Source organism: Eupeodes corollae, chromosome 1 (assembly GCF_945859685.1).
Source record: "Eupeodes corollae chromosome 1, idEupCoro1.1, whole genome shotgun sequence".
NCBI lineage: Eukaryota > Metazoa > Arthropoda > Insecta > Diptera > Syrphidae > Eupeodes > Eupeodes corollae.
In genome coordinates, this window is record NC_079147.1 from 217,243,729 (window position 1) to 217,469,333 (window position 225,605).

At 33.5% G+C, this 225,605-nt stretch overlaps 10 protein-coding genes and 1 long non-coding RNA gene across 16 annotated transcripts; 7 read left to right on the plus strand and 4 right to left on the minus strand.

Annotated features, from left to right (window-relative positions):
* The first annotated feature begins 42,281 nt into the window (after positions 1 to 42,281).
* On the plus strand, positions 42,282 to 49,003 carry LOC129940237 (lysophospholipid acyltransferase 7). The gene is made up of 7 exons (XM_056048501.1): positions 42,282 to 42,414; positions 42,488 to 42,714; positions 42,821 to 42,947; positions 43,034 to 43,241; positions 47,457 to 47,608; positions 47,669 to 48,045; positions 48,107 to 49,003. Exons 2-7 carry the CDS (start codon positions 42,503 to 42,505, stop codon positions 48,525 to 48,527), a joined length of 1,497 nt encoding a protein of 498 aa, XP_055904476.1. The 5' UTR covers positions 42,282 to 42,414; positions 42,488 to 42,502; the 3' UTR covers positions 48,528 to 49,003.
* Positions 49,004 to 54,269: 5,266 nt separating this feature from the next.
* LOC129941731 (uncharacterized) lies at positions 54,270 to 82,980 on the plus strand. Its single transcript, XM_056050436.1, has 6 exons — positions 54,270 to 55,756; positions 81,579 to 81,740; positions 81,812 to 81,970; positions 82,049 to 82,327; positions 82,388 to 82,490; positions 82,570 to 82,980. Exons 1-6 carry the CDS (start codon positions 55,007 to 55,009, stop codon positions 82,587 to 82,589), a joined length of 1,473 nt encoding a protein of 490 aa, XP_055906411.1. The 5' UTR covers positions 54,270 to 55,006; the 3' UTR covers positions 82,590 to 82,980.
* Positions 82,981 to 86,380: 3,400 nt separating this feature from the next.
* On the plus strand, positions 86,381 to 88,485 carry LOC129938637 (COP9 signalosome complex subunit 2). The gene is made up of 7 exons (XM_056046303.1): positions 86,381 to 86,582; positions 86,667 to 86,861; positions 86,928 to 87,053; positions 87,222 to 87,389; positions 87,464 to 87,777; positions 87,854 to 88,186; positions 88,244 to 88,485. Exons 1-7 carry the CDS (start codon positions 86,529 to 86,531, stop codon positions 88,386 to 88,388), a joined length of 1,335 nt encoding a protein of 444 aa, XP_055902278.1. The 5' UTR covers positions 86,381 to 86,528; the 3' UTR covers positions 88,389 to 88,485.
* Positions 88,486 to 90,012: 1,527 nt separating this feature from the next.
* LOC129954256 (tyrosine-protein phosphatase non-receptor type 14) lies at positions 90,013 to 101,309 on the plus strand. The gene is made up of 6 exons (XM_056068045.1): positions 90,013 to 90,645; positions 94,926 to 97,627; positions 97,710 to 97,928; positions 98,002 to 98,178; positions 98,249 to 98,572; positions 100,881 to 101,309. The coding sequence occupies exons 1-6, from the start codon at positions 90,561 to 90,563 to the stop codon at positions 101,007 to 101,009; spliced, it is 3,636 nt and encodes a 1,211-aa protein (XP_055924020.1). The 5' UTR covers positions 90,013 to 90,560; the 3' UTR covers positions 101,010 to 101,309.
* Positions 101,310 to 103,084: 1,775 nt separating this feature from the next.
* LOC129939343 (uncharacterized) lies at positions 103,085 to 103,649 on the plus strand. Its single transcript, XR_008780536.1, has 2 exons — positions 103,085 to 103,306; positions 103,362 to 103,649. It is a non-coding gene; the product is annotated as an uncharacterized LOC129939343 (long non-coding RNA).
* Positions 103,634 to 105,226, minus strand: LOC129939342 (putative nuclease HARBI1). 2 transcript variants are annotated; one of them, XM_056047319.1, is made up of 5 exons: positions 104,973 to 105,226; positions 104,739 to 104,910; positions 104,456 to 104,689; positions 104,242 to 104,380; positions 103,634 to 104,182 (listed from the first exon to the last, which is right to left on the minus strand). In XM_056047319.1, exons 2-5 carry the CDS (start codon positions 104,757 to 104,759, stop codon positions 103,662 to 103,664), a joined length of 915 nt encoding a protein of 304 aa, XP_055903294.1. In that variant the 5' UTR covers positions 104,760 to 104,910; positions 104,973 to 105,226; the 3' UTR covers positions 103,634 to 103,661. The 2 variants fall into 2 exon arrangements, with proteins under 2 accessions (XP_055903294.1, XP_055903293.1); XM_056047318.1 differs by having other exon boundaries at positions 104,739 to 104,914.
* Positions 105,227 to 107,706: 2,480 nt separating this feature from the next.
* Positions 107,707 to 109,382, plus strand: LOC129941578 (cyclin-K). Its single transcript, XM_056050251.1, has one exon. The coding sequence runs from the start codon at positions 107,906 to 107,908 to the stop codon at positions 109,265 to 109,267; it is 1,362 nt and encodes a 453-aa protein (XP_055906226.1). The 5' UTR covers positions 107,707 to 107,905; the 3' UTR covers positions 109,268 to 109,382.
* Positions 109,383 to 113,223: 3,841 nt separating this feature from the next.
* On the minus strand, positions 113,224 to 116,067 carry LOC129941890 (uncharacterized). The gene is made up of 5 exons (XM_056050657.1): positions 114,169 to 116,067; positions 114,012 to 114,092; positions 113,703 to 113,885; positions 113,505 to 113,640; positions 113,224 to 113,438 (listed from the first exon to the last, which is right to left on the minus strand). Exons 1-5 carry the CDS (start codon positions 115,690 to 115,692, stop codon positions 113,311 to 113,313), a joined length of 2,052 nt encoding a protein of 683 aa, XP_055906632.1. The 5' UTR covers positions 115,693 to 116,067; the 3' UTR covers positions 113,224 to 113,310.
* Positions 116,068 to 118,422: 2,355 nt separating this feature from the next.
* LOC129942485 (SUN domain-containing protein 5) lies at positions 118,423 to 120,112 on the minus strand. The gene is made up of 6 exons (XM_056051460.1): positions 119,914 to 120,112; positions 119,636 to 119,864; positions 119,389 to 119,570; positions 119,222 to 119,314; positions 118,994 to 119,166; positions 118,423 to 118,553 (listed from the first exon to the last, which is right to left on the minus strand). Exons 1-6 carry the CDS (start codon positions 120,037 to 120,039, stop codon positions 118,529 to 118,531), a joined length of 828 nt encoding a protein of 275 aa, XP_055907435.1. The 5' UTR covers positions 120,040 to 120,112; the 3' UTR covers positions 118,423 to 118,528.
* A 3,765-nt stretch (positions 120,113 to 123,877) lies between these two features.
* LOC129953681 (cytohesin-2) lies at positions 123,878 to 204,032 on the plus strand. Of its 5 annotated transcripts, none has more exons than XM_056067049.1 (10): positions 123,878 to 124,181; positions 124,741 to 124,814; positions 193,823 to 193,955; positions 195,221 to 195,319; positions 195,650 to 195,749; positions 195,846 to 196,020; positions 196,374 to 196,579; positions 196,653 to 196,764; positions 196,837 to 196,938; positions 201,120 to 204,032. In XM_056067049.1, the coding sequence occupies exons 1-10, from the start codon at positions 124,106 to 124,108 to the stop codon at positions 201,270 to 201,272; spliced, it is 1,230 nt and encodes a 409-aa protein (XP_055923024.1). In that variant the 5' UTR covers positions 123,878 to 124,105; the 3' UTR covers positions 201,273 to 204,032. The 5 variants fall into 5 exon arrangements, with proteins under 5 accessions (XP_055923024.1, XP_055923006.1, XP_055922998.1 ...); XM_056067031.1 differs by lacking the exons at positions 123,878 to 124,181; positions 124,741 to 124,814 and adding exons at positions 136,680 to 138,282; positions 182,673 to 183,883; XM_056067023.1 differs by lacking the exons at positions 123,878 to 124,181; positions 124,741 to 124,814 and adding exons at positions 136,680 to 138,258; positions 182,657 to 183,883.
* Positions 204,033 to 211,289: 7,257 nt separating this feature from the next.
* On the minus strand, positions 211,290 to 218,006 carry LOC129942853 (beta-1,4-glucuronyltransferase 1-like). The gene is made up of 4 exons (XM_056051950.1): positions 217,535 to 218,006; positions 212,019 to 212,450; positions 211,651 to 211,960; positions 211,290 to 211,580 (listed from the first exon to the last, which is right to left on the minus strand). Exons 1-4 carry the CDS (start codon positions 217,891 to 217,893, stop codon positions 211,383 to 211,385), a joined length of 1,299 nt encoding a protein of 432 aa, XP_055907925.1. The 5' UTR covers positions 217,894 to 218,006; the 3' UTR covers positions 211,290 to 211,382.
* Positions 218,007 to 225,605: the final 7,599 nt, after the last annotated feature.

Genomic DNA, 225,605 nt, shown 5'->3' on the forward strand with positions numbered 1-225,605 from the left:
TTTCTTTGGCATTACCGCTCAGCTTGATTTTCATTCAGTCTTTAAAAAGTGGTCAGTTTTTGGACAGCTGGGAGATCTTTTATATAACTCCAATATTTAAGTCTGGCTCCAAGTAAAATTTGACCAATTATAGGCCTCTCTGCAAATTATCAGTGATCCAAATGTTCGAAATGCTTGTCTCTAAAAAAAATTAATATTTTTTGTTAAGGATTTAATATCTGAATACCAACACGGTTTTGTTTCTGAAAGATCTACTGCTACAAACCTTTCATTGCTATTAGATTCTATACTCTGCAAGTTCGAAAATGTTTTACGGACTCATATTATCTTTCCAGACTTTGCAAAAGCTTTTTATAGAGTTAATCATAATATACTAATTTTTAAGCTGTCAAAACTTGGTTTCCATTCTAATTTCATAAAATGGAGTTCTTCCTATTTAAAAAATCGGATTCAATTTGTAAAATTGGAAAAGTTTAAATCCAAAGGTATTGATGTAACTTTAGGTGTTCCGCAAGGAAGTCATATTGGCCCCTTGTTATCTATTCTTTTTATAAATGACATTCCCGTAAATTTTAAATATTCTATGTATCTTTTGTGTGCCGATGATGTCAAGATTTTTCGGTTCATAAAATCTTCTACAGACTGTTTGTATCTCCAAGAGGATATCCAAAAACTGGCTGAATGGTGTGAATCTAACATGTTGTTCCTGAATGTTGCCAAATGTCAGAGCCTTACATGCCATAGAAAAAAAACCTATTATATTTGATTTTACTATCAACAATGCGAGGTTAGATAGGTCAAAAAAGGATTTGGGAGTTATATCGGATGAAAAGCTTTCGTTTAATGTGCACATCGATTACATAGTCAATAAATCTAATGGGATGCTAGCGTTTATCAGAAGAAACTCTAGGGATTTTTTCTAATATTTCAAGAGATGCTTTTAAAAAAAATGTTATGCCTGCTTTGTTATAGCAATCTGTTTTTTAATTAAGATTTTTCGAATGCTTCAATATTTATTTATTATTATTTTTCTACTTATGTGTACATATATTTAAATGAATTATTATATTAACTTTTTAAAGAGCCTGTAAGACTTGTACTCTAAACTAACTAAAAAGGTATCGAACATCTTTCTGCACCATACATTTCCATTCTAATCTATGCGGGAGATATGATTATCTTTAAAAGCTTACATGTTCTAAACACTGATTACAACTTCAAGAGGATATCAGTAGTTATGTTATTTGCTGCAAAACAAATGAGCTAAACATTAACCCAATTAAATGCCAGGCAATGACTTCCTTTAAAAAACGTACTTCTAGTCCATTTGGTCATAAAATATAGCAGCACTCTATTACATCGGGGTCATAGCTATAAAGATCTAGAAGCTCTTTTTAATTTTAACCTCGATTTCACGGAGCATGTCAATTTAATCGTTATTAGAATCAACACTATGTTAGGATTTGTTAAACGTTGCGTTTGGTCTAAAGAATTGACGGATCCCTATGTTACTCCAGCCCATCTTGAGTACGCATCACTGCTTTGAATTCCTTTTTACAATCTCCACTAGAATGTAAAATATAACTTTAGTAAGTTTTCTTACCCAAAGATCTATTAGCGTATTAAGAAATGTTTTTGAAATAGGTAAACTTTCCTTCTAAGCAGATTCCTAAGATAAGTTTGCATTCTAACGATGACAACTTATTATCAGAGCTTCAGTGAATGCAAATCATTTTCTCATTTAATTCTTCAAACCTGAAAGAAAGCAAAGTGTTTTCCTGAATTGAGCTGTCAACTCAATTATAGATGAAGTTCATAAGATTACTGTAGGTCCACTAGATAACCGATCCTAGTAATCTATCTAGGTAACCTATTTCGATGAGTTGAGAGCTGACCTATTAAGATTGTATTCATCATCATTATCATCTCTTTCTCTATATTGGCTGAGCCAGAAGTAGTTTTAGAAGACTAAGTTGCAAAAAAGTATTGATGCCAATCTCAAATTAACTCAAATCCATCCCTGATAAGCTAATAAGAAACCTTAAACATAGCAAAGTAATACCTTTACCTTATACCTAAAACAATAACTTTTTGTTGGCTTTACCTTCGAATCTTTTTGTATATTACCTTTGTAGTATATGTGTATATCTGCCAGTTGGTATATTGAAAATATACAAGAATATCCCTTCTATGCCATAAGGGACTCATTACCTTCACTTCATTCGTTTGGAATAAAAACGAAGAATTTTGATCCTGTCCATTCTATTAGACTGACCTTCTTATTGCCAATAAATTAGTCTTTATATTCAACCGCCCGCTTCTACAGCTATGCCATATTCCTTACTAGCCGCCTGCTTCAGGTAAAATATATGGTATAACAAAGAGAAGAACAAGCATAGATAGATATAGGTAGATAGATAAAGTGTAAAAACCAAGACTTAGCTGATACCATCGCACATCACCATTCGTTGTCGTTAATTCTAATGAAAATTATATTCTATCCATCTAGCTGGAGTAAGTGTGTTGGGTGATTGACTATTACCTTGAGGGTGAAGTTGAAGCTTTTGATGGTAGAGATAGGTACATCGAAAAATCCTAAACCGAATCTCAAACAATCATAAATTAAGATCATTACTTCCCATTAAGTCTTCTGGAATTTGTTTATATGTATTTTTTTGTTGTTGGTTCGTTGTTGTTGCTCTTTCGTGTAAATCGTAAGGCTTAAGAATCTTTCCGGAATCTGTGATGCAAATATAAATATAAGAAGAAGACACTCAAGTGACTTATGCTGCAACCTTGGTGGATGATTGTGGTGGTGGTATGGTGGTGGTTGTTTCATCAGATTTCCTGAGTGGAATCAAATAATAAACCCAAGCATTTCTATATCAACCCTCATATTACATTTTATATAGAATATGTATGTACATATATACATAACACACGAAAGCATCAGGATTTTTATGAGCCGTGCCAAAATTTATTGCAAATAAGTTTTAGATAACGAGTCATCTGTGTGTCACAAATATTCAAGACACCCAATCTTCCTTCCCCGGTTGTTATTGCTTAAGGGGAAACCGAAACCGCTAGTAGTCTGGAATTGGTGGTTCCTTGAAAGGAAGCTAGAGAAGGAATGCAGGACAGTGATGAAAGTAAGTTATGACAAAAGCTACGTTCAAGGAAAATCAGAGTGTTGCCATTGAAGGTTATGTGTAAATGTAAACTTATTCAAAAATAGAATCTAGCAAGCGAGTCCCTTAATTTATTTATTTAGTAAACAATTAAATGTAATTTATTTTTCAGCTTCGAAATTAAAGCTGAATAAAAGATACATCGCGATTAATCTTTGACGAATATTTTATATTATTATAAGCATTACAAGCAATCTCAAGTAACTATATAGTCATGATAACAAACTAGATGTGTTTTTTCGTCGTCCGATAAATATTCATATTTAATTGTCTCGCATTTTAAGTGCATAAGATCAAGCACCCTGAATTGTCATAATTCTTGCCTAACGTCTACCGAGCCTACGTTGTCTGAAGTTATCATTGTTGTCTTGAAAATTCGAACTTTTTCTTATTTCGATTGTTTAGTCGAGAATGCCACCAAAACCAAACAAAAGGCACCGGGCTCAGCAACAAGGAAGTGAGGTTGATTTTCTCTGAGAGACGGTGAATTTTCAATTCAAATGACATTGCTGACAAGCTGTGGAGCCGCATTGAAAAGAGACTGAAGGCGTGTGGATGCTGACACAGAACAAATTACTGGACAATAAACGTGCTGCCTTAGAAGAACGGTCGAATGCTAAAATCAGAGAGAGCTCATCACTTATGGAACAACAACTGCAAAAAGCACTCAAAAACATAAAACAACTAGAGCTTGCAGTTGATAAACTCGAACGAGATAAACTCTCTTGTGATGCTGTACTGGCGGCTTACCGGAATATGCAGAAGAAGACTTGGAGATGACATACAACAATATTTGTGTTGCTCTAAGTATTCAGCCCCCTCAAATCGTATGCAAGCCGTGTTTTGTAATGGTAGAATGTTCTCATTCCTCCCTGTTAATAATGGATGGTGTTCCTCAAGGATCAATCCTTGGATCTTTATTGTTTTCATTGTTCTTTAATGATCTGGGCTCTGTTTTGTCTTACAGTCAGTTTCATATCTATGCAGATGATGTCCAATTATATACGAATTTCTCTGAGATGATGCTGAAGGACGTAATATCTAAAATGTACTCGTATATTGTTTTACAGGCTATGTATATGATTGGTCGACACGGAACGGACTTTAACTCTATCATGAAAAAACGAAAGCTCTTCGAATTTCAATAAACAAACCAAATCCTGATTTCCCCCCGTTATGTTGAATAATTATTGAATATGTTGCCCAAGTTAGAAATTTAGGTTTGTTCTTTAACAACAGGTTAACTTGGAATAACCATGTCGACAGAGGACTATCTGTTCAAGCTCGACAGCTTTTCAACAGCGATCTGATAGTTTTTTCAAATATCGTTTTTGTATTTTTCTCTTCAAATTGATTGTTAGACTCCAAGTTATCTATGTAACAGACTTGATATTTGTGTTTCTAGCTGATCCATTTTATTGCGATTGTCCACCTTTACGTGTTTGACATCGCTCAGGCAATTTTTCATTCATGCTGTTAGACTGTGGAAAAACCTTTCCAGTCATATGAGGTCTAGAATCGAAAACAGAAAGTTTTAAGCAATTTATTTTGAATATTTCTCGAGCTAGAACTGAACATTCATATATATTTTTGTTTAAGATCAAAACTAACAATGGCCCCCATACAATTTTTTGGTCAAAAAACGAAAATTCGAATTTTCTCAAAAACAAACCGATAGTTTTTTTTTTAATTTTCATTAAAATTTGATTTTTTAACTTGGCTTCTTTTAGTAAGTAAAACCATATTTTTGTATTGTTCCGGGAAGGTACCGCTCATAGAACCGTTTTTTTTCTTTTTTAATTTTCTCAGCAACTTATGAACCAATTTCATTTGGAAAATTACGATCATCAGTAAAACTTGGAGCAATATATTATGAGTGTGAATTACGGTATTGCACATGCCTCGCGACATCAGTTTACTTACTCATTGTTTGCATAGTCGGTAAATTATTGCGACCATAGCGTTATTCACGAAAATCTCGTTCAATTAGCGAAAATCACGGCTAAAAACTCTTTGTACGATATATTAGTGTAAATTACGATATAAAAGGCTTTCCAATAAGGACTTGACAACTTTGCAAAATCAGAGAGCTTACGTGTCGTCTTTAAATGATCCATGGGCTTCAATTCTTGAATCAGCTTTATATTGTGTTATTCAAGATCCTTATGTTAAATACGCCATAATGCGGTCCAAACAATGGACAATTCTTGAGAATTGACTGATATCGGTCAATTGCTTCGGCTGCACTCCCAAATTTCAACGATATTTTCGACTCTTCGCCCAACCCGTTCTTTTACTTACAAAGAATTTAACACAGTGAATTGTCACGCTCAAATTTGTTCACTAAACTTGGTATTGTCTGTCTTCTTTACGACCGAAAACGCTGATAAAGTTGCTTCACCGACCGGTAGAAGTTCTTTGTTCGTGGTCTTTTCCATGATACAAAATTTTAAGTCAACTAAATACTTGTAAATTGATAATGACATTTCGGTGATTAATGCGATCGCAAAATAAATTTATATTTTTCACGGCAAAATTAGGGTTGTGAGATTATTGAGCTTACAATAATTGCACAAGTCCTTACTTTTTACCTCACTTTTGGTCTTCAACGTATTATATTGTTGATCTAAAAAATCCATTATATCTTTTGATGTCTGAATTTCTTTGGATTTCCTTATGGTTTGTTCATATAATTTGAGACCATCATTGTCTAATTTCCGAATTAACAATTATGCGGGCAATGAATGGACCTGCCTCTTCTGTTTGCAGATTAAGAGATTTTATAGCATTAAGGCATTCATTTGTGGTGTCTAGCAGTTCACTGTATTTAACTTTTGGTCAAGAACTTCGTTCCACTGTGTTGTAAGCAAAATACGTTTATTATCGTACCTTTGCTTCAGTAAAAACCATGCTGAATCATAGCATCTTTTCTGAATTTGCCATCCGCGTGTTGTTGTGCAAATAGATGGTGGAATGTTGCCCACTCTTTCACTTCGCCGTAGAATGCCGGAATTTTAAGTTTTTCCAATTCCAAATTAGCATGGTGCGTTGTCTTTAGCTCTTCATTTTTCGAGCCGTTCATCAGCTTGGGAAGTTCTTCAAAATACTCATCAAGCATTCCGTAATATAATTATCTCACTTCTTATTTGTTGTATTCTGGGAGCTTGTTGGTATAGAGATTTCAAATAAGATTTCCAAATACCTTATTTTATCTGTATCCACTGCTGCCAGTACTCAAAGATCGTCGATTTTTCTTTTAAGGATATTATTATCCTTTTAAATTTGCTTATATCAAGGTCCCGAACTGGTTGGGTTTATCTTTCCTTGAGGGTTGGTCTTATGTTTGTACTGGTATTTCACCAGAAAGACCTTGACGCATTTTTAGGATGATTTCTTCCAACATTTTCATTGTACTTTCGAAAATATTCTTTTCGAAGTACACCAATACCTAACTTTTTGTCTTGGTTACGTTCCAAAAAACAAGACGTAAATTATCACGACGCAAAGTGAATTATGATTTTGTATAGGAAGAAATATAAACATTGAAGATAGGTTCCAGAGTTAAGAAAATACTTCTTTTTAAAAAGAAAATTCAACAAAGTAAACACTTTAAAAGCGAAAGTGCTATTAAATTTTATTACATTCATAAAAACAAAAAAAAAGAACAATAAATCCAATTAAAATAAAATCAAATAGGCAACCAATTTATTTAAAAAAAAAAATTAATCACTGATGAGTCCATATTTGCTGCTGTTAATCTACTTTCTTTATTATTATTTTTTTTTAATTAGCGAACAAAAGAGTTTTTTATACCTTTAATATGCCAAAGACACAGTGTGAGCATTAGGAAAAGAGGGAAGGGTTGGATAGGAGGTGTCGGTGAACATTGGTTTTAAATTTCTGAACATTGCAATGACAGGGAAAGATAGAGCGTGGCAAGGCGATCCACATTCAGTAGTACAGCTAAAAAAAGAATCTCTGTACTTCATAATACGGCCGAAGTTGGACTCAAGGGTAAACCGATGGGCATTCCTAGAAGCGTGGGTATTACGGTTAAATTGGTTAAGGGTAGAAAAGGGAAAAGGGAAAAGGCATGATGGTTAGTGCGTTGGACTGTCATGCAAGGGGTCTTGGGTTCAATCCCTGCCTGTGCCACCTTAATTTAAAAAAAAAAATAATTTTCGCGGGTACTGCCTCTTGCGAGGAATTGACAAATCCTTCAAGAGTAATTCTTGTCATGAAAAAGTGCTTTCTCAAATTAGCCGTTCGGATTCGGCCTTAAATTGTAGGTCCCTTCCATTCCTGATAACAGTACTCGCACACAGGAATGGTTGAGAGTTGTAAGTCACTAGGCCCTGGTTCACAACGGACTGTTGCGCCACCCCATTTGATTTTTATTTGGAGAAATGCAACTGGCTATTTCACCAGAGCATAGTCCGTTAAAATAACAATAAAAAAGGGTGAGGCAAGAAACCTTGCGTCGATGTTCGGGTGATGTAAACGAGTTGATGATGTTAATGTCACCAATCATTTTCAAAAGCTCTTTTTTGAATACTGTTCAAGAGGCTTAAATAAGTAACTGGAGCACCATCTAATCATATTTTGCAGTTGTAGTTTCACATCCGAAGAGGAGGGTTGTGAGTCTTAGAATATAAAAAAATGAGAAAGAGAGTCGGAGACAAAACGGAACTCTGGGGCACACCATCATTTATTTTATGAGTTTCAGACTTGAATATGTCCAAAACAACTTGTATTGAACGGTTCGACAGAAAATCTCTAATCCAACGAAGAAGAGATTTGTCGATACCGAAAGCTTGCATTTTCGATAAGAGAGCAAGATGCCAGACTTTATCAAATGCCTTTGAAATATCAAGTGCAATAATCTTACTTTCCCCAAAACGATGTAAAGATCTGTTCCACTGTTCGGTGAGATGAACCATGACATCACCAGTGGACCTATTGCTACGAAAGCCGTATTGCCGGTCATTAAGAAGCTTCCATTCCTCAAGAAATTTCTTAAGCTGTTATTTAATCAGCGTTTCCATGACCTCAGGAAGTAGGGACGTTAGTGCTATCGGTCGGTAATTTGTGGGAGAAGAAGATTCGTCTTTTTTTGGGATTGGCTGAACAAATGCAGTTTTCCAACTACTCGGAACGAGCCCAGAAGAATGAGATAGATAGAAAAGCTCTCTTCAGAATAATAGCGGGGATACCATCTGGGCCAGCGGATTTATGAATGTTGAGATCTTTAAGAACTCTCGCCACAGTTCGAGTACAAAAAAGATTGGTCCCATAGAATCACTTACGCGTTCAAGAACTGGGGGACCGGTATTTTATTAAAATACCGGTCCAATATTTGCTGAACAGCTTTTGTTTGTTTAACAAATACGTAGTAATTGATATTTGAAGCTACCGCTTAGGACACTTTAAAAAGACACTGTCAAGATCGTTTATTAAATAAATCTCCAAAACCAATAGTTCTTCATTAGACGTGTCTCGGTTGTGCGAAGTTAGGAATTCATTTAGGTCTAACTCCTTTATACCTTCAAAATTAGACTCTCGAGCTAAATAAAAGACTTCATGAACAACGGCTGGTGTACGATCAACTTCTGCTGCATAAATTTTGTAAACACATTCAGGCCAAATTTTGCACCAAGCAACATTCATATTGAAACGACCCTATATAATAAATATTTAACAATTTTGTTGCTTTTATAAAATTAAATCATTTTCCTTTTTTCTTACAGCTGTTTGTATTTATTTAAACGGCAACACTGTTCCCTATCCACAAAAGTCTAATATAATCCGAAACTTTGAGAGTAATTACTCTACCAAACAAGGACTTGTGTCTCCTGATGTTCTTCCTTCAAGATATCTTATTGTGATGTGTGTGATGATTCCGTCTGAGTTTGTATGATTATTGTATTATTTCATGGATGGTTGTGTGTATTGTATATATACGTATTATTATGTGTGGGTTTGTGTTTCTAGCTTTAACCATTTATTGGGATTTATTGACACTGATGCTCACTTCAGTGACGGAATAAATATAGCAAACAAAAATTAAGTACTCCCATATTATACATATACATACCTACAAAACCCCCCCCACCTTCCTTATTTTTCATATATCTAAACAACAAGCTGCCACACTCAGAATTCAGGAACACAAACATTAACATTTTTGTTGTCCTCTGTTGAGGAACTCATAAGTCTGAAGCCTAAGTACCTAATTTAATTTCTTCCCCAGTAATTCTTGAATATATGTTCATACCCACATTTTGCAAAATACTCGTACCTATACCCACTCTGATGTGCGGTATGCCATTGGGGTTTTTGCACTTGGTAAAGGGGAGGGGAGGAGGTAGCAATACATAAATATAAGAATGTATTTTGTTACTAGGGAAAAGCCTGACATAATAATTCACCTGACATTTATGATGATGGTTTCTTAGAATAGGTTCTTTAACTTAAGGTGTCACATCTCACTTTAAATTCGATCAACGCGTGAAACGTAAACCTCAAAAACTCTAACCCTTTTCTGTGTGAGATTTCACAATGGTGATTTGTTAACTATACTTTAGATGCAAACAAGGAGGAAAACTTCCTTAGTTGAGGGGTTGTTTTGGGGTAAATGGCAACATATTGTAAATTCTGGATTATTAAATTGTTATTTATTGGTATTTGCAAAGGGTGCATTTAATTGCGTTATATTAATATAAATTTTCGTCTACTGGTGTTAGTTAAAGCTTGGCAATAAAAATTGTATTTATGGATTTCGATTGATCGGAAGAAAATTTTCAAAATTATTTGTATTAATATATCAATAATTAATCCATTGTACCTATATAGGGATTCTGCACAGAAGTTGAAATGTTAAGATTTTCCAGATAGTGTGTGACGCAATAGTCCTTTGAAGGCTCGTTTAATTGGGATAGTTTAAATATTTGTTCTTTCCATATTTTAATTTTGTTTTATTTGTTTCAAATTTTAGGTATCAGGTGTGAATAGTTTATACATTTAGTTTTTTAGTTAATTATTTTTTCTTCATTTCATTTCATTTTGGTATTTTATTTCATCTCTTACTGTAGACTTAAGTCTATAGAAGCAAAAGTTACATTTATTATACACTATAGTTACACTATAACAAGCTTATAAAAATTTAAAATTAAATTGTTATATAAAAAAACGAAAAATTATATTTATATCTATTAATAAATTCAATTTTAAGAATTAGTTAAATTACATTTAAACCTTTTTTAAATTTTTAATAACATTAATAAGGATTAAAAAAATGTAAGTTTTAGGAAAGTAAGCAAAAAAAAGAAAATTAAGTTAAGGATTTTCAGTAAAATACCTAAAGATAACGCGATCAAAATGCTTACGTCCTCGAAGCTCTCGTATGTCTAAGGGTAGGGAGTTCCATAGTCTGACAGCAAATACAAAGAATTGTATGCTCAGAGGCAGAGAAAGTGAATCTTGGTTCAATAAATACAAAAGATCCGATGGAAGTAGAGAACACAATTTTGTTATAAAGATAAGATGGCTCCTTCTTTGCTACGATGCCTTTCAAAGTCTTTAAAGTATTATAACTTAGGTATGCGTGTAAGGTACAACCAAGTACATTTTTCTTATACGCCGAAACATGATCATAACGCTTAAGATTGCACACGTATCGAATTATGTTGTTGAAGGCAAAATTTAGGTTTCTTTTAGATTCTGAGCTATGACTGCAAAATATCTGGCATCCGTAAGTAATAATTGGGATAATTAAAGTTTTTGCTAAGTAAAGTCTAATTTCTTGTGGTGTATGCTTCTGTGTGAACTAAAGACTGCGTAGACATTCGTAAATTGTTTATATAATGTGTTGCATTGTGACAATCCCAACTAAGTGTAGAATTAAACCATATACCAAGGTTCTTTACTTTATCAACGTACTGGATCACCTGGTTGCCAATTTGTATTTGTAACTAAGATCAAGCTTATGTTTATAAATTGTAATAAATCTTCATTAAGTAGGTAAGCACCGTTTTCAATCATGCCCAATTCACAACTTAGCCGTCTGCATACAAATCAATAGATGAATAATACACCTGGGTTGAAAGGTCATTAATACACATGCAAAATAGCAACGGTCCTAGTATTGATCCCTGTTAAACTCCGGAATAAAGATCCAGCAATCCTGAAGCATATATCTACAATGACAGCTTGTTTTCTCCCAGAAAGGTAAGAACAAATTAAATCGGAAGCTGAATCTTTGAATCGGAACACTGTGATTAACCGTATCAAAGGCTTTCGAGAAGCCAAGTAATGCTAAAAATGATACTTGATCATGGTCGAAAAAATTCGAAATCTGACTAAGTACAATTTTTTCTAAGACTTTTGAAAGAAGGAGCTTCAGACTGGGCTTTCGCATTAAGAACATCAGGATTAATGTTTTCAGGGTATTTTCCTTTCAATGGTCGTACTACAAGATCTCGTATATTTTCCCAGGGTGTTTTAGAAGGTAGATATTTCCTCAAATAAATTGAATATACCTGTATTTTAACTCCCCTTATTTTAATGTGCACTTTGTTTCGAAAGTCGATAAAAGTATTATGAAACTCAGTCAATCGAAAATATTTCCCATTGTTTGTAAGCTGAGTCTCTTTGGTTCATCAGTTCCTTAATCTCAAGAGAAAACCACGAATTGTGCTTGTGTTTGTCCATTTTTGTTTTTTGAGCTTCACATGCTTATCAAATAAACTACAATTACAATTGGTCATCGGCGGAAGCCATAAAATAAATTTGTTGTCAGTTAATCTGAAATAGATCGTGTTCCAGTTGAGCCAAGTCAATATTTTTAAAATCTCGATATTCAACAGTAGTAGCTACCGTTCGGGGAACAAAATCAAAGGTAGCAAAAATTAAATCATGTTTCGAAAAGGCGGATGCGGAAAGCTGGTCGTTGGTCAAGAAGTTTTAGATATTATGGGTAAAAATAAGTCTTAGAGTGCTGCACTATCATTAGTAAAATAAGTTGGATTACTAAAATTATTTGTACATAAGCTTAGACTGTTCATTTGTTCAATAAATGATTTTGAAGTTTTCTTGTTAAAAATATTACAATTAAAGTCACCACATAAGACGATTTCAGAATTAAAACTAAAAAAAATATCTAGAAGTTTCAAGAATTTAAAAAAAGCTTAAAGAAAAAAGCTTATGGCACAATGGCTTTCATAGATCTTTTGATCTTATGGGTTAACTTGGAACTAACTTTTACATATTTTTTAGGAAAGGCGTATTATAACAGAATTTGATAGAGTTTAGTGTTAATTTACAAATTAGTTTTTACAAAGTTCAATTCGAGTAGTAATGGACATCCACAAAAAAACAGGGCTCCGTTTTGTCTCCGACACTATTTCTAATTTTTATGCATGATCTTTTGTCTAAGATTCTAACCCACTTAATTGTTTCGCTAATGACAATAACCTTAGCTTTTCATTCTCTTTTTTTCCTTGTCCTCGGATGTGAACTACTAGCCGCAGCGTAGGAAAAATCCTTATCCAGACAGTATCGTCCAATGGTGAATCAAAAGCCGTCTAAAATTTAATGCTTTGAAAACCCACTCTGGTCTACTGTCTCAAAAGCGTATAACATTCACACGATGCAACTATTCATGGTGGTACCTGCATCGAGGAGACTGAAGAGCCTTCAGTTTAAGGTTTGTGCAACAAATCATCTCTTGCGAAGTGATCACATATATATTTCCGAAAAATTACTTTCTACGACGATGCAAGAAGTTTTTACTCCTTTTGATCTGGCTACAATTAACAAAGCTTTTACTCGGGTATAACTCCCATGTTTTGGCTAATACCCCAATAACGTCTTTTTGCAAATAATTGAAAAGATAGCTCTAAGAATTGTAGGCGATCGTTCTCTAACCGATATATTTGCTACTCTCGTACATCGCCGAAAAGTCTTATGTCTACCATTTTCATAAACAATGCTCCAGAGAAACAGCCAATTGCATTCATTTACCTTTACCCTTGACCCTTACCTTCGAACGTAGTGTAAATTAGAGGAATTTATTCTTTAGCCGCACTACACGAATGTGGAATGCTTTACTAGGCTCAATATTTCCTAATAATTACAATTTCTATCGGTATCTTATTTCTAATCCTTTTCTCCATCCTCAAGGGTATTCATAACCTCTTGGTTGTGCGCACAATATTTTAAAAAAAATTTGAAAGGTCATTTGAAGAAAATGCTCCAACTTGCGTTAAAAACTGCCATCCTTATTTATTTAAAGAATAATTCGTATTTGAGTTAGAAGAAACGCTTTTAAATTTAAGTAAGAGATGCAACCATATTGTGATTGGTGGTGACATTAATGTTAATGTACTCGAAAGCAGTTGCGCGACTCGATCATTTTTCATTCATTTATCAATAATGTTTGGCCAACTTGTTTTTAATCTCAAAATAATCTGTCGCTTATTTATATGTTCTTAACATCCCCAAATGGTAAAGTTATTTGCTTTCAACAAATAAGGCCCACTTGTGACTTTATTCAGGACTTTTTATTTTGTTCATTTAAATTTTATGTTAAACACCCAAGAAGTCCTCGAACCTTTAGTCATCTGTCATATAAATCAGTAAATTTGACTGATATACAAAATAATGTTCTTAATAGTGAGAACTTTAATAATATACTTTATTTAACTGCTGCTTCAACTAAAGTTTCTCTTTTTAATAATTTACTGACTGATTATATAAGTACCACTAGTACACAATAGAAATAAAAGTAAAAAGAAATTGAAATGCTTATTCTTGAAAGTTATCAGTTTTTCAGGAGATATAAAAGAAATCCTTCAACGTATAATAAGAACCAATATATCTTCTCTCGCAACCGAGTTACAAGTCTTATCCGTTATAGTAAAAGGTCGTACTTTTCGCCAAAGGTCAATCTCTCTTTAAATTCCAAAGAGCTTTGGACAAACCTAAAGGAAATTGATGTAACTAGGGACAAAAACTCATCTAAATGCTCCTTAGACCCACAAGTGCTGAAGTCGGTACTTATTCACCCTATGCCTAGCTCCACACGTAATTTGCTTGTCAGTGAAAATGGTAATGCTTTCGAATTTAATTGCGTTGAGTCTCGTGAATTTATTACTACTATCAGGTCGATTCACTCTAATGCTGTACGTTCGGATAACATCCCTGCAAAGTTTATTAAATTAATTGTACCTGTCATTATAGCACCACTACTACACATAATTAATTCATAGTGAGATCCCGGAGCAATAGAAAAGTGCAATAGTTCTACCTATTCCAAAAAACAATAATGCAATTGAACTATCTGACTGTAGGCCAATTAGTTTACTTCCATTTTTCAGCAAAGTTGCGGAAAAAAATTTGGCTGGGGCAACGGCCCATAAAGCTTATGTTTTCAGCGATCACCGATGGGACCGTCTCGAAACCTACCGCGTGCTGTTGTCATGTGTTCTTTCAGTCTGTTGTTCTTTCTCTTCTGTCCTTCCGTCTTGTATTAATGTCCCTCGGGATTGCATTTAAAGACGTTCCATTCGCTCTACATGACGCAGCCATCTAAGCCGTTCTTTAATTGTGTTTTTTTTTTTTAATTCTGCTATCCCGTACAGTTCGTCGTTATATCTTTTCCTCCATTCTCCATCTATGCGTACGGGACCAAAAACCAGCTTTGTTTGACTTAAGTTTAGATATAGCTATCTTCACTTCGTCAAGGTCGGGTAGGCGGAATTGTTGAGGTTGAGTAGTTCTATCTCCCTTACAGCGGAATTCGGTTCGTCATCGCCGTTTTATAATTTGGAGAAGTGGTCTTTCCATATTCTCAACATAGACTGTGGTTCCACTACGATGTTCCCCTGATCGTCAAGCTTCGGTTCGGGGCTTGTACACTTGGGAGGTTTGTTTTTCCTTTTGGTCAAATTTAAGAACCTCGTTCCTGTTGTGACATCCCTCTACCTCCTCGACCGCGTGCTTCTCCATCTAAGAAGCCGGTGTTCCTCTCTCTTCTTCTGCTCGTAGAGCTCGCGAGCAGCTCTGGTCTTCCTGAGCAGCACCGTTTTGTATGCCTGTTGTTTTGCTGCGTGCGCTTGCCGGAATTCGTCATCAAACCAGGGGGTTCGCTGTGGTGGCCGTGTGAAACCTAGCACTTCAGAGGCGGCATCTCTGATGGCTTTAAGGCAGTGTTGCCACTCGTTTTCAATGATTAATGCAGGAAGCATAGGAATCCTTAAGAGGTTATTTGAGACTCGCTCGGAAAAGGACATGGCAGTCTCTTGCAATTGTAGCCGTCTAACGTCGAATCTTCTTACAGTGTTTCCTTGTTTTGGTTTTAATTGGGATATCCGTATAGCCGTACCTTGGCTACAACGAGGTAGTGGTCCGAGCGAATGTTCGGATATCCTGTATACTGGAGAAGTAACGTGCGTCGATCGCAATGTGGTCAATCTTGTTGACGGTTGATTGATCAGGAGATTGCCATGCCCCTTGTGGATGTTGAGATGTGTGAACTGCGTACTAGCTACCAGAACGTCTCGCCACGCATCGAAATCTATCAGCCTGAATCCGTTGTCGGAGGTGGTGTCGTGCAGGCTGTATCTCCCGATTGTGCCACCAAAGATGTCTTCTCTTCCTAGCTTGGCATTAAAATCTCTTAAGACAATCAACAAATCCACACCCAATTAGAAGCTGTCTTTGTTGCGTGGGTTGTCAACAGTGAATCCGTCCGTATCCGAGGCTTGATGGTGCTTCGCAACCAAGGCATATTTTACGTGGCCAGGAAGTCACCCCTACGCACGGCACAACTCCCAACCTGGAGGGCCAGATCCTTAGCATAACTCCAGGACGGGGTGCCGGATAAACCGCTCTTTATAGACCTGGGCTCCGAATATGTCGTATGAATAATGACTTAGCTAATATTCAGAAATGGGCCGTTTCAAATAAATTGCTTCTTAATCCTTCAAAAACATTAAGCATGCCTTGTTCTCGAAGACAAATTAATATTAAAAACCTACCTAGGACAATTTTAAATGAACTAAGTGTTGAGTATGCGACTAAAGTAAAGTACTTAGTAATAAAATCTAATATTTTATATTTATATTCAGAAGGTAAGCAAAAATTAAATGTTGCTTTCAATGATTGCATTCGTTTCTCACCTTCAAAATTCTCTAGTAGGTTTAAGCCTGGAAAACTACTTCACATCATAATACATACAAAATGTCCGAGCTACATACTTGGAAGAACTACTTCGGTTTGCACACTCACAGAGAGGGTTGTGAATAATATTACCGAGCTTCTCACATACTTTTGCAAAAAGATAATTTTTCGTTTCTGTTTCTCTACCAATCGAATTGCAGGGAAAGGGTATCTGTAAATTTTCATTCCTCTAAATGATTCATTAACTTGTTGCAATTAGTAAATTTAATAAATAAATACAAATACATGGATCAACATGGATCAGATCTGTCGCAGATCTAAAGCCCTACGGTTTTTAAAGTCTCGTAAATTAAATTATTTAATCGCACAATATTTTTACAAAACAAACTCCAAAACCTAAAAATTTATTAAGGACAAAGTAGATTTTTTATAAAAATCAATAAAACAGAAAACATTAAAAATGAAAGTCTCTCATTTGTGTCAGACGATCGTTAATCTATTTAAACAGAAGTCTCTCATTTGTGGCAGACGATCGTTAATCTAGCATAATGTCCTTGACCAAGCTCTATCTTTATCGCTTATACATTTTAAACACATGAATATACAAATTATTTTTATACTTCTTTATTTAATAAAAAAAAATCTTTATTTCTTAAAATACTACAATAATTAATATTAATACAAAGGATAAGGATAGCACTGCACTGCTACGCTGATGATCACCAACTGCCCACTTGGCTGTCGTTCTGTTTCTTCGGAGCATAATAATGCTGATCATCACTTTTGGGTGGCAATATGATTTGGAGATTAAGAACAATGAAATTGCTGATGCTGCGATGTGTATTGATTTCATTCTGTCTTAACTTACATACACTCGTTCTGCTTAAGGGTTAGCATACGAATCATGTTTGGAAGGTACACATATAGAAGTATATTAAAGATACTTTATTTAACACCCCAAAACAACAGAACCACAAAACGGATACTTTGTCACATTTGTTCATCATGCCAACACAGGGCCACATGCATCGCCAGAGAACATATACCATCCTGAATACCATAGCCAACAACCAGAATGAACCAAACCAAATGCCCAAACCAACTATCCTTTGAAGAATTGCTCTCAAAAAGCTTAAACCGAACCCAATACATATGCAAGGAGTTCCGCAAGCTCAGAGAGATTGGCAAATGTGAATCTGATTGTCTGCTTGTATAATGGTGTATCCTTCAAATTTGGTATTTCAGGACTTAAAATAATGATGACCACTGCTCTCTCTCTATGTTTCTCTCTGACGCTTCCTCTTTGCACAATGCACAATCTCGTCGTCGGTCGGTCGAGATCGTTCATATGCAGAGGATAGACACAATTTTGAGGATGATGGGGATTCCTTTTTGCAGTCGATTTATGGAGTGTGCCTCGATTGGCTATCGTTAGATGTACATTTGGGCCAAAAAGGACAATTTGTCTCCGTTTTGGATCCTTAAAACAATCACACACAAACACACCTACATTCATACGTATGAGCAAAGGCATAAGTATAACCTATAAGTATATAATGAAGAACGAGGAGACCCCTTTTGTTATGCTATAAATTTAAGCTACCAAAAAGGACCTCTTTGCCAATACCTTCAGTTAGTTGATGGCGGTGATGCTAAAGCGGTGTGTGGTGGTAGGTAGATATAGAGAGGTGCTTGTCTCATTTCTTCTAAGGAGTCCTATGTCCTGACTCACCTCGTCCTTTTATGCTGAAGTTTTCCGTTCGAAAATCGTAAGTGTATTATATTCATGTGTAAGCGCACATAAATTAAGGACATTTATTGTTTTAGCAAATGCTGTTGGTTTCTCTCTTCCTTTTCCAAATATTAAACTCATACTTATATCTATTTTTCCATCGCCTGCTATTGCCTGCTGCTGCCCCCATGTCCTTGGTTCAATCACCAAGGTACAGAGGCAGCTTGTTTTAAGGACATCTGCTTGTCTCCTGCTTAATTGGTATTAACTGCTTAATTTATCGTTAAGGGCTGTGTGATTTGTTTAAGAAACATTATGGCACACGTCTCCCGTCTATCTGTCTGTCTGTTGCCGTTTGTTCGTCCTTTCTCTTCCTGGTCTTCATATACATACATATCTACCTATGAATATACGATTAGACCGAAAGTGAGACTCGTATATGTCGTATGGTTTCCCATAATATTCATAGCCAAAGAGAGACAGAGTTTCTTCGTTTTGAGAAATTATTTCGCTTTGGTTGCCAATATGCAGGACATAATTGTAATAAATATCCCAACCACCACATGTGGGCTCAAAATCTACACCCACACAAACTCACATAAATGAAGTCAATTTTGGTGGCAATTGAAAATAACTTCGATTCATATAGACACACAAACATACCTGATGATATGCCCCTGTGCTATATTAGATATAAGGGCTAAAGAAGGAAGGTTTGGGGAAAAGGACATTTTAAATTAAATTGAAATTTTGCTAAACGGTTTCTAATTTACGTGTCATGCTAAGAACAATCAAAATTTAGCAAAGAGTTAGAAACATAAATACACGCACAAACACACAATTAAAGTAGCATACGTTGAATTGGTACATGGGTTGCGTAGAAAGCTGAGGGAAAAGGGCAAATTAAAAAGATTCTTTTATGTACGGCATTGAGTGTAATAAAGTACTTAAGAGTGTGCGTGCGTGGAGTATATCCTTTTGGGGAGTGTTGATTGCGTGCGTACAAATTGTAGATTTATTCAAGCTGTTTTCTCTCTATGTCCTTGGATTTTATTTTTAGAGAGGATATAAAGGATACAAACGCATATATTACGTATAGGAAGGTAGAGAGTGTAGAGAAGCTACACTTTGCTTGTATTCATGTAGAATATGGGTCCTCGATTTCGGCATCCTTCCAATTTGTAGTAAATCTATCGAATGGCTCCCTATAAAATATTTACTCTCTCAAAATGATGGAGCTCCCACAGTATGAGTGGATCTATATAATATATCCTGTGCGTTGATGGAGATTTTGAGAAGTTGTTGAAGACCAAGTAGATAAATAGGATAAATTACAGGATGCAGAGATTAGTGATGCGATGTAAGCGAAGGACGCAGTAAAGTAGGTGTGTAAAGTTTGATGGTCTCTCTTTTCATATGAAATACTTTATTTGTTTAATTGTATCCTCTTTACTCTCTTTAGATTTTTCACGTTCTTTAACATCACTTTAACCATTCTGCTGTTTTTCACATTTGATGCAAGTTAGACTCAATTGAAAAATGGTAAAAAACAAAAAATTCTCCAAACGCTTTAAATTTAAAAGAAAATTTGCACTTGCTTGCAAATATTGGTTTTGAAGACTTTGTTCATGTTGTTCCTTGTTAGGAAACGAATACTGTGACCTGTTTGTTAAGGTTTTCATATTATTCTATTAAAATAGCCCCCCATTTAAATCTTGGGTATATTTTAGGATTCCTTTAAATGCTTAAATATAACCAAATATTCTGAAACTCGTCATATCTTAAATTGATCATCAATAATTTGTATATATTATAAGCTCAAGAAAAAGTGAAGCGGCTTTAAGCCAGTAAGTGAGTTTATTACAAATATTACGATTGAGGTGTTTTAGGAAAGGAACAAAACTGGTCATTTATCAAGAACATAATCTGTTAAAGAAACCTTACTGATACCTCGGTGCTCTAGTGGTGTCAGTGAACAAGCGATGTTATTGTCAACAATCGTTTTGGACGCCCTTCTTTGAACATTGTTTAAGAAACTTAAGTAAATTAGATTGCATTTTATTAATTCCATTTATTGATTAAATAGTTTACAAAAATGCATTTCTTAAAAGTTATTTCTTAAAAGTGAAACTAAGGTATTCAACAAAAATTGGTGTCTATAGAGAAAAAATAGTTTTCAGAACTTGAATAATTTTGTAACTTCTATGTTGTTAGCAAAAATATAACTTGACTTTGCTTCACCATATCGTCGCCCAAAGCATTTCTTCTAATTTTTTTCGAATCAGACATTTTCCGATGAAGTGGAGAGTATCTTGGCATTTTCCTAAGTTACATAAAGATTATGTAATTTGTAATCATATTTGCTCCCCAAAGCTTTATCATCATTGATATTTTATCGATATTGTTGTCATTTCTTAAATAGTTCCTCCATTCGAAGTTATGGTTTACCTGGCTGAAGAGTTGCCTTAAGATAGTTCCTGTTACGTGATGCAAGTATTTCCATATTAGAGTATATTAATGTAATTTAAATTCTGTAAAATCAAAGTTATTTATAAATAGAATGAAAAGCAAAGTAACAAGATGGCTTTGCTTTGCAACACCAAAGTTGACTAAAATGTTACTAAAACGATTATTTTTAAAAGCAACACAGTAATAATTATAAAATGACTAGCTGACCCGTCAGGCTTCGTACTGCCTTAATCGATAAATAAAAGACCAACATTTTTGTATAAATTAATTTAAAACAAACAAAACGAATTGAATAGAGAAGCATTTTTTTTAATAAGGCATGAAGTTTTATTATTTTTTTTGACATATCATGTTGCTTACTTAAAAAAAACAGAGTGTTCCTGCAATACTGGCTATTTATAATGTTTAAATTTTTATTAACAGACACACACTGTTATGTTACAGTTTTTTTAATCAATATAGAGCTTTCTCATAAACTATATTTTTCGTTTTGTTTTGTTTTGTGGTGCGTAAATAAACAAAGAAGACGGTTTTCCGACGCGCGAACACGCGACGTATGATTGTCATGCGCGAAACAGGGAAACTCCAAGCTGATTCCGCAAACTTCTAAAGGCTGTCCTTGCGATTTATTTATTGTCATCGCAAAAGCCAGACGTACTGGGAATTGTAAGCATTTAAAATCGAATGGTAAATCCGTTGGAATCATCGGTATTCGCAGGAGCAAGACATCCTCTCCTTTGTATTTTCCTTTTATGATTGTTGCCTCAATGACGTTATTCATCAGCCTTTTTCACAGCCTGTCTTGTTCAATTGTATAGTCGAGGTTGATTTATTTAAAAATAATAAACAATATTAGGCTGTAAAAAAAAAACAACTTTTAAAAACACATACATTCTATTAGTCTTACTAAGATAGTCTTACTAAAATATTGATATTTTGTAGCAAACTTCTTGTTTTTAAGCACTTCAGCGCATCTTCGAATCATTGAGTCATTCAAAATGCTTTTAATGCTGTTTGGAACACTTTTTCAGGCCAATTTAATTTGATCAAACAGATCGTTTTTATTTTTGCAATTAATTCTTACATCTGTCGATCTACATTTTCCATCGATTTTCTATGGGGTTGAGATCTGGAGACTGTGAAACCATGTCCTAAACGTGTTGGACGTGTTCGTGCTGAAATATTAATTTCAGAGGCAACTGATCCTCCTGGCAACAATATATTTTGCAAAATGTCACGAAACATTGTACCATCTTTTAAGTGAATAGGTCACACGCAGTCCTTGCCCTCAAAAACATCCCCACACCATTACGTTACTTCATCCGTGTTTTACATTCTTAAAAATTGGATTAAGTGACTCTTTGGGTGGTCTAAGAACATGACGGAAACCATTGGAACACTTAAAATTGAATTTGGAATCGTCCAAAAAGAGCAAGATCCTCCAATTACTAACGGTCCAGTTGATGTGGTCACGAGCAAATTTTAATTTCGCCAGCTTGTTTTTGGTGAAAATAAAAAGATTTTTACAGCTTTGTAAGATTTTAGTCCAGCATCAACAACTTTTCTCCGAATTCTTCTTGCATTGACGTTCAGGTCGAGTTGGGTTCGTATTTCTCTCGATAATATAAAATAGTATTTTTTAATTGATTTTATTATTGTAGAGTCCTCTCTTTTGGTTTTTTTTTCTTGCTCGTTTTTGGATTTTGGATTTGTAAAATTTTAATAATTGGCATTTTTCCGATATGTTAATTTGACTCTTCCACTTTAATATTCTTTAATATTTTTTTCTTTTATTTCGTTAGAATATTTATTTTCGGCCATTTTACAGAAGTAAGCTAAGAACACTGATCAACTTGCTCACGAACTGAATAACACCTAATAAATAAATTTTACTGCACTTGTTCTCCAGCACCTTTAATATGAGCAATGGATTTTGTAGTTAACGGACTAACTTTTCTCTATTAATAAGAATAAGAAAGATAGCAATAAAAAGTTGCTTTTGTTTTGTTTTGATTTTTTTTTTGACAGGAGGAAATCTTCAAAAGACACTTGGCAGTATTCGACACCAAGTAGTGTGGGACTTTTAACCACTAAAACCACCTCTTCATCAGGACCAATCTTGAAGGATCGACTTCCGATTTTTCTTTCTTTATTTTGTACAATCACTTTGGGGAAAGTTTAAACTTTTAATACTTTCCCATATTTTTTTAGACCATAAGCTCATGAGGCTTGGTTCTTCTTAATCTCCGAACATGGTTTCTTATATTCAAGACGGACTCCATTTCAGAATTAGTATGACTTTGCAGTCTCTGGTTGTGCGATACAGCGTATTTTTTAACAACTTCTGTAACCATTTCTCTTTGTAAGTCACGATATAGATCGGTATTTCTTATGTACCAAGGTGCATTAACTATTCCACGAAGGACTTTTTTTTGGAATTTTTAGATGATTTCGGTATTTGTTTTCTTTGTCTAGCCCCATAATTGGATTCCATAGGTCCAAACAGGCTTCAGTACTTGATTATACAGCATTATTTTCTTTTGGATTGATAAATCAGAGTTGTTACCAAGCAACCAGTACATTTTTCTATATTTCAAGTTTAGTTCTTCTATTTTATTTTTGATGTATTCTTTTCACTTAAGCTTTGCATCCAAAGTCATTCCAAGGTATTTGGCCGCATTGGCGTAAGGTACAGCTTGATTATTAATGATTATTGGAATATTGTTTATCTTTTTATTTGTAAAGTTTATATGTGAAGATTTTGTTTCATTGAGTTTGATACGCCATTTTTCGGTCCAAGCTCTCACTGTGTCGACGGCATTTTGTAGTTTTACTGCTGCCTTAGAGACACATTTGTCGGGTACCAAAATTGCGGTATCATCTGCAAAAGTAGCCATTATGGTGTGATTACCAACTGGAATATCCCTTGTGTATAGTAAATACAGGGTAGGACCTAGGACACTTCCTTGTGGTACACCGGCTTCTATTTTCTTCAATTCCGAGTATTCTTGATCGTACCTTACTCTAAACAATCGGTCTGAGATGTACGATTTTAATATTTCAAAGTACTGCCTGGGAAGATCCCTTTGCAGTTTGTACTCAAGTCCCTCATGCTAAACCTTGTCAAAAGCTTGAGCAACATCTAAGAAAATAGCTGAACATACTTGTTTTTCTTCTAATGCTTTTTCTATTACATCCGATATTTTATGAACTTTGTCTATCGTGTAATGTTTATTTCTAAAGCCAAACTGATGGTTTGGGATTAACCTTCTTTCTTCTACGATTTTGCTAAGTCTCTTCAGAAGCAGTTTTTCAAAAACTTTTGCCATAATTGGTACAAGCGATATTGGTCTGTAAGCCGTCACTTCTGTAGGTGGTTTACCTTGCTTTGGTATGACAATTACTTCAGCAATTTTCCAATGGTGCGAGACATACCGGTGCTTAAGGCATGCATTTATTATATATTGGAGTTTTTTTTTTGGTAGTTGATGTAAGCACATACTTTTTATTTCTAAAAGTCTTACAATTGGTATTTCATTTTCATCTATCTTCTCAACAAACTGTAAGTTATTTTCAGCCGTGTTTGATGAATATGGCTTAAAAACAAGATGTTTATCGAAAAGGTTAGCTTTTTCTTTCGGGTTACCGATCTATTTCCCATCTTGAGATTTCAAGGGCGAGTTTTGTGTCTGAGATCTTTTCAGGCGCTTGGCTGCTTTCCATGTACAGAGTGAACCATTTTTGAATTTGTGAATTAGTTTTTTAGATTGTTGCTTATACGGTTAAATGTTGTTTTATCATCTGGAAATCTACTATTTTGCCATTTTCTTCGAGCTCTTCTTTTCTCTATTATCAACTCTCTTATCTCTAAAGGATATTTTATTTCATTTTGTCTTCTATTAGAAAATGTTGGAGTACTTTCTTCAGCGGCCTGTTGCACATCAGCATTAAATTGTTCCACTTCATGGTCAATTTGCTCGATTGTATCCATAGGAGAACTTAAATTTATAAAACTTAAAAGCTTTTCTCTAAAATCACTCCAGTTTGTTTTCTTATTTACAAGCTTTGGATTACCTTTTTCTAGTACTTCCGATTCACTTAGTGATAGAATCACTGGAGTATGATCTTATAACAGGTCATAATTACCTTCGACACTAATGTGATTTCGTTTGATTCCTTTAGCTATGAAAAAGTCAATAAGGTCTGGTATTTTGTTAGTACCGGAAGGCCAGTAAGTTGGCGACCTGGAGGAATAGAATTCGCAATTGTATTTACGGCCTGCTTGGAAAAGTCTTTTGCCTTTTGTTGATATAAGTCTTGAACCCCAATGGGTGTGTTTCGCATTGAAGTGTCCGCCAACAAGAAAGTTATGCCCAAGAAGATTAAAAAGAACTGTATAGTCATCTTCTGTCGGGGAGCGCCTTGGTGGGCAGTATATAGCTGCTATCTTAAACTCTTTCTTTTTCATACCAATACTAATGGTTGTTACTTGCATTCAACTTCATAATGTTTTAAGCTTTCTTTTATAAGAATCGCCGATCCACCTCTTGCCTTGTCAGCTGGATGTGGAGCGTGGTAACATGAATAGTTTTCTATTACATTATCTTGACTTTGCCCATTGGAGAAATGAGTTTCGGACACCAGGCAAATATCGATATGTTCTAGATCTAAAAAGATTTTTAATTCGGATGAATGTTGTATAAGACCGTTTGCATTCCATGTAGCGATTATAAGTGTTCTGTCCATCATTGTTTTTTAAGAGCGACTTTTTCGCTTAGCAGTTTTAAGTTGTAGAATTTCTTTTATGGAAGTCTCTTCATTCTTCCGCACATTTTTAGCAATCTCAGAATAGGCTTTCTTTTCATCACCTTTACTTTGAACAGCCTTTTTAGGCGGTTCCTTCTTAGTATTGTTCTCAGCAGTTAAATTGTTATTTACTGTGTTTCTGGGTTTGTCTCTAGCAGATGTATTTTTGCCTCTGAACTCTTGGAATTTTTTGGCAACTGGGCAGCCTCTATAACTTGCCGGGTGATTACCCTTGCAGTTCACACATTTTGCTTTCTGATCTTTGCTCATAGGACAATTATTAGTTGCATGTTTTCCTTCGCACTTTACTCAAGCAAACTCTCGGTTGCAGTATTTTTTGGTATGACCAAAAGCTTGGCAACGTTTGCACTGCGGAACAACTTTAGATTTTCGGAGTGGTTCAATTTTAACAGCTATGCCCAAGATTGATCTTATTTTATAAATCCCCTCGAGACTTTGTTTGCAGTCAAAAGTAAGCATGAATAAAGGCAGCAACCTCTTACTTGTCATTGATTCTCCAGAGGAGTTTTTAATTGTCTCATTCTTAAAAAGATTGACTGCATCAAGGGCTTGGAAGCCTTTTTGTACAAGATCTTCTACTACTTCCTCGGGAGAGCACGAGGAATGAAGACCTCTGGCTACTACTTTTATTGACCTTGTGAAGTAAAAGTATTTCAAATTCTATGAGTATTTTGTAGTGGCCCCATCAAATTCACTAATTTAGGAAATGTCTCTACGGGTATGGTGTTGGTATCCCTCTCTCTTTCCATTTTTGACCACAACTCGTCTTCCCTTTTGGTTTTACAATCCCAGATCCTTCGCTTTAGGATGCCCCATAAGTGCCCAATTGGGTTTAGGTTCGGGGGATCGAGACGGCCATTCCATAAAATTGAGTTTGCTTTGGTTTAAGTTTTTGTTAGCCAATTTGAAGGGGTGCTCGGGTCTTTATCCTTCAAGAACTCCCATTTGATTCGCACCTCCTCTTTAGTTGATGGAAGCATAACTGAATTTAGATGTGGACATAATCCACATGGCACATCTTATCCTTGATTCAAAATATTGGACCTACACCAAATGCTGAAAAGTACCGATGAACGGTGTAAGTGTGTGTTTGCGATGGAAAGTCTTTTTTGGTTAAAAAATGGCACTTTCGTGGACTTCTACCATGAAGACTAGCTTCTATAAGTTCGTTTCAAATTTTTCTAGCTGTTACTGAACCGTTTAATTCATTTTTGAGTTCTCTCAAAGAAAGAAATGGTTTCTTCTGAAATATTTTTACCAGTAGTTCATGAAAACACGAAGAAGTTTATCTTCATCTTGTTTATCTTGTTTCTTCTTTTGAGCTTGAATGTAGAGTTTCAAATACCTTTTTCTCCTAACAGTTTAGAGTTTTTTTCCAATTTCAAACACCATTTTTCCAGCTTATCACTTCACGTTAAAAGAGAGTATATTTTAATTCACAACACATATTTATTAAAATTATAGATGACTTTCAAAATGTTTGTTTAATATCGAATACATTTAAAACATCAAAAAAAAATCAAATGGGGTGGCGCAACAGTCCGTTGTGAACCAGGGCCTAGTGACTTACAACTCTCAACCATTCCTGTGTGCGAGTACTGTTGTCAGGAATGGAAGGGACCTACAATTTAAGGCCGAATCCGAACGGCTAATTTGAGAAAGCACTTTTTCATGACAAGAATTACTCTTGAAGGATTTGTCAATTCCTCGCAAGAGGCAGTACCCGCGAAAATTATTTTTTTTTTTTAAATTAAGGTGGCACAGGCAGGGATTGAACCCAACTTTTCTTTTCTACTACTTTTTCCATGCGAAATAATCATTGGCCTTAAACTTTTTACCGTTAAGTGAGAACAAAAAGTTGTTTCCACAAAACAATTCTTCCATTTGAGAGCGGTACGGTTAAAATATAGAAAGACTTAAATGCTAAAAAAAGTATTGTGTATTGAAAATGATGAAGACACTTGTTTCTATTATTTGTTCCAACACTGTATATCATATTCAAATAGACCGTTGTGAAAACTATTTTTGAATGACATAAATACAGAGGTAGTTTTGGTTGCTAATGTTTTGGCCAATACTGTATGTGTGTTTTTTTTCATTAAAAAGAATTCTGACTATAGGTTAGACTTATTTCTACCTTAGAATAAAAAAAAAAAACAAGCTTAAAATTAAAAAAAAATCAAAGCATTTATCGCCTGAACATACCCTTTCCTATATAATATGTATATGTAGAACATGAAACCCCTTATATATCTCATGTTTTTGTAAGCTTATTTTCACCTTAAACGCCTCTCACATTCTTTCGGTTCAAGCATCAGCAAACCATCCATCCGACTCGTTTTAACATTGACAAGAGGCTAAATGAGAATATAAGGTGACACATAACATCTCATGCATGCAGATCCTTGGAGCACAAAATTTAACGACACAAAAACATATTCCCACTAAAATAAGGATATCTCCTCTGTTTTTATTTAAGAACCTACATACCTATTCCTATACTATAACAAGAGCACCATAAATGAAGAAAAAAGCAACAAAATAACCCAAAACAGGATTCGGTGGGGCATGCCATCACACAACAAACACATATGTGTTAAATGGGGCGTTTGTCAGGTTTGCCTCTTCTTTTTTTTACCCCTGTTGCTCGTTGACATTTTTGTGTGCCCTGATGCCAACACAGACAAAAGGGGTGATTTTTGTTGGGGGCTGATGGGGCTGTGATCATTTTGCGAAAAACGTTTGCATTTTATTTTCGGGAACTAATTAGGACGTTATTTGTGCTCGCGATATACTCAAACTCATACTAACTTGTATTTGTGTGGGTGTTGATGTTTCACATGTGTGACGACTTGGCGGCAAATTGAGGATGTAAGCATTATTTTGTAGCCTTCTTTCTGCTACCCCTCCGTTTTCTAGCAGTTCTTTTATAAAATTAGGTAATTTGCATGTGGCATCATGCTTATGCTGCTCATTTGCTATTTAAAGTTGTTGATATTTTTGTTTTTTAGATTTTTTGAAACTTTCCTTATGCAAACTCAAAGAATCTCAAATGAAAAGAAAATGTTTTTGCTTGGATTGATGTACTGTAACGAGGAGCAATTAAAAATTGTTGGCCTGGAATGAGGCATGTCTCTTAAAACACTTGTGAGCATATCTAGCACACTTGTTGGGTAAAACAAAAGTATATATGTACATACAATCATGTGTTATCCCTTTTAATTGGTATATTGCATGTAACAGTATACACACTTGGTATTTAGTGTGTAGGTTTATGACAGGGGGTAGCATTTTCGTATTCGAAAACGAAAACAAATCAAAGTTAATTGTGACATTAAGATGAGTTATTTTTAATGGATTTTATTGTGACAGGTGTTTTGAATGGCTGACAAAATATAAATGAACAACATCACAATTAATTCTAAAAGGGTTTTATTTTATTAAGTTTCTATGAGTTTGAATATGTATACTCATGATATAGCCCTAAATTTGTGGCAGGTAGTTTGTTACACATAACATTGTAAGAGGTGTCATAATTTCATTCACAAAATTAAAATCATAATGAATTAAAATAATATTCTCCAACATTTGCCGTTAACACGGAGTTTTAAAAATGAATTCTAATTCTAAGAAATATGTACATAACAACCTTATGAAGTATACAATTAATTTGTCCCGTGAAACTAAAGTCTTGAATTAAATAGAAAACGCCGTTTTTAGTCTTTTGATAGTTATATTTTTATTGACTCGTAAAGTACATAGGATAGGGTTATGTATGGAATAACGCATCGAACAAATATACTTTTAGCTGCCAAATTGCTTTTTTTCAGGGTTGCCAACACTTCACTGCACAAATGGCGGCAAATTCAAATCTTGCGTTAATTTTGGGACACCCTATATTAAAAATAGTTAATTGCATATTCAATCTCTACAGACTTCTTGACATGCATTGTAGAGGAACTTGTTGATCCTAAATGACAAAAAGAATACAGCTGGATTGAATTCATAAGCTGCAAAGAATTTTCTGTCTTCGCTTTCTCATAGAAGATAATGCGTGAACTAACTACATAAAAGAAAAACCAACTTGTCTTAAACACTCTTATTTAAGTGAAAGTAGCTTAAGTTATAATCATGTACATATTATATAATCAGAATTATAAACTTCTCTGCCAAAAAAAGAAAAAAGACTATTCGGAAGCCCAAGCACATCAGCTTGCAAAGTGTAACAAGGTGTCTGAGTTTTGGAACCTGATCCGAAAACTTAATGGAACAAAATTAACTATTAGCCTGGATCTTAATTTAAATAGACTGCAAACATATTTCAAGCAAGTGTTAAGCCCAGATGCACCAAAAAAGTTTCCGAACCAGTATGCCAAACCTGGCTTCAAAAATAACATTTTAGATGCTTCAATTCCAAAGGAAAAAGTGTTTATATCGATAGATGGTATACCTCAGAATTCTACAGATATCGTACAGATACTCTTGTTGTATCTCTAACAGCAATATTCAACTAGATCTTTGAGGAAGGAACCATCCCAAATCAGTTCAGCGATGCCTTGATTTTATGCATACCAGTTAATTCAGGGTCTTCGAAACTTTATGGGAATCAGTTACGTTTAATACAGCGCTAGTTTGGGGAGGTCGGAAATATAAACAAGTGGAAAAACTGCTCAGATTTTACATAAAGCGGTTTTTCCAACTTCCTTCGAGAATGCCAAACTACATGATCATGGTGGAAACGGGTCTATCGCCTTTATTTCTAAAAACACTCAAGCTACAGGTCGATTACATCATCAAAGCTCTGGATATGCCAAATTATTGTCTGGCAATGAAAGTAGTTCTCGAAACAATCCAATACCGAAGTGAATGGTTTAAGGACTGGACTGAACTAGCCAAGCAGGTGGATGTTGACCTAAACTATAGTAACCTTGCCTCTTGGAAGCCAACTTTAAAAACTAAAAACGATCTCCGGGAAGGAAACTACTTCTACGACAAATATACCATTTAACAAATTTCGTGCATGTTCTAGCTAACAGGTTTTATGGAACCTGTGCAACTTGAAGGAGCGCGATGATGTTTTCATTTTGTATGACGATGTATAAGAAGACTATAATAAGAAGACTTATCATAGGCAGCGACTTTATTTCAAATACTGATATCATAAGCCTTTTACAGGAAATGGATGTCACAAAGTTAGTATAGTTGTGTTCATAAAAATAGCAGTAGTCTCCAAATAAAACAAAAAAGCCTTCAATATCAACGTTATAATATATTTCATTAAACTTATAATAAAAAACTAAAATATTTTATTCATAATAATAGAAAATAAGTATTATCACAGTAAAAACCGCTTTTTAAATATATGGCTTTTCATAAAAATAGCAGTGCATGATAAAATACTTGATCTATTACGTAAGAAATAAGAAAAAAAGTAATAAGTTATACGAAAGTATACAAATAATTTTAGCTTACAATTAGTACTTTTTGCATAAGCATTGTTTTTTATGATGCTTCGCATCTACTAGGCATCGAGCCCATTAAAAACCTTACACCTCTCGACTAGTATTGCATTCCACGAATCACGCAATGTTTCCCACAATTCTTTCGAATTGTTGGGTTGTGTTTATGTATGCGTTCTTAACATCCCCCCACAAATTTGAGATGGAGTTAAGGTCGGGGGATTGAGCGGGGGATCGAGCGGGCCACTCCATAACGGATAACTCCTTCTGCGCAAACCATGATTTTGCCTTTTTTGACGTATGCTTTGGGTCATAGTTTTGTTGGTATACCCAAATCAACGGCATTTCCTCTTCAGCATAGGGTAACATAACCTCCTCGAGAAATTTCACATACTCGGTTGCATCCCTTATACCCCCCATGAGATCAATAGGCCCGACCCTGAAATATGAAAAGCAAGTCCATATCATAATTTTTCCTTCGCCATGATTCACTGTTTTTATAGTGTACCGTTGGATCGTATGCTGCATTTTAGGGTCTTCTCACATATTCTCGACGACCCTTGGACCCAATAAGGACGACTTTGCTTTCATCGCTCCACAGAACATTCTTCCATTTCCCTTTTTCCCAGTCTCTATGCGCTTTAACAAACTCCATTGTCTTTGCCACATGCCTTTTCGTCAAGAATGGTACCTTAAATGACGTTTTCGTATTGTGACAGCGCTAACAAACATTTGAAGTCCATTTCTTATTTTCCTAGAGCCTATGAAAGGGTTCTGTTTTGCTAACTGAACAATTTTTCTGTCAGTAATTTCAGTAGTCATCCTTTTTGGGCCTCGCGTTTTCGTTATATTTTGCCATTTTAAGGCGTTACTGACCATTTTTGCTGAGGAGCCTACTATGTCTTGTAGCTTTTTCGCTCCCAACTCATTTTTCGATTTTTTTTCGGTGCAGTGTCTTGACCGTCCCATTGTTTATTTTTGAGCTAATATTTATTAATTTTTTATATGCTAGAATGTTACAAATACTTAAAACTTTGTATAGTAAAATTTTCACTTAACGAAAAATACAAAAAAAATTAATTTTTAACACTTTTTAATTATAAAATCAAAAGCACTGCTATTTTTATGAACACTCTATATCCAGACATATTGAAATAATGGGAAAAGTAGGGTATAACTTCAAGCTGAAAGTCTCTTATATGAAAACGAAAGACCGTTAGATGCATGGTAACATGGTAATTTTTTTGTAGGAATTTCCGTTTTTTAAATAATTGACAATCTAATAAAATTGGTCATATTTTATGAACACAACTGTATGCGCATATTGCAGAACAGCACTTAAATATAGCCATCAAATTTTAAATGAAGCGCTTTCATTTTAAACTGCACTTTCTTTTTTTTTTATTTATATAAAGCTATACTTTTAGTTGTCAATCAGCAGACGGAAATGCCATACATCATATTGATTGTATTGACCATATTATTGTTAAAAATGTATGTTTTATTAAATACAATCAAAATCTAATCTAATCATGTACATACATAAGTATCAAAATTTACCTTTTTGAGTAGCTCGCTATTTTGGTAGTTGCTATTCTTGATGATCTCGTCTGAGAAATTAAAACTACGCCATTACTTAAGTAGAACAATACACTCAGCAACAACGCTCTGAAATTAAAAAAAAATAAAACTTAAAATGGTAACAATTCTTTGAAATTTGTTCTTTAGACATAAGTCCAAAATCTTCGTTTTAAAATAAATGCATTTTATTGCCAGAATAATTGTTCAAATTTTATTTATTTAAAATACAATATTAACAAGAATATAATACAAAAATAATTCTATATTTTAATCCAAATATATTGTTTTGACTAAACGTTTTTCATTCATGAAAAATGTCATTTTAGGTTATGACCTATGTACCAATAATGGAATAAGTCTTGAACTTTTAAATTTTTTTAATTTATAAACAAAATTTAAAAAAAAGTATGAACTTAAAAAAAAAACAATATTATAACTTTTATATTTTTGTTTGAAATTTTTAAAATTAATTTACGTCATCAGTTGATATCCGGATCTACATATGTATATATTATTTTCCCTCTTTTTTGAATTCAAGGTTTTATAGAAACCGTAAAAAATTGTTGGAATGAATTGTTGGATATGATGTAATTGTTTTCCGAAATCTCGATAACGGTGGTGGTATGACGTTTAACAATGAAAAATTTGATTTCTTTAGAACTTGCACATCGAATATCAGTTTCCTTATGTATAGTGTTGTTTTAAAGTAGAATTTTCCGGGATCTGACTTCCATTTCATGCTTTAAAACCAAATATCTTTCTATATCTATCAGGTTGTAAAAATGGATGCCCAGCTTCTAAATCCATACTTCATGTATTTGCAAAAAAGAGGCTGGGATGCGACCCACACTGATAACTTCCCATCCTGTGGGTCGATTTTCGATTATTCTAAATAATTTAAAAATTAATAACAATATTTTGCATATGATGCAATAGTTTAATTTCAAAATTTTATTTTTGTTAACGAGATTTTTTAGTCGTAAAAAAAATTTTTATCAATTTTAATAGCATTTCTTAAAAGTTTTTATTTCTTATATAAAAAAATACAAATTGGATGAATGAAAATAATTTGAAATCAATACCTCCTATTGTTCACATGATATCGAGAACCGAACATAATTTTTACCAAATGTTCGTAGTGTTTTTTGTAGATTTTAATTTTTTATTAAAAAACGGACAATTGAATTCATAGCAAAAGTTTACTGAATGTCGGAAACAATATTTTATGTGAGATAAAATAAGTTTAAAACCAATATTTTTAATTTTTGAAAAGACATTAGAGGCGAAAATCAATTTTTACGAACTTTTAGAAATGCTTCTTTTAGTTTTTTTTTGTTAAAAAACTTTAAATTCGATTTTTCGAACATTTTTTTTTGAATGTTCAAAGCAATATTTCTCATAAGATAAAATTAAACTTTAGCAAAAATCTCAAAGTTTTGAATAGATACTTAAGTCGAAAATCAATTTTTCCTACTTTTATTAATTTTTTTTTAGGTTTTTATTTTTTATAAAAAAAACTGTCAATTCGATTTTTCTCAAAATTTTTCCGAATGTTGAAAACAATATTTCTTATAACATTAAATAATTTTTAAAACATAATCTCAAGTTTTTGAAGAGATATTTAGGTTTTTACTTTTTATAGACAAAAACTGTCAATTCGATTTTTCTCAACATTTTACCAGATGTTAAAAACGTTATTTTTCTTTGCATACAATTGTTTGTAGACGAAACCATTATAAAAAAAAAACATTAATTGGATTTGTTTCCAAAAATATACTTGTTTGGTATCACGTTACAATATATAATATAAAATTTAATTCAAGTCTCTACCGTCATTTTTTCGTGAGATATTTAGGGTTAACCAAAATGTTTACATTTTTTTTAAACTGCTATGGTAAAAAAAAACACCCACTCAATTTTCTTGAGAGCCCTTTGTGCATTATTATCTGTCTAAAAATCTTTTATTTTGACTCTAACGACCTTGAAACGTCGAGAACTGTAAAAATTTACAATTCGACAAATCGGACCCATTACAATGACTTCCTATGTTAAGTTAATAACATTAATAAAAAGTTTAAATAAACTTTGAATTCAAGTTGTCTTTTGTAATATGCAACCGACCGCGATGTGAACAAGCTTGGCGTTGGCAGACATTACTGGAGCATTTAAAGCAAAACAAGACTTGGTTTTTTTTTTATTGTACATATGTATGTCTTGGCGGTTTGCTCATAATGTTTTTTCAAGTATTATTTTAAGTTGTTCCAAATCATCATCAATTTTTTCTTCGGTCGCAATTTTTGCCTTCATCTATAAAGATTCACAGGTGTTTAAGGTATCCTTATTGGGTCTTTGAAATGTCAACTTCATCTTAAAAACTCTCTTTTACAAATTCGATAATTTTGCTGGTACAGTAAGATCGCCGCTTGTCTTTTGTGTATAGTGGTTTTCACAAGAAGAAAAGCTTTGAATATGTTGTTTAATTGGTTCAATCACAACATTGGACTTTTTATTGCCAGAAGTTAAGCCAAGTTGATCTGAAATCAAAACTTCGATCAAGGATGATAATTTCTTGTGCACCGCTGTTCTAATTAACGAATCAGTCTTATTCATAGTCGACTAGGAACATTCTTACAAATTTTGTTCTCGTTTTCCATTTATTTCGAAAACATAGTAACACGACACGTTTCTATTTTAGGGGTTAGATTAACACTTTTGACGCTCATATTTTGGAGCTTCGTGCCATTTAAGCTTACAAAAAAACTTCCTTTTGCATTCCGAGAGCCAAGTGACCAATAAACATCAAAATACAGATATCGACATTAAAATAGAAACACCAAACAGAGTTTTAAAAATTCAATTTTGTTTGGTCTTCATTTTCTTATTTTTTTTCTTTAAACTAAAACTACACATTATTTGTAGTAAAATTATAACATAAAATATTTTAAATTCATTATTGTAAAAAAAGAAGTACATTCGTAGACATTAAAATAGATACAAAGATTTAAATAAAATTAAATGCAAATCTATTCTGGATTTAAAAATTATTTTAATATCTGGTAGCCTGGCCCTTAGCTTTAATTACTGTGTGGCTTCTGTTGGACATTGATTCAAATAATCGGCGGCATCTGTCAATTGAAATGTTTTACAACTTCTGTTGAACCATCCTCCACGGTTCGGTTTAATTTTTTGTTAAATGTTTCGCAACCACGCATTGTAAATCTCCAAAATGTTCTATAAAATATATGTCAGGCAATTGGGATGGCCCCTCCAATACGCTTATTTATTGCTTCTTAAAATACTTTTTAGCAGATTTGGATGTGTGCTAAGGATCGTTGTCCTGCTGTAGAACACATTTAAGAGACAGGGTTTCGTCCCCATAAGGCAGCATCGTTTCCTTCATGATATTCACCTTCCTATTTTGATCCATTTTACCCTTAATCAACCAACGTCATACCAAGAAAATTAATCCCCAAAGTATGAGTCTGCCGCCACCATTTTTGACCGTTTTGTGGATGTAATTGGGATTGAGTTCTTCCAAAGGAAGCCTTCTAACGATTTGTCTGCCATCACTTGGAGAAATTTTTCGTCCATCTTTCACTTTTTGCCTCCTTTTGACCCACACCAATCAAAATGAACGTATATTTTGTTTTCCTTAGAAAGGGCACAATTCTGAGCAAGTTAGCTTCAACAAGTCTTCAACGAACAGTTCTGGAAGTTATTGGAAGCTGTAGTCTGTTTTTTATTTCCATTGAAGACTTGTAGGGATCTTTCTTTGAGGGGCAAATTATCTTTCCCTTTTTTATTGGGGTTGTTTTGCTTGGTTTTGCCCCCTGTCTCTCTCTCAGCGATCAAATTACTTTTGCAATCAACTTGAGAGATCTGCTCACTTCGTAGAACTAAAATGACAGATTCTGCTTACCGTGATCCAGTATTAACATATGAATACAATCGTTGCGACAGCTTTCTAACTGTTTTGATGCTATATATAACCCTTAACTACATTATTGGCCGTTTTTAAGATTTACCTGTATTTGCATTAAGATGTTTTTACCTTTGTCGAAGAATAGAACGCTGAAAGGGTTCGGGCTCAGTACGTTCTGCTGTATTTTGTTCCTCTGGAGGGCCCACCAATCCGTCATTGGCATAGACTCGCATTTCGAAATCTTCTTTTTGATTTTGACTGTTGATAGCTGGGCCCAATTCCGGCAAAAAACTTGGCTGTCATCAGACCAATCTATTAATTCCATTTATTGTGATTCTATGTCTGGCACCGAGGACAAATCTTTTTAATTTTGTTAGAGCTTTTTTTAAGTTAGATTGTTAAAGACATGTCTTTATATTCATATTCTGTTGGATATTTTGTTTTTAATGTTGCCTTCAAAGGGCTATAAATACTCTTATAATGATAAAAAAAAACTTAACAATTAGACACCGATACACATTGCATTTGTTGTTGGCAATCATTTTTTAATAAACAATTAAACGCACATCTTCCAAAAAGCAAACCACTCATAAATATAAACATTACTAACTAGGTACAACATTGAAGACCAAGTATTTACTTTTGAGTAATTTGTACACACAGGGAGCATTATTATTATCTTCTAACAAATACTTATATGTACGTGTATTCTTCTAGGACACCAAAGCCCCAAAGCTATTTAGCGCACAATCTTGAAAAATTAATACTTAATAAAAAGAAACTCAGTCTTAGTCTGTTATTTTCCTTTCCATTTTTGTCTTGATTATTTCTATTTCTCCGACTGTCACGCGAATTAAAATAGAGCAAGATTATAAACCTCTATACATCTTTGCATATGCCCGAAAGAACAACATTTAATCCTCACATAACAATTATAAAAGACAAATGTGTCCAAGGATTATCCAGCCAGTCGCTGTGCCTCCGTCTTTTTCCACTTTTAAACTCTATTTGACATAATTTATTTATTTATATAAATTCTACGAACTGCCAGACGGGAAATAATTATCAAATAGAAGAAAAAAACATTCCAATATCCTTATAGAACTTAATCCTTGAGAATATACACTCTTTCAAGAATCTCAAAATTTATTTCTCAAAACAGAGAGAGATCTTTTCTTCTTAATCTGTCTCGCACGCTGGCAAAAATGATTACGTCTTCTAGTCATTCTCATCTAAACATTTATATAGGCATATACATACATACTATATCTATCTATAGATACTGTTAATATCCTTGTAGAGCATTTCTTTACTTAAAATAAAAAGTGTAAGATACAAATACTTAGATGGAGGGAGAGAAAATCGCATGCCGCATCGTTATCTGCATTTGCATAAAATGATAATTCAGCAACGTTGCCTTAATAATGGCAGCCGCCAACTTCCCGAACTGAAAGGATACGACACACGACGACAAACACTCTGTTAGGTATACACTAACCCAAAAGTCATTTTCACTACTCCTTCAAGGATGTGTGCAATGCAATTGTGATGCTGGGCTTTCTCGTTTTTAAAAGGGTGGCAGCGGAATGCAAAGCGTGGTCTGATGATGGTCGTGGCCATTGCGAAAGCATCGGCTGCACACAAAATGCAAAACTGTTACACATCTACCACCAATTCCAAATATCACAAGGATCTCTCCACCATCAGCAAGTAAGACTATAGCAGAGCTGAGAGCAGCCTTACATTTGGTTTTTTCTATTTCTTACCATCATCAGCAGCTTCCCCCTGAATCCACCAGTCTCATTTTGATAGTCGCGCGATTTTAAATGCTATATGCGCCTAATTTACTGTCTTTAATTAGATCCACTAATTGCCAAGTTGTTTTTTGTAATTGTCTTTTATAATGGCGAATGGCATCGCACATCCTGTATGGCGGCTCCTTTAACTGCTCCAGAAACACCCTCCCAAATCCTATCAAATGGCATTTGTACTAATACGAATAACTGAAACCAGCTCTGGTGGTTGGCGGTGTGAAGGGAGAGGTGGAGAAGCTTATATGGATGTTAGCTAACTGGTAAGAGCGTCAGTTAGAGCATAACTTTCCACAACAGAATGTGCGATATCGGATTGAAATAAAACGGTATGGTGCGATTTCCTCTCTAACATTATTTCGATTTTCTATGCGTTTTTGGCGACTGTAATAATTCTTTAGAAAAACTGGGTAAATGGAAAATAGGCTGAAGGCTACCGATTGCTTTTAGTTTATAAATGAAGGCTAAGAGAAAATATGCTCCAAAAGCCTTTTAGACTTTCAAAACCGAATTATGTTCCCTTATTTTTGTATCTACTCTATACTCCGTCAAACAAATACTTCTTTTTGTATACTATACGAGAAGAGCTATCTACTCACGTTTAGGAGATAGATACAGTTTTAGAACAAATGTCTTGGATTTAAAATAAGGTAAGAAAAAACAACGTTTTCTATGCCATAATTCGAATACAAATTTCTATTGCACTGAATCAGAAAATTCAAAAACAGTGGTGAATTTAAAAAATTATATTTCATTCTAAACCTTAATTACGGGCTTTCCAAAAATGTAATGGATTATTTTTTAGTATCCACCTATACCAATTTAAGAAACAGAAGTAAAATACTTTGTTTGCCCCCAATATCTTATGAACCTCTAATTTTATTGATTTTTTATAAAACAAAATGACCGAATGCAATGATATTCAAATGGTAGACATTTGCATTCAAGAGAACACCAGCGTCCACAGGTTTTTCTCAAAACCAAACTCTGTCTATCAACTCCTACTTTAACCTCCCCGTGTGAAGATCGGGTGCCTAATACCTCAACTGAAGATTAGGTTCCAACCCCAGTGGAAAGTAGTTGTGGGTAGTAAACGTGAGAAGGTGAAAGAGGCTCCTTTCATCCAGACGGCACCGGAAGAATTCCCAAGATGGAATCAACGGTGGCGTCTACAATTCCAGTTATGTTGAACTACTTAGTGAACGCATTTAGGTCTACTACGACATATTCGAAGCCTAGGCCTGTTGGAAGGTACGTAGGTTATGCTGGTTCTCGCCCTTTTGGAAGTAAATCATGCCCATGTTTGAAGGTCGTGCGCCAGGGTGACTTCCTCACCACATACAGAAAACCCAGTTGCGAAGCACCAACAAACAGACGGATTTACTTTTAACAACCCACGCAAACGATTTAATGACAACGAGCTTCGGATATGCACGTTAAATGGTAGACTACGTGCGGCCGAAGAACTTTCAGAGGCCTTAGACTGCTATAAAGCTGACATCACCATCATTCAAGAAATGCGATGGAATGGGCCGGGCAAAAAGGGGATAAAAAACTGCGATACTTAGTATGGTGACTGCTACCGAGAAAATCAACAACACTTATTTAGTTGCGGCTTGGTTATTGGAGCCGGACTAAGGCAACAAGTCTTGCCATGACCATCCGCACCAAGCCTTAATTAGGAAACATTATCCTAACATGCGCACACGCACCCACAGAGGAGAAAAATGGCAACCCCAAAAATATGTTCTTCGAGCTCTTGGGCAAAACATATGAACAGTGTCCTAGAAAGGGAAGACATCATAGGTGGAATAATTGGGAAAAACAACCTGCTCGACTACGCTTTCGACAACCGATTCAAACTCATTGATTTTGCTCCGGGGCAAAGCGAAATGGCAGCCAGTACTAGTTTTCTACACGTCAACATCTACAAAGGAACTTGGAGTTCTTCAGATCAATCTACAGTCAACCAGATTGACCATATTGAGGTCTTTCAGCATCATGAATGTCCGAACTTTCCGAGGAGCTAATATCGACTCGGACCACTACCTCTTTGTAGCCAAGGTAGAACTTAGGCTGTCCAGACCCAGGACAAAACAGGGAGATGCTGCGAGAAAATACAATGTCGAACGGCTACAATCGCAAAAGATCGCCAACCGAGTCACAAGTAACCTCTCTCGAAGTTCTCTGCCGCCAACACAATATATCAAGAACTAGTGGCAACATTGCCAAGATGCAATCAGAAAAGCCGCTCACGAGCTCTATAAGCAGAGGTGGATATAGAAACACCCACATAAGAAGCGTGCGGTCGAAGATGTTGAGATGTTCAAAAGCAGGAATGAATTTCGAAAGTTTTATCAGCAGGTGAAACTAAATTCACAAACCTCGAACCGATGGCTACAAAGACGAAAGTGAAAAAATCACAGTGAAACGACGGTGAATGCTGAGAATATGGGAGGACCACTTCCGAATTCAACTGTCAGGCAGGATGATCCATTCAACATAGACGACGAAAACCAACAATGAAGTCCTTGCGATTTAGACGAGGTAAAGATTGGCATATCTAAGCTGAAGTCTAACAAAACCGATGGAGCAGATCACTTGAATGCCGAGAGGTTGGAAGAAAACATGCCCGATGAATATAGGTTTAGTATTTTCATCGATTTCAAGGCCGAATATGCCACTCTGCAAGGACGAGCTGTATAGAGTGTTGGAATCCCTGCCAAACTTGTCGGTTTGTGCAGGATGACCATGGAGAATTTCGCCATGCTCCATAAAGGTAGGAAACAACTTAACAGAGATTTTCTATGTCAAAAAAGGATTTAGACAAGGAGATGCGACCAAAGTTTCGCTATATAGGAGTGCAGAGTATGGACTATGACAAAAGCGGATGAAAGCACCTTGGGTCGTTTCGAGAGAAAAGTTTTTCGCGTGATCTACGGTCCCGTATGCATAGAAAGGGATAGGAGGAGAAGATGGTAATACGAGCTGTATGGGCTGTACAGTGCCGTAGACTTAGCCAGAAGGGTAAAAGTCCAACGACTAAGATGACTGCGCCACGTAGAAAACCAATTCTACGACCCGGAAAGTCTCCGCGGGTCACTCGGCGCGCACTAGTTGAAAGTGAACTCACCAAACTTGGAGTGCGAAACATGGAGAAGTTTTTTGGTTGAGGTCCTATTCCACACAAGACTGTGGCACCACCTTAAAATTATTTTACGGACAAAAAATGATGCCACGTAAAACTTCAATTGAAAGTTTTTTTTACAAAAACTAAAATTCACATACTTTATATGTATATTGAATTTTATAAAAAAAAATTAACATGATTAGATAAAATTATTAGTTTGTGAATGGCATAAGGATGAAGGTAATTTGAGCTGTTATTGTTTTGGCCAACAATGTACATCATATCATATTATAAATGAAAAATGTAAAAATAATCAATCTGTCAAAGTCGCTGAGTCGCAGTCTTTGTTCAATTTCAAGGCTCAACTTTTTTTCAAATCGATGTTTTAAAAAAATCGATGTATGCGACACATCGAATAAATACGATGTTTTATTAAGTTTGCATTCCTGCACTAAAATATACCACTACTAGCCAACTTAATGTTGTACTTAAAATAAACAAATTTAATGATATTTTATTTTTATTGTGCAAATTATACCAACTAACTTTTAAGACCAAATTTTTCAAGGCAAATCTAATTGCTTTTTGTTTGGTCTATTCATTTGAGTTTCTGCTGGATAGTGTTAAAAGCGCTGTTCCAGTTGTAATCTATTTTACATGATTTTTTAAGTTAAAGTCTTTGTTGCTGTGTCAATTGTATTTCTCCTTTAAAGATTGTGCTTCGCTTTTCAAAAGGCGTCCAATTTACCTTTTTCAAAGTTAACACAAAAATGGATTTATTTAAACAAAATGAATAAATGAATATTATAAGCTCTCCCTTTCATTTTACTTTTTTTCTTATTTTTTGAACAAATTCTTACAAAATATTTTTGTATTTCTGTATTCATTTCAAAAAATTTCCCTTCCAGTCAGACAATCAATGTTCGAGGGAATTTTATTTTACCCCAATTTCTTTGTAACTCTCTTAACACATCCCATTTGTTTTTGTGTCTGGCAACACACTATCTATTATCAAATGTCAACGAAAATGAACTCATTTATCTGTCATGAAAAAATTTACTTCGCTTTTAAAATTATAAGTCTTATAATTTTTCATCTCCTGTCATCGATTGGTTGGTAGGTTATTTTTCTTCCGGCAAATTATATTCAATTAAATATACATAAATATTTCAATTATATTGTTTAACAGAATGTTGGTGCGAAAATGAACATCGACGATATCGTCTACCTAGTGTGCCTGCTGTCTTGCATTGGATTTGGTTATTTTACACGAAGGATTCAAGATGATTCGCAGAGAAAATTACTTGGCACAGCATTTGGAGTGTTGATTGTTGTTATCGTTTCTGGAACTCATGTTCTGCATTGTTTGATATCATTTAGCTTATGTGCCCTAGCTGTCCAGTATGCACACCCAAGGTTTGTTTAACTCTTGGACCATCTTTCTATAACCTCTGCCCTAGATCTATTTCTCTCTTTCGTTGCTATTTGAATTTAAAAATCATATTTTGTTATTTGTTCATAGCAAATGCCACATAATAAGCTTTGCAATTATGTTTGGTTACTTGGTATTCTTCCGAACGACAACGTACTTTGGACTTCCAGCACCTCCTGGTCATACGAATATGATTCAAATGATTTTAACCTTAAAGGTGAATAGAATAGTGTCCATAACAATATTTTCATTTGAATTTATAATCAAATTAATGCTGTTTTTATGTTCGGTATGAAAATGAAGGCAGCTGGAATTGCTTTTGAAAAAACTGCAGCGTATAAAAAAGTCGAACAGAGGAAAGCAGAAGTCGCCGAAAGGAGTCAACCATCGACTAGCGAAAAGAAAGATCTGGGACCTATGGTGGAATTGACCGATTATGATGTGGAAATGCAGAACTTAACCGTGGTTGAGATGTTCCACTATTGCTTTAATTATATTGGAGTTTTAACAGGTGATTTAATATGTTTTGGATTTATTTGCAAGGGACAATTAATTCATCATCTTAGATAAGATTGCCGGTATATTATCAATGTGTCTGAAATAACAGCCACAACAAAAAAAAACGAGGAAACTAGACTATCGCACTGACCTCGAGTGATAATAATTATTAGCAGCGTTTTTGTTTACATTTTGTTATCATTATTTACCACTCAATATTGAGGTTCTTGAATTGTTAGTAGTTATACTAACTTTCTTTGCAGCACCTGCGTAACAATCAATTTTACAATTTGATAAGTAAGTGTTAGGATTATATCCGAATTATATAGATAATGCATATCTGATTCAAAAAAAAATTGAAACATGTTGATGCGAAGAACTTTAATTTCCTTGTATTAGGATGAAACACTGAACTTTTCAATATAAGCCTTGCAATCATCTATGGATATCTACTTGTACTTTAAGTGTCTTTGCAAAGCAATCTCGTTTTTGGGACAACAAGTCAAAACTTACTTATAAGATTTTCTTTGGGTTTTTCAAAGAAGTGAAAAAATCAGAAAGAGTAACTCTTGTAATCTAAAATTTGTTCTTGTTTTAAACCCTTGCATTCATTTATAATTGGTTGCTTCTATTCCTGCCTGGAAAGGCTAAAACTTCAACTTGCAATTAAAGGAACTAGTCATCAAATTTTAACGATATATAAAGTGAAAGGAAGTAAAGCAACAAAATGATTTATAGAATTTAATGTCTTCCAAAATTCTCCTTTTTACTTCACTCTTTTATCGTGTGATTAATATATATTTACGTTAGATTGAAGTGGCTGTCCGGAATGGATAGAGGCGCACTTTGGCCAAAATTTAGCCCCAAGTAATGCCATATGATTCTTCTGAGCTTAATGAAACAAACTCAAAGTTCCGTTTCCGAAACGTAAAAGACTATTATAGTGATGTCAGCGTGTTTGAGGAGGTTTAGCTAGTTATAGAAGAATTCTCCTAGCTAAATTTTACGTTTTTAAGTTAGAGCAGGGCAGGTACAGAGGAGATGAAGTACTGTTTTCTCCTCTTTTTCGTCCATACAGCTTATGCAAAACTCATTTGAGAATAAGCCTAGCCGATTGGCGTGCTTTTTTATTGGACAATGTCTGGTTATGATATGAAGATTCGGTCTTATATGCAATCTGCCTAGATCTAAGTTAGGCCAGATGTCTTTCGTGGCCTTACAGTCGGTGATGTTATTCCACCTGAAGTTTTGTTTTCTATTCATCGTCTTCTTTTAGCAAAAGCATAAATTTAGCGATTGATATGCCAAACGAGGTAGATTGGTTAGTACTGTACTGGTTTTGGTTAGTAAATCTGCTTAACAATTTTCTATAATATCTCTATAGCCCTGCACCCAGCAAAGGTGAATATTAAACGGTTCTGCTATCTCCATGAGAGATGATCGACAGTTATGGACAAGACTTCTTGTATCACCAAAAGTTGTTTGTAGAAAACGCTGTTGCAGTTGTTAAGCCGACATCTTAGTTTTTGATCCATCTGTATAAAATTGGATTTGCAAATCTTCCCAGAATGCCCTATCCTCCCAGAAAGATCTGGAATGTGAATCTAGAAGTGCTTATGGAACTGTAGTTGGGGAACGGTTTAGTCTGTGTGCTTTGGAATTGATTTTAAATAACACAATTTTCTTTGCTGTTATTAGTCCAATGTGATGAAGCTCTGAGGGTAATAGGTGAGCTTCCTATATATCTTCTAGATATATCAGACAAAGTAGAGTGTCATTGATGGGGTGTCGCAGATGGGGGATCCGCTTATACATGCTACAACATACAGTAGAATAGGTCTGATTACCGATGATACCCAATAAGTAATTCAGTTGGCAAGAGCAGCTTTCTTAATGCTTTCTTGTGTGTTACGTTTTAAATTTGTTTTTTTTTTTATGGAATAAGAACCTGATATTTAGTTAAATTCAAAAAAAAGGAATTCCATTTCAAAAGAGGATTAATATATTGGTATGTTATATTTTCTGGAGAAAAGAACAAAACCAGTTTTTTATGGGCTGACACCAAGCTCACTTTACTGCCCATTGTATAAACTAAGGGCGGCCATTAAAAGCATTAAATAACTGCACAAATTTCCTTGAGCAAAAATCAATATAAAAGAACCAATTGTCCAATTGACAACAAAAGTTAACTGTGCAGAACGTAACAACGTCATCCGAATTGGAACGGAGATATATTAAACCCTTAACCCCCAATTCCTGGTTAATCGCCTAAAATTATATCGGCTGTATTGAAAACGCCAAATTGTTCTTGTGACTCAATCCTAAAAGCCTTGAAAATTATAAAATTTATTTTAAATATCTTGGCTTCACTTACAAAAGAAGCTTTTTTTTATCATCCAAATAAATGAAAAGACATACAGACAGGCGAATAGTTATACCACGTTGCGAAAATTCCCATTTATAAACATTCGTTTTCGAAAATATTTGTTTTCGAAACACATTACAGAGTAGGGCCATTGAAAATCAACTACTAAGTTAAGAAAAACTGGTAAGAATATAAAAGCATCTTTCTACCGTGTTATCAGTAGCTATATGAGATATATTGTATCTTATTTCAGCCTCCGTTCGAGGATTAAAAACGTGGGTAAAGAGGATATTTGTACAAGGGTACTCACCATCCCCAAGCAGACGACCATTGAACTACCCATCATCAAATCTTTGTTTAATTCTGCTTTCCCTAAAAATTCGTGATTCATGAGTGCTGCCTTTCCAGGGCCAAACAATGTCATTAATTTTTAGGGATGCGTTGCATACTACTTGGATATTCAGCGAGTAGTAGCCTTTTCTGTTTATTTAGTACTGCTCTGATGAGCCACCTACTTTTGGGATCCTTATGTGGGTACAGTCAATGGCCCCAACTACCTTTGGAAACTCCCGTATTTGACTGAAATTATTCATAGTTCTTAGCTGGTCCGAAAAAGAAGAAAGAAGTTTTTGTTTAATAAACAAAGGTCTTTTGGTAGCTAATGTTCTTGCCACTCACTTAGGTTGGCTGAATCCGTGGATGTCTGCTCCATCCTCTTGAATATATAAACAAATCATAAAAGGTACACATTTCGAATTAGTGTCAACATTTAGTACAAACTTGCCTAGTTCCGTCCCCAATATCTAATTGCAGCCACTACTTGCATATCTATGGGGATGTGGCCTCCTCTACTGTCGCTGCTGAGGTCCGAACAGATAATTCCTATTATTTGTATTTCTCTTTCGAAAATCTATATATTTTTTTAAATTCTTCGTTTCTTAGGCTTATTGGGTTAATCCTTTTTTTTATAAACTTTCCACCTTTTTGGAGTTAGTAAAACGCGATTGAAATTATTGAAATCATTATTAAACGAGCTAAACTGGAAAGGTTTTATTGTTTTCTTTATAATTTCAATAATGGAGAGAAATCAAAATAACATTTACAAAAAGTAATAAAAATAATTTCCTTATGTATTCAACCTCAAAACGCGTTTAGCTTATTAAGGGACTATGCAACCTTGCATAAGTTTTATAAATAGCATTTTTGCACTTAGAGGCATTATAGAGATTACATAACTTTATGCAGGTTATATGCACCGTTTTCAAATAAGACTTATTAAGCTTATTTAAACAAAGTTTCATAAGGCTAGAAGTAATGGCTGAATCACAAACACGCTTCAGCTTCGGCTTTATCTGCGTTACGGTGAGCCTGCTTCGAGGTTGCTTTGAATGACATTTCTATTATTTCATCCCTCCTAAGAGCAAATATTTTGTTTGTTGACATTTTTTTACAGCTGTTGAGCTGTCAGACAAAGCAAATGTTCAGATAATTGGACTAGAGCTTCCGTTTGGAGTCACATTACATTCCTTTCCTTACGATTGTCAAACGAACCGTGAGGTCGAACCTCCATTGTGATAGCATGCATTGAATTCTTATGGCTGAACTCGTAAACGTCAGGTGAAGCCGAAGCGTCTTTGTGATTCAGCCATAATATTTTTGAAAATCGAACTTCGACACTTAACTCCTTCTATCATTTATGAAATTTAGCTCTTCAATCGCTTTAAAAATCAACAACATTTTTTAGCCTTTTTTATTTATATTCTCTGAAACAAAATCGACAAAGATTTATGTTTTTTTGCTATGTGCATTAAACAATTAATTTTTATTTCATTAACATTACAAAAAAATTGTGCTTGTTTAAAGGTCCCTACTACCGTTACCGAACCTACCGCGACTACTTTGATATGCCATTCAAAAACTATGCTGATTGTAATGGTGCCTCATTGGAAAAGCTAAGAAATACAGCAATGTATTGTGTTATTTATTTAATTGCCAACTCAATTTGGCCTCTGGAAGTAAGTTAAAGATAAACAAAGAAACAATTAAAAATTTAACACCTTCAATTTCGTTTGCAGTATTCTCTAACTGATGAATTCGCTCAAGAGCGTAGCTTCCTCTATCGAATCTTTTATGTTTGGCCAAATTTCCTAATTTTCCGCATGAGAATCTACATTGGAATAACTCTTAGTGAATGTGTATGCACGGCAGCCGGATTTGGAGCATATCCAATTGAAGCCGAAGCTATTGAAGGTGAAGGCCCCAAAAAACAATACACCCACCTTAAACGAGATGCAGAAAAGAAAGAATATAGTTTTATCACTATTAAAAATTTACGAGCTTACGAGACTGAGACTTGTTTGACAATAAGGGAAGCAATGAAGAATTGGAATGTGTGTGTTCAGTATTGGTTAGCAGTAAATATCTATAAGCAATTCCCAAGCAAGAAATACAGGTAAGAAAATGATGATAATATTTAAACGAACATTTCCATTGGATGTTCTCGATGATTTCAGGACGGTTGTTACTCTTCTTACTTCATCATTCTGGCATGGATTCATGCCTGGTCATTACTTGTGCATTATGGGAGCTCTATTTTATTGTCCCGTCGAAGATATGTTTACTGCACTCTTCCGCAAAGATGCAACTGGCACCAAACTAAAAATTGTCAATGCTCTATTTTGCATTCATAAATACTATGGCTTGGGCTATCTAGGAACAGCATTCCAACTTTTGACAATACAAAACATCTGGAGATATTATTCGTCAATTTATCACTTTGGTTATGTATATTGGGCAGTTATGATGGTAATTGCAGTTGTATTAACCAAGAAAAAGCGTGCCGACGAGAAGAGAAAGAAAAGAGAATTGGAGAAACGAGGCACTGAAGGTGCTGTTGCAGGCGAATTGAGTAGACTTAAAGAAAAAGCTCAGTAATATTACATTATATGCATTGCATGTATGCAAAATTATATATATACATAAATAGAGCTGCATCACATATTTTTTAAAAGATTTTTGGCAAAAGTTTTTAAATTGAGAAAAAAAAATTATTTAAAAACCTGCCTGTAACAACATAGACTTGTTTTTATTTAAGAAAAAACGTCAATGAACAACTACTACCTGCTCTACATTTATTTACTCTCTATTAATATTGGAGTTAAGCGAAGTGAAACTTCCATTTTAATAACCATAGCCTTAAGGTCTAACATGTATCCAATACTATTTTTGCAAGGAAAAGGTTTATACACGCCTACCTAATTTTATTTGAGTACTAAGAACATTTTCTTTTATTGTTTAATATCGATTTTTATGTTATCAGTTTAACTGTTTCTTTTATTCATTTATGTCTCTCAATGTATAATTGTTCTTTTTTTTTTCTTATAACAAAATAAAATTATTTTTAAAATCAACCATAAGGGGCAATGTTTTTTGGGAAACTTAGTTTGACGTTTTGATTTAAAATTATGTTGAATTTCTTACTCCTACTAAATTCTTTAGTTTTCTGATAGAAATGTACAAAAATAATTTGAATTGTATGTTCACATTGAATGTTCCTATCAGGTGCTAATCATTTTAAGTTTTAAATTCGGCAAAGTAGATTTGGGAGACATTTCGAAAGGAAATACATATTTCAAGTTAAAAAAAAATGAAACAAATCAATATTTTGTAATGCTGACTCAAATAATGCTATTACATTTTTAACATTTTAAGGTATTAGTATTTTGTTAAGAAATGAAAACTAAATTTTTCGAATAAACAATTTTTAAGGGAATTGCTACTTTAACTTTTACTAAATCCATACGATATCTGTACAATTATTCTTATAAGAGCAGTGGAAGGAATGGTCCAGTCAACAAGTGGGAGTTTAAATTAATAGTCCGATTAAACGTATTTGCTTTATTTTTTTTTACGAACTGTCACTTTTTAGACTTTTAATAAAAGATAATTTGCAATTTACTAAAAGAAAAGAGGTAAAATGCTAAAGATTTAGCATATTGCTATATAGAGAAAGGCGGCAAGCTGCAAAAATCCTAAGGGCTTCTGGTGCATCATTGAACGCTGAAAGGACACCGCAACAAACCGCTTGCGTTGAATGAGCAAATAGTGTTCTTTCTGCAACAAGGACTAGTAAAGACTCTACGTCTAAACGTGAAAGGTCTCTTGAAGGGGCCATACCGACACCAAAAAGGTCTCGTGTGCACAACACCAACACTCCCCTCAATCCCATCAGGAAACAAGACAGTTTCAGTGAAGTCACGAAGGGCAAAGTCGTGGTTGCGGTCATTGACAAGAGCGATGATGAAGGCACAATATCGGGTGTTAGTGGGAAGCTGGTCAAGGGTAAACTCTCAAGTGGCTTTTTAAGCATTTTTAGAGAGCTTCCAAGACCACTTCCTTTCAAAAGCGATGGGGGTTGGCTTCAAAGTCAAGTCACACTCATGATTTGTGGCGACCAGAGGTCTTGTGACTTATACAAGCTCGTTGTCAGCCGGTTAGGTGAAGCCGAGGTTGTCGCTAAGGAAGACATTCCTAGCAGACCTAGAGCCCGCATTTGGATTCCAATCGAACCTGCGGTATCGAGGACATTCTCGAGATGATCAAAGTTTGTAATCCATCCCTTCCGACGTATACCTGGAAGATAGCCCAAGCTAGAGTAAGTGAAGGGTCTTTATAGGAAACTTGAAACGTGGATTAAAGGAAACGTAATATCAACATCTGATATCCAAATATTCTCAGATAGTCAGGTCGCTATAAAATCTCTGGACTCTGTCTCTACAAAATCTATAACAGTCCATAACTGTCGATCATCTCTAAAGGAGATGGCACAATAGTTTAATATTCACCATTCCTGGGTGCCGGGCCATAGAGCCATTCCATGTAACTGTAAGGCAGATGAACTCGCCAGGAACGGTACAGTGCAGACCATCCTACCACGTTTGGCTCATACTGAAATACCAATCGCTACTTGTAAACTGTTGCTAATGTAAGACGCTATGAAGAAGACAAACACTAGGTGGCACAACATCACCACGTGTCAGGTCACACAAAACATCTGGCGAACACTAGATTTAAAACGTTCAAGGTGCTTGCTATCTTTAAGCAGATCGCTTATAAGAAAATTGGTGTCATAACCGAACACTGTCTAATAGGAAAGCATGCCACGCGACTGCGTATTCTCAAATGATTTTTTCAGAAGCTGTATGAACGAGGAAGAGGAGGAAACAATTCTTCCTCTTCTCTGTACATGGCCTGCTCTGGCTTAAAAACGCAAGAATTACGTAGGAGAATTATTCTTTAACGATCTAAATCATATCAGCATAACCAGCTTCTCACGTTTCATATGATATAAGGGTCCCAAACTGGTTCCATTGAGCTTAGGAGGAAGCCTCAATATTCATGTGGTATCATAATGGGCCATTAAACTGGCCTAATTATGTTCGTTTCCATCTTGGACAGCCACTTTAATCTAACCTTACTTATCATATTGCCAGATTGTTTAAAATTTGTCATTCAACACAAAGTTTCAAAGGCAAATTTAATGGTTTTTTTCGAACTAGGAAAATCTAACCAAGTGATTAGTTCTTTTGTTTATTATTTTTAAACATGGTTATTTAAAAAAATGTTTTAATTGTTCTTGTTTTGCGTTCAAAAAATGCAGTTGACTGGAAATGAAGTCCTTTATGATGTCTAAATTTGTACATTGTTAAGAGTATATCTCAAGAAAAAGAACGCACCCAAGGTCTAAGTGTCAATTATAATTCAGTTGACGTTCCCCCGTAGCCGCAATGGTTAAGTAAAGGGATGATTTTTTAAAATTTACTTTATTCTAAAGCAAGCTTCTGGCATTATATTTTATTTATGATTTTTGGCTCGTAGGTAGTCTAATCTGGAGGCCAATTTCCGATTAATTTTTCGCAACGATTTTTTCCTCCAAGTGGACAATCAATGAGGGCTTATTGCAGTAGACTAGCGATTTCACATATCTCCAATAACAGAAAACTTTGCGGTTACCAAGCTTCAAATCGAATATAACTTTGTTGAAATCACAGGTCCTGCACATAATAGTTGTTCAATTCATGAACGAAAAAGTCAGTAATTATTACTCTATAGCGGACGTCATTGACTAAAGTTCTAACCGGCATCGTTTCTAATGAAGTAAGGACCAATTATTTTGCCAACCAAAGCACTGTAAATGCAGGAGTTTTTAAACGTTTTCATGCAATCAAGATTGAGTTTCATAAAAATTGATGTAGTGCGCGATACTTATTTTGAACAAAACCATAATTTTCCTCAGGCAAGCTACAACTCCATCACGATATATATATTGTATTGTAAAGAAGTATTAGTTATTTCTTTTCAAAATTGTCAAGAAATCATTTAACAAAAAGCATTAAATGAAGTTATGCAGAAAATAAATAAATCATAGAGTAATAAAGTTCAGCTTTCAGTTGAATGAAAAAACATGATAACCTGTCATTTTGACATGAGTAGACTTGACTTGATAGTTAGTTAATCGGAAGGCAATTTTTTGGCAGCTGCCCAATAAGATGCAAGAAACTTTCCTAACGTTCCAGTCCCTTATGTCGCCTGAACCTGCCCATTGATTTGCGCATTTTGACAAAATGGCCGCCTGTTAAAATAGTGTGGCCAACTTAAATTTCTGTGCGTCCAAACAATAACACCCATCATTTTTCATTCACAGCGAAATTAGCTCCTTCAGACGTTTTTTGTATTCATCTTAAAACATCCAAAGTCACATTTCGGCAAGAGCGAACGTTAACAAAGGTTTAAAGGTTCTATAAACAAAGATGTCATTTAAATTTATTAAGGTTTGTGTGCGCGTGTCGTCTATCTTAGAAATTAATGAATATCTCATTTCAAGAGACCCCAAAGCAAGCCAACACATTTTTGATTAAACTGAATTTTTGACATAAGTAAATAAACCGTCTCTTATCTTATCTGGAAGCCAAAGACAATAAAAAAACTATCTTTAAAAATATATTTACTCACAAACCTATGTACCTAGTTCTTAGCTTCTAGATCCAGAAATCATATTAAGTTTCTATTTAAAATATAACACGAAGTGCCCCAATGTGCAGTCTTTACTTTGAAATTATTAAAATTGTATACGTAGAATTACTAGATATGAATTTCATAATAGTTTAAGCTTTTCATTAACAAAATAATATAGTAGGTAATGTTCTCCCTCAAAACCATTAACAGTTTGTCTTACAGTATATACAACATGCTCAATTTTTTAAATTTGAATGTACCCGATTGGGCTAAGTGTGATAAGGTTGATTATTTTATTTTTTCTTATTCATATTTATTTTAAACGTGTCTTAAATTTTTGGGAACACAAACATTGATCTTGCGTCGCGTACGTTATTTATTTTAACGTAAGCTCTAGGTGCAAGTGTCGCCAATTAAAAAAAAAATAGAAGATGAAGTTAAAACACACATTTCTCTAGCTTTTATATTGTTTAACAACAAACACGAATTCACCGAGGAGCTTTTTTCTTAAATTTATGAAAGACACGATCAATGATCCCTGGATTTTAAAAAGAGACAGAGTGAAAAAAACATATAAATACGTACCGACAAGAGTATATAATTGCCAACTTGAAATATTTTTAAAAAATCAAAATATATTATGATTTTATTTCGAGATTTAAAAACGATAAAGTAAGTTAAATTTCTTATGTTTGGTATCAAAAAACTTTATTTAACGCAAAACTTTTGTCTTATGTGTTATTTGGAATATGATTCAAAACTAAATCTTTACACTAAAGAAGTTCCATTTTCTTTTTAAACCTAACTATCAGTTAGCCTTTAATGGTCTACACTAAGCTAAACTGCTTGATTCAAGCAAGCAACATTTTCTTCAATGATTCACTGATCATTATGACGGACTGATCAACAAAATTCAAGTATTATGGGGCAACACATTTACATTATTTTATCTCGCTATAACTTGACAGTTAAAAAGAGAACAGAAACTTCAAAATAAGTCGCTTGAGAAATGTCCAATCTTAACATCGCCATATTATAATGATCGTAACATGGTTTTGAAAGGTTTGAAGATATTATTTTATTATTTTAAAAAACATGGTACGTATGTATATAAAATCTATAGTGACACATGACATTTTACATCATTGACAGGTGTACTAGTGGCGCTAGTGATTTCCCCAACTCTCAACTCTACCAGAATTGGTTACTTGATAGCTGCCCTGGTGTCATTTTTAACGTTCCTCTCCATGAGGATACTATAGTTCTTGTATTTAGTTTTACAAATTGATTTAAGTTGAAGATTTCCAAAGGGTGAGTTACATTGAAAGATTACTGCTTGGTCTTGTTTTAGGGATTTTTAAGACTACGGTCTAACTTCGTTAAAGATGGCAAACCAGCTGATAATTTGTTTTTCTATTGTTTGTTCGTTCGTCTTTGTTCATTTGTCATTGTATCAATATTTGTGTCATAAAGTGACCAAATTTTATTTTCTAACGAATGATTAAAAACATCTCAAAACAAATTTGAAATATTTGTATATGTATGCCCATTTTTAAAATGTTTGTTATAAAATAATTTTAGAGTGGTAACCATACTCATCCATAGTGTATCTCAGACTTGTTGCTAGCAAAGTGCCAGTCTTAGCTCAGACGTTGTCGTTGTCGCGCTTAGCGATAGCAGTTGCTGTTTTCTCTCCACCTCAAACGGGAACTATCATCGCGACCGCGACGTACTCGGTTGATTATTGGAACTTTCCCGCGAAAGTTTTTTTTTTTTTCTTACAAACCTCTATGTATCTATGTGTCGTATCAAAAAGAGTTTAAACTTTTTTAATGGGGGAAATATTAATTAAAACCAACCTTATAGTTTGTGTCGATTCTATTCATTAAAGCTCTTATAATTAAAAAAATAAAGAAGATAAACCGAAAATGTATCTTGGAAATGACTAATCCAACACGATCTTTCTGATAAAACTTGAATTTTTGTTTTTGCTTTTTCGTTTCAATTTGTTTCTTAAATTGTTGGTCTTTTTTGTGTCTGTTATTTGTTTACAATTTCAATTAAGTTTATAACCATACAAATACTTGAGTGTAATTGAAGAGCAGTAAAATATTAAGAAGAATAAAACCCTCGTTTAGATAATTTCAATTTTTCTCTAACGTGTACCGCTATGCGCGCCGCCTCCGTCGCCTGCCGCCACTGCCACCTTGTGCGAGTATAATATCTGTGAAATATCGTTTTTTCGCCTTTCATCCATATTTAGTATTATTATAAATAAAAAATGTAATCTATTCGAAAACTTAAAATAGAAAAGAAAGAAAAAACGGGATTAAAATTCAAAGTTATCATTTTTGGTCCCTCCCGCCCTCTCCTACCCATCCATTCAATCAAGAAAAATTATGAATTTAATTAACGAACAATCAGTGGCAACAAGTACTAGTACGGGCAAGGAATTATCTCCATCAGCTCAAGTTCGTCGAGGAGCGAGATCGTGGTGTTTAGAATCGAAATCGGAATCGGAATCAGCAGCGTCCAGAGACGACGTAACAACAGAAAACACTACAAAAGCAACAACAACATCGCCAACTGTTGACTTTTTAGCTTCTACAACATCTTCGTTGTCATCGACATCAACATCGTCGTCTTCGTCGTCGTTGTCGTTTGCTTCATCGCCGTTGTCGTTGCCGTTGCCATTGTCGTTGTCAACGTCGTCGTCGTTGTCTTCAACATTTGAATCCGCAGCGTTGACATTCTCGACTTTAGTTCGTTCATCATCAGCGGTTGAATCAATTAATAGACAAATTGAGAAAATTTCCAATAAAATAAGTTTTAGTGATGCTGCCGATCAAATCAATTTAATCAGCAAAATGCCCGCAACAACAAATGGAATTGTCAAGCCTTTACCATCATCAGCTGCTAGCAATCCACTCATCTCAAAGTCAGTCCTACCCACAACAACAACAGCAACAAAAAATGTTAATTTCGATAATGTCAGTTGTAGTGACGTCAGTGATTGTATAAAGAATAAAAATGGCGAAATTAAAATTGATAATACTACAACAACAACAACAACTACTACAACAACAAAAACACCAGAAAAAGAACGAAAAGTTGGCTGTGAACACTACAAGAGGCGTGCAATGTTTGTGGTATGTCTTATTGTGTACTCTCATATTTGAATATCCACCTTGTTGTACACAAAAATTACCGTAAGGCTTAATGATTTATTGATTTAAGTTAATTAAATTTTTATAATTTGAAACTATGCGTGTGTATACAGTGTACACGCACCTTTAAAGCTCTCTTAATTTTGACTTATTCAAATTTGTGTGTAGTTTAGAAACGAATCTTACCTGCAACAATTGTATTTTATTTTAGTTTATAATTGGGCCGCATGTTTTGTTGCCATCGATCGTTTGACAACTTGACTTACAGTGGTTCTTTTTAAGCATATTTTTGACAAAACAAATTATTCCATTGAGTTTTTTAAATTAAATAACGTCATCAGTTTTTTTAAAATCCTTGCAGCTTACTAAGAAACTATGGGCATGCATTTTTATTTTTATTTTTTCTACACTTTTTTGCTTTAAAAAAAGATCAGGAGGAAAAACTTTCAAATAAACTTTTAAAAGTGTCAATTTTAGCCGACATTTAAAACAACAAAAGTTGAAGTCTTTCTAAGATAAAAATGAGATACATTTTTATTTTAACACATTCAACCAATTTTTCAATTCGTCTGAAAAATTAATTTGAAATAATTGATAGATTTTATTACCCGTGTTTTTTGGCATTCCATAAATAGGTAGTATAGTAGAAAATTCCCAAGAAAACGCATCGGCAGTAGCAGTATTTAATAATAGGTACAACTGAAAGAAGATCTGTAAGAAAAATAATTCAAAAAAATACAAATACAAGAAAGTTTTGTGAAAATTAAAAGTTAAAATTAGCTTCAGCAAAAAAAACTTTCTGAAACAACTAATGGACAATTTTCTAAAAAAAGAAATGTTAAGAAAACATCTGGAAATTGAGATTCTATACAAAAAAAGTTCATTTAACATTTGCTTCACATGTTTGTTCATTTGAACATTAACATGTGGTGTTGAAGCGAACTTAAATTTTAATTTAAATTGAAATAAAACTTTGGTGGAAACATAGCAAAACTTAATTATCTTTTCTATTGTCTATCTATTTTACAAAATAAGCACAGTTAGTCCATTTTCATTAAAAAAAAAACTAAGTAATATCAAAAGTAACAGATTGATTTTTTCCCAATGGAATACACATGATTCCAAATGCACAACTACTCAACGAACACAGCCATCGAGATACGAGAGAACGAAATCACATAAGATTTATTCGTAACTCGCATAAATGTCAAACACCCATCCGTAGTAAGATTCTACTTTAACTTTTATCGTATTATTTTTTCTAATGGTGTAAAATCCTACTATACTATTGATAGATTTTGCAAAAAAACACGGGTATTATTTGAATATCAACTTCAAGGTCAAAAATGAATTCTTCATTGAAATTAACTTTAAGAAAATGATATTTGGCATCGTGCTGCAAAATATTATGTTTTTTTTTCATTAAAAGAGGAAATGCATCTATGGTATTGAACTGAAAATTATATGACAGGAAAACTTACCCAATGGGTGCGTTCAACCCGTTCAAATTAAGATTACTAACAAATATTAAAAACAACATTCAGCTGTTCACAAAAAGCAGCAAAACATTAATCTAAAATTATTGTACAACCAAATTTTTTCATTGGATAATTTTAATAACTCAAAGGATTCTTACCAAAATAAAACATGAATCTTTGGAGTCAAGTTTTGGGTGCCTTTAAATTCAACGATAGGTTGAATAAGCTGTTCTGTCAGAAACCAACACATACAGGAAATTATTTGATACCTTTGCATTACTTTTTTGACATTCTAAGCTGTATTGGATCAGCTGTTTTTTATTAGTTAAATACTAACAAAATAAAATTATTCACATACCCCATTTCTCTGCAAGTTAATGCAGCCAATTTCTCATTTGAAGAGTCAAATCAAATTAAAAACATAAAACCGTTACACAAGCTTCAAAATATTTTTTTTTATTTTTATGATTTAATGATAATGACGATTTCTTATTCTGAATTACCCACGAACACAGTAATTCGTTTAATTGCTTATATAATTTTGACTTCAGAAGAGCCAATTTCCAGTTGTTGTCTGAAGATTTAACCATTTCTGGAATTGCTGATACTCGCATTTTCTAATATTGACGAAGCAGTTTCAATTTTTTATAAGATCCTTAATAATTGTTTAGAAAAAAATCTTCCTTTTAAGAAATCAAGAAATACTAACTTTAACCACCCTTGGTACACGAAAGAATTGCGTTTACTTCGAAACAAAAGAAATAAGGCATGGAAAACTTATCTCAGAACTCTGTCTCCAATCAACTTCTCTGTTTATGTTGAATTCTTTAATGAATTTAAGTCTTTTCTTATTTAGTATACGCTTGTTATGTTACTGATATGGACACCTCTTTGAATGAGAATCCTAAACAATTTTGGAATCTTGTAAACTTAAAGACAAAATCAGATGGCTCTTTTCACTTACAAAAACCTTTCGTTAGATAAAACTGTTGATATCTGTAACGCTTTCGCAACAAATTTTCGTGAGCCATTTGTTAATAGCCCTCAAGAAGATGATGAAGTATATTTTCATAATCTTTACTCCTTTTCGCAAACTAGCTGGAGTCACATCCCTGTGCTTCACAGTACGGTCCTCGATCTTTTATCTGCGTTGAATGATGACTGCTCAGCGGTCCCGATGGTATTCCCCCCACAGTACTAAAAAAGTGTAGTAATGCTTTAGTTGAACCCCTTACATTCTTATTCAAACTTTCTCTAAAAACAGGCAAATTTCCCAGTATATGGAAAAAGTCATTTCTAACACCAATTTTCAAGAAAGCAAACAAGGGGGATATAACAAACTACAGACCCTTTGCAAAGCTTTCTTGCATTCCTAAATTGTTTGAACAAGTTGTTTGTGAAAGTGTAGCATTTTTTATTTGCGAACAGCAACATGGTTTTGTGAAAAAAAGATCGTTACTAATCTCCTCACATTCTCAAACATATGTTCAAACGCTTTAGAAAAAGGGTATGAAGTTGACTGTGTATACACTGACTCTTCTCAAGCTTTTGATCAACTAAGCCACGGAATTATTTTATTTAAACTCAAAGCTCTTGGTTTTCCACCATTTTTCTTAGATTGGATCAAATCATGCCTTGAAAACAGATCCTATCAGGTGAAATTTAGAAACCTTTTGTTGCTCAATCTAGTGTTCACCAGGGAGGCCATCTTGGCCCTTTTCTGTTCATCCTGTCTATATAAAGTCCACCCATGATCGTATCCTTTTATAAGAAGACATTGATAGTTTCACATTTTGGTGTGGGAAGAATAGCCTTGCCCTCAAACCTTTAAAATGCCAGGCGATAATTTTTACTAAAAAACGAGTCGTTAGTGTATTTGATTATTGTATATCACAGCAAAAAGCCTGTAGCGTCTCTACATTTAAAGATTTAGGTGTTTATTTCTGTTCCAACTTAGAGTTTACACATCATATTAATTTTATTGTCAATAAGGCAAGTTCTATGCTTGGTTTTATAAAACGCTGGGCAAAGGAGTTCAATGATCCCTATGTTACTCTTTCTTTGTACAATTGTCATGTTCGTCCTCATCTTGAATATGCATCGCAAGTATGGACTCCTTATTACGAAATTTATAGAAAACGTTTTGAATCAATTCAACATGATTTCATTCGCTTTGCCCTAAATGGTCTTCCTTGGGAAGATCCTTATGATCTTAAATAAGGTGGGATTAAACTCATTGTTTAGAACCAGTGCTCCACTATCGTAAACGTCTTTATTTTATCTTTTGTTGTTCTGTATTAATTCATGTTAAATGTTAATTATGTTTTGTATTTTGTGCGTGTGTTAGGCTTTAATTGTATTATTATCTTACTAACAAGTAACACATACACTTATGATGAGCCTCTGATCGTGGTTTGAAGCTTGCTATAAGCTAACTACTTTCTGAAATTGTGAAGTGTAAAAAAAACATCATAATTGTCAAATTAGAAACCTTAAGAAATTTAAAAGGCAGTCGCACCTTGTTACAAATTCTGTAACTCGATGTACTTGGGGCAATATGCATATTAAAATTTTACTTAAGAAAAGCCCCCGGACCATGAGCATGTTCTTTCGATTTTGAATAAATAATCAATTTCAGATTAGTTAAAAAAATGTATATTTCCTTGCATAGCACGCTTCTCTCATTTACTTGTCTGTGCATCTACATATAAAGTGTGTCCCAAAATTAACGCAAGATTTGAATTTGCCGCCATTTGTGCAGTGAAGTGTTGGCAACCCTGAAAAAAAAGCAATTTGACAGCAAACAGTATAGGGTTATTAAAAATGTCTTCATTATTAAAGAACATTTCAAAAATAGTTAAAACTTGGCGGCTGCAGTTCGAAAATTTCATACAAAATATGGTCGGCATAGTGTTTTAACTTCGTCAACTGTGAAGAGATTAGTTAAAAAATTCATGGAGACTGGATCCGTTGGAGACGCCAAACACACTGGTCGTCCAATAACAAGCCGTTTAAATGTGAATGTCGAAGCAGTGCGTGAGAGTGTTGCTGACAATCCAGTAACCTCAATTCGACGTCGTGGACAAGAATTGCAAATTTCAAGAACCTCCCTACAGCGTATACTCACCAAAGATCTGTGTCTTCATGCTTACAAAATTCAATTAACACAACAATTGAAGCCTAATGACCATGGAGGACAGAGAAGAGAGTTCGTTGAATGGATTATTGAACATCAACAAATGGACCCTGATTTTTCGAGCAAAATCATCCTAAGCCATGAAGCACATTTTCATCTTGATGGCTTTGTCAATCGCCAAAATGGCCGCATTTGGGGTTCGGAGAACCCACATGTGATAGTCGAAAAACAAATGCACCCACAACGCGTATGGTGTGGATTTTGGGCTGGAGGCATAATTGGGCCATATTTTTTTGAAAATGATGCTGGTCAAGCAGTGACGATATCGCGACATGATTGCACAGTTCTTTTTGCCAAAATTGGATGATATTTATGTGTCCAATATGTGGTTTGTAGTTCCCGTGGCATGATGGTTAGTGCGTTGGACTGTCATGCCAGAGGTCTTGGGTTCGATCCCTGCCCATGCCATCTAAAGTCTTTTCACGGGTACTGCCTCTTGCGAGGAATTGACAAATTCTCCAAGAGTAACTCTTATCATGAAAAAGTGCTTTCTCAAATTAGCCGTTCGGAATCGGCATATAAACTGTAGGTCCCCTCGATTCCTGACAACATTACTCGCACACAGGAATGGTTGAGAGTTGTAAGTCACTAGGCCCTGGTTCTTCATGGACTGTTGCGCCACCCAATTTATTTATTTAATATGTGGTTTCAACAAGACGGTGCCACATGTCATACAGCCCGTGAAACAATTCAATTACTGCATGAGACATTTCCAGGTCGTGTACTCTCTCGTTTCGGTGATCTAAATTGGCCTCCTAGATCGTGTGATTTACCACCATTAGACTTCTTTTTATGGGGTTATTTGAAATCACAAGTCTATGTCAACAAGCCCACAACCACCCGTGTATTAAAGGAGGAGATTCAACGCTGCATCAACGAAATTCAGCCACATTTATGCAGAATGGTCATGGAAAATTTCAACAAAAGAGTGCGCATGTGCATGCAAAGCCGTGGAGGCCATTTGTCCGATGTGTTATTCCATACACAACCCTATCCTATGTACTTTACGAGTCAATAAAAATATAACTATCAAAGGACTAAAAACGGCGTTTTCTATTTAATTCAAATCTTGCGTTAATTTTTTGACACCCTTTATTAGACTATTCAAAATGAACACACTTAAAACCTTTAAATTGTATCAGTAATTTTTGTAAAATAGTCCACTTTATATTGGTAAAGCTTGAATTACATTGGATAAGGCTGTAGTGTTGTTTGTGTCAGAATGTATATATTAGAATTAATTAATATTTTATTGATTGATGAAACGAGTTCTATCAAAACATACATAAAAATATATAATACCAAAAATTTTTGTTTTTCAATGAAGGAGGAATAATTTTTGGGTTATTTGATTTATTTGCTTTGTGCATCAGTTCCAAATTTAGCACTTTAATTAGCATCATATTTATTAGATTGTAGATGAATGGGTAGGTGTATATTGTACAAAAATGTATGTTTTCGAAAAAAACTCCATCAAAGTCAATGATGGATTGCTGATTTTCTGGCTTTTAAAACTGGTTTAAAAATGTTGTTTTTTCAAGAATTTCTTAGTCTACCATTTTAAAACATCGTTAATTATAAGAAACAAATAATCTAATGTCAAATCCATCAAAAAATAAATAATTATGTATAATATGAGTCATTAAGATAAGTTACCGATTTACATAAACAATCCTCTACTTTTATATCAGTTAGTTATTGTACAATTCTATGAAAGCAGGAGTCACATCCCAAGGTTGTCAAAACCAGTGAGCACTAACTTTGCAGCCGAAATTTTTACACTACGTTTGTAGTTCCATTTAGCCAATCAGAATGAGCGCATTCATAAAGCTAGTGACTACGTTGTCAAAATTCAACTAGCTTTGTGAATGCAAAACAACACTACAAAGCTAGTCAATCTGGAACTGTCATAATATTGACAAATGCAAATATATAAAATATCAAACATTTTTGATTTTATAACTTTAACTTATCTTTTGTGTTTTTAAATTCAATAAAATCAAATTTAAGACACAATTTGAAAGATTTATATCTGTATTGAAATACTGAACGTTATGTTTCATTTTGAATTCGTGAGTCTTTACCGAGCAGCTGATTGTGAAACGTTAAAATCATTCTGCACTAATTTTGTACACTACGTCGGAGGGGAATTTCCACATACTTTTGTAGTTAGAATCCCTTGACTACGTAGCCACTAGCCCCCATTGTTTAATTATTGTTAGGGCTCTGAGGCTCATTTTAAGTGAAAGGCTAAAATTCATTTTAAATAAATTATTTTTATTTTTTCTCTACATTTGACACGATATCATCAAATTTTATTAATTATCATAAAAAGAAGGAAATAAAATAGGAAAAGAAATTTTAAATTATTTGGTACCACCCTGAGAACATTACGAATAAATAAGCATTTTTTTACTTTTAAGCATAATTTGTGTGAATCCGAAATAATAGGGCCTGAATCAGGTTGTAATTTGAATATTTTTGTATTTTAATTAATACTCTCATGGATCTATCTTTTTTCAGTATTAAAAAGTTCATTGAAAAAAATGCAAAATTCAGCTACAAACTTGTATAGATATAAATAAAGCGTGATTTTTTAGCATTTTTCTTTTTGGCAACACTGGTTTAAACAGCTGACGCACGTTTCGTGTTTTATTTCACTGTCAAACATCTTCAATTTGGTCTATAATTTAACCATGAATCGTTTTACAAACGTTCGTTGCAAATTATTGAATTTTATTATCAAAATACGTGCTTTGTTAAGAAAGTTCATCGCTCGCTTCTTACATTTTATGGTCAGTTTAATCGACCACTGAAGCTGCTTTTCGGGCGATTTTGACTCAATTTCGAACCAAATTTACATTGTTGGAAATTAAACCACCAACACACTTACGTAGAGTGCGAACTGAAGAAAATATCGCAGCTGTATCGGCCAGTGTTAATGATGACCAATAATTATCGATTCGTCGCCGTTTGCAGCAATTAGGCCTCTGTTCCTCAACAACGAGGACAATTTTGCGAAAGGATTTAGAAGTGATGCCTTTCAAAAAAAAGCTCTTGCAAGAATTGAAGCCGAAAGGCCTACTGCAACACACAATTTTTGGTGAATGGGGTCTTGGAAAGTTGGCTAAAGATCCACCCTATTTTTACCGATAAATTGTGTTCAGCGACGAAGCTAATTTTTGACTCAATGGGTGCGTAAATAAGCAGAATTGTTGATTTTAAAGTGAATATCAGCCAGGAGCATTGCAAGAGCTATCAATGCATCCACAAAAAGTCACAGTTTGGGCTGGTGGTATCATTGAACCGTACTTCTTCAAAGATGGTGCGAATGGTAACGTAACTGTGAACCGTGACATGATATCCAACTTTTTTTGCCCAAAATGCAAGAGCTTGACTTGCATGACATGTGGTTACAACAAGACGAAGTCACATGCCACATAGCACGCGCAACAATGGACTTTTTGAGAGGCGAGTTCGGTGCACATTTGGCTTAGATCGTGCCAATTAACCCCTTTAGACTATTTTTGTAGGGCTGTGTTATAGCTCATGTCTATACACACAAGCCCGTTTCAATTGACGCATTGGAAGACAACATTGAACTATTTATTCGTGAGATACCAGCCGAAATGTTGGAAAGAGTATGCCAAAATTGGACTGAGTGGATGGACTAATTTCTGTTTTTGCTTTCTCACTTTTTTTGCTCAAAGTTTTTCAAATGAGGCCTTAATAATTTCAAAACTATCAGACATAAATAATTTAGATGTAGAAATTATAGTAACATCGTCGCGTCGTCGTCAAAAAATACAAACACACCATAGATTAGTTGGTAGGTATGGTAAAGAGCAATTTGTTGCAAATTTTCACAACTTCCCATTGACAAAAACCAAGTTTAATAACATTTTCAACTTACCGAACAAGCATTATCTTTCGTTGAGTTCATTTTGACATTTCAGTTATCTTATACTAAAACGATATACGAGAGAAGCAAATTATTGACGATATCGTTAATGATAATCGTTTTGACGATTATAGTTTTGAAAATTACGGAATGACTCCCCAGCTTTCAAAAATGTGCTGAGAGCATATGAATTGTCAAACTCATTTATTGTTAAATTGACATTTTGTGAGTGTATTTTTCAAGAAAAGCGAGAGTGTCGTACATTTCATTTCACATCTAAACAAATTCGTTTTAAAATTATTTCTTCAGTTAACATTTTTATGCAATTTTTCAAAATATTATTATATGCATAACTTATTAAAATGCCTTAAGTTGTTAAAATGGGCAGGTTCAGACAACATAAGGGACTTGAAATTTATGCAAGTTTCTAGTGTTTGATTAACCAGCTGTCTAAAAATTACCTTCCAATTAAGGAAAGGTGGACAGGAAAGCAAGTCACAAAAAATGTCCCTAACTATTAAGACAAGTCTCCTTCTATCAACTTGACAGTTGATCATGTTTTTTTTCTTCAACTGAAAGCTGAACTTTATTACTCTATGATTTATTTATTTTCTGCACAACTTCATTTAATCCTTCGGTAAAAGAGTTCCTCTTCAATTTGGAAAAGAAATAACTAACATTTCTTTACAATACAAAATACAAATCGGGATGGACTTGTAGCTTGCCTGAGGAGTGTTTTGTATAAAATAATGTTGTTGGTAGTTTTTGAACTCTGAAATTAAAGTAGGGGTTTCTGAAGTAAAGTTCTGAATTTAAAATTCATGACACTTAAAGAACTAACTAGTTGTCTTTGTCAAAATTTGCGTTCAAAAAATGAAGCTGACTGCAAATGAGGTCCCTTATGTTGCCTGAACCTGCGCAATGAAACGTCTCTTGACATTTGTCTTTTCTCCATTTCTACGTTATCATATTAGTTGATGACAGTTGACTGATGGAATTGTTGTCTTTTTCTGTTAAAGTTATTTTTCACTAGAATTATATAAGCAGTCTTTCGCAGTCTAATTAAACCAATAATTATAAACATTCCAAATTATACAAGATCAAGATCTTAATTTAATTAGGTTGAAAATATTAACATAAAAGTGTAATACATACATACGTATATATGTAAATATTAATATATTTCACAGATATCGTACTTATGTATGTACTAGCATTTAACTTATACTCGTTAATATATCTACTTTATTTGATATTTATATAAACTTTATTTAAGCTATCATTTAATATTAATTATTAACTTTTTTTTTAAATAAAATCCAAAAATATATTATTGCGCGTTCTGTGAGTTTTCATTTTCAATTAACCTTAAAGTACGATCTACTTCCAATTGTACATCTTAAGGTAAATAATTATATACTTTTGTATGTACAAATGTATGTTTTTTTAAAACTAGTAGCTCAATTCAAAAATAATGTTGACATTAAAAATATAATCAAATTAACAAAAGACACGTATACCTATTTATTGTACAAAAAAAAAAGTTATCAGATAAAGGAAGAACTTTCAACATCACTGAATTATATATGTATATGTATAGTTGAACGCCAAAACACACATTTTTGTGTGTTGGATAACAAAATAAACTAAATATAGCTTGGAAAAAAACAAACAGAGCCTAAGTGATTAGCGCCACATATCAAAATTATTGACTTTATTATACGACCGAGTGGAAAACGTGCTTAACAAGACTCCAAACATGATCGCATTCCATGAGAAAGAGATTTTTCGTATTTAAATTTTATATTAACTGAAAGCTACGAGTTTCGCTCAAGTCGTGATTTACATATGAATATTCCTACAATACTTAAGTTAGAGATAGCAAACATGTTCTGTTCATGTAATAAGGCAGTCCGGGCATAATTGTAGCGTTAAATATGATTTAATTTGTTTTTTTAATTTTTTATATTCGAATCAAAGAAATGGAAAATTTGTAAAACAGTTGTAAATTTCCTCAAGTCAAAGCTTTGGAGTGTTGTCAAAAAATACATACATGCATGGGGTCAAAGTTTTTGATTTAGCCCAGAGTACCATTTCAGTTCTGTGACTAATGTTTTAGACCAACTCAAGAAAATAGTTAATATATAAACTGTAAATATTTAGATATATTTGCACAAAATTTCAAACGAGTCAGTAAAATGATATTACCCGTGTTTTTTGGCATTCTATAAATAGTATAGTAGAAAATTCCCAAGAAAACCCATCGGCAGTAGCCAGATTTTTGTATTTAATAATTGGTACAACTGAGATACAACCTGTCAGAAAAATAATTAAAAAAACACAAATAAAAGAATGTTTTGTGAAAATCAAAAGTTAAAAGTTAAAGAAAAAAAACTTACTAAAACTAATAAAACACAACAATTTTCAAAAAGAAATGCTAAACATCTGGAAATTGAGTCCTTAATAATAGGTTATTCATCACCAAACAATTTGACATTGAATGAAAACTTCAAGAAGGGGGTTTGTTCGTAGACTACTACATTAACATGTGGTGTTAAAGCGATCTTGAAGTTCACCTCAATTCTTTATATACCTGAATCGAGTTGAAATGAGCTTGATTTGACTAGATTCCTGACGGTGATTGGAGTCAAGTAAAAATTTGTGAAGACAATCCTGTGTGGAATAGTTGGTTTTACAGATAATGCATTACGGTCTGTTTATTTGCACGTTTGTGTACAAATAATATAGTTTTGTTTTAATCAAATAAAAAAAACGTGGTGCTGAACTATATTAAATTTTGGAGTTGCTAGTAAATTTCGAAATGCATATTTAGAAATATTTACTCAATATAATGCTAAGGCTTTATTAATAAGTTGTTTAAAATACATTTTCTGTTACTCCAATTCATATGCGGATACACCTCTATTTATCGATTCAGAATTATACATACAAATAAATGGGGTGGCTCAACAGTCCGTTTGAGAACTAGGGCCTAGTGACTGACAACTCTCAACCATTCCTGTACTGTACTGTTGTCAGGGATGGAAGGGATTCAGAATTATATTATATTAAAACCTACATATTTAGATGACCAAAAATTGAGACAGCTAAACAGAAATGCGTGCATTTTATTTCTTTGCTGAAAGAGAAACTTAGAAAAAAATTGAAAGCTCAGAAATGTATTACTTTTTAATTTAAACTTATTATTTACAATTTTGTGAACACGATGTATCGAGTTTTTCCCCAATTTTGTTGAAAACCATTGTATTTACAATGTTGTACGTTGGTAAAATAGGCTCTCGTTGTACAACACTAAGATTAGACTCAGTTTTGTAAATTGACTTTCTGTCAATTCTGTCAACAAATATTTGAGAATGTATGTATGTAGATGACTCATTTAGCTATTTCGAGGTTGTTGAGGAATTGATTGGCTAGCTTTACAGTGCAATTTCAAATTTATAAAGTAAGTTGAATTTTGAATTTGTAGTCGTGAATGCGCTTATAATGAAATGTCAAACAAAAATTAGTTTGTCTTTAAATGGTATGATTCAGTGTAATGTATGTATGGTCAAATACCTCCTCCGATGGTCCAAATTTTCCATGACTCTGTTGTATAACTAAAGTTCTATCCCGTTATGTGCCGAATTATCCTATTATTTAGGGCTAGAACTTTTGCTGGCTTATCGAAGTACATTTTTTCGTTCAAATAACCCCAACAAAATAAATCAACCGGTGTCAAATCACATAATCTAGCGGCCAATTGACATCGCCACCACGTTAGATAACACGGTCATTGATTTATTTAATGATATCTAACACCATTCTAGGTAACTCCCTGACCGGCCTCGTTTTGGAAAAAATACGGCCCGATGATGACCCCAGCCCATTTAAGGCACCAGACAGTCTCTCTTTGTGTGTGCATTGGTTTTTCGACAGTCAGTCTTGGATTATCACTTACCCAAATACAGCAATTCTGCTTGACCAATTCACTGAGGTGAAAATGTGTCACATCACTGAAGATGATTTTCTTCGAAAAAAGAAAGACCATTGACGACACTTGAAATAGTCAAGAGGCTTAAGTTCTTGAAACAATTGCACCTTGTAAGTGTGCAAATGCAAGTCTTCTAATGTTCATCAACGACGAGCTTGAGAGGTGCAGTCGTTGGACACGACGATGTGTTGAGGCGGGCGGCTCTTCAGCTATAGTGAACAGCAGTGAAATTTTTGGCAGTATTGCTGTACGGCACAAGCATGCACTGGTGTTTTCAGATCTCCTATCGACCCGGTTTGCTCAAATTGTTGCTCTATTTTTGCGATTGTACGCACATTTGGATGATTAAATTGACCGACAAAATCACGAAGTTCACAATATCCTATATTTGGTTTGAACGCCCATTTTCATAATAAGCCTGAATAACTGCAACGCGTGGCTTTATTGCCTATTGAAAATTAAGTTAGTCTGAAATTGAAAAACGTCAATTGAAATACGAAAAAAATTGACATTTAAAAGTGGTTCACAATTAACATCGACTCTTGAAAATTAACCACCTCATATGTAAAATTATCAAGATTAGGGATTAAATTGAAGAGGTTATAAAACTATATTCGAAAATTTGTGAACTACGATTTTTGAGAAATTTTCTTTTTGAAATTGTAAATATTGAAACTGGAACTAATTTTGATCTCAACCTATTAGAATTTTAATTGAAAATTTAGATTATTGTTGTTTATCCTAGGGGAAACAACTCGAGGCCTTTTTGTTTATTGAACTTCCAGCTTTTACAAAATTTGTGATTGTGTGCTGTGGTGTTTCTCATTTTAGTCTGCAATTTTCTGTTGCGAGAAAAAAACCTGCAAAACTCCTAGACAAACATTTTTATTCCTTCTTCAATTCAATCATTGACCTCAAAACAGCTTCCCAAGTTGTTCATCCTCTGTTTTTCTTTCACACAAGTCCCAATTTGCAATAAACTCGTTGAAGCAGAGGTACCAGTAATTTTGTATAAAAAAATAATCATGCTAGAGGCATCGCACAATCCTAGGAGAAAGCTACACGAACAATTGAAAGTAAAACCTTATCTTCTGAATATGGCGTTTAACATCATCAAGCGTCGCTGTCGTCGGCAAAGATAAACACACGTTGGATTTTTTAAAATTCCAAGCAAGACTAACTAAAAACAAGTACCTTTAATTCAGCACCAATACTTACTGTGCACAATTATTATTATTGTAACTGACGAAACCATTCGTTCGTTCGTTTGTATATTATAAACGCATAGCGTATTATTTTCAATAAAACTTGATTATTAGATGTGTACAATTTTTATAAGTTGCAAAACGTGAATAACATCACATTGAAAAAAAAAAAATCATCAAAAGGCTAAAGATGAAACTTCGCGTACATGAAATCGAAGAAAAAAAGTAAGAACTGTAAAAATATTTACGAAATCTAGTTCGATGATTTATATTCACGCCTTCCAAAATTCCATCGACAAATGACACATTAACGATTTTTTGATTGAAGAATTCATATGATTGCAATAAGTACTCAAAAATTTAACAAACCAGGTCAAGAATATAACGTGACTACGTGCGACCCAGGGTTTGAATCAATAATTGCTTAGCAGTGTGACACATTATTTTCTTCCATAATTTTACCTACATATAGATACTTAGTTTTTAAGGAAAGTATTGGTTTCATAAAGAAAATTAATTCTTTGTAGTTATTTTTGAACACATTTACATTGAAAGACTTTAAACAAAATAGTCTTCAAATAATTGAGAGATATTTGTACGGTTTACTTTGTTGAGAATTAGCTATCGTACCAAAAAAGAGAACTATTGTACATATCCTTATTTCTGGAAGCATTAATTGAATTTTTGTTAAGTAACTTCTATCAGGATTAAACTTAAATTTTAGCCCAACACACTTCGTCTTCAAGTGAAAATTGTTAAAAACAGAACTCTCTGTACTTTGTTAAGTTTTGACATCTGTCAGTTTCATTAAAGTATCCGATGTGATATTTCATTTTTAGTTATTCAGCGTTTGTGCCTCGCAGATAAGTTAACACAAACTACTAAACTAATTGATAAACATGTCCAATATTGTCCATTGAACATTTATTATCACAATAATCCAATCCAGGCCAGATGAAGAAAATAAAACAGCTTGCTTTGTCATATTTATGGGGATTTCCATTGAAATTCAATTTATTTTTTATCCAGATCTGTCAAAATAGTCAAAATAAAAATTTCCCCTTTTTTGCATTCAAAGGTACAAAATAAATTGATTTATTTTTAATTCAAGATCAAAATCTGCAGAACTGGATTTTTTCACAGATCTACTCTCTATGTAGAAATACAAATACAATTCAAAAAAGAATGTTGAGCTGGAAATTTGACACCTCTACCGCACTCGTTATGAAGTTACACTAATACAATGACAGAAAAATCAATTCCAATCATACGCCACGAAAAAATAAATTTTTGATCGAAATCTGACTTTACCCATCGAAAACACCATTAAAATACATTATTTGACATTTAGAGCGGAGTTGCCCTACGATCATTTTTCCCTTTATTTTAGGGGAAAATGATATATGTATGGTATGTACATACATTTTTATTGTTCTTATTGATTTTAATTTAACGAAATTATGTTTTGTTTTGTTATAAAATTTCATTATTTTACCAATTACATATTTTCTTTATGTAATTACAAAATATTTAAATTTCAGATAAATGAAAATGATAGCCTGGAAACACTGTTTTTATTGATATATAAAGCTGCAAGTGATACCAAACTTGTTGTAAAGGAAAATTCATATTTTAATGTCTTTTAAAATGTGGTTAGCAATAAGACAGTCAACTTCATGCGACCCAATCGTGCAATTGCTTATTGCTAGAGTTTTTCAATCAGATAATAATGATACACAGTTCCAATTAAATGAAGATTGTTGCGTGATTCCCAGGGCTTTTCGAAAAGTAGAGTCTTAAAAAGAGGAAATACAAAATTACAGGAAAGTACTTTATTTCAATTCGGAATGTTGGGCTTTGTTGAACTTGAAAGCTTTAATGAAAATTGCTGGTTTGCTATTTGACATATTAAATATAAATTGTTGTTTGATTTAAAAAAAAGCAACATATCAATTCACCATAATAGCGGAAGAGTGCTCACAGTAGTTCTGGTATATGTTGCTCTTCTGATGTCGTGCTGGGTTTAAATTGTTCTTTAAATGACTGCGGTGCATTCGAAGTGGACTTAGAAAGCTTACAATGAGAAATTTGTATGGTGGTCAAGTATCAAAACTGCTAAGTAAAAACGTGCTATACTCACAAGTAGTACGAGTAAGTGTGTAACAACAAAATGACGTATTCTTATTTGCATTAGGAGTTAAAAGACTAAGAAGCAAGTTGTCTTAAGCTGTAGGTTCAAACAACATAAGCGACATCGTTTGCAGTCAACTGTATTTTTTAAACGAAAAGCTAGACCAAAAGGTACTCGTAGCTAGTTAATTTTTTAGATGTCATCAATTTCGAACTTTGCTTCACTATCAACAGTTGTTCGTGGAGAAAGTGCCAATAACATTATTATCAACAAAAAAACTCCTTATACAAGGTACAAGTCCATAAAAAGTTGTGTCTTGTATTGTAACGAAAAAGTCTTTTCTTTTTCGAATATGACAAGAAATCCTCCTATCCTAATAAATAAAATTAAGCAGCCATAAATAGAGATAAATAAATCGCAGAGTTATAAAGTTCAGCTTTCAATTGAATGAAAAAATATGATCAAATGACGTTTTGACATAAGTATACTTGACTTTATAGTAAGGGAGATTCTTGACTAACTTTTCAGTCAACTTTCCAATAAAGTTGCCAAAGACGGTTTTTTGACAGCTGGCCAGTCACATATAAGAAACTTGCCTTACTTTAAAGTTCCTTAAGTCATTTGAAATTGCCCGGCGATTGAAATCCGAATTCTGAAATTTCATAACAGAATTGGAACTAAAACTCTAATGGCTGAATCACAAACACGCTTCAGCTTCACTCGACGTTAACGAGTTCAGCCATAGGAATTCAATGCATGCTATCACAATTTAGCTTTGACCGCACGTTTCGTTTGACAGTCGTAAGGAAAAGAACGTAATGCAACTCCAAACGGAAGCTCTGGTTCAATAATTATCTGAACATTTGCTTTGTCTGACAGCTCAACAGCTGTAAAAAAAATGTCAACAAACAAAATATTTGGTCTTTGGATGGATGAAATAATAGAAATGTCATTCAAAGCAACATCGAAGCCGAAGCTGAAGCGTGTTTGTGATTCAGCCATAAGGATAAATTGGAAGATAAGTAATTCTTATGTCTGAGATTAAGATTTACATTTTACTATCGGGATTGTATGCATGAATATTTTGAAGTCAATTTCCAACCTAGATTATTAGTACATCAATCGATTGTTCCAAGCTGCACATTTGTCGTATAATTCCGCTCCTGAAATAAATATTTATTTAATAGGAATTAGAAGTAACTTAACTCACGGATTGCTTCTTGTATATGTACCTATCCGTATAGTCTTGTTTTTCTAGTCCATACTTAAAAGCACCCGGTATACTTCTTCTTTGATAAAGTGAAGAGGATTTTCATGTTGATCAACTACTTCGGTATATTATTACAAAAATAGTTAGTGAGCGTGCAGGTACTGGATATATGATCGTAATATGTGAAAACTTGTGTTTTTGTGTTTTTGTAACGTTTTCTTATTCTTCTTTCTTTTTTGTTCGTACATCGCGAATATAAGATTTAACGATATTTTATAAGAAATTGCACGAGAAAGACTTGCTTTTTGATTGTGAAAGTTAGAAAAGTACAACTACTGAGATTGTTCATTAGAGATCATTATGCTCATAAGTTTTCACTTTTCAATCAGAAATTGAAGACGTTACTCAGCTACGAGTGGGTGTTGATGAAAAAAAAAATTTTAAAGAAAACCATGATGAACATTTTTAAATTTTAATATAGAAATACTCTTGATTTCTTTCAACACAACTTTTACTTATTTTCTCAATTTTCACGACAGTGTGCAAATAGCGTTAAAACGGTTAAACTTAATTTGATAGAATCGGATTTAGCCTGAACATTATTCCGTTAAAAATAAATATATAAAAGCTCAACTACTTCGGTATATTATTACAAAAATAGTTAGTGAGCGTGCAGGTACTGGATATATGATCGTAATATGTGAAAACTTGTGTTTTTGTGTTTTTGTAACGTTTTCTTATTCTTCTTTCTTTTTTGTTCGTACATCGCGAATATAAGATTTAACGATATTTTATAAGAAATTGCACGAGAAAGACTTGCTTTTTGATTGTGAAAGTTAGAAAAGTACAACTACTGAGATTGTTCATTAGAGATCATTATGCTCATAAGTTTTCACTTTTCAATCAGAAATTGAAGACGTTACTCAGCTACGAGTGGGTGTTGATGAAAAAAAAAATTTTAAAGAAAACCATGATGAACATTTTTAAATTTTAATATAGAAATACTCTTGATTTCTTTCAACACAACTTTTACTTATTTTCTCAATTTTCACGACAGTGTGCAAATAGCGTTAAAACGGTTAAACTTAATTTGATAGAATCGGATTTAGCCTGAACATTATTCCGTTAAAAATAAATATATAAAAGCTGCCTTCCTTATCATTGTTACCAACCATTTATATTTATTTCCTCTTTTCAAGATAATATCATATTTAAAAATTAGAAAACTGAGAATAATATTTGGTGAGGTATGCACTTTAAAATTCGTTGTTCATATTTTTTTACTTTTTTAATACTTTCACTAAGTTCTAATAAATGTGTGGAAAATTGATGTTAACTTTCAATGTGTGTGGTAAATTGATTTTAACATTAGATGTGTGCGTTTAAATTGAAGTTTCAGTTTTTAGGCAAATCAAAAAGGGCATATTTGCGCCAAAAACAACCAAATGAAATTCAAAAATATCACATTCAATAGGTATTCTATTTTTGTGTTTATTATTGAATTGTTTTAAAATATCAACTCAATATAACGAAGTCTTAAGCCACCCGGAGAAGACTACATGAATTATGTTTACATAAAAGTAAAAATTAAAATTTGTATAAACATTGATACTTTTAGCAGAATATTAGTTACTAAATCTGTGTAAGTTTTCGATGAAAAAAGAAATATTTAAATAAATCTGAAAACAGCGAAAAGCTACGAGTTGTGAATATTATGTTTTTGCTTTGTCAAAAGGTGCTGCATTATTTTTCTTGTTTAATTTTACATTTCATCACGAGCATGTCAAAATTACAAGTACAACAATGTTAGCAAACAGGTTTTAATATATTTTTACCTATTTTATTCACCACGCTAGTGTCAAAAGTATTTTATTTTTCCATTATAAAACTCACCAAATGTTATAAATCAAAAACAAAATCCTTTCTAAAAATACGTTTTGTATGTATCTATTGAAACTTTTTGAACACCATATGTTATTAAATCAACTTAAGTCTCCACCACATAACCAACAGTACTTGTGGCAGGTCTGAGTCTTTTTTAATTAGTGCAACTTTACCTCGAAATTGACCAAGGCAATGAAAAAATATTCTCAATGTCTGCCGAACAATTCAAACAAATCATTCAGCTGCGAAATGTGTGTTTTATTTTTTTATAAATTAAAGAGTAAATAGAAACCAAAATGGAATATTTGTTGTTTGCGCTTAAAAGTATTTCACTCCATGTCAGTGCAGTAGATCTTTTTTCTGATGCTTGACAAAAAGTTTTACTTAATTTCGAAATGGGTATCTGTCATTTTGAAAAACAACAAATACTTACTTACTTAAGGTGGCGCTACAGTCCTGTGTGAACTAGGGCCTCACCCAACAAACTTCTCCATCTAGCTCGGTCCCTAGCTAGATGTCTCCAGTTTCGCGCTCCAAGTTGGGTGAGGTCACCTTCCACTTGTGCGCGCCACCTGATCCGCGGTCTTCCTCTACTGCGCTGTCCTGTGGGTGCGGATTCGAAGACTTTCCGGGCCGGAGCATTGGTTTCCATGCGCTCTACGTGACCCAGCCATTTTAGTCGTTGGACTTTTACTCTTCTTGCTAAGTCTACGTCGCTGTACAGCCCGTACAGTTCGTCGTTCCATCTTCTCCTCCACTCCCCTTCGATGCATACCGGACCGTAGATCACACGAAGAACTTTTCTCTCGAAGCGACCCAAGGTGCTTTCATCCGCTTTTGTCATGGTCCATGCTTCTGCACCGTATAGCAGGACGGGGATAATAAGGGTCTTATATAACAACACTTTGGTCCCTCGAGAGAGGACATTACTACTCAATTGCTTTCTTAGTCCAAAGAAACAGCGGTTAGCAAGAGTTATTCTGCGTTTGATCTCAGCGCTGGTGTTGTTTTCAGCGTTTACAGCGGAGCCTAGGTAGACGAAGTCCTTGACTACCTCAAAGGTACGTCTGTCGATTGTGACGTTTTGACCAAAACGTCGGTGTTGTATGTCCTTTCTAGACGACAGCATGTACTTTGTTTTGCTCTCATTAACCGTTAAACCCATTTTTGCCGCCTCTGCCTCAATACTCACAAAAGCCCCATTGACATCACGCTGAGTTCTTCCGATTATGTCAATGTCATCAGCATATGCCAGTAATTGGACAGACTTTTGAAAGATAGTGCCTCTAGTGTTGACGTGTGAGCTCTGCACTATTCTTTCAAGCACGATGTTAAAAAAATCGCATGACAGCGCATCACCTTGTCTAAAACCTTTTTTGACATCAAAAGGTTCTGTTAAGTTGTTTCCAACCTTTATGGAGCAGCGTGAATTCTCCATGGTCATCCTGCACAAACGGACGAGTTTGGCAGGGATGCCAAAACTAGACATGGCTCTATACAGCTCGTCCCTGTAGATGCTGTCATATGCGGCCTTGAAATCGATGAAAAGATGGTGGGTGTCGATTTGGTGCTCTTGAGTTTTTTCCAGGATCTGCCGTAATGTGAATATTTGATCAACTGTGGACTTTCCTGGTCTAAAACCACACTGATAAGGACCTATCAGGTTGTTGACGATGGGCTTTAGACGTTCACATATTATGGCAGAGAAGATTTTATAGGCGATGTTAAGTAGACTTATTCCTCTATAGTTGGTGCAGTTTAGAGGGTCTCCTTTTTTCAGGATCGGGCAAACAATACTGAGGTTCCATTCATCGGGCATGTTTTCTTCCGACCATATCTTACAGATAAGTTGGTGCATGCTCCTAACCAACTTATCTCCAGCTGCTTTAAAGAGCTCGGCATTCAAGCCATCTGCTCCAGCGGCTTTATTAGACTTCAACTTAGATATGGCAATCTTTACTTCGTCTAAGTCGGGAGGACGGGATTGTTGGCTTTCGTCGTCTATATCGAATGGGTCATCCTGCCTGACAGCGGGATTCAGTTCTTCGTCGCCGTTATACAGTCTGCAGAAGTGGTCCTTCCATATCCTCAGCATTGACTGCGGTTCCACTATGATGTTTCCACTTTCGTCCTTGCAGCCTTCGGTTCTAGGTTTATGTACCTGTGAATTTCGTTTCACCTGTTCATAAAACTTTCGAACCTCATTCCTGCTTTTATACCTCTCAACATCTTCGACCGCACGCTTCTCATGCCCTCTCTTTTTCCTTCTGAAAAGTCGGCGTTCCTCTCGCCTCTTCTGCTCATAGAGCTCACGAGCAGCTCTCGTCCTTTTATGCAGCGCCGCTTTGCGTGCCTGTTGTTTGGCTGCATTTGCCTGCCGACATTCCTCATCAAACCAGGGGTTCCTTGTTGGTGGCTGTTTGAAACCCAGCACATCAGAGGCGGCTTCTCTGATTGCATCTTGGCAATGTTGCCACTGGTTTTCGATACCTTGTGTTGGCGGCAGAGAACTTCGAGAGAGGTTACTTGTCACTCGGTCGGAAAAGGATTTGGCGATCTCTGGCGATTGTAGCCGTTCGACGTTGTATCTTCTCCCAGCACCTCCCTGTTTTGCCTTGGGTCTGGAAATCCGAAGTGCTACCCTGGCTACAACGAGGTAGTGGTCCGAGTCGATGTTAGCTCCTCGGAAAGTTCGTACATCCATAATGCTGGAAGCGTGTCTGGCGTCGATCGCAATATGGTCAATCTGGTTGACGGTAGATTGATCTGGAGAAGTCCAAGTTCCTTTGTGGATGTTGAGGTGTGGAAAACGCGTACTGGCTACCATGACGTTTCGCCCCGCAGCAAAATCTATGAGCCTGAATCCATTATCGGAAGTGTTGTCGTGCAGGCTGTTTTTCCCGATTATTCCACCAAAGATGTCTTCCCTTCCTAGCTTGGCATTAAAATCGCCCAGGACTATTTTAATATCGTAGCTAGGGCACTGCTCATATGTTTTGTCTAAGAGCTCGAAGAACATATCTTTGGTGTTGTCGTCTTTCTCTTCTGTGGGGGCGTGCGCGCATATCAGGCTAATGTTGCCGAATTTAGCCTTGATGCGTATGGTCATGAGGCGCTCATTGATGCACCTATAGCTCAAGACTTCTTGCCTAAGTCTGGCTCCAATGACGAATCCGCATCCAAATAAGCGCTGTTGGTTTTCGTGGTAGCAGTCACCATAGTAAATATCGCAGTTTTTCATCCTCTTTTTGCCCGGCCCATCCCATCGTATTTCCTGGATGGCGGTGATATCTGCTTTATATCGTTCTAGGGCCTCCGCTAATTCTTCGGCCGCACGTGGTCTGTTAAGGGACCTAACATTCCACGTGCATATCCGAAGTTCGTTGTCCTTTATTCGTTTGCGTTGGTTGTCAACAGTAAATCCGTCCGTATCCGAGGCTTGTTGGTGCTTCGCAACTTTGAAAGCTTTTACGTGGCCAGGAAGTCACCCCGACGCACAACCTCCAACCTGGAGGGCCAGATCCTAAGTATAACTCCAAGGATGGGGAGCCGGATAAAACCGCTCCTTACAGGCCTGGGCTCCGAATAAGTCGAAGAAGCCCTATAAGGTGTTCACTAAGTAGTTCAACCTTACTGGAACTGTAGACGCCACCGTTGATTCCATCTCGGGAATTCCTCCGCTGCCGTCTGGATAAGGAGAGGTGCCTTAGTGGAAACACCTCTCCCCACCTCTCTCGTTTGCTGCCCCCAACAACTTTCCACTGGGGTTGGAACCCAATCTCCAGTTGAGGTACTAGGCACCCGATGTTCACCACGTGGAGGTGAGAGTAGGAGTTGATAGACAGAGGTTGGTTTTAAGAAAAAACCTATGGACGCTTGTGTCCTCTTGAATGCACATGTCTACCATTTGAACATCAAATAACATAATTCTTTTTTTCAGAATATTTTTATTCAAAAAATTCACTAAATTTGAGGCTGGAAAAAACAGTCTACTGTTAAGAATTCCAATTAATAGGTCTAGTTCCGTTTAAACTTATCGACTTTGTTTATTTTCATTGTCACTGTTTCAATGTCAACTGTCATTAATAAGACATGTATCAAAGTTTCAGTCCATATTTTAAAATTTAACTCCAGAAACTGGAGTTTCGTACAAACTTATTGTACGGTGATGTGTTAGAGTCATTAAAACTCCAATCACAATCAAATGATCCGAAGTGTACCTATCTATGTACATACATACAAGTATGTCTACTATATGTACATTATGTATTATCAAGAAAGCAATAAAATCAACAAAACATTTCGACAATAACAACAAACAAATCAAATCCAGTTTTAGGCGCATTTCTTACTTTAAACGATAGATGTTCAATGGCATCACAGCGAATTGCATTCGCTCGGGTCAACAGGTTCGCCTTGATCTACCAGAGCTTATAGGCTTAGAAGCAAATCCATAGAAATTGCACTTTTCAAGGATGGCTTTTGGTTTTTTGTTTTAATTTATTTTGAAATTTCGATCGATATTCTGAATGTTTTCTTTCGTTTTTTTTATTTTTCAATCGTGATGATTGATTCTTACTCCAGTTTTAATTTTTATTTTTATGTTAATTGGAATCGTTTAATTTTAGAATGTTTAAACAACTTTTATTTAATATCTTGTGGGTTTTTGTTTTGTTTTGTTTTATTTTATTTTTTTTTGTATGAGGTTTTGTGTAGGAAGGGTTGTGTGATGAAGTTTTTATCTCTCTCAGCCTTGGGTTACTTGGAAGGAGAACTGCCAGTACTGAAATATCCTAGTAATGACTTGAATTTTATAAGTTACTATCAATTGCAGAAGTTTTGTAAGTTTACTGTGAAAACTTGTTAATGTTAAAAGTGATTTAAAAATTTTTAACGATAGTGTCACTTTTCATAGAAAGATTTTCCAAATTTTTTAAGTACTTTTTTTAAAAAAATCAGAACAGTTGAACATTATCAATTGTCATTTTGACAATAGCAGACATGGCTTGATTGTAAGGGAGATTTTCCAGGACTAAATTTCCAGTAGGCTTTCCAATAAAGTTGCCAAAATTGGAAGGCAACTTTTTGGTAGCTGACCAATCAGATACTAGAAACTTGCCTTACTTTCATGTCCCATATGTCGTCTGAAAAAAAATTAAGCCGGTAATCCTAGTTATGACAGCAACTGTCAATCTGTAAATATTAAAAAAAAAAAACATTTGAATAAAAGTTGGCATGAGTTTTATTTGACGTAGTATTAAGGCCGTGAGGTGCTATAGAAGTCCTGGGTTGAATCCCTAATCTAAAACTATTTTCACGGGTTCTGCATTTTGCAAGGAATTGCCAAATACTGCCCTTTTCATGACAATTATTTCTCTTTTTCAAATCACCTTTATCCCTAACATTGCTCTCACACAGAAGCTGTTACGCAACCTTATTTATTACTAAATATTCTATACATTGGATTCAGAGTAACGTGACACAAATGACATTTCTTATATATTATTAGGTACTTATTTTGTATATTAAAACTATGTTGAATATATTTGGTGGGATTTGCGTTGTAGAAAACTGAGATTCCGGTGAACTGTACGCATTGTAATCGGTTTACATGAATACGCGCTTATATTGGCTGCGTTCAATATCGTGTTGGATAGGGTATCTTCGATAGATGGATTTTTAGATAGCTTGTTGAACGATCTGGATAGCTGTATTGAGATAGCTTTAAAAAAATCTATGTTAAATTTCCTCAATTAGCTCAATTGGAATTCAATACGATTAATAATTTACTGGCGAAATCTCCGGTTTTAAACGATTTACGTTTAACAGAAAACTATCCTAACAGAGACGAGGACTATTATGTAGTGGCAATACCTAGATATAGTTTGGAAGAACTTCGATCTCATTTCTGAATGAGCAGAAGTTGCTTTGCGGTAAGATTTTGAGTTGGTTTGTTCACAGTAGATAAAGTTTTAGCTTAATGGTGGGACCAACGCAAGAACTTTTGTTGCATGAAATATCCGTTTGGTTATCCAACACTTCTTTAAAAACCATTCAGGCACCATCAACTAGAATAGCCAATAAAATGTGAACAAACTAGTCTTGATATCTATAATGAATTGCTTATTAACGCTTTCAAATTATTAGGATCTCTTACTCAAAAATAAAAGAACTTTTAACTTGAAGAAAAAACTGTTGTTTTTTGTTTGGATCTTGATTTAGCAAGAAAGTTTCTAATCAGCTGGAGACAGGTTCAATTCAGCGAAGTTCTCCAAATGGTATGTTCATTGCTCGGAGAGTATATTAAATGGCCAACTGCTCAACATTGCAACAATATTTCTCAAGTAAATTACCATCATCAATCTATTATGTACAGAACATCCTCAATATAACTTCACCTAACATTTTGTATCGTTTTGTTTACCGACAAATACAAAAAGCTGAAATCAATTTTCAAGTTTCTTGAAATTCAACCATGTGTTGAATCAGCTGTTCTGTCAGATACCTTTGGATTCCTTTTTTGACATCTCAGCTGTTCTTTTACACTTAAAACACTAACAAAAAGGTATCTGGATACCTTATCTGTCTGAGATTGAACGCAGCCATTGTATTTGGGGTAGTTTATTTTAGTAAAAATTTTGGTCACCATTTACATTTCAACAGTTAATGTGAATCTTCAACCTTATTGGAAATACTTTAACAGATTTATTCTATTTTATCACAGTGTGACGAGATTAAGCCACGTATTATAAAAGTTTACTCTAATTTAATATACAATTAACAATGTCCTTTTTATTTATTTTTATAGACTCCTTGCTGTAATAAATTTTACAAATGTCGATATTGTCACGATGAAAATGAAACTCATCATTTTGACAGAAAAACGCTTACAGAATTGATTTGCGTCGAATGCAATACGAGGCAAAAAGTCCAAGAGCAATGTGAAAAATGTAGAGTTCGATTTGGAAAGGTGAGACAAACAATACCAAACAAAATTAAATAATGCACCATTTAAAATTAATATTGTTTGTTTCTTTATAGTACACTTGCCTTATATGTAATCTTTTTGATGATGAGGACAAGAACCAATACCATTGTAATGGATGCGGCATATGTCGAATTGGTGGTCGGGATAATTTTTTCCATTGTGAGGTGTGCAATATGTGCCTGCCTATTGAACTGAAAATTGAAGGACATAGAGTATGTGTTCTCGATACCGCGCTTTAGCGGTTTTGCTTTTTTTTATGTAAAAACTTAAATCCTATAGAATATTTTTAGTGTGTAGAGAATATATCGCGATCGAACTGTCCAGTTTGTCTTGGTGCTATTCATACGTCACGGATACCTTGCCATATTCCAGACTGTGGTCACTTACTGCATAAGATGTGCTTTGATCAACTACTTGCGTCTGGACACTATGTCTGCCCCACTTGTCAGACATCACTGCTTGATATGACCAAAATGTGGGAGTATCTAGATACGCAAGCCTTACTTATGACTATGCCAAAGAAGTATGAAAGTCAAAGGGTGTACATATTTTGTAATGATTGTCATGACGTAAGCTTGAAATATTAACCACAAACAGATCTTTGTATAAATTTAAATATCTTATTTTAGACTTGCAAGACAAAATTTCACTTTGTAGGCTTAAAATGCATCCACTGTGGCGGCTATAATACAACGCAAGATGTCAAAAGACGAATGTCATGGGCGAATGTTGGTAAGCTGTCATAAATGCAAACAACTGCTTATTTTAGTTTTCTGAAATAAATTATTCATGTAATTATATTTACTTTCAGATAGTTCAACGTCAGCCTGACATTTGCTTCCAGTTCTAAGCCAAGGAAATCACTCGAGTTATGTTTCATATACTTTATTTGAGTGCTTGAAAAATCAAGGGCATAAAGAATCTTTTCCAGAATCAGAATCTATTGCATGTTTGTGTATTAAGTTTTAATCAATTATAAAATAGTATTAATTTGTAATATTATAATGTATAACAGTTTAAAATTTTAAAATTAAATTCCTGTAAGACCTCAGTATAGTAAAATAAAAACAAATCAATATATTATATAGCCCTAGGAAAAGTTATTATAATTATTTTATAGATTAAAAGAACAAGTTAAACTATTATTAATTAAAACATTCATACATACATACATAAATAAATATAATTATAATATTTTTCTAGTGTTAAATAAAATTTAAAATACACAATACACAAGAAAAACACTAAAAATAAAACAAAATGATATTATTCTTTGTTTTGCTATAATATTCCAAGTCCTGAAATTAAATTCCTTTCCCTTATGTTCCTATAAAAGTTTTTAATTTGTTTTTGTATCAACAATTCTGACCTCGACGAAATGAAGATAGCTGTATCTAAACTTAAGTCAAACAAAGCTGCTGGAGCTGACGGCATCGCTGCCGAACTATTCAAAGCAGCAGGAGATTACTTGGTACGAAGCATGCACCAACTCATCTGCAAAATATGGTCGGAAGAAAGCATGACCGATTAGTGGAATCTCAGCATAGTTTGCTCAATACATAAAAAAGGAGACCCTCTAAATTGCGCCAACTACACAGGCATTAGTCTCCTTAACATTGCATATAAGATCCTCTCTGCCGTATTATGTGAACGTTTGAAGCCGTTCGTCAACAAAATGATTGGTCCTTATCAGTGTGGCTTCAGACCAGGAAGTCCACAATCGACCAAATATTCACACTACGGAAGATCTTGGAAAAAACCCAGGAACTTCAAATCGATACCCACCATCTCCTTATCGGTTTTAAAGCCGCGTATGACAGCATCTATAGGGAAGAGCTCTATAGAGGAATTTCTAGTTTTTGCATCCTTGTCAAACTTATCCGTTTGTGCAGAATGACGATGGAGAATGCACGCGGCTCTATCAAAGTCGGAAAAGATCTCACCGATGCATGTGATCGTTCTGGAAGAGGCACAATCTTTGAAAGGTCCATGCAATTACTAATTGACATAACTGGAAGATCAAAGCGTAATGTCAGTGGAGCGTTTTTGAGCATTGCGAAGGAAGCGAAGAAGATCGGTTTAGAGGTCAAGACCAAGTATATGCTGCCATCAAAAAAGGACATTGAACAACGACGTCTTGGAAAAACTTCACCATGGACAGCTATAACTTCGAGGTAGTTAAGGACTTTGTCTACCTAAGCACCGCTTTAAACACAGACAACGACACTAGAGCTGAAACCAAACGAAGAATAACTCTTGCAAATCGCTTCGCTGCTTCTTTGGACTTAGAAGGCAATTGAGAAGTAAAGTACTTTCTCGAGCATCTTAAATCACCATCTATAAGACACTCATCATCCCGGTTCTCATTTATGGGGCTGAGGCATGGACCCTGTCAAAGAAAGATGAGAGAGTCTTAGGATGCTACGAGAGAAAAATTCTGCGGGTGATTTTTGGTCCCATACGCATAGATGGAGAATAGAGGAGAAGATATAACGACGAACTATACGGGTTGTACAGCGACACTGACCTAGTTAACAGAATTAAAGCCCAACAGCTTAGATGGCTAGGTCTTGTAGAGCAAATAATAATAATAATTTTAAATTAAAGTAAAATGTCTTGAAAATTAAACATTTCACCCATAATTCGTGGTTTTATTAGAATCTGTTGTGTATTTTCGAAAAAGTTTTTATAAGATTATATACAAATCTGTCTACTATTTTTCCTGAAAATCGTGTTTAAGTGTTGTAAAAATTGCAAACTAAAATTTTTCATCTGAAGTACTCCGTAGTTGACGTTCAAAACTCGCTTAAATTTTTTTAAAGTCGTGTTTTATTTTAAAAAAAATTAAACAATCCTATCCTGATTGGGACTGGGTAAATGAGTTTTTTCACAGAGTTGACACAAAATCCTTATATGTGAAAACAATGATACTCTCATGGGCAGATATTTTTAGCTCGACTACATAACGCATTAATCGTCGTTGGTGTCGATGAAGTGGAGAGATTCACGGTTGTTGCCATTTCCATAAGCATTCAGCAGAGTTAGGGAGGTAGTTAATTTACCAGCCAAAATGACAATTTGATTCCATCTTTGTACACATATGTTTTCATACACAGAGCTTCCATTCGAAGGTGGATAGATTTTATTTTTGTTCTTTTTATGTCAATTCACTTCTTTTAAGGATCTTTTGCCGATTTTTGTATTTATTTACATTCAAAAGTCTGCTTCTGTGTATGATTTTGTATATGAAAAATATTTTTCATATAAAAGAAAAAGGTGTCCCGAGCAACTCCAAATCAATGTGTGTGCCCATCCTTAAAATATTTTTTTTTAAATCAAGTTTCAAAAATTACGAATTTATATCGATTTGTAAATTCAAAATGGGCTTAGATACCAACATAACATATGAATTTTGAACAGAATACGTGCACAACGATTATAAATATTCACCCATCTGTCAAATTTGGTAAAACAATCTTCAAGATAAAAAATATCATCTGAAATAGTATGTAAATCATGCCGACCACTTAATGGCCAGAAATTTAAAGTTGCTCGGAATTGCTCCAAGTTACTTTTCATTGCCCACTAGGAAATTTTAAGGGCTTTTCAAAACGCCGTTAATATAAAGGGGATGATGTAAATTTAAAAACATATTGCAGTTTTTAAAATTGCTTACAACTTAATAAAATTTTGAATAAATAATAATTATTTGCAATTTGAAGACTATCAGTCTTATTTAATAGAATTCGGTAAACAGATGAATAGTTATACAGTGAATAAGGATTTATGTAGGCTCTATGTAACGTTGCGAAAATTTCTTTTTATAAAAAATTCTGCTATAAATTTTAGTTATACAATTCTTATATCAAAAAAAGTACCAAAATGTCTATAAAATTAGCTTGATGTCATAACAACTAAAATATTACAAAATAATTCCCATTATGTTTATGATATTCTCTTTCGAAAATCTATATTTTTTAAATTCATTGTATCTTCGGCTCACGAGCTAAACTGGAGAGGCATTATTGTTTTTATTTTAATTTCAAAAAGAGAGGAGAGAAATCAAAATGACATTTACGAAATAATAATAACAATAATTTCCTTATGTAGGCGCTATTCAACCTCAAAACGCGTTTAGCTTATTATGGGACTATGCAACCTTGTATAAGTTATATAAATAGCATTTTTGCGTTTAGAGGCATTATAGAGATTACATAACTTTATGTAGGCTCTATACAGCGTTTTTAAATAAGACTGTATCATTATAAATTGCTCTTTGGAGTAAGGCAAAAACTAAAACTTGCTTAAGTTCCGCAAGCAACTTTCAACCTCAAAGTAACTAATCTATCTTAAATAACAAAGTGAAAAATGTATAAAATTCAAATTTGATTTTCCTAATCAGAATTACCTATGAGTTTTTGTTGACATTCAAAAATGTTTTGACTTTTAATAGTTTGCGTTCCATTTTTAACCACTTGCCTTGAACACGTAATTAGACATAGTCATATTTTTATCATGCATGATGTAAGCGTGGTATAGGACCAATTATTGTTCACAAACGCCTCTAGATTTCAAACTTTGCATTACTTTGAACTGTCAAATCTGACAGACAAAAAGACATATTGCAAAAAAGTCAAGTCTTTTTGTTTGTTAGCGAAAAGTGAATTATCGAAGCGGCGTTTCGTTGCAATTGAAAAACATTTAATTTCAGTTTAATAAAAAACGAAAGAATAAATTTTCAAATAATAGTTCATTCAACTATTCACCAACATGTCTGACAATGATGATGATTTCATGTGCGAGGATGATGAGGACTACGGATTAGTAAGTGCAATACCGGGGTGGAACTTACATTTGATGTCGTTTGCGTTTCCCATTTTCATGAAAACATTTTTCTTTTTTTTTTAGGAATACTCTGAAGATAGCAATTCCGAACCTGATGTTGATCTCGAAAATCAATATTACAATAGCAAAGCCCTAAAAGAAGATGAACCAAAAGCTGCTTTGGCTTCGTTTCAAAAAGTCCTTGATCTTGAAAATGGCGAAAAAGGTGAATGGGGTTTTAAGGCTTTGAAACAAATGATCAAGATAAACTTTAAGCTGGTAATTAAAGACATACTATAATTTTAATTAAAATTTAAATTAAGTTGTGTGCTTTGGTTTCCTTAGAATAACTATGAAGAGATGATGGTTCGATATAAGCAACTTCTTACTTACATTAAAAGCGCTGTCACCCGCAATCATTCGGAGAAGTCAATCAATTCAATCCTAGATTATATATCCACATCGAAAAATGTAAGTTTTTGAAGATATTTTTATGAATGAAGGTAGCTAAAAGTTAATATGAGTAAAATCGTCAATCGAAGGCTTTTCGTTTGTGTGTCAGTGTTCAGCGTGGAAGAGACAGATACGCTCATTATTTGGTTCTTTTTATCAATTATTTGAATTATTATTATTTTCTAGATGGAACTCCTTCAAAATTTCTACGAAACAACATTGGATGCTTTGAAAGATGCCAAAAATGATCGTTTATGGTTTAAAACAAACACCAAACTGGGTAAACTCTATTTCGACCGCAATGACTTTGGTAAATTACAAAAAATCCTCAAACAACTTCATCAATCTTGTCAGGTAATGAAACACAACATCACCATCGCCAACATTACTCATATTTCTCTATTTTTGTTTTATTTACTTTCATTCAGACCGATGATGGTGAAGATGATCTTAAGAAAGGAACTCAACTACTTGAGATTTATGCTCTGGAAATTCAAATGTACACTGTACAAAAGAATAACAAGAAACTTAAAGCTCTCTATGAACAATCCCTGCACATCAAATCAGCCATACCGCATCCCCTGATTATGGGTGTTATTCGAGAATGCGGCGGGAAGATGCATTTGCGAGAGGGTGAATTCGAAAAAGCACACACCGATTTCTTTGAGGCTTTTAAGAACTACGATGAATCGGGCTCACCTAGACGAACTACCTGTTTGAAGTATCTTGTCTTGGCTAATATGTAAGTTAATTTACAATTACAATACAACATTTACATACATACATACATACATTTTTTTAAAACATTTTTTCCACAGGTTAATGAAATCGGGCATAAATCCTTTCGACTCACAAGAAGCTAAACCATATAAAAATGATCCTGAAATTCTAGCAATGACTAATTTGGTTGTTTCGTATCAAAATAATGATATCAATGAATTTGAATCAATTCTACGAATTAATCGCAATAATATTATGGCCGATCCATTTATTCGGGAGCATATTGAAGACTTGCTACGAAACATCCGTACGCAGGTGTTGATTAAATTGATACGACCATACAAGAATATTGCAATACCTTTTATTGCGAATGCTTTAAATATTGAACCGGCTGAAGTTGAGAGTTTATTGGTGTCATGCATCCTAGATAAGTAGGTTTTATCCTTTTTTCTTCATAACAAAGTAATTTTATGACCTTATTTTTTTAGCACAATTCAAGGTAGAATCGATCAGGTAAATCAAGTTCTCCAATTGGATAAGGAAAATAGTTGTGCAGCTCGTTACAATGCCAAGGATAAATGGTCGAATCAAATTCAATCCCTGCAATTGGCTGTCATCAATAAAATGGCTTAAAGCCGTTTATGTTATTAATTTTATAAAAACAAAGAATAGAAAAGCCTGCTTTTTTTTCGTACGATCAGCAAATAATTTTAAAGCTAGCAAAAAAATACGAAGTTTTTTTTTAAACAAATGGGGTAAATGATTAAAACAAGAAGTTCTAAGCGGAATTCTTTATTTGTTGCTTAGGAAGTTAAGGGTCTCGGTATGAACTTGGTCCGACCAAATGTAGTCGATGTATACAAACACTAAGTGTTATTAAAAAAAAAAAAACAATTTATGGGACAAATATTCTTTCACACTCGTTCATTAGCTAAGGTAGTTAAATATCTTAATATTCACAAATCCGCTTGTAAAGATTGTATCCCTCCTTTTGTTCTTAGAGGTATTCTTTAAAGTTATTCCATCTGTCCTTCTCTACAGGGCCTCGGCCTTTCCGAGTGGATGGAAAACAGCAGGTCCCTAAAAAATGTAATTCTTTTTCCCCTCTAACTATCGTTCAAGTGCACCTACATACGTCCCTTCGTTACAGAGTCATGCAAACGCTGATCAATTTTCAGCTTAAGAAATATCTTTAAGAACGAAAGTTATGACCAGCAGTAGGACTTGCGTAGCAATAGGTTCACTTGTGATCTCATGGTTTATCTTACCGAACAGGGAAACAAATCTTTATATCTGACCCACTTAATTATTTCGCTAATGACAGTACTCTCAGCATTTTATATTTATTTGTAGATTATCAACATTGTCATTGGGATGTTAATTACCAACGGCAGCGTACCATAAATGCATTTAATTGTGATCTTGATAGCATTATCCAATGGGGTATCAAAAACCACGTAAATTTACCTTCGAAAACTCCATACTGTCTTCTGTCGAAAAAGCGCAACTCTTCCGCAATGCCCTTATCCATTGGTGGCACTAGCATCGAGGAGACTAAAAAGCGTCTAGACAGGTCTATGCGTCACAGAAAATCCTTGTGGGGTAAGCCTCTTTGATCTGGCTATAATTAACATAGCCTTTATCCCTCCTAAACTTGAGTACAACTTACATATTTGGGAAGGTGATCCAAAACTTGAGTCTATAGGATAAAATTCAATTGTATTTGTATTGTGTCATTATTTAATTGCTACTTTCATAACACAATACTCTAGTGAGATAACCAGTAGTTTTGATAACTGAGAAAGTACCTGGCTGTTTTAAATAACAAGAAAAGAGATGATTATTAAAAAATTCTTAAGAAGTAAGAGTGGAATTTACATATTTATGAACTATTAACTGATACTCGTTATATTTTTGTATAGTTTTAACGTTCTTTAATTTAGGAAAATAAATTCTGTCAGTTAAGAAAAATAATATTGTAAAATTTTAATTTTAAAAGTTTATTACTAATTTTTAAGAATAAAAATTAGGTACCTATGTATTTTTCAAAATGTGAATTTTAATATTTTGTGTAAGCCTGATATTTGCTGATAAACCGTGAAAAGTACCCTTTAGACCACATACAGAGTCATCTAGATTTGATTTTTTGGTGAACAGCGCCCCTTTGATGAAATAGCAAATTAAAAGCCATCTGTCAAAATATAACACCAATTGTAACCTAGCCTCAATTAGTTTGTAGCCTTTCTGTTCTGTCATTTTTCTCCGTGTCGTTGTCGTCGCATTTCTTCCTTTCATATATTTTATTTTACAACACAACTAATTTCTCCGATTAAATAAATAAATTTCACTTTATTTACACAGAATTTTCAAGAAAATCGTTTAATTTCTCCCCAAGAAAGTATTTGCAATGTGATTAATTTAATTAATTGTTAATAAGTACAAAGTAATTTGCCATTGATCAATACAAAATATAATATTTGGTTCCTGCTTGGTTCGAAAGAATTTTTTTTGCAACTTTTCTTTTATACATATTTGTGGAATTTTCATTTCACTTGCATTTTTCTTCCTCGTCGCTGTCGTTGTCGTCTGAATTCTGTTCGTTGGTTGATTTTACGTTTTTTGAGAGAGTTGTTATTGAGGTGCACTTGTCGTTGTCGCCGTCGTTGTTTCCGTCGCAGTCATTATTGTCGTCTGTCTATAAATGTCGAGTGGGTTTTTAATAAGTTAAAAGTGTATTAATGCTCCGATAATAGCAAAGCAAGGAAAAGCATATCAAGAGCAGCAACAAGAAGAATTAAAAGAGAAATGCCATTAAAATTTTTGAAAAAATCTCGCCACTACAATGTCACTTCGAAGAGCCTGTTTGTCATATCGGTTCATCATCTCCTAGGTAAGCTTTAATAGAATAGCGAAATTCTTACATAAATATCTTAATACATAATTAGATAACGTAGCTATCATCTAAATGGCTTATCAAATACCAAAAAGCTTAGCAAAATAAAAATTCCAGGGGCGGTAAGTGGTGCTTATCAGAGAATTTATACCTACTTAGATATTCCTCCTTTTCCTCCTTCATGTTCACCACCGCCCTCACTCGTACGCTGGTGGTGCCGTGCCATCAAGATGCGATACGCATTGTGTTCCTCTGTAGCTGTGGCAGTTGGCTATTCAGTATAGCTAGCAGCCTTTGCATGTTTACTCGTTTTCCGCCCCACCCCTAAATTGGCTTTAATAAAATAACACACATTGAGCCATTGAACAGCATTCCTTGCCAATGAGTCGTGAACCAAAACCAACTCCCTCCACAGTCCACATCCACACCATTCGTGTGTTCGTCGCAGTGTTCTCGTCGTCTTCGTAGTCGCCGTCGTCACCGCCAGCGTCACAGTTCTTGTCGGTCGTACACACAAGTAACTACAAGCACTATGGCGAACAGATCACTTGAGTTTCCGTCCATTCTGCCTTTTACAACATTACGATCTATCTCTCTGCGGCAAAATACTAGCACAAAGTATAGATAGACGTTGTGTGTTCGAACAATCTCTATACCCCCGATGTAATTTTGAGGATCTAGCGGCAGTGACGACGGCGGTGGTGGCGGTGGCGGTGTTTTGTTTTCGTTTATTTTTTCTCTGCTTCTAGTTCTAGGGCTACCTTTTTTACCTGTGCAACTTGTTTTCTTGTGTCTCTTATCTTTGTCGTCACTTGTGGCAGTTTAAGTCGATTCCGCGGAATGAGTGTGTGCGTGGTATTTTGTTGTTATTTTATCTTGTTCTATTTCACCTGCGTTCTCAACAGGGTTGGAAGTTCTTGATTACGAGCCTTATGATGGATAGGTGTTTTTGTTTTTAAATTGGTAAAATTTTAAGCTCCGAATCAAAGGAAGCATTTTTTGTAAATACATCAAATGCTTATAGTCGTTTTGATAATGAAAAAGCAATTAAAGTAGCATTGTCTATCAGTTATTTATTAGAAAGACCTATTTCGTGACTAATCCAATAGACAGTCTGAATAGGGGTATCAAATCCTGTCAACCAGATACTGGCAAGTTAAATACAATTTTTCATGCAAATCGAGCATAGAATCTCGATATTGCACATTCGTGCATTCCTGTGTGAGAGTACTATTGTCAGGGATGGACGGGACCTACAGTTTTAAGCCGAATCCGAACGGCTAATTTGAGAAAGCACTTTTCATGACAGGAATTAATCTTGGAGAATTTGTCAATTCCTCGCAAGAGGCAGTATACGTGAAAAAAAATTTAAAATGGAATAGGCAGGGATCAAACCCAAGACCTCTGGCATGATAGCCCAACTCACTAACCATTATGCCACGGGTACTACAGTTCATCAGTATAGTCTGTCCTATAAACGAACGAAATCTGGCACCTTGATTTTGCCAGTGCTCACAAATGCGTGCAGTTTACTCGGACCTCATTCCTCTTTCACTCAGTGCTTCATTCATCAAACATGGAACTGTTTCTAGATTTTCTAGAAATATTTACGAATAAAGTCAAAAGCGCAATAAAGATTCATTCCCACAAAAAAAGTCGAATGGGGTTAAATTGTAGCTAGCTTCGAAACTGCATTAACCAGAGGCCGTCTAAATTCAAGTTTCCAATTTTAGCTTACAAAATTCGATTAACATGGCTTTTTAACGCCCATCGTTGACCGATTTGTTCAGTCTTATTTTTGAATAATTTTTTAAATTCATACAAAACTATTGCTTTTCTTGGATGCATTTACATACTGGAAAAAAGAAGACCCTCTAAACAGCATCAACTATAGAAGAATCAGTAGTTGGGGGCTTTAGGCCAGAAAAGTTGATCAAACAATAGCAAATCGATATCTACCATATTTTCATCGATTTAAAGGCCACATATGACAGCATCTACAAGGACGAACTGTACAGAGCCATGTCGATTTTTGACATCCCTGCCAAAGTTCCAGATCCGGCAATTTTTTTTTTTTTTCAAATAAGTAGCTGATATGGAAATGCGCCTTCTTAGTAGAGTTGAATTTTTCGCCCAAAATCGTTGATCACTTCAAGGTTCTCTAATGGCCAAACTGTTATCCGAGTAATCCCAAATCTTTGAGCAGAATCCTCCTAATACTAGTGCTTGAAATGTTTAGATCGATAACGATTTATGTTCGTGAATTGAATCTGACACTCGGCTACACAAGCCACATTTTCGTCTGTGTTCGTCCTAATCCCATGATCGTTATCCACAAGCATACTAGCCTCACGAATTGTTTGTTTATACTTGGGTACAGCAGGAATAGTAGGAGTTTCGATTAGGAAAACACTTCTTTTAAAAACGGACTGTGCGATCTACACAAGACTTGCTTTGCAGGTATGATATTACACGTCAGTGTCCAAATAACCTATGTTTTAAAAAGAAACTTAACTCCATGTCCCATTTAATTCTGCAGTATGGCAAAGATCGTAATTTGAGAGATAATTCAGATATAAATCTATTTTCAGGGAACTTAAACAAAAATGTAGGATTTATGTACAGTGACTTGCATAAGTATAACCGCACCTGAAAAAATGCGTTTTATAGAAAACTCCTTAATATTTTTTTTGAGTTGAATTACTGAGCAAGCAAATTTAGAAGAAAGTAAAGTACCGTTATTTATTAGATTATTTTCAGTGATGAAACTTTAGTGATGAAAAAAAGTTTAGTCTTGATGGACCAGATGCTTTTAGCGGATATTAGCATACGATTTGAAGAAAGGAAAAAAGTTTGTATCCAACAGGAACTTTGGTGGCGGCAGCTGTATTGCTTGGTAAGGTTGCATTTGCCTTCACCTCTACTAGAATGATCAGTTCTCACTACCTTTCGGTCCTTGAGGAGAATTTGTTACCTTATTTAAGACAATTTTGTCGAGTTAAGCATGTCGTTTAGCAAGATAAAGCCTTAATTAATGTAAGTCGTTAAAGTTTGGATTGGTTCGGATGGTCACGTTCTCCAGATTGCAACCCCATCAAAAATCTTTGGAGAATTTTAACCCGCAAAATGTATGTCCATAATGCTAGTTTTGCTGGGCTGCGAGATGCAGTTGTGACAGAATGGAAATCTTTAGACGAATCCATATTAAAAAGTCTAGTGAATAGTATGCCGAAAAGATTTTTTAGATGGAAAATAGAGGCAAAAAATTGCATATTAGTTTTTTGTTAAAAATGAACTTTAAACAAAAAAAAATAAATGCGGTTATATTTTTGCAATACATCAAAATGTGTTTTAAATTTTTAAACACCAGAAGAGGAAATAACGGTACTTTATTTTTTACTCAATTTGCTTGATCAGTGATGCAACAAAAAAATAGTAAGGGGTCACTCCTATTGTAGGTTTTCTATAAAACGCATTTTTCTCAGGGCAAGGTACTGTACTTCTAATTAAACAGGTCCCAATTTGGGTGGGAGTAAGTTTATTATTTGAAAGTTAAGTGAGAATTATTTCGTAGGTCATACGATGAGTTATTCCTCCTCTCAATAACAATTCAATAAAATAAGGCTTAAAAATGTAATAACAACTTTTATGCGTTCATTTTTTTAAATAAGTTACCTAGTTCTTGAAATCAAATGATCGGAATGATAATAATCATATTTCAAATTCAAATTTAGGATTTTAATAGCCATTCTTGTTGTTTTGAAAAATATGATGGTAGAAAGTTTCCAGAATAGTAAACGTTTGTAGTCTTAAATTAATTACTATTCAATGCATTCACTTCATGATTGGCTGTGTACCGCATTGGCCGCCGCAAAAGTTATCATACAAAATAATCAACAGTGCATATGTGTACAATTCAAACTGTTGACGCAGAAATGTCATCATAGACTTGAAGACCAAAGCTAGATGAGGTGGCTCTTAACGTATGTGATGGCATTAAATATTCAAAACATGTGGATTCTTTGGAAAGCATTAGTGAAAAAATTCTATTCTCTCAAATATTCTTATGATTTTCGTGTTGTTGGAGTTTTGTAAAGAATTTAAAAAGTGATTGACTCTGTTCCATAGGAAAAGACATATGTACACTATCTATTTTCAGTATGCTTTTGTTTTCTGCTGGGAATCAAATAATGAATTCATAATTTTATTATCCTTATAAAAATAGCCCGAAGCTTCCCTATTCTAATTTTATATTTTACTTATTTGTTTATTTGCAGATACCTCAACAACAGTCGATTGCACACTAAGTTCAGAGAGTAAAGGTCAAGAGTGTCTTGATAATGTGTGCCAAAGGCTGTCCATTAGTCAGCCAGAACTCTTTGGACTGCGTTTCATAGTCAAAGGGAAGGAAGACGAACTGAAATGGATTGATTTAGATCGTCCCCTTAGCAGGCAGCTGGAAAAATATGCCGCCGGCCCGAAAATATTCCTTCGGGTTCTGCATTACGTCACAACTGGTGTAAAACATCTCAGCGATGAGGTATCACGCTACTATTATTTCCTGCAACTTAAAAACGATGTAGTTGAAGAACGTATTGCATGTGATGTGCGAACAGCCATCTTGCTGGCTCTCTATTGCCGACAGGCCGAGTACGATAGCTATCAGCGAGACAAACACACAAAAGACTACCTCCGAACTCGCTTGATACTCCCAAAGAGTCTGATGCACGATGGCTTCGATGAGAGTCTAATTGACGAAGTTCAACAGCTCAATCCAACCATACAGCATCTTAGTCAGAGTCAAGCCGAAGAAATGTATATAAAATGTTGTCAGCGCCTAGATGGCTATGGTGAAGAGAGATTCTCGGCAAAAGATTCGCTAGGCAACGATATTCAATTGGGCTTGACAATCAATGGTATTGTTGTTAATTCACAAATCGGAAGGCAGTATTATCCGTGGAAGGACTTTCTGATGGTAGTGAATGCTAAGCGATCGATTAATATCGAGCAGAAAAAGGACGAACTGATCTACACGGTGGCCTCGTTTACTCTTCCAGATGCTGATACTGCTAGATACATATGGAAGTTGTGTGTGACGCAGCATATATTCTTCAAAAACTACATAGATGAGGAGGCGGACAGTGAAAATGGTGGTATCCATCCGGAGTCAATACAGAATTTCGCACAGGACTTTGGAGATAGTCGGGAAGATTTGCTACTGGAGCAACAGCGGGCCATATACACACCAGAATTTCAAATGGTCGGACCTGGTGGAGTTCAGAACTCAATAATGTCATCAAATATTTCACTTGCAACAAGTAGTCAGCACCAGCAGGCACGCACGCCTAACCAAAGCTGGGCTAACATCCCCCAGGAATATGCATCGTCAACGAATTGTAGCTTTACAAATATGGTTGTGGATCCACTCGATAACCGGGTGCAGAGTACGTCGTGCTTGGACCTAAGTAATAATAATAACTTTTCGCATGAGCGAGAACGTCTCAAAGCGATGCTACCGACATACCGGCCAGCTCCGGACTATGAAACTGCTGTGCAACAGAAGTATCGTGCAAGCTCAAATGAAATTCACAACATTAATCATCAGACTATTGCCTCAGCAGCGGCGCTACGAGTCACCTCATCTGGCGCTATGCTGTCTCCAGACCCCAACTTCTATTCCGGCAGTCAACCCGATGTGCACAATATGTCTGCCACAGAGAACATCCTGCACCATCTGGCACCTCATAGATACCCAGATGTAACGCAGACAGCTCAAACAATGCAAAATCAAATCAACCCAAACAACGTGTACACTAATATCGACTTGGCGCAACGGCTTCAGATGATGCGAACAAAACCACCCCCACCATATCCGGCGAACCGTTTAAGTTCCACATCTACTCCAGACCTAGCAGTGGCCAGTCACCGAACACTACTAGGCTATCGTGCTTATGTCTCCGGCTCCAGCCCTGACCTGGTTTCCAATCGTAATCTACTTAGTAATCAATATCATCCAATAGTCTATCCATACATGAATCACATTGGTCATTCACAGCCTTATTTGGCCCATGGAACATTCGAGAATCTTAACATGATCGAAGAACAACCGTCCCTGGTTTTGCCGCTTCCACCACCGACGCAACAACCGCCACCACCTCCCCTTCAGCAGCAAATTCCGACACCACCGCAACAAATTTATCGACCCCCTAAGTTCCCAGATACCAATGGTGGAGGTCTTCAAAGGTCTGCAATGAATGGATCTATAGAACCAATTTACGAGAATGTCCCTCTGCCGCATTGCTACACCTCGGAAAATTCCACCGAGATGAGAAATCGAACTTCAAGTATTCAGTCGGCTCCCGGTGGCATTCATCAGGCCACTCCAATTGCTCAAATGCATTCGGAAATCGATGGCATTACGCTTAACATGCAACGTTTACACACCAACAGCAATGGCAACGGAGGTTTACCCCAAATGGAGACGACCAACGATACACTTATACAAATGAACCTGCACAAGCCACCAACGCCAACACTTCTAACGACGCCACCACGCCACGAAAAGCTCGCCTCACCCTCACCCATCGCTCCACCTCGTAAGGCGAATTTAATGAAGACAACGTCCGATGTACTGCCGCATCCATCGAAAAACTTCAATGACGATCATTACAACACTTCCCATTCGTCATCGTCGTATTTGAATTCCACACAAACGACATTGAACACAACTTTAGATTCAGTGAATACATCCACGGCAAGCAGTGCGACAAAGGAGAAGCGAAAAAAACGCTGGAATATTTTGGGTCGTAGTAAGAATTCTGCAGAAAAGGAACGCAAAAGTGCCACTCTTGGCCGAGATAAGAGTAAAAATCAAGTGAAAGTAGAACTCTCACAGGAAGAAATGAACCTGAGGCATCGATGGTCGACGGGCCTGCCTCGACTTCAACCGATATCGGCTACTTACAGTAAAGATAAGTTGGTAAGTTATATAATTTAATGCAAACCAATTTGTTAAACACAAAGGGTCAACATTTTATGTTTTTTTTCATTTGTGTTTTTAGTGTCAGATTTTGGATGCAAAACTGAATGACTCGCAGCTTTTTATGGAATTTGAACGAATACCAAAACGACGAGAAAGTGCGCGCTATGAATGTGCACTTTTGGAAGAGAATATGAGAAAAAACTCAGATCCGAATTTTTTGCCATACGATGATAATCGTGTACGAATAACTCCATCGATGGAAAATAGACATGGTTATGTGAATGCTTCGCATATTTCTGTAAGTTCTTCTAACTGATGAATGATGACAAAACCAAAGGTCTTTTAATGTTTTCTCGTTCTCTTTTTCATAGGCAACAGTTGGTACAAAACAAAGGTTCTATATTGTCGCTCAAAGTCCTCAAGTTGATTTAATGAAGAAAATGTTCTGGCAATGTGTTTGGGAAGCAGATGTTTATTTGATTGTTCAACTATCAGAGGAGCTCAATTATATTCCACCTGATACTAATCAAAGATTAGAATTTGGACAAGTAAGTTTAGTTTAGTGTAGTCTTTTTATTTTTTTAAGAATTAAAAAACGATGATTTTTTTAATTTATAGTTTCAAGTTTATCAAGAATTCTCTCAAACAACTGACAGATGTATTACAAGTAAATTACGATTATACCATGTACAATCGAGACGATACAGATCGGTGTGGCATTTAAATTATACAGATTGGGCTGAACAGAATTGTCCGCGTGAAGTGAATCATTTTTTGGATTTCTTGGAAGAATTGAATTCAGTTCGAATGGCATCAATAAATGAGGTGCCACCTGGTCACAATACAAATCCACCGGTATTAATACATTGTTTAGAGGGTGGTGGACGTTCGGGTGTTGCGCTTACAGCGGATCTTCTGTTATATACATTAGATCATAACGAGGTAAGTTGAGAGGACATATTTATGTTAAGAAAATTATGTTTTATTTCTTCTGTTGAGAATTTTTTTTAGTTTAAATTTCATTGCTCTTTCTCGAATTAAAATAAAATTTTCGGCATTTTTCCCAAAATTGTTCTCATCCTCTCAGAAAACAATTTGTTTGTCGATTTCTATAAAATCGGTATTTGCTTTTGGCATTAGTGATTATTGCTGCTTTTCAGCAAGTGTACAAGGTAAATGATAGCATTCGCCCCAACCACGACCTGGAAAACAGAGCAAAAATTAGACATGAAGAAAAAGAAATATGACTAGGCAAATCGTTAATAAACAGTAAGAACAACAATGGGCCCAAATGACTGCCTTGGGGAACTCCCGAGACATTTAAAACCATCTTTGATACTTCTGGACCGATTTTCACATATTGAATGCGATTGGTTAAATAACTCTCGATCCATTTCAATAATTTAGCATGAAAACCTAATGATTTAAGTTTTTGTAAGAGTATTGTGTGGTTGACTCTATCGAACGCTTTCGAAAAGTTAGTGTAGACAACATCTACTTGACTTCCATTTTCAACTGCATTCACACAGAAATTCGTTAACAACGTCAGATTTGTTGCAGTAGATTTCCCACTGACAAACCCATGTTGAAACGGCGATATAAAATCTTTAACGGCTTCATATATTCTCTTTTTAACTAAAGATTCAAAAACTTTTAGAATTAATTGAAGCTTAGCAATGGGCCTATAGTTTACTATAGATTGCTTGGACCCCGATTCAAAAATCGGAGTTATATACGAGCTTTTCCAATAGTCAAGAAAGACACCTTCGCTTAGAGATAAATTAAAAATATAAACAAGAGGCTTGGATAGATTTGATTTGCAATTTTTTAAAAACAATGCAGAAATATTATCTGGGGGCAAACTTATACTGCCATCAAGACTACCTAATTCCAAGAGAACTTCGTTCTCTGTTAGTTCTATGTGTCCCATATTTGTTATAGCGTTAATATTATCCATAACATTTTCAGAATTAAATGAACTGATCTTAAAATTTGATTGAAAAAATGATGCAAATAAATCACAAATTGTCTTTAAATCACAACTTTCAGTTTCATTATAGTTCATACAAGTAGGAATACCATAAGTTTTTCGTTTAGAATTTATATATTGCCAAAAACACCTCGAATTCGTTTTTATCTTTGATTCAAGTGACTGTCATTTTGATGACCTACACTTTATTGGTATAATTTGCTCATCAAGTCATCCTTAGTAGCCTCTCCCTTAGTTTACTTAGGCATGGTCGAATTTTTTGTACGAGGTTGACGATAAGGTATTACATACAGTTCGTGTAGAAGGTTGCTGTATCGCAGACATGAATGGGCACATTACAACAAGCTGTTGAACTTATCCTGCTTTCACACAGAAAAATCCTTTTCAGAACGTTTTTCATGTAAAATAAATGCAACGGCGAATTCATCATTTTCTAAAAATCCGTCGCGGAGCCGAAGTCGTCCATTTCGTGCATGTCTACTAATTCCCAACTAGATTCATCCGATCCTCGAATGTATACAGGTAGAAGAATTTGACCTCAGACTGCAATATCTTACTTACTTAAGGTGGTGCTACACTCCTGGATGAACTAGGGCCTCACACAACAAACTTCTCCATCTAGTTCGGTCCCCAGCTAGATGTCTCCAGTTTCGCGCTCCAAGTTGGGTAAGGTCACTTTCCACTTGTGCGCGCCACCTGATTCCCGGAATTCCTCTACTGCGCTGTCCTGTGAGTGTGGATTCGAAAATCTTCGTCACTCATATTGTCAGGGATTTGTTGACGCTTATCGGAATATTTACATAAAAGCAATGTGGGACCATATTACATTGATTTCTGTAATGTTATATTTGTATAAATAACTTTGAAATAAAAATGCAACATTTTTGCACTTTGTCCATCCTTCACTCAATAAAGTAAACTTCACAAAATTATTTTATCTAATTTCATTTTATATTCACTACCTTTGCTAACTTTGACAATCAAATGAAACATTAAACATATGTAATGAAGGACTGCGATAGATAACAAAGAATTTTTTTCAAATTTTGTGTCTTTATTGCATCTTGGATCATCTCCATAAATTTAACTTTCAGATTGAAAACATACAACACTTTATTTAGTTTTAAATAAATTAAATATACTTTTTATTGTGTTGGTGATTTGAACATATTAAATACTAAATTCGCCGCGTTTTTATAATAAGTCCACAGTAAATAAATGTTAAATGTTTTTTTTTTTTTTTTGCAATGTTACTTTTAGGATCTAGATATTCCAAGGGTCATTGGACAATTGCGACACCAACGTGATAGCATAATTCCTTCTTTAGCGCAATACAAATTCATCTACGCACTATTAATAACATATCTAAAGCGAACGAGATTAATTTAGATTCTAGACAAGCAGCTACTAACAATTTAAATTAAAAGAAACCGTAAGAACTTAATTAAGATCACTCATTGTCCGCCCAATTTAAACAATTTAATAAAGAAAAAGTATTCAAAATTAGTATTTGAAGAATAAAATACAAGCCTTTCATAAGATAAAATCAACAATTTAAAATTAATAATACGAATACGTAAAACAAAAAATGAAAATGAAAAACAAACGTGTGATCAAAATGCAACTAAGAGCAATTTAAAAAATTGGAAGATATTATGTGCCTTAATAATTTACTATGCAAAAGAATTTTACATTATTTAAAAAAGAAAAAAAAAAATGTTTTATTATAAATATTATATATACATACAATTTTTATATTAATATATCGATTTGTTAAGAAAAATCAATTGAACAACTCCGAGTCCGATCCGAAATTCATTAATTTAAAAAAAAATATTATTTTTGTTTATTTTTTGTTTCTGTTTGCAATTTACATTATTATAAATATTTACATAAACGACATACATATTATATTGAAGATTTTTGTTTGTTTTTGTAAGATACATTTAACGCATACAAATTATTAAAATTAAGTTGTTTCATTTTTCAGAAACAAAGTTTAAAATTTAAATAATTATTATACTGATGATTTATTGATTTAACTGTTTGTATTTAAATTTAGTGTTTTTTTGTATTAATTTTTCCCTCAAGTAGTATTTTATTTTCCATCCCTCATTGTTGTTTTGTATACTTTTTTTGAGAATGTTTATAACATTCAATGTATAACAGTTTATAAAACAATTAATTTGACTTAAGTTTAATAAATTTCACAATAAACATAGAAAGTGATGGTTACTTTTTTTAAAATGTGGGGTTGATGGTCGCATTCACAAAGCTAGTGGCTACGTAGTCAAGGGATTCTGATTGGCTAAATCTAACTACAAAAGTAGTTGAAATTTCCCCTCCGACGAATGTAAAAAATTTCGGCTTCAAAGTTAGTGCAAACTGGTTTTGACGTTTCACAATCAGCTGCTCGGTAAGGACAAAGAATTAAAAAATAAATCAATCTTTCGTTACTTAAATACAAATATAAATTAATCATATTATACCTTCTATTTGGTTTTGTTAAATTAAAAAAGAAAAAAAAAATATTTAAAGTTCTGAAAACACAAATGTTTCTTATGTAATATATTTGTATTTTTCATTAATAAGACAGTTCCAGATTGACTAGCTTTGTAGTGCAATTTTGCATTCACAAAGCTAGTTGAATTTTGACTACGTAGTCACTAGTTTTATGAATGCGGACAATGTCTTGAGTGATCATCTTATATTGTACATGATAACTGGTACGAATTCTGTCAAAGATTATTTAAAAAAAATTAAATCACAGTAAGTAGTTTGTATTAGTTGAAATGGGTTGAAGTCGTGTGTAGAGTGAAGTCGTGTGTAGAGTTCTGCTGTGGTTTAAAATTTTTAAAAGTAGTATCTTAATAAAATTGAATTTCTTTATTCCTTTTTGTGGTCCATTTGTATGTAAGTAAAAACGATAAGTGGTTAAAGAAATATGAACGTGTAAACAGTCAGAAATTACTTGGAAATCGTATGATCCGTGAAACGTTTGGAAGATCAAGTTTCTACGCGAAATTGTAAAAGTTTTGATTACTCAGCATTTTAAGTTTTTTACCTGCAACTTTTTTCTTGAGAAAAATAAAATTCCATAAGGCGCCAGTTTTAGCTATCATTGGTTTTCATCATTGAAAACAAACATTAGAATTTTCTTGGCAGGTCGTTTATAGCTATCATTGGTCGCATTCGAAAAGCTAGTGGCTACGTAGTCAAGGGGTTCTGATTGGCTAAATCTAGCTACAAAAGTAGTTGAAATTTCCCCTCCGACGTAGTGTAAAAATTTCGGCTAAAAAGTTAGTTGGCACTGATTTTGACGTTTCACAATCAGCTGTTGAAAAAATTTAAAAAAGATACAAACATTTCAAAATGAAACTTATTGTGCAGTATTTAGAAATAAATTACGAAATAGAGGCAGATGAAGAAATTTGCAATAAAATCTTAACAGGTAATGTCTCTGAACCCTTCATCGCTGTGTGCTCCCTCGGATTGCACTCCCTCGGATTGCACTCCCTCTACCTCCAAACAAGCAACCCTTCGCTCAAAATTAGTTGCACTGGAGGAGGAAAAGGTGGAAATCGCGCGAGGGGTGCTAAATGAATTGAAGGAAATGCGAGTTCTAAAACAGAAAAGGTTGGAATTCGAGATGCTTAAATACAAGGAAGAAAAAGAAAATAGAACAAGTAAGTTAATATAATTTCTTAAAATATATTCTCCTAATATCATTTTATTTTTTAGATAACTGAGAACTTTGCAGAGATTGGATGGAGAGTTATCGTGTGTATTTTTTGTTAATGAATTTTATAATTTTTGTTTTTAACTGTGATGAAATACTTTTTTTTTAAATGAATTGTTTTTTTTTTGTTTAGTATTAAGTGTGTTATTTTTATTTTTAAGAAAGCTTATAGTTAGGTTAAGATTAGTTTATAAGTTTAGTAATAAGATTTTTAGTCATGAAGACAAACTGAAGTTCCTTTTTTTGTAAACAAAACAAAGTACAAATAAAAAAATTAATTGAAAAAAGTACATATTTTATTTTTAAAAATTGTTCAACAAGAAGTTTCTTTTTCTAGCACAGCTGCTTCTTTCTTGGTTTTCCATGTTTTGACTTGAATTTAAATCATTTCCCAGATCGTCATCATTTTCAGATTCGATGTCAGAAAAATTTCCAGATTCATTAAATAAATGAATGTGGTTGTGCAAAATGCAACTAGCTGTTATAATTTTATTGGCCAGCATAGGACTTGAAACATCCAAATATTTCAATCGACGAAATCGGCCTTTGAGAAAACCAAAAGTTCGCTCTATGGTTATTCTGGCACTGCTAAGGCGTGTATTGAAATTGATTTGCCTTTCGAGAAGGTGTCCATTGTCACGGAAGGGAGTTATTAGGTTTTGACCTAGAGGGTAGGCAGCATCTCCTACAAGATGGTAGTCGGCAGGCAAGAATTGAGCCAATTTATCAGAGAGAGGGCTATTTCTAAAAACTCGAGCATCATGTAGTCGACCAGGAGCGCCTACATAAATATCGATGAAAACAGCTCGATGGTCACAAACTCCTTTTAAAGAAATTAATATGTAAATATATTTGTTAAAATTAATATAATATTAAGTGTACCTTGTAAAATAATCGAATGCGTATTTTTTCTGTTGTAGTAGTCTATAGGGTTCTTGACCGGCTGTTTTATTTGAATGTGACACCCATCTATCGCACCAACGATCCCGGGAATATAACCTCCTGATTTTTCTCGAAATACCTTCATTAGAATATTTATGTATGTGTTATTTCAAAATGATGAACTGAATTTGTCAAAAATTTTATGTACACATACCCGGGATATATCATTATATTGGCTTATTGATGGCCACTTAATGTATTGAGCCAAAAGGGAACACAACAAATCCAGAATCTCACAAAATGAATTGTGTGCTGAACTTGGTGCTAAATTGAAACGATCGCCAGATGACAAAAAACTCTCTTGTTTGCTTAAAGTCCAAATAGTATACAAAAGTTTTTTTTCCAACTGATGAACACACTTGAGATTTCCAATCTTTGTCATAAGATCCTTTAAAGAACTAATTAATAACATACTTATATAAACAAAAAAAAATTACCGAAAAACAACTTCGACTCATTCGAAAATGGCACCGGAATTCTTCTAAACTGTAATCTGGAATTACTACTTCATAATAGTTCGTATTCCTTACGCGATCTTCTTTAATGTTTTCTTGAAGTTGGTCAGATAAGGAACCCACTGCGAGGAGATCGTTTACGACAATCACAGCTCTAGCTATTTGGCAAATATATGAAGTGTCTTAAATTGACCACAATTAAACTATTTTACATACCTATGACTTCATCTTCTTCCGAATCGCTCATTTTATCTAATTTTTTGTATTTGTTTTTATTTAATTTAAAAATATTGTTGTTATTTGTTTAAAATTCTTAAAACTTTCTCAAATGTTTCCGATTTTGCGTTTGTTTACTTTTGCATCTGTCATTAATATGACAGCTCAGGATTGACTAGCTTTGTAGTGAAGTTTTGCATTCACAAATCTAGTTGAATTTCGACTACGTAGCCACTAGCTTTTCGAATGCGACCATTAAAAATGTCTGTCATTAAAAAATGTTCCTGATTGAAAGCTACCGACAAATTTTTGCTGACATGAATCTGTCATTGGAAATGTGTGAAATTGGAACATAAATCAGTTGGCTTCAATTTTGAACATAAAAGTATCAGCTGTTCAGGAAAATGAATTTCTGTCTGGAAAATACATTTTTGGAGAAAATAAATGTGCAACTAAACTTTCTTTTCTCAACAAAAATTTTTTGCGTGATTTCCGATTGATCGGTATATAATTTTTATTTCTAATCAAAGGGAAACACTGTCAAATGTTGATTCGAACATTTTTTCGGATCGAATTCAATGATAGCTATAACTAACGCCTTAGAAGACATGAAGTTGGGTACTTAAAAACTAGATTCATGAACTTAATTAAATATACATAATTAATTTTTTCATAAAGATCTTAAGTGATAAAATTGATTCTTATAATCATTTGTTTTTTAATATTTTTTTTCATAGAGAGAATTGATAGGATGAATTTCAATTTCAACTGATCTTTTAGATTTTTTCGGCAGAAAACCTTGATCTTTGTTGCTTTTTACTTTACTATTAAAGGTGCAGAGTCCTCGTAGCTTTCCTTATAAATATATGAACCATACTCCTCCACTGGAAACCATTTTATGGAATACAGGAATTGAACTTTTTTTGATTGATACAGTTTTTGATGAATTTTCCACGTCCTATTTTTTAGACAGTTCATTTAAAGTTCAAAAATGATTTAAAATGATTTTGCATGTCAATAATGACTGCTGCTTTGTTACTTGCATTTCGAATTATATCTTGCTACTACTCAGCTGTATATACATACATACATTTTCGAGTTGTGTTATCGATCTACAGAATTCTCTATAGCTATCCCAGAATGTCTATCTTCTAGAAACGTACGGCCTATTATTTTAAAGTATCCCTGAGGTATCAAAGCTTAATAGAAGAAAGTCATATTTAAATCTTTGTTTTGTCCAGCACATGAATTCTACCAATTTGTTTCGAATAAAATGGAATATCATCTTCCAAACGCTACAAAATGTCAATTGAACTCATTTAATAAGCCTCCAGTTTTATTTAAAACAACGCATTTTCGCTAAATTGTGATTACGAGTAACGAGACTCGTAAACAAAACCCAAACTCATTTTAACTTAACGAGTGACATTTGCTTTCGTTTGAGATCGGTTGTCATTTGTTGTATTTTAGCTTAGTCTTCGGTTTTGTTGATTGAAATTAAATACTGTGAGTAAATAAAAGTGTGAATAACAAAACACAATATCTGTTTATATTTCTGAGTCTCAAACTAATGCCAAACAATTGGATTGGCTTGTGTCTTTTATGTAAACTAATGCAAACATCGCCATCGTTAAAAACTATTTGCCGATATTTTATAAACACTTTGATTTTGACATTTGGTAATAGGTGTGAAGTGTGTTGCGTGATTCCACCCGTAGACTATTTATCGGATCGTTAGAAATTTAATGTTCTTGTGTTTGCCTTAAAAATAAAAAAACAAAATCGATAAATAAAAAAAACAAGATAACATATAAAAAAAATTAAGACAAACGAATACTAATGTTCAATTTGCAAGATAAAGAAGTTTGTTGGTTAAGACCAAGGACTATAGCGCCGCGCGCCACCGCCGCCTTAAGTAGGTAAGTCAGTATTATTTTTGTTTGATTTAAAAGTAATGATAGGTGAAAACAAATTTTGATTCATTCGATAAACGATCTTTATCTATCACGGGAATTCTATGTATGTCAAATATTTTGTTTGACTTTTGTTAAAGTAAATTTTAGATTTTGTAATTTATTTGGGCAACATTTTAATTTTCATAAGCATCAGCTTCAGTTTATAAAACAAATTTTCGGGAGAAGATAGTGGGGAAGACCATGCATCCGCTGGAAGGATGAATACAGCCAGGACGCCAAGGGCCTAGAAGAGCTAAACTAGATGGCTTCAACAACCGTAAAAAATGGAGAAGCAAAATAAGTAAATGCCACACTGGATTTCGGAATTTATTTTTTTTTTCGAAGATTTGTTTGGAGGAAAGCGTTTGTTTTAAATATTGAAAATAATTAGACAAAAGATTATAACATCCAACCTAAACCCTTTTTTTCAAAAAGTACGAAAGTGAGCAATGCAAAAACAAGTATGTTATAACTTTCTAGCTTTACTTTTATTTTGATATCCAATAAGACCTTTTCTACATGATGCACTGTGCTTCTGATTAAAAACAAAATCCTATGTATATTCTAGAGTAGAAGAATTAAATGTATTTATTTATATTCAATTATCGACAAATAACAATAAATTGGTAACAAATGGTTTTTAAAAACTTCGCACTTTTCACAGCGCCATCTATAGCTCACTTTTTCCATTTTCAGTCGTGCTGCGCCAGCGGAAAAATAAAACAACAATCATCGAAATGTCAAAGTGACAAGTTTTTCTTGACACTGACATTTGAAAGCGGATTATATTTTTGATTTTTCTTCGTGTCCAATATAAAATTTCGTGCATCTCTCACTCAGTGCTGTGTATTTTTTTTACGAAATTTTCAAATAAATTCAAAATTTTCCACTTGTTCAGTTGGTTTCGTTGCAGCATAAGAAATTCTCGAATAGATAGCCACGAAAAATCCAAAGACAAATTTTTATAAACATCCTTTAATGAAGGAATGCATATATTTGCTACCGGATTCAGCCGAAATGCCCTGCTGGTATTATGATAAGAAGGATCTCAAAGTGACACCATCGATTCAGGATGGGATTTCGTTTGAGACGGAACGACGTTATCGCAAGGAGGGCGCTCGTTTTATTATGAATTGCGGCACCCAAATGGGCCTGGGCCACAATACCATGGCCACGGGTGTTGTGTATTTTCATCGTTTCTACATGTTCCATACATTCAAGAATTTTCCGCGTTATGTGACGGCGTGCTGTTGTCTGCTGCTAGCTGGAAAAGTGGAAGAAACACCAAAGAAATGTCGAGATATCATCAGAACAGCAAGAAGTCTCCTCACAGACTCGCAATTCTTCTCGTTTGGCGATGATCCCAAAGAAGAGGTAATGACACTGGAGCGAATTCTCCTTCAAACCATCAAGTTCGACCTACAAGTGGAACACCCCTACAGCTTTCTGCTGAAATATGCCAAGTGCATTAAAGGCGACCAAGCTAAGTTGCAGAAAATGGTGCAAATGGCATGGAACTTTGTCAATGACTCACTCAGTACAGTTGTGTGCCTGCAATGGGAACCGGAGATAATAGCAGTGGCTCTCATCCACTTGGCCAGTAAACTCAGCAAGTTTACAGTGGTAGACTGGGTGGGGCGGCAGCCGAGTCATCTGCGATGGTGGGACATGTTTGTCTCCGATGTAACAATGGAGATTCTAGAGGATATCTGTCATCAGGTACTGGACCTCTATCAGCCCAGTCATGCCAATAACGACACTAACAGTCCCCCTCAGAAGCCGCCGAGTCGTGCCGAATCACCGACAAGCATACCGCAGACGTTGCCACCGGCAGTTCCTCGAGATCGTGATGCGTCGCCTGCTGCATTAACCAACGCGAAAAATGCAGCACCACCCCAACAGCAGCAACAACAGCCGACCTATAACAAACCCTTGGTCGAAGAAAAGATGGAAGTCAATACCATAGCGACTACCTCATCCATTAAGACACTGCAACCGCCGCCGGAGCCTATGCCCTACATGTACACAGACAACTACATGCAGATGTACACACATGGCTCGCACTATCCACCTCAAATACCTGGATCCTCACAAATGGTACCCCCTACAAGCGCACCGCCACCGTTGCCACCACCGCCAATGTACGGCGCACAATTCCCCATGTCCTCGCAGCCCATTCCCTCGCACTATGGAGGCGCTATCCCGCCACCCCTACCCTCACATCGATCCGGACCACCGCCGCAGCATATTGGCCCGCCCATTCACCAACATCAAGTACCGCCAAGTGGTGGCTACTACCAGCAACCGTATGGTCGTCAGCGGTACCAGCCACCTACGTAATATCATCATCTCGACTAGTGTGACTTTGACTAGGAATATAGTAGATAAATGTAATAAAATAAACAGTTAAAATGTTGAAATAAAATACAAAATACTATATTATCATTCACCAAAATGTTTGTATTTTTTATTTTCATATATGTACATATATTTTATTTCGAACAAATGACCGAGGATAGATTTGTTGTGATATGTTAATGTAAATTTTCAGGTTAAAAAGAAGATCTGCGGATTGGAAAACGGCCTATGTTGAAATAATTGAGGAGGCAAGAAAAATTAACACTAAACGGAACTAGAAATAGCATTAGCACATCTAAAAAAGAGCTTGAAGCAGAAAGTCCGAAGTATTTACAGATGGTTTAAAATAAAAAATTACCAAGTATATTAATTGTGCCAGGAAATACATGCATACATAAGTAAGTAAAAATATCTATATTTAAACTTATTCCCTGGTTTAGTAGGAGGACATTTATGGTTTAAAAGGGTTTATAATAGGAAATATGGTTCTAAATTATGTCAATGTATCAATCTAAATTTTGATTTAGATAATGCATTATAATTTTAATAAGTTAAAGTTTTCAAACATTGCTATCTTTTATCTTTATGAAAACAAAGTGAACAATTTTTGAAAATGACAAGACTAAAACAATTTGTTTTGAATTTTTCTCTTTGAAAACAAAAAGGATTCTCTTGGAAAACAAAATGAATTTTATGGAGATGTCAGCCATAAAGTACTTTTTTTCAAAATGTTCTCTATTTTTTGATATTTTTACAAAGTCTAGAACTACCAGCTTTAAATTTTTCAAAAAATCTATTATTTTCAATAGACAAGATGGTTTCCTTGTAAGACTGAATATCTTTTTTCCTCTTAACGAAATTGGTGTAAGCTCAATTGATTCTAGAAAGGTCTTTTTTCCAAAGTTACCAAATTTAGTTATAATCTTTAGGCTTTCTATTTGGTCGCTACATCTGCCTTAGAAAGCTGCTTCTACAATTTTCGTTTAAAATCTTAAACTGAAAACTATCATTCAAGAAAGTGATAGTCATTTTGACGTTTTATTTGGAGAAAAATCTAAAGAGCTTCAACAAGTTGACAATCAAACAGATTCCAACCCAGTTTTCTCCTGCCCTTTTGATTATCTCATAAACAATCTTGAAATATATACAGTGTCCGACAAAAGTCTACGTACGACCACTAGTTCCCCATCATGGGGAGTTGGTAACCAATGTAAGCAAATGTAATGATACAGTTTTGTTTAAAATGTTTTTTTAATACCATTACACAAAAAAAAAACAAGTGAATTCATTAGAAACTCAAAATTTTATTTACAAAAAATACAAAAAAATAATTAACAAAATTCAACGTAAAATATGTAAACTAACATAAAAATAGTCTTCAAGTCTTAAATTTTTAAGAAAATCAATATATTGTTGGGCCACCACGGGTATCTATAACTGTCAGTAGGCGTCTGGGCATCGAAGAAACTAAATTTTCGAGCTCAGTTCATGTAATATTTTGCCATTCTTACTGGAGCTTCTCCTTAAGCATTGGAGCATTGCTAATATTATGTTTTCACATTTTTCGCTGTAGAATCTACCACACGTGCTCAATAACATTCAAGTCCGGGCTTTGAGGCGTTATGTACAGTTGTCGAGGAGCATGGTATAGAAGCCAATCTTTCACAATCTGAGCCGTGTGCTTGGGATCGTTATCTTGTTGAAAGTCTTGTGCCCAAGACTTAAAGGATCAACAGATGGTTTCAAATTTTGTTCTAAAATACATTTGTACGGAAAGCGATCCATGTTACAATCAATAAACACTAATTTTCCTACTCCAAACGCAGCGACAGCATCCCAAACGATGACGTTGCCTCCACCATGCTTAACAGTAGAGACTAAGTTCATCGGATCCATGACTGTGTTTTGCTTGGGCCACACTTTTTCTCTCCCCTCATTTCCAAATATGTTTTAATTCGATTCATCAGTGAACAAAACTCTTTTTCAGAAGTCCATGTCTTTTTCAATAGGCTTTTGGGCGAATTCCAATAGAAGTTTTCGATATTTATCGTCTATAAAGGGTTTTTTTCTAGGAGTTCTGCTGTGTTAGCCGTTTTTCTTCAAGATTCTTTGAATAGTGCGTGGTTGCACAGTAGTTTCCAATCTTGTTGCTTCTTTTTCTTGAAGATGAAGCTTATTTCTCTTCGATTGATCTTTTTCGGGCGTCCACTACGCGGCACGTTTTCAACTGCACTAGTATTATTAAAGTTACTAAAAATGGTCCGACCTATAGACTTTCTTAAATTTAATAGCTTTGCTACATCACCAAAAGATTTTCCTTCGTTTCTATGTTTTATAAACAAATTTCGGACATTGATTGAAATTTGTTTGCGAGAAGCCATTATTGGAATTAAAAATTAGTTGAAACTGTTTAAACTTCGACTGTATACTACTTTGTACAATGCTTTGGTAATATAAGAAACCAAAAAAATAAATAAATAACGGTACTTCTCGTTTAGTAGTCAACAACAAAAACATTGCTGTCGGTCGTATGTACATTTTTGTCAGTGTTTTTTAACTGTTTTTTTAGTTCAAATATTTTAAAGTAAAAAAATCCATTTTTTTTTTGAGTAAGAATAAAAAAATTACTAAAAATAGATTTAAATCATAATTTTTGTATTTAAAGCTTTTGTTTTTATAAAATGGCAAAAAAGTGGTCGTATGTAGACTTTTGTCGGCTACTGTAGTTGCACAGTATTTTTACTTTGAGCTGAACGTTTTTGAAGATGTTTTTTAGAATGCATGATCATCCATTAATTAAATTTTAAATTAAACCTCAATTGATGTTTAAAACTACTTGGAAGTAAATGTCAGTTATATAATTTTTCAAATTAAACATTCTCTACAATCAACGTATTTTTTTTTGATGACCTATTAGCGAAATTGGCTACAAAAGGAACATATCAACTCTGTGGCCCTACTATGTAACTCGATTCTACAATGAAAATGCTCGAATTCGAAAAATTGGTACTATGTATCTATTACTACTTTCGAAACAACTAGAATCGAATAGTTCTAGGAATGCCAACTGCAATATTCTTATGAACTTTCGAATAAGCAAGAAACTACGTAAGACGTAACTCGAAAGAAGAATTCAAAAAAAGACAAAATCAAAAATAATCACTCTACATCAAATGTGTTTGCGAGCTAAGTTTTTTTGTCAAAGTGTTAGTAAAATGTTGCGAATATGAGTTCCATCTACCACCACAATTACTCCGTAAAAACTTTGGCAAGTATTTTTGACATGGTTTGTTGTGCAAGTCCAGCGTTTTTGTCACCACCGATTTGGTTTTGGTAACCTCCTATTGCCAAAACCTTCAATGCTGCTGATAACTTAATGACAATAGGAACATCATTTTGTCTTCATGTTGGATAATATGGTGTTAAGTTAGAAAGACGATAGTTCTTAACAAAACTAAAGTATATATTTGTCATTAAGAATGCGTTCAAATATTCTACCGTATGTTATAATTATATCTTATTCTTCTGCGTTCAACTTGCTCGTACCGTTCTTCAATTCCTTGTAAATTAAACCATATTCAAACGGTGTCCATTTTTGTAATAATTATTCTTCTCCAAAAATTGTATGTTTAATTTTTGTTTTTCAAACTGTCAAACAACTCGATAATCGTTCGAAAGTACAACATTTTTTGAAAACATGTTGGTATAACCGGCATCCGATTGATTTTACTTTCATTCGTAGTACGAATCAAAAGTGGAATCTAGTTACATAGAAAGGAACCTGTTACCCTGAGAACCTCAACAAATATCTAATTATCATATTCTTTCTTCTAAATACGTTTCTTGTTCTTAAATTCTTCTACGATCCAAATTTCATTATTTTAATTTACTTTGAATTGTAAGCAATAAAAAAAAGACTCAGTTGATTCTAGGAAAAGTTTTATTTTATTTTAATTAAATTTACCATATTTTACTACTAGGTAGACAGTTTAACATTTGATTTGATTTGCTTTGCTTTTGTTTGTTTATTTTGTTTTTTTGGTTACAATAGAAATGTATCCAGATTTATAATACTGCGGAATAGAAATATAATCTGCAAGTGGTTTTGCATTATTTCTTTGCTGTGCTTGTCTTATAATATAAATTAATTTTCCTGCAATTAAAAAACAGAATTAATTATTGTATTTTGATTGTTTTTTAATAAAATTTCAAATCGTACCCAAAACATTACTCTCCATAAATCGCTTATCTAATTGTTTAAGTAATTCAAGATTATTTGTTCTTGTCCATTGGTGTAGAATATCAGCCACTCGAACTTCTTGAACTTCTGGTTCTCTATCCAAACTTTGTTTATCCTGAATTGTTTACAATAATAAAGTGTTAATAAAAATAATAATAATTGTATTTTATAACTTACCGGTTGGAATTCTACGTTAACTTTGTTATTGCATGCAACTTCTATTAGCTTCATTAACTTTGGAAAATTACAATTCTTTTTGGATTGATGGAGAATAAATTGCTTGAGATTTTTAAATTCAGGTGGACTTGCTTGGAAATATGATATTATGAGCTCCTTGTTGAAAGGAATATGAAGTTTTTCCTAAAACAAAAATAAGTTAGTTATTCTTTTATAAAATGCAAACATTCAAGACCATTTCTTCAGTGTTAGGTTTAAACTGTAATTGACAAGATTTTGATGTTTTAAATCCAAGAAAGTTAAACTTACCAGTGCCTGCACTATTGTTCCTTCGTCAGCATTTAAAGTTGGAAATGTTGAAACAACTTGATCGGAAGATCTCTTAGCAAGCTACAAAAATATAAAATAAAACAAGACCCAACTTAATAACCCGAAAGCTATAACAAAAGAAAAAAAATCTACTCACTTTATTTCCATCAAAATTATCACACGATGATCCTCTTTGGTAACTCTTGTGCGTTAGCTTTTTGGTCTCGACAATTGCTGCTCCCTTATGCAAACCACTACCACTGCTATTACCACTATAACAAGCTTCATCAGCCTTATAAGCCGCCTTTTCTCGCGCCGTTGGCAATAAGTCATTCAAGTCGAAACTCAACGATGAGGGCGGGGGTTTGGTGGAACACAAAACGCTACTACTTGAACTCATTCCTAAGCCAGTATTGCTACTACTACTGCGGCTGCTGCCGCTGCTATTGCAATGTCCAAACGCAGACATCATGTGGAGACTTCGCTTGTTCTTGCACTTTGGACAATCAGACCATTCGATTGGCTTTCCAATTGTATTAGCAAGGAATTCCTTCTCCAGACAATCTAAACACGTTTCATCAGAGAGATCACGTCGAGTGTATGCATTGGCGCTGTGCAGCGGGGGGAATCCAGCTACGCCAGCGCGTTCATCTAAACTACCAGCTGAACATAGAGATGCCGTAGTTCCACCGTTCTTGTTCATTTTTGAATAGAGAAACTGCGTTTTGCGGTTCTTTGTCATGGAAATGCTTCGCTCTGTTATGCGCTTCGGCTTGGCGCCAGTAACCTTTGATCTAGAGTCATCTGTGGTACACGAGACAGTCACTGGAGATATACGATCGTCGCCATCCACCGAACTCGATTTAATTTGTGTCAAATTGAGTGAGAGTTTTGCAAAGTCCTTGTTTGTTGGACATCGGTGGCAGAGTGCTGAATCGCCTCCCTCAATTGGCGAACTAAATAGTTGCCTCTCGGGCAAGTTCGGTCCTCCTACACTCGCCGAACTGGTCAAGAAAATAGATGGAGGATATTGCAATGAGCGCAACTCTATTGAGGGATCTACTTCCGATGAGGGATCCGGATCAAAGTCCATTTCGAGGAAGTCCGTCTCGTCTTCGGCATTGTTATTCCTTGCTGGTTCCAGGGCAATATCGAATTCAGCTCCTCCGCGATAGGCGTAGATGCAATCATCCGAATTAAGTGAGACCTCCTCGTCGGAGAGTGTGTTCTGCAGGACGATCAGTTCGTCGACGTAATAGTTGTCGCTGTTGTACGACAGGTTGTCGGTGGAATTGTTAACCGAGGTTCGGTTAGAGTTTGGCGGCGAGTGTGCAGCCAAAGCAGTGCTGGGCAATTCATCTTCGTCGCCACCGTTGAACCGGGTGTCATTTGTTGCTTCCGTCGTCTGGGATGGGTGTAAGTTTACAACACCAATACCACCGGCTTCATCTGCAGTAAAGCTTTCAGCCACTGGCAGCTCGATAGCTGGGATTTGTTGCTGCTGCTGTTGACTACGATGGCATTGGCATTTGTCCAATTTCAACTTACCAGCTTCTGCAGCTCCGCAGAAGTTCTCTTTGTCTTCGAAAAGATTGTTATTGTTGCACTTGCCCTTATCCACCCATGGTCTCGGCGGATGATGGGCAAATTCAATATTTTTGTCAGTCGTCTGCGTCTCCATAGGGAACACGGTGCGACGTTGGACACTGACACACAAGCGAGAACTTATCTCTTATTTACCTACTTATTTTTTAGTTTTTCCTCTTGTCTACCTGGGGTGTTGTAGGCAAGTTACAAATTTATTTACGAAAAACACAACATGCGGGTCATGGGTACGATGATTTTAAGGATTTTTCCTTATTTTCGGAATGGAAAAAGTGACTAATACAACAAATTCCTTCAAGGAAAATACACTTTTCTTGAGGAGAATCTTTTTGTAGTTCTTGCGGAAGATGATAGTGATAGATGAAGAAAATTCAATTTTCCTTTCTTTTTTTTTGCTCTTTTTTCGTATTTTCCTTTTTTCGTTCGTTTCGCAGCTGACAGTTTTAGGTTTATTTTTTCGGTTTTCCTTTTTGTGTGTTTATTCTGGCATTCAGTCACAATGGTGGAAATAAATACTATTGTGAATGTAAATAATTACTGTGTTTTCTCCACGGAATCGTTCGGTATTATATTTTTAGTACAAATCAAAATATGTTTATATTTTAGACCATTAATTTATTAACAACTCTTAACCATTACTGACTTGACAGTCCAACCATCACGCCACGGATACTACACGTTAATAACAGATATCATTGAAAATTTTTCATTGCACAAAAATATCCTGACTGGAATTTAGCATTTCTTATTCCATAGACGTTTGCTCTTATTCCATAGACTAAGTTCAAATTGTTATGAAAAAAACAAAATTCCTACTATGTGACGTTTAATAATTTAAATGAGGTGGTTTAGCGAAGGAATAAGATACAAATGTCATATTTATACTGAAGTAGAAACAAATAAGTGAAGATTGTTAATTTAATTTTGTTATAACAATGTGTGCTAGATTTGTCGAGTTGGGAAATCATTTCCAACTATTTCCAACAACCGCTTCCTCATATTTCAATTGGAAAACCAATATTTCTTCCTGAAATACTCCTCGCATAGCACTTGTATTAGAGCATACTTGGTGTTGCTTATTTTTCTTCTTCTGTTGGTTCATGGCTGATTGTCTAACAATTGGAACTGGTTTATTTTGGAATTAATTTGACACATTTGGTTCTTATTCCTTCGCTCATATACCTTCTTCGGTGGTTTAACTTAGTATACATCACTTAGTAGGTTTTTTTTATTTGCAATATTTTGAACTTAGTACATGGAACAAGACCGAACTCTTCGTTATGCGAACGTTTATTAATTTGGCTGCAGTTTGACTCTTATGTTCCGAAATGTAAAATCAGCAATCAGCAGTGCATTGAAAACTATTTCTTCATTGAAAAATTAAAAAAAAGAAGAGTGCTGGGTTATTATATTGTATTTTTTTAAGAAAGAAAAATCTATAACTGAACAAAAATGTTCAATGATGAAAACCAACAAAGCTATAACTGTCCCCTTTCCGAAATAGATTAAGCTAATGCGTTGTCTATTTTTGAAAAAAAACTTAACATTAGAATTCATCTTATTTAAGTCATTCGTATTTTGCTGAAAATAATGCTCTAAAATGTCTTAAAATGTAAATTGAAAATTTGACTGATAACTATAACCGGCTACTTAGAAAGTTAAAAAGTTTGACTCCACTGAAAAACTTCTTACTTCTTATGTGAATGGAGTTTTTCAGCATCCAGAGTGAGTTAATAAGTTTATAAAAAAAGTTTTAAGTGTCATAAACGGATGGTTTGCTTTATGTCTAGACCTAATTACCTTGAATCTTTTCAAGGCTTGTGGTTGAGATCAGCGGAAAGACGCAATATAATACTAAACTATTCTGAATGAAATTATCTCTAGAGTAAATAAAGCAAATGGGCAGCGTATAAAATAGAAGAGCTCGAGCCATTGTTTGGGTCAGCTTATATTCAATTGACCGGATCTGGCACTGAATGTTTTTTTTTAATATGTTACTTCAAAGGACAGGAAGACTTATTTCATTTATAGGAAAGGGCAAAGGGCATGTTCTGTGAATCCATTAGGGTTAAAAAAGAGGGGGATCTAGTGTCAATTCTCATTTCATATTTTTGTTGTTGTTCAACTGCCACCGCAAGAGCTATATTCAATTTTTTTGACACCTGATTTTTACAATGGCTGCGTTCAATCTCGTAATGGATAGGGGATCATGGATAAGTGGATGTTTAGATACCTTGTTGAACGAGTTGGATAGCTGTATTGAGATAACTGTCAAAAAATAAAAACAATTCAGCTGTTTACAAAAAGCAAAGAAACATTTAAGCTTCGAAGTCAAAATTGTTGTAAGATAAAACATTTAATGGATAATTCAACTGATTCGTTGGACGATGATGAATTGATAGGTGCGTAACAATTTAATAAATAAAAGATAACCTTAATCTGTAATCTATGTTAAATAATTTACTTGCGAAATCTCTGGTTTAACAGAAAACTATCCTAACAGAAACGAGGATCAATTTTCAAGTTTCTTGAAACTCAACCATGTTTTGAATCAGCTGTTCTGTCAGATACCTACATAACCCATTCTTGGATACCTTTGGATTCCTTTTTTGACATCTCAGCTGTTAAATTACACGTAAAACACTAACATAAAGGTATCCGGATACCCTATCTGTCTGAGATTGAACGCAGCCAATCTTAGCTTTATTTTGATTTAGGTTTTTAAAAAAATGTCATTGAATAGATTTTGTTCAATAGGGTCATAACGTAGAAAATCGATGGCATTTAATAAAAACATAGTGTTATATGCACTTTTTTAAAATTATGTAAGATTATTATTAAAAATAGTATTTAAATATAGCACACAGTTTTAAAAAAAATAACTTATTTAAAAAATCGATTCCTGGATTTTGTTATAACTTTCCATGGACTGCAATCCTAGTAAAAAGAAAATAGTTTAAATAAGAAATTAAATTATTTCATATTATATGTTTGTATGTATGTATATATCTTTGTAGCATTTTTATTTGATATGTGTATTTTATTTTCCAAATCCCACAATCTTATTCCAATTTCTATTAATTGTGAAAAATTTGACAAATAACAAAAAATGAGACAAATACCAAACTAGCATTTTTGATAATGTCAAAAACAAACAAAAAATGGCTTCGCAATTATTATTCTTAGATATTACTAGTTTTATTCTAAAATAATGTTAAAATCACCGAATATTCTCCCAAACTGTTATCATATTCAATTTAAAAAAAATAAATGATTATGTCAATAATATTCGCTAGTCTTCAATTTTGACAAATGACAGTAAGATGAGAAGCCATTTCCATGACAAATGCGTTGCTAAATAAGTAGTGTCTACTTACCTATAAATGCAGGTATAGTCAGGATTACCATAATTTGATGAAACTTGAACTTTGCAATACTTAAAACTTTGATCGTTGTTCAAATGAAACATTTGCGCTCGTTTGGTTTTGGTGTTGTTATATTGGAATGAACCTAAAAGAATCTCCTTCTTCTTTTTTACATCTTCAACTCCCTAAATTATACAACATTAACTTTAAGTTAATGAGAAAATATTATTAAAGCTTTACATAAATGTTAAAATCCTTGGGAGCATTCGAAATGTCACCCGTTAAAGAAGCAGACTGTTGTATATGTTCCACGGTAATAGCCCGTATAAAAATCTACATAAATAAAATATTTTCAAGAATTTGAAGAACTTGAATGTAAAAGAAGTTACAAATAACAAATATAAGACCTTATGTGATAGCTTAATCGTAAATGAAGACTTGTTCCCTTTGAAACCATAACAATTTCCAAGTTGCATTGACGGATTCAAAACATTATCTGGAGGGTTAGATTTATGCTTTACATTAAAGACTCTATATAAGATACCAGCTGAATTCAACGGAACATCTTCTGTGTGAACTATTGAAGCACCTGGGTGAAATAAAGGAAAAGTTAATTTGATGCTCTTTCTATTATGATGGCCTTTTAAATCAGACCAATTGATTCTAAAGCGTAGTTTGGTTCTTCTTCAATGACTAGTTGCAAATCTGTAGGTGATGATGCTTTTTTACAAAAACCACAAGTTCCATCAACATTCCAATCGATAACATCGAGTCTTTTTTTAACTGAAGTCAATTCATCCCATAATCCTTGAGTACGTTTCTTAATAAAGTTATCAATTTGTGGTATTAGAGTTTCATCAGGCTTACGGCCTAAAATAACTTTCTAAAAATGTTTGACATATTGTATTTTTGTTCTTTATAAATATTCTTACCGTTAATTCTTCTACGTCATCTTGAAGTCTTGCTAATCTTGTAATAGATGAAAAATGCGTATGGAGCAATGTATATACAAATGCAGTTATTAAAATTGCACTTATAATAGATACACGACAATCCATTTCGAAAATAAATAAAATACATATAAATTAATTGACGGAAAAATATCAGTGTCTATTTGCTCATTAAAACATTAAACAAAAAAACATAGTGTTAGTATAGTAGGAACCTACGATAATGATATAAATATTATAAATTCGCAAATTTTATGGGCTCATTCAATTTTAAATTACGTGCATCATACTCTTTTTTTCAGAGTGCTAACTTTTTTAAAAAGGTAGTCTATGAAGTTAAGCCTTATTTATGTTAAGTGCTTCATTTGTAGCATTTAAGGTTTATTTGCATTTGATTCCTGCCACTAAAAGGGATGCTACATATAAAACAAATATTTGTAAGATAGAGTGAAAGCCAAAATGCTGAATATAATTATTTCTTTATTTAAGTCGAGAAAAGTAGGAGTCATAATTATAGTGAAGACGAATATCTTTATTATATCATCTTTTGTAAGAATCAGGGTTATCAACATGTTACAAGTATAACAAAAGCTTTACATTTCTTATTTATTTTTTATTGCAATATTTGTTTTCGTAAGTGTGGTAAATTTCTGAATTTTAACGTGGTTCAGCTATATAAATAATTTTAAATACCTTTTAATTATCATTAAACACTATAGGGACAAACACTTCGTATTTAATTATAGCCCCCTTTTTTCTTTTAAAGCAGTGTGTTTTGGTTTTCCGAAAATATTTTCAGATTTATTAATTTTTTTTTGGGTTTTGTTAAGTTTTTCGATTTATTTCATTACACTTTCGTTAAGGCTTATAGCATTTTATAGGAAGTAAAAAAGAGTTAACATTGGTGCATTTTCGGGTTTAGACATATATCTGCCTCCCTTCACTTTTGTTCGTTATATTAATGAATCTAATGTCCGATTTCATAAAGAAACACTAAAAGCACTTTTATCTAGAAGTTTTTTAAATTTTATCAGGCCTTAAAATGTTGTCAGTTTCACCAAGCTTAAAATGTAAAAACAAAATCGTCTTGAACGGCGAATAACTATATGATGTTCTTCTTCGTCAGATAAAATCATAAAAATAATATTATAAATGGTAAAGCAATGTTGAATTTATTAACCTATTCATTCTGTATCTCCAAATATTGGAAATACAAATTTTACTAAGCGAAACATCAGCTGTCAATCTGTCATATTAATTTTTTAATGACACTTTTAAAATTTAATGAACCGAAAATGGGCATTTAGTTTTAAAAGGTGTTTAAAAGCTTGTTTACTTTAAAAACCCTTGAGGAAACCAAAATATCCCACTTTACAGTTTAAAATCTTGTGAAATGTATAAAAGTTGTTTATGAAATTTAGCATAAATTGATTCAAAGTCAGGTAAGGAATTAATATTGGCTTTGCCTTTCTCAATATTTAGCTTTAAATATATTTTTGTCATAAGCTTTAATTTGGTATTTTGATGATAAATGTAAATAAATGTATTCTGAATTAATGTTATCTTAGTGCTTTGCAAGTTAAATCGGAGAAAATTGATGATAGAGAATCAAAGTGACAGTATTGATAAGTTATCCCTTTTTTCCTTACATTTTTAATTTTTTTGTTATGTATTCGCATACATTTTTTTGTTATTTTTATGCATTCTATTTTGTTTTTCTTCTTTATATCACATAAACCCATTTAAACAAAATTTGAATTTGAAATATGAATAGAGCTCTTATTTACTTTATTTATTTATTGAAGAAACTTACAAACTAAATTTATAAATTACTTATTTAAGGCATCAGAGTAACCGTACCATGCGATGCCGTTTTTAATTTACTAAGGCTAAAGGATAAAATTATTTACATTTTTACAAGATAACAACTTTAGCAACTAAACTAATTAAATTTCATCAAACTTCTGGTGAGCAGATATGGCAGCTTTAATTCGATAGATAGTTTTGACATTTGATGGATCTAAGATTTTTGCCAGAGTCACAACTACGTCGTCTGTTCCAGTATGTGCTTTTCGAGAAACAGGCAGTCTACAAAAATGTGCCAGATTGTAAGAGGTGTTTCACAATTTGAGCATTCCTCTGCAGCTTCACGAGTGTAGAAGTGTTTGAATAGAGCTCTTTTTCTTTTTTATTCTAATTGGATACCATCACGACAAACAGTTGAATGTGTTTATTTTAATGTAAACATTCTGTGAAAATCATGTTGAAAGAAATTTGCAAAGAAAATCTATCCCGAAAGAAAATGTTATGAACGTTTTTAATGGTTTCTTTTGTAAAACAACATTTAATATCGACTGATATCAATAAAGCCTTATTCTCCAGTTTCGAATACCAAGTTAACGTGCATCGGCCTCAACTTGATCACTCCACCGGAGATGAGGCCTGCCTCTACTTCTTGTTCCCTCAGGCTTGGCGTTGATTACCTTACGGGCTGTGAACTTCGATGTTTATTCGCTCGACATGCCCTAGCCATCTTAAGTGTTGTACACGCAGTTTTTTGACCAGTGGCAAGTCGCTGTACAGCTGGTATAACTCCTAATTAAATCTTCTCCGCCAGATGCTACTTTGCCAGTTGAGTCAAACCGGACAATAGATCGTACGCACAACTTTCCTCTCGATGATACCAAGAGATCCTTCATCCGCCTGGGGGAGGGTCATTGCTTCTGCACTATACAGAAAGACAGGGATCATTAAAGTTTTGTACAGTGTCTCTTTGGTACTTCGCTATGGAGCCTTATTCCTCACCTGCTTAGCAAGGGTAATTCTGCGTTTTTCTACGCTGAACTAGATCTTGTACGCGATGTTTAAAAGGCTAATGCCTCTGTAGTATGTGCAGAAAAGGCGGTCACCTTTTTTATGGATCGGGCAGATGATGCTTAAGTTTCACTCGTCGGCCATGTTTTCTTCCGACCAAATTTTAGTAACTAGCTGGTGCATGCTCCTTGCCATATCTGCTCCAGCGTACTTAAAAATCTCAGCCTGCAGACCGTCATCACCGGCCGCTTTGTTCGACTTCAGCCTGGAGATGGCTAATTTTATTTCACTCTGGTCGGGTGGGTGGAACTCTAGATCGTCAACCAAATGGATTTGACGAAGATGCTCGCTGGCGGAATCGTTGACTTCATCACCATTAAGCAGCTGGTTGAAATTTGTGATGGAGGCTTTGTCGCTAATTATAATATATATAGTACTATCGATTTTATTTACAAATTTTACTTTGTTCGTTGTTTTGTCTTTAGTATCGTCGTGAGAATATGCAACATATGTTTTGAACTATTAATAAGGTATTATTTTTGTTAATTTGGCTTTTTTTTGCCTCGATAAGATTTTCTTTGAAATAAGCAATGGATATCTTTTATTATAAAGTTTGACAAAATAAAAAATCGAGTTTTAAGGTTTCTCCATATTTCCACTCAGCCTACAGAACGACTAGAAGCGTTAAAGAATAGATGAAATCAATGCGTGGTTGACAACAAACAGGAGATCAATCGCTTTAAAATATTTAATTTTCCAGAATTCACAATTTCCCAAAATTCTACCACGAGACTGTAGGTTTTATGAAAACAAATTATAATGGAAAACATTTATTTTCTTTTCAGACATATATAAACGAAGATATTTTTTTTAAATTCCAATATCAATTTGCTCATAAAGAAATATTTTGTAATTATCGTAGTTATAAAAGTTCATCCCTAGAAAATAGCTTTGTTTAAAAACAAAGTTCCTCGTGTGTTCATACCCATAGATTCGTTTAAAACACATACCCATAACATCCCTGCATTTTTGTTTCGAAATCGAAAAGTTGACACCTATTTTCTTTTTGATGTTCGAATAACAGAAAATTAATTTCCAAAATGGCTGTCTAGGGCACAGTGTTTTGTATACAGAGAGAGAGAAAGAAAGAGACAATTTCAATTTGTTTTATCATCAATTATCGTCATATAAAAATTTATAAATACAAAATAGTTCATATTCGTGTCGGGTGTTGTTTTTCGTTAAGTTAATAAAATAATTTGTTATGTTTTATATAAAATAAAATCGTGCGTGTGTGTTTAATATAATTGGTATTTGGTGTGCCGTTTTATTAATACAATACAACAAAAAGAAACTAACTATGATTAGTACAATGGATAATCGGTCGTATGGTGCGATAGCCAAATCGAATGGCCGTGGTGAATTTGCGACTCCAGGTGGGTTTTTGTTTTTTATTTAATTATGGTCTCATTCTCGATGAAAAAAACACTTTTCTTTGTGATTTATTTTGTGTTTTTTTCAATGAAAAGTTTCAATGTTCAAATGAATTTCATTATTTCCTATTTAATCAAATTTAAATCAAAAAAATCAAGTCGAAAAGTCCGTGGTGAATTGAAAATCGACCGAGTTACAGCGAAGACAACGAAATCGAAAAATGTCGATGTAATATTCTTTTTTTTTTCTTTAACAACCGAGGAAACTCGAGCCTCCTCTATATTCGTCATACAAATCTATTATTTAACTAACTGTTGTTTATTATAAAGCAACAACAAATTGTGTCGATGTCCAAAATTAATAAATCAAACATAATTGTTCTCTTCCGCTTCGTTTGTCGTTGGGGTTTTTCGATTCGAGTCGCTAGTGTATAACTATATTGTGTTACTTGAGGCCTCCTCCTCCTCTTCGTTATTCTAGCTGTCGGAGGGAGGAAGCCTCAGTAGTCATAGATTTAGATTCCTCATTTGAGTTCTGATTTTTTGTATTTATTTTTTTCAGAACTCACGCCAGAACAACAGAAACTTCTAATAGAATTAAAAAGACGAAAGCAGGAACTTTTACTTGAAATTCAGGTGAGTTTATTTATAATTTTAAGTTCTATATTCTTTATCTTATCACAGCTCTAAGAAGCTAAAAGTAGGTGGTGATGACCTTGTTTTCGAGTGGATTCTCTTCCCTGCTTTGCTTTGCTGTATAGAGACCTAGTGCCCATCTAAATGCATTGTTTCGAGTCGATGTTTGTTTTAAGTTTAAATTTAGAACCACAGAGTAGGTCAATGACATTAGGTGGTTATATTGGTTTTTGTTGATCATGACGTGTTGGGCTGATAGTAGAGGTATGTATGTTAAAGTGGCTGGCGACAAACTTTGGCGCGAGTGCAAGTATGTTCCTCAATTATCTCCCAACAACTAGAGAAAAAAAAACTTCGTATTCATTGTATTTTCCATCTTGAATTTGAGGCGCCTGCCTTATCTTAACTGTGTGTAGTACTTGTTTCAGATAAAAACAACAAAAAATTGAATAATTAGTATTGAAAGTTGCCTGCAAGGTGATAGGTGAATGCTCACTACACAGAAGAAAGGCTTGTCATCTTTTCAAAGAAAAAAAAATAATAATAAAAAACCCTTCTGGCCTTTCTTTTTATCTTCAAGAAGACAAAATCAATAAACTGAGACTGTTTAATATTTTTTTTTAGGTCAATGTACCTAGGTAGTTGATGGGAAGATTGTTTGTGACTTTGCGAAACGACTTTACCGGTGTTTTAAAAGGCCTAGAAGAAATGGCAATGTGTTAAGTGCAATGACACGAAAATATTTAAAAAAAAACATAAAAACCAAAAAAAAAAAGAACAATAAAGTCACCGCAAAGTTATGTCCGGTACTTGACTTGGACGTTTGGATTATGTTTTATGTAGGATCTGGAACACACAATAGGCTAATGTGCTCAGCATTGCTCTGCTCTGTTTTGTGTTTTTTTTTCTTTTTCTTTTGTTTTTGTTTTTATTTTTATTTTTATTTTTCTTGTCTGGTGCGCCTTTGAGTTGTTGTAGACTCGTGTGGTAATTTAATTAGGTGGGCAGAATTTGATTTTTTGTTTCTGTTTTGCTTGAGTGTGATTATTTTCTTTAATTATTAGCAATTTAAATTTGAGGACAGTGGGACGCCAAATATGGCAAAAGATAACGCAGTATGTTAATAATTATTTTTGTTTAAGTCTAGACTCGCCAGACTTGATAATTTAGTTGCTTTACTTTACTTACAAAAAAACTCAAATAATATATGTAGGTATATTGATTTTGTTAACAATTGTTGTTTTGTTTTGAAACAACAATCAAATATTTCAGAATTGTGTACTAAGTCTTAAAAATCTGCATCTAATTGTAAATTTGTTGTTTTTGGTCGGATGCGGGTGTCGATCTCAAAACAATACAGTGTACTTACTTGATGATCAATTTAGCTTTTACTATGTTCTTACTTTCCTAACTTCCTATCTAAAATTATAAGATATTATATATCTTCCGAAACTCCTTATAAAAGTTTCGAATACGAGGTCTGTTGTTTTGCTATAAATTACTAATTACAAAATCCTTTCAAGGTCATTAAACAAAATATAATAAAATAAAATAAATCAAAAAAACTTGGTATTAAAAATCAAAATCATTGAAAATGATGGAACAGACCAATTTACCGTAAATAAAAAAATATAATTGATTCATCTTTTTTATAAGATCTATCTATGTAGGCAACTATTTAGAATTGATCCGATCATTAGAAGTTTTTATGTAAAACTACAGATGTTGCTCCTTTGCATTTCACTAACTTGTGATTCCTTATATTGGATGGCAAATATTTGTTGGGGCTTCGTTGGTTCTTTTTTATTATTAAACTTTTCCTGCTTTGGCTAATCCTGAGGCATTTTCTAGATCCAAATTTGAATTAACTTATTCAGGGAACAATGTTACGTTATGTTAATATTTTAACCTCTAAATTGGCATTTGGACTTTAAAGTTTTTTTTAAAAAACTTTCTCCACTCCTTTCAGATTATCGATATTGTAGTCTTAAGCTTAAAGCTACACTTGTAAAGTTATGCTATACGATATCTTTGAGTCCATTGAATTTAAATTTAGCATCTTGATCACTTATATAAATAAGTTCTAACAGCAGTTATCTTAGGTTAGGTTAGGTTAAAGTGGCTGCGGATTCAAAATCCACACACTTAGGCCAAAAGAAAAGGCCCAATGTGATACCACATCAATCTAGAGAATCACTTCTTACTAGTTGAACCAATTTGAGCTTTTTATAAACGAAAAATATATTTTATAACCATTTTAGCTAGTTCGCTGGGACTATCAAAAGAGTAGTCTCCCAGATGACGTTTGCGTCTTAGTGAAAGAGCAGGGCAAGTGCAGAGAAGACGAGAGATTGTTTCCTCTTCTTCCTCGTCCATACAGCTCCTGCAGAAGTCATTTGAGGCCACCTAGAGTTTGCTATCGCAAAAGCTGTTTCGTTTAGCAGAAGTTTACATGCAGTATTGGATTCTGCTGAGTTTGTCGTAGTATGTGACTTTCTCCAGTGCAGTCCGCAGTACATAAGTATTGGTCGGATGACCAATGTGTATAGCCAATAGGTTATGCGAGGTTGAAAACCCCATTTGCTTCCTATGGCTTTCTTGCAAAGGAAAAGAGCTACTGTAGCTTTTTTTTGACTCTTTACTGAATATTAGGTTTCCAACTTAATTTTTTGTGCAATATAGGACCAAGATATTTCGCTTCATTGTTAAAAAATAGTGGTACACCTTTTATTGAAGGAGGTACAATTACTGGGATCTTGTATTTCCGTGTAAAAAGGACGAGGTCTGTTTTTTGAGGATTAATACTAAGTCTGAAGTGATCGGCTCTTCTAGTGAGCATATTGAGTGCGTTTTGGAGGAGGTCTCTCAGTGTATTAGAATGTTTCCCGGCATGCGCAACCACTCTGTAGCCTTCCCTCTCAAGGGATATTAGCAGTTCGTTAACACTAGGTTCCACAGGAGAGGGGACTGTATCGACAAATCAGTGGCGAGCTCTTTCCGCAATTCCAACTTCTGTATGGAAATAAAAACACAACGCTTTTAAAGTGGAAAATTAATCAAAAACCACTATCTTTCCGTTTTATTTAAGATCGACCATCTCGGTCGAAGTCTATCAAGTCTCTGCTCTTCTTTTACATTTCTTATTGGCTCTACATTCTCTTATACTCTTTCTTACTATATAGAAAACATCGAATGCAGAGTTACCAGACTCATGCAGTTCGATACAGGGACAGAAACCACCTTGTGGAGTGCCTCTACCGACTGACCTTTTCGTACAAAAATCCCCAATCTTAGAGTTGATGATCCTGCTTTTTAGCATTAGATTAATCAACTCACAGAGTGAGTATTCGACGTTTTGGGTCGTCATAGCAGAAGTGATAGCGGATGTGTCAACGTTGTTGGGAGCGCCCCTCGATATCCAGGAAGGCCACCATAGTATATTTCTTTTGCTCTAAGGAGTATTCGATAATTCTTACCAGAATGTGCAAGGCTGTTTCTACCGATATCCCTTTGCAGTAAACGTTCTGAGACATCGATAGTCTCTTATCAATGCTATTACGTACATGGATATCAATCAATAGTTCCAGAGTTTTGAGAATGAATGATGATAGGCTAATATGTCTTAGATCTTTAGGATTGACATGCGAGCATTTTCCCGCCTTGGGAATGAAAACTACCTTTTCTTCTCTCCATCGCTGAGGTATATAGACCAGAATTAGACAACTTTTGAAGATCATCTCAATGATGGCCAAAGTTATTTCGATGGTATGTTGTAGCTCAGCCGCAGTTATATTAAACAAGACGTATTATTCCTTGAAATGCAATTAAAATTGTCAACTCTTATAATAAATGACCATATTACTTTGCTTCACTTAACGTTAAATTAAAACTACATATATGTAATTATTTATTTTAAAGCTTTAAAAACGATTAAGGTCAGTATGCGGATACTTAATGAAGCATTACGTGTGAATACACTTATCTGTCGCATACGTGCCTATGTTTAACTTAAATACTAATTGTTTTGTAACTTCTAACGATGTTAGAAAATTGTTAAGCTTTTATAGTTTTAGTGTACCGTAACAAAAAAAAAAAAAACAAGCACATGTGCATTGTAAAACGCAAAGCAAAGTAGAACAAATCATTGCATACATTTTTACATATCCAGAAGCAGATTAACCTAGTTGTGTATTGGTATTAAAACTGCGTACAGTTCTCTTAGAACCTTCGCTAGTCTAGTCTAGCACCACATAAGTGGGTATGTATTTACTACACAATCAGTGTATCACTTCACAAATTGAATTTTCTACTTTAATAATTCTTGCGTGCAACAAAAACAATGTGAATCCTCGCAATATGGTTGAATTGAAAGTTCGTTGCGTATGTTTTATTTTAAGTATATGAAACAAAAAAAAAACGATATATAGCATTGGAATCTTTATAGCTCAGCAGTGATATTATTGCAAACAGTAGATTCTAATCTAAAAAAAAACATGTCTTTTTTAGCTATTCTTTGGTAATAATTGTCTCCGTCTTAGATTTTGAGTCCATTACTAAGATGGATATATTTTGGTTTCGATCAAAATTTAAGTTAACAATTGATTATCGTAATAGTCTTGGCAATGTTCCAAAAGCTTTTAACTTGACCAATTGGTGGGTAAAAAGTTCAAAGAATACACACAGTATTAAGTGTCAAGGGAATAGATTTATATTTTTATTCGAAGTAAATCCAAACAAAAAAGAAAAGAAAGCTAACACATTAGATTTATGTCCTAGTGATTGCGTGACAAAAACTACAATTACCACTCAAATTTTGTTTGTTGACTTTCTATGTGTAACTTTTTTTGGCATTTTTTTTGCTGGGCTTTTTTCATTTGTTATTTATTTGTTGTTTTGTCTTTCAATGAAATGAAAAGATAAAGAAGGTCGTTTGATATTGGTATTGTTATTGTAGTTGTTTTTCTGTTTGATATAAAACACTCCCAAATGATGATGATTTCAAACAAAAAATTAGTGACCAGATAATGATGGAATAATTAATTGCAAATGTAATACAATTCTTTCGAAGAAGGTGTTGACGGCACACATTAATTAGAATCCTGATTCATGATTTTTCTCAGAGTTCATTGTTTGATCAATCCTTTTAATTAATTTTTGTTTTTAATCACATTTGTTCGTCTTTTAAAAACTAACAAAGCTTGGAGGTTTTTACTCCAGTATTTGGAAAGGAATTTGCATCAGCCTCAATTTGGTCACTCACCGGAGATGAGGTCTACCTCTACTTCTTGTTCCCTCTTGCTTGGCTTTTGGTACTTTACTTAATGGTTTTATCGTCTCCGCCAAAAGACACAAATCGGTTCATAGAAAGTACGTAGAACCTTCTTCTTGAAGGTACCAACAGAGCGTTCATCCGCCTTAGAGAGGGCCGATTCTTCTTCACCTTAAAGCAGAACCGGGATGATGAGGGTTTTGTACAACTTTTCCTTGGAGCGATTATCAACAGTTATTCTCCGCTTGAGTTTAGCATTGATGTCATTTGCAGTGTTAACTTAAGTGCACCCCGAAGTTATACCCATCAATGTCCACGTCCTGCCCAAGTCTGCGATGCGAAGTTAATCTCTTTGATGAAAAGACGCATTTTGTTTGCTTCAACCTCGATACTGAAAAAGGCACTGCAACTGCTCGTTTGGTTCTTCCCATAAATTAGCTTGTTGTTGATCCGGAACGAAATTTCTTGTCTGCTCGAGATGTTGGCAGAGCATTTCTAGGTTTAAGAAGCATATAACAGCACTGATTTGACGTTGGATTCCAAGAGTTTTAACATGGTGTGTAGCGACATTTTGCTAGAGTTCCACACAGGAGAAAGGATTCAAAATGCACTACGGGCTTTGTTTATTCTACTGTTAACATCCGGGTCCGTTCCGCCATCGAGAGCTATAAAACTTCCCAGATAATTAAACTGCTCGACCTCGTCAATGGTCCCCTGCCTTCAAACAACTTGTGTGCTTTGGCCGTTGGTCATTCCTTTGGTCTTATTTGTGTTAATCCTTAAGCCAGCCACCTCTCCATTTAATTGCAGCGAATTACACACCTGATTTAAGCCTGCCGTGCTGTTTGCCATGAGACTTATATCGTCAGCATAATCTATGTTGTTATATCGTCAGCATAATCTATGTTGTCAAACAGACTCCATTGGATACCGCGTCTTTCATTTGTACTCACCGTGTCAGTCATCACATCGTCAATCACCCGCAAAAACAGAATTGGTAACAAGACATGTCCTTGTCTCACTCCTCGAAAGAGTCGGAAAGCTGTCCATTGTGCAACAAAAAACACCTTGCGTTGTTTTACGATTCTTTAATAATAGCAACAATTTTCTCAGGGATTCCTCGCGCAATAAGCGATCTCCAGATGCATTTACGATTGACCCGATCAAACGCCTTCTCAAAATCTGCAAACATTAGGTACAGCGGTGATTGGTACTCAGATTATTGTTCAAGTATGATTCGTAAGGTGTTGATGTGGTCGACGCACTATCGGCCACTGCGAAACCCCGCTTGGTGCCTATTGAGGGTAGACTCGATCCTGGACTTAATCCTCTCAAGAATAATAGTTGCCATTAACTTGGTAAAATGATACTATGATACCGCGCGAGTTATTACAGTTTTTAGGTTTCCTTTCTTTGGTAACTTTACAATAACTCCATCCTTCCAGTCCCTTACCCAAGGGACCCAAGGGACTCTCCCAGACCGCCTGCACAAGTTTAAGCAAAATACGGGAAGCTGCCTCAGGGTCTGCTTTTAGGAATTCTGCGGGAATACTATCAAGTCCAGCAACTTTGTTTTTCTCTAGAAGATGTATCGCATTACTTATCTCTGCACTTGTTGGGGGACTGGTGTCAATACCCCTAGAAGATCTGAGCATGTTGTTCAATTGTGGATTCAATTCTGCATTGTGGTCATCATTTAGCACATACAAATTTAGTAAGGGCGTGCAGAATAACTTTGGCTTTAATCTCGAAACATTTTTGCATAAACTCCTTCAGACCTTTCGATATGCTACAGTTGGTAAGAGCTTCTTGTTTGAAGCCATTAGTTTTCCCTACTCTTCTTTTATTAGATTGTAGGTAAAATTACTTCGTTGTTAAATTAAAGAAAATTGTCCTAATTTAAAGTCACTCTTGAACCCTTTAACTGGAAATACTTGTCTTCAGAAACATCATTCCTTGAAAAATCAAAAGTCTGTTGAAGATTTTCCAATGTATTATGTTCATAATGTATTTATTCAAGTTGAAAGGAAATAGTGTCTATAAATCATATAACGATTACACAGGAACTTATCTACATATATGTATGATAATATTATCATATATCTATATTATTCCACCTGCACAACCCTTGACCTTATTATGCCAACCAAAATGAATAACTGCATTACATTTTCTATTTGACCTTTTGTGTTTGTTTGTGTTGACATTTCCATCAATATTTCGTCGTTTTGTTTGGATTACCATACCTACCACATTAAATGAGGTATACCACAATTTCATTTAAACATAGCTTCATCCCCGATTTCCTTCCTAAATTTACACTTAAATATGTACTTGATTCATTTATTGCTCTCAAATTATACTCCATTAACATAAATTATCCACATCGCACTAGAAAAGCTTGTTGTTATTGTTATTGTTATGTTTTTTTTGTTGTTGTTGCTATTGTTGTATTATTTCTTGACCTCTAAACGTGCCAATCCAAAAATCCAATTTCATCTTTCTCGCCTCTTAAATTAAAGTCAAAAAGTAGATACTCGTGTCCGTGTGTGCATAAAATTACAAAAGGAAACAAAAAAAAAAAACACAGAAGAACATGATAAAGAAAACCTCGATTCCCTCATGACGATGATGACGTGAGAAAGAAAAATGGTTTTGTAATATTATTACCTATCTACTAACTCCACACCCAGCGACTCAGCTTCCCACGTCTCATCTTCCATCTGTGTTTTTATTTATTTTTCATTTTTGCATTGAGTATGAGTATCATGTTTAAAGAAGCTGCAGAGCCAGAGATCCACATATTAAACAAGGGAATTCCCTTCTTACTCAGTCTGTCATTTCATTTGTATCGATCGGCTCTTTCATTTTAATTTTTGTTTGCTTTTTGTTATTGCGGGAGTATTTTTGGCAAAGGAAATGCTCTTTATTCAGCCGCCAGCGCCATCCATCGACTGGAGAGAGAGAAAAATCCATAAAAATAAATTGCTTTACAGTGAAATTATTTTCATATGGGTATTTTTCGTTATTACGCTGTTGTGGTCCTTGTGGTTTCTCTTTTGTTAGCAATCCCATTTCAAGTTTAGTGTTGCCGATGAAGGTTTTTTTTTGTTTGGTTGTCTTGTTTTGTTTTTGGGAATTCAAAAAAAAAAAAAACTGGCGATTGGAGGAAGATTTCTGAAAGTTAATGGGCTCATTGGATACATTTTTAACTGATAAGTGGACGAAAAGAGGACTTCAAGGTCGGCAGTAAAAATGTCGGTTAAAGTATCCTTGGCAATACTACATTTTGAATATAGTTTTGAATTTCTTAGATTTATCGCTAAATCGTCACCGTTCTTTAAGAGATGAGTGCTAATTTAACTGTGATTGTAAAAGCATTTCAAAGCAATTTTTTGTACACAAATATCCCTTCATTCGCCAATTAAATTTTAGGGCTGGTGGGTTAATTGTAAAAAAAAAATCGTTTACAGTATGCCCCATTTTTTTCCTATCCATAACATTTTTTGACAATTTTTTACAGAAGAACATATTAATAGTTCTTTGATCAGTTCTGATTTTTGTCTTTGCTAGACTACAGTTTATGATATTCCAATTTTTAAATGATAATGAAAGAACTACATGCAAAACATTTTATTTGAAAAACAAACCCAAAAATTGAAATGAATTTGATATTTTGCTACATGTTTTAATGGTACCACCTAACAGAAAATGAAAGAGCTACTTCCCCAAAGTGGATGGCGACGATTTCTATGAAAGATATCGATTCCATAAATATACTGCCTAGTTTATAATTTACCCTTTAAATATTGAAGATCGAACTTAAATGAGAGGTTTGCCAATATCTGCAAGTCTCTAAGCCTTAACAATGCTACGATTTTTGGCTTGAAATGGTCACTAAAGTATTCTAATGGAATTTGTCAACCAACAATAAGCAGAATAGTTTCGAGGATTTCAAATTAAAAAAAAATACAAACCGTTTTATAATATGACTATGAACATGTCCTAATGATTTTTGTTCTTGAGGTATTTATTCAAAATTAATGATAAGTTTGTTGAAAGGCTACATTATTGCTACTACTACAATTACTATTAAAAATAAAGTTTCCTTCAAAGGATGTGGATGAAAATTCATTACTGGTGATTTAAGATAATGGTCACAAAGCTAGTGGGTACGTAGTCAAGGGATTCTGATTGGCTAAATGCAACTACAAAAGTATTTGAAGTTTCCCCACCAACGTAGTGTAAAAATGTAGGCTATAAAGTTAGTGCACACTGGTTTTGACGTTTCACAATTAGCTGCTCGGTAAGGACACAAGAATTTAAAATGGAATGAATCTTTCGGTATTTTAATACAAATATAAATCAATCATATTATATCTTCTATTTGGTTTTATTGAATTTAAAAAGAAAACAACTATTTAAAGTTTTGAAAATACAAATGTTTCTTATTTTAAATATTTGTATTTTTCATTAATATGACAGTTGCGGATTGACTAGCTTTGTAGTGCAATTTTGCATTCACAAAGCTAGTTGAATTTTGACTACGTAGTCACTAGCTTTGTGAATGCGCCCAATGCTTATTTGCCCTATAACAAAACTCTATTTACAAATCCTAAATGATATATTCTGATTTAAAAATTTTATAATGTAGATGAAGTGTTAACTTAAGTTCAAAATTTCGGAAATAATCTATTTGTCAATTTGTTTTACAATAATTGGACACATATGTAAGGTGATATCCTATTTCCAGTAAATAAGAATTTCTAAATAAATTAAAAAAAGGACTTACAACGTCACCATCGACAGACGTAACTTTTAGGTAGTCAATTACTTTGTCTACCTAGGTTCCGTTGTAAACGCAGAAAACAACACCAGCGCTGAGATCAAACGAAGAATAACTCTTGCTAACCGCAGTTTCTTTGGGCTAAGAAAGCAATTGAGTGGCAATGTTATCTCTCGAAGGACCAAAGTGTCGCTATGTAAGACCCTTTTCATCCCCGTCCTGCTTTACGGTGCAGAAGCATGGACTATGACAAAAGCGCATGAAAGCACCTTGGGTCGTTTCGAGAGAAAAGTTCTTCGTGTGATCTATGGTCTCGTATGCATCTTAGGCGAATGGAGGAGAAGATGGAAAGACAAACTGTACGGGTTGTACAACGACGTGGACTTAGCCAGAAGGGTAAAAGTCCAACGATTAACATGGCTAGGTCAAGTAGGGCACATGGAAACCAATCCTCCAGCCCGAAAAGTCTTCGAATCCACACCCACAGCGAGGTAGAGAAAGACCACGAATCAGGTGGCGTGCAAAAGTGGAAAGTGCCATCACCCAACTTGGAGCTAGATGGAGAAGTTTGTTAGGTGAGGCCCTAGTACACACAGGACTGTAGCACCATCTTAAGTAAGTAAGTACATAAATTAAAATTAAATAGTATTGGGTCGTAGAAGAAATCTAAGTCATAAAACATTTCTCAAAGTCAAAATACATCAGGCGCTCAATTACGGCATCAGTAATCGAGTCATACATAACTGAATTATTTTAATTTGAAATTACCACTAACGTTATCAGTCTAGTCATTTCCCATTCGAACCAATTTTCCCTCTCAAGTTATAGTTTAATAAATGTAAGCTTTTTAGGTGAAATTCTACCAAACAGCAAAGAAAGGTGCCTCCATAAGGCGCTGGAACTTCTATTGGAATATATCTCTTTAATTGTATGCTCAAAACTACATATGAAGCCTTTTAATTAAAGTGTAAGGGATAATATTTTATCTTACTTTTGTGAGCGCTCAATTTAACAAAAAAAATAGCTTTTAAGGGTCTTCGCTTGGTCCATCTCACCTTTTGATAATTGTTTATTTGCTTTAAAACACACAAAAACATAATTTTTGTTTTTATCACCTGAATCATTTTGTAAACAAAAACAATCCATACTTTGCCATCCTTTGTCTGGCAAAATAAATAAAACGAATAAATCTCATCGAATGCTTTTATCCCGTAGTGGTCACTTTTATCATTCGATCGCTAATGGGACTCACTCACTCGGTCACTGACGCAGAAATTCGGTCTTTAAGATTCTATTCGAACATGTCTTCAGTTAGTTTAACTTTTTAATTAATAATACCGATTCCTCTTATTGTGGTTTAAATGTCGACATGTGCGGTTTGTGTATCACTTATTGGCAACACTGTTCCATCTATCGTCTCAGTCCCATCCATTCGAGCACTGCAGTATCAGACACCCCGAATCCGAAACAAACAATAGAGAAACCAAACCAATTCATAGCCACAAGTAGTAGGAACGTAAACACTATGACTATGAGAGCAAAGTGTAGAGTATGCAGCAGTGGATAATGAGACAGAGGCACACAGTTGTGATACTAACTATGAGTTGAGTACTGAGTACACTGGCAAAGGCACAGGCACACAGAGACGGAACGGAACTAATATCTATCGACGAAATATATCCACTCCACCAATTTTTCTTTCTTATATGTGTGTGTACATGTGCTGTGAGTTCGTTTTCGTTCCTTGGTTGTCTGGCTGCTCTGGCTCTGGCTCTGTCTCTGGTTGTGGGGCTCTGGCCAAAAACAATCATCACACTTCTTCTCAGTTTAGTGTGTAAAGTCAGCAGAGAACTAAGTCGAGTTCGAGTCTCCTGACTTCATATCGTCAATGTGTCGTAACGGACGGTGTCGGTGTTTCGCATTGGCTCATTGATAGAGGAATTTTTCCATAAAAATATTAAAAAATATAAATCTTCGCTTATCGAATGCGGTACTTCTGCTCGTAGTGATAACAAAACCAGAAAAAGAAAACGCAAACAAAATATATTTTTTTAATGCTTTTGCTATATACTTTGCGCAACTTTTAGTGTTTTTCATTTTCGTTTTCGTTTTGTTTGTTGTCCATTTGTGTATAATTTAGTGGTGTTATTTTGCCGCAGTAGTATTTCGTCGCGAAATATCAGGCACAGTTAAATAGGATCTAATCGCGCAACGTTTATTTGATTTGTGACTCTGTGATTTAGCAAGGCCACCACCAACAATCTAAACGCCAGAACCAGCTGGTCTGGTTCTTATAATCAGTTTTCTTTTTTTCTTCTTTGCTGTTGTGGTCGTTGATTACGATATAACAATTATTATTAAATTAATATTTACGTAATTTAAATGTGTGCTTTAAAAAAGTAAAGAAAATTCAGTTTGAACTTTGACTTCACAACATCCTCCCTATTCTTGGAGAGTGTTTGAAACCTTTGTTTCATTTTTTTGTTGGTGTTCTGTTGTTGTCTCGAGTGTTATTTTTGGGGTGTAGCATTGCTCTCCAATGTGCCAAACATGAATAAGAATTTATATTCACCTCATTAAAATTGCATTGAGGCTAATAAAAACCACATCGCAACTGTAGAATCCCATATAACCCGGTTCGTGGTCCCATTTGGTAAATAAATCGCGGATAACACGATACATTATAGAATAATAAAATACAGAAGTGAAGTGGAGACGGGAAGAGAGTGTCAATTTGAATAAAACAACAAAAATAAAAAAAATACCAACAACTAAAATAACAAATGCAAAATAGTTAATCGTCATTTACCTTACCTGCCTTTATGTTTGTTTCTCTCTCTCTCGACATTTCTCTTGGTCTCTTTTTTGTTTTTGTTAAAAGTGTCTACTGACAAGTTGAGTTGTATTTTGTTTAAAAATTACCTTTCCTTAAAATCAAAATAATATAAAATTCGTATTCGGTCGGTCATCCTCACCGAGCGACGTTTCGCCGTTTCGCCATAAATTTATCATCTGTGTATAGAATTTTGTATTTAAACAACAAACAACTCACAAATCCGATTGATAGAGAAAACAACTACAACTGTCAGACTTGAAAGAATTTCGAAAAAGAAGATTTTAAAATGCAAAAAGTGACTCCAAGCTTTACCAAGTGATATCGCATCCCATCGCAATTCAAATCACATCTCACAACATCCATCGGCTTCGGCATCGATTCCTAAATATGTGCTGATGTTGGGTCGGTTCGGTTGGTGATTTGTTCAATTCTTGATATTTTCTGTCATGTTATTATTGTTGTGGTGTTTTTTCTCCAACAATAGCATTTAAATGTCATTTTGGATTTTGTTTTTTAAATGACGTATTGGAATTCTTAATTAAAGTGTAAGCAGGTTGGTTTAACGTGTTTCTTTTTCGTACGTTATATATTTATTTTGTGTATTCTGTTTTTGATGTACAGTGAAGACCGGATGAATGTTAAAAAATTAATAAAAAAAAAATAGAAAATCTTTTAAAAATTACACATTCAGGTGATGAACTGTTTTTATTTGTGTTCACCTTCTAAACGGATGCGGTAGACATTCTACGACGACGGCGAAATTGGCGCCTGTAATTTGTTTTCATTGAAGAGTTTCAACAATCCAAGTATTAAATAAAAATTACTTTTATTTTTATGTGAAAATCACGCAAATAATTTGTATTGATAATTTCTGTTGAATTCAATTGTGGAACGACTTTTAACATTTTTATGACGGATTCAATGCTTAGCAACAGAAATAATTATTTTTAAAATTCTCAGAACTCGATAGTTAAAATATAATTAAACTCTCGGCGTCTGTCGATCTTCTCTGTACACGAAAATAAAAAATAAAATATGAATGACTCAACGAACAACGACAACAATAAATACCAGAAATACTTCAATGTGCAAAAATTTAATGAAAAAAGAAAACAAAAATGCAATTACAATTCTACCTGTTGAGTTAATGTTTAATTACAAAAATGTTTTTCTTATAACGAATTGTATGTACGTACATTTGTCTAGATGGGAGCTAAGGATTTTGATATTTTCTGTTTATTTGTAAATATTTTATATTGATTTGAAGAAGTTGTCTTTTAAGTAATGCTTAGATTGTTGTGCATAATTAAACAACATTTTGTTATTGGAGAGTGTTGTTGTTGATGAATGCTTTTACATTTTGTATCTTTTCTTCTTTGTATCGTTTTCAATTGTTAGCATGGCCTTTTTTGTAAGTTGATTCTCTTAATTGTCATTAATTAATAATTCCGGTGTCAAAAGGGCGGAAATGCCATTAAGATTAAAACAGTCATTATTTTAGTATTTTTCTTCAATTATAAGGGTTATTATAGTAAGCGACGTAATTAATGTTACTGTCTGTTATTTATTTTTCTTATATAAGAGTTTTAAAAATGCAATCAAATTAAAAAAAAATATTTTTTTTTGCTTGAATTGTTTCCAGATCGTCGGCATTCATGGGTTTTTGACAGTTGATCACAAAAAAAATTATATTTGTTTACTAAGCCTCGTCAGAAAAGATAATCTTTTGCTTAAAATCGTTGTCCGTTTAAGCTGCTCTAAGGCCCAAAATGAGAAGCCATGAGAAAGCGGTTGGTCAAATCATGCCTTCAATGATTGAGTTAATTTGGCCGTGTTTGCAAATAATCTGAGATTATTGTACAAAATTAACCTTAAGTTAGGGCGCGAAATTTTAAGCTAATGAGATCGCTTTTGAGTTGATGTATGTACAGTGAGTGCCATTAATATTCGGTTTTTGATGTTTCGTTCCATAAAACACTTTACTTTTCACTTTAAACTTAAAAAAAAGTTAAACAGTGTTTCTTTAAAATATTTTATATGTAATATTTTTATATATAAATTTTTCAATGAAAATAGCAAATAAACAAAATAAAATAAATAAAGAATACGACAACTCAAAAAATAACACTTCATTAATATTCGGTTTTTTTTACATACTTTTTAATTAATCTTTCTTACCATTAATTTTAATATTTTGTTGGATACCCTTGATTGGATAAAACACCGTCCAGTCGCTTTTTTTTTAATTTGTTGAAAGTATTCAATGCCTTCTTTTCTCCATTCTTCTTGAAGCCGTTCCTTTAGTGCTCTTATTGACTAGACAGGGTTTTCGTGAACTCAGCGGTCCAATTCATCCCATAAATTCTCTATTGGGTTAAGGTCTGGAGATTATGGAGGTGTTTGGATAACTTTTGGACAGTTATACAGAAGCCATTCCCCTTACAACATACGTTTTGTGCTTCGGGTCGTTGTCCTGGTAAAATTTGAAATCCGTTAAAATGCCCATTTTTTCAGCACTTTGCCTTAAATTTGGCTTGCGCCACACCATAACTCTTCAATCCGATTTAAAGGGGTTGCACTTACTCTCGTCAGCAAATATTACATCATTCCAACAAGTTGCGTCCTTATTTTTGTGTTTCCTCCGGAATTTGATCCGAATTTGCCTGTTGCGCATATTGATAAATGGCTTTTTGGGCAACACGACCATTGTAGCCATTTGTCTTTATAGTTCGGCGTACTGTCGATGCAGATATTTTCTTTTTACATTCCATTGACACTTCTTGCACAATTCTTGGTGCACTTAAACGAGGATTTGCTTGAATTTTTCTTACTATAAGCCGTTCTTCTTTCGTTGTTAACTTTTTTGGTTGACCCATCTGCTTCTTTGGTTCGATCCTTCCTTCTCTTTTATACCTCCAAACAATATCACCGACAGTGTTTGGCTTCATGTCTAAAATATCAGCAATTTTTTGTATGTTTCATCTTTATTATGGTAAAAAATAACAAGGTTTCTTTTTCAAGGCTTACATTTTTTCCTTTGCGCCCCATGATTAACTTTTTAAATAAAACCAAACGATCTTACAGTAAATTGTTTTTAAAATGTATGCAAACGTCTATTCAAATGGGGTGGCGCAACAGTCCGTTGTGAACCAGGGCCTAGTGACTTGCAAATCTCAACCATTCCTGTGTGCGTGTACTGTTGTCAGGAATGGAAGGGACCTACAATTTAAGGCCGAATCCCAACGGCTAGTTTGAGAAAGCACTTTTTCATGACAAGAATTACTCTTGAAGGTTTGTCAATTCCTCGCAAGAGGCAGTACCCGCGAAAATTATTTTTTTTTTTTAATTAAGGTGTCACAGGCAGGGATTGAACCCTAGACCCCTTGCAAACGTCTATTGAACACTTTATTTTACCGGTACTCTTGAAAAGACAAACTGCTAATCGGGGCAAATGTCAAACTCAGCAAAGAAAACAAAAAAACGAATATTAATGAAGCGCTTACATGCGTCATTTTTGCGTTGTTTATTGATTGAACCACTTTTCTTTAATGAAATATTTAAGGAATAATATACTAATTTATAAAATAACCAAAATAATAAACCTAAATTAAACTTTTACTACGAGAAAAACACCAAAAGCATGTTTAAAAATAAAAACTGAATATTAATGACTCTCACTGTATGTAGATTCAGTGTCATGATCTTTTTTCACAAACTCCATTCCACCGTAAAGTCGAAGAGTGAATTATTTGGGCTACATTAAATTTTTCAAATGAATTATGTTTTTGTCTCCGTAAAAAAAATATTTACAATTTTGTTTAGCTGTAGCAATAATAAGTGGAACAATATCATCACATCACAATCGGTTCTTATTCGTTTCAACTTAGGTTTTTGTCAAACGAGAACACGACTCCAAAGGCAACTATATATATATTTTGGCAGATTGAACTTTGGTGTGAAAATAATCCTCTTTATCAATTAATTGAAATATTCAATAAAATGTATTTTCTTATAAATTCACCAAATGTAAATTTTAAGAACTTCAAATTCAAAACAATGTTGTATAACAGATTGTATTGAAATAAGTTGTTCAGTAGTTTTTAAACATTTATTCATAAGCATTGTTTATATTGGGATTTAACGAATGAAAATTAATTCAGTAAATGGCTGCGTTTAATCTCAGACAGATAGTGAATCCGGATACCTTTATGTTTTACGTGTAAAATAACAGCTGAGATGTCAAAAAAGGAATCCATCAAATAGAACATCTGATTCAACACATGGCTGCATTTCAAAAAACTTGAAAATTGATTTCAGCTTTATGTATTTATTGTTAAACACAAAGATACAAAATGTTAGTTGAAGTTGTATTTGAGGATGTTTTGTGCATAATAGTAGATGAAGAAGCTATTTGCCTCCGTGTTTTAGAAGGTAATTATGTGCTATTTTTTTCAAACTTCAAAATTGACTTATTTTGTTCTCGTTTTGCTACATAGGTCTTAACTCCAGTCTAGTGTCCAGTAGTTGAATTATCCATTAAATGTTTTATCTAACAACAATTTTGACTTCGAAGCTTAAATGTTTCTCTACTTTTTGTGAACAGCTGAAAGTTGTTTTTATTTTTTGACAGCTATCCAACTCGTTCAACACGAGATTGAACGCAGCCAATACAACCCAACGAATGATACTGACTTTCTGTCAAGATTTCGAGCGGGAAACAGCTGTCAGTGTCAAAATGACATTTGAATTTAAAAAGAAAGCACTTAATAGCCTACCCTGTTCCTATATTAAAACAAAACATTGATTTTAAATGAACAAAATATATTTACATATATCGTACATATGTACTTTTCAGTGACTGTAAAAAACACAAAAGAAAAACGATATTGACTGACTGTAGTAAAAATGCCAATCGGAGTTCGTTTATTTGTTTCTTACCTCGGTTTCAAAGTGCATTAAAGAAGTTCAATGGAATTACAAGTTCTAAAAAATGTTACCTATAGAATATTGTCGATACTCTTTTTGTAGGTGTGTCTCATATCTTTTTTATGCGTTTTGTTGTTGTAGATTTTTGTAGTAGAAATACATGCTACATATGTACATTAAGGTATGTTGCTTTAATATATACATATGTACTTATTGAAATAATGATGCTTAGATATATGTACATATGTATGCACAAATGTAGGAAGGTAGATATATAGAACCCTATGTGGACAATTCTATTCTATCTCATTACAAAGTCAAGTAAGGTACCATTCTATTTTTTCGTGATAGGCATACGTAATTTTAATGCGCGACAACGACGACGACGACGGTTTGCATATTATTTTTCTTTTCTTGTTGGAGTCGTTCTTGTTGGTACTGCTGTAATTCCTTGCTTCCTTTTGTTATAAATACACATATACAAAATATATGTACATTTTGATAGAGGAGGATTACATGGCATTTGTTGTTATCTTATTATCTTAAATTGACAAACTTAAGGAATCTCAATGGAAAAGAAGTAGGTAGGTAGTTAGAATCCATTGAAAATGATATTTCGTGTTATTCGAGTTAAGCTATAAGAAACATTCAAAAAAAAAGTTGTCATGTATTTAACGTTTATACGTCATAATAAGGGAGTTATTGAATGTAGTCAAACATAGCCTACAGGGTGTTTTAAATCATAGAATCGGTTCGGAGGTAAATTTAAATAAAAGCACGTTTTAAATTCAAAAAATTGCATTTTATAAAAATAAGTCTCCGAATTCAAATTTTCAATTTAAAAGTATGAGTTAATTTACAAACTTCAAATTTTTGTTATTTTGCGATACAGATATCTTATTTGTTTAATTAATGTTTTTCACACCTTGACCTACTGCACTTTACTTACCAGTGCAAACCTCTTGTTTTAAGCAGCAGTTATTACTATAGAGAATTTAAAAGCATTAATTATAACCTTCTAGACTTAAGATTGGTTGAATGGTCTCGAGTTTTCTTTATTGAGTCTGTTGAAGACCAAGTTTCTTTTATTGAAAGAAACATCAGCTCCCTTTTCAATATTCACGGTCCCTACAAAACAAACACTTTTAAATGCAATGACCATTCTAGGATCAACAACAAAATTAAAGTTTTAATAAATAAGCACAATCAAGCTTACAAAGTTTGGAAACGTTTTAGACTAGACGAACTTCATAAGGTCTATACTGACTTAAGAAATAAAGTTGTACTTGAGATTAGGGAAGCTAAGAGACGGTTCTTGGTCCTTGACTTAACCCTTCATAGACCTTGGAAAAATTTGAAACAAATTTGTGTTGGTAAGCACTTCAACAGTGTTTCTACTATAATTGATTGTGGTGAGCTTATTACCAATATCACATCCCTATCATCATTGGAGTTCAATGATAGCGCGATGATAACGGGCATCTTTTCTACATTTACTTTTTTCTCTTATTACTTTTAACTATGTATGTTAATGAGCTCCCGTCTCTAAGCTTTAACTCATCCATACATATGTATACACATGCCGATGATGTACAGCTTAGGTACAGTGGTCCACTGGGGTTGTTTAAAAATGGTATTTGCGAGATAAACGAAGATCTTAATGAGATATTGCTCTGGTCTCGATCAAACATACTTTGTTTAAATCCTACTAAGTCAAAATGCTTAGTCATTTCAAAAGACCCTATAGACACATCTTGCTTTTCTCCAATATTACTCCAAGAATCTTGGAGTAGTATTTAATAAGACACTCACTTGGACAAATCATATACAACTTATCATAGATAGAGTGTACGGAGGCTTACGTATGTTATGGACCACCCGAAGAATAACTCCAATAAAAACAAGAATGATTCTCGCTAAGTCGCTGCTTATTCCGCTTTTACTATTTGGGTATGAAATATTTAGTAATTGCGATTCCAAGCACAAAAGGAAACTTAATATTGTCTATAATAGTGTGGTAAGATATGTTTTTGGACTACGGAAATATTTATGTTCACATTTCGTCAATTGGAAGATTAATATATGGTTTTTCTCTTGATAACCTTTTCTCGTTTAGGAACCTAATAATGATCCGCAATGTCATGCAAACACGACAACCGACGCGACGTAACTTTTCAACAGAATCCTTTTTCCACGCTCTAATCGAGGCAGCGATTTGATACCAATACGATACTCCTATCTTGTTTCGAGCCGTCAATTTTTCGTGTTCTGGAATTCTCTACCATAAATTATAAGGATGATAGGCTGCACTACTCGGTTTAGAATAAGACTAAGACAGTATTTTGAGGCATTGCGATGATTTTAACTTTTGTATACCTGCAAAACTAAGTAATATGTAATAAATAAATAATATAATGAATAGACGTTCTTTTAATGAACAAAATAACTGACAATTATTATGGTACAAAATATAATTTCGTGTAGTATATGCGTGAAGCAATTAGTAGGCGGTTTAACAAAAATCGGTTAATATTAAAATTAGTATCAATTTTATTTCAGATTTTTTAAAATACTCCTTAAAAACACAAAACAATAGTTGACGTGAAAAGTGATGCCAAAATTTGCGTTTGTGAACATTTATGAATTTACTCTATTTTCTATATGGGATGTATTTGTTTTTTAATTTTGAGCTTCGAGTTTTAACTTTGAGCCGAAGTTATTGGAAATTATGTTAGTTTATATCCACCAAAACATTTTTGTATGCAAGTCTGTGTTTGTATATGCAAATCTTATTCGTAAAATACAAGTTGTTAACATGGCGAATGAGTGCTCTTTTTTACACACTAAAAAAATTAAAAATTTCTAAAGTCCATTCATGGAACCCAAATAAGTTTTAAAGAGACATAAATCGAATATACATATATTTATGCATAATTTCTCACATTCACTGAAACACTCTGTATTTGTAACCTCAATAATCAAAAGCTGCTACAGGTCAATGATAAGCCCCACCATAATACCATTCATAATTATATGACCTATTTCTGTGTTGATTGCTGACACAGCTGACTAGGCTTTTTTTTCTAATTGGGAGGTTTATGTCACCTTTTGTTGCTTGTCGGAGGTGGCGGTAAGAAAAAAGAGAAATATTTTTAGTCAATAAATGAAGAACTATGTTAGAGAAATTATGTTAACTCATACAAAGTTATAGTTGATAATTAGTGAAACAAACATTGCTTCAAAAACAGACTTCTTCGGTTTGCAATCGGAAGTTATGCCAAGAATATTAAAAAAGAAACCTTTAGATTCGCTTCAATCTTTGGCATTTTTAAAGTTTTCCCCACTTTTAATTTTTTTTAACTTTTTTTTTGAAAATTATATCTATTTCAATTTTTCTTGAAAATATTTATAAAGTAAAGAAATTTCATGGAATATAAAGCATTTGTTTCGTTAGAAAAACTATCGAAAGCAATAGCCCAGCTTTGTTAAAAACTTTGCAAAATTCAGACAGGAATTAAGCTTCAATAATCCCCCTACTCATCTATTGTAAATTTCAAAATATTAAATTCTGAAACATTTCTATATCTTAAACCATTAAAGGCATTCCCTTTTCGAAAATGTTTTAAGCTTTTATCATCCTCTTGAAATGCCTTTTGTTTTATGAATTTCAAATAGAAACTTTTAAACTCCCTCAGAACATGAAAACACCAAAAAGAACTTCTTTTTAAAGAGGATTAAAAATATTGCTTTGGAGAATATGTATGTGCATTATAATTATGGCTACTCTTCCGCCACCCTTTATTTTGTCCCTTGACATTTTAAAAGCATTCCAGACAATATACTTAACGAAAAACAAAAAAAGATTAATTAATCGACGTCGCCGTCGCACCAACAACAGTGCCGCTTGCATGCAACCAACCCCTACAATTGCAATTAGTTATAAAAAGGGTCAAGAGCTCTTCGACGCATCAGCTTTCGAAACGTTCTCCGCTTCAAAGCGTGAATTTAGAAAACAAAAAAAAAATAGAAACAAACAACACAACAAACAAAGTACAAAATTCCAAAACGCAATTAACTTTCGCAAAAACTTGTATGAATAATAATTATGACAACTTGAAGTTTTGTGTTGTAAGAGAAGCATGCGATCAGGGAACTAGACATCATGATGGTGGGGTATAGCCGTATAGGGTTGCTGTTGTTGATGATGATGACTTCGCTTATACAATTATAATTCGTAGACATTGTACTTTTATTTTATTTGATGACTGGAACTTAATTCCTCAGAGATAACACTTGGAGCACGATAAAGAGGTTACATTTTAATCTGCCCCATTAGCCAGCCGTCGCTCGCTTGTCTATGGGGGGAATGTTTGCTAGTTACTTTTTAAAGATTGTATTTGTTTTTTTGTAAGTGCTGGAGTCTGTATGCAGGTATAAAATTTAAGAACTACAAAGCTTCTAAGGGGCGCCAAATATTAATAAAATAAAGATCGTCATCTTTGTATAATAAATTCAATGTCAATTCACTTTAATAAAATTGTAATTAACTTAAATACAAAATTCGAAGCATTTGTTTACCAAATTTCTAATTTAGCAATTGTTTATTTTCGATTGATAAATTCCAATATTTTCAGAAATTTCTGCGCAGATAATTTATACGATGCGAAATGCAATCTACTAATTGTACTTACAGTACTATGCGAAACATTTTTCATTGAAAACAAATCGTTTAGAAAATCAAACAGAAAAATTCTTTCTTTAGTTTTCTAAACGTTATAATTGTTGGAAAAAAAATTAACACTCTTAACTCAAACAAAAAATAATTAAATACTTTAACAGTTGGGAAAATTGCTGAGCAAAACATTTGCAACTTAGATCTCACAACTAAATTTCAAACTATTTTCATACTTCAAGGCAAGGAAATGATAATATTGAAATGCGTAACCTTTATTTTTTAAAACAGCTGTATGTCTTCTGGGTATCGAAGCTTTAAGGTTGTTAATAACCGTTTTTGGAATGTCATTTCACTTTTGTGCTTAAAAACGTTATTTCCAATTCCTCTCTTGACAATTAGCGACAGGTTCTCTATAGGGCTTTGGTCAGGGGATTGGGCTGGCCATGGTAAAACTTTTCTGTAATCCACTTTGTAGCAACTTGAACTTATGTTTGGGATTATTGTCCTGTTGGAACGTCCATTTCCCAATGGGCATAAGGCAGCTTGGTGTTACAAAGGATGGCTACATAGTTTTCACATTTCATTATGCCCCTCACTTGTCGAATTGGCTCGATTCCTTGGCCATAAAAGCAGCCTAAGACCAAACTTGAGCAATCTCCATGTTTGACCGTCCGTTTAGTGTACTTGGGATTTAGCCTCTCAACTTTTGGCCTCCTGACATGTTGTTTTCCACTCGATCCGTGAATATTGAACTTTGATTTGTCAGAAAAGAAGACCGTTTCCCATTTTTTGGGACTGGGATGAGTTTTTACTAAACCCAAACGAGCTTTCACATTTGGCCTGGAGTGCGTGAGGTATTATAGTTGATGGGTCAATGGGTAACCTAAGTTCAATGTTTGTTTCCGCTTCTTTAATGGCACCTTTCCACTTTTGAAGATTCTACAAATAGTTGATTTGTAAATTGAATATTACTTTAAAATTCCTCTGTGTGATGCTTCTTTGTTGAAATCACTCAAAATTCTGCATTTGAAGGTTGTGGAATTCAATCAGTTTTGTTTCTTACGTTAAATTTTCCCTTGATGCGCAATACAAAAAATAAAGACATTTTAAATAATTTCTTTGGTAGATACCTTTTCACGAGTGAATACTAATTCCTTTCACCATTTAAAGTTCAGATGGAGTTACGGCAACAAATCCGTCCCTGGTTCTCCTATCAAGAGTGATAATACCCTGTTCAAAATGTGTTTAATAGCTCCATTCCGTGTTTACAAAACCACGCAGGCTTAACCTGGAATTCACAATAAGAATTTGTGTAAAAGACTAATTTTTTTCGTGTCACATGATGGTATTTTCTTCCTTAAAAAGTAGGACGCGTCGCCACAAAAAAAAAACAGCGATTGTTGCAATTCTATATATACAATCATGAGAGTGGCAACATGAACAGCTGGAGTGTGCTAGGGGCTTTAAGTTAAGTGCAATCATCAACTACAACAACAAAAACAAAAAAGGGAAAGCGTTGGCATTTCGACAAAAATAAAAACACCTATATACGTAGGTATGTTCATAAATGCAATCCTACTTGTAGGTACCTATACTACTTCTATATTACCTTTAAAGTGCGGTGAACTTTAAATGCATATGTTTGAATATGTATATGTATTTGCAGAATAAGTATACCTATACATATTTGCAATGTGTCATACTTTGTAAAACAAAACACAATAAGAACAACAACAACATCGAAATAGGGGGTCATAATAATGAGTATAAATTGAAAGGTGAATGCGTGTGTTCAGCGAAGCAAAACTAAGTAAAAATAGTGAAGTGTTAAATTTCATGGGGATACCTACAAGTATTTATGCTATACGGAGCTATAAATATGTACGTAAAGAGAACATTATTAGAAAAGAAAATTTATTGTTTTCAGGTGTATTTTCAATCGCGGGGAGGGGGATATTGATGGCTTATTGGGTTACAAGCCTTAAGGGTAAAGAAGTTATTGTTTAGCCATAGCAGGAGAAATGACCTAGATCTGTCAAAAGACTCCACAATGCAAAAAACTTTATTTTTTGTTTTTTGAAAAGAACTGAAGATTTTAAAAACATTTCCAAGTTGGTATAAAGACAAGAGCAGGAGAAAGTAAACAAAGAATTATATTTTTAGGCCCAATTTTAAAATTTAATTTTAGTTATGCTTCGAAAACTCAATGCTGTGTTCTGTCGTTAAAGCGTAAGACACCCCCGATGCCACTATCTATCAGTGGCACTTGCATCCAGGAAACTAATAAACTGTCAGATCACCTTTTATGGAATGATCATATATTTAATATTGCCAAAAATGCGGTCAGGTGCTTAGGATTTCTCCAACGGTGCAAGAAATTTACAAAGCTTTCATCCGTCCAAAGCTTGAATATAATTCGAATATCTGGACAGGCTCCCCTAAAACAAGTTTAAATATTTTAGATAGAATACAAAAAAGGCCTTTAAAAATGATAGGCGATAGAAGTATAATCGAAATATTTACATCGCTAGAACACGCCGCAATGTTTCATGACGTTTTATCGATATTTTTACAAACAATGTTGTGTCGAATTAGCCAGTAGCATTCCACCCCTTGAACGATTCAGCCGTAATACTCGCACTTCCAGGGATGCTCATCAGTGTACCCTTGGCTCAATTTCGGCCGTACTGTCAAGTATAGAGATTCTTTCTTAAATCACACATCGAGAATGTGGGACGCTTTGGCTAACTCTGTTTTTCCCTCTCATTTTGATGTTCGGAACTTTAAGACCAATGTGCAAGGGTAGCTCCTCCTAAATCTTTCCCTATTTTGCTAATGCTCGCACTGTGTTGTAAACATAAAAAATAATCACCATTTGACAAAATCTCCAAGAAATAACCCGACTTGCAATTTCTTCGAAGAGAATATCGCTATTCATTATTTGACGTCATAACGATAAAGAACGTTAATTATAGCCTCAGTTCAAATCTTACCTTAAAATAACTTTCTTACGTAAGGTTTTTGAGAAAACACCCTTTAAAGATTCAAGCAAAGCATTATATACGGCTTTTTGGTCATGAGTGGCAGTCTTCTTTTACTGCGTCTTCCATCGAAATTCGATTCTGCACTGGAGAGTTAATACCCGTTCGCTCTACATAGCCCAGCCATCTAAGTTGTTGAACTTTTATTCTTTCGACTAAATTAGTGCCGCTATAACGCACGTGCATATATGCAGACGAGTCCATAAAATACCCGACACATTTTTCTCCCAAAGCATCCCAAGACATTCTCATCTTGTATTGACAAGGGCCAAGTTTCAGCGCCATAATTGAGGACCGGCATGATGAGTGTCTGATAGAGGGCGACTTTAGTTGCTCAAAAGAGGACTTTTCTACTCAATTGCCTTCTAAAACTAAAGAACTCACGGCATGCAAGGGTTGTTCTCCGTCTGATTTTAACGATGGTGTCGTTGTTTGAATTTATAGAGGTGCTTAGGTTTACAAAGTCCTCAACTACTCCAAAGTCCTAGCTGTCAATGGTGACGTTTTGTCAAAAACGTAGCGTCGTTCAATGTTCTTTCTTGATGATAGCATATTCTAGGTCTTGCTTTAATTGGCTACTAAGCCATCTTCTAAACTTCCGTCGCAATGCTCAAAAACGCTCTACTAACACCTCGCTTAGATCTTCAATCATATCAATATTATCGGGGTATCCAAGTTATTTGATGGGCCTTTGGAAGAGTGTGCCCCTAGTGTTGACGATGTTGAAGAAGTCGCATGACAGTGCCTCGCTTTGTCTAAAACCTTTTTTGACATCAAATGCATTGGTGAGATTTGTCATTCTCTATTGTCATCCTGCACACGCGGACGAGTTTGGCAGGGATGCCAAAACTAGACATGGCTCTATACAGGTCTACGCTGTGAATACTGTCATATGCGGACTTGCAATCGATGAAAAAATGATGGGTGTCGATTTGATTTTCTTGTTTTTTTTTTCCCGGATCTTCCGTAATGTGAATATTTGATCCACTGTGGACTTTCCTGGTCTAAAACCACACTGTTAAGGACCTATCAGGTTGTTGAATGGGCGTTCACATATTACGGCAGAGAAGATTTTGTAAGTTAAGTAGACTGTTTTCTCTATGGCTGGTGCAGTTTAGAGGGTTGGTGAATGCTCCTAACCAAATTATCTCCAGCTGGAAGTGCTCGGCATTCAAGCCATCTGCTCCAGCGGCTTTATTAAACTTCAGCTTAGATATGGCAATCTTTACTTCGTCTTCGTAGGAGAGACGGGATTGTTGGCTTTCGTCGTCTGAAATGGATCATCCTGCCTGGCAGCGGAATTCGGTCCGTCGTCGCCGTTTTGACATTAAATCGCCTTGTCTTAAACCTTTTGTGACATCAAAAACATCTTAAGATCTTTTTCGACCGTACATGCATTTTGCATCGTCATCGTCTGCACAAAAAGACAAGTTTGACAAGGATGTCAAAACTAGACTTTTCTCTGTAAAGTTCTTCTTTTTAGATACTGCCATATACGGCTTTAAAAACGATAAATATATAATGGACATCGTTTTGAAGTTCCTGGGTTTTTCAAAGAGCTGCTTTAATGTGAATATTTTATCATTGGTGAACTTTGCTGGTCTGAAGCCACACTTTAACATATTAGGTTGTTGACGAACGGCTTCAGACGTTCAAATCGAATTGAATTACCCTTTTCTCCATATTTTCCTCAACCATTATCTTTCACACAAAAACAAAACAGGAGTGGGACAATTTTGAGTTAATTTTTTGCGGGCGAACAATTTATTCGTTGTAGTGCGGAACGCGAATAGAGTGGAACGCGAATAGGGTTTGACAGTTCGTAGCAACCACACTGCAATTTGTTACAACCAAATAAAATTTTCCTGTTTTAAAGAACAAAATACAATTTTATTAGCCTAACAATAGTGTCAATTGGTTTCTTATAATTTTAATGTGTTTTTGTTTGAAATTGACTTTTTGAAATGTGTAAAATCAAGTTTATTCGTCTATTCGTTGTTTCTCATGAACAAGGCCTTTTATAAACGATGTTTTTGGATACTTGCATTCATTGCAGATGAGTTGGTGCATACTCCTTATTAAGTCATCGCTTGCTCCTTTGAATAATTCAGCAGCAATTCCAAATCACCCTATATTCAGTTAAAATGTTTTCAACTTTATGATTTAGCCTTTTTCAAATCCACATTTACCTTTCAAATAACTTTTCGTGGAACTTAACTACATCAAAAAACATTGCGTGATTTTTGACGTGGTTTAAAGATTTTAGATTGGATATTTCTCTCGGGGAAATCGTCACTGGTACCTTTTTTCCCAATTCAAACAATTTAAAGTTACTTTGTTTGCTTAAGTAAATATATACTTTAGTGATGCCCCAGTTCTTATTCTAATCCTATACAAAAAAAAACTCAATTAGAAATACCTACGTGTGTACAAGAGCACCCGAAAATTGTTTATTTTAAATAAATTCTTCCTGTGAAATTCTTTGCTGTTAATTTAATGCCCTAAAGCACATTTTTATCATCATCAGGTATATATTTGCATGCCTTTAGTGCGAAAGAAATATGAAACAGAAATCTATTTATACATTTCGCTCATCGCGACGCGAGACGCGGAACAAATATTTATAGCAAATTATACCATATACACAAATACACATTATACTGACTGTACATTAACTCTACCTTAATATGTGCTTTCCTAGACACCCCTTAGTTAAATTATGTATCTATATAATTCCCAGGGCTAGAAAATAGTACGTTTATTGAACTTTTTGTTTTCTTCTATGCGTTAAGTATTAGAATCACACTTAAAAAAAAAACTCGACATTCCTGGTACTCGGTGTTTTTATAGGCATAGAAGATATTAAAGAGAATATATCCCCGAGCATCAGGAGGAGCATTTATATGTAGGTTGAATAGAAATGTGTTAGCTCTTGCCTTGAGTTATTTTATTTATTCAGCTCACTATCTTGCTCTTATAGAATAGATTAGTTAGAAGATATAAAAGTAGACAACAAACATCACACACCGATCTTTTTTGTATCTATAAAAACAAATCCAAAATTGGTTACTATAAATATAGAATGTGTAAATTTGTGAGGTCAATGAAGTTGTAAATTCTTTGAAGTACACTTTTTCGAATATCTATTCAAATCTCGTCAGCTAACCGACCACTTACGTCCCAAAACCAAAAATCGTCAGATTTGGGAAAGGGCTGTGGGGAGAGGTCTGCATAAAGGGGCATATCATCCGATAAAGTAAGATAAAGTCCAATGTAGGCACAACGAGACTACTTTATAAATTGATGCAGTAAATTACAACAGTTTAAAATATATAAATTCCCTCCCCTTTTTTCCCATAAACATTTCAATCCAGAATGACTGCAAGTTATAACAGTAGAAACTCTCTTAGTCGATTTTTTCGGAAATAAACAAAATTGGTAAGAGTTAAAATTTTATGGAGATCAATCAAATTGGCTCTTCCACCTCCGTTCTTTAACCTATGCATCCCATTCAGTAAAGATGAAATATTCTGCGCGCCTTAAAATGTAAAATTAAAAATTGAACAGTGCAAAATTTTGATGAAGTTCGAATTTCAGAGCATTTGAAGCTGATTTTAAATTACTTTGTTAACCGCCAATACCTCGGAAGTTCGAATTTTTTAGTTCTGAAGACAAACTAAGCCCTTGACTTATAGAGGTTTTAATGTAATTTCTCCATTACTGTTAACCCCCCTCTCCATATCCCATTTATGTATGGAATATAAAAGATATTTCATTGATGACACATGTTTAAATAGAAAATGAAAAGGGAAGAAAAAACAGCTACCGGCGCGGCGCAGCGCGGCGGCCGGCGTGCTCCCTTCTATAGATAGATAGAAAGCAAGAAAGATACTCTTGTCGGATAAAATTTGTAACACTTGCACAAGCGTTATGCCTGAAATTTATGAGAGATCATGTTGAACGAGCCGGGCACCAAGCTTCTTCGTTTTGTCGCTTCACAAAACGTGGTCGTTCGAATGCTGTCAACTATGATGTTGGCAAAAAAGATGACAAATCTTTTGAGATTCTTAATTGGATGTCAAAAAAAAAGAAAACAAAGTAAAAAAGGGAATTGATGAGAATGGTTGGGGTGATTTCTTTCTTGTGATCTTTGAACTGAATAATTTGTTTATTATAAGTTCCTTTTTTCTTTTTTTTTTATTCAATTTCGATGACAACTAAAATTGATAACAAGATGGCTAAATATAAATTTGATTCGAAAATTAGTCATATTTTGTAAATTGAATGAACTTTTTATGTGATAATTAAATTCTTTTTAATATATTCTTTTAGTAATCGATCATTTTTTGAATTATTTGTGTTTTTTTAAACTTCAAAATATGTCACTTGCTTTGTGCTTTCAATATTAAAATTCCTTAAAAGTATGAAGTTTCGTGACAGATGCGACATTTTAACTAAAGGGTTTCCCAACGAGATGTATCACTTTGCTGCTTTTGGTCGCTTGTTACTTTTGATGCTGTCATCATTTCACATTTGACAAGTGAAACCCACTGCATTACTCAAATTGAAATCAATCACCGAATTAAAGTTTGGTTCCGTACTAAAGGAATTTATCCCACGCGCAAAGGTAAAACTACTGACAAAATTTTAAGTTTTAGGACAATTAAATAATGTTGAGCATCAAAATCGTGTACTGCACTTAGGAGCATCTGAAAACGTTGCTGCTGTAGAACGAATTGTTGACTAAGGATTGTGAAACCCCGGTAGATCCTTGGAACGTATGGTATAAATCAAAAACTCAAAAATCTCTTTAAGATTTCGAAAAAATTCTGTAAAGGCTTTGGACACTATTGAAACTGAAATTTGTATATGATAGAGATTCTTTTAATATTACAAAATATTATTTGTAAGTAAATTACTTAAGCTACAGTCCGGGGCGGACCTGGGCCTTAACCAACATGTGCCTCTAGCCAGGTCTCTAGCTATCAGTCTCCAGTTTCGCACACCAAGTTGGTTGAAGGCTTCACTCACCCACGTGCGCCACCTAGGCCGTTCGGGATTGGATTCGAAGACCTTCCGGGCTGGAGCGTTGATATTCATTCGCTCTACATGACCTAGCCATCCAAACCGTTGGACTTTAATTCTGCTAACTAGGTCAGTGTTGCTGTACAGCCCGTACAGTTCATCGTTATATCTTCTTCTCCATTCTGCATCTATGCAGACGGAACCAAAAATCACTTGAAGATTTTTTCTCTCGAAGCATCCTAAGACGCTCTCATCTTTCTTTGACAGGGTCCAGGCCTAAACGCCATAAATGAGAACCGGGATGATGATGCCTTCTAAGTCCAAAGAAACAGCGATTTGCAAGAGTTATTCTTCGTTTGATTTCAGCGCTGGTGTCATTGTCTGTGTTTATAGTGGTGTCTAGGTAGACAAAGTCCTCAACTACCTCAAGTTATAGCTGTCCATGGTTACGTTTTGTCCAAGACGTCGTTGTTTAATGTCTTATCCTTATTGGCTCAAAAACGCTCCATTGACATCACGCTTTGATCTTCCAATTATTTCAATATCATCTGCGTATCCGAGTAATTGTATAACTGGTTACGCGAAAAACACAGAATTTAAAATATAAAACTTCAACATGTGACAGATGGCATAGAGTCTGCTAAATCTCAAAAAGGTTATACACATATTTATCAAATTGAGAAGAATACTTGAAAGATTAGTCTTTGTCAAGTCAAAAAGTTACTCATTAGAATCAGAAGATATTTTTGAAATTATCTTTCGTAAAAAATAAAGTTTGTTGGAATTGTTGTTACTTAAGTGACACTGAGTTTCTGCACACTAACAAATAACTAAAGAAAAGGAAACAAAACAAACAATTCTATTCGGAAATACGATCGAATTTAAATTTGCATGTTCCGGTTTTTTTTTACCTACAAATCACACCTTCAATTTGTCGAACTTACCTGATTCCCATGAACTTATTTGTTTCTGGCAGAATACACCTACAATCTGATAGTCAAACATAAGTGTGACAAAAAATAGCTAAGGGTGTATCTTTAAAACAAGACACACAAACAAAAATATATTGGCAACCATGCCAACAAACATTATGCAAGTAGATCTCATTGTATTCATTTGAACTCTATTGATGAATTTATTGAAACACATTTAAATTCAAAATTAACTTCATTGTTCAAAGCATTTTCCATATGAGAGCCATATGATGACTCATATACGTTCCATACGATTGGAATTATAATATTTCATTTTACAATTCCGCCAAGCAACAATTTTTGGAATGTTTTCTTAGGTATATGTAAGTGTAAGTGTACCTACCTACTATCAATATACAAATAAAAGAACCATCAATACAAAATACAACAACCAAAAAGATATAGAAAATATTGTAAAAACAAATTAAATAGTTGGCGCACAGGCAAAACAAATTGTTGGCAGGTCATTTGTTTGCAACTGCTGTGGCGCGTACCGCACACATGTTTCACACTCATAATGAGTTTTGGCTCAAACCTCTTGAAATACCATCAGGCTATTTAAATGGATACTGTGTGTATGATCAGAGACGGATCGAGTTATTTATGGGCCCTTAAGCAATCAGTTAAAAGTATGATTTTCATTTTTTTTATTTTCAAACGTGTGGTTTTCAAGAATGAATAAAATGTGACTTTATTATAAAGATAAGAGTTTGACATTATGGTTGAAAAAAAGATTTCGGGCAAATGGCCGCAGCAGGCTCGAATAAATTCCAGCCAAGAGTTCCAATTTTCGTAAAAAACTTATTGCAGTGATTGGAAGTCAGGGGTTATCTGCATAGACAAGTGACTACACATAACCACACAAAAAATGTCTAGGGGCCTGATTATGAGGTTTACGGCGGATCGTTTTCAATTCGACCTTTTGAATTCTACTCGCGTCGTATTTCCTTATTACCGAATTCGCGGCGAAGCGATAATAGTTCTTCCTATATTTCAGTGATTTGACAATTTTTGGTTTGACTTTTCTTGCTATATTCCAGTGTTTTGACACTTTTGGTTTGACAGGTTTATACAAATTTCTAAAATTTGAGGTTATTTATTCAATATAAAAATTGATGTCGATTTGTTTGCTTGTTTTTGTAGTTCCTTGAATGAATTTTAAAATTTTATATTTTGTTGTGGATTGTGGATAAATTATAAGAAAATTAAAATAAAGCTAACTCACATTTTTATATAATTACAATTAAGAAAAAATCTACGGAATGAAACGGATTAATAATAAACACTCTTTCGCCTGTGAATCCGTCAAAAAATTATGACGTTTAAAATTCGCCTTCGAATTCGTTAATTGGTCGAATTTAAAAGGAAGAAGGCGAAAGCGAAAGCAATAATTAAAAATGGCAAACTCGCTATCTTGGAGGCCACGTCACAGCCTCATGACGCGCGATAAGGTGCTCACTAAACATTTCTTCCAAAAAATTGATTATTTCGTTGCATAAATCCAGTGACAGCTTTCAAAAAGGCCAGCTTCAAAAACAGTATTAAGTTCAGTGCTTTTTAAATTTTTTTATTTTATTTATTTTTTTCGGCCGATCTACACTATAAAACTTAATAGTTAAATACAGTGGAGGCAAAATAAAAAGCACATATACACTAAGATCTGTTTAATGAAAGTGTTTCGCACTTTCTTAACTTTAAACAACTGTTTATTAATGTGGAAGTAAGAACAAAGATATATTTGATTTACTAAAAAAAATCATACATACAAATTAACAACAAAATCATTAATACAGTTTATTATTTTCTAGGACAAAATAAATAGCACATTTCATAAATAACGAAACAAAATAAAAATTTCCACACAATTAAATGAAAATAGCTAGTATTTGGTTGGGTAACCCTTATTTTTATCACAGCAGCACACCGGCGCTCGGTTAATAGATAAAACAAGACTCCGGCATCGTTCAACAGGTACTGAGTACCAAGCTCGTTGAACTTCTAGCCAAAGTTTGTCCAAATTTGAAATATCAGATCTATTTCTCGCTTTTTCCACGTCACTCAATAAGTTCTCAATAGGATTGAGATTTATGGACTGATTTTTTGGGTGGATAGCCATTGCTTAACAGACTTAGCCGTATGTTTAGGTTCGTTATCCTGTTGAAATGTCCACTTCAAGGTCATTTCCTGCTCAGCATACGGTAGCATTGTATCCCTTAGGATTTCCTTGCATTTAATCTGCTCCATTATACCCTCTTTACGATGAAGTGGGCCCACACCATGCCAAGAAAAACATCCCCAAACAAAATACGCCGTGCTTAACACATTTTATGGTATATTTAGGGACTCATTCCTGGTTGATTCCGCGTCGCATATATTTTGTACCATCTGACCCGAAGCGATTAAATTTGGGCTTATCGCTCCATAAGATATTTCTGCACCAATTTGGATATTTTGAAATATGCTCCTTTGCAAACAGCAGTCGACGAGAGAAATTGCGCTTAGAGACATTTTGTTTTTTTACGCAATTCGTCCAAACAATTTTTTTTTCACGAAAACGATCAACTGTACTTACAGACACTTTAATACGAAGATCTTGTTCACTAGCATTTTTTATTTTTGGAGCAGTCATGAATGGATCAGCTTTGCTCAGGCGGCGATGGCAATATCAGTTCGAGGTTTGGTTTTTTTTGTCCGATTCTTTGAATTTTATTTTGAACACTCCGTTCTTCTCGGCAATGGTGAAGAGCATTCATTACCTTCTTCCTTGAACATTCTTATTTCCGCGCTACCTCCGAGTTTGTGTTTCCTTCTTTCTTAAAATCAAGAACTCGTAGCCTGAAGGCCTCTGTTGAGTGTTTTCCACGTCCCATACTATAACTTATTAATTAATTTTAAAGAATTTTCCAAAAAATTTATACAAAAATTCTGAACTTTATTACTTACTTTTTAAAAAGTAAGAATATGTATGAAATTTTTACTTAATTTTCAACGAAAAAAATGTGTGCTATTTAAATTGACTAAGCTTGATTGCACCTTTGTACCATTTGACTTCCATTTGGCTTTGTACCTAGTCTAGCCATAAGTTCTGTTACATTTTAAGAGCGCAATACAAAAAATCTAGTACATTTTATATCATTAAATTTATTTTTTTAATTAGTTCACAATATTAGTTTTAAGAAAAAAAAGTTTTACTCAAAATGGCCGCCTTTAGCATTAATGCAGGCTTTCAAACGTTGTGGCCATTGGTCTATAGCGGCACGCACTGTGGCGATGGGTATCGATGACGCTGCTGTTAACAAAGCAGCTTTAAGGCTATCCAAATTTCGATGGGGAGTCTTACAGGCCATGTTCTCCAGTTCGGACCACAAACTGTAATCCAATGGATTCAAATCTGGACTCCCCGACGGCCAATCAGCAGCTGCAATAAAATCCGGGATATTTGTTCTAAGCCACTCTTGTGTCGTTTTTGCCTTGTGTGCTGGAGCAGAGTCTTGTTGGAAGACCCATCTTTCCTCTTTGAAGTGAGTATTTGTTAATCTCTTAACAACACCCTCGAGAACACTCTCCTGATACACTTTTGCACCGGTTTTCACGCCTTTTCACAAAAGTGCAGTGATGTGACACCTTTATGGGAAACCCCCCACCAAACTATTACTGAAGCGGGGTGGTGTCGCCGCTGAACCTTTGGAACAACTTTTTTGGCTTCTTTGGATGACGTCGCATAAATCTTATCATTTTGTTTATTATAAACTTCTTCTATTGTGAAGATTTTTTCATCCGTAAACAAGATATTTGTATGGCCATTCACCGCGTGCCACTTCAAAAGCTTTTTGCTTCTTTCAAGTCTATTTTTTTTAAGACTTGGAGTTAAAATATGTCCTGTTGCTCGACGATAGGCTTTCATGTGAAGATCATCTCGGATCAGTCTTGACATGGATCTGGCGGATATATCCAATTCTCTGGACATGATCTTCTGCTTCCGTTCTGCTTCGTTCACGCACAGCTTTTACTTTTGCGCTCGTTCGAGCGACGCGTGGACGACCACTTCTTGGTCTGTCCTCTACTCTTGACAGTTCATCAAAACGTTTTATAGTGCGATACACAAACATTCGCGATAAACCAAGTGGTTTTAAAAGTTCGAAAATTTGATTTGAATTTTTTCCACATTTATGTAATGCGATTATCGCGACTCGATTTTCTTTAATGCCCCACTCCATGACTTCCGATCAAAAGCTGAAACCAAACAAGCTTCCATTCTTTACTCATAAGATTACGTGTTTCGAAAAAATAGTTAATATAGTATTATTCCTAGTGGAAGTTATAAGCAATGCGCTCTTAAAATCGTGTAACAGAACTTATGGCTAGACTAGGTATGTATATAAAATTATTTTTACATAATTGATTTACCGTTACTTTACATTGAAAGTACATAGCAAAAAATCTCTTACGATATTGGCATTGTTAACTGCTCTTTCTGTTAGAGCCCTAAAGAAAATTTTAAACTAAACGGTGCTATTTATTTTGATGCCACTGTATATTTGTTTTTTCATTTACACAGTTTGCATTGAGATACACCAAAATAATACTCCAGTCCTGAATTTTTAATATTTAATTAAAAAAAAAAGTAATTGCGCTTACATTGGAATGTTTTTTACTTTCAAGTATGTATAATAAATCAATTATCAACTTTTCGAAAGAGGGTTTTTTTAGTAAAGTCAAAGTCCATATGTCAAGAAAATGTCACCCTTAATATCTTTTGGATGAAAATAATAACATTCAAATATATAAACATTTCTTTTTTCATATTTTTCTAAGAAATTCTTTTAGCTAAAGTAAACATACATGGAATGCTTAGAATAGGAAAAATAGACAAATGTTTATTTCTAAAAATATAGAATTTACAAAACGATGATGGTTTGTTTAAAGCAGTTATCATCACTCATTTGTTTAAATTGTTTACATGCCAATATAATTGACTTTTGCTTCTGTGTAGTGTGTATTTCACATTCAGATACTATAATTATAAATTAATAGAATTTTTAAATAATTAATATGATCGCCATTGCGTCATTTATGACAATATTGACATCGAATTACATTTACAAATGCTGAAAATAAATAATTGCTGCCACGTGTCTTTACATTGGAAGTGGATATTATTTTCAATCGATGAATAATTGCTAAAAAAATTAACAGATTTCTTGTTAAAATTTTGATCACGTTTTATGTTACATATTTAATAAATGAATCAGTAGCCTCATAATAAATGATACAAAACTTAAAAATAGTAAAAAACAAAACAATAAACATACATTACAAAATAATAATAAGAATAATGGAAATAGAAATAGAAACAAAAATAACAACATTAAACAATTTTCCCAAGAAGTTAGTATTCGTTATCCTGCAACTTTCTGTTTTTTTATTTCAATAACACATAATGGCATCACTTTTGTTATACACCTCCTTTTGACTCTAAGTTATAATTTAAGCCGAAACAAGCCCTCTTATATAGAAAATTGCAATTGCAATTATAATTATTAAAGTGCATTCTACATAAAGGACACTTTTGTGTATTTATTTTATATTTTCAGCCCTTAAGTTATGAATTGAGGGAGGGCGTGTTTCGTGTTTCGTATTTCCTGCTTTAAAAGGAAAAGCACACATATCCATTAAACTTTATTAAAATACCAAAATGTTAACGCCCTGCAAGATCACAAGCCCTTTATAATGGTCACCGCATGCAGAGCGTAATAACTAATGCACACAATCCTTAAAAGAAACACAACGATTTCCTCATAAATTATAAACGACACGACTATGACGACGACGTCCGTCGTCTACTATAAATGTGTTATATTGTTAAGTGTGAATCACAGGACATTCTAACCATAACCAAAGATAATTCAAACCTATTATATTAGGAACGAATTTCGTTCTTGTAAAGCATATAACCAAGGTCCTGTACTAAAACGTCGTGCAACAATCAAACATTTGCCTTTCTCTACAAAAATGTGGCCACGCACATTTTACAATTATCAAAATTGGCAACAACTGATGTCTACCAACTTCGACACACATGTTTCCAAGAGGGTCAGAATTAGGCATAGCTTAGACTGCAGACATATACCTAGCTAATAAATTTTGTACAACTCGTAAAAATGTTTACAAATAATCATATAGATCTTAAGCACTGTTGGAGAAAATCTAAATTAATGACACCAACCAAACAATACTACAAAAATACTTTGGACAATGTCTACTATTGTTGTAATTCTATATCTATGTATGTAAAGACATAAAACACCCTTAGGGACATAAGGAACCACAAAACATTTTGTATTATGTTATTGTGTGACTTCGTTAAACAAGCAATAGGGGTGAATTCAAGAGATGATATTGTATGTCTTGATGAATTTGAAGCTGATAGCTGAATGAGAATTAAAGAACAGAAATAGAATTAATACGGCAATGAAAGTAATATGGGTTGGTTAAATTCTTATAAATCTGTTTTTATAAAGGGTGTTTTTTTTTTAGAGATGTTAGTTATTGAAAACTTTATTTAACACAAAATATTGAATTAACAATTTCATCTTAATTTTAATATGGTTTGGCCAAATGCCGTCTACCAAATAGACAGTTTTAAGATCAATTATTTAATATTTTAATATACATAATACATATTTGTATTGGTGTAGTACCCGTGGCATGATGGTTAGTGCGTTGGACTGTCATGCAAGGGGTCTTGGGTCCCTGCCTGTGCCACCAAATTAATTTTCGCGGGTACTGCCTCTTGCGTGGAATTGACAAATCCTTCAAGAGTAATTCTTGTCATGAAAAAGTGCTTTCTCAAAACTAGCCGTTCGGATTCGGCCTAAAATTGTAGGTCCCTTCCATTCCTGACAGCAGTACTCGCACACAGGAATGGTTGAGAGTTGTAAGTCACTAGGCCCTGGTTCACAACGGACTGTTGCGCCACCCCATTTGATTTGAATACATATTTGTTTGATTAAAAGTCTCCTTCTATTTTACATTTTCTGTATCTTAGCGCCGTTGTTATATATTAATACAATATTTCACAACCAAATTTTCCAGCCAAATCCATCAAAGTAACACCAAAATGACAAACCCGGAATTCTTTTAGGATGGGACATCTGGCAATGAAATGATATATATCCTTTATCTCCTTAAGGTTGCAAAGATCACACAAAATGGGAAGGTCCGGTCTATGTGGCATAAAGTCTAAATTGATTATTTCGCCTCTTGCTTTAAATATAACGCTCTTAATGTTGAGTGAAAAGCTGTTTTGAAAGTACGTCAGTTCTTTAAGGTTTAAGTTCAGTTTGCTGTAAATCATTCTGTATTGTGAATATTGTGCTTCCGTTTTAAATTTTTCATAATAAGTGTAGGTTATTCTCCCAAGGATCCAATTTAACATGTTTCGTACTACGTAGCACTCCACATGCAGCATTACGCGAATTAAGTTTCACAACTATCATTGCTGTGCTTTTTTTCTGATAAGATATCGGGTGCGTATACTCAATTTTATAGTTTGGATCGGTATTGCCTAATTAGTCCGCGCATAACAGACTTTGCTTTTTCATTCATGTCCATATTTTCTTCTGCGGGCATAAGTACCACCACGTTTGTCTTGAAACTACGTTGCAATAATTTGTCGACTTGCTCTTCTAATGCGTTGTTACGATGTTAAAGGTGTACAACCTTGGCCGAAATTTCGTCATGTTTCATTTTTAAGCCAGAAAGCCCTGCATGTAGTACCTGAAAATCGGCTTTTGAAGGGAGCTCATTGACGAGTTTAATATTACTTTCCTCTATTTTTTTTAAAGAATATCAGCGGTTATTGCTGGAGATGACATTGTCTTTTCAGAGGGGTTTAAAGATGGCAAAGCTGCTATAGAAGGCAATGTTCTGCGCTTTTCTTCTCTGAATTGGATGGGTGGAGCTGCCACTATTCTTGTTTTTTGTTTAAAATTGTACGTGCACTTTTTAAACAGTTTTAAGGACTTTTAGTTGGAGCTTTTTTTTAAGAGATGTAGAACTTTGAAATGGTGACAAACAAAAGTGATTTGAAGGATAACTATGATTTCTTGCAAATGACCAACAGTGCTGGCTCTCACGTAATATTTTCTGAAGATACAATTTTATCAGCAATAATACGTCAAATTTTGTTCTTCAAGAGGACAATTGTTTCGTGTTTATCGGTAAAGACTAGCGACTTCATATATCCTCACTGAAAATAGTCAAAAAGTGAATAAACAGCACCTTTACATCATGTTCGTTCATTTTATGAACGAAAAAGTCAGGGGAGTCATTCCGTAATTTCCGAAACGATAATCGGCGAAACGATTATCATTAACGATATCGTCAATAATTTGCTTCACGTAACTTTATCACTATCGTCTCGTCAATCGTTTTCGGTATAACATTGTCCAGTATGTTCCAAATATACTATGACGGAAATGTCAAAATTAACTCTACGAAAGATAATGCTTGTTCAATAACTTGAAAATGTTATTAAAATTGTTTTTTTTCTATGGAAACTTTGAAAATTTGCCAAAAAATGTATTGTTAATAAACATGTCAACTATTTTGTGATGTTTATTATTATTGTTACTTTTTTTTTTTATTCTCGCCGACGATAAAACTATATCAAAATGTTTGTTCAATGTCTGATATTTTTGTAAATCAGCTGCAGTAATAACCCAATTTTGTCCAAAGGAAGGAAGTGAAGACTCCATTTTATCGACATGGAATATAACTTTGCTTCAAAAATATTTGTTTGTTTCCAAAACTACTTTGGATTAGTGCTTTGTGCAAGAGCGATACTAAAATCATTGCCTGTCGAATATACCAATGTTCTTCTGCCTCCAAAGTTTCAATAGTTACAGGAAATTTGAATTTCCAATATCATTATAAAGTCCTCTTTTGCAATTCCATTCCAATTGTTTAGTTTCTCATTACTTCAAATTCAAAATACATCATCAATTTTGTTTATTGACGTGTCCATTCAGCCAAAACTGAGCTAATCTAAATGGAAAATATAAAAATAAACCACGATTTTAAGAAATTACTAGGAACAATTGTAAAAACCAAAGTGTTAACATTGAAAAAAAGTAGTTTCCACCTTCACTTTTTTAACAAATTTAAAAAAATTGTGACTTTCAAAATTCTTGTTTTTAATGTATTGTTATAGTAAACACTAATCTCAGAATCAACAAAAGAAAGCTTTTTGGACTGTGTGTAAATCACTTCACAACTGTCAAAATGGCAGCCAGTTAAAATGTTGTTGCTCCAACTTTAAGTTTTATACTTTTATACGTTAAACTTCTTGAATGACGAAACTCTTGGATTTAGAAGATTATACAAATTAAAATTAATTTCATAAAATTCTCGGCGGAGGAGAAAACGTTTTTAGAAGTCTTGTAATCGTTGGGCTCTTTTTTGACAGTTTATAGTTAGTTCTTTTTAGTTGTGACATATTCATCTCTATTATTTTCTATTATTCTGACCTCTTCGTATTAAACAAAGTGTTTAAATTGTTTGTTCGTACATTTCAGAGCCTCTTTATGGTTATAGATACTTAATGTCAAAGTTTTGAACTTTATTATCAATCTCCAGTTGGGCTACCATTCAAGCATGAAACCCTTTATAAAGTACAATAGTTACATTGATTAATCTTTATTCAACTGTGAAATGTATTTGACCTTGCTTCTTGTCTGCAACTATATCGAAACATAATATCTAATGCTGTCAATTATATTCGTCACAGTATTTTCCATTTAAGAATGCCAAGTATTCATCCAATGATATTGCTCAATTCGAAAAATTTACACAATCCTATTCGAATGCTTTGTGCTGTTTTAGTCTGGGAAAATGATTCATCATCTTTTAATTCATTACAAGAATAAAACGATTTCCTCATTTGCATTTAAAGATTATTCAGCAGCAGCAGCGGTACTTTTTATCTTAAGAACAAAAAGGAAACACTAGAAAACAAAAAAACTCCCGCTTAGAAAAACATCTCTATAAAATTTATATGATTGCAAACAATCTTTCTCTTATACACGATATAAATAACAACAAGCGATAAAAAAGCAAAACATCAGAAAACATTTCCTGTGCGCAAATGATTTCAGTTTCCATAAATTCAACTCCGCATGAGAATCAAATAATGCGCCCGATTCTGATGGCTAATGGCTGACTGCAGCCTTAGCCTTATCTCTGAAAAAGAAAATGACTGCATCCAGTCCGCGTCCGTTTGTCCAATTGCGATTGTTGAAGCAATCATGCCTTAATCGTTGTTGTTGATGTTGACGTTGGTTGTCGGTCTTATGTACATTTATTACATGTTATAGATACAAGCTATTATCAATTTTGTTCTAGTTGAATTTATTTGATTCTCGCAAAAACCCTGAAAAAATATATAACATACGTTAAATGTATTAAGTGGTAGTGTAAACAACTTATGGCGTACTTATAGGGCTGAATGTTTCTATTTTTATAAACTATTGCATCCACGGCATAAATTTAAGAAATACAAAAAAAAAACGACAATATTCAGCGATATTGGGGGCCACCCTGCTGATCGTGCCGATAGTGTATGGGGTAAAAAGTAAACTTTGTATAAATAAGCATGAATACAAAAATATTAAAAAAAAAAAAACACACACACTTAAGGTCATTCGCACAATTTTGTAATTTCATAAGAGGTATATACACATGTATGTAAAATAATGAATTCACCATTGTTCTATAAAATTAAATGGAAATGACGTAAGCTTTTTTATAGAAAAGATTTATTTTCCTTGAATAATTTGACAGCATAGCCTATTTCTATTTCAGCGATTAAAACTTCTATTCTAAACACACCAGTGAGAGAAAAAATAAAACAATAAACTAAACTAATACAAAATTTAAATATTTCTACCAAATTTCTCTTAATTTTTTTGACGTTTTGTTTACTTTTTTTACGACTCAAAATATATACGAATTCAAAAAACGAGATCTAACAAACAAAATATAGTAATAGAATGAGTAACACGATGTTATTGGCTGATGTAGAAGTTGTATTGCGATTTCGTTCGTTCAGCGTTCCCATCAAAAAATACACTGATTGAAAATATTTGTATTGTTAAATGTGAACCGCGATTGATCGTTTAACGATAAATAATGATTTTCAAATAGAAATCAGAGGTTAAGAGTGATTGATAAAAGTATTTTTTTGTTTCTTCAGTTATTATAATTTATATAGACAGAGCGTAATTGAATTTGGAATTGACTGAAAAGAAGATGAAGAAATTTTTATTTTCAGGTCAAGAGGGTTCGCTTTTACTGTGTTTTAGTTTTATTTGGACTGTTTTGTTTTTGAAATGAAATTTTTTGCAAATTTATAAAAAAAAACTTGAGAAAAAAAAAGTTATTATAATGTGTCAAAATTTGTTTTGATCAATATCTTTGAAAAATGTTATTGACCAGAAAGAAGTCTTAAGAACACTATTTCAAAAAAGATCTCATTTTCTAATGCATCGAAAGAGCTTATTAGCTGTCAATGTTGAAGCTGTCATTTTCTTTAACAGCTGACAACGAAAAACTACGCGATTGCTTAAAATGTTACGATACACTTTAACAACTCACTGAAATTGTTAAAATTGAATATTGAATAGAGAACAGGTGCAAATGTCCGAATTGGAGGTTGATAATTTCATGAAATTGATATGCTGGTGTACTGACATTTGGAGCGTTTTCTTGTAAAGTCCATCCGAATTAAGAAATTGTTTGAATGACAAATAAACGGTGATTTTTTTAGAGCTTGAGAACTTTTTTTTTTTAAAAAACGCATAAAATTTGCAAAATCTCATCGATTCTTTATTTGAAACGTTAGATTGGTCCATGACATTTACTTTTTGAAGATAATTTCATTTAAATGCTGACCGCGGATGCGTCTTAGGTGGTCCATTCGGAAAGTCCAATTTTGGGTAACTTTTTCGAGCATTTCGCCGGAATAGCCCAAATTTCTTCAGAAATGTTGTCTTCCAAAGCTGGAATAGTTGCTGGCTTATTTGTGTAGACTTTAGACTTGACGTAGCCCCACAAAAAATAGTCTAAAGGCGTCAAATCGCATGATCTTGGTGGCCAACGTACCGGTCCATTCCTTGAGATGAATTGTTCTCCGAAGTTTTCCCTCAAAATGGCCATAGAATCGCGAGTTGTGTGGCATGTAGCGCCATCTTGTTGAAACCACATGTCAATCAAGTTCAGTTCTTCCATTTTTGGCAACAAAAAGTTTGTTAGCATTGAACGATAGCGATCGCCATTCACCGTAACGTTGCGTCCAACAGCATCTTTGAAAAAATACGGTCCAATGATTCCACCAGCGTACAAACCACACCAAACAGTGCATTTTTCGGGATGCATGAGCAGTTCCTGAACGGCTTCTGGTTGCTCTTCACTCCAAATGCGGCAATTTTGCTTATTTACGTAGCCATTCAACCAGAAATGAGCCTCATCGCTGAACAAAATTTGTCGATAAACACATTTCGAACCGAACACTGATTTTGGTAATAAAATTCAATGATTTGCAAGCGTTGCTCGTTAGTAAGTCTAATCATGATGAAATGTCAAAGCATACTGAGCATCTTTCTCTTTGACACCATGTCTGAAATCCCGCGTGATCTGTCAAATACTAATGCATGAAAATCCTAACCTCAAAAAAATCACCCTTTATAATATATGCAGTAAAAACACTGCAGATAAAAGGTTAAGCGGAATCCTGCTGCGGATAGAAATTTGACTTTTATTCTAGTACCGAAATCCATTTTGAGTTTTTCATTTTTAGACTTTTGTACGTTTGGTACCTCCTTGAAGCTATATTGATCTGTTCGTGAAGTAGTGTCCAACATACAAAACACACTTCATTTTCAAACCCAATATGTATGTACTCTTATGTTTCTATAGCATTTCTTTTCAATCTATTTAAACTTATATTCACTATTAAGGTTTTTTTAATGAATTGACGACCAAATGTTTATTTAATCTTTTAAATTATATTAGATGTAAACGTATGTAGTATTATGTATATGTTGTTTTGTTTTGTAAGCTGATTCGACTAATTTGTTCAATTTTACGAAAATAGACATAACCTACAAAAGTTGTAAATGTGAGTATCAACAAATATAGCGCCACCTGTTGCACGCGAATCAATACATAGTTAGACCATACTCTACGAACAAACTCCTTTTCTTTAGTTCTTATTTCATTGAGCTTCAATTTGCAAAACAGAAAAGCAAATTCATCAAAAATTATTCTTGATATTTTTATAATATTTTATTATCTTTAAAATTGTTCATTTTATTCAGCCTTATCGGTAATTCCTTTGGAAATATTTTTCCCTAGAAATTTCTCCCTTCCCGGAAGCAAGTTCCTACTATCGGCAATTCCTCACGGAATTCTTTTTCCTTGGCAACAAAGTTTGCCAAGTTTATTTTTTTCGAACATAGTTTTGAAATGATTTGATAGTCAGTTCTTAGGGAAAAAATTGTTTGTTTTCGTCCTAGGCCTAATCCTTAATTAAAAATGCAAAAAAAAAAATCATTTTTATTATTAATTGATGAAAAAAATACAACGTGAACAACACAGTTTTTGTTGTGTAAACGTTTTTGGAACTCCAGCTTTGCTTTAACTTCTTGCATTCTCATCACTTCTATTTCAAGGTTGTGCCTTGAGGTCTTCTTCTTCTTCTGAAACTCACTAATTTTGTCATTGGACCTGTATGTTTTCTTGAAATGGTATTCCATTTCTTTTTTGTGTCGCTTCATAGCCTCAACTGCCTCTTCAACCTTATTGCAAAGTTCTTTTTATTTCAATTTTTTTTTCCAAAGCGACGTTATAAGTTATGCCTTTTTGTGGCTTTTTTGTAGGACGAGGAGTTGATGGCTGAATCATAAACACGCTTCAGCTTCGGCTTCACCTGACGTTTACGAGTTCAGCCATAGGAATTCAATGCATGCTATCACAATGGAGCTTCGACCTCACGTTTCGTTTGACAATCGTAAGGAAAATAATGTAATGTAACGTAATGTGACTCCAAACAGAAGCTCTAGTTCAATTATCTGAACATTTGCTTTATCTGACAGCTTAACAGCTGTAAAAAAATGTCAACAAACAAAATATTTGCTCTTTGGAGGGATGAAATAATAGAGATGTCATTCAAAGCAACCTCGAAGCAGGCCCACCGTAACGCAGACGCAGTCGAAGCTGAAGCGTGTTTGTGATTCAGCCATTAAGTTCTGTTTTCAATGTTCAACTCAGAGACCAAAAGTTAAAGCATTCTTCCACCAATTCTTCTAAGGCACAAATTCGTATTATCGTTTCCTCCAATGCACTAAACGCTTTGTTAAATTGTGTTGAATTATTTTTTTTTTAAAAAAAAATCATGGTTATCTACTTATCACCTACTTTTTTCCATTCAGAATAGATTTTGTTGGTGTCCCCAAACTGTTAAGTTCTTTTTCTACTTCTTTCCAAAATGTTGATACATCTTCTTTAGACCTATTTGTTGTGAAACCATTAGCAATACTTCGTTTTTATTTCCATAAAACTAATTAAAACGTGAACTTTGTGATTATTTGTTGAATTCGAACTTAGAAAGATAAATTTTTATTGATGTTTTCATTATTATTTTGTTGAGAATTGCTTACATTGTTTGCTCCGCTTTTAATTCCGATAATTAAATAACGGGGAAATATTCAGAGAGAAAAACACAAGATTTTCCCTTGAACAAAAAAAAAAATGCCGATAGGTATCTGTCCATAGAAAGTTTTTCCCAATTTCGAAAAATTCCCAATACCAATTTTTTTAAATATGGAAACAACTCCATGGAAAAAGAAGTTCCCGATAATCCCAATTATGTTAAAATTAGTTCTGGTCTGAATTTCGCAAAATTGTTTACAACTTAGCAATCAATTATTTTGCAAACAGCCCTATTACGGTTGTCAATACGCTAGTTGACATTTTTCAATGAAATTGATGAATTGGTATTATCGTTGTCAGCAATCAAAATTTTTGATAAACTGTGAACGCTCTTCAGAAATTAGATCTATTGTGAATGATTCAAATTGACAGTCTTGGTTGTCAAAATACTTGTTAATTATCAAATTTTCAGTCAATCACAAATTCCTTGTTGATAAAATATTTCACGGATCGCGAAAGCCAAAAGCATGTCTACTATTGAACTATTTTTCGGTGAAAATAAAATTTAAGAAGAAAATACTTTGAAGCAAGCAAAGATTCGAAGAAAACTACGCGATGCTTCAAATCCGATGGATTTGGCTGAACATATGTACTCGTATGTAGATAAAAGATCTTTTTTAGTTACATTACAAAATCTAATTTGGCTCACTTTTAGATTCATTCAAAACTTTAGACTTTCAAAAGAAGCCTTCCTTAATGTATCTTTAGATATCAACGACAAGTTAAAACCAACGAAAAGACAACAATCCATCCCAAACATACTAAAATATGCACTATTCACAATAGATTTTTGATCTTTGTTCACAATGGATCAAAAAATTATCAACTCGCGTTCTTAATACCAATTTATCAATTAATTGACAAAATGTTTCAATTGTCAATTAATTGATCTTTGACAACCGTAATAAGGCTGAAAATGTTCAATTGAATCTATTTTCAAATAAAAACCTGAGTAGTGTGGATCGTTTTTTGAAAATTAGTTTTTTTTTATGGAAATGGAATTTTTTGAACTTTTAAAATGAAGTACACAATCATTGATTTCTTTTTTATTTAATGCTCTATATTATGGTTTCTGAGAAATGTCCAGTTATTAAAATTAACTGGTGTAAGATTTTGATATTCTATTAAGATACAAAAAGACAGTTCGACAATTACCTTTTTTAGTAATTTAATTTGAAAAATATAACTTGTTTGTAGAAATTATCATCTTCTAAACTACAGTCTATTATTTTATCAAATTCATTTTTGACGAGTTCAACCTTGACCGATCTCCAACTCCTCGAATAAACTCCTCAATCCTTTTTTTTCCAGAACATGTACATTTACGTACTTATTTCATATTCTAAAACTTAAAATGACTTATAATTTACCTTTTTTGATTAATTGGTTTCCTATCACAGCAAGAAGACATCATCTTTTGCTTCCTATATAATCAAATTTAGATTCTTCGAAATCATTAAAATTTAATAGCTGATAGAATGGATAGAATATATCCAGGAAGAACACACACCTTTTTTTTTTATTTTGACGTATGGGGTCATTTGGTTGTTGATGCACCAAGTCATTATTTAGAAGCAACTCACGCAGGAGCGTCTGGTACAGTTGTCATTGTCGTCTTCGTCGTCGTCTTCATCTTCATCTTTGCCGTCTTGGTTGTCGTTGACGGTCTCTGGTTCCTAATCCTTTTATTTTTTTTTTGCTGATGCTGAGTGCTCTCGAAATAGATTGGTCGTGTGTGTTAAGTACTCTCAAGGGTGTGATTTTATGTTCAAAGTTTTAGTTTTTCTTTTTAGATATTTTGTAGTGATTGCAGACACAGCGTTTTATATTTTCTTTCCAGTAGCAACTCTTTTATTTTGTATGCATCTTCTTGATTGATGGCCCCAAAAACACGATTTCTTTTTTATTCTTTTTGTTTTCTTTCATCTTTACCTCATTTGATGTATTCAGAGGAACATGTAAGTCAATCAATTTATGTATAGAAATAGGGAGGCATCATTATTATTAAAGGGTTGCAAGAAAAAAGTGTCATCGTGGTGTAGGAAAAACTAGTTGATATGTTGTACTTGGGTTAATATGTCGATAAATTATACTTATATGAACGTGTTTGTCATTTACTTTGACAGTTTATAGGACAATTTGAAAATTGCTAATGTTTTTGTTAACACATGAGTAACTAAGCATGATGGTGTGTCACATTAAGAAAAATTCATGGTTCTGGGTCGCATGTTGTTGGGATTCTTATAGGAATTTCCTAAATCCTTGTATTGTTTAATCATGAGTTCAGATGTTTGGATTTTCTTAATAGTTTTTACTGAAAAAACATTTGAAATAATAGAATCTCGGGGAGCATATTTTTAGAAAGACTTCCTCGTGAATATTTGTCTAGAAATGTGTTTTAGAAAAATCTAAAAGTTAGCTTCTATATAAACGTTTAACTGAAACCGAGCCGACAAAAAGCTTTATAATAGTTTGATTCATAAATAAAAATATGATTTTAGACTCTCTTAAATTTATATTATATGTAAAATAATTTACAAGTCTTTATGCACGTCCCAAAAATCCCACACAGTCAATTATAATACGTATTATGAATAAGATAAAATAACCCAGGTGCTTAATTAAAATAAGCACATGGCATTGGTTAAGCTTTCAATATCTATTACTGTCTGAAAATACCATATTTTATACCTACCTACCTTTACCCGTTCATACGTCATACGTATTAATCGAATGATAACAAAACACAACTAGATTTACTCAATGAATAACATGACAATTCTCAGAAATGTATGACACATTTATACAAGTGATATGGTAAACACTAAGTGAATGTTAAAAAGAATGATAAATAAAATAAGAACCTTGTTTATTATTTATAGTACAAGTAAATTGCTAACAGACACAACAGTAAATGACGTAATAATGAAGTTCACGGATTTGAGAGAACGTTGCATTTGTTTTGATTGTTTTTTTAGTTGAATTCTTTTATTTTATAAAAAGTTTATAGGTATTCATAAATTGTCAATTAACACATTTTTAATTCAAGAAGTTATAAGATTTTGAGCTTAACAAATTATAAACCGATAGTCTCTGGCACCAAAAAGATGATAGCTACTCAATGATAAATCAGAGAAACACAATTCTGTAAAAGAATCTGACATCATTCGAATGCTTGACAGCTCTTGTTAGGCACGCTAGAAGAAACAATGGTTGTGTTCAAACTCAGATAGATTGTGTATCTTAGTACCATTTTTGTTAGTGATAGCTGATCCGAAATAGCTGAACTTTAAAAAAAGAAGTCAAAAGCTGTCCAAGAATTTCTGGTAAATTTCTAGTCGATTTTCAAATTGTATAAAACAAGTTGTATACGAGATATCAATAAGGTTTTATCTTTATTTGACAGCCCTATAAGTGACATTATATGCGGCTTTGATGGGTGGTACATATTCAAGAGGTCCAGTTTTTGATGACTTTGGCGCATATATCAGGCTGAATTTGACCGGTGGCATTGTGTCTTTGAGGGCGGCCTTGGTTTGCGGCTTACTCGTACAAATTTGCATAGAAGTGCAACTTAAGAAAGATTCAAATGAAAAAATCTGAAAGGTCAAATCACACGATCTTGTGTCTTCAATTATGTGGTACCAAGGGCCATTCTGTTGACACCATATGTCTTCTGTGTCCATACTATCCAGTTCAATTGTTGATCATCGACCTGTAGCGATCGTTTTGCGGTGACGGCCAGGCCTGGTCTGACCGATGAAGCCTACATCCCAAAATCAACACGAAAAAGTAACTTTATTTTCAAGTGACTTATGAAAAGAAGATATTTTGACAGAAAGTTAAAAAAAACAATATGGCTGCCACGAGCTATCAAAATCAACCCGTTCGAATTGAAAAAAAAAACCCTTTGACCCTGTACAATTTAGTTATTTGCTTTTACTTGAAATTCTCTTATAAATGAAGACGCAACTTGAAGAATCTCGCTGCAGAGCTCTGTCAAAAATCTTTTTTGGTTCAGATAAAAAATATTTCTTTCTCCAAGTTAAGACTTTTTTTGAATGGCCACACTTTATCTTAGAGATGGTAATTGTTCAAAACAGTAACTATGTAAATATTTTTAGTTAGCAAGGCTAGATTTTTCTCGTCCGATTTATTTGATGAGCTATTCTAAATATGTGACATGTACGTTTGGTTTTGCGGTGCTCCTTATTTATTATTTTATATCTAGGTCCTCAGGCCTGTTAAGTACGTTTGAAACCCATTATGGGGCATAGGGCCTCTACTACACCAACGCGCCATCGTATACGGTTTCCGGAGATGTGTTTCAGCTCCCTCCAACTTTTGCCTAGAGACGCTGATTCCGCCTCGACTGTCCTGCGCGAAGCTTTGGTCTTAAGGTGATCGAGTTATTCCTCCAAATGCCGATTTTGCTTTGCCGATGTAGCCTTGTTCGGTTCCGCCTTCGATGGAGACGATATTTCGAATTTATTGAAATCTCTCCACTTTTTCCACCGGTTGCGAGGAAATATTTATTTGAGAGGATTGTCGGTTTCCGAGAGGCTGATCATGTTCAGCCCCACAACTTCTGCTTCTCTCTCCATACTTGTTGTCATTTGATGGAGATCCATGATTCTATGAGAGAGTAAGCAAACATCGTCCGCGTAATCCAAGTGAATAAAATAGGATGTCAAAGTCCATTGGATCCCTCCGCTATACCTATATTACATCGCTTATCACGAAAAAAACAATATTGGCGACAGAATACAGCCCTGTCTGCTCCTTGAATGATTTTATCGAGATGCAATGGAAACCTAAGAACCTTTATCGTGTGACACTAATTCAAAAGACGGTTTAAATATTACAATTGTCACTTTAGAATAGACTTTGTTTCTGGATTATTAAAACTATTCATTTATATATTTATTTTACTGTAATTTTGGACCTCGAAATCTGAATTTTATGTTCTTTTGGTGAACAGCTGAAAGTTGCTTTTATTTTTTGATAGCTATTTTAATTTAGCTATCCAACTTGTTCAATAAGTTATAAGTTCACAATATTGAACCATAGCACTATGGCGTATGAGCACTTTTTTAAAATTGATATTCAACAAATGTTCTTCCACTCTCTCTTGTGAACGGCTTACATGGAACAGATAAAATCCTCATTTGAAAGTTCGATTTAAATTGTATTCATTTACACATCTATTTGTAGTTTATGGTACATTTTTTGGCACTTGTGGGGCGAAAATACAATGTTTTCCAAGAGCAGCTTTCATTTTAAATAACCAGTTATTACTTTTAAAGCTGTCATCTTTGACGTTTTACATGTAAAAACTACATTATTACTAAAAATGGAACGATACCTGATTTAAGAATACATTAAACACTTTGTAAGCAATGCAAAGTGCAGAACTTAAAGACTTTTAGATGGACAGTCAATTTGAACAAAGTGAAAATTTTGTAGTTTTCTTAACAAAAAGAAGGCTATATTTCTTGTTTTGAATACTTCTTTTTGACAAGTTGATGTTAGGTAAAAATTTGCCATCTGTCAGATTAACGACATTAATCATTTCTAACATTACTCAAAATTTATTAAGAAAAAAAGTACTTTTCAATAAATAACACGTTCAACTCAATTATGTCAGAAAAAAATCTTCTATTTTGAAAGGTATACAAACTAGTTCAGGGTGTCAAAGTTAATGTTGAACCTATAATAATAATTGCTTATATCACGTGAGGCTAAATTTCGCCTTCTTCTATATATTTGTCCCTAATGTAACATTTTATAGCTAATAAGATGGAAATTTCTAATAAATATAACAAGAAAACTTTTTTGTATATCCTTTACCAACATAGGGAGAAAGTAAACAAAAAATAAATGATTATTATCTGCCATAAGAATAAAGTGTCAATTCTCTTAGAATTAGTTTACCATTTCGTGTGGAAGGATTTTATATGTGTCATTGATTTTGAATTGAGAAAACATGTCGGCTTTGAAATAAATTCACTCGCCTAAAATGTGTATATTTCCTATATTCACTATTTACGATAAACTTCCCTTAAAGAATTTTTAGTTTCTGTATTTTTTTTTTCGTTGTTGTTGAAGTTTTCCCTTAAGTAATTTCTTAATTTACATTTAAGAAAACAAAAAGAAAAATTGAATTGGAAAAGAATGTTTTTGTGTGTTTATGTTTTTAAATCATACAAATTGATTGATTAAAATTTACCCCAATAATTTTTCTGTCAATTTTGTGAAGAGATTTTTGAATTGAAATTAATGTCAACGTACTCATTTAGATAATGGTGTTTTTTTAGTTTCTTATCATCCACTTGTCAATACTTGAAAATTTATTGAATTATAAAATATGAATTCCATAATTGCAAAAATTTGCGATGGGGGAGATTGATTGTACCTCTGCTAGTAGGTTATCTTTTGAAAATGGAAATTATAATGTTTTAAGGAGACAGCAAATACAACGAAAATAGATAGTTTAAAAATTAAAGGCTTTTTAACTTTTGTCAAGATAAGTAATAAATTTACTCTGAACCTGAGGATGCTTACGGCTTATTAATCAAATTGCAATTTTAAGATGGTTTTTGATTATAATCCGACTCCAAAATCACTCTATCACGATAGGTTTTTGAAATACTACTTTTTAAAATTCGAACAAAAACACATTTATGGGACACTTTTTGGAACTATTTAAAATCTTGAAGTAATGTTCTTACGAATAAATTGGTGATGTTATTTTCCTCAAAACTCAGTTTAAATATTTATGGTATACATAGAACTTTCGAAAAATCTTTATGATTTGTCTTTTACATATTACAGGTCCGGCAAAAAGATCTCCCATATTTTAAAAGGCAATAAGAAATAAATAAACAAATTAACAGAAAAATTTTATTGAATTTTTTAAATTAAATACTATGCCGTTTAACATTAAATAAAATAATTACTTAGTTCTAAACATTATCCGTTAAATATTGTCCTCTATTATTAATACATTTACGAAGCCTTTCCCGGAAGTTTTCCTTTGCTCGCCGAGTCATTTGTGGTGCAATGGCTGCCACTTCCTGAATGATTGCCTCCTTAAGTGCTTCCAAAGATTTTGGGCGATGAGTGTAGACTTGGGCCTTTTAAAGTTCCAAAGAAAAAAGAATCACAAGGTGATAAATCGGGGAACCTTGGTGGCCAGGTAATGTCCCTCGTAAAGAAAGAAGATGTCCTGAAAACATTTCTCTCAAAATAATTAGTGAACGTCGTGAAGTGTGTGTTGTGGCTCCATCTTGTTGGAACTAGACTTCTTTGTGGTTCCTAGTAAACTGATTTAAGTTTGGTTGGAGGAAGGTCTCAATCATGTGACAGAAGCAATCCGCATTAACTGTAACTTTTTGCCCATTTTCTTCGAAAAAGTGCGGACCTAATACACCAGCAACAGCACACCAAACTGTCACATAAGAGTGAGTGAGAAGTGGTCGTTGATAAATTTCTTGAGGGTTTTCTGCTGCCCAGTATCGAAAATTTTGTTTATTTACAGTACTCGATAAATGGAAATGGGCCTCGTCAGACGAAATTAAAACAGCACCAACGGGATTGTTTTGAAGAATGTCATCACAAACAGCTTTGCGAGTTTCAAAATCACTCTCACTCAATTCTTGTGCGATCATCATTTTGTGAGGATGCATATGAAGGTGTGTTTGCGAAATTCGTCTTACACTTCTTCTGAGACAATCCAAGGGCATCTACATGTTTAACTGCTGAACGCCTCGGAGATTGCTGGTTAGACGCACGTACACGTGACACATTATCCGGCGTTGTTGCGGTTAAAGGTCGGTCAGACGATTTTCTCTTTGGCTCAAAACCCGTTGCTCTAAAATTTGATAACCAAATTTGAATTGTTTTTCTATTCGGAACAGGATGATGTCGTAAAAAGTTGAAATCGAATGCAAAGTGCTTGCTGAGAAGTAATCTCAGAACCACCATTACGGATATATTCCTCTACGACAAATGCGCGATGCTTACCGTGTCACGGTATCACGACCTATCAAATTGGACTTGCGTCGTATTTCCTTATTAACGAATTCGCGGCGAAGCCAAAGTAGTTCTTCCTATATTCCAGTGATTTTAATTTTTATCCTTATGTTCCATTGATTTGACAGCTTTCCACAAATTTTGTTGTGTTGTGATTGAATTTGTGAAATTTGCGGTGATTTATTCAAAATTTTATATTTAAGTGTGGATTGTGAATAAATTATATCGAAAATTTAAATAAAGTTAACTTATATTTTTATATAATTACAAACCAGAAAGAATCCACGAAATTGACGAGAGTATAATAATAAACACACTTTCGTCTGTGAATCCGCCAAAAAAAAGCTGTCGGATTTCAATTCGCCAACAAACATTATGATATTTCAAATTCGGCTTCGAATTAGTTAATTGGTCGAATTCAAAACGAAGAAGGCGAAAGTGAAAGCAATAATTGAAAAATGGCAAACTCGCTATCAAAACGATTCGTCGTGAATCCCATAATCAGGTCCCTGAGCTTTAAGGTTTAAGATTTTTGAATAAGTGGTCTTAGTTTAATGACATTTTGAAAGATTAAAATTAATTAAGATATAATTTAGAAATATAGAAGCGCTCCTCTGGCAAATAACCTTCATGGATTATTACGACAGGTAATGACGTACCCGTGGCATGCTAGTTGGTGCGTTGGACTGTCAAGTCAGAGGTGTTTAATCCCAACCTGTTCCATTTAAAGTTTTTTCACTGCCTGTTGTGAGGAATTGACAAATCCTCCAAGAGTTATTCTTGTCATGAAAATGGTTGAAACTGTAGGTCCCTTCCATCCCTGACAATAGTATTCTCGCACACAGGAATGGTTGAGAGTTGTAAGTAACTAGGCCCTGGAAACAAAATATAAACATATTTCAAATTTACGGTATTGTGTTTCTTTCATGTCTGTCAAACAAATAGTTAGTGGAACTCAATATATTAATGATTGATCATCGAATCTAGATCACTACCGTCAAAAACTGAAGCAACTTTTACATATTGAAACCTATCGAGTTACTATAGATTTTTTTTAAAGCGGAAACAGAATGCATACAATCTAAATTTCTTCACCTTTCAGCATAATTTAATCCATCATATGTTAGTATCTTTGTTTTACTTTTTTCTGTACTTTAAAAAAAAAATAATAAAAAAAAATCGAGTTAAAATTACCTATTCTCCCTTTTTTAACTTGTCTGCAGTTGCAGTGAAAGTGTGTATAATTTATCTTTATTATAATTTTTAATGTCATTCTACCCTGCTTAGAGCTACTAAGACAATATGCGACACAACCCCAGTTTAGATTAAGTTTCACAAGTTGTAAGGTAATTTAATGCGATTTCCATGAGAATTAGCTAACATTGGAGTTTTTTTATTTATTTTCTGTTCGTCGTCATCATGGTAAGTCTTCGTCTTATAGCTCGTCGATACCTCGCTCTTTTTTAACATACATACATATATGCTAAAAAATCGATTGACTATAAAAGTATAAGGTATCTTGAGAAAGAAAGAAAATACGAAAAAACAAGTCATGGGAATGTCTGTCGATTGGTTTCCTTTCCTTGGATTGATGGTGGAAATATACGAGTTATCAAGGATGCATTATACCTACACTACATGATGAAGAAATAATCCAAATGAAAAGACGACTTTTTTCCTTGTGTCAATAATTGCACCATCCTGTGTTGAGCAATATTATATTTATATGAGATTCGAAGTGCGAGTGAACTTTGATATTTCTTTTAAATCAATGATGAATTTTTTCATATTAGAATGTTTAGTATTGGGATAAGGATTGTAAAGATATTTTCGTGAGTATTAATGTAAAAAATGAAAGATTTTGGGCCGAAATATTTGTGTCAATTACAGATTAATTTCTGACATTCCCAAATCGTCTACTACATCCCGAATGCTCTGCAGTAACACGATTCTATGCTCTGTTGTTTTCTAGGGACTATAACTTCACCTCTATTGTGTTCATTAAGATATCAAAAAAGATGGATGCAGCAGAAATTTTTTTTGAATTGTTTGAATTAAGACCTTTTTGAGTTTTTATCAGTTTAACCTTCACGAAGAAGTGCTGAAGCTAAATAAGTCAATGATGCTTTGAGTAATAGAGTATAGAAATTTGGGTCACTAATAAAAGAATTAACTTTTAGAATTCACACATTGTAACCTGTACTAAGACAACAATATTAATAAAAAGAATATAATAAAAAAAGTTATCAGTCAATTCAGTACGATTTACCTTTGTCCAGAAACACTGCAAATACTTGTTCTGAAATTTTTCAATCATGAAGAACAAATACCAAAACATTGATTGTTCGTTTTTGTTTTGTTTTTATTTAACTAAAAATTGACTTCAGATTCATCTCAAAATAGGGGTTAATGACAGATTATAGATTGCGAAAGGGTTCACGGCATGTTCACGACATTCCATCGCTGAATTCTATGATAGGTATGATTATTGAGTACTAATGCAGTCTCAAGGTTAGATTTAGATGACATTGATCAAGGTAAAGATCGGAAATAAAAATGTAGAGATGTTTGTAAAAAAAACAATACAAAAATACGTATACGCCCAAGTGAACCCAAAATAGCTTCACTGCTATTTATCGACTGGAGATATTAAGAAAGACATCTAACATAAATTAATTTAAAAATAAAATTAAAAGGTAATGTTCTTTTTGACATTCCATCTGTCATTTTAAAACTGTTTTAATATGGCTAACAGAAAACCTAAATTCCAAAACCGATTTCAAGTCGTAAGGTCCCTTTGATGTCTTCTGTGTGGCATATACTGAACTGATTGGTCAATTTTAATAAACCCGAGAACTTAGTGTCGACTTAACTTAAGCTTTAACTTCAAATTAGAGTGCAAAATTTATTGACAATATGGGACATTTTTAACTTAAGTATTCACTGTTTGCAAATGTTGTTTTGGCGAGTGAAATAAGAAAGTTAAAAAAAAATGCTGGAAAATTTAACTTCAAAAGACGAAACTTTCAAGGGCTTTAACGTTTTGCTTCAAAGTTACTTAGCACTGTAGTTGTGATTTTTTTTTTTCAATAAAACAAAGTGATTTAGTTGCATTTCTCAAATTGTTGTTGTATATTTGTTTCGTCATAAAACAATCCAAGTGGAACACTATTATATTATAAGTTTGTCTCGTAACTTCTTCAAATGCACAAACATTGCTTTATTGTAACCAATCCTTTTAACCAGAAAAGCAGGAAAACGCGTCGTCGTCTTCGTCGTAATGATTCTCACGTCGCGTCGTCGTCACGTCCATTGCAACTTGGTTACTCTGTCAGTCATCGTCATATATGCACAATACATACATAAATATAAGAAAAACATTATTTCAACATAAATTGCGGTGTATTTTAATACCTTCTTCATATTTCTGGTATTTTTGTGTTGTTGTCGTTGAGTTTAAGAGGAAGAAACCTCAAGGTATACAAGTTTTTTTTCTTTCTATTAAAGTCCCTTCCTATTACAGTGTTGTTGATACCTCAATTAAACCACAAACAAGAAACGAAGAAGAAACTCAATGTACATACCTTTAATATTATCTTCTTGGAAACATTAAACCTTAAAATATTAAATAAACTATCACTTAAAAGTGCTTTAAAAAGAACAAAGAAATAAACTAAGAGTTTGTATATAATGTCATCATTACAACAACAACAACAAAAGAGGCCTAGTGTCTCGAACTGGTTTTCATCGTTACGCCGTCAACCAAAGAACAGCAAGAACAAGTCCATCCAAGCCGACAAGAAATTCCAAAGAAGTTGCATTGACCTCTCATCGCAGAGCACCTTTTACATTAAACCATCATCATCGCCGCCACCATCAGGAGGAGGAGATGGTGTAAGCAGCTCTTTGGTATCCATTACCCCGCCATCACCATTGCCTCTTGCTGCAACATCGCCGTTGTCATCTTCCACTGCAACAACCATCACTGCTGCCAATTCTATTGATAATCTCACAGCCGCCACCGCTGACGACGATGACGATGATAGACGAGGTCTTGTTAGTGGCAAAAGAGTGAGTCAATTTTGTTCGCAATGCTGCTGCCACCTGCAACCGAAGAAACAGCTTCCAACGCCACCAACCTCGCCTTTGCCACCACACCACAAGCACCACAAGTCGCCATCAACATCGTCATCATCGTCTTCATCCTATTACCGACGTGAGCACAGCCTTCAATATGAGACAGAGTCTGACGAGAAGAGTGATATTCGAATAATGCGTATGGCTAGTTTGTCGGACGAAAAGACTTCTGTCTATTCGAAACGTTCCGAGTTCAAACGCATCGTTACAACAAAAACGACGCAAACTTCCATTATATCCAGACCGGTGGAACTATTACTCAACGATCGGGGTGAGATTGTGTCGAGACTCGATAAGCAACAGCGATCCAGTAGCCTAGGATGTGTTCTTGACGAAAGCGATGATCGTTCGTATTCGCCAATAATTTTGAACTCTTCGAATGTTCTAGACGGTGACGCTGGAGATTTTAGATACATCGATGATAGTTCGACGTCTCATAGTGAGACAAACGTTAAGGAGAATCTGCTAGAAACGCCATGCAATAATAATTATAACAATATCAACAACAATAACAGCAGTGATATGTGTGAAAATTGCAAAAATGTCATCCAGCAGAATAAAAATAACTGGAAGAATTCATCTGTAAGAAGTAAAAAGGTAGGAATGTTATTATTCTTTTTGTTTGTTTGTTTTTTTTTTCTTGTTTACTTTTATATTATGAAGATGGATGGCATTTTACTTTTAAGATGACTACTACTTCCTTTTTTATCCACACTTATGGGAAAAATGATTCAATATAACAGTAATTAAATATTAAGCTGTGCTCTTGTCAAAAATGAGATGGCAGCTAGTTGAAAAGGAGGTGCCCGTCCTGAAATGTCAAATTTACATTTTATTCTGTAAAATTTGACCAAGCTAAATTTTGATGACAAGTAGCTTCTATTGCTTTCCGCTTGAGGGTATTGAACATTATTTACATTAGCGATATAAATATTTGATTTATGAATATGTGAAATGAGTATTGAGCTTTTAGATATAAACTATTTGTAAGCACAAACTATGAAGTCCTTCTCTCGGTGAAGTAACATATCAATCACAGTTGACCACTAGGCTCTGAGAATGCCTCCAAAGTGGTATAGCATTTCAGAAACTGAAACAACTTCTTTCACTGTTACGTTTTTAAATGTGTTCTGCTATTTCAGGTCAATTCACATTCAATTCAGATTGGGACCAATTTGATTGCTCCAAATTTTACTTTAACTTGTCTTGAATGTTATTACGCACAATTAATTATAAATAAACATAAATTAATAATTTAGTGTCATGACATAATTCATTGTATTTTTAAAGATTTTTAGGTAACATGTTTTTAGCAAAAATATTTATTTGGGAAAAAATCAAAATTATTGTATTTCAAAACTATATAAAGTTCTCGCAGGTGCTTATTGCAAAATTTTTAAATTCAGTTTACAAAATACAAACTTTTAAAATCATTTCGTTAAAATATAAAAAAAATTATCATTTTTTTGATTCCACGAATCAAATAAATCCGACAAAACGTAGGAAAGAAATATGAAATAAAGTTTAATGTGCATAAGGCAAAAAGTTACCTTAAAAGCAAAAATAATTTTATTATCAAGTTCATCTATAATAACCTATTAAAGTTGTCGTTTAAATTCTGAAAAACGATGAAGGAGGTAAAACAAACCATATTGAAAGAGGTTATGTAATCCTAAACCTTTAAAGTTTACATTCCAATAAATTCTTCAAACTTAAACTTGCCACTTGCCTTACCTCAGTTACTACTAGCTAGCTTCTTAAGCTGAATCGTATTCCATTATTTCCAATATTTCTGGTTAACAAAAGTCTTGACATACAAAACATTAGGTTAAAGAATTTTTAGAATTTGTTTTGTGAATATAACAAAATTAAATCATCAATATGCTTAAATTATTTTTTGTATTAATAAATAATGAATAAATTAATTAAATTATTTGAATTCTGGTTTAAAATAAAACAAAATAAATCAGTATATTCTACGAAGACGTTTCTTTGTTTACTTAAACTAACCATGAAGGTTAATTTTTTTTGTTGTTATCACCTTATTCACCTTGCTCTCTGGGGTGAAATGTATTTCTTCGTGATAGTATTGTTCGACTTCAATGCATCACAAAATGTGAATGAACTTGAATATTGACAAATAAATTAACGACGAGGTGAAACGACGACGCGACGGCCACCAATATAAGCAACTTAGTTTGCAAAGAGAATTACATTGCATATGGTGTTTATATTCGTATAGTAGAAACTCTGTAACCTGATCGATGATCGATGTTAGATAAAAACTATTTTTTTTTTCAAAGTGAACTGTAACTTAAAATTTTCTTATGGAATGCAACTCAACTATGGTTTAGTTGTTATTCTAAGAACTGGTGATATCAATGACAGCTAGTTGGCTGTCAAAGGACAACTAGTTGTCATTTAGGAGACAAGTAAAAATCTCTTTGTATTATAGGCATAAGTTGATTTGGGTTTGGGTTGATATAAGCATTATAATTAAGCAATTATTTCTAAGGATTTGTGTAGAACATTAAGCTGTCCATTAACGTACTACAAGTACATACATACATCCTATCCCACCATGGAGTCCAATATTCTCGTACAATTGAATTTTGTATGCAAATTGCTCTTCTATTGTTAGATTCCCATTAATACGTTTTTAAAAAATTACATATAGCACTTACTTTATTGAAACTGACACTGTTGGCTGAGCCAGTCCTAAGTTAAAATCATTGTCATTGCAATAGCTGAATAACGTTAAAATATACACAAATGCTTCTTTATTATCCCGAAAGTAACTTAAGAATCTGAAACCTACAAATTAAGAAATAGCAGTGTACACGTAGTGTTTGGAACTTTCAATGGGTTGGAGTGACCCTGGACAGTAAGGGAATTCTCATCTCCCAACTTTCCATCATACAATCTCGAATTATTACTTTTTTATTTTTTGCTCAACAGCTAATTTTGACAGCAACCAAATGCCTAAAAGACACCAACGTATTTATTCATTAGAAGTGAATCCAGTTGTCTTGCACAATACGAATCATTTGTTTGGTTGACTAAGAGTTGAGTTGTATTGATGACAATCCAACCAAGTTGAGTTGTAGTCCATAATAGTCACATTAAATTATTATCCAACTTGAATCATTATGTTATGTGAAATGTTTCAAAACTTGTTTGAATCATTCTCATTAGAGAGCTTTGACTGTATATATATACAATTTCAATTTCTTCGTTTATCCATTATCGTATTGTCGGTATGTTAATGCAAATTGGAACTTCCAATTTATATTGCTAACTATGACATCACCATTATTTGTTTTATGTTTTTTAGTGGAGAATGCAAAATGTGAGACAACGAAAAACAAATTAAACCCATACATAGTTTTTCTACATTCTTTCATTTGTATACAAGTTTATATGTGTCTTTATAAAAAAGTCTCATTTGATTTTGTTGTAATACAGATGCTAATTTGAAATTTTACGATTAAAATATCTACAAATACGTAAATGATTTTCAAGAACGTAAAGCTTGTATACGCACAGATTGCACAGATTTAAAAACAAAATAACTGAAATATAAAAATTAACAAAGTATTAGACATGGTCGCATGAATATGATGTTTTGATATTCTTAGGGAAACTATGGGGTAATTGCCGTCATTTTGTTTTGGTGACATCTGTCAAATATTTTGTTTATTATTGAGATGTTTATGCCAAATCATCATGGCAAGTTACGCGATTGAAGAGCACGTTCAAATTATAAAACCTTATTATCAAAATGAGTGTTCGTTAACACAAACGTTGTGCACATTGCATCCATTTTGCGGTAGACGTGGTGGCCCTTTACAGTCTACTCTTCAACGTTTGGTGGCCAAATTTGAGACGACCGGCTCAATAAATAATCAGCCAACACCCGTACGCTCAAGATCGGCCGAGAACATCGACGCGGTCAGTGAAAGAGTACAGCAGAACCCGAGGCAATCTATTCTTCGCCGTGCACAAGAACTCGGCCTTTCGCAGACTTCAACTTGGCAAATTTTGCGTCAGGACTTGGGCCTAGACCCGTACAAGATCCAACTGACCCAGGAGCTCAAAGTTTATGACCATAGACAAGGCCGCCGTTTGTTCGCTAACTGGGCTTTGAGTCGTTTGGAAGAGGACCCCAATTCTGACTGAAAAATCATTTTAAGTGACGATGAGCATTTTTGGATGAAAGGCTGTATTAACAAGCAAAATTCCCGCTTATGGGACGATACCAACCCACTCGAGGTTCACCACGTGATAATGCATCCTCAAAAAGTTACCTTTTGGTGTGGATTTTGAGCTGGCGGCGTAATTAATTCATACTTTTTTGAAAACTACGTAAGTGAGCCGGTAACCGGTAGCCGGATGATAACTAATTTCTTATGGCCCAAATTGAACCATATGAAACTAGATGACATGTGGTTCCAGCAGGACGGCACTAAGTGCCACTCAGCAAACGCCACGCCATCTACACAACATCTACTCGCCCTTACTAAAAAAACCATATATATTCTGGAAGAAGATTGAAACAAGTAGGCTTAGCTTGTTCTTATAAAATGTAATGTACATATGTATATTTAATTTTGTTCCTGTTTTTCAATTTTCTTATTTTTATCTCCTTTTTGAAGACTTGTTAAAAAGAATAAACTCTCACTGAAAAATTAAAAATGCTAAATAACAAACTACTTATTGCCATACTCTACGAACATGCCTTCGAGATAAACAAGAGTAATCGATTGTACTAAAATGTATATTCGAGACTGGACTGTTCTACTTCTACTTTTATCTGCAGTGAAAAGTTTGTATTTGTAATATGTGAAAAATCATAGTTTACTTCGCATATTACCCGTGTTTTATTGGAAAATCTATCCATAGTATTGAAGGATTTTACACGAATAACTAAAGTAATATCCATAGTAGGAATGCTAGCGATAAAAATTAAAGTAAAATCTTACTAGAGATGGATTTTCGACATTTATACGAGTCTCGAATGGATCTTATGTGATTTCGTTCTCAAATGTGGGTACGATTGATATTGCATTTCTATCTCGATGGCTGTGTTCGTTGAGTAGTTGTGTATTTGGAATCATGTGTTTTGCATTGACGAACAAAAAATCAATTTGTTACTGTTGATATTATTTAGTTTTGTTAATAAAAATGGATAAACTGGGCTTATTTTGCAAGAATAGAAAAGATAATTAAGTTAATAATTCTATGTTTCCACTAAAGGTTTATCTCAGTTAAGATTAAATAAATCTTTTTAGTGTTTTCACCGCACAAGAAGAGTTAAAAATGTCAAGTTCGACAGAACTTTCTTAAATGCAAATGGTGTTTCGATGTTTCTTATGAAGTGCAAGTGAGATAGTTTGTTTCGTGTTAAACAATGAAGAACTGAATAGTTCAGCACATACCTACTCCATGTGCAATTTTTTTTAAATTTGATTAAAACAAAAATACATTTTTTGTACACAATCATGCAAAAAAACAGACCATAATGCATTATCTGTAAAACAAACTTCTCTACACAGGTTTCGACTCGATTCCAATCCCCGGAATCTAGGCGAATAAAGCTCATTTCAACTCGATTCAGTTGTATAAAGAATTGAGACGAGCTTCAAGTTCGCTTCAATCCTACATGTTAATGTAGTAGTCTACGAACAAACCCCCTTGAAGTTTGTATTTCATGTCAAAGCTGCAATTGTTAAATGAACTATTTTTATAGAATTTTAATTTCCAGATGTTTTCTTCTCATTTCTTCTTGAAAATTGTCCATTTTATTAGTTTTAGTTAGTTTTTTTTGCTGAAGTTAATTTTAACTTTTGATTTTCACAAAACTTTCTTCTATTCTTGCTTCTTCCGATGCGTCTTCTTGGAATTTTTCTACTATACTATTTATAGAATGCCAAAAAAAACACAAGTATTGTTAAAAGTGTATAATGCCTACATTTACCTTTATTTTGCTCAGTTAAGTTGTTGGTGTTAAAAATTGGTCAGTTGCAGTTTCGACAGATTCGCCATTAGGCATGTTTAACTAAGAGTTCTTAAAGCCTGATACAGAAATTATATTTACAGGAATAAGAATTGAATTCAAAAACTTATAAAACATAAAAAAAACTCATCTTCATAAACTGTATTTGTTTGTTTTGAAAAGAGCTGACTTCACACTAAATACCAATTTTTTCACAAAGCACAAACTATGCCTTAATCCGATTTTTTTAACCGCAACTGCCACAACATCTTCTTTACTCCATGTTATACTTTAAATGCTGAGAATGTTAGGCGAAAGTTATAGTTTATTTAGCAATTTCTATTTTCGGTATTTCGTATTTCAAATATGTGAATGCATATGAAGCTGCTTTATATCAAAACTACGTACCTACCTACATTATAAAAGTTTTTCCTTTGATTAAGACAGACAGAGTAGCTAATGTAATCAAATCCAAAAGTGGGTTTTTTTCTGAATATTTTTATTAGCAAAATTAGTGCTCTTGGAGTATCCGTACTTGGATATGTTTGGTTTTTACGTAATGAACATCTTCAGATTGCTTATTTAAATTCATATTTCATTTGGAATTGAATTGTATTTTATTGTGTTTACTTTTTGTTTGAAACATACACATACGTTGAAATTTTATTTTAGATCAATGCAATTTTATTTGATTCAAATATTAGAAGATAAAATTGGAGCCTTGATGGCTGGTTATACAAATAGACATGATTGTATTCGAACAAGGGTGTTGTTTTTCACTTTTATCAAATAAACATGATCTGCAACATGTGAACTTGACACTTGCTTAGTAAAAGTTGGTGTGTACAAGTTTACATTAATTTCAAGAAGGTAATATTTATAAAAAAAAAACATGAAATTATATATAGTTATACATAAGCTGAAGAAAAACGCTGAAAGTAACTGCAATGTTTGTCAATTATTAATTATTGTTTGCCCCTGATGTAGGCGTCAAAAAACAAAACATTTTTAATGATTATGATATGCCTATGAGATCACAGAGAAATACAGAATTATAAAAAAATTTCCTTTTGGTTGGTTAATTACAAGACTTGTGTCAATATGACTTCCTGTTAAAAGTAAATTTTCAATTTATTTCAATTAAGGTCCAAATGCATTGTTTTGATTGGGATGTCTCTTTAAACGTATAACACCTTAAACTTTACCTCGCATTTGTCAATATTTCGAACTAAATGTGTGAGATATTGTAAGATTGATATAGCAGAATGAATAAAAGCTTAACAAGTTATCAATACATTAAAATTCTTTCATATTTAAAGTTTCTTCATTAATTGCATGTATGTACGAGTATGTAGTTATTTTAAAGAGTCTTGGCAACATTATTTTCTGTCAATTTAACATTAACTGGTTCTTTTGAGATATTACAATCTTTTTAACGACTCTTGAACAGAACAATACAAAAAAGTTAGGAAAATAGAAATGATATATTTGTTAAAAGATTTATTTTACTAAATAATAATAATCCGTAAAACTTACTATGGTGTATTCCATTGCTAGTTAAGTTCGAAAGTTGAAACAGAAAAATCAAAAATCCTTTGATGGAGTCAGATTTTTGGCGCATGTGGTTTGAAATTCTTTAAAATAAAATTGTCTATGTGTTAGTAAATATGGTATAAGGATATGTGGACAACTTCTAAACAACCTAAGATTTGCGGACGATATAGTACTAATATCTACAAAAACTAAACATATACAAAAATGACAACAGAACTTACTAGCTTGTACAAGAACTATGAACTACAAATCAACAAATCAAAAACAAAAGTGATAACAAACCGGATCAGAGAAGATATATTTCTGGCCCATGAAAAAATAGAATACATAGAGGACTACGTATACTTGGGACAACTAAAATCTTTTAAGGACCAAGTGAAAAAGAAATCAACAGACGCATCACAAACAGCTGGAAACAATTCTGGAGCCTCAGTGTAGAAACACGAAAATATCTCTTCGACTCCGCTATTTTGCCGGTGCTTACTTATGGACTACATACCCTGAGCTTGACTACGAAATATCTTGGCCAGCTAAGGATCTGTCAATCCAAAATAGAAAGAAGAATCCTCAGAATAAGACCCAGCGAAAGGATAAGAAATAAAAACATCCGAACCAGTACTCGAATAATTGACGTGATAGACAGAACCAAAAGACAAAAATGAAGTTGGGCAGGACATATTTCAAGACTACAGGATCAAAGATGGACAAAGTTGGCAACAAAATGTAGACCGGAAAGCAAGAGACGAACATCATGTCGACCGAACAAGAGATGGAGCGACGATCTTTGCCAAATAAACGAAAATTGGTACAGTGAGGCGAAAAATCGAGACCTATGGGCCGCTTTGGGGGAGGCTTACGCCAAAAACTAATAATAAAAATTGAAAAAATAAATAACCAAACTTTTGAATATCAATTATCTAATTAATAATTCTATATTTGTAATTTGTATCATTCTATCAAATAATTTGTAAACATTCTAATTAAAACAATTTAAAAATTGTATCTATAATATATAAGGCAATAAAAAGCTTATAATAATAATGTGCCAGTAAAAAAAAACGAGTGTTTTGTTTTGACTTTTTTAAGAGTTGGCATTTTTGACAGCTCTCAGTGTGATAATAGACTTACTCCTGAACAACATTTGCAAATTGTTCAAGTTTATTACCCAAATTAACAATGAATTTATTTTGATTTGGTGAGCGCAATTTCTCGCGTCGTTAGCCTCCAACATCGTGCAATTTAACGCTGATTAACTATTTTTTGTTGGGTTATGTGAAGTCGCAGATAAGCCAGAAACGACCAATCATAATATTCGGCGCATTGTTGCTACCATACCACCGCAATTGCTTACAAAATTGGTCAAAAATATGACTTGACGGCTGGAATTCCATAATATAAAATTAATATAATATAAATATTAAATACGTCTAAAAAACATCTTTTAATTGCTGTGAAAAAAAAGTAATCAAAACGTTTTTGTGTAAAATAAATTAAAAAAAAAGTTGTTTTGCCACTGATTTAATAACCATGCCAAAGAATACCTTTTCGTGACTTCGGTACTAAATTTCTATGAATTTAATCTTCTTTAGAGGTCATAATATTTTGAACTTAAACATTTTAAAAATTCAATCATAAACAAATAGACACACAGTGCTCCTTCATGTTTATTTGAAAAACCCTAGATATACATATATAATATATATACATATACATATGGGACACATACTGTTTCCTCCATTAGTAGTTTTGCAATAAACAAAGTCGTTGTTTCGTTGTGGTTGAGGTTTAAATAAACGATTTTTTAAAACATTTTCAGCTTCCAAATAATGAATGTGGGTTTTGATTTATATGTCATAATTGTCTCCATTTACTATTATTTTGAATCTCGTAATTGTCAAATTTGTCATTAAAACTCTAAGAATTTAAACTTTATCTTGGATCAATTCTTACAATTTTCTTCACTCAGATTCACCATTATTAAACATATACAACCCAGCTTTCAGTAGTAAAATTAATGTGTGTGGTTTTGTTACTTAAAAACATAAACGTTATCTAAAATAATGTATTCGTATGTATTAATGTCTTTAAAAATTGTAAATATGTACAAACATATATATTTTCTTCTCAATGTTGTGTTAAAAACGTCTTTATTTGAATTGAAACTTACAAAATTGCATGGTTTTATTCTAGTTTGCTTTAATGGTAGAATGGTAATAAAAACCTCCTCTCTACTAGGAAGCGGTAATAATAATTATGGTTAAAGAGCTCCTTAAGAAAATTGTAAATATAACCATCGAGTGTATTTTACGACACGGTTCAGTCTCGCAGAATACAATTATCAACTTTAGCAGTCCTATTTTTAGTCCCCCATAAACACATGCTTACATTTTTATGCATCCTACATCTACTTTAAAGGGATTTTCTTAACGTCTACATGTCTCTAAAAGATGAAACTATTGAGTTCACTGCAACAGTGGTCATTTGTTTCGATAGGGATTGCGTCATGGTACATCTTTGTCTATAATAATATCAGCAGACGTAAACTTTAATTACACCAAACCATAAACGTGTTGCACTGAAACAAAAAAAAAAACAAATAAAAATAATAATTAGATCATAAATTCAAGCAAAGTCACATAAAAGATGATGAAGAAAAAGAGTGTTTCATTCCATGGATCATATAATTAACCCAGTAAGGTTACCGCTAGCTGTGCCAGTGATGCTGGTTAGGCTAAAGCTGATGATACTATATTTTAATTTTTTTTGCAGTTAATTGAGTGCAATGAGATAAATGAATTACTTCCGAGCATGCCACAGTCAGTCACCATGTGTCGTCATGTCGTTGTCGTTTTTTTTCGATGGCTTGGCTTGACCAAACAATTTTATTATTATTATTTTCTGTTCCAGATATGTCTTAAGATCCATGCCTACTTCAAAGCATTACAAAACTAACAAAGTATTAATTTGTGTTTTTTTTTTCATTTCAGCAAATCAAAGATGAATTGTGCGAAGTAGTATCAGAAATGGAGGCACTTGATGTGCCTGAAGATTGTAAACATTCCAACAAAGATAAACAAATGTCGATAGGCCGGAAAAAGTTCAATATGGATCCAAAGAAAGGTAAGTTTTCATCTGAAATATTTTCATATGTAGGTCGATAAGAGATATTTAAATAATTTTCGTGTTCGTCCTCAGGTAAAAGCTAAACTGTTGCGTGTGAAATCGAAGGCGGTTCTTACGAGTTTCTGCCTCTTTATATCTGACTAATACAAAGATATCAAACGATAATTTTCTGATTGACATATTGCCTTTAGGTCTTCCGGTTTCTTAAATTATGAACGAGAAAAAATTGGAATTTAAATTCAATATACCTAAAATCGTTCTATACAAACAAAAAGTCAATGCAACTGCCTAACCTTATTTTTGCAAAACGATATAACCTTCAATGGCCGTTGTATGATATGATGAATTATAAAAATTGTCCAACTAAAGGAAATATACTGTCAATCAATATTTCCTTTTAGCGCTTTGTTCATGTACACCCTTTTAAAGAAACTAATAGATAAATAAAGAAGACAATCCGCCAAAAACCCATTTTTGGAAGAATGAAACAAACGATAATCATGATAATATTATTTTATAATTGCAATCATGTCTCCCTGTGCCTCATTCTAGATTCTCCATGTGCCACTGTAATCATCATCATCATCATTATAATAATAATAATAATTATGGAATGCGACAGTGACAGCCAGCCACAGTGACATTTTTATTGCTCATTGTGTTTGCCCATCAAGTCCAACCAACAACCAACGTTAAGTCAATAGATTCTGCCTTGCCTTGCCCTTGTCACGCAAGGCACTTCTCCTATGATATGAATAGGCTTCTATTTTTTTTGTTTGTTGTATTCGTTGTTTGCGAGTTAAATTGATTGAATCAAGGAAGGGCGTTAACGCGGGCGGCAGCAATTTACTTGGTATTTGATACAATCTTCCCTGTAAACGGTGTTGCGCTGCCTGTTTTGGTATATCAATGGATCAAACTATCAAGCACATAAACATATTGCTGTGTGTAATGAAGAGGAGCCAGCAAAACTCTTCTGTGATGTACCTTTCAAAAGGGTGTACACTGGAACTATGTACATAAAAGTTGATACATATGTCTTTATTGCGAACTTTATGTTTCTCCGATTAATTTCCGGTCTTGTCAATCAAATTGTTCTTAAAAAAGATAACCAAAACAGAAAATAACTAATTTAATGCCCGTCCTTAAATTTTGCACATTGTTGAGTTGACGTTTGATTTCCTCTGCTGGTTCAGCGATTTCTGATTAATTGGAGCTAATTTTTTGATTTATTTGCTAACTCTTATTCTTTTTATTTATAGGTATTGAATATTTGGTAGAGAACAGGCTACTGCGGATGGATCCTCAAGATATTGCGCATTTTCTATACAAAGGCGAGGGACTAAATAAAACTGCGATAGGTAAGTTATGATAAATGATTGAAGCATATTTGAAGATTAGAAAAAAGACTACAAATAGGTATTCAAAAACCTTTAAAAAACATATGGAAGATTAGTACTGTTTTTAAATTATTTAAGTTTTTTAGCACGAGTTTGATCCTTATTCGAAACGCATTCAAAGATTTAAAAATAAATATTACTATATAAAAGGAATTTAAATGTTCATTCAACAACTCAAAAGCACTCCTTTTCCAACAATAATTTCGTATGTCTTCAAATTCTTTTTCAATACATGTTTATTAAATATTAATTTTGTTTTAAATTATTTATTTATATTTTCTCCATTTAAAGGTGACTATCTTGGCGAAAAGAACGATCTCAATGAAGATGTGCTCAAAGCATTCGTTGCACTGCATGACTTCACAAATCTCATCCTAGTTCAAGCGTTAAGGTAAAAATCAATCAAACTACTCTTTCTTTGACGTTATTTATTTTTCTAAATTCTATTTATAAATCTTAAACTGAATTCTTTTCAATAAATTCACAGACAATTTCTATGGTCCTTTCGATTGCCTGGTGAAGCGCAAAAAATCGACAGAATGATGGAGTGCTTTGCCCAGCGGTATTGTCAGCTAAATCCTGACATATTTACTAACACAGATACCTGTTATGTACTCAGCTTTGCAATTATAATGCTCAATACATCCCTACATAATCCATCGGTAAGTAAAATTCAAATTAGTCATCCAATATCCAGCGCTGCTTAATGCTCTGGATGCTGCAAAAATAAAAAAGAATCTTTAAAAAAATATCAACTAAACCAATAATGATACAAATACATAGAACACTTATAAGTTATTTTGAAAAACAACCCAAATTAAATGTAAAGCAAGACGTCTTCGGTGTGTATTGTACATATGCATGTTATTGTGTTTATTTCTTCTTTGCTTAAAACTAAAAATAGGTGAAGAACATTAGTGCAGCACAACGATGCATCTTTCATTTCGATCGCTTTAAGATGCAAATTTAATTCAAATTGTAGTATTGCATTACTAATTCTATAACATTCTTGCAGGTTAAGGATAAGCCAACCGTGGAGCAATTCATTTCAATGAATCGTGGTATAAATAACGGTGGTGATCTTCCTCGTGGACTACTAGAATCTTTATACGAATCTATTCGAACTGAACCTTTTAAAATACCCCAGGACGATGGTAATGATCTTATGCACACGTTCTTTAATCCAGACAAAGAAGGATGGCTTTGGAAACAAGGCGGCAGGTAAGAAATTTCATCGAAATTAAAACTAAAAATTATCAATTAACAACAACATACTATACTTTTTATTGCATAGGTATAAATCCTGGAAAAGGCGATGGTTCATATTGAACGATAATTGTTTGTACTATTTTGAGTACACAACCGATAAAGAACCAAGGGGTATAATACCATTGGAGAATATTTGCGTAAGTTAATTGTTTTGTAGTTTTATTTAAATAGAAATTTTAGAAATTAATATTTTTATTTTCTTGTCTTAGGTAAGAGAAATTCATGACAGAAGTAAACCCCATTGCTTTGAACTGTTTGCAACAGGAGGAGCTGATATTATTAAGGCTTGCAAGACTGACTCAGAAGGAAAAGTAAGTACATTTTTAAAAATTTAATATACAATTAAATTATCATCAACATTCATTTCCACTCCAAAAATGCTGAGGTTAAACTATCAAGAATTAACGATTGTAACAATGTTATTTTCATTTATATGACTCAAATAGAGCCTAAGTAGTAAGATATAGCATTTAGTAAACTCTTAAACAATTTAAAACTTTAGACACGCGTCGAAATTTGAGCTTGCAATACGAAAAAATATGGTAATATTTTATATGGTTTGTCAAGGATGGAATGTTAATAAAAGTATGCCTTTGAAAATGAGGGCAAAAGGAATGCAATGAAGAAAACGAAGACAAAAACGCAAGAACCCTTTCTGAATTGCTTCAATTCTTATTATATGTATATATGAATAATAAGGCATAAATACAAAGGCATATTCAAGAATCGGTTGCACAAAGGAAACAGAAGTAGTTCGAAAACATAAGGGTCATAGAAATAGCGCCCAAATTTCTCAATGACTCTGAGGACTCAGTAAATTTAAGTTTCGAGTCTAAAACTACTATTAAGTCAGCAAAAAGATACTCAAGTTAAAGAACAAGAATCAAATATGTGTAAAACTCATGGTTTTACATTTTTCAACTTTAAAACAAGACTGTTTTTATTTTGCCATTCCCTTAATAATATTAAGTCTTCTTACTATATTATAAGAACAGACTAAATTTTATGATCGAAAAAAATAAATAAAATTGGACTTAAATGGCTACTCTGGGTAACACCAGAATTCACATTACGAAATATTACACTGTATTGTCTGTTTTTCAAGTATAATAAAATCTTATTTAAGAAATTGAAAAAACAGTTTTGAAATTAGTGTTTTATGAAACAAATTTATAAAAAGCAATAAATACGTTTGTTCACGTTTCTCAAAAATATCTAAAAAAACATTTTGATTCATAGAACGCATTTTTGAAATAGCTTACAAACGGGACGTTCTTTAATCACCCTCAGCTCTTCTTTGATTATATTTTACCCAAGCATTGTTTTTTTTTTATTTTTCCCTGGAAATCGAATAATAGTGATAGCATTTGAGTTTGTACGAGGCAAAAAATGTATCGTAAAAAACTGTACTCATTTCATATCATCAATAAAAAAGGTTGAACAAATTTAAAAAATTACACTTGCTTAAAGGTGCCTGTCCATTTGAGAGTACTTCTGCTAGTTAACTCTCGAGAGTAACTCTCGGGGGACTGTCCTTTGAGAGAAAAATTTTAGAAATTTTGCTATCGCGAGTTCGCAGATAGTATATTGAGAGTTTTCTTGCTGAGGGTACTCTCATAATCGTGTCCACTTGATAGATTTCTTCTGCTATAATATTAACATTTGGCCATGTATTCTTACAAGCGAAGGATTGCAGCTGCTTTAATTATAGGCACTGTTCTTAAAAAAGAAAGATATTGGGTTAAACCATGGGTAGATCGTCGTAACCAATTCGGCGCGGGGTCTGCTCTTTCAGAGCTTCAAATTGAAGGTCCTCAACAGTTTCCAAATTTTTGCCGTTTGTCAGTTAGTGAAATTGAATTTTTGGTACAAAACGCTGGACCTATAATTTTTAAAAAAGATACCCAATTAAGGGAAACCATACCAGTACGCGAGCATATACTGGTAACATTTAGATTTGTATAGTCCGGTAAGCATATGAATCGCAAATCATTTTCGAAGGAAAAACTAAAAGTTAATTGTATTATAAAAGGACACGTTAAACCATTTAAAAACTTCCATGAGAAAAAAAAAATAAGAATAATTGGCTTGAATACTGTCACCACTATTCAACAATCAATGCTGATGCTGCGGGCGACTTTCTTTGTAGAACTTCCCAGAAGTATGGTAACAAAATACATACGACTTCCATTGGGTCATACAAATGCCACCCACAAATACCTGATCAACAAAAAACCAGTACACCTTTGTAACTTCTGCGATTAGAGCCCAACTTTGAACATTTCCCATTTCCTTCAATGTCCGCATATCAAGTCAACATCCAAACAAATCTATCAAAGAACTTTTAACTGAAATATTACAAAGTAATATAAAATTTGTGATCGAAATTATTACAAGACTTAATATACATACTTAACTTAAGTTTTCTCCAAACGAGCTGAAGGCCCTGGTAACTAATAATCTGATAAATATTTATTGAATTTTGTAATTATATTATTGTTCAATAAATTATAATAATAATAATTGTATGATAATTGGTTTCCTCCAATGTCCACTGCTTTGCCATGTTTACTCTCGACAGCTACTCGCAAAATTCGAACTGTGTTTGTGTTCCGCGAGCTTATCTCCGATAGTGTTAAACACATGTGTCCATTTGTGAGTGACTTTCAAAAAGATCAAATGTCGAGAGTAATTAGCCAACTCTTCGCGAGCTACTCTCCAGACTATGTCCACTTGAGAGATCGCTCTCGAGAGCAGCTTGAGAGCGACTCGCAACACGTTTACCCTCAAATGGACAAACACGTTAAGTTAAATTCAAGTCTGTCATAGCAATACTTTGGAGAGCTTACTTACTTACTTGAGGTGGCGCTACAGTCCTGTGTGAACTAGGGCCTCACCCAGCAAACTTCTCCACCTAGTTCGGTCCCTAGCTAGATGTCTCCAGTTCGCGCTCCAAGTTGGGTGAGGTTTCTTTCCACTTGTGCGCGCCACCTTATCCGCGGTCTTCCTCTACTGCGCTGGCCTGTGAGCGTGGATTCGAAGACTTTAGAGAAGACATGTTTAAATTAAGTGTGATATATAGAGCAGGATGATGTCGGTCTTTGCCTATAATTTTAACAGCAAAATCTTATTACAGTTTCAGCACATACTGTGTCGGAGAAAAAACTGAATCGAGAGTTCTTTAGCTAGATGCATTTATTGGAACTAAGTTGCGTCATCTATTTGTAGCCAATTCAGATTTGGTAGGTTGAAGTCACCTACCATCAACATTTCATCTTCTGGCTCCAAAGGAACATATAGACTTTCTGAACAGTCCTTTGATTTTTCGTAAATGTTGACCGAAAATCTTCAATCTGGAAGCAAGTATGTGAGTTTTTATGGCAAAAAGAATTCCGTTGTCATGACGATTGTGCCTTAAGGTTTGATAGGAAGCATCAAAAAGCTCCGAATGAAGAATAAAATTGTTCAATAATGAATCTCAATAGAATTTGTTAATTGCACCTGATTGGATCTATTACCTTCTTTTTTATATTCTTTTAAATAAGAATCAATGAAACCAAAACAATAAGTTAAGCTAAGAACTCAATTTATGTGACACAAGTAACTATTATTTTGAGATTCGTTGCCAAGATTTCTCTTGAAAAGTTAAACAAAAAAGAAAAGGTAACTATTTGTATATAACCTGTTTTTGTTGTTAAAAATATGTTATCCTTAAAATAAACAAATTAGGTTGCGCAACAATCCGTAGAGAACCAGGGCCTTATGACTTACAACTCTCAACCATTCCTGTGTGCGAGTAATTGCAGGGGATGGAGGGGACCTGCAGTTTATATGCCGAATCCGAACGGCTAATTTGAGAAAGCACTTTTCATGACAAGACTTACTCTTGGAGAATTTCTCAATTCCTCGCAAGAGACAGTACCCGTGAAAAAAAACTTTAGGTGGCACAGGCAGGGATCGATCCCTAGACCTCTCGCATGACAGTCCAACGCACAAACTATCATGCCACGGGTACTACCTTGCTTTTTCAGAAATTGGATTAAAATTGGTCAAGTTCGGGTTTACAAGTCACAATAAAAAAATATTGCCGCGTATTTAATTTCTGAAGGACTGAAAATCAGTAAGACAAATTTTATTCGAAATATTTTCAAACGTGGAAAAGTTCGGAAAAAATGTTAGTTATTAAAATTCTTAGAATTTCATTAGTTTTTCTTAAAAAAAAATATACTAATGATCCATCATACATACAAAATTACCTTCTTTCCTTGAGGTAAGTTCAAATTTTTTTAAAGTAATAAATAACCGAAAATTATCAAGCAATTAAATATATTAGCATATAAAACTAAACTTTTACTATTAACACACCACTCATCTGATTTCAATGTTTAATTTATTCTTGTCTAAAATTAACCAAAGAAGTTTCATTGCAAAAATAAAAAATATACAATTTTAAGTAAGATAAGTTTATAAATCAATCATTTTTTTCTTTAAGGTTGTTGAAGGCAAACACACTGTCTATCGGATGTCCGCAGCAACAGAAGAGGATCAACAAGAATGGATTAAACGTCTAACACAGTCAATAAGTCATAATCCATTTTATGATATTCTAGTACAAAGAAAGAAAAAGGCACTGAGCAATAGTTAGTATTAAATCTAGATTAAAAAAAAAAAGAAAACATCGAAGAGATCGAAGAAAAAAGAAAAAAACAAAATAACGGTTTAAAGTTTCATCTGGTCTGGTTTCCTGCTTGCATGCAAAATAATCAAAACACTGCTAAATTATTCTACACAAAATATGAAGTTTAAAACACACACCAACTATTAACACCACCGACTGTCGTCGTTGATGTCGATATCCTTATACATATATATATCTTAAATAGATGGTTTGTTGTTCTTAATGTTGTTTAAATAATTTATATAATTTTCGTTCTGAATTTCGTAAAAAATAATAATTGTTTTTGTTCATTATGAATGAATTTAGTTGTTTATTAAAAGAATAAATAATTTACAAAAAAAAGCATGCAACTAAAATATCCATTGATAAAATCCTGATTATAAATTCTAATTTAATTAATCCGTTTTTCTTTTTTGTTGTTGTCTCTATTGTGATATAATTTATTTTTGTTTAGACTTTATAATTAAAAAAAAAAGAAAGAAAAAATATTATACGAAATTATGATAATTTTTTTTTGTTATAAAAAGTAATGACATAAAAATGTAAAAGTTTGAAAAATAAGAATAAGAAAAAAGAGAGGATATATAATAAAAAAATGCAATAAAATCATTATACAGATCATTTATATAAAATCAAAATAAGAAAAACATCTATGTAATTTAATAAACTGAAAAAAAAATACTAACAAAAGAAAACATATCTTAATCTATTTTGTAAACAGAATGAAGCACACTTAAAATAACATCAACAGAAATCAAAACGCAAAAGATGTAATTCGCATAATGTGGGAAAATGTTTGATATGTGACAAAAACAGATTTTCGCAGATAACTCCATGAAACTTGTATAAGCTAAATATTGAACTTTTATTTACTTAACTTTCCCGACTCTTCTTCAATTCTACTTTTTTTCGCAACATTTTTACACTCAAAAATAGATCTGAATGAATCCCATCACTTTTCTGTAGCACTTCCTCAATCAATTCCGAATGCCCTTTAAGATATACAATGTTTAGTGGGTCTTATATTATTGAAGGATACAATTCCCATGTTGATAGCGTATTTGCATCCATGTATTTCATTTAAATTTATACCGCGTCTATTTCTGTATATTACAGACATATTTTGTATGTTTAGGTAGACTTCTTAAACCCTTTTCCCCTGTACATTATTTATTCTTTTGCACAAAAATCCATTTGAGTTGAAGGTTAAGCAGAGTAAATCAGTTATTGTATGCTGTGATACAAAATAAGACATGAAACTGTTAAGTGCATTAACTATTTTAACAACTTTTTAGTTACAGTGTAAACATATAAAATAATCAGAGGCTTTAAAGATTTAAGTTGTAATTGAAAACAAAAAGCTAGTTCAAAATAATACAATTCAACAAATATTGCCGTTAACTGAGTCTTGAAAAAGAAAATAAGTCACCCTAAGAAAATATAATGATTATTTGTCATTTTAGAGTTTTCAGAATAATATAACGCACACTTTAATTTCAAAAATGTCCCAAGAGCTTTGAATAGTCGGCTGTCGGTTATGTTAGATACGATGATATGTTTCGGCTTTGACATCCTCCCAACGCCATATACCTTCTAAAATAGTTTCCTTTCTTTTACATCTTGGTTTTTGTCAATATCTTATGATTTTTAAGAATTCCTGGTGCAACAATTAGGAGTAAGCATAAAATATTTAAATATATTTAATATTTACATACGTATATGTTGGCTTATAATTCGTTTAAAATAATTGTTAATTCTATTTCTGCTCTTATTTCAAATGTGTGTGTACATATATAACAGAAACTTCTATCCCTTGAAAACAAATAATCATGCACTGTGATGTAAATTAAGGTAGAACTGTAAAAGACACGCTGGAAGCTTAAAATGAAGCTTCTTTTAGTTAGGTTTAGTTGGATTTCCCAATCAGAACAAAATTTCTTGACGACAAAAGTAAAGTTCTTTCTTTTATAGAAAGAAGAGTAGAAGTTCCTGCCGTAAAATACATAATCTATAATTTCTACTCATAAGTATGCTTGTTTCACTTAAGCGTATTGAACTTTTGTTATCCTTTCCGATCAAAACTAGATGACTTCAACAATTAAGTCCCATTATATACTTTTCTTAAAGTACCTTTATGGTTAAATTAAATTCCTATGGTTTTGTCTCTGAGTAATTTATTTTATAGTATTCAGAAGTCATTTGTTTGGAGTTTCATAAATCTGTTCCCAATTTTAAATCAAAAGTGTTGTTTTTACTATCACAGAATTTGTGTGCAATCTGATATGTCAGTATAAGTAAACTACAAAAATAGAAAGAAAAAAAGAAAAACTACCAAAATGTTTTTTTTGTATTTAAATAAAACAACAATTTTTATTTTAATTCTTTTGTAAATATTTTTAAAAGTCTACAAAACATGAGTTCATTAAAAAAAAACCTGCATCACTCTCATATTAATTTAGATTAATTAATTTGATTTTTGTTGTTCATTTATATAAATAGTTAACAAAAAGAGTTCATACATAAGTTTATTTTTACCTAGTACCTTTAGCTTATAATTTAAAATATTTTCTTGTATATAATTATGTATTTTTTCTAACCTTAATTTTTACCCCAAGTGTTATGTTAATAAAATAAAAAGTAAACATCCGATAGTTTTTTATCATTTCTTAAACAAAGAAAAAACAAAAACTCGAACAAGAATGAAACGATGAAAATAAAATTAAAATTTTATAAAAGAAAATATCGCGACAGAATAAATTAATAATCTTATAAAATGCAATATTTAAAAAACTAATAATTATTATAAAAAATATATAATCCGTTTGGAGAAATAAGTTTTCCTAAATTTATTGTATATGAAAATAAAATTATATAATATGTATTTACACATTTAAAATTTATATTATTATTATGATTAAAAATAAGAGTGTAAATTATATAGCTTTAGTATAAAAATACCTTATAATTTGTAAAATAAATTGATTTTTTTTTATAAACCAATATTATTTAATGCTATACGTAAACAAAAATATAAAAACAAAAACGAAAAAATAAACACATTTTACATATAAATTAAATATTTTTTTAAATTATTTGTTCACCATGTAAATCTAAATCTTTGTCCACGCTTATCTGTGTGTAATCGGTGCGTTAAAATATCTTTTTTTATTGAAAGCAAGGCAAGTTTCTATATCTGATTGACAAGTTACCTAAAATTGCCTCATAATAAAGGGAACTACTTTGGAAATGCATTCCAGAAAAATCTCTATGAATATGAATTTAAGTCTTGTATCTTGTATATCAGCTTTTCACAGCTGAACTTAATTTTTATCTGTTTTTTTTTTGTATAAATTAAATTACTTACTTAATTTGGCTCTACAGTCCTGAGGTCACTGTCGCTGATCATGTTAAAAGAACCGCGCGTAAGGTTCGTCGTTGTATCTTCTTCTCAATTCTCCATCTATGCAGACTGGAACTAAAATTACCCGACAAATTTTTCTCTCGAAGCATCCTAAGACGGTCTTATCTTTCTTTTAAATTGCCTTTTAAGTCCAAAGAAGCAGAGATTTGCAAGAGTTATACTTCGTTTGATTTCAGCACTGGCGTTGTTGTCTGAATTTATAGCGGTGGCTAAGTAGACACAGTCCTGAACTACCTCAAAGTTATAGCTGTCCAAGGTGACGTTTTGTCCAAGACGTCGTTTCATTCAGTGTCCTTTTTTGATGACGGCATATACTTGGTTTTGCCCTCATTAACTACTTAACCCATCTTCTCAGCTTCCGTCGCAACGCTCAAAAACACTTCACTGACATCAATATTATCTGAGTAATTGGATGGACCTTTGGAAGAATTTGCCTCTAGTGTTGACGGTTGAGTTATGCACAATTCTTTAAAGAATGATATTGAAGTAGTCGCATGACAGTGCATCGCATTGTCTTAAACCTTTTTTGACATCAAATTCATCGTTGAGATCTTTTCCGACTTTGATAGAGCAGCACGCATTCTTCATCGTCATACTGGGGTGAAATCGGCTAAGATGATAGTTGACTATAACTTTTAGATAATTGATTATCATTTTCATTCCGTCTGTGTAAGATGATTCCACTCAATTCAATTCGATTGAACAATTTCAGATTCAAATTGTCAAAATTCGTCGGTGCCCTTGTGAAATTTTAAAATCATTCTTATAAAATATCTATGTAAATAAATGTTACAAATTGGCTGATTTTGAATAAAATTCTTACTTTTCTTACTTTTTGGAATGTAGTAAGCTTTTCTGGTCACAGGAATGTGTTTTTTTTTTAAAGAAACAAAGTGAACTAAGAAAAATTTCCAGTCGTTTGTGTAAGCGTCTGGTAGCTCTATTCGGAATAAACATATTTGTTTGAAAACGATTATCACATTTTTTGTGACAGCTTTTTAGGTATCAATTTGCCTATAACCTTACGTAGTTCAAGTTCGATCATTTTGATTGTAATTTATCAACAAAAACCGATTTCACCATTATCAAAAAATTGACAGTCACCTATCATCTTAGCCGATTCCACCCCAGCTATCTTCGCTTCGTCGAGGTCGGGTAGGCAGAATTGTTGGTATGCGTCGCTCGCCTAGGCTCAGTGATTCTATCTCCCTTAAAGCGGAATTCGATTCGTCATTGCTGTTATGTTATTTGGTTAAGTGGTCTTTAAATATTCTCAACATAAACTGCAGCTCTACTACGATGTTCCCTGATTGTCCTTACAGGCTTCAGTTCGTGGCTGGTACCCTTGAGAGTTTTTTTTTACCTTTTGGTGCCATCTACGAACCTCATTCATGTACATATTAACATCCCTCTTAAATCAAAAATATCAATTTTGTATTGAAATCTAAATTCATTAATAAAACCATACAGCTCTAAAAGCTTTCTTCTTCTAGGAGATTTCTTTTGCGACCTATAGACACAAGTCCATCCTTTGTCAAAAGTCACAGTTTGCCAACATCAACCCTTCACATTCAAGCCACATTTAATAACTTTAGCAAATATGTACAAATTGAGCTGTGCTGGAGGTTAACTACCGTTGATTAAATTTCGATAAGTTGATTTATACAGCGATCAAACATAAAATTCATTACCAAAGGCGCCAGTAATAGCTATCATTGGTTTTCATCATTGAAAAAAACATTGGAATTTTATTCACAGATCATTTATAGCTATTATTACAAAATTTCTGTCATTGAAAAAATGTTCCAGATTAAAATCCACAGATAATTTTTTACTGAAAGAAATCTGTCATTGGAATTGTGTGAAACTTTATCACAAATCAGTGGAACGATTCGTTTCACTTTTCAATATAAAAGTATAAGCTCTTCAGGAAAACGAATTTCCGTCCAGAAAAAAGAAAATATATTTTTAGAGGAAAATAAATGTGCAACCAAAATTTGTTTCTCAAAAAAATTCTGTGTGTGATTTCCGATCGATCGGTTTACAATTTTCATTTCTAATCAAAGGGAAACACCGTCAAATTTCAACCATTTTTCCGAATCGATTTTAAAGATAGCTATAACTGGACCCTAAATTAAGGAAATTTATAGGTTGAAGTTAGTAAATTAGTGAGCTTTGCAAAATAAAACAAATAAGAAGTTTTTTCTCTTTGTTTATAGAATCAATTTACAAGTTTTATTAAAAGTGAATTTGTTAAGATTATTACAAATTAATTTAAATTGAGTGACATGGATTTGTGTTTTCCTTTTTGCTGTTATTATAAAACTTAGTCTGAGTCTCAACAAATATAATAATGGAGACTATAAAAAAAGGTATGTGTCTAGTTTAAGTAGGCTTAAGATTACATACAAACATAGACATGTACATTACATACATATGTATGCGCATGAGAACGTAAACAATTCATTCAAAACCAATTTAAACTTTAATGTAAAAAAAATATGGTATGGACGGAATCTATTCGCTAAAATGTAGATATACATACAAATCCTTATAACCGTTTTTCTTTTGAATATCGCGAAAGAAAAAATTCCAAGATATCACAGAAATTAATAAATTGCCACCGTACGGTTGGAACCACAACTGATAAATTGTCTGCATTGAATTAAGCTCTAGTTAAAGCTATCATTGAAATCGATACGGGAAATTTAATTTTCCTGAACAGCTGATACTTTTATGTTCAATGATGAAACGAATCATTCATCTGATTTGTGTTTCAATTTCACACAATTCCAATGACAGATTTCTGTCAGTAAACATTTTTGGTGGCTTTCAATCAGGAAATTTTTTATCAATGACAGAAACTTTCGATGATAGCTTAGCTATAAACGAACTGCCAATGTTTGTTGTCAATGATGAAAACCAATGATAGCTATAACTGCCGCCTTAGACTTATTAGCATATAATGGAGCTGAAGTAGTGTACTCTAGTTTTGAATATTCGGCACACTACCTTTTGAGCTGTGTGCAATTTGGTGAAAACTGTCAAAATTAACTGATGTCATATTCAAATGTATTTTGTTAGCCAATAGTTGAATTTCTGACTGTGGTTTGTGTTTTTGGATTTACATTTTCGTATTGAAAAATAAATTAGTGGTTACTTTTAATGAAGGGGTATTTCTCCAAAAACTAAATTAGGATAAAAGTATGTAGATAAGTTATCCAATAATTAGATTATTAGTAATTTAATAACTCTTTTAACATAAGGATTTCAAATTGTCATGTCAAATTGAATTTAAACTTTTAGTAGGTACTGAATAAATCATACAAACTAAATTAAATAAATTGATGAAATATTCAAAACTTTATTCGTAAATTTTGTCAAATGACATTAAAAGTTTACATTCGGTACATTAAAATTCAAAAAAAAATTCAATAGTAACAGAACAAATATAAGGTCTGTTCCAGACATTTCTCGCACTAAAAGTTTGTCAAATGTCCAGTTTGAGGAGTGGGGATGAAATGCTTTCAGATAGAAATCAAACTGTCAAAATGTCTGGAATGGTTTTTGCACCAATTTGCACGAGCTTGGACTACTTTTATATCGTCAAAAAAATATACTCGAGCAAAGTTACCGAAGACCATTGATAACTTTTAATCAACTTAATCATAAAAAAGAACCCAATAAAATAAATATCAACAAAAGTGAACTTATATTTATTGAAAATAGAAATAAAATTATTCCGTAATTTATGAAATTTAAATAAGTTATTTTTTTCTCAAAAAATCCCTACAATTTTCAATAAATATTGACAATTATATATATTTTTTCTTACTGCAATTTTTCTTCAGTAACTGCTTCATAAAAAGATATACATTTTATGAAAATAATTTGATTATTTAAAGGAATAATATTCACTTTTACCAAAACTAAAATGAAAATAAAAGAATTACTTGAGCAACCCTTAGTCATTAGTTTTTTTTTTCTTCTGTCATTGATTGTCGTGAACGTCAAATCGAATTTGACATCCAGCCCAGTAAGCGCCAGAAGAAATTTCTCGGACCAAATCTGGCAAAAAGGGGAACTATTTTACTCTCTTTCGCGCGCTCGCTTTTGTAAGAATTAGCACAACTTTTTAAGAACTTTTGGACTAAAAATTACTAAAACTGTTTGAATCTAGGGGTGTTACACACTGATAGTTAGCAGCAGCATATGATCTTTTTTCGTGAAGATAGGGATAGCTAATTTGTTGGTGATACCGCAAAATCTTTTAAACATATTTGTCGAATTGAAAATTTTGACATTTCTCGAAGTTTCAAGGTCCCTAGAGCATAGATAAAAGATTTTGGGAGGTATGCCTATTTTTTCCGTCGTCCATTTTTCGAGAACCAGTGGAGATATCGACTTCAAATAAATTTAGTTATACAGATAATAAAACACACAAAATTGAGTGGGTATTTTTTTTTTAAACTTCGGCTGTGTGGCCCGTAGCGCCGTCCGGTCCTGTTGAAACCAAATGTTCCCAATATCCTCTTCTTCAATTTTTGTGAACAAAAATTCGTTTAACATAGCTCCTTCCTCATTTTCGAAAAACGGCCCAATTATGCCTCTGGACCAAAATCCGCACCAAATAGTGACTCGTTTTAGGTGTATCGGCTTTTCAATGTATGCGTGTGGGTTTTCTGTGCCCGAATGCGATAATTTTGCTTGTTAACATACCTGCCCAGATCAAAATGAGCTTCATCTGAAAAGATGATTTTTGTTGGCAAAATCGGCATCTTTTCTAAGTCGATCGCAGGAAGGATAAAACTAATTATCTATTAAATCAGACATGAGCTAAGTGTTACCATTTAAGAAATAGGCAGTAGTTGAAAAAAAACGTTAGATATTTTAATTAATGAATTAAAAACTTGCAAGAAATGGTAATACAAGGGCGGATCCAGACTTTTAATCAGAGAGGGGAGGGTGTCACACACTAAAATGAATTTTTACTCACCGCTTACAAATGTTTTGTAGAGGAAGCTAACAAAACTTAAATAACATAATGCGTATATTAACCTTACATTTACAGATTTCAATTGCTAAGGTGGCAACTGTAGTTATCTGTTGTCCAGCAAGGTATGGTCTTACTATTTGATTTTGATGATTCCCTACGTATGAAAGCATTCCAAGATTTCAACACAATAATTTAAAGGGTTTTTGGTGCATTTCACGCCAAAAATGTAAAACAATTGTTTTAAAACGTAGTTTTTTTCGAAAAATAAAATATATTTTCTTGATTCCATTTCTATTGATTCGAAGAAAACACAAAAATTCAAGAGATACACTTACAAATTACATGTTTCAGAACCTCTTTTCACTTGAAATCTCAAGAGATTCTAAGCCTTTATATTTATAAAGATGAAACGTTTATTGTGTTTTTCAATTAGCCATTAGCTTAGTTTTTGGCATATTTATATTATTGAAATTCGTGTTAAAATCTCAGTTCGAAAGCATCCAAAACAAATTCACTTTGAGTTTTGTAAACAAAATTAATATTTTTAAAAAAATAAAAAAAATTTTTGGTTATCAAAAATCATCGTCAATTTGATCATCGACAAGAGCTTGCACAGAAAAAGAATAAATTAGAAATCAGTCCATTAGTTTTTGAGAAACCTTTAAAAAAATTAAGGTTTTATTACTCTTCTGGAGTATTACCAAAATATGTTTTTCTTGTAGAAAGAAGCCAAATTAAATAAAAAATAAATTGGGTGGCGCAACAGTCCGTTGTGAACCAGGGCCTAGTGACTTACAACTCTCAACCATTAATATGTGCGAGTACTGTTGTCAGGAATGGAAGGTACCTATAATTTTAGGCCGGATCCGAACGGCTAATTTGAGAAAGCACTTTTTCATGACAAGAATTACTCTTGAAGGATTTGTCAATTCCTCGCAAGCCAAATTAAGAATACAAAATTTAAAGAAAGTTTTAAAAAATCACATAAAAGCCAAATTAAGAATACAAAATTTAGAGAAAGTTTTAAAAAATCACATATTTTTAAATTGACGATTTCTTATTGGGTTTTTTCTTAATAACCTCTTTTTCTTAGAAACAAATTTTATGAAAATAATTTAAAGCATGACTAAAGTTTTCGTTCTGAATTGGGTGAACAAAATTTGAGTTATTTTTGAATGCAAACCGTTTTTTTTTTTAATTTCGTTAAATTACTAACAAATCTTTACCTGGATCCGTCCTTCAAAAAAAAAAAAAACAAATTATCTCTCAGGAGGAGGTGAGATAAAGTTCAATATTAAACATATTGCAACATATTTTTTTCATATGTTTTTAAGAAATTAATTAAGATTGTAAAAATGGTGGCCAAACTATAAATGTCTTTGATTTTCAATAAACTAAAAACTTAAAATTGCTGGGTAAATAGAATGTGTGTAGCTTTATACCTGTGTCTTAGAAACAAATTGGTTTATTACCCTTTTGAGACAAATTCCTTCAGTTATTTTGTTTCCCGTTGGTTGATTATTTATTTAATAGTTAGTCATGAAAGATGTTTAATAAAAAGATGCAATTACAAAATTCATAAATATTAAGTTTTATTCAGAGACTACCTATAAATACAAACATTTATCATCTTACTCTACTATTTGAAAATAAACCGCATTTAAGGATTACAACCTCTTCGATTTCCATACAATATTTTGTATTCGGGTACGATTTCGTTTTTTATTATAGCATTCATAACCACAACATGTTTTTCACGAGCTAGATCTCGTTTGAAAACCTTAATTCCTGGACTATGTATGAGAAAAGCATTATTTAACACGTGATACTCATAGTCGAGCAAACACATGGCAAATCCCTTAAAATAAAACAAATATAAACTAATTAATTTTTGAAAAATAAAGTCATTTAAAAAAGTTCGCTCTTACTTGTATGCGTTTATTTTTTTGACCTTCCCATGTGACGCGTTCGTCAAAGAACGGCTCAGTATTGTCACTCACGTAAAACGGCTCCCAATAGACTTGTTTTAACCTTCTTTTTCCGACTACGAAAACGTCCATTTCCTCCGTTTCATTGGCTGTCATCCAGTTGGCCATGTTGGGAATATCATGGCAGGAACTGCAAACTTTCTTATGAAACGGAATGGCGGTTTTGTTTTTTAAATATGCCTGTAGTTCGGTTTTGGTTTCGGGCATTTTTGCATGTTTATCAATTTCAAAAGCTGCTAAGGGAAAAACCCTTAAAACGAAATAGAATTATTTGAAAACTTTATAGCCCAATCTAATATTTATCATACCTTGGTTTCTCCCCGGACAGAAGACTTGAATTCCGAATAATCATTTTGATAAATTCATCTACGAATCCTGGATTCGGATAAAGCTCGATATCACTTGCAAATATGAAATGTGTGAGAGCTGCTTTTCGGGCAATATTTCTACCTACATTGATAGGATAGTCAAGATTATGACTTTGTTTGTACATGGAACTTCGTTTGATGTTCTCATATGGCGGTGGAAAGGAACAATCGTATGGCCAATATAAGGCATCAGTTTCGGTCAAGGGAACAATTTTCGGCATATGGTCTTTGGGGAAGTATATATGGAAGGTAACATAGTATTGTATCAGATCACTTTCCTTGAAGCAATTACGAACGTATTGAATGGCCTCTAGTGCCTTATTAAAATCTGTTCCAGGAGCATAGATTGCAAAACTCACAGGAGCGTTCCATCTAAAAAAACATAAAACCAAATTAAATTTCAATGTGGTTTGAATATATTGAACAGAAATATTTAGAGATCTTGTGCTCAGTAATCAATCAACTTATTAAGCTGAACAATTAAGTTAGACACAACTTAGTAACCAAATAAATACATTTGTTTAATAAAAATAACATGAGTGAAATAAAAAAAAAAACAAATTGCGTTGTGCAACAGTCCGTTGATAACTATGGCCTAGGGCCTTACAACTTTCAACCATTCCTGTGTGCGAGTACTGTTGTAAGGGATGGAGGGGACCTACCGATTTAAGCCGAATCCGAACGGCTTATTTCAAAAAGCACGTTTTCATGACAAGAATTTATCAATTCCTCGCAAGAAGCAGTACCAGTGAAAAAAACTGTGAATGGCATAGGCAAGACCTCTCGCATGACCAGTCCATAGCACTAACCGCCCTGCCACGGGACAACACAAATAACATGAGTGAAGGTATTTTAAATGTGTTCCATGTAAACAAATATCGGTGAACACATTGATGATTAATTCTGATTTTATAGATTTAGATTGGTATGTTTGTACCTTATGATAACACAATTTTTTCGGATTAACAATATATCGATTAATAGCCCATTTTATATAAAAATAAAATAATAAGGCATTCATTATCGTAAACTCTAGGTTTGCTTCGAATTAACTAGAATTGTGATATAAAAATACTCTTGTAACGGGTGTTTTATTAGAGGTAGAAATTAAAGTTACCAGCATTATTTTAATTAGTGACAATTATGTAAGCTGTCAAGTTGATTTTTAATTTGGTTTGGCAACAACATTTCTTTATTGTGCAAATTAATTTTGAAAATCGTGGTTTATTTTACAAGAGAATTTTTTTTAGCGAAAAGCTACAAAAAATGTCTCTTGGTGTGCTTTATAAACAATGATGACCAGAAAGTTACAGTCAATGGTAAGCAGTATAAAGCCGTAAATACTGACTTTTCCATCAATTGAACAACCATGATGTGCAGGAGCTTTGGTTTTAGTAAGAAGGCGCAACATATCACACGGCTTGTGCCAATATCGATTTATTGAAGGATTCGTTTGGTAACACCATAGTTTCATGTTACGTGCCTCTAAACTGGCCTCCAACTCCAAGATCGTGCAACTTAACGCCGCTTGACTATTTTCTGTGGAGATATGTAAATCCACTAGTGTATGTCAATAAGCTCAAAATGATTGACCACTTGAAGGACAAATTACGGCTACAAATGTTGGAAAAACTATCGAAAATTGAGCTCCCAGAGTAGCCAACCATGAAAGATTACGGGTGTTTTCATAAACGTCAAAAATTGTATTAATTAATAATGCTGCCTCAAGAAAATTGAAAACATGCAATTCTTTTGAGGAAAGACTTGGTTGTGTTGTCAAATCTCGTTGTAACCACACATCGTTCAAGTCCTGATCTTGACAAATAGGATTTAGATGCTTTCACTCTGGTAAAGTAAGTTTTTACGATCCATTATTGTAAATAACAAATACTCAATCAATATTATGATAATTCAGCTGATTTTGACAGGTGGGGAATTACAGAATTGCATTCTTTTTCTAACTATTGTTTAAAATGGCTGCGTTTAAAAAGACGGATAGGATATCAGGATAACTTTTTGTAAGTGTAAAGAAACAGCTGATCCAAAACAAAAGGTGTCCAAGAATTTCTGGGTTATGTGGGTGTCTGGCAGAACAGCTGATTTAACATATGGTTTAGTTTGAAGAAACCCGACAATAAATTTCAAATTTGTGTGTTTCTCTGTAAAAATCTAGTGAATTATTAAATTTATTAATTGAAATTGATATTTTAAAATAATTTTCTAACTCGAAATCCAAATGTTTGTCTCCTTTTTGGGACTATCTGAAAGTTTTTTTTATTTTTTGTAGACTATCCTGATAGAACACCAATATCTAGAAATCCACATATCTAGTATAGCCCACCCAACTTGAGATTAAATGCAGCCAACCATTAAGTATTGTCGTTCCGAAATATCAAGATTGTTACGATTTGTAACAATATGACATCATGGCATCCTTCTTTAACTCATTGTTTATGTGTCAAATAGACACGATTCGTAACAATCCCCAACTTAGCTCGCCAGCTGAGTTGAAAGTATTAAACTGTCAAAGTTTACAACTTTACACCACGAAATGAATGAGTGTATATAATATTGGACAAATGTATACATTTTAAGTTTTTGAAGGGAAAAAATACTAAAATCTGGCGTATGTGGAACAATTTTTCTTGCAAGCCAGATGATTGCATCAATTCTTTTACCATTGAAATACATAATGCAATATATTTTTGTTTAAATATGTTACAAACATGTTTATTTCTCCGTGATCTAATATTGCTGTTTCTTATTGTTGTGAGCTTTAAAATGCAAATACATATGTAGAACCGACCTTAACTGCTTCATATATTGTTTTTAAAGTACATAACTTTGTTATTTAGCAAATATACGTGTAGTGTGCTCAATAAAGAAATATAGTTATACATATACATATTAGTAAAATAAAATGTGTTTTGGTTATAAACATTTTTTAATTTTAATTGTTTGAAGGAAGAAAATCGAACATAATATACAAATTTTGTTTCGCTCTTGATAATAATACAAAATAATATAGTTTTGAATAAAATAAACGTGTCTAATAATAACAAGCAGTCTTTAAGTTTAAAAGAAGAGTGAAAGGGGGGATTTAAAGGGAGATCAATGTTTATATCACCGAACGTGATTTTCATTTGAAAGTTTGAATAGGAAATTTCAAAAATTTCCCATTAAAAAGCAAATTAAAATAAAAAGAATACGCCTGATTTATTTCCGATATTTTATAAAAGTTTTGTTTCATAAAATATAACACTTCCCGAAATTCAAAAACTATTTTCTATTCGTTCTGAAGTCTGCTGACTTTTACTGTGATTTGGACTTTCCTATCTACTCGTTTCATGTAAATATGAATTGCTTTGACTTTTGATCTTAGAAGAACTCCATATTCTACCTCTTAGTTACTAATGTCGTTATAGTTATATACTTCGGTAGAGTAGCGATTTTTTAAAGTGCCTTCCGTTTAACATCAGACCTCTATATACTCTATCTATTGTAGAACAACACGAAGTCAGATAATAGACTACCTATTTTTTTCCAGAGCACTTTGTTATCATATCCCACCTTAGTGTCAATGAAACGGTAGATCAAGATTTATTGGTCCAGGCGCCAAACTGATATTTGCTGATTAAAGTGTTTGGCATAACGATTATACATGATTTTATATAAGATCTTATAAGTTTAGCAGCAGATACGCTTCGTTAATTTTGGCAAGACAAAAAAAGCCTCATTTTTGTAGAAGCTGAGTAAGGTCAATGATTCTAGAGAATTTAATCCAGATGAGTATTGAAACTTAAGGACGTTCTTATCCCTCTACCTTTCCAAAATCATAACCCCCTCCCACATAAACAAGGCATACAAACCAACGCCTATGTCCCCAACTCACGTCCAACTCCCACGATGTAATGGTGAAAAAGCTAGACAGCACTCCTCTCTTAGGTGCTCCTTCCCACCATAGCTAACCTAGCTAAATTGCTGTTTACCGATCATAATCATTTTCTTACATATTAGCATGATGTCTCAGTCTCTAACGGAGTATTCGGATAACTGGTGACCTCCGGATTACCTAGCCTTATCTGTATAATGAGAATCTCTGTACACACGGACCTCTTCTCTTTCTTCGCAACTAGATGGGACCAAGTATGAATGTAAACAAAAAAGAAAAAAAATGATGAGACCGGGCGGCAGTTTGGCGCCAAAGCTTGTTGCCGTATCTCCTAAATCATATTAGTATAATCAGCCTCTCACGTTTCGTAAGGGTCTTAGACTAATTCCATTGAGCTTAGGAGGAAGCCTCAAGATTCATGCGGTATCACAATGGGCCAATAAACTGGGCCAATAAACTGGGCCAATAAAGTGTGTCCGATTTCATCATGGACAGCCACTTTAACCTTAGCTAACCTTGGTGGGCAAAACTTCTTATTTATTCGGTTTAAATGCAGGTACATAGAATAAACTGAACATCAAGATAATGTACGTGCCAATTTAATTATACTCTTCCTTTTTGATGGCATTATTTCGACTTCGACTTCAAAATCAATCTATCAGTTTTTTAGATTTTTTGTTGAAAACGGGTATTTCTGAGTTTGAGCAGATAAATCTAAAAGCGTAGTTTTGCTTCGGAATCCGAACTAAAAAATAACTCTAAAACGAACTGTTCAAAAACATAAAGGAATTATTTTCAAAGAGCTGAAAGTAATTTGATGCTAGCGCTGTTAAAAATTGTTAACAACAGATTTTAATTTATTTTTTATAAAAATTTGTATAAATAAATAACAGTTTTTTTTTTGTTAAATTCAGATATAGTCTAGTAAAGACCAATCTCATAATCATAACTAATTCAAAATTACGAAAACTAAGTTAGATGCTAAAATTATTTTAACTGTATCTTGATAAATATTCTTATCTCTTATCTTATATACACAATTTTGGAACCCACAATTCAACGGTATTTATCAATATAAAGTTAAAATTATTTTCAAGAATTTTAAATATATTGGCTGAAGTGAACAAAAAGTTCTATTTTTCCACTTTTGAACCATCTATACTTTGCACACTGATACTTTAAATAGTCATATCATTTTCGATTCCAATTGCAACTTTTTCAATGTCTACACTAATGGAGCTCTTCCGCAGAATAATACCACGGAAGACTGACTAAGCATCATCATAATACTTAGTTTACACCTACGTTTTATATATGGATGTAGGGCTCTTAAAGCTAGGTTCAACTTATTAAGTGATTGTTGTATATGCAAACTAAAAGTCAAAGATTTGTCCAGGTACTGGGCGCTCTTAACTTAACATTCTATGAAATTTCTAACATTTAGCCAAACATTAATATTAAGTTTAAATGAAAAAAATTTTATAAATTTGGCCAAAAATAGAAGATGAAAAGGGGTCTGTGTTTTTATTTGAAGACACTCAAAGACAAACTTTCAATAACTAACCTTGGCAAAAGTTCTTTTAAATTACCCAAAAACGTCAGATCTCCATGTGTTGTATATGTTATACTCTCGGCGCAATTCAATTCACCATGGTCAGCTCGAATATAGTTTTTAAGTATCCAAAATGATCCGTCTTGAATTTTCTCCAGTTGAAATGGTCTATCGATACACCTTACAATCGACTTAAGATCATTAGCTTGATCTGATTCGATAATTTCACCAAGAACTGATTCTTCCGGTTGAATAAGATTGTCCACAAAATCACTATGTCTTCCCGAATGTAACAGTAAAACACCAAATAACGAAAAGAACAAAACAATAGTTAGAATATTTTTGAAATGGATATTAATTTTTTTTCGCATTATTGTGTTTTGCGGTTATTTAATATTTGTATAATAAAATTATTATATGCCACTCAGAGTGCAGTTGGCGTTTGTGCATACCTAGACCTACTAAACCGTCACCACTGAATGAGCCCTCCAAAGCTTTTGTGTGTTGTGAATGATCCGCATGAGACCTCAAAATATAAACATTATTGAGTGTCTGGAGGGGGGAATAGAATAAAAATAATATAATATCAGTATTTATTGTACTAATAGATTTTCATAAATGTATTGTTTGAAAGTTTGACGACGCCACCGTGTTCAACTTTTTTAAATTATATACACTAGTTCAGTTTAAAAATGTAAAATATATTAGATTGTCAAGTATGTTATTTGTCATTTCATAAAAATTTATATATATATTACTATCATATTACGAGGATTTACGGCACGAATATAATAAACTAAGTATCAATAGCCACGATAAGCTTTCTAATATCAAATTTGTTTGATAAGAGCTCTGAAACCACTACATCGTTTAATCTATTTTGTGTTCTATTTTTTGTGATTTTTGACATATTTTTGGTAAAAAACATCAATTTAGTTTTGATCTTAAATTGTTTGTTTCCGATTTCTCTTTTGTTTTCATTACATTGGGGCAAATAAAATGATTAAAAAAAAACAATTTTAATCAATTGAAGAATTGCTTTTGCGATATTATATCTTAAAAGAAATTGAAATTGATTGTGAAAATTATGGTAAATACGTTAAAGAAGGACGAGTAAGCAAAAAAATTTAATTAAAATAAATACTAAATAAATTGATTCATTAAACCAGGGGAAAGCCCCCACTGATTGATATCTACAAACACCATACGAAAAAGCGTTATTCGTTTCGAGGAATAGCTGGCCCTTCACACCTCAAACTGGACTGTAATTTGAAATGACGTTATATAAGTTGACTGTTTGCCATTTACAATGATGAATCGGCAAGTAATCGAAAAATGAATCACAATTAATAAACCTTTTTACAAAAGTGGTGGTTCAAATGTATCCTAATATTGAACAGAATATATGTACATAGGTACGTAAGAAATAGCTAAAATTGGGAAGAACTTTTAATTTATTTAAAACGATACTGATATTGTAATGCCCGTTTAGTCGACAATAGTTGATTGATTGATTATCTGAATTTATCGATTTCCCAGCGTGCTCAGCAATTCATACATAACCATATGTTCTGGCCAGCGTTTGCAGTTCATATAGTCCAAATTACGATCTTCACTCCAAAAAAAAGGACATAAGCCAAACAACAAGACTTTTTAAGGTTTTACGTACATGAGAAGTATCCTGGTCGCGTAATTTCACGTTTTAGCTACGAAGATCATGCGATTTGGAGTCGTTAAATTTCGTTTGTGGAGCAAATCCAAAACCGTAATAATAATAGGGATAATTGTATGTTTTATTTAGCTCAAGTTTCGAAGCGAAAATTGAATAGATCACTATAATATAAATGAGAAAGGGCAAACCTATAGGCTTTCAACTGAGTCATACATTGTTAATAAATATCTTTTTTCCGGGTCTCAAACTGAACCAATTTAACAAATAACGTTTCAAAAGAAGGAGAATTCTGTTTAAATTATTTATGTTTTTATTTAAAATAAAAATAAGAAACACTTGCAAAAAATATATCAAATGAAACAGTTGAAAAAACTTAACAAATGCACAAACCAATTGTTTCGATTAGTTATTTTTTCCGCTTAGCATATACAAACCAAAGTACTCTCATGAGTAGTAACTTTTAGGGCGACCACATTCCGCATTTTTGACGTAAGTGTAGCGAAGTGGAGAGAAAAATATTATTTTCATTCCCATAAGCAGCCAGTAGAGTAAGATAGTAAATTAGTTCACCAGATAATATGACAAACAAAAGTAATTAATTTCTTTCTGATTTCTAACCAACCCTAAGATGATTCCCTAACACAATGCTCCAGACATGAAATATATAAAATCCCATCCAACAATGCAAAACTTATTCACGAACTCGTAATTAACCTGTTTTTTTTGTCTAATCATCTTTGTATAGGTAGGGAAGCGAAACTGCCATTTTTGTTTTCCATCGTCCTTATATTGTACGTTGTTATATGAATATTCTTTAAACCCAATGTATTTTCTTTATTCGCTCAGACTCTCGTTAAATTAGTACATATAGTCTTTCCCTATTTTCGCCTGTTTGGAATTATCATATTATTAAGTCTCCCGGCTGAAAATGAATTTCTCCACTAAACGTTCCACAAAATATATCTAGATTCCGTCCTGTTCGACTTCCACCATGGAAGTACTATAGTTTTTATATACAAAGATTAGATAGACTAGAATGAAAAACAAAGTTTGTGATGAAAAGAAAAAATGGTGTCTATACTCAAATTAATTAGGTAATAGTAAACAGGAAGGTTTCAACATAATTTAATAATAAAGGATATTTTTTTGGAAGTTGGAATGTGGGAAATAAAATAACCTAGGTTATAAAATAGACTGAGCAACAAAATAAGATTGATCATTAAATATCTATGGTAAACTTAGGTTAAAAATAAGCTGGGTCACAAAAATAGCCTGGGTTATAAAACAACAAGAGTTCTAAACAAGACTCTGTGCAGTAACGTATTAACGCCTTTCAAAACCTATTATTTCCATACCATGTTAGAAGTACATAAACATCATAGTGGAACCGCAGTCAATGTTGAGGATATGGAAGGACCACTTCTGCAGACTATATAACTGCGACAACGAACCGAATTCCGCTGTCAGGCAGGATGCCCCATTCAACATAAACGACGAAAGCCAACAAACCCGTCCTCCCGACTAAGACGAAGTAAATATTGCCATATCTAAACTGAAGTCCGATAAAGACGCTGGAGCGGCTGGCTTGAACGCCGGGCTTCTTAAAGCAGCTGAAGATAAGTTGGTTAGGAGCATGCACCAACTTATCTGTAAAATAGGATCGGAGGAAAGCATGTCCAATAAATGGAACCTCAATATAGTTTGCCCGATCCTGAAAAAAGGAGACCCTCTAAACTGCACCAACAATTTGAAACAACTTAACAGAACCTTTCGATGTTAAAAAAAGGTTTTAGACAAGGTGATGCGCTGTCATGCGATTTTTTTATCATCGCACTTGAAAGAACGCTTTTGTTAGTATTGAGGCAGAGGCGGCAAAAATGGTTTAAACAGTTAATGAGGGCAAAACAAAGTACATGCTGTCGTCAAGAAAGGACCTACAACACCGACGTCTTGGTCAAAACGTCACCATCGACAGACATAACTTTGAGGTGGTCAAGGGCTAAGAAAGCAATTGAGTGCAAAAGCCCTCTTTTGAAAAAGCAAATTGTAACTATATAAGACCCTTATCATCCCCGACCTGCTATACTGTGCAAAAGCATGGACTATGACAGAAGCGGATGAAAGCACCTTGGGCAATTTCGAGGGAAAAGTTCTTCGTGTGATCTACGGTCCCATATGCATCGATGGGGATATAGATGAGAAGATGGAACCACTAGCTGTACTGGCTGCACAGTGACGTAGACTTATAGCCAGAAGGGTAAAAGTCCAATGACTAAGATGGCTGGGTCACGTAGAGTGCATGGACAGCGCAGTAGAGGAAGACCGCGGTTCAGGTGGCGCGCACAAGTGGAAAATAACTTCGCCCAACTTGGAGCGCGAAACTGGAGACATCTAGCTAGGGACCGAACTAGGTAGAGAAGTTTGTTGGGTAAGGCCCTAGTTCACACAAGACTGTAGCGCCACCTAGGGTAAGTAAGTAAGTGTAAGTATTATATTCAAGTAAAAAAAGTCATTGTTAGGTTTTTTTTTCTCTCAATGTAAGGTTTTCTTGCATTTATTATTGTAAAAAAATATTTAATGGTGAAAAACATCCTGACAACAAAAAAATGAAATAAGTCCTAAGTATAAATTATTTCATTCTTCTTAAGATTACATTTTTATAGACAACAATTGTTTGTCATTATGTTTTATTATTATTCCAAACGAATGTTTATATATTCTTTTTTTACCACAAATTTAAAACGGTTCTGCTATCTTTATAAAGGCATGAAATTTTAACTTCACCTATTTTTTCACCCATAATTTTTAATAAATATTTGAAAAATAACAAATCAATTTTGTACGTGGAGAGATACTAACGGTTAAATCGCACGTAGCAATTTAGCTCCTTGCTCGGTCGCGTGTAACAATAATTTTTGTTCATTTGTCCTTTTTTGGATGTGAACTTAAATAAATTTGAATGAAAATTCTTTTGAAGTAGTTAGGTTATCAATTAAAAAAAACACACACATTTGAAATAATAATAATTATTATGGTGTCCGAATAATTTTATACCCGACTCTCAATTACAATTTTGTTTCTCAATGTCATAATAAATTATTAGTATAGCTAACTATGCAATTAATACGCGATGTTCTGAATGATTTAACCAAAGAATCATATTCATCATCCTCATCATCATCCAGCTGTATCTATTTTCATATATGGAAGTATATGTGACTACTTAACTTCAGATGTATTGAATGTAGTATTATGCTGTCGCTAATTTGTTGTTTGCTGACCATTGATTTGCTATTCAGATGTCTTTAATTAATCAATAAATACAAATTTACACCTGTTGCTGTGTTTATTCATATCTTCGGCGGTGTCTTTTAATATTAACATAATTACCTAAAATAGATAGACATCTGCCTTGTGGAAGTGAATGCGGTTTTTTTTCAAATTTCTTTAGGCAAAAGTTTGTCTTCTCACAAGGTACAAAGACTCAAATAGATCCATGAAAACAATAGGTTACAAAACACTTTGCATTGATGTTTGATTTTTCGTTATAATAGACATATGCTTATGTTCAATTTTCTGGTTGCTTAAGCTTATCGCTGTTTGTGAAAACGGCTTTTTGGTTCACGAGGAGACCGTTAATTACACTTATTTCATAATGACTGATGTTAAGGAGTAGGTGAAGGTTTGGTCAAACAGACTATTTATCTCTTCTGTACAAAATTACGATTTTGGTGGTCCTCGAAGTTTGTTTGGATTCCAAATCAAGTTTGAGTAGGTACAGGAAAACTAGTTATTTAGTTCGAAAAAATTGCGAAAAAGCTTAAGTTAAGCTTTAGTGAAGAGCTTAAGTTAAAGGTTCTTTTACTTAGGTTAGGTTAGGTTGAAGTGGCTGTATATGATGGAATCGGACCCACTTAGTCCAGTTTAATGACCCATTGTGATATCACATGAATCTTGAGGCTTCCTCCTAAGTTCAATCCAAACAGTTTGATTCCCTTACAAAACGTGAAAGGCTGATTATGTTAATATGATTTACATATATCGTTTAGATCGTTAAAGAAATATTGAAGTTTAGAAGTTTATTTGGAGTGGAACAAATTATTTGAAAGGCGGTAAGTTGCAGTCTAGACCGGAGACAGATTTTTAGTCAAGTGGGTCAAACACTTACCATAAGATCGAATTTCAGTACATAAACGATTACAAATTGTATGTATTGCCTTTTGAGGCAGCTGAAAAAATACTTCGACAACTCCTAACTTATGAAATTATTCCAATACTTTTCTAATTTTTTTTCATTTAAGTGTTAAAGCCTAGTACGCTGCTGATGCGAAACGAAATTTTTTGGTGGTCTCCAAGTGTCGAGCGAAATTAAAACGAAAACCACAACGGAAAAATATTTGTGTAGAGTTCTGTCAGCTGTGGAAAACAAAAAACAAAAACACCGAAAGTCACGAGTAAACAATTTTCAATTTTGATTTGTAAACAATTTTTTCCAATAAATAAATTAAACATCAAAATTTCGCAAGCAATTAATATACCGGGCAATTAAATTGAGAACGAAAAGAGTGGAGAATTGTACTAAAAAATCTAGTACAGCTATCCACTAAAATGACACATTTCGTTGTTCAGCAACGTACTGAAAAACGAAAAGCACAGCGAAATTTTTCGTTTATGATTTCGTCATGTCATTTTTGTATGGGAAATTTCGTTTCGCATCAGCAGCGTACTAGGCTTAACATACAACGACTAAGTTGAATTTCGGGAATTATTTTGTTCGTTGAGCTTATCTGGCCTAGAAAAACTTTGGAATTTAGACAACCAGTTTTATGTTTGAGTTGAAAAATTTAAAAAATCAATTTAAATGTACATAAATGCTGGGGAACAGTCCGTTGAGAACTAGTACCTATTGACTTACAACTCTCAACTATTCCGGTGTGCGAGTACTGTTGTACTGTTGGGATAGAAGGGACCAACAGTTTTTAGCCGAATCCGAACAGCAAATTGGAGGAAGCACTTTTCATGACAAGAATTACTCTTGGAGAATTAGTCAATTCCTCGCAAGAGGCAGTACACGTGAAAAAAGTTCAGATGGCATAGGCAGAGGTCGAACCCAAGACCTCTGGCATGACAGTCCAACGCACTAACCATCATGCCACGGGTACTACTATCTATCTGGAGAACTATCTGAAAAATTAAATTTCTTGTGTTAAGGCTTGTATCGTTGAATAATAACTTAATTAATTAATTTGTAATTATTCAATGCTTGTATCATATTTGGATACAAAATAAGTCAGAAAATTTAAGAAATAAGGAAAATTAAAACAACCTATTGTTATGGGTTTAACTTTGTACTTACTAGCCATTTTCTAAATATTTTAAACCTTGCTTTTGGTTTTGCTAACTAGTAATTTTCCTCTTATTAAAAACGTGTCTAAACAGTGACAGCTCGTTAAAATAAACAAATCAACAATACTTAAACGGACCTATTTATTCCAAATTCCCAACTGTTGAGAAGACGATTCCATCCACTGCTCTTATAAGATTAATTGTACAGATGTTATATGGATTAAGCAAATTGCTAAAAAAATTAAAGAAGCCTTTTCTGGGTTTAACTTTATCAAAATGTTAAGAGATAGTATAATGTTAGAATCGTTAAAAATTAGATTAATTAATTGTGTACCTTAGTAAATTAATAAAATTGACTTTAAAATTTGAATTAATCGTTTAAAATTTTGCGCCATTGATTTTATGCCTTAGGAGGGTCATGGGTGTCATATTTTTGCATAGAGACATTTTGGGGAGATCATGTTAAAAGATTATTCTCCATTAAAAATAACTTTGAAGTGATACATAAACACCAATATTAACTCAAAACTATTTTCAAAGAAACTCAATAATATGGGGGTAAGAAAAATGTCGTTAGCTTGAAACTTCACTTTTAATCTAAGAAAAACGTAAACCCAATACAATTATTTACAAAATTTCAGTATGTTGTCAATATTTCAATTTGATCTGTAGCGAACCAGTGGTCTTGTCTCTTTCTCAAACATTTTTTAACTATTGTTGTTATGTCAGAAAAAAACTTCAAGTGAAATTGATAATTAATAAAATAAAAATTATATAACGACAGTAAAATCGAAGCTTATCTTAACTTCTTTGAGAGTTTAAAAAAAAATTGATGTCATAAATAATAAAACATCTGCTGAGCTTTTTTTAACAAAATGATGAAAACCAAAACGAGGAATCACAAAAAAATACATTGGTTTATTTTATAATAAACTTGTAATAACGATTTTGTGGTTCAATTTAGGAGAAGATTTACTTTAAAATTTATTGTTTATCCCCAAGTCGAAAAAAAAACAATTACATTACAATTAAAATCTCAGGCTCCTGTGCCGAGGTGGGGACTTT

What these genes read in the sequence shown, in the direction of transcription:
- LOC129940237 (XM_056048501.1), top strand. Translation starts at nt 42,503, where the DNA reads ATGAACATCGACGATATCGTCTACCTAGTGTGCCTGCTGTCTTGCATT. An exon ending in TTATATTGGAGTTTTAACAG is followed by an intron (nt 43,242 to 47,456) that starts GTGATTTAATAT and finishes GCTTGTTTAAAG; the next exon opens with GTCCCTACTACCGTTACCGA. An exon ending in TTCCCAAGCAAGAAATACAG is followed by an intron (nt 48,046 to 48,106) that starts GTAAGAAAATGA and finishes CGATGATTTCAG; the next exon opens with GACGGTTGTTACTCTTCTTA.
- LOC129941731 (XM_056050436.1), top strand. Translation starts at nt 55,007, where the DNA reads ATGAATTTAATTAACGAACAATCAGTGGCAACAAGTACTAGTACGGGC. An exon ending in AGAGGCGTGCAATGTTTGTG is followed by an intron (nt 55,757 to 81,578) that starts GTATGTCTTATT and finishes TTATTTTTATAG; the next exon opens with ACTCCTTGCTGTAATAAATT. An exon ending in TTTGTAATGATTGTCATGAC is followed by an intron (nt 82,328 to 82,387) that starts GTAAGCTTGAAA and finishes ATCTTATTTTAG; the next exon opens with ACTTGCAAGACAAAATTTCA.
- LOC129938637 (XM_056046303.1), top strand. Translation starts at nt 86,529, where the DNA reads ATGTCTGACAATGATGATGATTTCATGTGCGAGGATGATGAGGACTAC. An exon ending in ATATATCCACATCGAAAAAT is followed by an intron (nt 87,054 to 87,221) that starts GTAAGTTTTTGA and finishes ATTATTTTCTAG; the next exon opens with ATGGAACTCCTTCAAAATTT. An exon ending in AACTTCATCAATCTTGTCAG is followed by an intron (nt 87,390 to 87,463) that starts GTAATGAAACAC and finishes ACTTTCATTCAG; the next exon opens with ACCGATGATGGTGAAGATGA.
- LOC129954256 (XM_056068045.1), top strand. Translation starts at nt 90,561, where the DNA reads ATGCCATTAAAATTTTTGAAAAAATCTCGCCACTACAATGTCACTTCG. An exon ending in ATCGGTTCATCATCTCCTAG is followed by an intron (nt 90,646 to 94,925) that starts GTAAGCTTTAAT and finishes GTTTATTTGCAG; the next exon opens with ATACCTCAACAACAGTCGAT. An exon ending in ATACATTAGATCATAACGAG is followed by an intron (nt 98,573 to 100,880) that starts GTAAGTTGAGAG and finishes TGTTACTTTTAG; the next exon opens with GATCTAGATATTCCAAGGGT.
- LOC129939342 (XM_056047318.1), bottom strand. Translation starts at nt 105,003, where the DNA reads ATGAGCGATTCGGAAGAAGATGAAGTCATAG. An exon ending in GGAAGAAGATGAAGTCATAG is followed by an intron (nt 104,915 to 104,972) that starts GTATGTAAAATA and finishes TTTGCCAAATAG; the next exon opens with CTAGAGCTGTGATTGTCGTA. An exon ending in TGAGTCGAAGTTGTTTTTCG is followed by an intron (nt 104,690 to 104,738) that starts GTAATTTTTTTT and finishes AGTTCTTTAAAG; the next exon opens with GATCTTATGACAAAGATTGG.
- LOC129941578 (XM_056050251.1), top strand. Translation starts at nt 107,906, where the DNA reads ATGAAGGAATGCATATATTTGCTACCGGATTCAGCCGAAATGCCCTGC.
- LOC129941890 (XM_056050657.1), bottom strand. Translation starts at nt 115,692, where the DNA reads ATGGAGACGCAGACGACTGACAAAAATATTGAATTTGCCCATCATCCG. An exon ending in GAACAATAGTGCAGGCACTG is followed by an intron (nt 113,886 to 114,011) that starts GTAAGTTTAACT and finishes TTTTTGTTTTAG; the next exon opens with GAAAAACTTCATATTCCTTT. An exon ending in TATGGAGAGTAATGTTTTGG is followed by an intron (nt 113,439 to 113,504) that starts GTACGATTTGAA and finishes TTTTAATTGCAG; the next exon opens with GAAAATTAATTTATATTATA.
- LOC129942485 (XM_056051460.1), bottom strand. Translation starts at nt 120,039, where the DNA reads ATGGATTGTCGTGTATCTATTATAAGTGCAATTTTAATAACTGCATTT. An exon ending in CTACGCTTTAGAATCAATTG is followed by an intron (nt 119,571 to 119,635) that starts GTCTGATTTAAA and finishes TATTTCACCCAG; the next exon opens with GTGCTTCAATAGTTCACACA. An exon ending in CCAAGGATTTTAACATTTAT is followed by an intron (nt 119,167 to 119,221) that starts GTAAAGCTTTAA and finishes TGTATAATTTAG; the next exon opens with GGAGTTGAAGATGTAAAAAA.
- LOC129953681 (XM_056067031.1), top strand. Translation starts at nt 182,840, where the DNA reads ATGTCATCATTACAACAACAACAACAAAAGAGGCCTAGTGTCTCGAAC. An exon ending in ACTAAATAAAACTGCGATAG is followed by an intron (nt 195,320 to 195,649) that starts GTAAGTTATGAT and finishes CTCCATTTAAAG; the next exon opens with GTGACTATCTTGGCGAAAAG. An exon ending in CATCCCTACATAATCCATCG is followed by an intron (nt 196,021 to 196,373) that starts GTAAGTAAAATT and finishes ACATTCTTGCAG; the next exon opens with GTTAAGGATAAGCCAACCGT.
- LOC129942853 (XM_056051950.1), bottom strand. Translation starts at nt 217,893, where the DNA reads ATGCGAAAAAAAATTAATATCCATTTCAAAAATATTCTAACTATTGTT. An exon ending in CTGTCCGGGGAGAAACCAAG is followed by an intron (nt 211,961 to 212,018) that starts GTATGATAAATA and finishes TTTCGTTTTAAG; the next exon opens with GGTTTTTCCCTTAGCAGCTT. An exon ending in AAAAAAATAAACGCATACAA is followed by an intron (nt 211,581 to 211,650) that starts GTAAGAGCGAAC and finishes TTTTATTTTAAG; the next exon opens with GGATTTGCCATGTGTTTGCT.